The sequence below is a fragment of the Syngnathus scovelli genome, chromosome 22 (genome assembly GCF_024217435.2).
Source record: "Syngnathus scovelli strain Florida chromosome 22, RoL_Ssco_1.2, whole genome shotgun sequence".
NCBI lineage: Eukaryota > Metazoa > Chordata > Actinopteri > Syngnathiformes > Syngnathidae > Syngnathus > Syngnathus scovelli.
Window position 1 is genome coordinate 5675501 of NC_090868.1, and position 288358 is coordinate 5963858.

Genomic DNA, 288358 nt, shown 5'->3' on the forward strand with positions numbered 1-288358 from the left:
AAATCAATGAAAAAAAAAAAATGGATGTCGGAGGTGCCCTCGATTGTCCTGGCAGTGTCCTCAAAGGGGCCAAGCCGCAGCTCCCCCATCCCGAACTGGTCCCCGAGAATCCAGCCAGCCGCTATCAGCTTTTGAGCCACCTAACCCCCTCCCCAGCCGGGGAACTTTTCTCCAAATTGACTCGTTGATCGTGTTCAATGATGACAAGACTGCCTCCCACGTCGCTAATGAGTCCAACCCGAAGACAGCCAGCCCATGTCAGATTTTAAGAGGGGTCGACTTCAAGCGCACCGGGGGAGGATTGACATTTAAACGACGGCGTGAGAATCATGTCGTGTGCAGTAGGAAACACAGAGGGGAATATCATTAAGGGGCAGTGTATAGACTGTATATGCACGGATGAGGTCAGCCACAATATTTCAAGTAAGATCTCAGCAGTGGCCCTCTGGGTGCACTGGCTAAACGTTTAGCGCACTAGTCGATAGTAAAAATGTCAAAAAGTCTTATCTTTCAGTGGAAGATTCTTTTTTTGTTTCATTCCCACATATAGATTTTGACCCGTGGCTAGCACATATTTAGCTTCATAGCTAAGTGGCACCAGAGTGGGGAAAGCTCGGTTATTTATTTCCAATGCTACTACATTGTCCATCAAAAGGTTTCCAAGAAAATGTTTTTTTTTACGAGAATAATTGTTGACCCACAAAGTTTAAACAACTGTTAGAAATTTATGGGTAGCACCCAGTTGCCTCAGAGTACTATATGTAATAATCATGAGCTAGCATACAATTAGTTTAAAAAAAAAAAAAACGAGTTGGCTTGGCAACTCTAGCCTTTTTCTTTTCTTTACTAACGAATATTTTGTACGTCTAAAAGTGTTTTCCAAGCATTGTGATGAACTATTGTCACGTATTCTTTCCTGATTCCGAGCAACGGGAACGAGGCAAAGATTTATGACAGTTAACGACTCGTAGCTAACACCCTGTGTAGCTCAAAGATGATTAAAAAGGAAATTATAATTATAATGCTGTTCATTGGTAAAACATCCAGTCTAAAAGTTACAGTTTACAAGAATTGGTGTCACCGACAAAGATAAACGGCCGCTGTAGCCACAATGCTAGCACCCTGTTAGCGTCATAGTTAAAGGAAAGTAAATAGAATAGAATAGAATGCCCTTTATTGTCATTTTACAACTTAGTTGTACAACGAAATTTGGAAAACATGCAAAGCTAGCGTAGTTCTGTCCAACGTTAACACAAAACGATTGTGGTTCAAATGTTCTGTCTCCACATGTAGCCCCCGAAGGTTTCCTTTCGTAGTTTAAACAAACGGGCCTGTGGTCAGATTCTGTTACCGTTTAGGGAGACTGTTGCTAGCATTCATGCAAAGCTAAGGCGGCTCTCTGTCTATATTTAAATTACAGATGTTGTCTTTTCGTAAACGAGGGCAAATAAGTATATCCTGAATGTCTTCAACATATGTGCCCATTAATAACTTTGCTCAAACCTGCTGATTAGCATGGCCCTAAACGGCCTCGCGCCGTTGGGAATGTCTCTAAGTGCCAAGTCAAATACCCCCAACATGTGGAACATTCCCGTTCTGAAGTGGATTTGCCTGATTTCTCTCACAGGTGGGATTTGCTTAAAAGGCAGCGGAAATTTCAGGGCTTTTATTTATTTTTTCTCTTGGAAAATCTCCCACCTGAGAGTAGTCCTGGTCTCTACTGTTCTATATTAGACTCCATTTTCTAACATCACGCTTGTCTCAATTAGCCTCCATACCGTTTTCATAGCTGAAGATATTTTACGACTAAAAAGTTTCACATGCGAATGTTCCCTGTTGTGTCTTTTCCAGAAAGAGTGCTTGAACTTCATCCGCGTTCTCCAACCCTACAACCAGACCCACTTATTTGTCTGCGGCACTGGAGCCTTCCATCCTATCTGCTCTTACTTGGAAATGGGCAAGAAAGCCGAGGTAATGCATTAGAATTCAAAAGATATTGTACAGACAGCAAGTATGGTCGACAGCCACTTCCCGATATTTCATCAATCGAACCTCAGACTGCTAATGTGTCGTAATTCAGGATTTATCGACTCTTCCTTTTGACAGGACAACATCTTCCGGCTGGCCTCACATTTCGAGAACGGTCGCGGCAAAAGTCCTTACGACCCCAAGATGCTCTCGGCGTCGCTCCTGATCGGTGAGTCGGGTTTTCGGGCCGCGACGATCGCAAACAACTTCATTCCCTAATGACCGCTCGTTTCCCTCGCCAGACGGGCAGCTCTACTCTGGCACGTCGGCCGACTTCATGGGACGGGACTTTGCCATTTTCCGGACGCTGGGGGATCACCATCCTGTCAGGACTGAGCAGCACGACTCCAGGTGGCTCAATGGTAAGCAAACGGGAAACCAAAGCCGGCATCAGAAGGATTATTGAGCGCTATCTCTCAGCATCACATCGGATTCAAGTTTTCCTCGAGCCGCGCCAGCTTCCCCTCCCCCCTCCCATCTTTTTCGCTTTCCCACACTGCTAATCCACTCTCAGCTGTTTTCCTGTTGTGGAGTCAAATTCCACTTTTTCTTCTTCACTGCCTTCAACAATTATACACTCCAGAAGCCTCGGCAGCGCTGATGACATATTGTCCTGACATTAATCCCCCCCATCCATCTTTCACCTTATAATGGTGGGGATTACGAAACTAGGGGATATTCTTTTTGGCATTTATCATCGAGGGGTTCATGTGTCACAAGTGGGAAAGTATTTGCCTAACTACAGGTGCTGAAAATACGGATAATATAACAAAGATGCTCTGTCCAAATAATGTAAAACATTTTTTTTGTGTGTGTGTGTGTGCCTCCAGTTTGTAATGCCACGCAGTGAACTGCGCGACCTCCACTTGTAATTTATGAAAGTGTGGATTTAATGACACGTACTAGCTACAGGGGCTTGATTCATCGCAGAGGTCTCGCACCTGCCTCCAGCAGAGGCTTATAAATCCACGTCCCACTTGAGGCGTCTTTTTCACAGCCCTGAAAGACTTAACACGGCACCGTATTATTTTTTTTTTACGCCTCTCCGCTTACGAGTGGAAGTCTCTGGTCTTTGATTTCCTCCCACTCTTAAAATCGAAGGTACAGGGCTCAATCATAACCATGTGTCTTTGAGTGAATGTGGTTTGGATGTGCGGTTTAGCCGGAATTTGGCACGCCGGGTATCATGGGGGATCACTTTCAGAGGTGTAAAACTACGTCCCCTTGAACAAATGTGGCTTTGTTTAGACTCCTTTAATGGCAGCTTTGTTCACTTTTTCCACCTTTAGACCCAAAATTCGTCGGCATTCACTTGGTCCCGGAAAGCGACAACCCTGAGGACGACAAGATCTTTTTGTTCTTCAAAGAGAACGCCATGGATGGAGAACACACGGGTAAAGCCACTATCGCTCGAATAGGACAACTGTGTAAGGTAAGTTTTCCTCGTGGGTCCTTCCGAGACCAACAAGTTCATGTTTTTGAGGGAACATCTACCGAATCTTTGTCTGCAGAACGACATGGGAGGTCACCGCAGTCTGGTCAACAAGTGGACCACCTTCCTCAAGGCTCGACTTATGTGCTCCGTACCGGGCATCAACGGCATCGACACGCACTTTGATGAACTGCGTGAGTTTCTGCGACTTCCACGTGCTCCGAAAAGCTCTCAAGGATAACGTTTCCACCATGCGCCTTTTTTCAGAGGACGTTTTCCTGATGAGCTCCAAGGACCCTAAGAATCCGCTCATCTATGCCGTTTTTACCACATCCAGGTATGCGACCCAGATCTACTCTTCTACAACAAGCCTTTGGCAAAAATTAAAACTCCAGATGGCGCTTCTCCTCTCACAGACAGGAGATCACCTGAATCCGATTACAACCTAAAATACGAATACCCCATCTGGTCGTACTTATCGGATATAACTCTTATCGCATATAACTCATTTGCATATGTCGGAAACATCAGTCCAAACACCATCAATCACCGCTAATGATACAAAACGTCTCAGTGGAACCACGGCGGCAGCCACGGTGGATGGCTTTTATCAGTTTTCTAGCTTGTACTCAAACTGAGAGGTCAAGACACACACACACACACGCGCAGAAGCGCACATTAAATTCAATTAAGGGGCATCGGGGAGTACAAGAGATTTAATTGGTTTTCTAAGCGGCCGGTTTTCCCGAGATGAATAGAGCACAGCTTCTTTTAATATGGCTGCTTAATGGGGCGCCGCCATTGACAGATCTATGTTTGATTAAGTGTGCGTTCAGAATGGAATTGTGTGAGGTGGAATATCCGCACAAACAGATGTTCCTCTCGAGGAAAGGCGCCCGCCGCGTCCTTTGCGTTAATTGAATTTCTGTTGAATTACCACCTCGGAAGCGTTCGTCCATTCATCTTCCGCGCTTTGCCGACTCGGCGTGTGCTCGCCTAATTAGGAAACAAAAGAATGATGCTGGAAGGTTTGCGTTCCCGTCATTTGACATCAAATTTGATGGATGAACGCGACGCGATTGTGCTGCGTTCAACAGGAATAACCCACATTTGGAAATTTCAGATTCCAGCGAGCGATGCCTCTTGGATAACCTGAGACAGATCGTAAATTCGCATTGAGGGCTTCCACTTTCTTTTTTTTCTTTTTTTTTATAAGATTGATTGATCTCACGGGTTTCTGGAGCAAGTGGAAGCCACCGACGTGACTTCCAGGGATGCTCTGGAAAGCAAAGTTCCAGGCCAAAATTCCTGTTGGGGGGGGAAAAAAAAGAACCTGGAAGCAATCGAGAAATATTCCGATCCGTTGCTGCTGCCGCTTGCTGTGTCGTTTTGTCTCCTGTACTCATTTGTGGTTTTCTCCCTCCGCAGCAACATCTTCAAAGGCTCGGCGGTGTGCATGTACAACATGGCCGACATCCGGAGGGTGTTCCTGGGCCCCTACGCCCACAGGGACGGACCTACATACCAGTGGGTGCCCTTCCAAGGCAGGGTTCCCTACCCCCGACCTGGAACTGTGAGTGTCAGGTCCAACATTTTGTTCCTTTTTATAAAGACCAGAGTTTCCATGGGTCAAGTATTCAAAGTCATTAAATAGAAAATTAATGCATCAGTATAAAACTTAAAGTATACAAGAACACAATTTAGCAATAATTAATATGATGTAAATGAAAAAATGTGGAGACTGGGGACTAGTTGTAATTTCCAATGAACAAAATGGACAGGAATCCATGATTTACTTCATTTTTCAGTTTCATGTTCCAATTAATTTGCTCTTAATTTGAAAACAGAAACATACTGTTCTTGTTACAACATAAAACGCTAATGCCACCTAGTGGCAGAAAAATAACCTCAACACAATTTGGGCTCATTGTTTTACACTCTTAACACATTCTTTTTCCCCAATAAATAAATAAATAAATAAATTAAATAATATTTTTCCAAAATCTCTTGATACTCAACATCCTTCTGTCTGGCCCTCAGTGTCCAAGCAAAACTTTTGGCGGTTTCGACTCCACCAAAGACCTCCCTGACGACGTGATTACATTCGCCCGGGGCCACCCGGCCATGTACAACCCGGTGCACCCCATCGGCGGGCGCCCCATAATGGTGCGCACCGACGTAGACTACCAGTTCTCGCAGCTGGTGGTGGACCGCGTGGAAGCCGAGGACGGCCAGTACGACGTCATGTTCATCGGGACGGGTACAGCTAACCTCTTAGCTACTGTATGCGCACTCACAAAGCGGATGGGGATTTTTATATTTGAATTATTTTCTTGCAGATATGGGCACTGTGCTCAAGGTGGTTACCATCCCCAGGGAAAGTTGGCATGACCTGGAGGAGGTCGTGTTGGAGGAAATGACCGTCTTCAGGGTATGATTTGTAAATAATTGTTATTGTTATGAAGCTGGGTCAATTGAATGTCAATGTGTGTTGATTTATTTTAGGAGCCAACCACTATCACTGCAATGGAGCTGTCAACCAAGCAGGTAAATTACACAAAGTCAGATTGAAATGCTGTTTCCAGGTCGAAATCCTCCTGAATTTATCATGTTCACGTTTTTGATCTGGGCTTGTTTGACAGAATTGCCCCGAAAGAATCTGTTCATTGGCAGAGCTAGAGGGGGCACCATGGGGGCACTAGTCCCCCTTTATATATGGTTAGATTCCCAGATACCAGGCTAGATAATTGATTTTTGAGTATTTTCCAATTTTTCAGTGTTTTCTATAAAAAAAAAAGGGATTTTGTAGAAAAAAAAAGAAGAAACTTCCTCAGACTCATACACTAAATTGAACATTTTGATAGGAAGCAGCCAAACTTGAGTTTTTCTTGATATCTTAATATTGTTGATGGATGTAGCATATACTTGATGGGAAAAAAATACTTATATATAATATAAAAATACTTAGATTGTAATCTATAAATATTTGTTATCTCATGCACTATTTTGCCTCCTGCATCCCACAGCAACAGTTGTTTTTGGGCTCATCGCTGGGCGTGTCACAGATGTCCCTGCACCGCTGCGAGGTTTACGGCAAAGCCTGCGCCGAGTGCTGCCTGGCCCGAGACCCGTACTGCGCCTGGGACGGCACTGAGTGCTCCAGATACTTCCCCACCGCCAAGAGGTACCGGACCACCTCCGCACAACAGAAAAAAACAGAGTAGGGCCAGAACATCTCAGTCCTTGTAATTAGGTGTCGGGACATTGCGCAGGAGCATCCTGACATTCTTCTACGCTGCAAATATGAGAACCAGATGGGGCCGAGGCAGTTTTAGGGGTACCACCCCTGTAGCCCCCTCAAATGTAATGCTCGACATGGACCTTTTAGGCTCTGAAGTCCAGTAATGATCCCAGTGGGGCTATGCAGTCGTACCCGATTTCTGAGCAGTTTTCGCTTTATATCCCTCACCTTTGGCTCACCTCTTCTTTCATTTTTTTTTTTTTTTTTTTTTTTTTAACGAGAGGAACTGGAAAAGTGCGGTAAAATCTTGACGATGACATTTCTCGCTATCGTCGTTAAAAAAAGAATAAAGGAGGACTTTCATGGAAATGGCTCATCGAAGGCCACTGAAGGTTTACAGTGATTAAATTCAACCCCCATTTCACTAAAGTAGTTTAGCAGCAAAGGAGAAGGAAATATGTTCTCATTGAGCGCTTGAATTTGGAAACATTGCCCTCTAGAGGCTGAATGGTGGAAGTACAGGATTAAATTGTTCTGTCCTCACAGGCGAACAAGACGACAGGACATCAGGAATGGAGACCCACTTTCCCAATGCTCAGATCTTCAGCATCACGGTTTGTGGAAAATAAATAAAACGTTAGCTGTATGTCCCCTGTCTAACGTTGACACTTCTTCAGATGACGTCGACGGCCTGGGTGGCGGCGTAGGTGGCGTGGAGGACCGCGCTGTCTACGGCGTGGAGAACAGCAGCATGTTCCTGGAGTGCAGCCCCAAGTCTCAGCGAGCGCTCATCTACTGGCAGCTGCAGACGCCCGGTGGCGAACGCAAACATGAGGTGCGCTAATTAAAGGGTTTGAGTTCACCCAACTTTTTTAAAAAAAGTTTTTTACACTATATGTTATCTCATTGTCCCTGTGGCGTCTTGTTAGATCAAGATGGACGATCGGGTTCTTCGCACGGACCAGGGCCTGCTCATCCGCAGTCTGTCCCAGTCGGACACGGGCGTGTACCACTGCCAGGCGGTGGAGCACGGCTTCATCCAACCACTGCTGCGTCTTAGCCTGCAGGTCATCCCCGCCCACAGGCTGGGTGACATCCTCCCAGGGCTCCCCGGAGCCGGGGCGCCGCCCCCCGACAAGCAACGCGTGTGGTACCGTGATTTTCTGTCCCTACTGGATCACCCAGACCTCAACAGCGTGGAGGAGTTCTGCGATCGCGTTTGGAAGAAAGAGCGGAAGCCCAAGAAGGCGAAGGCGCCCAATGGCAACCCGCCGCTGCGGCCCAAAGCTTTGGCTCCCAACGCGCAAAAGCTGCAAGCCGCTCCCCCGCAGGGCAAAGTTTGGCTCCAGTCCGGGGCCGACAACCAGAAAAGTCAAGCCGGTTTGGGCATGTTGAGCGTCCAGGCGCCCAAGAACCAACCCAAGACGCAGAGCGGTCCGAAGGGGCAGGCGGCGGCCCGGGCGGGGACGCAGCACGCCGCCAAGTGGCGACGCATGCAGGACAACAAGAAGGGACGTAATAGGAGAACCCACGAGCTGCAAAGACCCCCAAGGAGCGTTTGAGGGAGAACGAGGTTAACACCAAAAAATAAGCACAAAGACGAGCACATACACACACATATGCACACACGCACGCATAAGCACACATTCTGTAGATTTTATCTTCATTTCAAGTTTCAGTGACCTCTACATACACATCACGACATGCACACGAGCTGTGAATATTAGCAGCGGGAAAGCTACATGTAAAAACGTGTGAGGACGTAGCCGGTCGCCATGGATACGGCCCGGCGGACACTTGCGCCTCCTTGTATGTACATAAGCTAGTCCACACTTAAACGCAGTTTAAGACGGGAAGACGGCGGACTATTTTGGAATGAAAAAGAAACAGCACATTCTCCGCAGGACTCGAGCATGTGATCCCCCCCCCCACCCAACACCGAATGGAACAAACTCTTGTTTGCTGACAAGAAGCAAAAAAAAAAAAAATCTTCCATGTCGCATCACATGCAGTGGGAAGCATCGTGCATGTTGTTGTCCATCCATGTGTTCGATAAGCTACTTATTTTACAGGCTTCTTTTTTTTTTTTTTTTACATCCTGAAACAATTTGTTTTTATATAAGCCACACAACATGACTGCGGCGGTCTCATTGTCCCCTCTGTGTAAGTTATTACATCCGAAACACACACTTGTTTAATGTACATATATATACGACAAGCTTCTCTCTGTGTGTATATACAGTACAGGAAACACCATGTGATCTTTATTTATTGCTCGTTTTGTGAAAGGGTTGCATTTATTTTTTTATATTATGCTGTTTTGGGGTGGGGCTTGTCAGTTTATTGGGGGCGGTTAAATAATACCTTTGGACCAACTGGATGGAATTAGTTTCATTTTCAGGATAGAAATACAGAATATATAGATATGTAAATATAAATAAAGCCTAGCGACGAAAAGCACAATTTAATTTTCTTTTCAGGACGAATTAGGTTTCTTACACATCCATACACATTGTTCAATTACATGTAAGATACTCCCCCTAAGAAAACCAGTTCTAGCTGTGAATCTCTGTAAGGAATAGCGCAGACAAATATCCAGTTAGCCCGAGGAGAAACATGTTATATTGCATGTGAATGCTGCCTACAGTTTTTTTTTTCCTGTCAAGTGTTTTGTGTAGGACTTCCCTTCAAATGCCAACAAGAGTAATGTTATTAACAACATAATGAGCTGCCCCCCCTCCCCCCCCCCCCCCCCCCCCCCCCTGAAAATCAAGGACGTTTCGTGTTTCCCTAATTCAGTTTTCAATTGGAACACTGAACGTGACTGCAGCTGCTGTAACACAATTCTTTATGGCATGCATTCGGTTGTCTAAATAAACATCTCTGTTACAAACGAAGTGTCTGTTTTTTCTCTAATACAATACATGAATGATGGATGGTAATTACCAGGTCAGTGTTTGTATTTAAACCGTGATTGGAATTCTCTCCTTAACACAAGAGTCCTATGCGATGTCGCCCTCTGGTGCCTACATGAGACAACTGCAGTACAGTGGCTGCAACTGTCCAAATCTTGCAACGTTGACGTCTCATTTACTGTCACTTGCATACGTGCGTTTCATTTACCTTTTAAATTGCCACTATAACTAGATAGATTCAAGATTCAAGAGTTTTTATTCGCCATGTTTGAGCGTGCCAAACAAAGAATTTGACTTGGGTAAATCACAGCCTCTGTTCAACATTTAGGTGACTAACAACACTCAGGACTTGTGAAAAATGGCAAATATTCTCAAACATCCCCTGATCTTAAACTCCCAAGAGGACAGGACAGGACAGGACGGACTAGCTAGATTAGAGAGAGAGAGAGAGAGAGAGAGAGAGAGAGAGAGAGAGAGAGAGAGAGAGAGAGAGAGAGAGAGAGAGAGAGAGAGAGAGAGAGAGAGAGAGAGAGAGAGAGAGAGAGAGAGAGAGAGAGAGAGAGAGAGAGAGAGAGAGAGAGAGAGAGAGAGAGAGAGAGAGAGAGAGAGAGAGAGAGAGAGAGAGAGAGAGAGATAGATAGATAGATAGATAGATAGATAGATAGATAGATAGATAGATAGATAGATAGATAGATAGATAGATAGATTAGATAGATAGATAATGTGTTATTTGTGTGTTGAGCGTCCCGCCGACCACTTGGTGGCAGATTTTCCAGCGCAGAAGAAGAAAATAGTCTAAACTATAGAATGTTTTTCACAATTTCCTCCAGACTCTAGAGGAAATTGTGAAAAACATTTCTTCTTTATTTAATTGTAATGTATTTGGATAGTTGGCTCGTGTATGTACATTATTTGATATCATTGTGATTGAGTGGTAGGAAATTTGGAGGTCAGTGCTGCATGAGCATGTGTGACGCGGCCAATTCAGTGGAAAACCAAGTGGTAAGATTTCTTTTGAAAACAAAAATAGCCACAGTTCCCTTGACATCACTTATATTAATGTTCGGTTTGTGCTAAAAGTATTCAAGTGGCGCAAACGGGCAAAGATTGGCACTTGTGAATAAACTGTTCCTGCTGCCATGGCAACCGCCCTTGAACAGCATGAGGTAGTTTTTTACTAAAGTAAACTGACTCCAAGTTCCAGGCATGATGAACTGGGTCTGTGACTCTTTTGGTCATTCAACATTACGTTTAGAAGTAGAAAAAACGATTCGTTATTTGATTTTGATTTTAAAATAGAAATAGCAAAATTGAACAGCTTGATTCTCTCATCTGTTGTCTGGGAAAAAGTAAGTAAAAGACTAATAACAGTTTGATTTTCAATTTTCATCCATGATTTTATTATTTTTATTTCTAAAACAAAAATAGAATATAGCACGAGACAAAAGACTCGTATTTGTTTTAGATTACCGGATATTATCACTGGCAGTACTTCTCATACTGACCAGGTGATGGCGGTCGTGTGTATGTAGACATACTTTTGTGTTTTGTAATGACCCATAAATTGTACAACTGCTAGCTCCACACGCGTAGAAAACTGTTGGTACACTTGTGTTAATGACGACAAAAAAAAACGTCATAAAATTCAAAATCTCTTACCTCCTAAGCATTTAGTCACATAACCGCAGAAACGACACTGTCGCCATCTCCTGGTCATGATGAGAAATGCTGCCAGTGATGACCTTCGGAATCCAAAACTAATTATACAAGCCTAAATAATTTGTGTCTCGTGCTGTGTTCTATAATTGTTCTAGAGTTAAGAAATAAAACTCAAACTATTATAAGTCTTTTAGTACTCTTTTCAAACAAGTGAGGAAAAACAAGGAGTATTTTATTTATTTTTTATTTTTTGTATTTTGTATTCCTATATCAAAACTAAATTCAACCGAGTCGTTTTTCAATTTTTAATAACTGCTTCTAAACGTAATATCTAATGACCAAAACTGACATCACAGGGAGTCTGATGCCTAGTGATGTGCCTCATTAGGAGCCCTGCAGGTGAGTGGCAGCTGCTGTCATAGCAACCAATGGGGGTTGGATGGAAGATGACATCTTAAACAGGTGCAAAGGCTTTCTTCAAGCACTACAGAGTCAATTGTTATTTTATAATTTTAATGCACAGTTAGTTCTTCGCGTCACAATGTACATCTTTGTGCCCTCGCAGGTTTGTGAGTCACTGGCGTCACGTCCCTCGCGGAATCCGCTAAGGAGCCCAAGATGCATGGCGATGACGCACTCCAAGTGGTGACAACAGGTAGGTGGCGTTAATAATTCATGAATTTTCAGAAGGGGAGGGGGAGGGAAAGACGGTGTGTCACTCACTCACTCTTTCATTCATTTCTTTTTTAGTGTGTCCTCGCTTTTGGATTAGCCAATCAAATGGCAGCTCATCCGACAACAGTGAGTCAGTGTGGAGGAGGAGATATTTACTGTAACTATATACTTTTTTTTTTCCCAAAAAGTATCACGACTGCATCAATACAAAAAAAATGTGATTCACTCAAAAGTTCCTGAGAAATTCACAATATTTTAATTGTAATGTCCCAGTAGCAATAGGTTATTAAAAGTGAAGACAATTTGAATTCACAAGCAAAAAATTACAAATATATAGTATACCGGTATGGTACAGCAAGTTGACAGTCGGTAAAGAAATGAATACAGTGAGTGTACAGGAAAACAGATCAGGCCTTAGACCATAAAAAAGGATTAGCAAAACCTCAGTACAACTTCCTGTTCACGTGCCGCTGTTGACTTTGCTGCTGTGTGGAGCTTCCTTCCTAACGTCACTTTATTTTTAGGGACGGAAAGTGGCGGGTGAAGCCGGGGGTGGAATTAGGCGCTAAGCGGGATGAGTGAGGCTCAGCGGGAATGCTGCAGTGATCGCGCGCACACTGTCCCGGCAGACGCCGCAAGGATATACGCCTGTTGTGAGTCCCAGGTATGTAACTTTGAAATTGCAACACTTTGATTTTATCATTTGAAAACATTTGGTTTGCAAAAGCTTATGTTTGAACTCTGCAGTTTTTTTCTTTGTCATATTTAGGCTATTCAAAACATTTGGTTTGCAAAAGCTTATGTTTGAACCCTGCAGTTTTTTTCATTGTCACATTTGAGCTATTCAAATTTAATGAACGGTGTGTACTGTTTGCTATCTGGTTACCAGAGTCATGTTGCATGGACTTACAAACACACACACAATACTGAGTTGTGAAATTTGTCTTAGCGGCTAGCTGTTAGCTTGATATGGTTGAATGTGTTTTTTTTTTTTTTTTTTGCCTAAGTACATTTGGAGAACAGTCGAATCGATCGTAGGACTCTACAGTAATTGTAATTTATAGAAACATACAGCCTTAGCCACTAGGGGCAGTACAATGTATATCTGGATATAAATAAAGACTACGGTCACAACTGAAAAAAAATGCAGTATTTTTTGCTTTTGGAAGAGGATAAAGAAAATATACATAGTCAGCCAGTGCGGCCTCTTCAGGGTTCCAAGGGTCTTGAGGGTGCTGTGTTGCTTCCATGCATAGAGGACACATGTGTCCTGCAGCGACACGCGCACACACACACGCACGCGCACGTGCACGCACACGCGCACGCACACGCACGCATGCAGCAAATTAGGTTTTTTTTCTGTGCCGTGTCGCAACACATCCACTTGACGCTTAGTCAAGCTGACGCGCTCTGTTGTGTTCGGCTGTAATCCTCTTTGCATGTAAAATACAATTGCAACACATTATTTTATTATTGCTATTACCGTGTGATGAAAGGAGTCTAATTTTCAATGGAGACCAGGAATTAATCACAATTGCACTGCACATAAATATATTTTTATCATCTCAACCGATGACACATTTAATTGCCAAAGAAACAAGCCAAGGCAGTGAATTATTATTCGTAATATGAGTCATCCTCCACAGCTACTGTTTATTATCTCTACTGTGGATATGCTCTCCTTATGGAAATCTTGCTTTATCACGCTTTACCTGCTCTTATTATATCATCTTTTTTTTTTTGCACACACATTATAGATTTTATATTTAAGTATTTTACCGTGCTGTCCAAAATGTGACAATAATGGACCTCAATCTAATGCATTAGTGCGGGTAATTCCCCTTTAACGACACATTTTGCTCCACTGAAGAATCCAGTTCACCTGTTAGAGACAGCGCATGCGCAGTCAGCACTGAGCGTCAAGTTATTTTTGTTTTCATGGGGAATACGGAAGCGTTCGCTATATTGCATTGTAAACGTGATCCAGTCGCCTTTTTCATGGACTATAGAATTCAAAATTAATTTAATATGTTTACTATTTATTTCTTTAATGTACAGGACGCAAACACGTTGTGAAATAGGCAAGAATGAGACTTCATTGAGATTTTATTTTGGAAAAATATCCGGATGTCATAATTGGAGGCGATGGAGGGAGTGAAACGGAAGACCCTCAGTCGCGGAGAGCTGGTGACTGGTGTGTAAAGCTGCAGAGATGCTCTACGCAGCAGGCACCAAACGTCAGTGGAACGGCAACTCTTGGTGGGAAAATAGCCATTAAACGGATACAACCCGTGTGAGATGCAACCAGGCCGTTTCCGCTGCGCATTTCGGAGCTAAAACCCGCGGCGCCAGTAAGGGGCTCGGGTCGCGGCGGCGCATCGATCCAGGACGGACTCGGGAGGGGTTGCATCATGGGGAACGAGGCGAGCCTGGAAGGAGGAGGCGAAGGCCCGCTGCAGGGGCTACCCGAGGGGCTGGCACCCGACGGGGCCGGGGGCTTCGTGCGAGTCCCTGGCGGGGATCCGGTGAACCTGGCGGAGCTGAGCGAGGAGCAGCGGAAGCAGCTCGCCGCGGTGATGTCAAGGGCGCAGGGCAAGCAGCCCGGGGGTGCCGCGGCCGCACGAAGGCAGGGCTTAGTATTACTCTTGCTACCAACCTTGCTTTTTCAAAATATGCATATATAAACAAAAATATCCACACTAACCGAGTAAAGTGTTGAGGCTGAGCAGGCGTGAGATCACGCCCATTTTTGTAATCCACCCAGACGTGATCTCATTATTAAAGCCAATTTTCATGGCTTATCAGCAATGCATAAAAACGCCTCTTTATCCTTTCTATGTGACGACACGCATTCAGTAGCCTGTGTGGAGCTGTGTGTCGATGCTGCATTTTTTTTTCCTACACGGATGCACGCGTAAATACTCGTACAGAGCCGTTGAAAAGGATACAATCCGGATTGTTTATGTCACATCAAGAGAGAAAGAGACACACCCCCAGTATTTGTGCCAAATTATCGAAATGCCTGTTGGGTAAAAAAGAAAAAACACAATCCAGTTTTGTTGGTTTTTTTTCCCTCTATTTGAACGACATGTCACGAATGACAACACAAAATGGTCGCTTGTATCCACGTTAATGTTGCCAATTAGACTGATCTGCTAATGAATTTGTCCAGATTGGATTTTAATGTCGTGTGGCTGAAGAGTGGGAGGGGCTTGGAGACTACAAATGACAACTAAATGCATTAAAATGCTTGATACCGATCTTTTAATCAACCCTAATTGAAATATGTTATGTTGGGTAGCAAACAAGGATGGTCGGGGTCCATCAATATTAATATGACTAAAAATAGAAGCACAGTGTGAATGTCACTTCCCACTCAGACTTCCCTCCTTTAATTTGAAGCATCCGTCTGGTTTTCCCTGTCCATGGTGCTGAAATGAGCAGCGCTGGATTGTGCCTTACTGTAACAGTCTGACAATACTACACGGCAATGTAGGCCGATATATTGCATAATGAATACCACAAACAATTTGCTCCTCGCAGCGCGTGGAAATTGGTTCCCTCTTGCCTCAGCTAACAAAGCCGCCTCTTCATCTCCGTGATGTACACTCTGTCATTCAGTCGTGTTCACTTACTCGTTAGCGCTAGCCCACGGCGACGACATGCTACATATCCATGTTGAAATGGCCACTATTGTAACGCGTATTATTATTACAACACCAGCGCTACGCTAAATGTGAACAATATCTCCGAACAATATCTTTTTTAAGAACAAACTTTTCTTTTTATTTCCCTAAGACCGTCGGAATCTGGTGTCCAGCAGCGATCCCAGCAACCGGGGACCGCCAGGGCCCCGGCAGGCCTCAGTAAGAGTCGCACGGTAGACGCCTTCAACCAGAGTCCCCCCAGCAGGCCTGCCACAGGTCGCAGTCCCTCATCACTCAATCTTTTTGAGTCCCGATTCCGGCAGGAGCCCAAAGACTCTGAAAGCAAGTCATCCGGCATGTTTGGCTCCAGCTTTCTCAGTGGGGCCAACCCCCTCAGTGCCATGTCATCCATGACCTCCTCAGTGTCCTCCTCTATATCCTCCATGGGCGACTCTGTCAACATGCCCAAGTTTGGGCTGTTTGGAGAGGAGGAGGAAGGAGCTGCGCCTGGGACCAATCAGGGAGGAAAGCCACCAGGCAAGGGCCCTCAACAAGGATCAGGTTCAAAGGGTTCACCACAAGGGGGGCCCCAAAGACAGAGTCAAGGTCCTTCTGGACAGGGGCCAAAACCTGCGCAAGGACAAGCAAGCCCAGAACCCAAATCAGCTCAGGGACCTCCTGGACAGGCTCCCAGACAAGGCCAGGGGCAGGCAGGACAAGGGCCTCCTGGACAGCAAGCACCTAGACCAGGTCAAGGACCACCAGGTCAGCAGGGACCCAAACAGGGGCAAGGACCACCAGGTCAACAGGGTCCCAGACAAGGTCAAGGACCACCAGGTCAGCAGGGTCCCAGACAAGGTCAAGGAACACCACCAGGTCAGCAGGGTCCCAGACAAGGTCAAGGACCACCAGGTCAGCAGGGTCCCAGACAAGGCCAAGGACCACCAGGTCAGCAGACACCCAAACAAGGTCAAAGACCACCTGGACAGCAGGGTCCCAGACAAGGTCAAGGTCCACCAGGCCAACAAGCACCTAGAGAGGGTCAAAGTGGTCCTCTGCAGCAAAAAGAATCTGGCAAGCCTGGACCCAAACAGCAAGGACCAACGCAGCCTGGGGCTGGTCCCGGAGATGCTGTCAAGAGTCAACAGGGTGCCGCAAAGCCCGCCGGGGGGCTTTGTCCACTGTGTAAGACTACCCAGTTGAATACTGGATCTAAGGACCCGCCAAATTACAGTCATTGTACGGAGTGTAAGAACCAGGTCTGCAGCCTTTGTGGATTCAGTCCCCCGGACTCAGCAGTAAGAGTTTTGTTTTAACACGGTATTAGGCATAAAGTATGTATCTTCTAACAAAAGCCTCTCTCTTATGCCACACAGGGTAAAGAATGGTTGTGTCTGAACTGCCAGATGGAACGAGCAATGGGAGGCATGGGTATGACAAAACCCAAACAAGGCTCGGCCCCACCCTCGCCACAGAAACAGGCTTCAGGAAAACCCGGCAAGCTGCTCATCAAGCAGCAAAGCACCACCGACCAAGGTTTGACGCCCCCAACCACGCCAAGGCAGAAATCTCCAGGTGCTAGCTCTCCAGGGCCGCTTTCTCCAGGCTCCTCATTGGGAGGCTCCCCCAAGATCGATCCCAAGACCGGACGCCCCATTCAACAGAAGGCCAGCCCCCAGCAGTCACCGGCTAAGGCCAAGCAGGAGTCTAGTTTCTTTGGTGGGTTGGGAGGCATCAGTTTTGGAGGCTTGACCGATACAGTCAAGCCGGCTGCTGCTTCCACACAAGCTGCTGAGTCTGTCACTGGAAAACTATTTGGCGGTTTTGGTGGATTGATGGACTCATCCAAGCCCCAAGCACAGGCAGCTCCAAAGCAGGAGGAGTCTGTCGCCGGGAAGCTGTTCGGAGGATTCGGTGGATTATCAGAAGCGGCGAAACCTCCCGCCACCGCTTCGCAGATGTTCAGCTTCGGCTCATCCCTCCTCAACTCGGCCACCAATCTCGTCACCGGTGAGGAAGAGAAACCAGACGATTCTCCACCGGGGTCACCGCCGGACTCTGAACCCGGTTCCGGCCCTGGTTCCCCGCCCGACTCTCCATTCTCTGCTCAGGGCTCCCCCCCTGATTCGGATTCTGCTCCTGACACCCCACCGGCCAAATCCAGAAAACCACCAAGGACCAAATCCGTTGCGCAAGAATCCAGCTTGGACTTAGCCTCCCAAACTAAGGAAAGCTGTCCTCTTTGCAAGGCGGAGCTGAATGTGGGGACATCAGAAGCGCCAAACTACAGTCTCTGCACTGACTGTAAGAAGAGTGTGTGCAATCTGTGCGGATTCAACCCCACTCCCCATTTAGGAGAGGTAAGAAACACTCACAAACACTAGTTAACACCACAGAGCGGAAAGTGAGGTCATAAGACAAACAAGCTTGTTTAAATGGTTATCTCGCCATCAATAAGCACTCAAAATGCTCAACACTCAACCCAGAGAGCAAATAATGCCTTCGTGTGCGGTTAAACACAACTATCGTAGAATCTTTATGCATTGAGCTGAGCGGATAGTGACACGGAAACCAAACGCCTTTGACCCGCTTCCCCTCGCGGTTCCACATTGTGTGTCGGCTCGCCAAGACCAGATGGAACACGATGGCGGCGCATCAGCATGTTGAAGGAACGCAGGCCAAAAAGGGTTTTCGCTTGAGTGCTTTTTGTGGCATCCAGTCCAAAAACATGCTGACGTTGGCTGTTTCATGCATAGCAATCCTTCTCGTCTGTATCGGGGTGTCCGTCAAGGGACGCATACTGATGAATGGAAGGATTCTGATATCCTTCACCTTTTGTTTATGAAACGTGTTGAAAGCAATCCAAGGCAGGACTGCATATCAAAGCATTCAAATCTTCAGGCCTGGATTGAAACCTTTTTTTGAAACCCAAAACTGATACCCAAATAACTTGAATCTTTGAATGTCTTGAAAGTAGTCATGATCGATACCAGCTTTTTTTCAGGCCTTCGATTCTGAATTAGTCACCGATACCAAGTACGGATACCACTAAACAATAACAGAAGACATATACATCCCAATATAGCAATTTTCATGTAATTAACAGTATTTTTCTATTCTTCTGATTTCAACTTCCTAATTGTAGTCACAGTAGTCACTGATACCAAGTACAGATACCACGAATACTTTACATAAAATATCCCCCCAAAAAACAATGACAGAGAATTCTAAAGACATACATATATATTTCAATATACCAATTTTCCTTAATATTGCATGTAATTAACAGTATTTTTGTATTCTTCTAATTTCTATTTCCTGATTGTAAAACGACCTTATCAAGAAATAATGCTGATATCGGCAACAGTTTACTGAATCACTAACCTAAGCTTGAAACCCGAATTCTGAACCCATTCCAAAAAAAGGTGACACTTGGTCCTTGTATGCGAAAAATCATCAAAATATTTGTCAACAATCCTGATGTCATGTAATTGCGTCGTCGTTATCTAGAGTGAGATTTAGTCAGTCTTATCTGTAATCTTCTGAGTATTCCCGAGAGCTTTAAGATGAACTGGAAATGACCTCCCTGGGAAATCAATTCCCTTCATTCACTCTATTATCTTTATCGAAACACAAAGCATCAAGGTGTCCACGTTTTCAGTCAGTGCTGTCGGAAGAAAGTTGAGTTTCCATCACGTTTAGCACGAGGCTTTAATTGCAAATGTAACGAGGAGACGAGCCATGCAATCAGTCACCCGAACATCAGTAATTGCGTCGAAGGAACGGGTGACGCCGTTACACTCCCATCTAGGCCGCCGCGTTCCTGCTCCAGATGAGTCACAAAGACGTGACGCCATACGTATATATCAAATAATGCTGCCTGAAACACGCTCGTCAATTTAACAGATGGGCGTTGGCTGGGAAACAATGAAAGGGGGTCCACGTGGGCGGAGAGAGGCTTAATCCGAGTTTCCTAAAAGGATTTAGAGGCCAACAGGAATCCTGTTATTTTTATTGAGACTTGATCCTCCGGTCAGGTGCTCATAATCCCTATCGATACTTGTGGAAGACCGGAAAAACAATCCGTCAATTTTTTTCGATTCAACCTTTTTTCACATTCAATCCAGCTGCAAGGTTGCCCTGCATCTGCCATGTCCCCCCCCCCCCCCCATCGTTTCTCCACACACTGCCTCACAGCGCTCCCCTCACATGCCCCGGAGGCCCACATGTATAAAAATAGTCAGCGGCCACAAAAGCGATTTCAGGTCAGTTCTCTTTTCAAAACACATGCACGTCCTCTAATGTCCCCCCCGAGATTATTCGCAAATGTATCTTTAAATGTATTTAGCAGATAGAACCTTTAGTGCTAGTGAGGCAGAAGGGCTGTGCTTTGTAAAATACACCAACATTTTTTGGCACCGGTCACGTTTCGTTAGCACAGCCTGTTGTGTTTACATCCTGACCGACGCCACTTGCTTGCCCCCCCCCCCACCCCCCACCCCTTCCCCTCCCTCAATGCACTTAGCCACGATGGCAGCGCTCCCAGAGTGGAAACAGTAAGTTTGTTGTGTGGTCGGATTGTCTGGCACATCATCCTACACGAGAAGAAAAAAACTGCATCAGTGAGGAAAAACTGTGCACAGAGATCGACTGAATTCTTTCCTACGATTCTTTTTGAGCTGTGATCAGTGACGACAGATAAGACGCTAACGTGGGGTGGAGGAGTATACACGATAAAGACGATGGGATGTCAGAAAGGATCTGGACGGCAGTGTGCACCATCTGACTCGTGACTCAAGAAGCTTGTGAGTCACGTCAACGGCACCTTTGGGCAGCGCAAGCTGCGACATCCGCTCAGGCGGAAATGGGAGAAAATATTTAAGAGGGCCACATCACACGAAGTCCAAAACCATTTTATCCTACTGATCAACCCTTATTAACAAATTATGGTAATAATATCGCCATCTCTTTAATGGCCTCCTTTACACAACATACACGTTGGACTTGCATCTATCAGCTCGGAATTACATTAGCTTTTTGTCACATCCATAAATTTACCACATTTATTAGTGTTAAGATCTTTTTTGGCCAATGTCGTTTTTTTTAAGACGCTCATTTTAGCTGAATTGAGTGGGAAGTGAGATACTGCAGTAAGGACACAATAAAGATTACATCGTGATGGTGTGAGAGAGTTGTTGATGACAATGTAAAATTTTATTTTCCCTCTTGGCCCGTATGGTTCTGAACCCAAAGGCCATCGATCTGCAGATAAAAATTGCATTGTAAAATCGAGCACGTAGAGACACCCAAATTTTTGCTCCCAAGCAGTATTTTAAATATTAAATATTTTTCACATCCTCCTTCATCCATCAGTCACACCCTTCCTGTCTCCATGCCAGCTTCGATCTAAATTTGGACAGGTAAAACCGACACCGGATCCTTCGTCTTGATTAAGCTGCATTGACCTTCACTGTACTTTGTTTTAGTTGAGATAGTCTGGCACTCGGAACGATTCAGTGCTGATCCGGACAGATAGAATGACTCGTCACGCTTCTTATCAAAGCTCCGCATGTGTCATTGCTGTCGTCACGAGCTCCCGTGGGTGCTGAGGTCAATACCCGGGCACGTGGAAAATGACTGTGTAGGTTTAAAGGAGGTTGATGGTTCTTTGAATCTTGAGTAGATTTTCATAGACTATCATCAAATGTCTGTCATTTTCATTTCAGACCGAATGGCTTTGCCTCAACTGCCAGACGAAACGAGCCAGTCAGCTGGACGACACGGTTTCCCCGAAGAAGCCAGCGCCTGCTCCTGCTCCCTCCTCCACCCCCACCCCTGCTGCTGTAGATAGTAAACCCATTGTCGTAGAATCAGCAGCAGCAGCAGACCAAATCCCATCCCACCCCGAAATCAAGGTAGCGGCCACACCTGCACCAACATCACACGATGCTGTTGGCACTTCTGACCAATCACAAACAAGCGAGCACATTCCTGAACCTGTTGTTCATTCTCAAAACATCTCTGAAAGTGCAGCTCCCATTGTAGTTGAAAGTCAAGCGCAGCAGCAAGAGAGCTCTGGCAAAATAGCACAAGAAATACCAGCAATTGAGCAGCTGCAGCAGGGTAGCTCAAATGATGCCAACACAGTGATGGGGTCAGATGAGCATCAAGCACATATTGTCAGTGAGGCAATTGAGGAAAAGGTAGTAGAAAACCTCCCTGTAGTTCGCTCAGGTTTTGATGAGGTGTCCGTTGAAGAAAAAAACAAAAATTGCACTGTTACTGAGAGTGTAGCCCCCTTGATAGAAAGTGAAATCCATTCACTACAGCCTGAACCTGCCTCAGTCACACAGGAAATTACTCAATTTAATTCAGGTGCAGAATCCCCAATGACCAAAGAAATAGGAAGTGAACATTCAACAGAGGTACCAAATCAGACAGTAGACAGCACAACTACTCCTAAAACTGAGGTTGAAGGTGTAATAACTGAACCAATAAAAGAGGCATGTATAGTCAAAGAGGATGCTTCTCATCCTTCTGTTGAAGTTGATGAAAATGTACCACCAATACCTGAAATTAAGGGCTCAGAACCTGAAATTAAGGGCCCAGAACCTGAAATACAGTCAGATGCATCAAAATGCATAGAACACCCTGTGACGTCAGTTACGAATCAATCCGACTCAACTCTTGAGCAGAAAACTCAGGCTGATTTGTTGGAACACAAACTTGTAGAAAAAGCACAAGAAACTACGGGTATAACAGAATCAAATCCTTTCCCATCAAATGACACATTGGTTAAAAAAGCATTGAGTTCAGATAAAACTGCTGATCAGGAAGTATCTGTTGAAGTTAGTGGCAAAAATTCAGCCGAGTTAGAAACACTAAAAAACACTCCTGAGGTGACGGGCGTCGAAAGGCAAAAGATTGAAAACAAAGAGATGGATGGTGAGATAAAGTGCGATGGTGTTAGCTTTGAAGAGGGAACATTTCTTGAAAATAGAGTTTCAGAGGTGAAAGCTGACACGATAAATCCTGTTGAAGAACAGGAAGAGCAGAAACCTCTTAGTGAGACAGAACAATCGTCTATTGAAACAAAAAACATTTGTGCAATTGATAAAAAGGAATTGGAAAGTGCAGAAAACAATCTCGGGGAGCGCCACGGTGAAGTAATTCTTAAACAGACCGACCCAGGAACAACTGATAAGCCACCTCCTGTTCACGAGAACCGTGTTCAAACAGCCTCATCCCCTGAGAAGTCAGAGACAAAAAAAGCTCTAGATGAATCTGAGATTGTAATGCCAAAAGAGGAGCAGCAGCCACCTATGAATATTTTGCCTAAAGAACAAGATTCAGACGAAATGGTGGTTGCAGATTCGGATGTACAAGATAAGGTCAAAACCAAAGAGCACGTTCAGAATCAGACACAAATAACCCCAGAGGATCTTGAGATCCCCGTAGACACAAAATCAAGCAGTGAGGAGCAGCAACTCGACAAATTCAACGTGGAAAAAGACTCCAACTGTGAAAAAGAGACAAACAAAAATAGGCTTGGCTCATTACCTGACACAGACAACATCCAGGAAACTACTTTCATATCAAATTCTGAAAATAGCAACCTGTCTAGAGTAGCAGCTTCAGTCCTCATAACCGAACCCCAAATCCCAAATGCTGTAGTTTGTGAGCAGACCACAGAAATGAATGACGACGATAGTTTGACGGAGAAAAGGGAGCCCCCACCTGACCTTCAGGGCGAGCAGTGTGGTGAAGAAAGAAAGCCTGAGGTGACCAATATTTAGCTTAGTCAATGGAAAGACTACAATAGTTGTTCTGTGTGGTAGTATTATTGTACACGGTACACGTCAAAGCTCTACTTTTCTAAACTCATTCCATTATCTTGATTACATCCAACAGGTGGAGAAGTTGGAGACCCTGAAAGAACTGAAACAACCTGAAAGTGCCACCAAGGTGGGGAGTCCTACCAGCCCCTCAGACCTGGCCAAGCTGGAAAGCACAGTCCTGCCCATTCTTGAAGCGCAAGTGAAGGGTGATGAAGAGAAACAAACGGACACACTAAAGACCAGACGTAAACTCGAGGTGCTTCCCCTCTCTCCCGACTCGCCCTGCTCGGAAGACGACAGAGATGTGAACAAAAGTAGCACAAAGAAAAAGCTACTGGTGCCGCTAGACGTCAGGATGGACTCACTGGATGATAGCAGTGAAAGTTTTAGCAAAGAGAGTCCCATGTCAGGGGATGATGAGGAATTCATCCGCAAACAGATCATAGAAATGAGCGAAAATGAGGACGCCTCACCATCCGATGAGGAGAATCTAATTCGGCAAAAGATCAGACAAGAAGAGAGGAAAAAAATGGAACAGAAGAAAATAGAGTCTGTAGAGAAGAGTGCATCAGGAAAAGCCAAGCGGTTATCCAAGAAAAACTCCATAAGTCCCACTGATGATGAAGAGCTTCAAATCTCTCTGGAGAAAGCTCAAGTCGTCAAAGTTGATCCACCAGAGCTCAAAGATGATTGTCAAAGAGGTACAGCCGTTCGCAAATTTCAAACCATGCAACTGAACACAACCAGCAGCCCCGTGTGTGTAACTCAAGTTGACATCGAGCCCGAGATGGAATGTCTGACTGATTCACCAGATGATCGTTCAAAAGGGGAGGGGTCATCCAGTCTACACGCATCCAGTTTTACACCAGGCACATCGCCAACGTCCTTGTCCTCACTGGATGAAGACAGCGACAGTAGTCCCAGCCACGTTCGTTCCAGTGAGAGCAAGCAGCACAGAAAAGCTAAACACAGACAACCTGGACAAATGCTGCCGACAATAGAAGACTCTTCAGAGGAGGAAGAGTTGCGGGAAGAGGAGGAGCTACTCAGGGAGCAGGAGAAGCAACGAGGAGCCGGTAAAAAGGCAAAGCGAGACAAAGAAGAGGTTCGAGGACAGCGGAGGCGCGACCGTTCAATGACGCCCCCAAGTAACCTTTCACCGATTGAAGATGCCTCACCCACAGAAGAACTTAGGCAAGAGGCAGAAATGGAAGAAATCAGACGATCATCCTGCTCTGATTTCTCCCCGAGTATCGATTCAGATCCTGAAGGGTTTGAAATCCACGCTGCGAAGATCGCAGCGGTTCAGAAAACATATCAACTTCCCGTATCGGTGGCCCTACATTCTCCAACAGAAGATAAAAACATTGACAAATCACAGCAAAAAACCCTCAGATCTGCTGATGAAGCATATGAGGAGATAATATTGAGGTCTAAATCTCCTACCGCTGAAAATGTTGAGTTTGATCCAGGAAAGGCGGCTCTTTATGGAAGTATGCTTATTGAAGATTACGCATCTGTTATGGATAATTCAACAGATGATCTTGGAGAGGCAGAAAAGATCAGCGTTCCTTGCCAGCCCAAGAAACTGAGATCTCCAGATGAAGTTTATGAAGACATGATCAAGAAAAGGAAAGAATTTATGAAACTCGAACAGGAATACCAAAACATACAACAAAAAACTGAAAGTACAAACCCAGAAATTGTGTTACAGCCCGCTGAGAATACCATTCCCAACGTCGCGACAGTAACTTTGGGAAAAGATGGAAAACCATTGTTAGATGCCGAAAGTGCATACCAGGAACTCATGAAAAAGGTCTTGAGTCCTGGAGCAAGTCCTACTCCGCAAGATCAAGAAACAGAGACCACTTCATCTCGAAGGGCTCTCTACCCAATCCCAGACCTACAAGTCACGCAGTGTTCCTCAGGAGAGTTGTCCTCCGACGAAGAAAGTATTAAAAAGGAGGAGGAGATGGTCAAATCAACATCAGCTGTGGAAACTACATCTCCGTCCTCCGCCTTAGACCAGAAACCACTCCCCCCAGTCACATCACCCCAGACTGACATTGTAGACCTATCAAGTGCAATTCCAATTACATCTGCTCCTGTAACTGCAAATTTTACTATCTTGCCTACTGTCCCCCAGTATGCACATGGTACCCCGAGCATCGTTTCAACTGCCCCACTAATCCCCCCGAAGCCAAGTGTCTTGCGCAGGGCTAATTCTCAGGAAAAAGCAGATACACCCCTTGAATCACCATTGCCTCCCCCGACCCCACAAAAACCGACAGTATTTCCCAGGAAACCTCCAGTTCCGCTCCCACCTCAGACTTCAACCGTGTCAGGCAGGCCGGAGACAGTGACCACGACTTCTAAACAATCAGTAACGCCAACATACAAACCTCATGTCCCGCCTCCCGTTCCGCCAAAGCCCTGCATTCCGGCAGGTATCGGCGAAAGCCACAGACATGGCGGCAAACCACCCATTGCACCGAAACCTTGCTCGCAGCCGTCTTCCCCTGCTCATTCCGCGCATCCGCCAAGACCTACTGTGCTTCCCACAGAGTCCAATGAAATTGCTTTGAACCTTAGCCCTTCTGAGAGCAAGATCTTTCAACCCTCGCCAAAGTCTCCTTCTTCTCCGAGATATGCAAGAAACCGAGATACGTACGTGGTTATCACGCTCCCGTCTCAGCCAAGCTCTCCGGTAGACAGTCTTTCAACTCAAGCTCCCTCTGACACTGGCCCAGCATCAACTACCCACCAAGCTAGTTATCACCAATCACAGGCTCAACCACATTCATATCAGCAGTCACCACCACCTCATACAACTAGGGTACCCCTGGCTTACACCCGAGTGACTGAATCCATCGAGAACCAAGAGATATGCGGACCGGAAAAACACGTTTCGACTTCGTGTCACATCATCGAGGCCGTGTCGGCCTCCGCTGACCCTCCCGTGGTCTTGCCGAATCTAATCTCTCAAGTGGTTACCACAGAGGTCCAAAGAACCACCGTCTCTGTTGTTCATGAACGGACGCCACCACCTGTGCCAGTTCCGAGGGCAACTGGTATCCCGGTATCATTGGAGAAACCAAAGACCCAATTACCTGTACAGAATGGACAGGCAGCCTTGCCTTGTGAGGTGGTGGATCTGAGGACTATGAAGCCCGAGGCAGCCTCACATATAAATGGAGTGGATCTGTCTGCCGGCCCAGAGTCCAGACAGTCTTTAACAGCTGATGTCAGTCGCCAAAGCAGTGCTGTACAGTCAGCTGTCGTAAACCTGAGTTCTGAATCCTCCACTTTCTCAATCATGACTGACAGCATCACCATAGTGACATGTTCTTCTACAATCCAGAGGTGTGACAGTTTAGAAACCTCTCAAACATCTTCAACCCCACTCCAGCTAACAAAAAATAAAGCATTTGAACCCGTCTCTCAAATTGTATACCGGTCAGTGGATTATCAGCCTCCCACTCACTCTGGCGAGATCCCCATAAATCTCACACTTGGCTCAGCTGGTGGTGGAACTTTCCAAACACCACCTGTAACCATGGCACCCATCACCATTGCTGGTTGCGTTGCTAACGGATTAACGACGAGTACAACGTCTGTGGCAGGAGCTGTTGACCTGAGCACGGCAAAAGCATTCAATACTCTGGTATCCATGGACGCCATTTCGACAGAGGTTCTCACAACTGTCATCACGGAGGATGATGGCAAACCAGTCGATCTGACTGCGGGGAAAAGAGCAGTGTGCTGTGATGTTGTCTACAAGCTCCCATTTGCAGGAAGCTGCACTTCACAGCAGCCCACAACTCCTCTGCCCGAAGACCGTTTTGGATATCGCGATGACCATTACCAATACGGCCGATCGTCATACGGCGCGAGGGGCTTCGGCGGAATCAAACCCTCAATGTCGGACACCAACCTGGCAGAAGCCGGCCTATTTTTTTACAAGAGTAAGAACAGCTATAATTTCACTGGCACCACAGACGGTGCCGTAGATCTTTCTTCCGCAAAGATTTCCGATGCAGGTCAGTGCAGTGACATTGCAGACCTGTCGCTTAAATGCCATTTTGAAATGCTACCTCTCATCCATGGCTAGCATGTTCGTTTTTTGGGGGGGGTTTTTGCATGGAAGTGATTTTTTTTTTCATTTTGTTGTGATTTTTATGTGCCTGCATGCTGTACGTCTTGTTTATACTTTGGATTTTTGTGTCCCTTTTTTTCCATCACTTTATAATTTGGGTAAGGAATGGCATTGATGCGCTTACATTTACTTTATCAACTGTATCATATGAGCTCAACTGATTTTTTTTTCTGAACAGGAGACGCAGTGGACTACTCCAAAAAAGGGGCACACGCAGGAACAATAATCCCCCCTTATTGCCAAGCAAGAGTCACAAGTGGTGTTGGTACTCTCTTTGGTACGAGTAGTGTGCTGAGGTCATCCAATGGCGTGGTTTATTCCTCCGTCGCTGCGCCAATTCCATCTACATATGCAATAACAACCCAACCCGGATCAATTTTTTGTACATCATACAACACGCAGTCAAGTATGCATACAAGTGACACCATGCCGTCATTGTCGGAAATCCAGAATTTGCCACTGACGCGATCCCACAGTTTCCTGTCTACAGTTTCGATTACGACAGCAGATGAGCAAGCTGACGTTCCTCTCAACCTGGAGATATCTAAGGAGGACGGGTCTGGTAATGCCGTCACCACAGCGACCACTTCTTCTCTTGACTACACGGATGAATCCCTTGAGGCAATAGCCGCATCCCTGGAGGCTCTTTCGTCACCTATGGTCCCAGGGGATGGCCAGTATCAGGCGGAGCGCGAAAGGCTCGAGATGGAAAAACTCAAACAGCAGCGTCTCGCCGAGGAGCTGGAATGGGAGCGTCAGGAGATTCAACGTTTTCGTGAGCAAGAGCAACTGCTGGTACAGAAGGAATTGGAAGAGCTACAGGTCATGAAGCAGCAAATTTTGACCCAGCAGGAAGAGGAAAGGCAAGCTCACCTCATGATGCAAAAGGAAACCTACGCTCAGCAACAACAGCAGCTTGAGCAAATTCAAAGACTCCAAGAGCAACTCCGAATGCAGCTGGAAGAGCAAAAGCTTCGTCAGATGTATCCAGGTGGTGAGGTCCTCGGGAATGGCATCCAAGAGGCCATCGTTTTGGGCCCCGATGGCACTGTGCTGTCACGAAAGATCACAGATAGTGGTTGCCAAACAGACGAAGAGGACGAGACTGTCAGTAAAGCTTACACAGCGGGGAGGAAAAAGAAAAGTGCCAAAAAGAGCGTCGACAGCTGCGTGCAAACAGATGATGAAGATCAAGACGAGTGGGAGGCGCAGAGAAGCCGGCAGAACCGACCACGTACTGCACGAGGCGACAGGGGAGGGCACGCCGACATGTCTCTACAAGCGCACACTGAGATTTCTATCCAAACGGATACAGACGGAAACATCAGGATGGACACGAGAATGGAACTGTCTGACTCGGAAAGAACCTCGCCAAAGAAACGACCCTCGCCTTTGGAGATGGGTTTGTCTCCGCACCTCAAAGCTGAATCCTCCACGCTTCAAACGTCCCCTAAATCTCCTAACGTGCTCTATTCTCCCTTGTCACCGTGTATTTCCCCAAGTAAATCACTCGAATTTGTATCTTATGATAAGTCACTGGGTGATAAAAGCCCTCAAAAGCTCAGGGGTAGCCCAGATCCCGGAAGTCCCCGAGGAACAAAATCCATGCAGAGATCAATGTCGGACCCCAAATCTATTAGTCCAAATGGAGAAGAAAGGGCAACATCTGGAACCCAGTATGGCGATACCGTGAGTACACTTTTTTTTTTTTTTTCCTAAAGCAATGCTAGTTAGCATTTAGCATTTCTGAAGAAATGCTAGTTAACATTGAGCATTTCTGATGTAATAAATGTTACAAGCCACAGCTGTCGCACCAAACGTCTTTTTTTTTTTACATTTGGTTTGAAAGTCAAATCTATGCTTGGGTACCGCATCGTTGACTATCTCATACATAAAGTGCATAAAGAATATGCTGAGCTTGCAGGAATATATTCAGTGAAATCTCCCATGTGAATTAATTACAGAGGAGAAACTTTGCAATTTTGAAGAATATATTTTTTGTGGGTTACTCCCTGGGAACAGATGCAAGGGTTTAATTAAACAATAAAAATATGATTTATGATATATGAAATATAACCAGGGAGTTGTAAGGCTGCATCTATTGAATATTTTAGTATTCTACTATTCTACTATATTTAGTATTCTACTGAAAAGTCTATAGAATAATCAAATTTATAGATGAAAAATATTTTTGCTTGATTTAAGAGCAATTATGAATTGCAATTTGTTTCTTTATTATACAAATTAACAGTTCCTATTTATTAAATTGACATTGTGCAAGGTACTTGATCCATTAATTTTTACCGTGTTTTAGGCATTGAGGATCTTTGTCTGAGAGCAAAGTCCGTTTTACAGTGATTACATGCCACGGTGGTCTCCATGTATTTTAATCTGGAATGCCCCCAAATTTCTGTTATCTTCCCACGCCATCAAACAAATATCTTCACCTCCAACATCTTGCATTTATGTGATGTAAAATCGTTGTGCCTGCTTTTTTGTTTTGCAGGGGAAGGGCTCTGGTGGAACACCTACTGGCACTCAAAAGAAGGTCAAGAGGACTCTGCCAAATCCCCCATCAGAAGAGGAGTCCTCCACCAGTGGCCAGACAGCCTATAGCACCGGTTCTGCTCGGCGGAGAATGTGCCGTAATTCAAACATGGCGCGTGCCAAAATCCTTCAAGACATAGATCGCGAGCTCGATTTGGTGGAACGGGAGTCATCCAAACTGCGCAAAAGGCAGGCGGAGCTTGACGAGGAGGAGAAGGAAATTGACGCCAAGCTGAGGTACTTGGAGATGGGGATTAATCGGAGGAAAGGCGCCCTTCTGAAAGAGCGGGAGAAGAGAGAACGAGCGTATTTGCAGGGAGTGGCTGAAGACAGAGATTATATGTCAGACAGTGAGGTTAGCAATATCCGAGAGACCAGAGGCGACCATGGTGACGGTGAGGACGAGGAAATCGAAAGCCACGGTCTGGAACGTCCTAGGACGGCTCCTCAGTCAGAATTGGATGACTTCGTCCCACCTCAAACCAAACATGAATATGGAAAATACTCGCAGTACCAGTACCCTCAAAGTCAATACCAGCAGTCCCTCTATCAGACCCCCCAGTCTTACCAGTCACATTCTTTGTACTCGTCTGTGCCCTCACTCACCAGCTCCCAACAGCAAAGTTACCAGCAGATGCTCCTGTTGCAGCAAAAAGCTGCCAGGCAAGCCGCTCTTCTCTCTGAACTAGATGCCACCAAGTATGATGTCATTAATCGCCAACCCGATCCCACATCGTCGCCCTACCTCGGCGTCAAATATGACAAATATGGCAACCACCTTGATCTCAGAGCTTTGGATGTGGGAAGTATAGCAGGTAGTCCCATGTCCGCCGTCGCCGATCCCTACTACTCGGATATCGATCACCACACACCTCGAAGTTACCTGCTCTTGGAAGATGCGGCCGAACTCGCTAAGAGCTCCTCTGGATTGTCGTCCTCTTACAGTCTTGCCGAAAGAGAGCTGGCCAAAGCCGAAAAGCTTCTCCAACGCAGCGCTGCTGATCTAGGATCAACTGACTATCTTGGATCCACCACCAGACTGCACACTTATGGTAAAACTCCGGATGAAGATCCAATGGAGGAACCTTACGAACTGAAGCTTTTGAAGCAGCAGCTCAAGCAGGAGTTCAGGAGAAGCACCGGTGGGACGGAAAGCTTAGACCCTCTGACAGGCCTCTCTCAGCACTACTATACCCCGAGCTCCAGCATCTCCAGTTATTCCCAAAGGCACTATCCAAAGACAGACAAGTACAGCATGAGTCGGCTGACTCTGGAGAAGCAGGCAGCAAAACAACTCCCAGCATCAGTGCTTTATCAAAAACACAAGACTCCATTACTTGAACCTAAAATCTCCTCCAAATATTCCTCAATTACAGAAAGCAGAGGTTTAGATGTGGACTATACGAGCTACCTGGGGTCTACAGGTGGATCCCCAAGATCCAGTCGACTCATGCAGGATGAGATTACCTTTGGTCTCCGTAAGAATATTGCAGAGCAGCAAAAATACTTGGGGTCCACCTTGGGGGCCAACTTGGCTGGTTCGCTAAACCTGGGCCAGAGTTTGGGATTGGACTCTGCTTACCCTAGTGGCAGTCGCTCAAGACCGTCATCCAGGCCTACATCTTGCTATGGTTTAGACCTGTCCATCAAAAGAGACCCTTCTAGCTCCTCGCTGAGACTCAAAGGGGACGGCGAAGCCTCTACAGACAGCTTCCAAACCCCCTCCGGTCGTACTAAACCCACCAGCCTCCCCATTGTGCAAAGCGGCCGTGGCAGAATCCCCATCGTGGCCCAGAACTCCGAGGAAGAAAGTCCGTTGAGCCCCGTCGGGGAGCCGATGGGCATGGCCCGCGCCTCGGCAGGACCTCTGCCACCCATCTCAGCCGACTCTCGGGACCAGTTTGGTTCCTGCCTTTCCTTGCAGGACTCGCAGCAGCAACACATCAGGGAGGAACCGAGCAGGGGTAGGACTTATGTCCTGATGGATGACCTTCAGGGTACCATGTCAGATAGCGAAGGTAAAAAACAGAACCATTGTTTTTCTGTTCCTGTCTATGATTTCCTCTCGCATGCCTTGGCTGCTACTATGTGGCGCTCTCGTGAAGATCTGCATGTATTCGTTGCTTCTTCTTTGTGGTGTCACACTTATCAAAATGTCGCACATCTTGTTCTCTGTCTTCGAAGGCATGTGGCCTTCTGCATGCCCGTGCTTCTGTCTGTGCTTCCGATATTATGTAATGTGTTGGCATAACTTTGTGTGACTGTGTGGGCGGTGTTCTCCACAAATAGGGATCTAACTAATGGACATTTTGTAGAGGTATACTCATTTTTTGTCTTTCTGATACTTTGAAATAAAATGTTGGACAGTGTAGGAATATTTTCATAGTCCCTCTGAGTTAATCCCGCAGCATTTCGTTACCCTTCAGTGAACTGGCAAGTGCCTCCTACATCTTAGAAATGGGTCACAATTGGTTTAATTTACATTCTTGGAGTTTGAATACAAAGCCGTTGATAGCATTTAGTAAACAGACTTTATAAAACAGTCCACCTAGCAGGTAACACTTTTGAGAGAAGAAAAAGTAGAAGCATTAGAGTTGTTAGATAAATGTGCTGGATTTTGTGTGCGTGTTTGAAATGCATGTCTCTTTGAAGCACTAATAAATATGAAACCTTAATTTCTGCATGTCTCATTGTCAATACTTGCATGCATATTTTTCTGCTTTGTGTACTTTTTGAAGTTTTATCAGCCTCTATAGTATTTTTAATTTTTTATTTTATTTGATCATTTTTATTTTTAGAATGTTTTAATTCAGGGGTGTCAAACTTTTTTTCGCGGGCCGCATTGTAGTCATAGCTTCTTTCGGAGGGCCATTACGACTGTTAACCCAAATAAATGTATGAGCACCTCATTTTATATACAGTAAGAGCTACAAAACAAACTGACAAATAACTCGTTTTCAAATCAGACAAGTAAACCCTGGTCAAATATTTAAAAAAAAAAAGATATTTAAAAGTGAAGACAATTTGCAATTCTCGTAATGACACGAATTTGATACACAATTTGTCTTCGCGGGCCACATAAAATGATATGGCGGGCCGTATCTGGCCTTGAGTTTGACACCTGTGTTTTAATTGGTGAAAATGCATTGGGGGAAATACTAAAACATGTATTTTTTTGTATGTCTTCTACATTAAGAATATTCTTTTGAAAGTCTGCTTAGCTCAAAGCAGACTATGTGTGTTAGCTTAAAAACACTAGCGCTCTCAGGTTTGAGTCTTCTTGACTTCATCATAAGGACGTTGATCGATTTGCTATGGATTCCGCCATTTTGCCGTGTAAACTCGTTTGCCTTGATTGCAGCCCTAAGTGATTCCCTGATGCCTTTGAACCGAGACCATTCAGCCAATGGTAGAGTATTAGTTCACGATATATAAGCATAACATTAACTAACCCACACGACAACTGCACAATCATTCACATATGATTAAATGTTGGGAAGATTTAAAATGTATTTCTTAGCACATGCATATATTTTTTTTTAAATGGAAAAAAAAAAATTAATGATACAAACCCAACATTTACAGTCATGGAGGTTTAAACAACACTATGCATTCTCCTAATTAACCATACTGTCGCTGTCAAACTTCATTCCTCTACTCCATTTTGTAAAAACAGAGAAAAAAAAAAAAACACCCTTCATCGCTTTTCACCCTTTTTAACATAAAACATGAATAATTCAACATGGAACCCGGCCTCTTGTATTGCCATTCACAAGCTGATGTTACCTTCCCATAAATAGCATGCATTTGTTTGAAGAAATCCTTACTGGTGTGATGTTCTTAGAGTACCTTTATTTTTTTGTCGCTGAAGCTTACCACCTAAGACGAGAGGAGACCGACTGGTTCGACAAACCCAGAGATGGACGGCCGGAAAATGGACATGACAAGAGACAGGTGACACTCCCTGAAAAATAAAATTAAAAAAGCCAGTTGTACCTTTGAATCTGTATAATGGATTTTATTTATGTGTGGGCCACAGGGTAAAGGTCCGTACTACCCCTTCCCTCACCTCAGGGTCAAGCTGAAGAGAGATCCGAAAGACCGCAGTGTGTCAGGTAAAATAGTTCGACTTAATAAAAGTCCACAAATTGCTTCACGTTCCAATTGCTTTTAATTTGAAAAGAAAACTGTAATGAACAACATGAAACATGAATGCCATCTAGTGGCAGAACAAAGCACCTCGCCAAATCTAATTAAGTTTTACACATTTTAACTGTACATCTTCTTTAAAATCACAATAAATTGATTTAAAATTACTATCAATTAACAAAAAGATTAAAAAAAATATTAGGTAAACATTCTTGTCCACTTAATTTAATTAGCAAGAATAGGAAAAACTAATTGGTGATTTTTAAACCATTTTCAATATGGCAAGGGTTGCTGGCTCTTAAAATTACAGTATATTAATTTCAAGTGCTACCCAAGGGCGCCGCGAGCTAAGTTAATATCTTGCCCCGTTTTGCTTTGCAGTCTGAATGATCCTCAAACCGGAACCAGGTTGGGATCAGTTTGACAAATGCACCACATGCCTTTTTTGGACTCCCATCTTTGAAACAAACTGGCAAGCATTTTCACCCGTCATTATCCTTTGTCAGTTCGCTTAAAACGTGAAGCAGACATTCAGTTTCTTGGCGTCGCTTTCCGTTTGGATCGCCTCCATGCCCGGCAGCCATTGCCGTTCTCCAAATGGCACAGGGCCGCACACTCAGCATTACGTAATTAACACATGGATCATTTGAGAGAGGTTTTGTGATATCTTTTGTGTTTGCCAGGGAACGGACTTGGTATCCGTGTTGTCGGAGGAAAAGAGGTGCCTGGTGGTAACGGAGAGATCGGCGCGTATGTTGCTAAAATTCTACCTGGTGGAGCCGCGGAACAAACGGGGAAGATCCTGGAAGGTGAGCACTTTGCATCCCAACATTCTCAGCCTAAATAATCCAGAGGTGGGGAAAATATGACCTCTGGGACAAATACTATCGAATCTTTAATCCGGCCTACTGAGCATTTACGTGAGGAAGACCCAAGTATAAGATGCTCAGTGATCGTCTTGCAAGATCTCACCCTTTGCTGTGACAGAAAAGTCACTTGACCAAAACATCCAAATTTTGTGTGTTTGATATGAATAAATCTATTTGTACTTACTGAAAACAAACATCTCATCTCATATTAATGAAATTAACTGAATTAAATGTTATTTAAAATTATTCATTTCCTCTTAAAATCAGTTCATTGAATTATTGTTAGAAAAAAAATAGTCAAATTAACAATTTTGTTTTTGTATTCTTTATCTCAATGTTTTGATGTATTGTAATTAATATAAAATATTAAACAGTTTTTCAATTAAATCATTTGATCAAATTATTGCTTTACTATTAATAGAGTAATTCATTCACTGCCATTGACAAGAATAGACGTCAAGCATCACTCTGTCCTGGGCTGGCAGTGAATGAGTTAATAATAGTAATAATTAAAAAAAAAAAAAACACTTAAATGAAAATGAAATCATTATTTCTACCGTAAAATAAAAAAAATAAAAACAATTGTTTTAACCCGATCAACAAACGATGCTTCCAACCTTTAATTTAGCCATTGGGAACCCAAGTTTGCGCACCCCTGCCCTTAACACACTTAATGACAATGTCAAGTCCTCCTCTAATTCACACCCAAAGGACACGAGAGCAACTCAGATTTTTTTTATTGCCTTCGAACATTTGGTTTCTCAGCACTTGGCATCACTTGTTGACTGGTTGGTCTTTCAATAGGTTGTAAACCTTAATGAAATCAAATTAACATCTTAATTCAAAAATTCAATTGAATGACTTAGTTGAACTTAAATTTTAGCAGCGTTTAAATGCTCTAACATAATTTGTATCACATAATCGAACACAGGAGTCAAACATAAATGTATTACAACATTCCAAACACCTTAAGGGTAAATAAAATGTTTCACCAACCATTGGCGTCTTTGTACTAAATCGTAGAGTGTATCCAAGTTTTCCCAAGTGCTTCTCTTTTTTTTTTTGTCCAGCTTCTCTCAATAGCTACTTTAAATGAGAATCCCTCCTGCTCCTCAGGTGCTCCCAATTAGTGCCAGAAGTGCAGTTGATTTGTTGCTGCTGATGCACTCTGGGAATTGTAGTTGTTCTCAGCATTTTGGAGGAAACCCATTTCCCTGCTTTAGCTCCACAGATAATAACTATAATACTAATCATTACAACTCCCTGACATCTGAATCTGAAAAGTTCAGACCCTTACACACTTGAGCTCTGCCTCCACTAGCAACGTGAGGTGCCAAATTGACAAAAAATGTATTTCCTGTGTGACAAGGTTGCTAATTTTTGTGCAATACGTGCAGTGAGACGTAAGCAGAGGACGTTGTTGATGAGCTGTTTCAGGCCGTGTAAGTCTTGACAGCCTGGCTTTGCCCGTGCTGTGATGTGTGAGCGACGGCAACAATAGTGTGAAGTGTCTTTGGACTTGGTTGTGTTTTCGTTGCTGTGGGTTTGGGTTGTGTTCAACGTCCTGCCGGATTGCTGCTAAAATTCAAATCTCACCATGATTGAAAAAATTTCAAATCAAAACAAAATGTGCTTGTGATTTGTCTGCCAAGAGGAGAAAAAATTCCCATTATAAAAATATGTTCTGTGCTCCCCCTCTAGTGTAAACATTGCATATGTGGAATATGAATTAAGCAGCAAAATCCATTTATCACAGGGGGCGGCCATTTTGTCACTTGCTGTCGACTGAAAATGACACCACAGTGTTTAAATAACCACCAGTCACTACTCACCTGTTTTTTTTTCTCTTCGCTTTGTTTGGTCATGTGACATTCGCAAGCTGAGTCACGATTGAGCAACTGTGACGTCATTTTCAGGCCACAACAAGTGGCAAAATGGCCGCCGCCTAAAATGGATAAAAACTAGTGGATTTTACCGCTTAATTGATATCCCATACACGCAATATTAACTAGAACGCCGTGTTTGGATTATTGGGGATGCACAGAATATATAAAGAAAATAGAAAAGAAAAGAAATATTGCAAAGAAAATATTTGAGTTGACCTTTCTTTTAAGACCAGTTTCTGCAGTGTGTTCTTCCCATAAAAATGAGTTGATATTATAAAATAATCCCCAAATCCCCCTAAATCGGTTCCTTTTACAACAGGAATGCAAGTCCTGGAATGGAACGGCACTCTGCTGATGGGAAAAACCTACGAAGAGGTGCAAGGGCTCGTCGGCCACTCATGCAGCGAGGCCGAATTGTGTGTCCGACTGTAAGCACAACCTCTGATATTAAATCGTTTTGTTGTCTTGCTTCTGTCACTGTTCTTAGCATTGGTCTTCTTTACATGTCAGAGATCTCAACATGTTGGCAGAATCCGAAGATTCCGAGCACTTGGATTTCCAGGAGCCAAGCAAAAGTAAGTCGTCGTTGGCCATGCGGTCAAAATTAGATATATGACTATTTGATTCTTCTAGGCGACAGGCCGCCCAGATCTCCAGGCGTGGACCCAAAACAGCTGGCGGCCGAGTTGCAGAAGGTGTCCCAGCAGCAGGCCCCGTCCTCCACCGCCTCCTCCACCAGCCTTACGGCGACCGCCTCGGCCACCTCCAGCCCCGCCCAGCCGGGCTCGCCGTCGGTCGGCAAGAAACGGCACGGTAGCAAGGCGAGTGCCTCGAGCCGGCGACGCTTTCTTTGTCTTTCTTTCTGCATATCTGAGCAGCTTTTCTTCCCTTCCAGGCCACAGATGGGAGCAAGACCCCGTCACACCCAATTACTGGGGACATACAGGTCAGTCACGTCTGGTTATTTGAAGGAAAACTCTCACAGGCCATCATTTCCATAAAAGAACAAACAAAAAACAAATACCTATCATGCTTCTTCTGTCCGCAGCTTCAAATCCACTACGACAAGCAGCTGGGCAACCTGATCGTGCACGTCCTGCAGGCGCGCAACCTAGCGCCACGTGACAACAACGGCTACTCGGACCCCTTTGTTAAGGTGTACCTCTTGCCGGGACGAGGGTGAGTCCAAATATCTTTTCAATCAGGCTTGTAGAATTAAGCAAATGCTCCTTTTGTATTTCGGCCATCAGACGAGGTGTTAAAAAAAATCAGTAACGCTGAAATACGAGCGCCATTTTCATTGTAATTGCACTGTTGTATTGGGTCTCATTGGTGCAGGTGTCCCTAATAAAATGGCCAGTGTGCCATGCCCCCACTTCCCTCTTGACACTGAAACTAGACCCCAACCCCCACACGTCACACAATCACTCCCTCTGACTATTGATTTTTTTTTTTGTATGTTCTCTATATTTAATGCATGCTGGACCCCCTCCCCCCTCTCAGTCAGGTCATGGTTGTCCAGAACGCCAGGTATGTGATTGACAATTCTATTTGTGTTTTCTTGGTTGTCAGTTTGGTGAAGGTAAAAAATTAATAAATAAATACAATGTGGTCCTGCTCATTCTGATCAAATATAGGTCACCCTTGTCCTAACCAAACTAACCCTCCACTCCAAAAAACAACAACAAAGTTTTCCACGCTAACGTGCTAACATTTTTTTTTAATGATCACATTGCTACCTTGAGCATTAGCTTTTAGCAACTGACCGGATCGGAAGGTGCCGTCTCGTTTCCAACCCTGCCATCGACGCACGCCACATTTGTGCAAGTTTCCTAATGATGTGCATCTCGTCCATTCTCACCCCTCGTCCGCCCCTAGTTTCACATGGGTTTTGTCGCACTATTGTTTTTTTAAATGTGTAAGTCATGAAACGGATGGTGTGTCCCTCCCCTTGCTATGCCCCGCCCACCAGTGCTGAAAACAAGAGGAGGTCTAAACACGCGGGCAAGAGCCTCAACCCTGAGTGGAACCAGACAGTCATCTATAAGAACATCCACCTGGAGCAGGTAGAAAATGTCTTCCCTAATGTTTGCTTCAAGAATTACTAGTCGTAACAAAACCACTTAAACAAACATTAAATATTGTCTATAGTCTCGTACATGCCCGTTTAGCAGAAAACAAGTCGGGCCTGAATTTGCTGTCCGCTCCAAATGACCTCAAGACTTCAAGGCTTTAAAAAGGATAAATTCTGCATTAATTGTGTCACCTAGTGGTTGCTTCAATGCATTACAACGCAATCTTTTTGATCCTACTGTAACTTGAGGAAGTTTCAGAATTTAGAACTGCTTAATTTTTGCTAGCCAGTTTTCTAATTCTTACTGTTTGCGTTCAGTTGCGGAAAAAGACGCTGGAGGTGAGCGTGTGGGATTACGACAAATGTTCCTCCAATGATTTCCTTGGAGAGGTAAGTAATTATCCCTCCAGTTGCTTCCTATTTTCCTTTTCAGTTTCATCACTTGAGTCTACAATGGATGTCCAGGTCCTCATCGACCTGTCCAACACGGGCCAGCTGGACAACGTCCCTCGGTGGCTCCCCCTGAAGGCGCAGACGGAGGGGGAGCACCACCGCCGCTCCCACCAGAGCCGACACGGCTCTTCCAAAACCACCTCGCAGCATTCGTCCCCTAAAACCGCTGGCTCCGCCCACGAGCAGGACTCCCCCAAATCATCGGTGATCAAGAGCCGAAGTCACGGCATCTTTCCCGATCCGGCTAAGGGTAGGAGAAACGCGTGTTCCCGCTCACTCACACCTCCTGCTTGATGTTTGCACTCCCATCATCGTAGCTTCAGCGTCATGCTTTTTTGCTTTCCCATGGTCTGTCTTCTTGGTTGCCATGGTCACTCAGCTCTAAGGCCTCGCTTTAGTTCCGCTTATACTTCAAAATTGTCTGGCAGCAGACAACCTGTTTTGGTAACCTCCTCGATGCAATCAATGAAAATCAATTTAAAATGGTCCACAACCCGTTTAGGCGACAGATAAGTTGGCCCTGTAATGTGTCTCTAATTTGTATTTTTTTCTTTTTAGTTTCTTTTAGGACGAAGCAATTAAGGTTTTTATGCTAAATTTAAATCCTTCAAAGTTGTTGCCTGTTTTGAAAATGACTTTTTTAAAACAAACGTTGAATCCTTCAAGGTTTCTGCCCCTTTAGGCAGCAAACAAATCGGAGCTCCTAAATCTAATCCATTTGGTTTGTTTACATAACATATTCATGGTAAAACAACTGTCTGTTAGTCCTTGGAATAATAAATACGGTTCGAAATAATCTCAGTTTCTACAAAACGGCCCTGGACCACAGCCCGTTTAGGCACCAAACAAGTCAGTCTAAATTCTGTCTTATTGGTCTCATACCATAGCCCGTTTAGGCAACTTTTTTTATTTTTGTTAATTTGGTGAATGTCATTGTTTTAGACACGCCGGTGCCCCCTCTCGAGAAATGTCACAGTAGCCCTGGCAGGTCGAAGCCGTCCCCGTCTGAGGGCCAGAACCAAAGCCCCAGCCGCGGACATGTGCCGCAACCTCGCCCGCGTTCCTCCAAAAACGCCGCATGGCAACAACGCCATCAGGATGGCGGTGCTGGGAGCGGCCAAGGCGTTGCCATAGCAACAACAACAACAATGGCTGACACAAGGCCGACGCAGCAGCAACAACCGCCACAACCGCCGCAACGCCTCCAGCCAAGTAAACCAAGGCGCAAATAAACGCCAGCGCAGCATGGCAGCCTCGCACTCATCAGGCTTTTTTATTTCAGTTTGACTCTTTCTTATCTTTCATTTTGTTTTTTAACCTCCCCTAAGTTCACTTCAGTTGTGATTTGGCACCTCACAGTTGTCACCTCCAGAAACGCGCCACTAGACGCCAGAACTTATAGAGACACCTTGACCAATTGTAGCGACATAAACCCCTTAAATGTTTTAATCATATATACGTATATATATATATATATATATATATATATATATATATATATATATATATATATATATATATATATATATATATATACACACACACACACACACACACACACACACACATATACGTATATATAGATTATATATTTGAACTTTAATGAGAACTTCAGAAGAATTCCCCTTTCTGGGTCTTGTTTTTTAACTAAAAACATATCTGCGGCTCCTCCTGAAGGCTGTGCATGTAGCCCCCTCCTTTCTTTTTTTTTAAATTCTTTTGAAAAAAACTCCGGGACCCACAATGCACCTCTGCAGCAGCCGCACACCCATGTGCATGTGATTGACAGACAAGCGGACTTGAAGAGAGCTCTCTCTCAAATCTCCATCTTCCTCCTCTTCCCATCTTCAACTTGGATCCTCGAACGTTGTATCCTCTGGTTGGACCACCCTTGCCCCCCCCAAACAACGCCCCCTCCCTCCCAAACAACCAAAATGACCACCCCCAGGCCTACCAGGCCACCAGAGACACAGCGTAGTCGGTGTGCTCACCATTCAGAGAGGCCAATCCGATTACCCGCCCGCCTTGCCGTCGCTGGCCGATGGGAGCAGAGCGGAAGGTCGTCACCTGACCCTCAGGAAAGCTGTGTCGGAGGAGAGGCCCTACGTTGCCCGAGGTGAGCTAAAAACAAAACAACCCTCCCTTCCCTGTGGTGTGAGAGGATGCTACTAACCCGCAGGGAAACCAAAGAGGACAGCGGGCTGAGATCCATGCAGCGAGACGCACACTTTTTTTCGTGAGTCAGTGTGCCGTCGCCATGGATACTGCTCAGCAAATTAGCAAAACAAATATAACCAAGACTAATGATGTCTTAATTGATCTCATGTGCATTACATAACACGTGTTGTCTGTCGTCCATGTTTCATTAGCGTGCTTTTCATTACCAGTTTGTCCGTCCAGTGTCGCTGTCCTCCCCTTGGAAGATATTTGGCTCACGATGTGACTGTGTCCCGTAGCTCGCGCCAGCTACAGGTCGGGCGATGCCCCCATGACGGCGGCCTCGCTGGACAGCGGCCTGAGCGGCAGCGCCTACAGCTTGCTGGACGAGGACGCGGAGATGAACGAGGTGGATAGCGCCATCTTCCAGGTGCCCCGATTGTGAGTCACATGCCTTCAACTCAAAAAAAGATTTGTTATTCATATTTATAGTAAAAACAATTTATTTTTTATTCATTGATGTTTCTCTGTTCAGTGGGAAAATTCCAAATGGCACTGATGGGATAAAATCCTCCATGGGAGATTCTGACAGTAAGATTCATTTCTGCTTGACTTGATTTATACATTATATAAATACTTTTTTTTTGTTTGTTTGTTTTGGTGCAGGTAAGTCACAGGTGATGGGTGAGATCAAGATTGCGCTGAAGAAAGAAGTGAGGACGGAGGGAGACCACCTGGTCCTGGAGATTCTGCAGTGTCGCAATATCACCTACAAGTTCAAGACTGCAGATCACCTGCCTGGTAAATTCTTTTGGGTGCATTTCTTTTGCGGCATTCCAGCAAAGTGGCAAGTCAGATTATTCACAAAATTTAATCCAAATGCCAGTAAAGTTAATTATTTTATAAAATATTGTATTTCACAATTTCTTTCATTAGTGGGCGTTTTAATCAATTATTTTCAATAAAGTAACCTTTATTGTTTATGTATTTATTTTTGTATTTATTAATATTACTATGATAATTATTATTACTGGAGACAATGCTGGTGCTTTTAACAATAAAATATTAAATAATATTCTAAATATTTATCATATTTTATTTAAGCCAATTAAAAACGTACATTTATTTATTTAATGTGCCTTAATTTCATGTAATTTTGCCATTTTTTAAAAAAAACCTGAAAATTCAAAATATTGACTGTGCTCCGGCCCGTGCAGACCTCTACGTGAAGCTGTATGTGGTGAACATCGCCACCCAGAAGCGTATCATCAAGAAGAAGACGCGCGTGTGCCGCCACGACCGCGAGCCCTCCTTCAACGAGACCTTTCGCTTCTGCATGAACCCGGCCGGGCACTCCCTGCAGGTAAACAGCGCCGTCTGCCATTTTAAAAACAAAAAGCTTTAACGAAGCCGCTTTCCTTCCCAGCTTTTCTTAGTATCCAACGGCGGCAAGTTCATGAAGAAGACGCTGATCGGCGAGGCCTACGTGTGGCTGGACAAAGTGGACCTGCGCAAGCGTGTGGTGAGCTGGCACAAACTGCTCGCCAGCAGCGCGCAGATCCACTCCTAGGTGGAACCCAAGGGGGGGAGCGGGGGTAAATACAGTTATTCCACTTACAGGAGCAGGAAGTGGACCACGCAAGCAAGCAGGTACAAAACACTCATCGTAATCCACACATGAAATACAGGGACACACATGTATAGTCGATGCTCACTCACTCCCTTTGAAAGCATTTGACTCAATGAGGACTCTGATTTATTTTTCTATTAGAAGGAAACGTAAAATTTTTATCGGTTCTTCATGTGCGCAAGAACGGGACGTCATATATCCAACACGCACTACCTAGCATTCTACTTCGGGGACCTTCTTTCACTTGAGCAAACAGACTTCTATCATTATTTATTTAAGAATATTGCTTTGTATGAAATTGGAGTAACTGGTGCCACATATATTGTTATTGTACACGAAATGTCCTAGCTGGCATGATGAAATATATGGAATACATTATATATATATATATATATATATATATATATATATATATATATATATATATATATATATATGTGTAATATATACATATATATATATATATATATATATGTAATATATGCATATATATATATGTAATATATACATATATATATATGTAATATGTGTATTTATAATATATATATATATATATATATATGTGTATATATATTGATTTTTATCACAGACAATCAAGTCTTGATTGATTGTAACGATTATGAAGTTCCCCCACAGACAATTTACAGTTGTGTGTCTGTGCACTTTTCCTCCTCGAATGTAAAAGCGACTTTACGTGGGGCAAAAACAGGTGAGATTTAATGGTTTGAGCCACTGCTAACATATTACGCATAGTGTTCTGGAAATGTTGTTCTTGTTTTTTTTTTGTAAGTAGGAAATTTGTTTTCTATGCAACCATGACAAGTAACCACGGCAACCACGTCTCCGTTGTCCTGAAAAGAAAGTTTAATATATGAAAGTGTGACACATTTTATTGTTGGTTTTATTTTTTATTTTTTATTCTTTTTTTATGTTATTTATTGCCATTTAATGTTATATCATCATTTTATAGTATAGGATAAGGGGTTCAGGTTATGGATGATAAATGAATTTGTATATATTTATTTTTAATATTATTGACATTTATTTATTTATTTATTTATTTATATTTATTATTTTTGGACATATTCGTCGCCATTTAATGGTATTATTTATATGTAGTGAAACTATTGATTTCCCAACTGTGAATGACTGAAATACCAAATTTCATCCTGACGTTTATTTCTTATTTACTGGCACGAAATTGTTACTTATTGCCCTTAGGACCATTTTTTTGTGTGCCATATCTAAATTTTTCAACAACAGTGGTCGAAAGGATGACAAAAAATTACATTTATTTCATAATTTATGTAAATTTTACATTAATTTCTAACCCGTGTGACGGTTCATGTTTACAATACATATTGGGTGTGCTTCTTCGATACGCATATTTGTAGTGCTTGTTTACAAAGTTAAGTTCCAAAGGCCTGAAACTCAGAGAATTTTTCCCGTTTACAGAGAAATCTGATAAAAAAAAAAACGCCTCCCTGCATTTTCTCGCTTAATTTCCAGCAATGACCAAAAAGAGACTTCTTGATTTTAAGGTCACCGAAAGTGTGCAATTATAATTCATTTCAATTCAATGCATGTCATTTGGTCTGTCTTTAGGAATATCAACACAAACACACACACACACCTTTAAGCGTGTAAATACGTCATCTTTTTTAAATACAGGCTTCGGGAGCAATAGGTCTTTTAATGGACAACAAAAAAAGAGGGGAAAAAAAGACCAGTGTGTGCAGTCACTTGATTTTCTCTCGGTCAGTACCGTACAGTGTGAGCGCACACACACACACAGACGCACGCACACACACTTGAACAGCTCGATTAGTCGCAGGAGAATCGTCATTGTGTTCACACTGGATGTTGCATGTTGATGGCTCATACTATTTTTGTGTCCAGATTATGATTATGAATACATTTAAAAAAAGAGAAAGTGACATGTAGAGAAGGATCTAGAACAAAATGTTATGGGTGAGGGTGGGGGCGAGGGTATTTATTGATAATATATGCTGACTGTACAAAGATGATCATCCAATTCTTTCCCCCCTCCACTTGTAAGTAAACAGAGAAAAAAAAATCTATCTATACTGTCATGGTTTTGTGATTGTATACAGGAGGTATTGATGAATTATGCAAATTGTGATGTAAAAAAAATGGCTGTCGCCCGCCCCATGTCTAAATATTAAATATGAGTACAAATGCGGGCTTGTTGCGTTGTTATTTTGGGGATGGGGTCATGCTGGGGGATGGTGTTAAGAACAATAGTGTTGAAGGGTTTTTGGTTCTACAGATGACTGTTGTTCTTCGGGTAAATTTGAGGTTTTAGGGTCTTTGTAGGATTTGGGTTTTAGGTTCTTGAGATAGTTTGAATAGGTGAAAGGAGTATGATTTTAAGTTTTTCAGAGGATTGCGGTAGTTTTTAATTAAGGCAGTTCCCTTAGAGTTTTTGCGCAGGGTTTTAGGTTCTCCAGATATTGAGGGATTAGGGTTGTAAATTCTTGTAAAGTTTAAGAGTACGGTTCAAGATAGAGGGATAGACTTTGTTAGAGGTTTTTCAGAGTCATAGGTACAGGATTAGAGGTTTTTCTGAGGAGATATAGGACTTGAAGATCTTCTGAGAACCACAGGCTGTGTGAAACCCTTTACAGAATTAGGGTAGTGTTTCAAGATGGGTTTTGGAGAGGATTTGGTTCGGGTGGTCCAGGTAGTTGGATTGGATTAGAAATTCTTATTAAAAACATTTTGAAGTTGAAGAGTAGAGTTACAGATTTATTCAAGAATGGAAAGTAGGTTATGTGCTCTACAGAGGATTAGACTTGTTTCATGGTTCTTATGAGTCATAGGGGTAGGATTTCATTTTTTTCTGAGGGCTAGAGGCATGTTTTAAAGATCTTCATAAAATTAGAGGTTGCGTTTTTAGTGGATTGTAGAATAGGTTTTCAAGTTGTCTAGAGGATTTGGGTAGGGTTTAAGATTCTCCAGATAGTCAGGGGTTAGGGCAGGGGAGTAGTTTAGAGGTAGTTTCTGATGGTCAGAAGTAGATTACAGAGTTTTTGAGTTTTTTTGGGAGGTAGGATAAGAAGATTATACAATTCACTTTACAAATTAGTGATTTAAGTTCTTCAGAGGCTTTGGGTAAGATTTGAGTTTTATCGGGGATTTACAGGTAAGGTTAGAGGTTCTTCCAAGGATTCAGGGTTAGAGATATTCCAGGTGGTTATAGGCAGTCTTTAGTGTTGGGATAAGATTTCTCTCCATTTCAAAGATTAGGTGAGTATTTCACAGCTGCTCTTTTAATTATACAGAGATGAAGTAACAGGATTTGACCAGAAGATGGTGCCAAGTGGTTTCCGGTTCAATGTGGAAACCCAACATAGGTTCACCATGGACTACTGATTGATCTGTGACCCATGAAAGCTCTTTCAAATAGAAGTAAGAAGAAGCAAACTAAAAAAGACAGAATAGAGACATTTAAATTGAGCTTTCCTTTCCAGGATTCTGGATCATCACCAGGAACTGCCCTCGTGGACCAAACAGTATCTCCAGAGCACACTTCTAGAGTTCCACCAGCAGAGGGTGAAAGTACTTCATTTGTATGTTCATTTCTTTGAGAGCTCGAAAAAATGCTTTATTTGTCAACCAACACCTGTTGGGCTTTGCCGCCATGAATCCAAGCCATCAATTGAAATTCCATCAAATGACCTTTACTTTGGGGACCGAACTCCAAAACATTAGCATATTCCAGTCTTTGAAGGTCATTTTTGAGATTGAGATCTGGAAATATAACAGTCAAGACTGGATCAAAGAACCTTTCTGTTCAGTCTTCTCTTTGATGTCTGCTACGTTGTCATTCATCCTAGCTTCTTTCTTTCTGATTGATTCTTCTGATCTGCACTTCTAAAGATGTTTGTTCTCCATTGCCTTCAAAGACGCTACTTGAAAACGTGACAGTGGCTTGAAGAACAGATAAACACGATGGAAACACTGAGGATTTTCTTTCGTGTTTAAGATCATAATGACAAGAATCAACCAGACATGTCTTTTTTTTTGGACATTGGATCCAAAATGGACGCCAACTGATGCTTATAGTTGTAATTTCCGCAAGCTAGCATTGAGGATGGCACTAAGCCTTCATGTCCAATCGCCTCCGATTCCGCCCGTGAGCCGGCTTCCTGTCACTGGATGCCGCCGGCCGACCCAAACTTTCTGCTCCTGACAACATGGCTCGGCCTCACCGTAATGCGATCAGTCAGCAGGCAGGACCAAGCGAGGGCCGAGTGAGGCCAACGCCGTCCTGAGACGAAACGTCATATCACACACACGAGCTCGCTATTGCTTACATGTCAACGAGGCGACAGACCAGAAGCTGAAATCTGGCTTTTTAAAATATTTGTTTTCAAGATGACCTCCAAAATGTCCGTGTCTGATAGCGATCAAGTCAACACTGAGAGTGTCACATGCGACGCGTCAAACCAGACAGAATCTGAACATAAAACGTGAGTGAATCAGATGCAGAAAAAGATTAAACGTTGACTGTTGTGGTTACTTTTTTCTAATTCAAATAAAGAAAATCACTTTTTACGTTGACAATATTTAAATCACAGTCCATTTGAAAGGAGACAATTTTTTTCAAAATATATATACAGTAATCCCTCGTTTATCATGGATAATTGGTTCCAAAAGCCACCCGCGATAAGTGAAATCCGCGAAGTACGGGCACCAACAAGAAGTACTGGGCAGGCTAACGAGTTAGCGGAAATATGCTAATTGGCGATCGTGCTAACACGCGAAAACGGACTTCTAAAGGAATGTAAACAAACATTTGGAGCAATACTACATTGTCCTAAAGGTTAGACATGTTTCCTCATTTAGAGAAGTTTTATTTTAACTTTTAAATGTGTTTTTAATTTGGGGGAAAAAAATCTGCGATGTAGTGAAGCCGCGATAAACGAAACGCGAAGTAGCAAGGGATCACTGTATATTTTTTCCAAACTTTAATCTTAGTTCTTTGTCACACGGTTTGAGCAGTAAAATTCAAACATTTTCTCGAGATTCTCGCTTGCAACCATGCCCCTAATTTGAATGCATGCATCCGTCTATTTCTACTAAGCTTGATGCAGAGAAATCACATTGAGGTTATTTTGGGCCAAGAATCCAATTTGATATGACAAGACATGACCCGGGATGCACTCTAAAAGCACTCGTTGACATTTTTCCACAGTGACTCCGAAAATGATCCCAAAATGCTGGATAGCCTTTGCTCACATTTAAAAACATCAAAAAGGTCAATTTTACTGGCACTAACCGCTGACCGCTGCCCTTATGTAACTAACTTTATTTTGACTTTCTTTTCTTGATAAGAACTCATATTTTTAACTCTTTAAATTCGAAGCATCAACGGTGGTGTGGATCGGCTGTGCGTAGAGATGGCGCATGCGCACAAGCGTTGCTATGACGACGAAAGATGGGCGATTCCCTCGACAGGTGGGTGGAGTCAAAGCTTGATTGAGTTTGCTGAACAGGTGAACACCCAGAAACAGAAAGTCGGAAAAACCCTAAGTAGTTAAGTTGTCTTAAAAGGTTTTACAACATATTACTTTTGTTTATGAGGATGTTATATACATACATTTAATTTTAAAGGGTTAAAATTATTTAAAAAGCTGTTTTGGTGTTTTCCTACTATACCATGGTATTTAGCTTAGCTTAGCTTTTTTTTTTTTTTTTTTAGCTTAGCTTTGTTTAGCTTCTGGAAATTTTACTTCCCGTCGCCTAAATATGACTGATTCTCAAAAGTCAAAGTTGATTCTACTTTTTTAGTTGAAATGTTTTTAATTTTGGGGCGTGTTGTAATGTTTAAAGTGACTATTAATGCAACATGTGTCCCCGCCCACAGTCCCGTATTTCTTACAGTGTAACACTAAAAAAAGAAAGGGGGGAATGCCCACGAGCATCAACTGTGGGAGTGGGGGGCGGGCTGTGTGGAGAGATTTGTCTCGCGTTTGTGTGAGCACACGTTTGACGGACGAGTGCAGCAAGGCAGGACACGCGACGACGTGGATTTGTGGCGCTGCTTTCATTTTTTAATTTCCCCTTCTTGTTTTTGTTTTGTTTTCAGCGTTCCCCGCGATGGATTACTGCCTGTGCGTACTTTTGCTACTCTCAAGCGTGTCCTGCGTGTCTACTGGTCAGTTCCCCAACGAGCACATGTGAGTACCAAAGTGAGATGTTGTTTTTTGTCTATAAATTTTCACCGGAAGGAGGCAATACATGTCATCGTGGTGGGAGGACACCCAACTTGTGAAATCAGATTTTTTTTTTTTTTGGGGGGGTATTTTCTGCACAGGGGTGATCATGCATGGCTATATTGATGTGTGACAACTTTGTCTACACGTAATATTCTGGTGATGTGTGTGTTAATTTGGACCCATAAACAATGTATTATTATTTTTTAAAAAACAAGTGTACCTCTGTGTTTTTCTGTTGGACACATAAATAAACTGACAGACAGAAAGGCACTGTGTCAGGGGCGTAGCCAGAATTTTTTTAATGGGGTGGCCAGGGTGAAAAAAAATCTGAGTGTTAGCATGCATACATGCACAGATGTATATGTCAGCATTCACCTGACCCCTCTCGTTGTTAATCAAACCATCCACAGACAAAGTGAAGTAAAATTAACACATATCCAGAACTTTTCACAACACACGCATAATACAAGCAGAATCAAGTCTCATTAAAAAGCAACATTTTGCTGAGCTTAAATAATGCCAGACCCTCATGCGCTGATTAGTTAGCTAACAGACAATCGGTGGATCACTTGTCATAGACTACGATTGATGGCCCGTTCGTTCGAATAAAATATAAAAAGGACAATGACTAAATCTTTTATTTCTTAATTCTAAATGTTGCTTTTTACTTTGTTCTGTTGGAATGTTACAAATGTATTGACCAAGATATGTAATATGTAATAATGTATGTGCACATTTTATTTAATGAAACCATGACTGTGGATGACAGATTCTTTAAGTGAGCATTCAAATCAATTGTAATTTTTATTCTTCAAATATAGTTATTATAATTTGTGTTAGAGGATATAGGGATCTAAGAATACTGCATCCTTGTGAAAAATAACAGGAAAGTCACAGGTGTCAAAATGTTAGATGAAGGGTGGCCAATGAGTACTCGAGAGTGGACATGACTCATGCCTAGCTACCAAATAGCTCCGCCACTGCTGTGTCTATGGCTGTGTATGAGTGTCAGTGCATCTTGAGTTTTGTGTATTTTGACCCACAAACCTAAATATGAGTGCGCAGGTGTGTTTTTTACCACAACACAAACAACTGGAAATTTGTGGACAAAACTATTGGGATACGACTCCACCCACAGCAAGTGGAATATAAACAAAATTCACTCACTTATTAAACTCATCTAAGTGTGTCTTGTTGCTGTGATTGATCATAGAACTGATAAAGCCAAATCAACAGGCTTAGAAAAAAAATATGTTCCGGATGATTCCAAGCCATCACCGCCCTTGTTCTTCTTCCTCATCCCGTCCCGCCCTTTTCCTCATCGCTAGTGGTGGTGAGCCACCGTGGCACTCAGCCTAATGGCCCGAGCACGATGATGTCAGACTTGCAGAGTATATTTCGCTAAGTGGATTGATCCGTGGCTCAGTCGTGCAAGGTGGGCACTCACCATGGTGAGCTTGTGTTATTAATATTATTATTTATAACTCGGATATTTACATTTTTTGGTAGCAGCTTGACAAAACGTGTAAGCCAGGTTCAAGAAAGTAATTGATAAAATGTTAATGGAAGTCTATTTGGATATAAAGAGTATTTTTGATGCAGCTCTTCTTTTGACTTTTATGAGATTGTGAGTTTTGTTGTGACCACTCTACTGTATATTTTTTTCATAATATGTCTGGAGTTGCACCAATGAATCAAACCATAATGAATAATTTGATTACAAAGAAACCCTGAAGCTAAATATCTGGCAACACGAGATAGCATATCTTTGATATAGCCTACCCTAATATCACTTAGTTGACCAAAATGATCAGAAAGCAAACACATAATAAGCACGTTTTGCCAGTTAAGGGCCAATCAACTCTTACAATTTCATTCACTGACACCCATGTCACTCACCAGACCAGGCCCTGCAAAGCCGTACACATTCAAAGTCACAGATTCTACAGTGGGGACCCTGAATGAACAAAAATAGTATTTGCTCATATTTTGTTCAATAATGCACAATACATTTTTATTAATTAATCGGGAGATTACTTTTTTTTATAGTACTCTTGTATGCGAAGTGGGTGTTCACACCTGTCACATCTCACGCACAAAAAGGCAACATCTCCTCTGTAGGATCTTGTTGACGCGTGTTGTGTTCGGCACAGTGCATCATCCCGGTTTCCTGTCCATCTTCTGTCATCCGTTTTCTTCTCTTGCCTGGGGGAAGATGTGTTAACTTCATCCACTCTGAAAAGTCCCAGTGCCACAGATCATTCACACAGTAGGCCGGGAAATGAGGACACATGACAGAAGACGAGACAGTCGCCTATCTCTGTGTCGTGCACACTGTCGTGTATTGATCGATGCTCCAAATCAGATCTCTCTGCCCTTTCTCCCACTCACCCCCCCCACTTTTGTCTTTTTTTTTTTAAGGCTAACTCGATTTCATGCTCAGCTAAAGAGCCCATGCCTCTCTGCTCGCTGTCTTGTCTTTGGCAATCTCCAATTTAATGTGAGGAGGCACTTTATATGAACACAACAACATTGCACAGGGGTGGAGTCGCACGATGAACACGGCGACACAAAGTCGACCATAAGATGATCCCAAGCAGTTACTCTATTGTTTTTTTTTTTCTGTGTGTCCATTACAAGCTTCATTCGACTTGTCGCAGGGAAAGAAATGCAACTGAAAGTCATTCATGGACTTTCTCACACCCCCACTTAAATCCCCTCTGCCCCCCGTCTCAACCTGGTGGGATTTATTTAGAAGAGACCCGGTCTTTGAGGAAGGGGGGCGTCAGCGAGATCCCGGCCTTGCAGGGGTGGCTGGATGTCGTATGCTGAAAAAGTTTCTCATGGCAGATTTTTATGGGAAGCAAGCCACGTGCGTACCTCACGTCCCCTCGCTGTGCGCTGGGAATTTTTCCACTGCTCCGTTACCAAGGCAACTTGGGGAATGGCTAACAGCTGTTTGGATGGCAGGAAGCACATCTGTATACCCGCATATAAGGCACCACGAGGTTTCTATTTACGACTATGTCGTCGTAGTACAGTGGGATGCTTTGATGTCATACAGTACATGATCCAGGAAGCTGCTCTGTTTGGTTTTGTCATGAAATTTACTATTAGAAAAAAAAAAGATTTAGTAACACTTAACACTGTCATTTCAATCTAAAAACATACAGTAAGTAAGTGATTGTGGTCATCCCATTTGAAAATAATAAAACATGTAACGTGCCTTACTGTTTGTTGAGTTCAGCTTTCGGTAATGAGCACCTATTTTTGCTATTGATAATTAAACCTTTAAATGCTGTTTTAGTAACATTTAAGATTTCTACAAAGTGATTGATCGTCACTCTTGAAATCAGTAACACACGTAGCTCACCTGACTTTTTTGCTAGTATCACTTTGGGCAATCATTACATATATTTACTTAAGTGCTACTACCTGTTTTTGTTTTCTCTAATTAAACAAAAACTAAGTCACATTTTAATTAATATTAGTTACTACTGTATATGCACTGTGATTAATTGCCACACTTCAAAACAAAATAGCTTATAGTTTTTCTTAACAGCTGCTTTCGAACATTACAGCAATACCCATTCTTTGCGAAAAAACATCCATCCATCCATTTTCTGAACCGCTTAGTCCCCACGGGGGTCGCGGGCGTGCTGGAGCCTATCCCAGCCGTCATCGGGCAGTAGGCGGGGGACACCCTGAATTGGTTGCCAGCCAATCGCAGGGCACACAGAGACAGACAACCAATCGCACTCACACTCACACCTAGGGACAATTTGGAGTCTTCAATCAGCCTACCAAGCATGTTTTTGGAATGTGGGAGGAAACCGGAGTGCCCGGAGAAAACCCACGCGGGCCCGGGGAGAACATGCAAACTCCACACAGTGAGGGCCGGAGGTGGAATCGAACCCGCACCCTCCTAACTGTGTAATTGCTACCCAGTGCGCCACCGAGCCGCCCTGCGAAAAAACAAAAAAAACAAAATGACATTGTCTTTCAAAATTTTACTTAAACAGCATGCCCACAGTTTGTCCCTGAAAATGTCTTCAGGAGTTTCATGTCGCTTCCCCATAAAAGATCCTTTGAGTAAATAAAGGCTATTATCACCTAATATCTGCTCAAGTGCATCCCATTAAGGCATCTCGTCAGGCACTCGAGGCGTTTAAGTGCTTAAAATTTCTCTGAGGTGCTCGTGGGGTGTGCAACAGAAAAGTGGCGCTCTTGACGGTGTGTGATGGCTTCGCCGAGAGTTTCCCATAATGGAGCGTTAGTAGCGCTTAATACCAGTGCTCGAACATCAGGGGACAAGTCCACACCACTGCACTAACGTGTAGGCATGGCGTAAATTGGACATTTTGACCAAAAGGGGGGTAGACTGGGTTGGTGGGTTCTATAATTATGCTCATGGGCAGGAATGGTGTGTTTTTGTATGTTGCAGAGCGAAGCCAAAAATGGCTGCAGGCCTGAAAAGATGATAACACAGAGGCACTTTTCACATTTGACAGAACTCATTCACTGCCAGCCCAGTTAAAATGGATCTTTGACGTTCATAGCCGTCAATGGCAGTGAGTTAAACACTTTGTATCCCAATCCAAAACAAGCAGGGTGCTTGCTATGGATACTAGCCTTTAGTCTGGCCTTTAAGGTTCACAACCGGGGACATTTTGTACGGCGTGTATTATCCTGAATCTATTGGGTTCGCGCTGACCCAGGTGACATAATGCCTTGATATTTGAAGGTAGGTTGGTCACTGTACCTTCTCCCCAGACAGCCGCCCACACACCCTTTTGTTCCTTAAATGATAGGAACCGTCTGGTTTTAGCTTAGGCTTGGCTCCTCCGCTTCGGCTGATTTGTCGGAAGAACATCATTTGTTTTCCATCTGGGAAGATAACAAGGCCGTGAGACGTTTACAAAGGCGGCAATTACGGTGTTATTGACCTTAATACAAAAGATAGATGTCGTTGCTTGTCCCATGGTGATACATGGCAGCTTTTTATGGTAACTTATTAGTTTTATCTTGCTAAAATTGGCTTTAATTATATGGACTCATTTTAAATGAAAAGGTCACATTGGTAGAAAACAAATACCGTGTTTTTGTCTCCCCCAAATTGGATGCCTTTTGGTCTGAGCTCTTTTTAGCAATTCCCTAAGTGACTGCTACTTTCATCCCCATCACTCTCCAACAACTGATGAAGCGTCTCAATTAGAACTATCATACGAGGATTTCAGGTTTCAGACCGTCCCCCACAGGACCTGCCGGGAACATAAAAATAGTTTACTGGCTCCATGACATCAAAAGCACTGGACTCTGAATATGAGATTGTTGGAGTAGAAATCCCTTGATAAGATATTGAGATGTTTTTTGTCAGCTTAGAAACAAGATGGCGCACAGTGATGTGGCATCTAGCTTTTGAAAGTACCGTGTTCATTCGTGGGGGGGCGAATGTTTACGAGTCGGGTAAATCGCTACCGACCCACTGTCCATAAACCGGGCTGCTGAGGTCGTGGTGGTGGAACCAGGTGAGTCCTGTATTCTGTGGGTGAACCTTGGAAAATGTTTCGATCAACTTTTATATGTTATGTATGTGGAAAAAATCCCTAAGCTCGAATACCCATACACTAATTAGCTACACCCACCTCATTACCTTAAAAGGGTTAGGGGTTAGTGTTAACGGTTTGGTGAAGGACATGTAACTTTCATACAGACGTAGCCGCTAGGTCCATTCTTTCCCACATTGTCACCGTCCCGATCTCGCCTAGGAAGAAATTCCACCGACGGGGGCAGGCGGAAAAAGAGCTGAGGAAATTCTTGTTAAAAGCCAAACGGTTTCCTTTTGTGCACTCTCGCAACAATCAGCGTCTACCGGGGAAGTCGCACATCCCGTTGTTGCACAAGCTAGCGGCGTTGATGGTTATTTAGGGAAGTGGCTAATTAGTCCACTCTGGATTGAGCCTGTTGAAATAAACAAGTGCTTTGAGATGTTACATTTAGTATTACAACACTCAACTTTTTATGTTTTTCCGAGTCCCAAAACTGTTCACTATTTATACCAAAACATGGGAATTTGACATCTGAACCCTGACATAATTCCACCGTGACGCTGTTCGGGAATTATGTGCTGACAGAACTGTCCATCCTATATCTGCCCTCAGCAGCAAGCAGCTGTCCACCCTGCAAGGCTAAAAATGGCCGGCTCGCGTTACACCGTATTTAAATAAGATACACGGTCAGTCAAAGACCCCTCCCCAACATAGCAGGTCAAAAGACTGGCACTCATTATGTGGGCGGGAGACGAGGTTAATTTTCATTATGGAGTCAGTCATGTATTTTTTATCAATTTTGTCAGTCAAAAGCGAAGAGAGATTTGTTGGCATATTTGCATGGTCTTTTGGATATAGGCAAAACATGTATATTAATAAATGTTTATGATTATGAATAATTCATTTTAACATTTCATAGGGTACATTCAATATGTTCTCATTGTGGATGCTAATGTTTAGCCAGCAGCTGTCATAGCAAATGGTAATATTTTAAGTTAGTAATTCTGATAGTAATGCTATTGGTATGCTGTTGAATGCTAATATTTTTAGCTAGCAATTCTAAAAAAAAGAGTGCTAATATTTTTAGCTAACAGGTCTTATGGTGATATATTATTTTGTGAGTAATTCTCAGAGTGAATCCTATAAAAATCTCCCATGTGAAAGTTTTAGCTAGCAGCGCATATATGCATTGCTAATATATTTATTGAGCCGTTCTAATAGTTAATTGTAATATTTGTAGCTAGCATTTCTCAAAATAATCACTACCATCTTTAGGTAGCAGTTCTCATAGTCAGCACTACAAGGTTTGCCAGGTGTGTCATCATAAATGTTTTTATTTCAAGCCAGCAGTTCTCATAGTGGACATTTTTAGATTTTTTTTTTCCAAACGCAACACCTTCTGATGCTTTTACCCTCTTATGCTTTTTGTGAAGGGTTAGGTCTGTGTGTCCTCTCATTTCTTTTGAGAAGAATACATTAGGCGGCCCCGGCATCCCGTCGCCCCTGGGGCGTGACAGTCACACTGCCATCTATGAATAGCTCTCGCCTTAATGCACGTGTAACCCATTCATTTGGCTAAACATTGTTATTTCACGCTACTCCTTCAATACATGCTAGCATACTGTACACTGTCATGCCGTGAGGACATACTCAACAAATGTCTTTCAATTCAGTGGACTGATGAACTAATTGAGTGTGCTTGATGTGTCCTCAGGATTAAAGAATGGGTGGATCAAATGCAAAAGGACTTGACCACGCTAACGGATAAGGCCAGCGGCATTCAGAGTCTCACTCAGGTGAGTCGCATCAATCAAAGTCAGGCAAAGAAAAAAGTGAATATCTATGTTAATCATCCTTCAGCTCTCTTTGAGTGACCTTCACTCATATGCATTCTACCACAACTCTATATATAGACGTTTCTCATTAGCGCTAATGCTGCACTTTACCTCATCTCATCCTTGTAGACTGTACTGATTGACGAGCTAATACTAATAATAGTGTACTCTTGCAATCACGTGTCACTTCCAAGAAAAATCATGTCAAACTTTCAATGGAATTGATTCTTTTTAATACTGCATTAAACTTGTTCAGCAAGTTGAAAAGGGGGCGGTTTGAATGTGAATTTAAATTTGGCCGAAAGATCAGGAAGTTCTTCCAAAAAATTGTTTGGAGGCTGCCCAAGTCCCTCGACGCATTCTGTAAAAAATGAAGAAATTGGATTAAAAGAAAAACTGTCATCTCAACCGAACTACTGTGACATAACCAACTTTTTGTGACAGCTATGATGAGTGCCAAACACAAAATATCAGCTTTTTTTTGGGTTCAATTTCATGTCCATTTGGTGGTACCATTTGGCAAATAGCCACAAAAACCACTCTGATGTCTGCATTACTTGAAATGGCATCAAACCCAACTAAAACTGGTCCTAGAAAAATACATAAAAGAGTCAATAGTTTCAGTCCGAGGTATAACATCGCAATTCTGCTGTGGAGGTGGTCTTTCATATTGTTCACCACCCAGAGGGAAGAACCGATCCATGCATTTGCCGTCGTGAACGTCGGACAATGAAAAGGCCTCCAGGCTGCAAAATAATTGGCTCGGTTTGTCATTTGTGCACTTTGCTTTCGCTTCTTTTACTCCAGCATATTCCACAGCGAGCTAAATATGTCTTTTTCAATCACTGCCGCCACCTTTTTTTGTTGGTCAGCAATGACTGAAATAAACTTCCAGTATCGTTGAACCCTCAAAAAGGGGATCTGTGTGTGTCTGTGTTAGTATAAGAAACCACTAAAACGAAATACCGCATTTATTCTAATCATCGCCCATATTCTAATAATCGCCCAGTGTGTGTTAGCGATGACATAAATAAAAAACCTACCTCTAATTATCGCCCATGCTGCTAAAAATTCCCCCCAAAACTTAAGTTTTCCTCCGCGACTGCATGCCGACGTCATTGCGCAAGTTTAAATATGACTGATTTGACAGCACGTCGAATGTCCCTTTTAAATTGTTTTTCTCCATAAACTATGATACAATTACACTGATCACTCCAATGCAATATCCTCACACAATTACGTTATTGAGGCGTGCGATCGAACAAGACGATCGCGATAAAATGACGTACGCAACATGTGAATTGCGACGGTAACGTGTCACATCGATGGCGCGTCAATTGTTAGAGGTAGATCAAAACAGCCACTGTTCTAGTGTTAAGAACACCAGTGAGATGCAGGTATTGCATACTACATAAAGAAAATGTACATATCGCCCATTTAAGTGCCCCTTGGCGATCGGACAAAAAGTGTTCTCTATTAATCGCCTTGGGCGATAATTAGAATAAATACGGTAACTCTGAAAAGTGAAACTAAAAATTTGCGTTTGTAAAACTAAAAATTCAAGATGCTAACTGTTGAGCAAAAAAAAAAAAAAAAAAAAAAAAAAAACCCTAACCTCTGCCATTGTTTTGTCACCAGATCTATGAAAAACATAAAACGCACTTCAGCGTGGAGACCAACCGCGTGGAGGAGCTCGTGTCCACGGCCGCCAGGAACATCGAGGGATTGCTGGAAAGCCGCTCCAAAGCCCTCGAGGTGAGAGGTATTGCCATCAAAATGTTGCTTGTTTTGGTGCTCGGTGAGATTTGACTCACGACCAAACACCAGAGGGATACCCAATTAAAGCACCCCTTACCCCGTTTCCATGGATACCTTCTCATCAATTACACCCGTCAATCCAGTCGAGCGTTTTGGCGACAATTACATTTTGATGAAGCAATAAAGCTTTAATTAGATGCTGGGTTTTTTTTTCAGTTTGTTTCAAATGTCCCCCAATGATTCCGTTTTTGTCACCCACCGTCATCTTAACCACTTCTCTGTCCTATCGCTAATTCCCTAGATTGGTATCGACCTTGTTCATTATGAATGTGCTCAAACACACCGACACCCTTTTAAGGCCATTTTGTTTCATCGCTTTGACCTTAATCCACTTGGACCCGCACACGAATATCCAGGCCACCTCTGACTCCTGCGACTGTTCTCATTTATTATTGACGAGTCACTCTTATCCAGATTGACGGCCCCCGCGGTTGACATCTCCTGATGGAATAGGTCTGTGTCTTTTTTTGTTTTGTTTTTTTTACCCCAAAAGAGGCAAGTGGTCATAGATCCCCAGATGTGTTTGTTAGTCATGTAATTGAGACTCTTTTATCATCTTACTTTTGTCTTTGAGGCAAGCTGAAGGTTATTCTCTACAAGTGACCACTTGAATTCCTGTTGCGTTCACCTTGAGCGAACCTCGTCCACCAGTTTCACATGGCTGCCGAGAGCGCCTACGCAAACCGGGACAGACAGACAAACAGCCTGAGAGGATGTCAGACAAAGACGGGGCTCTTTGAATAATCATCGGGGTTATTTTAAGGTCTGGGACTGCATTAGTGCTGGCACTCGATCCGAAAAAGCCTTTGGCCTCCCACCACAGGCCGGGCCACAGTCGGTGTCCTCTCTTGTTCTCGGTGTGGCTCGCCGTTGATGGAACGCCTCTTCATTTCCGACGTGCAGGTTGCCAGGCCAAGCGAATCCCTGCGTTTTTTTTTTTTAACCCACGGATGCAGCGGGTTACCATGACAACGCCCTCAGTCGCTAGGCAACCCCGCGTCATAAACACGCCGAATCCTCCCTCGGCGGTTAATCACCAGCGAAAAGTTGCCCGGTGAATCTTTGCAGTGTTCATTAGGGTGTCACTTGAGTAATGGCCCTTTCAGCTGTGCGTTGTGTAGTGGCGCGTAATTACAGCCAAGTCGCCGATCCCTGATGTGCGTGCGTTATTAGGCTGACACTCGCCGGCGTGCCGTGAGTCGTTAGCCATTAGAACGCCTACATCACAAGCGCCGTACACGTACACAAACACGACTAAACTACCGTGTCGCACAAGGAGAGCACGAGAGAGATGTGATTATCATGTTGCCAGTCACAACAACAGCAGATGCTTGGGGTTTGGTCTCCTGAGCCCCTCCCCCCCTCCCCTACCTGCGCATCGACAGGCAGGTGGCAGCTGTTTGGGGGGGGCGCTTTGAAGTACAGACGGGTGCAGGGGTTGTGTTTACTTGCAAGGCGCTACCTTTGGGAGAGGCAGAAAACAAGCGAGCACAACGGTAGTGTAGTAGCAGAGTCGGTTGGATTCCTGCCAGGCAGCAAAAAAAAAAAAAAAAATCACACAAAACAAAACACATCTCGAACAATTTAGAAAAACTATCGCAATATTGCAGTTGTGATTTAATATGTGATTATATTTTCAAGGTCCTTTTTCCGTGTATACTTTTTTTACAAACTAAAGCAATACATTAATATGTAGTACAATAAAGATGGTCAGATTTTATGACGCACAAAAGATCCATGCATTATTATGAAAGACAGTTTATCAACTTCAATTAGCATTATTGTCTTGACGTGCAGTTTGAGAATTTGCGATGACAATTTATATATAAAACAACTTTAATATACAAAAAATCTTTCCTCATTGAAATTAACGGTAAACGAATAGAGGTGTAACAATTAATTGATTAATCAACAACTAATTTATGATTAAAGTAACCGATAATTATTTTTGATAACCAATTAATCATTTAGATAATTTTTGTATTCGTATGTTATGGAGCAAAGCATGAACTCAATCATATTTTTTTTGCACAATCTATTTGAAATTATGTCCCACATTTGAATAAAAGAATGGAAAACATTTTTTTTTTTTTATCCTCTTCATCGATTATTTGATAAAATCAACTGATTAATCCATTTTTAATTTAGCAATTCCTCCCAGCCCACATTGGCCACCAGGGAGCAGCATAATACACAGTCATACAGACACAAGTGAAGAGTTTCACACTTAAATGGCCCAGTAAGCTACAGTAATATTATTTTTTATAAAGATTATTATTTTAGTATTCAGTAAGAAGGCATTTAGTAGTATTTTAGTAAGAACGTATAACTCAGTATTGCTATAGTATTGTATTATGTCAACATGTTTGTTAGCCCGGAGATTGCATTGTGTGTTAGCATCAAGCTAGCAGACATTCAAAGTGATGTGGTTATTTATTTTTTTTCAAATAATATTTTCGCAATTTTCAATGGAAGTAGAACCAACAGCCGATCCGAGTCGCTTCGTGGTTGTGTCGAGAAGTCACATCAGCGCATCTTGCCTGCTAATCAGCTATAGCTTGCGCATATGTTTGGTGTGGGAGTGTTTTCTAGTTGCAATGTCTCACTTGTCTCCTCGGAGAAGTACAATTTGGCATTTTTAGCACAAAGAGCCCAACGTAGCCAAGAGGCAAAGTTGTTTGCACTCGTGCCAGCGTCGACTTTGAGCGGGTGACCAATTTAGCCCAAACGTCACTTAAACGTGCCACCCATGTCGCCTCACTGCTAATGAATTATGCAACTTCCATTGAGGAGACTTTTTTTTTTCTGCTTACTTTATTATTATTCACTAGTCGAGTAATTTTACATGTAAGTGGAACACTGGCTTAATGAATGAGGGAAAGTAAAAAAAAAAAAAAAAAAAAAAACAATGCTCAAGGGTTTCGTGTTTGTGGTCTGTCGAGTCACAATGAGACGCTGTGATCGTCCTGGATGTCTGGTTAAATTCCACACGATGGCTGATTGCATAATTCATAATCTTCATTTCCACCCGTCTTGCAAAATGTATTCTTTTTAAATTCACTTCCGTTACAAATAGCCTTGAGTCTTGGGTAGCGTTCAACCCACCAGTTGGCTCGGGATTTGAGTGCATCCCGTGGGAAATTAATAGTACGCCGCCTTTGTGGACCGGGTACAGATTAAAAGATGGGCGCATTATAAACCTATTAACCAAGTCATTATGCCCGAATACGGGACCGAGTACAATGGGTGTACAGGGAGGAGGAGGAGGAGGGGGGGGGGGGGGGGAGGGGGGGGTTAATAATAGCATGTACTCATTGGCCACTACAAGAGCTCATCCAAATTATTACACTTATATGAATTTTTCTGTGTTTTAGAGGTTGGCATCAAGGGCGGAAGACTTACAAATGCGTCACGAATGGCAAGTCAACAGTGAGGTGAGTTATTGAAGTCATTGCCAATACATTGACAGCATATTGTGTTGTATTTTCATTTCAATATGCAATTGTCAAGCCTCTGGCCCTGTTACTGCCACTTTAAATGGTGACAAATCATATTTTGTCCCCCATTTTACCGTTGAGATTATTAGCATTAAAAAAACACTTTGCAAATGTAATGCATATTTTGTTCTAACCCTCATTTCCTCCTTGACTCCCTTTTTTCCGGCAGCCTGACAAAATCGTCTACTACAACGCCAAAGACGACGTGAGTACAACAGTGAAGTATTATGTGGCTTTATTGTGTATTTGGTGAACTTTTACTCGCATTCATGTGTCAAGAGCACACTCCACTTGCCCACCCCTCCTCCCCTCGTGGCCTCGGACGTCATCTGTCGCCTCCGATAAGCCGGGATCGGCATCTCATTCCCGTGCGCTGTCGCGGTGGGAAAGCAGCGCGCGCTCCCACAGTGCACTCCTGTCACTCTGTATTTGACTGACAGAACACACCCCTTCTACGCTCTCACATTTAGATTTCTCAGTATTGATCTGTAAGCCGCTTGTCATAAAGCAACAGTTGATGCTATAAATTATAATTATGTAATTTTAGCCGAAGCTTGAAGAAATTTGCTTCTGGAAATCACGCAATAACAATGGAAAGACAAAAATGACATTTCGTAGTGTTCATATACTCAGGAACTAATGTTAGAGGGGCAGACTCCATGGAGAAATTTGTAACTTTTAAAAACAATCAGCCTAAGACATGTTTTGACTAACCGGGACTACACCACACTTCCAATCATGACACCCGAAAAGGATTTAAACCTGTGCAGCGGCATTTTCCAACTTTTGCCGTGTCGTCCTTGGCATAGCTCAATCAGACGGAGAAGAAGAACCGCTACGTTCCCGAGGACTTCCACGTGGACACTGTCTTCCAGCGTCTGGTCTCGTACAACACCACCGCCGTCCACATCCCCACCGACATATACGAGGGCTGTAAGTGTCGACGTGTGATGTGTTGTTTTCAGTTTTCTTGTCATCCACTCTTAGGTCATGCGCTGTAATGCGCCTTTGCCCCTCCTAGCCTAGCATCACTGGAGGCACGCAGCTCAAAAGGGCCGTGTCATATCTACCCACCTCTGTTCATATCTATGGTCTCTGGATGTAGCTGAACTCAAATGCCTTTTTCAGTTCTGTTTTTAGCATTTAGCATCACTTGCCTCTTTCCTTTTTTTTGGTAAATAATTTCACTTGTTCCTTTTTGTGATAATTAGCATTTAGCGTAACTCGCCTGTTTACTTTTTACCAGATAGCATCTCTTTGTCATACTCGGCGAGGTTTGGGCGTAGTTGCGTTTTTTCCCCTTCACTTATTCCCTCTCAAGGGACAGGCAGCCATCTTGACACTGCTGAGGCGAGCTAGCGTTTCCATGGCATCAGTGTCACAAAGACGTCCGCTAACTGGATTTACGACGATTTAGTCTGGACCCGACTGGCGTCCTTGTCGCCTTTCTTTTTTTTTTTTTTTTATACAAATGTCGCCTCTGTCATCCTTTTTCCCCACATCTCCTCGGCTAATCATCTTCTCCAATCATGGCTATTAATAGAGGAGATGAATTTGACCCCCCTCGCGACTAATATTCCTTCTTATCCCACATTAGTCAGGCTTGATTGGATTCTATTTTCCCTCTTGATCCATTCCAGCGAGAGGGATCCATCTTGCCTCTCATGCCATGAATCACAGCGTGTGCATGTCACGATCCTCGCACGGCGCCCGTCCTCTGCCCTCTCCGCTCATTAGGCAGATCGGCGCGGACGCGCTGCGTGAAAGGAGAGCCTCGGCGGCCCCCGCGGCCACATATCTGATGCCCGTTTGCGCCGACACTGTGTGGCACCTGTCAGGCCGTGGCGGATGCGCGGCGGTGACGTGCTGCGATATCGCCACGCCGCCACCGTGTGTTCTCGAATCTCCTCGAGTCTCCTCGCTGCAGCCCGGCTTGCGGCGTGGAAATAGAGTCCCCTTTTCTACCGTGTCCCATTTCATTTGTGGCTGTGGCCAAAAATATCAGGACACCTTCTGGAGGGGACAGGTTGAGCAGCGTGTCCAAATACATTTGTCACATGTTTCTATTAATTTTTTTCAATCCATGCCTGGTTTCATTTATGACTGCATGTGGCGACAAACTCAAGCCTACCCAAATACTTTTGTCCAATTAAAAAAATTATTGTCACCTGATTTTTTACCACATTTCAATTAAAGGTGTGTCTCAATATTTCTGCTAGAGTTTTTTTTTTTTTTTTTTACTAACATAGCAGGATGAAATGGTCAGAGTGTGGAAAAGAAAATCGATTCCTAATACTTTTGTCCATTTTGTGTTGTCCATTTTGTCCTTGCAAAGACTTGGATGTTCTCCATGATGACCTAATCATCCAATGGACACGTTTTGGCCCGTAGCAAAGTCGTGTTTCTTCCGACTGGATTTAAGGTCATGTGACAGGCTTTTTAACACAGAGTTGGCGGCGACGTACAGTAGAGTGATCGTGGCGACTGGCAGCTGTTGTCAGCAAGCAGACGTGACAGTCGGCCACCTTTCGCCACTTCTCTCGCCGCCACTTAATTGGTGTCAGCGGCGCAGTGTGGGTGATGATAGACTGGCGTCCCCCTCTTGTTGACTTCAGTTGTAGTTTATCACTATGAAAATTTGAATTCATTTGATTCTGTGTTGATACTTTTGGACCATTAAGCAACAAAAATTTTAAAGTGAAATTCACCAACATTACTACTAGGTGGAATTTGTCGGTATATTGTAGTCATCTTGTTTGAGACTGAGCACATTTGTCCTGAGGGAGGCGTGTGAGAATCCAAATTGTGAGTATTTATCTCCCTTGGGATGCACACTGGGCTCGAAGGAGGGGCCTGGGGCGTCTTCATACCGTACAAAGCATGGAAATTCAAGTCGGCTGCAGGGCTTCACGATGGCAAGGAGGGAGGATTCCCCATGGAGAGAAGTAGGAGGCTTGGATGGAAAAAGATGATATTGTTGGGGCAATTTATAGCCCGCTGCTGCTGAACCAGACTAGGTGTCAACGATATAAATTCTTGCTTTCAAAATGAAATGGCCACAGTGAATGCTTGCTCACCACTTGTGACAAAACCATCTGTCAAGTTTATTTTAGGGGCTATTTTTACCATGTATCAACTTTATGTGTGTGAGTGGATTACAGCCAGCATCATTTTGAAAATTATTTTTTTGGTGCTATTGGTGTTAGTGTAGTTTGTGGAAGACACCCACCTTCATTCTCAAGCAGAGCCAAAAGATTTTAAGGTTGTTTTGTGTGTGTGTTTTACAGCCACCATCATTTTGAATGAACTCAACTGGACAGAGGCCTTGGAGGATGTCTTCCGGAGCAACAAAGAGGAAGACTCCACGCTCCTCTGGCAGGTGTTTGGTTCTGCCACCGGATTGGCTCGTTACTTCCCAGGTTCGTTACTTGACCATGGCAAAGTTGTCTACAAAAACGATATTGTGTGCATTGTGCGTCATCGTGTTAGTGACAAGCACACGCGTCCGTCTTGTGACTTTTGGCAACAATGACTCACATTCTGACAGTGTCAAAACCCGACACTTTTTTCCTTGCCGCTGCCTTTTATTTTTAAATTGTGGCCTCAAAAGATAAAGATGTCAGCTAACTAGCACGGCAGCACCTCAAGGGCCCGCTGGAAACTAAATGACTATTTGTTTCTGTCAAAACGCAGCTTCTCCCTGGATCGACTCAAGCAAATCGGCCAATAAAATCGACCTCTACGACGTACGCAGGCGGCCGTGGTGGGTGCAGATTTACACATGGCGTTACGCTGGATCCAAAACCTATGTGTCATTGTCGTGCCATCACCCGGCAGGTACATCCAGGGGGCGGCGTCGCCCAAGGACATGCTGATCCTGGTGGACGCGTGAGTGAAAAGCTTATGATTCAACACACAGTCAGCTGGAATAAGTGCGCTATGCCGAGACCCTTTGACCGTTGACCCCGCATCAACCTGCCGGCGAGCGCCGAGGACGACTCGGCCATTTACAGTCCACGCTTGAAAAAAAAAAGGCCCTCATGTAAAATGCCAGGTTATTTTTGTGCAACAGAGAGCATTGGGAGCAAAGACCTCTGCCAAGCCTGAAAGTCACAGAGTACCAAAACAAACAGTTTTTGCTGTATATAGCAAATGAAATGTAGTCTGATTGACATATTTGTTTTTAAAGGAGATAAAATTACCGTATTTTCCGGACTATAAGTCACTCCGGAGTATAAGTCGCACCAGCCATAAAATGCCCCAAAAAGTGAAAAAGCCATATATAAGTCGCTCCGGAGTATAAGTCGCATTTTGGGGGGCAATTTATAGGACAAAATCCCACACCAAAAACAGTCATGAAATAGCAACAACAGGCTAAACAATAGCAACAACAGGCTAAACGATAGGTATGCTAATGTGACAAATACAAACAAAGAGCTGAGAACGGGCCTGACGTAACATATAGAGTGATTAAGCACAACTATTACATGAATAACATGTTTATAAAACCATCGGTGTCACTCCAATTCATTAAATAGCAACAAAAGGCTAAACAATAGGTATGCTAACGTGACAAACACAAACAAAGAGCTGAGAACGGGCCAAATAATAATAAATAATAATAATAAATATAAGAGGAGCAAAAATAGAGCAAGTGTACATGCAGCAGACAGTGGACTTGGATATGGTGCTTTAAAGTGTTAATTGCTTTATTTGATGTTTTCTCTATTTTTTATGTTTTGAATATGTTCAAGATAAAGATATAAAAGCATGTGAAGTGATCAACTATACTAAAAATAACATGGGAAGTGGTCAACTATACTTGTAAGTAAGTGATGTCTTAATGATCAAGTAAAAATTTGTGAAAAAAAACATATATAAGTCGCTCCTGAGTATAAGTCGCCCCCCCACCCAAACTATGAAAAAAAGCGCGACTTATAGTCCGGAAATTACGGTAAGCAAAAAATATATTTGGTACATTTTTCATTTCTTTTCAAAAGTAATCCACTTTTTGTCTATATGTTGCTGAACTTAGCTCCTCACTCTGCCGACATAACATTACACATTAGTCTGTCACTCACTAAACATAAATGTTTCTTTTTTTTGCGTTTTAAAACATTACCAAAAATAGATTTAAAAATAGATTGAAACTTTTTTTCATCAATAGTATTTGCTTAATAATTTATGTATAATTTTTTAACATTATAACGCTATCTTTATCCATCTTTTCCATTCTCTGCATATTACCAGCTATATTTGCCTACACATAAATTACATTATAGGTTTTGATTGAGAACATTTAAAAAAGTAAGATTATTTTAAAAATATACATATGTATTTCTGCCTCTTACTCAGATTTTTATTACATATTTTTTCCATGCTTTTATTATCTTTGTACATTCTTTGTGAATCACCTAAAAATCTTCAAATTTCAATATCAAGACCACTAACGCAAACCATTTTAAATAAAAGCTCCATGCTAATCTGCGATAATACTACTAATACTACATATAAAATGCGCTGCCAACTTTCTGCAGGAGCGGCAGCGTGTCGGGCCTGACCCTCAAGCTGATCCGCACGTCCGTCAGCAAGATGCTGGAGACGCTGGCGGACGACGATTACGTCAACGTCGTCTATGTGAGTACTGCAACCTAGTGATTTTGGGTGCGTATGCCTTTAAAAGGCGTAGCCTAGTTTGGTGAGTGACGTGGGTGTCGGTGAATTAACGTAGCATTGCAAGCTGTGTCTTTCGGATTTTGAGTTTGAGTTTATTCACGCAATATCCAAGACGTACAACATGATACAACAAACAGTATTACACAGTCACCCCAAGCAAGCTATTTAAAGCTTTTAATAGGGGGCCTGGTTTCCCATAAGTATCAGATATTGGCCAGATATCCTTACAGTATGGACAAACATACAGAAATATAATAGACAATAACAATAAACACACAATAAGGTATAACACACAATAAACATATGACAAGTAATAGATAGTCTCAGTATTCTGGTTATACTGGATTTGATGTAAAGTACATTAGCAATTAATAAGTTAACAACAGGACACAGGTGTTCATGCGATTAATGATCAGCACATTAAACATACATTGATAGGATTTTGTAACTTTCGATCACAGTTTGGACCTTTATGTGCGTGTGTCGAGGCTACCTTATGTAATGGTGTCGAATTGGCCCAACATATGCTCGCGTGACACATTTAACAAATCGAAGACCCCGCCTCACGTGCTTCCAATGTAAGAAACGCACTAAGTCTGGCACAGATGCTTTTACTGACACCGGGAATATTCATCATTTAAAGTGATTCACTCACACTTCCTGTGATGCTGGAAATACGGCATATCCTTGGAGTGGGAATATGCGTGAAAATAGTTACAGTTACATTTATATCCATTTGCGCTTTAAAGGAGCCATTGATCACAATTTGCTTCACTCTTCCTTGATGGAGCCGTTCGTTTTTTTTTGTTTGTATATGCGTACGTGTGTGTGTGTGTGTGTGTGTGTGTGTGTGTGTGTGTGTGTGTGTGTGTGTGTGTGTGTGTGTGTGTGTGTGTGTGTGTGTGTGTGTGTGTGTGTGTGCGTGCGTGCGTGCGTGCGTGCGTGCGTGCGTGGGTGAGAGAGAGAGAGAGAGAGAGAGAGAGAGAGAGAGAGAGAGAGAGAGAGAAGAGAGAGAGAGAGAGAGAGAGAGAGAAGCCTTCAAATCAGCTAAGAGCTTTTCAAACTAATGCAATTAGTCAGCATCGCAATCATGATATTGATGCTTTTTTTTCTTTTTCAACCTACCGCAAGCCATCATAATTGCATGTGTGTGTGTGTGTGTGTGTGTGTGTGTGTGTGTGTGTGTGGCTGGGTGCGTGCAAGCGTGCGTGTGTGCGTGTGGAAGGTATGATGCCAATGTATTCACTCATTTAAAAGAAAGCAATAAATAAAATATTGTCTATTGAATTGTATTATTTTGACATGTTCCAAATTACACTTGAACGTAAAATCAAATAATGAGAATTCAAAATTTTATTAGTTTGCTGGCCACAATTTTTTTTAATTTAGTTTCTATTGTCAGAGGGATTACTATCATACTGACTTGTAATAGTTGAACTCACTGTTGAACTCACTGACCAAAATATTAAGAACACCTCTCAAGATGATGCAGTGAAGTTGCAACATAATTTCACCGCCATTCATAGCTCGTATCAAGGTTGTTGTGGAACTAACTGTTTGAGTGTTCCGTAATCAATATTTGTGTTATTTTGCCTTCCTCTTCTCCTCTCTATACTTCCTTCTGCTCATTTAGCCTCCTTCGGTCTGTAAACCTTCACCTCACCACCTTATTTTATGACAAACGCAGAGCCGATATGTCATAAATTTTATCTTTCTGGAGATATTTGATGTCATTGTGCATGATGGAGCCCTGCCACATATTTCCGCAACAAATATGTGCCGGTCCGTCTCCTCCGTGTCCCTTCGTCATCCCGCCTTCCTTCTCCTTGTCTCCCCCCCTCCTCTCAACCTCCAACGGCAGTTCAACGACAAGGCCAATTACGCCGCCTGCTTTGAGAACCTGGTGCAGGCCAACGTGCGCAACAAGCGCATCCTCAAGGACGCCGTGCAAAGCATCACCGCTAAGGGGACCACCAACTATAGGCGTGGCTTCGAGCTGGCCTTCAAGCAGCTCGCACAGGTGGGCATGCAAACGTCTCGTTGAAGATTCAAGATAAGCATGGCAAATTCCGAGCTGGTTGGACGAGGTGTAACGTGTATTTTCCAGGTAAAATGAGAGTTAACTGGGTAATCTGGATTCGATCTGGATTTAATTTGATGCTAGTTTTTTTACCTTCAGGACTGTTGTTTTTAATTTTTGTTCGTCTGTTTTATTTAATTTTCAAGTGATATATGTAGTAAAGTAAAATATTGTTTAATATAATTTTTGAGGTTTTCAATATTTTGTATTTCTTAAATTATTTAATTATATTTTTATAGGATACGTTTTCTGAAATTTAAAATGTGTAATTTATTTATCAATTTTATTTATTAATTTTTTTATTAATTTTACTGTACCTAATTTTAATTTGCACACTCTCTGTATTAATTTATATTTTTACCTTAGTGCATTAGTTTTGATTTTAATTTAACAAAAAATCAATACATTTAATTTCAATTTGTTTCATTCGATCTTTTTATGTAAGGTTTGATTTATATTTATTCCAATTGTTTTACTTATTTTTATTTTAATAAACTACATTTAAATTAGATTTTAAATTTATTCTTTTTGATTTAGTTATTTTTTTGTCATTTTATTTTTATTTAGTTTGTCTAATGCATATTTTATTTTTAGTTTTTTTTTAAGTTTGTTTATTGTATTGAGCATTAAAGTCACGTTAAGCAGTTAAAATAATCTTAAAAATGTAACTAAATACTTTTTTAACCACACATTTTTTCCCCATACTTTATTTTCCATTTTCCACCAAATTCTCCTGTTCTCATCCACTGAATAAGTTTTGACGTTGCTTAGGTGAGTGTCTGTTGCCCTCTTGTGGCTAAAACCTTTTCTTGCAGATGAATGTCTCCCGGGCCAACTGCAACAAGATCATCATGCTGTTCACTGACGGAGGCGAGGAGCGTGCCGAGGAGATTTTCAAGACGTACAACCCCAAACAAGCCGTGGGTGACCGCAAAAGTCCATTCTTCAAAAATGTTTTAAGCACCCAACATGACAATGTTTGCCCCTTCTGTCTCCACACAGGTGCGCATCTTCACATTCTCAGTGGGTCAACACAATTACGACAAAGGGCCCATTCAGTGGATGGCGTGCACTAACAAAGGTATCATGACACACCCTGTGCGAATTTTGACCAAAATTTGTCCTAATAGCGCTCATTTGTTCTCAGGTTACTACTATGAGATTCCATCCATTGGGGCCATCAGGTTAAACACTCAGGTAAAGAAAGACGTGATCTTGTAAATGTGGCCCTTATATGGCCACTAGGGTACAGTGCATGTCATATGAAAAAGTTGTTTATTTATTTACTTGTTTATTTTGCAGGAGTATCTAGATGTTTTGGGCAGGCCCATGGTCAAAGCAGACCGCAAGGCCAAGCAAGTCCAGTGGACCAACGTCTACCAGGATGCACTGGTAACACCTGCCGTCGTAAACATACGATAAGTACCGACTGAGAGAAGCATTTGTAATAATAAATCAAATTAATTGATATATAATAATAATACTTATTTTATTTAACATATATCTACATGTTAATTTTTTTAAAATTCAAATTATTTTAGGTTATTTTTTAATTTTATTTTTCAGTATTTTTATTTAATGATATTTTACATTTTATTTATTTTGTTGAATTGGATGGTACTTTATTCACTTGCTTATTTTTGTATCCCGTTTGCGCAACTTGCTACTAGTTTTTACCCCCCCCCTAAGCATTTATATTCCAAATCGGCCCTAAATGGATGGAATCGACCATAAATTAGTGGGTGCCGTGAAATGACAAAAGACAGATGTGGGAATTACACAGAGCAGGACCATTATGGGGAGAAAAACAAAATATCCATTTTTAAAAGTGCAAATATTTGCTGTTTGTTATCTGGCTCAACTTCCTCTCAACCCGCCGCCAATCGGACGCCTAACCTGATTGATGGATGAACTTTTTATTTCAACGCATTCAAAACATTTTTCACGCCCCTGCGAGCCATATTGCGCTGTTAAAGCGACAGCACCGATAAGAACGCGCCCAACCAAGATGGACGCCCCATCCCTTTGGACTGATAAGACGCTGACACAAAATGTCTCTGGGCTTCGTTACTGGGACAAGCAGCTCCTTTTTTCTTTTTTTTATGACTTAACACTCACCATGCTGAGAACCGCTTGGGTTTTTTGTGTATGCGTTGTGTAACTTGAACTTGTTCAACAGGAGCTGGGACTCGTCATCACTGGAACCCTACCCGTCTTCAACAAGACCAACACAGGATCCAAGGTAAGATGTTTTCTATTGGAGTGATGCTGAGAGACGAGCTTTCACGCTCCTGAAGTGTTTACTTCTATATCTTTTTAAAACACATTGTATGCAGGGAATTTAATTTTTGTTCTCTAAGTATGTGTCTATAAACCCTAGATGAGCATTCATCATATGTTGGATTGAATTGTTTTTCTCGTTTTACTATAGGTCGCAATTAGAAAATGTATTTTCAGAGAGCATTCACTCTACTGCTGTTAAGTCTTTTTTGAAGCAAGTGTTTTGTAAATTTAATAATTTAAATAATATATACATGCTGAGACACACATTTACACTTTATTATAAATATTATTTTACTGTATAAGAGGCGGCTCGGTGGCGCACTGGGTAGCACGTCCGCCTCACAGTTAGGAGGGTGCGGGTTCGATTCCACCTCCGGCCCTCCCTGTGTGGAGTTTGCATGTTCTCCCCGGGCCCGCGTGGGTTTTCTCCGGGCACTCCGGTTTCCTCCCACATTCCAAAAACATACTTGGTAGGCCGATTGAAGACTCCAAATTGTCCCTAGGTGTGAGTGTGAGTGCGATTGGTTGTCTGTCTCTGTGTGCCCTGCGATTGGCTGGCAACCAGTTCAGGGTGTCCCCCGCCTACTGCCCGATGACGGCTGGGATAGGCTCCAGCACGACCGCGACCCCCGTGGGGACTAAGCGGTTCAGAAAATGGATGGGATGGATTTTACTGTATAAATGCTAAGATATAACCATTACTGCTAATTGTACTTTAGGTCTCCATCAGAATAATTTCTGAAAACAGCAAAAGAAGCATTCTAACTTTTCTTATTGTACCGGTATATTAGGTTGTATGTATGTTTTTTGCAGATTCTGATTACAGTATATCGTGTTCCTGGGAAAAAAGAAAGTACAATTGCTAACCGACAAGTTTATATTCATGGATTCGTTTCACGTCTGACTTTAACAACGATCATGCTACTAATGCTAAGAGACAAAATGCATTTTTGGGGGCTGAATGAATTATAGTCTATAAAGGTGGAGCAATCACGATCGCCATATTTAGAACAAGAAAATGTTAAGACATGACTTAACTTTTATGCAATGGTGTGTTTCCAAAAAAGCAATTGTTGTAAAAATGCTGAAAATCAAGCTTTCAACATCCGCCAACAGTCTTGTAGTGGATGAGTGTCATTTTCATTACATCCAGTACACGCAATACTCAGACTCGGGGGAACGTTTTTAACTCGTCCTTGACGTTTCCTCACTTCTCCCCCGCGCGTTCTCCCGCTATCAAGGTCAGAAGCGCAGGACGGGGAGGGGGATCAAACCCGCGGCTTGGCCAGAGACAAATGACGGCGCGACTAAAGTGGGTCAAGATGAGTTTACGCGCTGGGTTGCTTTCCGCCGCCGCTTGGCTGCAAATACCTCGGCGCTGACTCATGGCGGCATGTTAGGCTTTTGGGAATGAAACTTTCCAGATTTCAGTTGCAGCTCATTTCCTCGAAAGGAGGACTCGGAGGAGCGTCGTAATTATCCCCATTGCATTGAGGGTCTTGACTTGTTTATTTTGTGTTTTGAATACATCAGAAATCTCAGAACCAGCTCATCTTGGGCGTCATGGCCATCGACGTTTCCTTGGAGGACATCAAGAGGCTCACGCCACGTTTTACTGTAAGGCGGTCAAAACATTAGGTACACCCTATGAAATGATAAAAGGCTGCTTTTAATCGACATTTATTTTGTAATTGCCCCATATTCAAATTTTTTCCCTGGTCAATGCAATAAAAGTATTACTTTAATACTATCATGTGGCATCTTGAATAAACTGAAAGTCAATTAAATGGCTTAATTTAGACTAAAAAAGCATCTTGCTGCTAATGAACTTTCTTGAAGTAAATTTAGAGCTTCATTTTGACAAAAATCGTGCTTTGTTGCCCTCTTGTGGTGACTTGATACCAAGCAAATATATTGACATCTTTAAGGAGCGTTTTTTAGACAAAAGCAGTACATTGCTGGCCTTTTGTAGCCTTTTGGTTGAACTGAGTTGATTAATTGATGACACATTGAAGTGAGTTGAGGAGTTTCATTTGGACAAAAGGAGTCCTTTGCCATCATCTTGCGGCGTCTGGGTACAAAGGAACTATGTTGAAGTGAATTGAGGAGATACATTTAGACAAAAATAGTGTTTCCCACCATCTTTTGTTGGTTTTATGTGGTTGTCTCCCACTATTGGAACTGGGGTGTCCCTAATAAAGTGTCATGTAACTCTTTCTCGAGCAGTTTGGACCAAACGGCTACTACTTTGCCATCGACCCCAATGGCTATGTGCTGCTCCATCCCAACCTTCAGCCACCGGTATGTCCTCTTCCGGCTGAAGTTTCTGGTTGATTTTGGACACAGGTTAGTATTAACTAATAACTCTAATTTTTGGACTTTTTTGAGCAGACGGCCGAGTTCCACGAGCCCGTGACGTTGGACTTTTTAGATGCTGAGCTGGAGAATGACATTAAAGTGGAGGTATCGAATTACATGATGCATCAGTCATTCTTAGAGGCTTTAAATGCACATTTCCCATATCATATCTACGTTTCTAGATCAGACAGAAAATGATTGATGGCCTCACTGGGACTTACCCCATATCTGCTCTGGTCAAATCACAAGATGAGGTAATTTTCTTTCTCATAAATTGCATGATGTCACGCTGTTCAACGTTTTAACTTGTGTTGCCTTCATAAGCGTTACATTGACGTGGGCCGGAGAACGTACACCTTTGCGCCGGTGAAGGATACAGACTACAGGTAACAACACAGCAGCACAAAAGTCAATTCTGTATTTAACTCATTCACTTCCATTGACGGCTATAGACGTCAAAACTCAATTTTAACTGGACTGGCAGTGAAAAAGTTAAATGACATATTTTTAATATGAGGTTTTGTCGTGTATGTCAGTCTGGCGTTGGTGCTGCCCGACTACAGCTCATATTACATCCGTGCCACCATCGGTGACACCATCACCCAAGCAAAATGTAAGTCTTCTATTTTCCACTCATTCACACACACTTCACGCCTGACGAGATCACACACGTAGCGGCGGCCGGCGCGTTAACGACGGAAAAAACGCTGATGTTACCGCTCGCCATGTAAGGCGGCGGAGTCGCTATGGTCGCTATCCATCACTTGCACACACACTGTATATGTGTCGCCTCGTGTTTGGCTGTTGGCAGCACACGCTAACTTGTGGTGAGGGTTCAAAGTTGCAGACAAGCGTGTCTCCTTTCATACCCGCAGTGAAAATGCTTGTGTACTGTTACACAAATGACAGTTTGCACTAAAACTGAACAATTCATCTTTTTTTAAACCTATAAAAACATTTATGTATAAACAATCTGATATTGGTTATTGTAATACAAATTAATTTATTGTTTGTGTACATGACCTTGAAAAAAAATGAAATTACAATTGTGAAGGGAAAATGTTTTATTCTTTTTAAAAATCATTCAACACCAGTTTGCATCTACTTAGCACACCAAGCAGCCAAAACAGAAGGGCTCGAGTGGTGTACGTCCACACCTTACGTTTTTATTATTCTGGAAAAGCTTTTTATCGCATTGGATTTTCCTAGAATTCCTGTCCGATTGTTACCAAAATCAACCGACAACAGGCTCTTAAGACGCACTCGACTTTGATAATCCTTCTCAATGCGGCAGCATTCCATCTCCTCCCCTTTCATCACCTATTTGACTCGGTCTAAATCTGCTTATTGGCACTTTCGGCGTCAGCACAGGAATGTATTGGAGAGAGAAAAGAGGGCGTTGTAAATTCTACAGCTTTTCAGTCCGTGCGCCACACCACTTTACTCGCTTCCCAACAAGTAGCAGTTTGGGCAGATAGTGAACCATACTTAAAAGGAAAAAAAAGCTCCGAACTGTTCATTTCCACATCCAGTTGACGTTAACTAACAAACTAAATAAAAGCATAATAGTAAGAGACACAAATACCATAATTAATTAATTCTTTATCCTCTGCGAAGAACAACTAATATTATTGAGGCTTAGGTAAGTTTTATTTATACTGCCCCCAGGTGGCTTAGTTGAGCATGAACGGGGTGCCACCATGTTCATTGAATGACAGCAGAAAATGTGGCTGTAAATTGTTAAATTACATTTTAATTATTTTATTACCGTATGTTTCTAAAATGTAAAATGTTAAAGTGCCATTTTTTGAAACAGTATTTCTATTCTATCTACTCGAGTTTGATTTTTGTACACGTTGGAATTGGAAAAGAACAAAGCATTCACTGGAATACTTTTGTGTTATACTAAAGTATTCCAGTGAATCCTTTGTTCTTTTCCAATTGGAAAAGAACAAAGCATTCACTGGAATACTTTAGTGTTATACTAAAGTATTCCAGTGAACGCATTGTTCTTTTCCAATTCCAGCGTGTACAAAATGGTCTCCTACTGTGCATCTGTTGCTTTCATCTGGATGTTATTTACTTGCTGGTTTTATTTTCACGCGTGTCTTCAATATTCTTATTCTTCTTGAATAAAATATTGTGTAACCCTGTTGTTATGCCTTTCCCACTCTCCTCTCCTCCCTCTTCCTGACCTGCTTATCATCTACTGACCCTGTGATGTGTTGGGATGCCTGCAGCATTTCTGGGCAAGTATTCTCCCTCTGACCTCCATCCAGTTTCTTTTTTTTTTTTTTTCTTCAATTCAACAACCTTTTCCGGTGATTAATAATGACAATGCGTAGCGAGGCCGGCGTCTGCTTGGCTTCGCTTGCGAGCGCTGCCCACACACACGTTGCGTGTCTTAAAACGCCCCCCCACCCCACCTGTTCCGCTGGCCTTCAGTTGTGGTTTTAGTGCTAGACGCAGCACTGGATAACCGGATGTTTGCGTTACTCAGAGGTGAATGCTTAAAGGAGAAACTCTTTCCTTCAATCACCTGTAATTACATTCATTGTCAGACAGAAATCCATTCAAATGTTCCCAAGTTTCATTGGGATAAGTTTATGTCCTTTAAGTTGAAAAACAAAGTGTCCAAAATATGACAAAAAATAAGTTGAAGTTGTTTCAGTGCCTAACTGAATTTGTAATTGCTACACCTGAGTCAAAATTGATGAATGTGAGTATTTCCTATTTCGATTCAAATACATACAGACCCCAAGTGAGGCAGTGAGCAGCAAGCCTCACCATAGATTGCGCAATGTAGTGAAGCAATGTGAGAACACCAAAAGGCCTTCCCAAAAATGATGCAACAAAGTGCCCAAAATGCAAAACAATGAAGATTTCAAGGACAATTTAGGGGTGTTGCCCAACCACAAATAGAATGAAAGCCATTCCCCAAAACTCTCTTGTTCTAATTTCGTATTGCTTTTAGTGACAGAATGCCTCAAAAGAAGTTTGAAAGGAAAGTAATTGGCCCTCGCCCACAACATGATTGAATTCATACCTCAATCAACATCCGCGGTTGGGTGTGAAGATTCCCGTCTTCAGACTAAATGTATTCAGTCGTCACTCGTCACCAATCCATCGTGGCGACGGATGACAGAGCGGGACGGCTAGGAAAGGACACATGGCTGCAATTACTCGTCCATGATCAGAGAGAGCAAAAGATTGGCCGCTGTCGCCATGAAAACTTGACGTGCGGTTATCGTAATGCTAATACACTCACTGCTTAAAAAACTTTTTACGCCTTTGCAATATTTCTATTCAGGACTATGTCTGTGAATAAAATATTGTGTGATCTTTGACCCCGATGTGGTTTCACCCAGTTCCCTTTTCTCTTCCCTCTCGGTTCTTCTCCTCCTCCTCTCCTTCCACTGCAGGAAAAGATGGCAAGTACAGTCTTTTCATTTATTTCTGACTTTTGTCAGGCCCAGTTTGAAGACATTCATTTAGTATGTGCTTTCATCACCGTGTGAATGTTGAAGAGCTTTGCCACATTTCAAAAAAGTTTGAAAGATTCACCCAACAATTCAATTAAGGCGCATCAGCTCTTGAGCATTCACACATCTCCAGAAATTACATCATTCATATTTGGAATGTTTTTGTATTTACATATTTCTGCTGAGTCTTCAAAAAGGACACGCTCGTTCCAAAATTCTGCCACCGTTGTAATATTTCCCTCCTTTCACCAGTTTCCGAGAGCTTGTTGGCGGACAAGTTTGACGAATACGGCTATACGTTCATCGCGCCAAGGTAAGATGGAGCGCGTTTCATTCTTTAATTGACATGACATTTATTTCTCCTCCGTCTTGGGTTTCCATCTCGTTAATGACCCTCGCCGCCGTTTCGCAGGGTTTACTGCAAGGACCTGAAGCCGCCCGACAACGACAACAGTAACACAGAGTTCCTCATGGAGTTCAACAACTACATCGACACCAAGACGCCAAACAATCCGATGTGTGAGTGTGGAGGCTTGACGGGCGCCATCAATAACCTCGTGTCCCGGGTGGCCAGAGAAAAATAAGCGTGAAATGTGCTGATTCTGCTGTGTTCCCACCACGGATTGTTGCAAATGTATACTGGAAAGGCAAAAGTATAGGGACACACTTAAACCATAATTGTGTTCTTTTGAGAGAAGTCCCATAGGACAAATTTCACTCCAATTATCCTACAGGACAATTTACTTCAATTATGCTGATTCCATATTGCAAATTTCACTTTCATAATAATGATACTTCAGTGTGTTACAACACTATATGATTAGAGCTGCCTGCAACTCACAATAATTTTGATAATTAAATAATTGGTTAATTACTTTGTCTATTAATCGGTGAAACGGATAAAAAAAAAATTATATCCCTTTTATTTAACAATAGGGCATTCTGTCAAATTAACAATGCAGAATGGAAATGATCATTCATTTAATGGATTAGTCCAAAACATATTGGAAACTAGGTAAAATGTTAATCATTGTTTTCCAAAGGAAGAGGAAATGTTTATTTTGAGTCAACACAAAAATTATTCTCCTGTCATGGAGAGCAACAAATCGGGAGTATATAAAGGGAGTATATAAAGGATTTGGACAATTTTCAATTAAAAAAAATATCTAAATGAATAATTGATTATCAAAAATAATGATTGGTTAATTTGATTATTTGATGATTTATTTAAATGAAAATGAAATTTACTGCACTTATGGTACCATGTATAGTAATTATGATACTACTTTGTATTTATTACAATACAATATGATTTCCTCCATTTACTATACAATAAAACTAAATTTAGCCAAATTAAGATTCACTTTAATGATGATACAATCTGATTAACTTCAATTACAAAGTTGATAAGTCCCAAACTTGTAATGTCGTTTCACTATAAAATAGGTCCAGGTGAGACATCTGGTTCAAGCATGTCGAGGACCCATCCCCTGAGCCTTCCTGCCCTCCCCCTTTATATTCCAGTGGTCTGGTTGTATGGTTGGCTGTGCATGACCAGTCAAAGCTTTTGTAAAGTGGAACCACCAACACCTCCCTCGTGTTGCCCGTCTGACGCTAACTCCATAAGTCTGACCATCACACGCCTGAGCGCACATGTGTGAAGCCCATCGGCTTAGATGTGACACGCACACACACGCTTCACCTATATGGCCGCCCGACATAGTCCAATTACTGTGTGTTTTGTGACAAAGAGCAGGACGCGCCAGGCCGAGAGCACGAGCCGGGGCCGTAAAATCCAAATCAGGGGCCAGCGGGACATCTGACCAACACATTAATGACCGCTCGCGTCCGCGTCGCCTTGTTTGTCGGTATTGTCGCAGTTCGGCCCTCCAAACACGCTGCCAATAAAACCTCTCACTCCATTAAGTGATTACTTTCACCGTTATTAGCTGCGAGTTTAATAGGAGGGTGGGGGGTGCGGCTTTGCCCGCTTAAGCCACCGCAGTGGCGAAGAAGTCAGAGTACATTAGGAATTCCTGGGCTGCCTTCAATAAAGGCCATGTAATGAAAACCACCGCGGGCGAAGGGGTGGCGCAGACCCTCGGAATAAAGTGTTAGAGCAGCTGTTCTCTGATGTGTGTGCTGCATTAGAAGGCTCGCATGAGGTGGCGGCCGTGCATCAGCAAGACTCCATGTTTATGGACTGGAGCGGAGGCTTCAAAGCGCCTTGGCAAACAACAACCCCAAAAAAAAAAAAAAAAAAAAAACAGCCTTTATCGCCTGTTATGTTTGTCATGTGGTCTCGTTGGAGGTCTCGCAAATAATTTGTTACGCCTGCAGCTTGGCGGGCTCCTCGCTCGCTCTTGTTTCACCTTCCTTTCCATTATTCCTCCACGGCTCCTTTATTTGTTGACGTTTAACAACCCAGAGCTTTTTATAGCGAGAAAATGTAAACCCTATCATCGTTTCTGGCTTGTGTAATCGATTAGGTCATCTGCTAATCAGAATTGCTTTCAGCAAAAGTCACTGTGTAAATATAAAAATGATTCCCAGCTTTTTTTCCCCCCTGTCCCTTCTCATATCACATATACTCACGTTAATTTTTCTTTCTGACTTTATTTTATTGCTTTTCCATCTTTTTTTTTTCCACACATCATATTTCATTCCATGTTGGCTATCTATACACGCCATGCATTTATTTAACACATTCCTGCAGATAGCTGTTACGTTCCAGGCCATTAGGTTCCCAAAACCAAAACTTACAACATTTCCCCCTACCGTCTCCACAAAGATGGACAATCAAATACATTACGTTTGACAAATTTTTGATCTGTCAGCAGACAGGCGCAAATGGCTCTGGCAGATGTGGCTGATGCTGTTTTTGCTCTTTAGGTAACGTGGAGCTGGTGAACCGATTGCTCCTGGACGCTGGCATCACTTCAGATCTCATCAAGATCTGGAAGGAGAATAAGTTGCAGTGAGTGTAGTAAAAAATATCATACATATCATTTCAGCTCTGCGGGATTTGCGTAACTTTGTGTTTTGTAGGCCTGGAGTCACTGCCAGATTTGTTGCCACCGATGGAGGGATTACCCGAGTCTACCCTAAAAGGTAAGAGACAGAAAGAAGATCACTCCACCATACTGCATAACATACGCCACTAGATGTAGGTGGTGGATAATGACATTTTCCACCATGTATCCATCAATTGTCCATCATCCCAGTCTTGGAATCATTGAATCCCCAGTACGCTGGCCCTTACATCGCTTATCTCCTGACTTTTCCGCGGTCAGATAGGATGTAGATCCCTGCTGTTCTCATCCATTTCCCACTTGCAATGCAGTTTTTGACCTTGACTTGTTTCTTCCAATGCGCATCCCCAAGGGCGACCCTTTGAATCCAAAACAAATCGAGAGGATCCGGTCTGCATAAATGCTTATTTTTGTCCTGTAATTGCATAAGCGATGGTGCTTAGTGAGAAGCAGAGTAGCTCTAAAACAGATCCCTGAGGTATGCCCAAAGAGAAAGTTGTCAAAAAATATATATTTGGGGACTTTAATAGAAACCTGATGAGCACACCAACTATACTTTAAATTATGACCAGTCTTTTCATAGCTCAATAAATCGCTTAATTGAGGTTTGATTTGTCGATTCAGCGCTGGCTTGAACTGGAGGGAGGAGGCAGAGACGTACGAGTCGAGCTTCTACAAACGAAGTTTGGACAATGACCTGTACATCTTTACGCCAACGCCATACCTCAAAGACAATAGTGAGTACACGCCAACTCCTTTTTTCACATGTGTTAAATATACCGCTAAGGTGTACCTAATGGATTGTCCTACGCATCTGTCTTGACCAATGTGGCTTTTTGTCCTCGTGGTAGTGAGCGACGACTCGGTCCTCGTGAGCAGAGCTCTTAACCTCAAGATCGACAACAAGCTCCTCAAGCCGGCGGGTAAGAACATGCTAAAAACCAAACAAAAATTGCAATCTGTCAAGCTTACGTGTCAACACACTCACACTTAAGATGCGTATTTTAAAGGCGACTTGTCACCCGCTGCTTGACGCAGACGCCCGTCACACACTTTGTCACCTTCCTGTGACACGCACACACAAACCACACATCAACCTGTCCGCTCTCTCTGTGATCCTCGGCCAAATTTTCTGTGTTCCCGCTCTCGTCGGTTCAGAGAGTAAAGTTGACGCCAAGGTCCGGCATGATGGAGGGTGTCTGGGTTTTTTGTTGTTTCTGATCCCCAGTGGTCGGCGTCAAGTTGGACGTCAGCGCCTGGATGGTGAGCTTCATCAACACCACGCTGAGGACCAACGTGAGTAACGTCTGCGCCACAAACAAGCAAAAATGTGAAGCTAAAGTCATTTTTTTTTTTTTTTCCATTACAGTGCACAGATGAGATATGCGGCTGCCAACGGAACGATATGGTGAGATTTTTTTTCAGGTGTTATTATTTTTATTGTCAATCCTCTTGGCTTCAAGTTTTGTTTTCAATTATCTCTGTGATTCCAGTATGTGGACTGCGTCATCCTGGACGACGGTGGCTTCCTGGTTATGTCCAATCGGGATGAATACGTCAATCAGGTCTGCTATTGCTCTTGCATATCGCAAACATTTATATATGTGTGTGTGTGTGCGTGTGTGTGCGTGTGTGCGCGCCTGTGTGTGTGTGTGTGTGTGTATGTGAAAACACAACCGTGTCAAAAATAACTTTGTTAGAACATTATAAACACTTAAAACAACATACCCATGTTAAAAAAGGGCCAAAATAAAGCAAGAAGGCCATTGAAATTCAAATGTTGATTTGAAACTCAAGATGCTTAAAAAACGATGCAGTTAAAATGAAGAAAATAAATGTAACATACTTTTTGAAGCACCATGTAAACATGAAAATTAATTCTCATTATAATAATCGGTAATATTCCATCTTGATCAGGGATTCACCGTGTAATAAGCACACGTGCTTCATGGACTCCCTCTCGTGGTTTGTGAAAGAATTACTGACCGAGTACAGCTCAGTTTTATTTAACTTTGAAGTTTAATACATTAACATTTAATCTTTTGGAACTGTTTATTCTTATGGATTTATTTAGGTACCTTTTTGTGCGATAGATTTTAATTTATCATTAAGTACTTTACTGCTGTATTTTGTCAAGATGGTCGTTCTTGAAGACACAATTTTATTTGTCTTCCGTATTTTGAACAAAAAAAACAACATAAATGTACATAAATATATATATAAATATATATATGAAATAATATATAAATGGACAGATGTAGTGGGACAGATTTCTTAGTTAAATGATTCCAAAACAGGCCTATGTAGCTACGTCTTGGCAAGACATTTATTCAATTTCTATTGCTGTGGGTCTTTGATGGATGAATACAAAGAGTGATACAAAGTCCACCTGCCCAAAGAAAGAAAAACCTGTAAATAAACAAAGCACTCCAGCGCAATTGACCCAATTTGTTGACATGCGAAAGCACACTCGGCGCCAATGGGCTTTTCTTAAACAGCTAAAAGGTGAGCCGGGACCCCTGCTGCGGTTTGCCTAAATGTTTTTTCATGTGCTAGCTAATCAGCGCTGGGCGTGCGCTGGATAAATCAGGCCTCCTCTGAAGTTTGGCAGCAGCACTAAAATTTGAGGCCTCGTTTATGCCCCTTCGTCGTATATCCAGCGGGGACGTCTAGTGTACTTTTCTCCGCCTCTTTATGCGTGACCCGCTCCCTTTTTTTTCACCCGGGTAGTCCTCGGGGAGTCTGCGGGCCAACAGGGCGCCGACTGTTCATTCATTGGACGCGTCGCACACGTGCAAGACTGACTTAGGAAAACACGTTTAGGGGTCTTGTTAACGGGATTACACCAAAGTCTATTGGGCATTTGCTTTTCAGGTGACACTATATAATCGAACATAATCGTTTTAGCCAATCAGAAGAAGTCACTTCTGGACAAGGGGGAGGCAAAATAATTCTGCAACATTGTGAAAATTTTCACGATAATTTTGTTTGCATAAAATTGCAAGTTTATTGGAAAACTCGTGCATTTTTTTTCTCAGAATATTCCTACTTTTTTCGTAACGTGTCATTATTAACTTTGCTCGTTTTAATTTTTTTTCCTCACGTATAACAAAATGTGCATGCCAAGACACCAGGTGGCACTCTAGCCCCTGACAAGTTGGTTTAGTCATTCAAAAGTCAGAAGAAAAACACTTCATGAAAAATAAAACTGGGGGATTTCTTTTGAGCAAATGTAAAATTGCAACTTGATTAGCATAAAATTACGTTTTCTTGTTTTTTTAAATATAAAAATGTTGTTTCTGTAATAATCTTATTCTCATTTCAAACAATATATTATTTTCGTACCAAATAATTTGTTTTTTTAAATTATCACTATTTTTTTCACATAATTTTTTACATTTGCAAAAACTTCCCACCCCTCAGATCGGTCGCTTTTTCGGAGTGATCGACCCAATCCTGATGGTCACCCTGGTCAACTCGTCGTTGTACACCTTGAAGAATTCCTATGACTACCAGTCGCTGTGCGATCCCGTCAAGGAGACCAAGGCGGCGGGCCTGCGATCTGTTTACGTGGTGAGTCACGAAATCCAGCGACCCATCCTCGTGTGTCTGTTAACACATTTTGATACATGCATCCTGACATGCTGCATAGTCATAGCAACAGATAAAGCAGACATACCTGCTTGCTCACACACACGAAAACACACACACAAGAAAACGCAGGGGAGCCATAAATCGTCATAACGCAGATGAGAAGGGAAGCAGAGGTCCAGCAAAAGCGTCGGAGTGGGAGTTGTCGTAACGCTAACAGGATTAGGTGGTCTCGCATGCTCGGCCGACACGCCAAGCGGCAAGCGCTGTTTTTCATCACCCTGCCATTTTTTTTGTTTTTTTGCTGAACTTGGGAACCCTCCCAAGTTCCCCCACCCCAGCACCCCCCCCCCCCCCCCCCCCGGTAATATGCCTCATGTTGAGGAAAACACAATTTGGGGAAGGTTGTGACATCACAGGAAATATCCTTGAATGTCATGGAAATGTGCCAAGGTCCTTAGCAAATGCTTTGATGACTTTTTTCTTTTCATGTTGCTCTGATATATTCTTGTCAAATTAGGATTCTTTTTCACATGAAAATAGAATTGCATTCTTTCATAACATGATTCTTTTCATAATATGATTAATGTAACATAAATGTTTCATAAAATTACACCTTGATTAAAACTAATGTTTATTTAATGTAACCACTTTAATGATAATATATTGAGCTGTTTTTCCACATTGACAACCTTTTTGTGTCAGATTACCTCACGCAAAAATGTAACATGTTTTTCTTTAAGATAAGAACTTTTAGAATGAAATGTTTTTTTACGTAAAAGGGTAACACATGAAAACTTTTTCTCAAATTGAAACTGATTTTAAATTATTACTTTTGTCCCGTATCATTTACCGTAATTTCCGGACTATAAGTCGCGCTTTTTTTCATAGTTTGGGTGGGGGGGCGACTTATACTCAGGAGCGACTTATATATGTTTTATTTCACAAATTTTTACTTGAGCATTAAGACATCACTTACTTACAAGTATAGTTGACCACTTCCCATGTTATTTTTAGTATAGTTGATCACTTCACATGCTTTTATATCTTTATCTTGAACATATTCAAAACATAAAAAATAGAGAAAACATCAAATAAAGCAATTAACACTTTAAGCACCATATCCAAGTCCACTGTCTGCTGTATGTACACTTGCTCTATTTTTGCTCCTCTTATATTTATTATTATTATTTATTATTATTTGGCCCGTTCTCAGCTCTTTGTTTGTGTTTGTCACGTTAGCATACCTATCGTTTAGCCTGTTGTTGCTATTTAATGAATTGGACTGACACCGATGGTTTTATAAACATGTTATTCATGTAATAGTTGTCCTTAATCACTCTATATGTTACGTTAGGCCCGTTCTCAGCTCTTTGTTTGTATTTGTCACGTTAGCATACCTATCGTTTAGCCTGTTGTTGCTATTGTTTAGCCTGTTGTTGCTCGTTCATGACTGTTTTTGGTGTGGGATTTTGTCGAATAAATTGCCCCCCAAAATGCGACTTATACTCCGGAGCGACTTATATGTTTTTTTCACTTTTTGGGGCATTTTATGGCTGGTGCGACTTATACTCCGGAGCGACTTATAGTCCGGAAAATACGGTAGATCTTTTTAATAGAAATTACAACTTTAGCGTAAAAGTATAAGTGGGGTTTTTTCCAAAACATGAAAGCTTTAAAGTTAAATTATTACTTTTTCCCCATATCATTTTGATCGTTTTAAGGTAAATTACAGTTTTAGTGTGAAAGTACTTTGATTTTTTTGTTATATGCCAGCTTTCCACGACCATTAATTGCAGTTAAAAACATGAAAGAACAAATAAGCCCACGCTTGTACTCTCCACTAGCTTTTGTAAGTAGTTTTTGTGTTGCCATATAAACTTCTTGTGTCACGTTGATATAAAAACTCGACACAAGTTCTTGTAAAAGTTTCACCTCCACTAAAAGACAAATAATTAGTTGGTCATTGCGGTAAGCTTTATAGTTGATTACCTTCCAAATTCCCGACACGGCCCACGATTGAGCAGCAGCGTTCACGTATAATCATCCGTGTGATCAAAGTCAACATGTTTACTCAGCGTGTGACTCAGCATGCGTATCTTGAATGCTACATGACCGATAGGCCACAACAAGGTCTTCGCATGCTAGCTATAATCCAAACAACATGGTCAACAGGCCTTTGATTCAAACCTCATGTTGTTGCTTTTTGTTATCTGTTAACTTGCACCGCTTTTGCTCTTCACAGCCTTCCATTGGTGATATTTTGAACGTAGGCTGGTGGGCCACTGCTGCAGCCTGGTGAGTCCTTTTATGTAGCCTGTGCCTTTATCTTGAAAAATATATGCTTGGGAAATACAATAATTAAAGGGCACATACATTTTTGAATCATAATAGAAAACATGCTGTGGCCTCAATTTCTTGATGGGGTTAACACTACACACCATTTTGTCTTCTTTCTGACGTTTGTATTACAAAATATTTTGCTATTGAAAACCTTTCAAATTCTAAAAAGATTATAATTGTAACATTATTCACAAAATCATAAATTTTGCTGGAATTTGATTTGAATTTTAAGATGGTTTGTCATTAGAATATATCTACATTTGAATTTTTCTCAGAAAATGTAAAATGACCAAATACATTTTGTTGTAAACTTTTTGCATACATTTTTTTTTTTTTGCAAAATGTTTTTCAGTAGTGCATAATTTCTGCTTGCTGGTTTTTTTTGTAATAAATTGAATAGATGAACTTTTTTGAAATAAGAATTTTTTAGTAAAATTAAAATATATTTTTACTTTATTTGCATAATTTCTAGTACTATTCCGACATTTTATCGTAGCATTCTGACTTTTTACGTAAAAATGTTTGTTGTACATATGCTTTGTTTAAAATCACCTTCTTTGATAAACAGCATGATTCTTTTGAACAGGCCTTTTTTCCAAACATTTTCATAAAATTCTAACTTTATTTTCTGCAAATGGCAACTTACAACTTCATCTTTTTTTTCTTGAAACTATAATTGTATCTGCTCACAGGTCAATCCTGCAACAGTTGCTGGTTAGCATCACATTCCCAAATTTCCTACATGCAGGTAAATCTCTTCCTCGTCCGCTTTAAATTCATGTCACACTTCTCTGAGGGTGCGAATCAAAACTAATACATGATCTAAAAAAATTGGGCCACAGCCGACATGGAGGAGGACATGTCTGACATCGTCCATAAAGAAGTGTGCATCACGGAGCAAACGCAGTACTACTTCGAGACGGACGACGTCGCCTTCCGAGGAACGGTCGACTGTGGCAACTGCTCCAGGTAAGAAAAATTGTATTTTAAGCAAAGTCCCCAACGACGCTGTGCTTGTTTAAAAAAAAATAAAAATCACATGCCATGAAGGTGAAGTCAACTTTGTGGACCACCGTCCTGGCACGTCGCCGCCCCCTGCCTGCCCCGTCGTCTCTTTTGCATGTGCGCACGCCATTTTAAAGCCCCCTCGTGCCGCCTAATGGAGTGCCTGCCCCACATGCGTTGCGGCGTTCCTGTGCATTAGCCGCACACGTTTCCGCTTAACGAGCGCCATAAAAAAAGCAGAGAAAATCATTTGTGCACCCCTGACATGAGTATTTATGGAGGGTTGCGTTTTTCTCCCTTTGGGATGGAAAGCCATAAAAAAAAAAAAATCTCTTCTCGTTACTGTATGTATGATTTGTTGCAAATTCCGATTTTTGTTCTATGAGTCATGAGATGTCACTTCCTGTCTTTTGGGTGGGGCCATAAGCTAAGAGTCGCAATCGCTTTAAGATGTCAAATGTCCCATCATCTTTTTTTATTTTTTTTTTATAAAAGTATATTTCGGTATCAAAAAAGTAAGTGTAACACCTTTCTGAAAGTATGTTTTTCATTTATTTTCTTGGAAAATGATTCTAAATATATTTGCATAAAATTACAAGTCAATCTACAAAAAATTAAATATACTTTTTTTTTCTGCATAATATGATGTTAGGATTTTTCTTGCTGATTTTTACAAGTACTGCAAAATACACATTTATTTGTACAAAATTTTAATTTGTGCTTTCAGACTGTATCATGCTGAGAAGCTTCCCAACACTAACCTGGTTTTCATCATTGCTGATGCCAAACTCACCTGCTCGTCCTGCGATACCAAACCGCTCATACAGGATGAACAGCAGTGTATCCTTCCGCCAACTTTTAGAAACTATCTAGTGGAACTACTGTTAATCCCAGACTTTGGTTGAAATTCCTGACAAGGCTCTTTTAGCTAACGGTCCTGATCCCTGCAAGGTGGCTCAGAAACCTCGCTACAGGAAAGGACCTGCGGTGTGCTTTGATAATAATGAACACGTAAGTCTTATCACAGCTCGGATGCTTGTTTCCAAACAAGTGGCTTGCCTTGTATGGTGTTTCATGCTTAAATTGCATCAGGAGCGCCTTCCAGCGTTGTTGTCCCATTCTTGTTTGTCAGCTAACATCAGAATCAGAATCAGCTTTATTAAGCGACTAACAACATTCAGGTGACTAAAAACATTCACTGTGATAGTGTTGACACAAAATAGTGTTTCATTTTACACTTTGGCATTTTTGACTATTTATAATGTTATATATTACTCACATGTAGCTCAACATAAACGCAAAGCATTGACCAATAATGTGGTTACTAGCTTGACTGTGAAAAAAAGTTTGGATCTTTTTTAAAATCTTTCAAACATTTTATTAATCAGAACTCTTTCATGTTTTACAATTTTGCGAACTAACATATGGTGTACATTCGTCCCCATAAATTAGCTACAATGGTTTCAATTTAGCATTTTATATTACATTAAAATTTTTTTTCAAAATGTTAATTCTTGCCAATCTTGTTAGCGCTGACATTTTAGTTTGTCACAGAAACGTTAGCATTTTACATATTTTTTTCTTTAATTAGCAGTTGGTCCCTAATGCCATTAGCGCGTTACTGAACCAAATTATTTCCTGAAATTTTCCGGTATTATACATATACATTACTAATACCTGGTTACTAGCTTGACTGTGAAAAAAACTTTGGATCTTTTTTAAAATCTTTCAAACATTTTGTTAATCAGAACTCTTTCTTGTTTTAGAATTTTGCGAACTAACATATGCTAGTTTGCTAAACTGGTGTACATTCGTCCCCATAAATTAGCTACAATGATTTCAATTTAGCATTTTAGATTACATTAGATTTTTTTTTTCAAAATGTTAATTGCCGATCTTGTTAGCGCTGACATTTCAGTTTGTCACAGAAGCGTTAGCATTTTACATTTTTTTTTCTTTAATTAGCAGTTGGTCCCTAATGCCATTAGCGCGTTACTGAACCAAATTATTTCCTGAAACTTTCCGGTATGATACATATACATTACTAATACCTCGAAAAAGTGTATTTTTTTTTTTTTGGGCTTGTATTTCGTGGCTGCTGCGTTGGACTTGCTCAGCAAAACATGGGATTGAATGTCATATTTTATTATTATTAACCTGCATTGCTTTCCACTAAATCTGGTTTTCTTCCGAGCGCTTTGCTGCATGATGTATTCTCTTGGTTTGCGCTCTGTGATTGGCCTGCCGCTTAGGACGAGGCCCTGTGTCGTCGTAGCGCTGGCTCCCCGTCGACGTCCTCGCTGCTCGTGTTACTGCCGCCACTGTTCGTGTGCTTTGCCGGGTCAGTCCGTCTTTTCTTGCTGTCATGTTCCACCTCAAATCGTATATCTTTTTTGGGCCTTTTCCACTATTTTTTGGTTTATGTCTCGTGTCGCTCCGCACCTGCCACCTACTTACTTGTTCTGCCGCCATCTGTTTTCAATTCTCCTGCCTTCCCCGCTGATGTTTTCCCCATCTTCTTGCCCAGCTTTGAACTACCAGCATGTTTCCTCGTGTATCGTAATCCTCCGATGCTTGCTCTGATACAGCACTTTGGAGTATTGGAACAACTCTCTTGTGTCTGGCATCTGACCAATAACAAAAATGTTGCATTTACCCGCAACACAATTGTGTTTTGATTTGAATTTAGGGTGAATGAGCGACGGACGAAGCTAAAAGTAACATTTGATTAAAAAAGAAATTAGTGTCATCAGAGATCTTGGCTGTAGTCCAGGCTTTGTTTTGGTGAGAGTTGACCTCCAAAGTCAGCTGACCGACCCAACGTCGCTAACCTGCGCTGACGTTGTCCCCCTTGTCGGAACTCCAGGAGGAGGACCCTGACTGTGGTGGTGCATCCAGCTTGAGTCCCTCGCTGTGGCTCACCTTTGCCCTTCAGTGGGCACTTCTCTGGGTTCTGAGTGGCTGCGGACATTACACCATCCTGTCATGACCTGTTTTTGCCCCACCACCATCTCTACCAGCATGCCTCTGGAATGACAAATAAGAAGAGCTTTCAAAATTTTTCAGCGAAAAACCCACCCGAAGAGGACTTTGATTGCTGGCGTCATTGTTTTTGTAAGTTGGGCTGCCTTATCGGACTTTGTTGAGGAGCTTGAGTTGTTTTTTTATCAACACTGCCAGAAGCTAGCAAACTGTTTGTTTTTAATCCAGTGGTCTGCTTGTTGGTTGAAGGCAAGAAAAACAGCGCCGCCACCAACTTTTGCCCTGCAGATAATCTTTTATGTCTGGATTCTTCCTCACACCTGCCAGTGTCTGCGGAACTTGTTTATTTTGTGCTCTTCGTCAAAACCGAATCCTAGTTCTCCTTACGTCTGGAATTCTTGGATCGAAAACCATGCCATGAGTGCGCGTCAACCAATCAGGACAAACCTGACTGAAAACTCTCTAGTGCCATGTACTTCTGAGACGACTATCTGCACTTTGTGTACAACTACTGAAGTCCACTTTGTCGTCTTTTCTTTGCTTACATCTCTGCAGCACTAACAACAAATCCAATACAAATGGAGCGTTTTATTATCGCAGTAGGTCTGGGCTCAAGATCAGATTTTGTAAAGTGTTAGTCTGCATTACACTGTGGTTTTATTGTCCAACGCACCGTGTAACTGATGATTTGAGAACTAAAGCTACAAAGTACATTTTGATGCTAACCCTTCCACTTTCATAGTTGATCGTTTTTATCGCTATTTTCGTCTGCTTCGGCGTAGAGAGACTCCTCCGTCACCATAGCAATTGTTGCACTTTATAATCCAACCATAACATCGTGCTCTTGGTGGAACTAACAACGTGGTTGTCATTTACTAACAGCGAGAGGGAAAAAAAAAACAAGTGCCATAATCGAATTCTCTCCTTTTCCGAATTTATGCAAGTTAATGTCAAGTATCGCGCGATGATCAGCTGTTACTGCCTTTGTTTTCCCTTGAGGAGGCAGCATCTGCAGTTTTTTGCATTACAATTCATATCCCAATTTTTAGCACACACTCCAACAGTGTGCTACCAAAAATGCAGAAAAAAAAACCATACAATTTTTAAAGTTAACGTGCTAAAATCCAATGCTGTCCCCTCGGGAATAATTAACGTTATATGAAGTGGTTCCGATTCCGTACAGGTCGCAAAAATCTTACGGGTTGGCGTGTGTTTCTGTTAGTGAGTGTGTTGTGTGTTAGCATCGGGTCCACCAAGTCCCGTTTATTTAAGACTGTCTACATGTACATGGGTATTTTAAAGTTTTTGTTTCACTGCTATAGTGGTGGTCCACTTTTTGTTGTACAGCTAACCCCCATCAACAATCAACAACAAAACAGTGCATGCGCAAAATTCTTTGAAGTCAATTTAAAGTGGCTGAAAACTGAAAACCAAATAAGAATTTTAAAATACTTTTAATCATGTGGACATAGTCTCCCTCTCCCTTGATCGTGCTTTAAAATGTTACACTTAAGTGGAACTTGTAAAAAAAAAAAAATTACAAAACCAAAGTTCTGATCAAAACGTGTGTTCATCCATGTTCAAATATTCAGAATAAAATTTTATGACAACAATTTGCTTCCTCCATGGCAGTTCTTCAACCCCCCGTCCCTCCCCTCCCAATGGATCACATGACCGCACTCTTGACAGGCAGTCAACGACAACACCATGTTGGATTTCACCCACAAACGTTTCCATAAATTATCGCCGGTGTCTCCTCTGGCTTGTCGATCAAGCCACGATGAATTCTAATCGTTAGTGACGTCCGCTTTGCACGCGACTGCAGCTGGCGCTCCCCCCAAAAATAAAAAAAAACAAAGTGTCACTTTACCCTTTTATGGCGCACGTTAAAAATGGAGCGACATTCTGAGAGTAGAAAAAAAATACAATCACCGGGGACAGTTTAAAAAGTAGCCAATTACGACGTCTTATAATGAAATAGTAGCCATTTTTGTCTTGGTAGCAGCTGCCAAATGACTGCTTGGAGACTAATCATTGTGAAATTACATCATATTATACAAAATAAAGTCCAAACACAGTATGGCGAAGGATTTTGTAGAAAATTTACATTCTTTTACAAGGTTTCCACAGGGCATTGAGTGAAAATGAAGATACAACTCTTGAAAATAGCTATTGCAAAATCGTTGATGTTATTTCTGGCTTGTTTGTAGGAAAGTACTTGGCTAAAGACTAAGTGCATCAGTTTAAATTGTAACTAATTAGTAATATTAAATTGTGGAATTTGGGGACCAGTTGTATTTTTTAAATGAACAAAATAGGCAGGATTCCACGAATTGCTTCATGTTCCAATTAATTTGCTCTTAATTTGAAAAGAAAGATGTATTGTTTCTGTCACCAATGTCCAACATGAAATGCTTTAAATGACAATATGATAGGATTCTTTTTTTGAAAGTTCATTTTTAAGTTTTGTTGGACCGTACCAAATTCAAAGTCATACATTGCCCACCCCTGCTTGCGCACAATCATAAAGACTGACAGATTTACTGGTCACACTTTTTCCTTCCTTCCACGCTTCTCTTGGACTTCTTTTCTGACTTTTCCTAAAGTGTTATTCCTCGTCTTCCGCGGATGAGTTGCGATGTCAACAGCACATGCTGGATTTCCTGCCCGGGGTGGGCTGAGGCTTGCGTCTCTGGATTTTGCGTCTGGCAATGAGACTCCTCGTTCGGTTTATGCCGAGAGGTCGCCAGTGTTGTGCTTGGGATTGTTATCCCAAGTCCGCCTCTGATGGATATCTGGCCCGGCGTCCCGCAGGGAACGTCCCCCTCAGTAAATATGAAAGGTTTATTATGTAAGTGATTGCATTTGCTGTGCTCTCATTATGAGCGCCATGTTTATTTTTGCATGCTGCGTAATCGTTCCATCAGATGAAAATTATGTCGTGCTCAAACCTTTTTACACGCACAGCAGAAAGGCCTGGACTAAATGAAAAATTGAATTGCTTGTATTAGGAGCTGCATTTGGAATCGAGATCTGGATAATTTTTGGATTGAGAAGGTGTAAACAGAATTTAGATTTTAATTGTCTTTTTACACTTGAGATTTGTTTGAAATTTGGCTTGTGTTTGGTATGAATCCAGGAAGAGTTGTTGTTCCCGGAATTTATGTAAAAATGGGATTACATTTTGTATGTAGCTTCATTTTAAACCAGGCTGGATGAATGGTTCACTTTTTAATCTCAATTTGGATCTTGCCTTTGGTGGAATGGAATTCATTGTCACCTTTGATAATGACAGACCCAACAAATTGACTAATGGTTATGATCAAGGTTCTGAATCTTGATCAATTGGATTAAATTTGGTGTGTTACTTAATAACAGCCAAAAAGAGAATTTGATTAACTTGATTTTGATCCGAATCAAGCATCTGGGTCCAAATCCATTTTTAGAAAATCCTAAACGGATTTGTATTGTGTTTATGTAGCTCATAACTTTTGTATGAACCTTGGAAGAAGGTATTTAATTCATCTTGATTTGTAATCTGGATTGAGATCATTTTGTAAAATAACCTTTGACAATTAGAATTAGATTTAGCATTGTTGTTTTAGTTTGACAGAGTGACAGTGATTTTTTTCTATCCCAGAATTCAGGTCATTTGTGGGGGGAAATGGTAATTGCTCCAAACGTTAAATTAAGTTGAACTCTCTCAGTGGGACCTAAAAACAAATTAACTACATTTTAACTGTGATCCAGATCCAAATTGATTGATATGGATCACTTTGTAATGGCTGAAATTGAGTACGTAGCCTTGGTATGACCGAAATGACGCATTTGATTATTTGTCTTGGCGCTATTGCTTCATTTTTTTTTTCAGGCAAAGAAAAAGACCTCCTTGCTATTGTTCCATATTGTCAAGTGGTGCGAGTGTATAATGAGCTTAGCGAGAACACCTCGCTGCAGGCATTTCTTTGGCTCGCCCTCAAAAGCCAATCACAAGTGGGGTAATAAATATCTCGTGATAGTCTCGCCTCCTGAGGGGGTTGTCCCCCTTTTTTTTTTTTTTTTTTTGTTACGCCAAGCTGAGATTGCTATGTTTAGAATATGTTTTATCGCTGCGACACGCTCACTCAAAAAGGTCTGCTGCCCGAGGCTCTGGGATGTCTTTGCGTGCTTATCTTTTTGTTTTGGTCTCGGGCTATCGCGTTACCACAAATGGGGGCGGGAGTGGGGCAAAAGTAAAAGTTTGGCATTCCAGGTAGCCCCAAGACTTTTTTTACTTTAGTACACGTTGATTCTAATCATTGCAAGGTTTTGCTGTTCTTTTCCACAAAAAAGATAAAACTTCGTGTGGAGTCACTGGTTATTAATGGGGGAAAAAACTTGGATCCGTGTAGAGAACAGCACCGTTATTTGATGTGGCTTTTGACTCACTAAAATCACCTGCTGTTTGCTAACACGTGGAATGCCTTTTGGGATCTTTGGGGGATTTGGTATTTATCATAGCCATGATCAAAGGCACAATTTGTACATCTCTGATTCCAAATTTAACACTCCAGGCCAATAGGGGCCACTATACTAGCAGCTAATGTCTTAGTCAGCTCCCCAATTTAGCTGTAAGGCAGCTAAAGCTTTCAGGATCCTGAAAAATAATTTAACTCAAAAACTGACATAAAATTATGTGTATAATTATTGGAGCCACACAACAAAAAATCCTCGGGGACCCATGACTTAAATTAATAGATAGTTTGAGATTTTGCATGATAGAAGGCCAATGCTAATTTGCATAACTTATTAGCCTCTGCTAACGAATGTCTGTTAGTAGTAGTAGTTGTTGTCGTATCATTATCTCTTTATATGAGCTAATGTCGATTCAAATCCAACTCTCTTTGAAAAGTGCTGAGATCATGCTTGTAGCTAACATTTTAGCTGAATGGTTGCAAAGAATGACCCCCCCTAAAATAGACCCAATATGAAGTGCCGCATTCAAGAGGATTTTGAATTATCACACTTTTGAAGTCAAAGGTCAAAGCGAATGTATAAGCAAAAAATAAAGCCGCTATAAGGTATTATTAGGGTATCATTAAGGTATCAGTCGAACAGCATAGCCAATGTTTCGCCTCTTGAGTCTCGTTAGCCTTAATCGTTTAACAAAAAAAAAAAATCCCGAACTTTTACCGTAAATGCTTATATAGTCTTTTGAAAGTGTTTCAAAGCTGCATGTGCGCTACAATAACAAAGTGGTTGACTCGCCTAAGCATCTCTTGACACGACACTTGCGTCTGGATGCACAGCTGCACCAAAGAAGTACAACTAACCATGTGCGATTTTCTTTTATGTCTTCAATGTCCCTAAATAGCAACACGAGAGATGAACTTGTAAAGTGACTCATTTAGAAGCCAATCATCTCACCAGCAGACCGGATCTGAGTGCTGATTCTGAACATAGTTGATGCACTTGCCAAGTCCCTTCGTGCAACATCCCGGGGCTGATTTTATTTTGCCCTGGCGCGCAAAACAAGAGCGTGAATCACCCAAAAGCTCGCCAGCCAGGCAGACAGTGGAGTCATTATTACTGTTTTCACTGGAATACATTTCACTAGCCGCTCAGGCGTAGGTGTGTTGTCGACGGCGAGGTCAAACGTTGGTCCGGTGCAATTGGCCTGCAGATGAAACCCGACTCTGTTGCGAGTCGCCGGCGCAAGCCAGCGTTTCAAAGCTGCAGGAAATCTATTAGCACCTGGCGGGACTCCCTCGCCCCCCCCCTTCCAATGTGGACGTTCACCTCCCCGTGCCCCACCCTTGTCCATAAAAGCTCGCAAGACTGCCGCACTCACGCTGTGACACTCAAGCCAGGAGATTCAAGCGTGTGTGTGGTGGTGTGTCCGTGCACACGTGGAGCTAGTTAGCGGTGAACATGCTGCCAGACAAGCAGCTGCTACGCTAATAGCGCCTGTTGAATGTACAGTAGGCCGTGGTTGAGCGCTGACTCCGGGTCAGATCAGGCTGGAGACCCGGCCAGTGCACCCGTGACTGTTTTTATCTCACACATGCCAGCAGAAATATGAACCAAAAAAAAAAAGAATAATCCATCTTTTTTTTATGAGCTGGCAAGCAGTGTGTTTGCTTAAGCGCTGGATTTCACATCAACAATCCTCAGGGCAACTTTTTTTTTTGCAGAACACTCTGCCAAACTTCTTTCAAAGTCCATTTGTCTTATTTTGTTCTCAGAGTATTCCCGACTTGTCGCTGCCTTGAGAAAAGTCCCCTGCACTTGATTGAGTCTGGCAAGCCATAGGGTCAGGGGCGGTTTACTCTGGCCCTCGTGTTGCCTGACATCTCTGGAATCATTGTGAGATAAAGTACGTGTTTGCTCATGTATCAGTTTTGTTCAGGAAGTGAACTTTGTCATCGGCTTTTGAAGCGAGTAAGGAAGAGTAAATCCTTGATCTGGCTTGTGTTTCCGGGGCTGTGTGTAGGATGGGTCAAGCTGCTTTCGCTCATATCATAGCCACCAGAGCTCCAGGTGAGTTTCTTTTCCCTTGTCGGAAAGAAAATGACCTTGCCCGAGGTGTTGGGCTGGAACCCGAGACGGTAGGCCCTTAGAAAAGCTATCAAAAAGCAGTATGGCCCTGGTATGGTCTTTGGTTCCCTTACCTAAGTTTGAAAATGGAACCACCAAAGCATAGCCAGCAAACTCAACAGACAAAAGTGACGGACTGACTATGAAGGTTTCGTACTCACCAGCCCCTGAATCTGAATCTCGCCCGGCCTGCCAGGTTATCTTAAAGAGTCCATCGGGACTTTCGTGGCCTGTTTTTTTTGTGTGTGTGTGTGCTTTCTTTCAATGCAGGTCATTTTGATTTTCATTTCATGTACGTCCAGACGTTGTGAAATATACAAAGCCGTCCCTCAACTCCAATCTCTGCTCCTCAAGTTGCTCGCAGGGCCGTAAAGTAGAAGCAGAACCTCGAAAAGGAGGTCTTGGCATCCACCGTAGAATTCTAGAGCTCCCCCCCCCCCCCCCTTCCCCCAGAGGCCAGTCCAGGCCGATGGCTTCTGAGACTTTGCTCGCTCTCGACCAACTTTGGCCAACATGTTGCATGCATCACTTCTTATTTTGTGCATTCCTGACGGCCGCATGGCTCAGCAGCGTTTTATCTCACCCCAACAAGCTTTATTGAAATCCCAGACCGAGGGCAGAGATCACCTGGCTCTCATACTCCACTCTTGTCCAAACATGGATTTACACTATCAGGAACTTCATGACTGACTTTGGATGAGCGATTAACGCCTCCCAGAGGACGCGCTATAACATATACAGTAAGGTTTGTTGCTTCAAGCTCAAGTGCGTTGCAGGATTTATGGGCGGTTCTCCAGAATGCATCCCGTTACAGGTGATCTGCTGTTCCACGTTGGATGAAACACTTCACTTGGATCTCCTGAAAAAAGAACCCGCACTCTGTCAAATATTATCATCTACGCACTACTACCAGACAAACCCAAATAAGTTACCAGGCTAAAACCTACAGGGAGTGCCGCGAACCTTCTACCTGTGGAAAAATGGGATTATTTAAGTCAGCTGTTTGGGCGGTCGCTGCTCACACTCTACCGTCTCACCAGCTCGCTCATGCGACCTAATTGGATTTATGTGCGGGAATGTTTTCCAAAGACGCACTTGTGAAATACGTCCACATCTGCTGGCCATTAGCGGTGGACATAACACACAACAGAGAGAGGAAAGCCCCCGACGCCTTGATTCATTGGAGTGCGCCTCGGCTTTTATTGCAGGCGGAAGAAAATGGCCTTAGGCCTTATCTCCCCATCCCCGTCGCGGTTGTCCTCCGGTCATTGGAGCCCGCACTTGATTTCTCTACCTGCTTCCTAATACGGAACATCGCAGCTTCCATTTTCCTTCCATGCAATTTCTTTTCCATCTGCCACCGCACCCCGATGTATTCACGTTCGCTGCCCCCCGTCTCGCTGCTCCGCTCAGACAGTCGTTTATCTACGTCAACAGGACTTCCATCTCCTCTAAGATGGCTCCCCAAGGCCCAGGATGTCCTCCCGTTTCATCCCTTCCGCGGGCACCGGGAGAAGCTAAGCAAAGGAGGTCTGACGCCTTGCTCCCCTGACTGCTCATCTGTCATCTGCAATGGGAAAGGCACTCTCCTAATTGGGGGGAAAAGCGTTGAGGGGCTGCGAGGCTGCAGGGGTGGACCTTGTTATTCTAGTGTTGGGCGGGTCAGAGGTGAAAAGCGGGAGATCACACCGGTGATTAGCCTCCTTCATGTGCGAGCGTGCGGGGCAACGGAGCGGGTGTGCCGGCCAGCTGGGGTGTAAAATAATTAGACGGGTAAAGTCCGGCTTCGGTGTCGTTAATGATGACACTGTGGGTCAAATGTGGGGACTCCCCAGCGAGGCAGTCTCTCTAGCATCTGAGGAAAACTGATCCCCTTTGAAGGATCGTTCAAAGGATGACACTTTGCAATTTTGTTTTGTCTCGTTAAGGCTTTTAATCATTGGTATGTTGGGAGGATGAGCGGAATGTCTATGTAGTGGTCTTGATCTGTCCTTCAAGGTACGGTCTTGATTCATGTACCGTAACTACTGGACTCGAAGATAATCATTCCCAGGATCAGGACTTGACAGGTTCTTCTGTGAAAATGTCAAGGCTAGCAAAGCAGAACCTTTGAGGGTACCAGCACATTGTCCAACAGTCCAGAATCTCTGAGGAATAATCAGCCACAAAACAAAAGGAGGATAAAGATCTTTGAAATTGTCGCTCAGGATGACGGCAAATTAGCACAAACTCATCTGGGGAGTTTGTTCGCGTTTGCGTCAAAACGGACTTGTTAACCTAGCGCTTAACCCTACCAAGTAGATTTAGAATGACTGACGTTTTGGAGACTTGGGGGGTCTCGAGTGGGACTACAATCGGTGGAAGCTAATACTCCCCTCGCTTTGGTATGTTTGGAAAGAATCACTCCTGCCTCCAGCACCTTCCCCCCCAATGAATGCATAATCAGGCATCAAGACTTAACGTATCTACCTGAAATGGTGGATGTTGGGGCTAGCTGCACTTCAAAGAGTTGGCAGGCGCACCAAAAAAGATGTTTTTGCGTGTCTGGATTTCTTCTTGAAGCTGATTGACAGGTGTGATGTGAGCATGCCTCTACACCTGCCGTTACTTTCCGACACACATGCCGACCAAAAGGCAGAAAAGCCCAAATGACCTGCACACGTCTTAATGAGCCCTTACCAGGGCGTCTGGCATTTGCCTCCAACCATTCCTCCACCACGCCGGTCTCTCTCTTGCTCTCTAGAGGGTCCTAAGACTGCCGGCCGTTAACGGCTCGAGTGTGGATTTCCTGTCAAGTTCGGGTGAGGGCCCAACAAAAGTCCCGTATGCTGGTACCTGAACTGGATCACTTCCAGCTGACCCTAACACTAAACATACGCTTTACTGGCCCACCAGAATATCCCCTTTAAGATGATGTGCCACCCTTTTATACCTATGATGTATTCAGATAGCTCTAAACCCGTTAGAAATCCCAAAACGTTCGTACTACGATGATTGATTGGAAGTGAAAGTTTGTTTTTGAGCATTTCCTGCTTATGTGCTTCGGTACCTGAAGGCGTTTTGCAACTGGCTGAGGATCTCGTTGTTTTGTGCCAAGTGATCTTTGGCACAGGCCGCCAAGAATCCCATCTGTTTTTCCGCGGCAGCCAAAGTGAGGCAACGGGGACGAACGCACGCGGGATCCTGCTCTTACAATTATCCCGTTTTTTTGGCGTCGGGTACTCGTCTGAAGAAGTTCGAGCGCTCATATTTCCTACCAACTTACAGCAAAGTATGTCAACAAGTGACACGTTGGGATTCATTTGTGTTTTATCTGGCTTGTAAATCAGCTGCAAGACAAACTACAAAGTACCTATAGTCATCCATCATATTTGCATGATTAGAATTGCAACATGTATTCAAAGTCTTTTTTTATTTTTTAAACTGAAATCCATCAAATGCTCTCATGCATGGCAGTTAAAAGCATGTTAGTCACCCTTCATCTGGAACGTAATGTTGAAATAGGTACATCGGAGGATAAAGAGACTACATGGCAACAAAATTTAGCAAAAAACAAAATCAATCTTTCCATGGCAACACGGGTGGGAAGATCTACCAAAAAAGATTTTACAAAATTTATACAAAATGTATTATGTCTATTTTATTGGATATAGTTGGTTTCAAGTCGTACATACAGTACAGCATACGTTTGACAAAATATGTTATCAGCAAACTAGATTTAAGTTAAAAATATTTATTTTCTATTTTTGCCCCCAATTAAACAAAAAAAACTGAAATAAGAAACACGAATATTTTTCGTGACATTTCTTAAACTGAAGTCTGGTTTTATTTTGAAAGCAAGCAACGGATGTGACTTCAGCCAGCATGCATGTCAATGCGCTTGACTCGCGCAACAGACAGGCGCCTCTGGTAGAAAAAGTCTGGTGAAGTGGGCGGGTTGAACCGAGGACGCTCGTGGACGCTACCAACGAGTCTTTGGGCGGACGTCGGCCACGCAGGACGTCACCTTGAAGCATCCCGAAGTGTGTGTCTCACTCCGCGCAACAAGCTGCACACGCACATCTCGCTCAAGTACACCATGAGGACGCACGCATGGATTTACCAGGCGCTGGTGTGCGCGCTGCTCAGCCTGCTGGATGCAGGTAAGATGATGCCGAACCATGGGCAACTTTATGCTCGCCTCCCCGCGTGTGTTTTCCCCCGCGTGTGTATCGATGTGATCTTTAAAAGTGTACTGAAAGTGTTAAATCAGCGTTTTTTCCAGCGGACTTTTGCGTTGACTGACGCACGAGTGCAGCATGACATTTGGTGACTTTAAAAGTGGGAGTTTGTTTTTGGAGCAATTAATGGAGTGTTTGGCACAAAGATTTAATATTTGCTCTACCTGCAGAGTAAAATCAAGAGGCATTCTTATTTCTTTTTATTTATCATTGCATGCCAGCATAATTTGCATTGCAGCACTAAAGTTTAGAATACATGAGGATGCTATCATTTCTTACATAAAAGCAGAAAATCGCTCCCTTAAATAAAATCACGATCCACTTGTCGACTGTCAAGTACATGCCAAAGCAACAGGTTGCGCTGTAATTTAACCGGGGTAATTTTTGCCAATCTTAAACCTGATGAAAGATATTTTGGTAAAAGGTGTAATCAGAACCAATGGGGATATAATTTTTAGTCTGTAGACTATATCAAATCTAAAATATTTTCTTCAAGAAAATGGACATCAATTATATAAAAAATATATTCTGTAAATCACTATGGCTGCTCTTCATATTTCAAGATTTAATGTTCTCTTGAATCCCACTGGAATGGAATCATAATTGACATCATTGATAACAGCTGTATCGGTCCCACCATTTATTGGCCCCAGCGCAGCCCACCCTCAACGATCCATGCGATTCGCTCACAGCAAAGTGCATTTTAGACCTTTGCCGAGTGTGAGGAAGAGCTTAAGTGAAATCTAATTGAGCGGGCCTGGCCAGACACGAGGACTGCAACAACACTGTGATGAGTGCCAGATGTGCTGCACTCGAGCCCAAACATTAATAGCACGTCAAAAGTAAAAAAAAAAAAAAAAAAATCTAAGCGTCTTTGCTACCAACGCTCGTGTCGCCTGTAAAGTGAAACGAGCGCACGTTGTAACCAAAGCCCAGTTTCTGTACAAGGTGGAGCCGCTCGGCAGGTGGAAATGAACGCGGGAGGATTTGGGCTTTTAAATTATGGCAGTGTCCTCCTTGTGAACCCCCTCATCTGCACACGTTGTCTTTACGCTGCTTCTCTTCATGCGGTTCTCGCTGAAAAATTGAGGCCTTCGGAATGAAGCGAGAGCGATGGCAATGTTTCAAGTTGCTTGTCACTTTTACGGCGTTTACTCGTGCCATGTCTCCTCGCAAGATTTTACGAGGGAATACATCATGCTAAGTACTATAATAGCTTCCAAATTGACTCCTTCTCACATTTTAACAAAGAATTTTGTTCCAGAAACGGTAAATTTGGTCGGAATTTAAAAGTGTTAGGGCCAAAAATCGGACTGTTTTCACAATGGTTTGCTTTGATTTTGAAATTGGAATGCATGCAAGATGTATTTCATTTTAATTATTTTAAAGTGTTTTGGTCGAATTTGACTATCATCCAACATTTGGAAAGCATTTTAGACTTTCGAGCGACAGCAAACTCTGCGAGGGAGTATAACAATTTAGAGTTAACAATTATACAATTTTGAATAAAAGTTCACCTTTGGCTAAAATAAAAATTGTAAGTTTGCTAATAGTTGCAAATAATCTGATAAAGTGGCCTTTTCGTATTAAGACGTCTATAGCCGTCAATGGCAGTGAATGAGTTGAATGTTTTTGAAAAATTACACAATTAAAACTTTGAAATGGTTGCAAGCTTCTTGGTTGTATTCTCATTAATACTGCTAAAAAGTAAAAAAAAAAAAAATATTTCACTTTTACAGGTTACTGTTAAACTTTTATTTTTGCGGGGTGTCAAAAAAAAAACCATCCCGATTTATGATCGTTTTAATGAAGTGAAGCAAAATTGTTGTGAAAAATGTTTGATTTTTGGGTGATACGTTTAGAAACGTGATTGCAGTCTTTCGCCCATCAGGTGACTGTCGAAAGAGCAGACAGTCTTTGCAACGCTATGAAAAGTCTGACAACCACCTGCTGGTCTGTGCCGAGTGCCCGCAGTCTCCCGTGGTGCGCAACAGTCGCTCGCAGGAACATTGCGCCCGCAAATGCAAGAAAGTCAAGAAGTGCAGGTAATAGTCCGGCACTTCTAGTCATGGTCCGTTTTTGTTTTCTTTTTAAAACAGGCGTTCATCTGCTAACATCTTCCTGTGTGCAGGGCCTTCAACTTCCACAAACACAACAGGAAATGCCACTTGCTCCTCTTCGACCGGTTCAGCCACGGGGCACAGAAGCAGGCCGGCGCCAACTTCACGCTGTATGAAAAGAAAGGTAAACAATTTGGCTCCTTCAACGTGACGTTAATTCACGATTCTTTGCGTTTTGGGGAACACACGAACACTTGTAGAAGAGCATGTTGGCACAACAAACGTGTTTGAAAAGGACACTCGGCAGTGACGCGTAAACAAGCCCGTAAAGTATCTTTGTTTACAGTCGTAGCGCCGTGCGGCCTGTGGAATCTAGCACTTGAGAATTTTGCGGAAACTCCCCCTTACCAGCAACCCTGGTGACATTTAATGAACCCTGAGAGTTGTTGTGGGCAGAACATAAAAAGATATGATTGACCAAATATGGTCAATGCCAAAATATGTTCGGGAAAATCGTCCAGATTATAAGAACAATGCAATATGAAGGGACTCTTAAGTGGTTTTTACTCCACTCTGCTCAGATTACATAAGGGAGTGTATCATGGGACCCAAGGACAACTACAGAGGGAGGAGGTCTTGGACCAAGTCGAACATAACGTGTCAAGCCTGGTCTGATAATAACATCAATGAACACACGTAAGTACTCTCTCCCTTTTATACCTTCAAAATGTCGGAAAGTCACGGCTAAATTTGTGCCTGCAGGCAAATACCAAAATCTTTTTAAAAGGTTTAGAGTTGGGGAGAAAAATCATTATTTGTTTACTGCTTTTTTTTAATGAAATTAATAAATAGGCTGTAATTCTCAATGCCACCACAAGGTAGAGCCGATCCGCACCTCATATATGCGAATTTTTTTTTTGCCAGTCAGGAGTTTTTCCATTTTTTTTTACAACTCCAAATGTAACGAACATTCGGAGTTGTAAAAAAATAATACACAGAGCTTGGGGTATTATTTATTATTATTAAAAAGGAACTAGTTACGATTTTTTATAAAATCGTTACTAGTTCCTTTTTTACAGTCAAAATTCTGACATTCATTATGCTCATCTTTGATTCTAGAGCGCTAGCAAGCTAATGTCAGCGGAAATTTTTTTTCCATACAAAATCAATCTACCGACATCATTGCAAGAGCGTTTTTGGCAGCCTCTTTCAATCTTCAAATCTCACAAACAAGGGCTAGCAGGCTAATGCTAACCGCATGGCCCATCAATCTGTGATCTTGGTTTACTGTTGCTTCTTCTTGCCATGTTAATTTGACCATGATGGCACTAAAATAATTCTTGAGCGCTCACTATGGGTTAAAAACCGGCTCCCTTTTTTCTCACCATTTATCGATGTACCAAACGTTTTATACAGACAATTTAACACTGTGGTTGTGTACTTTTTTTTTTTTGTATTACTGTTGTAATAGTTTAATAACTTGCTTTCATAAATGTTCTTTTTGTCTCTTCATTGTTTGCGTCAATGGGCTGAGGCGTCCTCAACAAAATTTCATTGTGCAATGGACAACTAGAAAGTCTTCTTGTTTTCCCTTCTGCCACGTGATATACGCTTAAGTTTATTTGCGTTAGAGATGGTTCAGTGCCAACTTCTCATTAGCAGTGTTCATTAATCCCGTGCCGCAGGGAGACAGTGTTTTGAAGTGTTGCTAAATAAAAATGGCATTAAACGACATTTGTTAGCTGAGCTCCCCAACCCGCAGATAGGTTCCCCTCAATGAAACGTAAATTCTTTCTTAGTCAGCGATCCCTCCAGATGGTAATCAGACACAGCGCCTGTGATTTTGACGGGATTTAGTGCCGCCGAGGGCGACCTAACCTTCCGCTGCGCCGCCGCGTCAAAGCTCCCGACATATTTTGTTCATGCTTGATCAGACACAACGGCAAACAGGGGTGATTTCCCGCAATGTTTCCAACCAGGAATGTCCTTTGGACCTTGGGAATTAAACCATGTTGTCTGAGGAAGTGCATGTTGACGCCCAGCGCTACATGGAGGGTGAAATATTTCTCTGCGCGTTCATAACGCTGGTCATATAACTCAGCAAATTCACATGGACGCCAGGTGGTCAGCACCCAAAAAATGACCCGTGTTGAACATTCGTAACTGTCCAAAATCTGCCGTTTTACAATAACAAATATTACTGAATTAAATTTGCATTTTAAATATGAACACAACAATGTTAGCCAAAATGTTACAGTTCTAAACCTTAATACTGGATGAATTTGTCAGAATTAGTTAGCAATGCTAAATGTATGTGCGAGCCTGGATTTCATCTTATCCAAAATTCCAAGTGGCATTTTTCACGTAAGCAGCCCGCTACAAGGTAAACACGCTAACATTTCAAAAATGTGTCATAGAAGCTACAAGTGAAAACCCATACATCGATCTTCTTCAGTGTCATTCTCAGCTGTCATTTTCAAAGTCACAACTTGTTTTACTACTCCAGAGGCCCGACTTTATGGAGTATACCGTACCTTAGGTCGTAAATATTACCCGTAGTGGCTTTTGCAGGCATGCGTCGCTTTGGTCGTGTCTTGCCAATGCGTTCAAAGAAAGTATGTGCGCATAGAAACATAGCGTATGTAGAATGTGAACCAACTCTGGCAGCCAGATAAATTGAAGGCGTAACTGGCTAACATCTGTTAGCGCAACATCATTACGGCTAACTCGCGCTTAATGCGGCAGCCTTTTATGGACTCCTCACCACATGCGACCCGTTTTGTGTGGGGTACCGTGTACTACCTTGTAATACAATTTATTATATACTGGAGTATGACATAAAAACATTGACATTATAAAGAGGTTTAACACAAAGCAGATGTTTTGGGTTCTGGTGCCGCGTCGCTAAACAGGGGTGAAATTTTAGTGGCGTTTTTTTTTGGTTGTTTTTTTTCCCCATCGCGTCTCTCCTTGTTCTGGGTTGAATGATGTCGTGCATTAGTGTCGGAGCTTTATGTAAGCCCCGGAGCATGAAAGGGGAGGGGGAGCAGGGTTAGAGTAAAGTCCCCCAGGAAAGGAGTCATCGCTGAGGGTAGAGTGTTCGGACAACCTGCTGACAGGCTGAAAAAATCCGTAGACCTTTGTTGGGTTTTTTTTTGTATTAGAAGTTCACGGTCAGTCCGGATCGTCAAGATATCCTGATTTCCACACCTTGTCCATGTAAAATGTTGTTTCCGCAAGCCCGTTTCTGGTTCCTGCTCTTTCACTGTGGCTTGACCACGCTCACTCGTCAGAAGGGGGATTACATTTGAGGCTGCATGCAAAAAGGTGCAATCCGGGTCACGTTGGCTGAGCTATCACTTGGCGGTATGTGCTGGCAGTTCCTGGTCCTGTTGAGCTCCGTCACACATCTAGACAAGGTGTATCCATGACTTATATTTGGCATTGTTAAAAGATTGAAGATATCCTATGAGAAGACAGAGTTCCGTAAACGTCAAGATCCCGGTTTGACACTTAAGCCTTGTTCTTTAACGGCTGCTCGACTACGCCTAGTTAACTGAAGTGGGGATTATTTTTAAGGGGCACACGCAAATGCGTGTCACAGTGGGTGATCAATCACATCACGTTCTACGCTGCTGGTTTGCTCCTGGTCCTGTCAGCCTCCTTCACACATGAGAGAGCAGCAGGTAGCGCTCATTAAGCAAGGGAGTATCAATGACCGATTTTGCATTCGATCGCAACAGTTTTTAATCTTTTAGCCACGGCCTTCATGCAAATGGGATTTGGATTTATTTTGCTAGGTAGCAAGAGCGGAACACCCTCATGTATACACTGACCCAGCGGCTTCCTGAAATTTATTTTAGAAGCTTACAGTTGTTGTGTCAACTTCCCTTTTGTAGGTTTTATCCCGATCGGTACCCAACGCAAGACTTGAGGGAGAACTTCTGCCGGAATCCCAACAACGACCCCGGTGGTCCGTGGTGCTATACCACCGATCCCAACGTACGGGCCGAGGAGTGTGGCGTGCCACAGTGTTCGGAGGGTAAGACGCACCAAATGAGAAGTGATACGGGCTTGTGTTTTAACCATAAATAAATGTGCGGTTCAATGATGTCCGCAGACGTGTGCATGACATGTAACGGTGAGGAATACCGGGGCAAAGTTGACCATACCGAGAGCGGCAAGGAGTGCCAACGATGGGACTCCACCAGACCCCATAAACACAAGTTCCAGCCCAAAAAGTCAGTCAACAAATAACAACAAAAAATAGTCACGGTTCGTTTTACAGTTTTTAACCTCTGCCATTCATCTCCTGGTCAGGTACAGGGACAAAGGCTTGACAGATAACTACTGTCGCAATCCGGACAATCGCCTCCGTCCGTGGTGCCACACCATGGATCCAAAGACTCCCTGGGAGTACTGCAACATCACCATGTGTGGTAAGGGCTCCACTCACTCCCGGATCCTCCTCCGCGCTTTGTCAACAATTCATCTTGGCCAGTTTCAAGTCTGCAAATAGTTGCTGTTAGCAAGGTATTAGGAGATCAGTGAGCACTAATGGCAATGGGGAGACGATGGTTTTGGGTCTTGTGGATTAATGGCGACAGAAGGTATTGCTTGTTCTTTGATGGTTTTGGCCGTTTAAGTGGATTTATGTTTGTTTTCCCAATTTGAATGTTGATACCTTTGCTTTGTTTTGTTGTGGTGGGTTAAGCACTCTTGTTTTATTAGACAACTGTTTAGAAGAGTCTTGCTAGCTCGATAGCATGGTCATGTTAAAAACTGTCTTTTCATGGATGTGTAGTACAGTAGAGTTCACATTTTAGTTTTATTAATAGCTACTTGGCTAATGGCTAGTCTAAATAATTGGCTTTTTAAAAAAAATTAACTTGTCAGGTAAGACAGCAAACCGAGCAAATCGAGCACATCAAGATTAAGTGCATTTCCATTTTTTTTTTTTTTATAAGACATTTTTATTTTGCCATTGTGCTTTAGACCGTGAAAATCTTTGCAATAACACCAGCAAAAGGTTTTTGGCATTAGAAATTTGTATCACATTGACCTTAAAATGAGCCCGTGGAGTCGTGGGAACATTCGCAACACAAAGATTCCTCGGAATTAGTTTCAGTGAAATATGCTCACAGACAAAAGGCAAGCATCCTTCTTTGTTTCTGTCCGTATGCATTGACTTTACAGTGCGTCTAATGATTTACAGGCAGGGTGGGGCGTTGTGGCCAGATGTGTGCATCCCTCAATGGCGGCCCTCGCACAGATAAAAACCACCGACCTGTGCTGCTGCCTGGCATGTGTTACATCAAGAATCCTTTTTTTTTTTTTTTTCTCCCCAAACACAACCTCGCCTCCTTCATCTTCTCTCGTCTCATTTGTCAAAGGCTAAAGAAACACAGACAGAAATCCAGGGGGAAGAATTCCACCTGAATATGTTTAGGATTGTTTCGTTGTTAGGATGCTTTCAAAGCAAAAGATTCCCACAATGGGAAGATTCAAAGTGTTGGATGTCATAAATTTAACATTTAGTATGTTTTCATAAAACAAAACACGAACATTTCCTGTGTGACATTTACTATTTAATATGAAAAACACACTTTTTGGCCTCGCTACCGTTTCTCTGTATAAGTATAAAAGTGTGTACTATGTATTTGTGTCGACGTCAATTATTTATGAAACAAAAGTCTTGGCAGTTGAGCATTTAAGGGACCTCCTTAAGGGTTAAATGTCTTCTTGTTATTGTGGATTCCCAAGTGAGAAAGATTGGCTCGCTACTGAAATGATAACAGTGGCCACACTGTGCTATAAACAAATGCGATACTAATGCTAGAAATTCCCCAAATATCATGAATATTTAATGTGAACCATATTTTGAGTAAGGTCTTGTTGTTGCGGATGTCCCGGTGTGGAAGAATGTGAGGCATCTGTCAGTGTTATGAATAAACAGAACAGTGATGGGGTGGGGGGGGGGGGGTTGCTACTGTTTTTGATCATCTGTCTCCATCTTAAACACGGCACATTCTTGTCAGGATTAATATCTTCCTTTTTCTTGTTTTCTTTTCTTTAAGAGTCCGACTCCAGGGAGGATCCGGATGTGAACATCACGACGTGGTGCGTCCGCGGAAAGGGTCGAGAGTACCGCGGCACCATGAACGTAACTCCTGAAGGGGTGACGTGTCAGCGCTGGGACTCGCAGTTTCCCCACCAGCACTTCTTTCTTCCAGATAACTTCAAATGCAAGTGAGTAATGCGCCCTCATCCCCCCCCCCTCCTCACCCCCAGGCCTGACATCTTGGATTCAGCTAAGCCTCTCTCTCTCAAGGGTCTTTTTATTCTGACTGTTGCCACGCCAAACATATAAAAGATGGTCTTTTTGTAAACTGTCATTATGTTTGCTTTTGTCTCTCTTAGGGACCTGCGTGACAATTTCTGTCGCAACCCAGACGGGTCAGAGTACCCATGGTGCTTCACTAGCGATCCCAATCAGCGCAGAGCCAACTGCACGCACATCCCCAGGTGTGACGCCCAGGCGGCCAAGAAAACTGGTAAATCACTCTCAGGCAAAGCGCTTACAACGTGTCAGCCACGTGCTGACATGTGCAAGGAATCTGGAAAAAAATTCACTTCTAAAAAAACTTGAAAATGTTTCCACGTTGTATCATAAATTGAAAGCAAAAAAAAATCTTGTGTATACATTAATACTTCGTTTAAATTCTTTATCGGCTGAAGCGAATATTTTAGAATGATTTGATTATCGCTAGCAGGCGGCTCGGTGGAACGTCCGCCTCGCAGTTACGAGGGTGCGGGTTCGATTCCACCTCCGGCCCTCCCTGTGTGGAGTTTGCATGTTCTCCCCGGGCCTGCGTGGTTTTTCTCCGGGCACTCCGGTTTCCTCCCACATCCCAAAGACATGCTTGATAGGCCGATTGAGCACTCCAAATTGTCCCTAGGTGTGAGTGCGAGTGCAAATGGTTGTTTGTCTCTGTGTGCCCTGCGATTGGCTGGCAACTGGTTCAGGGTGTCCCCCGCCTACTGCTCGTTGACGGCTGGGATAGGCTCCAGCACACCCGCAACCCCCGTGGGGACTAAGCGGTTCGGAAAATGGATGGATGGATGATTATCACTAGCTGATTTTTTTAGAGCTATAGTATATCTTATTCCACACTATTTTCCTCAGTTTGTGGCTTTTAATGAAATGGCTAACCGTTAGCTAGTTTGCTTGTTGATTGACAGCTCATTTATGAATCTGGTTATTAATATTACGTAGAATGTTTTTCTTAAATTTGTTCTGTAAAGGCTTTGTCTTTCCTTGACATTTTGTGGGATATTACCAGACGTTCTCATTAGCGGTTTTATGCTACAAATCCGCTAATATCGATACCTTGTGTTGGCGATCGTCGGACATGCTGTTGTGATAGTTTAGTTAGTTCCACACCACCGAATTCCATGTTTTTGCAAATTTCCCAGGATTCTTGAACGCAGCCTAAGAGTAGCCTTTTCCCAGAAGGCCTTAAGCAACACACTTTTGATAGCGCTGTCACTTCCCATGTTTGTCTGCTTTCTGTTGAAGCAGACCACACGTGCTCTGATCCCATTTCAAATGTTTTATTGCCTTTGAGAACCCTCGGCGGACTTTTAAAAATGAGCACAGCACGCCTCACGAATGAGCCCACACACTCGCGTTCGCTGATTGCAATTAGGCGTTGTAGGAGAAAGCCCGATTGCCGGCCCCCTGGGAAGGAAAATGTACTTGAAATAACAAAGTTTTCTTCTTCCGTAGAATGCTACGAGGACAACGGGGAGGCGTACCGGGGCACCTTAGCTGTCACACGCTCAGGGATTCCTTGCGCCAATTGGTCCCTTCACATCAACAGGTAAAAAAAGTGGCAGTTATTGATTCATTTTTTATTTATTTGTTTGTTTGTTTATGTATTTATTTATTTATTTATTTATTTATGCTCTCTGAATGCATGCTTTATAGAAGGTCATAATGATTTAACAGTTGAAGGAATGTTTAGAAAAATTTGAGATAATCAACCGACCGCATAGTCAATGCAGCTCTTAGCTTGTGAACCAAACTTTTATGGTACGAGTATTTGGCCAGCTAAGCTAACAAGGCTAGCCATGTGCCCGTTACATTTCTGCAAAGCTATTGCTTATTTCAGAGCCAACATAAGCGGCGAAACACTGGGAATGTTTCCTCGAGAGAGGGAGGAACATTCTTTGCTGCTAACTGATGAGTGTTTGTTGACAAGTGGACAAGTCCCCCCCTTTTTCTGTCCATGTGAAAATCCCTTTCATATGAATGGAGCTAAGCCTTGAAAACAAACAGCAAAAAAATAAATCTGAGGAAATTAGGGGTTCCTCAGGGGTCACTGCTAAGCCCAATTATTATTCCTGACGCTTCCAGGTTGGAATGGCTTAATTTAGAGGAATTTTAAAAGCCAAAACGGCACGGGAAGATGGACATGTTCCAGAGTAGACCCCTGACCCGCGGGAAGTGCTTGGCGCGGGGCTGCAGATCAAAGCCAATCAGCGCCCCTCGCCAGCCAGTCTAGCCCGGCTTGAGGTGAGGGGTCGTCCCGGGAAGGAAAAAAACACCACGGCTTGTTTAACATCCTCCTGGGAAGTGAAATTATCTTCACCTCTTGACAAATTGCCGTGCTTCCGTGAGCGTGTGTATGTGTGTGTCGGTCCCATCCAGTAATGGTTTTTCAGGAGACCCGCGTGAACAGGGTTCGCGCGCTCCTTGGATGGGAATTCCTCCAAGTGCGAACCGTGGAAGACGTGGCTCCTGGCGGTCTGAGAGCGCATACTTTCAAAGTCCCATGAGCGCTGTTGGCCAAACCCGCCATTTCCTTGTACGGGCGCGCCGCAGTCATTGAAATGCGACTTTTGTGCCACACGGTGGCCGCTCAACGTTCAGTGTGTGCGTGTGTGTTTTGTGATATCCACTGTTTGCCAAATAACAAACAGAACATGAGCATCTATATTTGTGTGTTTTACAGCGGGGATTCTCACTCTACACTATCCCATGTAGGGCTAGACAAGAACTACTGCCGAAATCCTGACCGGGACAAACATGGCCCGTGGTGCTACACTGACCCGAACACTCGCCTGGCTTGGGATTACTGCAAATTGAAACCCTGTGAGTGGACGGCACGTCCTTATTTGTGTTGACGTTAATTAGCCTTTAAAATGCAGACCCCTCAATCGTGCGGCAACACAGAACTACATATTTGGCGAGGTTGAAGGGAAAATTTGAGCCTGTTCCTTCAGCTGACTGCTACTGACGTGTTAGCTAGTCATCAAAATGCTAGCGTTATGCCGCTAATATGTTGCCTACTTTCTGTCCTTAGCCACCTAAGCTAGCTTGGTGCTAGTGCTCGCAACATGTTCTCTGGTGTCTATGATACATAGTGGTCTTACGCCTGCTGTCCTTTCTTTGTTGATGGTTGACTTGCTCTGCAATCTGAAGTGCCTTGGCGTCCATCTTGATTTGTTTTGCATTATTTCCTTGTCACTTTGACACGGCGCATGACCGTAACCTTCGCAGGCACGCTGCCGTATCTCTCATGTCAGCTTGGAAAGCTTGGCCGCCTTAGCAACCGTAACTAAGGGAAAGGTCAGTGATGTCATCGAGCTTGATTAGAACGGACGACGTGGGAACTCTTCGGCAAGGCCTCAAGGGACGGCTTTGCATTTTGCCCACAAATCCGCTTTTTTGGACCAGGTGCTAAGCGTTTGATCTGTGCTCGATCAGCACATTGGGTCCCAAAAAGCACACCAGGCCTCTGTTGCCGGGATTGTGTTTGGGAATGTTAGGAATGTGCGAAAAATAAAGAGCAAGCAGGTGTCGGGTCCATTTTGACACCTTTCGGCCACCTGGCTAATTATCGGAGAAAGCAGATACGTACGGGGAGCCGCCAGTGTAACAAGTAGCAGCTTGTGCTGCGAGGCTTCTTCTGGGAAACCGGAAGTTCTCGTTGTGTGCGCGATGTGTAAAGCTCTGCCAGCCTCCTGATGTTTACAGTCCGCTAGCCAAGTACACTGTACACCCAGCTCGCTGCCAAGAATGTGAACAATGTAGCGCGCAACACTGCTGCTTGTCAGTCCGACCGACAGAGAAACGCGTCTGAGTAGCAGATGTGCCAAATATCATCAATCATTGTAATTCATTGCTTGGATTTGGAATTAGTTCCACGATCACGCCTATTGGCAACAAAACTAAACAAGTCTGAAAGTAAATTTTCATATCAGTCGTGAACTTCTATCTAACAAGATTTTTGTTGAAGAAATCGAAGCAGTGACCTTCAGAGGACACAATTGAAACCAAAATTAAGAAAGGGACGGGAGTGCAACGCAGACCAACATTAAACAATAAAGCTTACTAGGTTCACAGTGAATTTTCATGTAAAAAAATTAATATATACGATAAATAAATATAAATATTAATAAATATTTACTATTTATAGTATAATAGATATAAATCATATGTATACTGTGAGTAATGAATACATGAATAAATAAAACAAATGAAATAGTTAATTTTTTGTGGTAGAAGATGCAATATTTTGCTTTAGAAAATGTATTTAATAAAAATTGCTTGGAAATCCATGCTCTCCTTCGTTTGGTTTGTTCAGGTGATTCAACAACAGCCACACCTCCAAATGGTGAGTAATTTGACCCGCTTTCCACCGGCTTGCTGCAGCCCTTGTCGTGATGTGCCCCTTTTATCTGGTGACATCCAGCGACGCAAACGCCCCCCGGTCCGGCACCGACTGTGCCCAAGATCTCGTGCTTCGTCCACATCACCACTCGCATCGTCGGGGGCCACCAAGTGCGAGGGGCGGATGGCAGCTGGGTTGTCAGCATCCAGAGAGAGTGAGAGGCTTTACTGTTGTTGTTTTCAACTTCCCCTGAAAGTTAAACAATCATATGTTGTTTCCTGCGGTTGTTCCAGAAAGATCCATATGTGTGGAGGTTCTTTGATCAGAGAAGATTGGGTGTTGACGGACCAGCAGTGCTTCACATCCTGGTACGAACTTTTGACAAATCCTGTTTACTAGGCTTTAATGGGGGCAAATGTCAACCAATTTTTAGTACAGGGTCGTTTTTGTAAACAATTGGTTATATATTTGTTCCCCATATTCAATATTAATATATATGAATTTTTTTTTATTTAAAGTCACGTATTTTGTTCACTTGTATTACATTATTTACACTTTTGATGCTTGATTTGCGACCTTTATTTTTGGGATTGATTTATTAATATAATGTAGTTTTTATCGACTTGATTGAATTAATTCATTTGATTATTTATTCCTTTATCAAATGTATAGTATAGTTAGCTGATTTAATGTGTTTATTGAATTCGTTCTTGAAAGTTATGCATTTTATTTGATTTCTTATTTCACTTAATTTATAATAGGTGATTTAATGTACAGTAGTTATTGAATTTATTAATTTATTTAATTAGTTTTATTGTTGTTTGACAGAAATAATTCACTGTTCTTTGTGTACTTTTATTTATAAATTTAATGTATAGTATTATTAATTGATACCATGTGCTTATCATATTAATTAATTGATGTAATTTATAAAACTGAGTTTTGTTTAAATTTTGATATAAAATGATATAATTATACAGAGTAGAATATTATTTTATTTTATTTTATTATTAATTTATTGAATATACTCCCTGTATTTATTAATTTATTTAATTGGTTTCTTTGACAAATTAATTTTGTTTATTAATCGATTGAATTACAGGTCATTGCTTTAATGTCATTAATTTTATTTGTTGTTTGCAATTAATTAATTTGTCTTTTTTATATAAATCCAGGGCTTGTGGTTTCTTTATAATGTGCTCTAAAAGATTTTTTTTTGCCAGCGTTCCCGACCTAAGGGAATACAGCGTACAGGTGGGACTACGACACCTGAACGAGTCGTCGCGTCACCCCAGACTTAAAATATCTCGCCTTATCTGCGGCCCGGAGGGATCCAACCTGGTCATGCTGAAACTGGCCAAGTGAGTTGCCAACATTCCTCCAAGTGAGCGCCCTTAGCTCCATTGTCAAGCCACGCGGCATGACTATCTATGATTGATGCGCGTTCTAGCCCTGCGCCCGTGTCGGAGGGAGCCGCCACCATTCATCTTCCCGTCAAAGAATGTCACATCGCCGAGGGCGCCAACTGCACCATGTATGGATGGGGCGAAACCAGAGGTAGTTTATTTTTGTTTTGCTTTCACTCGCATTCAAAAACTAAAGGTTTCCCACAATTGCCGTGCCACACAGATAAAGAACGGGAACGGGCGCTGAATGCCGTGACCATGCCGATGGTGGACGACGACAAGTGTTCGCGGATTAAGGGGGACGCTGGACAAAGAAGGATTTGTGCCGGAGGCAAGAGAGGAGAAGGCGTGTGCGAAGTAAGGGAGTTTCAACTTGCTTGTAGCTAGGCAGATTTCATGAAGCGCTCTAACAGAGTCACGCAAATATATTTTACATAATGCTCCAAAGCAGATGGGATTCTTAGAAGCATGAACGTGAACACATGCATTTCGCTGAAGTTAACAGCTCAACTCTACTATCTCATTTGCTGACACCCACATCACTCACCGGGCAAGGCCCCGCCTTAAAAGCCATACACCCAAAATCTGATTGACGTTACAGCAGAACAAGAGGATAGTGAACCGAAGTGGACAAAATAACATCTGTCTCTTGGTAGTCAAACTGATATTTTGATGATTAGTTTTTTTTCCTTTCTCCAGAAAGACAATGGCGGTCCACTGGTGTGCCACGAGCAGGAGCGCCGTGTAGTGGTGGGCGTGAGCATCCAGCGCACCAAGTGTGCATCATCACGGCCGGCACTCTTCGTCAACGTGGCGTTCTACTCACAGTGGATTTACAAAGTCTTTAAGCTTTACCCTGGCCCGGACACGAACTGACCGAGCAGGCCTGGAGAAAAAAAAAACTTTGCAAGGAGGAGTTATTTTTTTCAGGGAAAACAATCACTGACTACCAAATGGAATCTCCACTAAGCAAATGAAGATTGCGTGAAGCGAACCGTGACTTAGAATCGTCTCCTGGAATTTACTTGAATACCCGGACGGTGGTCCGTAAGGGACAAGAAGCTTCGGCGAGCGATTGGATGCTGCTGTCAAGCTCCGAGGTTCTCGTGCTAATGCTTGTAGCATGAGCGAGCGGTGGCCCTCGCCAAGGCAAACATGCCTCCGCTTTCTGGAGGGAACTGCCGTGGCCCCTGGTGGGCTGTGTGCGGTCACTCGGTTATTTTTCTCTTTCATGCAAAGTGAAGCCTTATGTACATAACGGGACGGATATTCGAACGCGAGTTTATGGGTCTCATAGATCCAACTTCCCTTCCCATCACTTCCTTTTGCCGCTAATGATGTTTGATATATTTAAAAAAGAGAAGAGGTAGCTTGACTATATTTATTGTCGACTGCGGTCCAAATGGTTTTGGAATTAATTAAGACCAGATGAGCACATACACACAAAAAGAGGCTGATGGTTTGCTGGCTAAATGAAGACGTTTTTGGCTGGAGACTTTGTTAAATGGTTATTCGGCATTTCTTTGGTTTAGGTTTGGACTATTTACTATGTACAACATCTGGATCGATTTTTCATGTGATGGAGCATTTGAAGGAATTGAGTTGAATATGTCATCTATGCAAATAGCAATTCAGAGCATTTAAAATATATGTGGTTTTTAAATGTAACAGCAACAATTAGGGCGCAACCGATTAATTGGCAGGCCGATTTGGTCGGCCGATTTTTCCTCTTTTAAAATCGCAAAAAACAACCAAAATTTTGCAATTTTTTTATTATACACATATTAACACATTCAAACATAAGAAAAATATAATGGCATTAGAATATTCACTGTCCCAGAAAAATTGGCAAAAATAATCAATTGATTATTCTCTCTGTAAAATTTAACAAATATTGAAAGAAAAAATTATGTAAATCAGTCAAAAACCCTGCCTGTAATTATTTTTACTGTTGTGTAAAAAAGGAAGGAAAAAGAGATTTTATTCATGATATATTTTTAATTAATCAATTGCTTAATTGAATCCCGAAAGTCAGAATCTGCATCGGTGTTAAAATATCCATATCGGTAAGCCCCTAATAACAGTTTCCTCAACTGACTGTGGCTCAATCCAAATAAGAAAGACATTTTTTTTAAGTGTTCTTTTTTTTTACTAACTCTTATTTAATTGCCCGACGTTGTACATAGCCCAGTGTAAAATTTTGTAAATATCACATATTTTTTAACATCACAGCAACTGGCTGAATTTATTTTTTATAAAAGCTGCTATTTTTGTGTTTTGATCCACTTTGTTATTCCCATTTTAATAAAAAAAAAAAAAAAAAAAAAGGAAACAAATTGTGCCATTGCAGTGCAACACAATCGCCTATTGCTCATATGATTTAATAAATGACAATAGCTGTACTAATCATATTTCTTCTGTCTTGTTAAAGGGAACTCCAAGATTCCTACAAGAAATATGAAAGTGGATTCCAGGTAATACTTTTTTTTTTTTCTTGGGATGACTATACGAACACTAAAAATGGTCACAGATAATTTCCTTGGCACAAGCATGTGGACATGTCATTTACTTCTGCTTATGATCCGTGACGTTATGATTGGCGGCTACCGTCTTTCTGGATGTTAAACGCGCCGTTGACGCGATCGTCCAGTCGTCCAATCGTGCTTTATTACCGTCACTTGTGTCAATAAATAGGAATTCTTTCAAAAAGTAGCGGATTATCTGTGACTTTTGAGAAATTAAGCCAAAAATGCAATAATAACTTTTTATTGAAATCATTGAGGCAGATTGGTGTGATCTGTGTTTCTCCTGTAGGTGGCGGTCCAGGTTAAGTCCAGGCCTTATCTTTTGCGCTGTGATGATAGTGGGTCAACATGGAAGAGCCTTTGGGATGCTGCTGATCAAGCTGCGGGACGGAGATGCACGTGGACCACCCAAAACCTGACGCCGATTTTTCCAACAAAGGTTAGTGGCATGGTGTGGACTGTTAGCAGCTTCATGCTAACACATGCTAATATAGCATCTATGTAGCAATACAATAATACTTTATGGCTGGTATTTCAAGTTTGTTTTAAATTTGCAGTTGGCATTATCCCTACTATCTTAAGTCACAATTTAGTGCTAAACTGAACTTTACAAACCTGAGTAACCACCGGGGAACATCTGACATGTGCTGTAGTACGAAGGTCCTGTGGTCATCTGCCAGCATAATAAGCAGCATGAATATTTCTACAGTGTGTGTAATGAACATTTGGGTCAGAAATAACACAAATTGGCTGAAAAACAGACCAGCTCAACAACACAGTTTGGTGGGTTATGCAGTTGACCTAATTTTGGGGATTCAAGAAATAACTTCCAAAATATGGTGAGTTGCTTTTTGACCCAATTTTGGTTATTTTGATCCAGCTATTTACCGATTAGTTAAAGCTACAGAGAAATTGGCTCCCATGCTATCACTGCACTCAAAACCGATGGGTTGAAAATTGGTCCGACCCATTACTTGGGTCAATTTGACCCAATTTTCTGGATTATTTTTTTAAAACAACTTTATTTTTTGTACAAAACAAACCAAAATTGGTTAAACTTGAGCCAAGTAGAGCGTCAAACTTTTTTTTTTCTTTTCAAAAAATGTTACATTACTAAGTTTAATTTATTGAATTGTATGACAAAACTGTCCAAAATGATGACCAGGTTCAGCCTGCCCAAATCCAATCTTCAACCCAATCTACTTGGTAGATTTTTTTTTTTTTAACCCAACCTTGGGTAAAAGTAACCCAAGCTGGTGGAAATCCACAGCTACCAAGTGAATGGTTAATGGTAACAAACCAGCATTTTTTTTTAGTGTGAGATATTACCTGTGAAGTTTGGATGCTTCCTTGCACTTTTGGATCTACAGCAGCTGGGAAGGACACAATACTTGAGTGCCCACAAGTTTCCATTGATATTCAACAAACTTACATTGTTGGACTTCCCTCCTCCACTTGGCCCGTCTGTTTGAGAACCACACCTTGGAATGGAGACATAGCAAGTTCATTTCGGAATTAGCGATTTACCTAGAACAGTTTCTTCTCCTACCTTGATAGTGTCCTCGGGAAGTCTGATCCGGGCTGAGAGTTTCTCTCTGGTGTACACGTCGGCGTACTGGCTATGAGAAAACTCTGCAGTACAAACACTTAAAATCGTGAAAAAATTCATTCGTTGTGACTCGAATTTTGTAATTTATTGCCACCTTCTTCCAAGACTTTGCTCTGCTCAGGAGTGAAGGTGGTCCGGATTCTCTGGTGGGCACCTTTGGGATTGGTCACCATGGCTTCTTCTCTGGTTGTGCCTGCCACCAAAATTAGGTGAACTTATGTGAAATGCGATCGATACTGATAAGATGGTGAAATTCCAAACTATTAGAACTTACTATGTTCAGCCCTACAGTGTGCATCGCTCCATGATACCTCCTCCAATGGGATCCTTCTTAAAATCCGATTTATGGACGACACCTTATGAAACGAAACATTAAAATGCGACTAAATGTCCTTTGAGAAGAAAATTAATAAAAATTCCAAGCTGTGACTTACGCTGGGAACCCTGGAGGCCTTGCAGCTTCTGGTGTCCAGCAAACTCTTCCTAATCTCCCAGGCAAAAATGGACGGATTGTACCGCTTGTGTCGGACGATAGTGGTGATGACGCTAGGTGTGAGGAGCCGCGGCCGACTTCCGCCTATCGTCTTGGGTTGGACGAGGCCGGTGAGACGGTATCGGCTCAGGATCTTACTCACGCAGCCTGTGGACACCTGAAAAAGACACCCGTGTTACATTTTCGGCAAAATTCGGGAAAATAAATAACAGTGGCGCCTTGAGATACAAGTGACCTAACATTTAAGTTTTGGCAATGCCTGAGGAATTGAAGCAAAATTATGGCGTTCTATTTCATAATGTCAATTCATAGATTTGGTAAACTTGTATGTTCACTGTGAAGTAACATGAACTGATAGTGGCCAGATGTGAAGTTCTCTGCTGCCACCTATTGGCACATAGTGTCCATTTTTTTGGTCACAAAATTCATAAAGGGTGTTCTCAATTCCAGGCACAACTGTTACTCGAAAAACTAAGAAAATACCTTAAATGAATTTGAATGACAAAACAAAAATGCTTTTTAAAACATGAAAACAAAGAACTGAAATTAACTAAAATTGCTACAAATATAGCTGTCAGTTGATATCATACATGAGTTTATGAGCTCATTTTAAATGTAGTTAATTTAGTATTACTTTAATTCATACAGAAGATAGAAGATTTGTTTAAGAATTGTAATTTACTTTCTTACACAATACTTAAAATAAATAATCTTGCACTTGGCCAAAAGCTAAAACTAATACAAAAAAAAACTTGCTGTAAAAAAGAAAAAAGAAAAAAAAAATAACTCAATTAAAAAGGCTCAAATAAAAGTAAAAAATAAACATAATGAAAAATCCCAAATTATTCTTGCCCTGCTCCAAATACCCTCAGGATCCTGGAGATCTGACTTGGTCGCACCCCCTCTGAGGCCAGCTCCACCATTTTCCGCCTCTTGGCGTCCGGGAGAGGTCTGCCGTTAAGGAACGTCCCACCTAATTGATTAACACTTCCACCTCCTGTTCTCCCCCCCCCCCAAAAAAAACACATACAACAATCAACTCCATAGTAAATCACCTTCTCAAAATGACCCAAAATATAGCTGACCTGGATTTGCCTGCTCCAAATGCGTCCCGCACATCCCGCTTGGAGGCGGAGGTGACTCGTGGTGCTCTAGCCGCCTCCTCATCTTATTTATAGCTCAGCGTGTGCGTGACGTGGGAGAACCTGAAATGTCAATATTGGCTGTTTCAATCTGGAGCCAGAGGCCTTTATATTAGATTACATGCTTTCTTCAAATAAGAACAAAAATGTCAACTTTTCATCTTGTTCCCAGTCTTGTCATGTCACTAAATAAGGAAGGGAGCACAAAAATTATTATTATTATTATTAATTCCTGTCGGTGCTTTTAAAAATAAATCCAAAATGCAAATATGCCATTACTAATGTCAATTTTCATCTTGTTCCCATGAGTTAAATAAGATTTCAACCACAAGGAAGCACAGAAATATGCTTCAGTTTATTTTGGACAACATGCAAATGCACAATTAAATGTATCAAAATTAACTTTTATTGAGCACTATGAGTTTTTATTCCCGGCAGTGCTTTTTATATAAGCAACATTTTTCCCTCTCTCAACTTGTTTTTAGGAACACAAAATAAGGATTACACAAGATTTTATGTTGATATTTTTTTTAGTCTCGTGCATTAAAAGTCCTCAACGGGTGCCCCATTGTGATTCATTGTATTAAAATTAACTTTTTATCTAATATGACAAGCACTTGTCCCCATTGACCTTTTTCTAAATAATGGCAGACATTATCTCAACATCTCAAAAGTAATCCAAATGGTGCCCATTGTGCAATTAATTGTAATCTGCTTTCATTCATGGTCAGTTCATATTCATTGGCACTTTTGAAAAAGCTTTATTTTGCTATGTTAGCTTTCAACCTGTTCCCTAGGTTTAATGCAACCATAAAATGAAAGTGAAATTAATTTTAAAAATGTTTACAAGACCTTAATTACAGGTATAACCAAAATACGCAAATAATGCCTTCATGTCTGTTGGAAAAATGACTTTCATCCCACATCTATGACACATGAAGATGGAGGAATTGAAATATTCCAAGATTTCAGCGTCATGAAATGTTAAACTTCTTTCATGGGTGGTTGGTCACATGACCCCCGCATCCTTTTCCCACGTGCTGCGTTCAAGTGTGCGGAGATGAAGAAGCAGCAGCAGGAGGGGAATTTCCATAAAGCAAACATTTGGAAATGTGCCCCAAGGACGAGTGCCATATGGTAAAGTGCTTTTGATCACTCGTAAATCCATCCCGGAGTGCCTTTATTACATTTTCCCTGCGAACGTCAACAAATCGGGACGGAGGAGGGCCAAACGCACGAGGGCACCTTGCTCGTGGGGGGCCCAAAATCACCCTCACAGATGTTCCTCACGCTGCCCGCAAGATAAAATGCGCTGTAAACGTCCCCAAGGGAAATATTTGACGAGCAAATATTAGTACATGCATGCGCGCCGCGGACCGTTCGGGGGGTAGAAAAAAAAATTACGCGTGGCGCGGTGGTGACGAGACTTTGGGGGGGGGCCTTGTTTGGTGACTAATTGATTATCATTAGTTGGGTCCACACAGATGGAGGTGCGTGGTGATTAAAAAAAAAGTAGAACCATATGGCGCAAATTATACATTAACCACCTATGAGTGGACTCACCGTCCGTGTGTGTGCGTGGAATGGATCCGAGCCCGTGTGGATCTCCTTGCCAACCAGCGCACCTCCAATCAGGTCGGCCATTTCTTTGATTACACGCTGTCATTGATTTATCAACTTTTATAGCGTGCCGCGTGCACACGCGAAATCCCACGCACGCGTTGCAGTTTGATTAGGAAAGCCGCGCCTCTCCTGTGCGTAAATTTCAAGTCGGATCGGATTGCTCGACTTTGAGGGGGCTCCACTGTTACCCTCCCAAAATGCAAGATGGTCGAACGACGCATCCCATGTGGTTGTTTGGGGTGTTTTACACATAAATTCATATCGATTGTGACACGGAAACGATGAGAAATTAGTCAAAATCACCCGCGTAAAAGGCGAGGAAAAGTAGGCCGATGCGCGCGCACCACGTCGGGAGAATTGTGCGTAAAAGGAGAGTCCGTTCCTTTTCTCCGCATCGTCTTTATAAAATAATAAACACACTTTTAATAGAAACACGATTTGAGTCATGTGTTTATTTCATAATAGTCTATTTGCGGATTTTATGGGACAAATAACGTCTTTCTCAGAATTGTCATGCTTGCTTTGTGAGTATTCTACTCCAAAGTGACCTATAACGTCAATTACCGTTTCAGTAAATGTTTAGAAATAATGACATTTAATGTGCTCATTCTCAATGTCATTCCCAGACTTTTCCCATTAATGTCGTAACCAAAGCAAACTGTGAAAACTGTCCAAATAAAGCAATTACCATATATTTTTACAGCTGTACGCAAAAGACACATTAATTTGAGATCCATATCAGAAGTCATAGTGCTCGTGTTCTTACCTGATCAATATTTGAATTATTATTGAGAGTTTTAGCTCTGGCTGTCTTTTATCTTGCATTTAACCCACCATCACATTTTATATATTTGTACAATGTTTTTATTTGATGGCACCAGTGATTTTGTATGAAAACGTAAAAACATATTACGCATAAAAATTATATATTATTTAGAGATGTCCCTTGAGTCTTGTATGTTCCCATGACAGATAACTTGACATTCCCATGATTAAAATCTGTTCAAAGACACCGAAGCAGCTTGTTATAAGTGCATTGGAGCTGTCTATGGTTCTGAAAGTTGCTTGTTTGTTTTGATGAGCCAAATTATAATGAGTTCAAATATTCAAACAAACGTTTTATTGTATTTGTGCTTTGCAGGGTTGTACAACTTTCTCTTCGGTTCTAATACAGCCAAAATATTAGAAACTGCTCTTGAGTTTACAGTGCAGTAGTACACCACTGCTAACCGTAAAAATAAACACATTAATTATATAAGGTGAGCATCTTTTTGATTATGATCTCGTACTGGGGGGGGCATGCTTTGTTCCTCACGGCCAGTATTTTTTTTTTATTCATATTGTGTTTCCTCTAATAAAGCAAACGTAACACAGTCTCTTTATCACACATTTTAGTATGTGTTAAAAAAAAAAGAATTATAATATCAAAACGTGTTTATGGTCATATTGAGTCGTGATGCTGTCTTCGGATTACTTGAGGGAAAGGGCTAAACTGAGAATTTGTTGCAATGCTGCTGTCTTGTGGCTAATTGGAGTAATTACAGCTGGTAGTGGGTTAATGGAATAAACACACCAATCAAAGCCTATTATGATATATTGGTCCAAAGGATGAGTGTCAAGTAGTTGACAGGTCATATTTTTAATGTCGCCTTTTTTTTTTTGTTACCCACAGATTTAACAAAAACTGAAATTGGAAGCATTTGTTTCTCTTCTAAATGCAATTCTAATGGTAATTTTTGAAGACTATATCGCAAATGTGTTGCCTTTAATTCATGTTATTTCTTTATTCAAATAAGCTTTACTGGGTATCGATTTGGAACTTGCTTGCTTAACATTTGATTAAAAACAGAGTGATAGAAGCGTCATTCAAAATGATTCACTGGTATTATCCATACAATTTAAAAATATATACTATTTCTAAAGTGGTTCAAAAAAGTTTTTGGTGAAGGATCTCCTAAAACCGTGTTTTATTTTGAATTTTCATTTTGGGATTGTCCATTAAGGGCTATTTATTTATGAATAAAACGTTTTATATTATTAATCCTTTTATACTATTGACTATTTGGCATATTCACACTCGATGATTTAATCTCAAACAGTTTTTTTGTATGTTGAAAAATGAAGTCGAACAATATATTAGGACTATTGGACAATCAACAAATTTCTTTTTTTTTTTAATGATGTTTTATTTGTGTGCATTTCGTAATATATTTCTGTCATACAAATGTATTTGCTTCATTATCACCCTATGGCTATGATGTATGATTTGAGTAAAATAAGTCAGCGTTGTTTTACAAGTGTAGTTAATAAGATTTACCAGTAGATGTCAGCAGCGATACATACGCTCCCTAATGTTAAAAAAAAAAAAAAAAAAAAACGGTTTCATGTATATGACGAAAAAGTTAGAAGTTGCAGTAAGACCATCTTATAAATATTACAAACTATATTTTTATACATACATCTTTACTAAACACGAACGAGACAAATCTGAGGCAGCTGTCAATCATGACCCCACATCCCTGACGCCACATTGGAAAATACAAATTATAACTGAATCAAAACAAATTGGTAGTCATACGCATTTAAAAGAACATAAAAAAACTATATTGTTTGTAAATGAAAATCAAGAGAAAACAATCGTTTCAAGCTGTGCTGACGTGTCTCACGTAGTGACCCAGAAGTGCTTCATTTGATTCGCTTGCGCGGCCACGAGCCTGCCCCGTTCACTCCCATTCATTCATGAACGGAAGTAGCCCGAGTAGCTAAAATGACGTATGTGCGTGTCACGGTCTTCTTCCGGTACTACGTGTGTGTTGACCAACGCTCAGCCTTTTCTCGCTTGGCTTTCCATAGAGCAGTCACTCCTCCAGTGTCCCAGGTTCCTTTTACCCGGTCTGCCCCTCTCTGTCTTACGGCCTCACGCAAACCTCTAAACCGCTGGACATGGCATCTGTTTCTGCTCCTGCTCAGACAGCTTCCGCTCCCTCTGCTGGGCTCCAGCGAGGGATAGTTAAGATGGTAAGAGCCCCCCTCATGTGTGGGCGCTAGTTAGCCAGCTAGCTTCTGCGACGTGATTTCCAGCAAATCACAGTTAGGATTTAGCTGCGACATCGGACAATGAATGTCTTACGAACGGAGTTGCTGTCAGTGTGTCATCTAAAGTGCGCTGGAGCTAGCAACTTATATTAGCCCGCAGCAAAATGTACTGCTGCCAAATGACGTTTGGAACATGCATGCATTGGTTTTTTTTCCCCAACTCGCGTACGTGCAACGTGGCGAGTGACATGAAAGTTCGGCTGCCGCTGTGTAGGATTTTCAACTTGGAAAGTGGACTAGTTGGGCGACAGATGTGAGCTTTCCCAGCTAACTAGCGGTTAGCTTGAGGGGGGGTTGCTGACGCTGTTCGAGTGTTGACTGGACGACTGGGACGTGAACTTTGAACTTCGGAGTTGTTCCAAGTTCGTTGCTGAAAAGAAACGCGTGTAACTTTTAAATCCTTTCCCGCTAGGATATTGCTTAAAGTGCTGCTTTTTTTAAGGGCTCGTATGTTCGGACCCCCCCCCCCCCCCGTTACCCCCGTCCACTGGACTGACACGTAGCTACTGTTTTCAAGCACATCATCATGCGCTCACTCACATACTGGTACATAGTTCCTGTTTTTTGCTGATTAAAAACTCAAATAAAAGTTACGCTACTTGAACATCAGAAGACTCAGGCTTACCGTTGGCAAAATATCTCTTCACATGTGTTCACATTTAAAGACAAGTGTTTTTATTTTGAAAGGTCACTAATCACAAGTCTAGCGCTCGATTGTGACTCAAGTAAAAGTCTGTTCTCCTGAATTTCAATTTTCAGTCCAAGCCCAGGATTAATTAGCATTTTGTTAAATGGTGTGATATTTTTTTTTTCTCCATGTAGTTATCGCTGCCCATCTTAGATCAACATCCCCCCACAGATAAGCTATTTGCACAGATCCACACAAATGCCAAGGTTGTCAAAAGCCAACATCTCCCTCGGGCCAGTTGTCGCCATAGCAACCGACAGACATTTGACAGCTCTGTATCCATTGTCTCTCGCTATTTTCATGGTTGTTAAGGTTTTGGTCATTTTTGTCCAGGTGCTGTCAGGGTGCGCCATCATTGTACGGGGTCAGCCTCGCGGCGGCCCACCTCCGGAGCGCCAGATCAATCTCAGCAACATCCGAGCGGGTGCCCTGGCTCGGCGAGCGGCCCAAAGCCAGCCTGACACCAAGGACACGCCCGATGAGGTGTGTTGCTTTTGTTTGTTTGACATGTGTCTCAAGATAGCACTTTTATTTTGGGCGTGGCGGTGTTTGTGGGAGGAAGTTGAACCGCATAATTGCGATCAATTGCGTCGGTTGACTTCAGAGTTGTTTTCACTTCAAAACTGTTGATCTAATTGCTACAGGGTCAAACAGCCACTCACCTTTGTGAAAACTTTCTTGCTCTGTTGTGACATTTTAACATTCTTTTAAAGGCATGTTAATCACTGTGTGGAAAAAAAGGATAATAAAGAAAATTCATTGTCTTATACAACTAAAGGAAAGTCAAACAACTTTCAAAACTTCTAACAATAAGCAATTATAAATGTGATGAACTATAGTTGGACAGATGTGTAATAAAACTAAAATAAAGAAGCATTACTTTAACAGAAATTCAAATTTAACAGATAATAAAACCAAACTATAAATGAAAAAAAATTATAAAACTAAAAAATGTCATTTATAAATTATACATAATCCATGTGTAAAAATCTAAATTGTTGACCAAAACTGTTATAAATGTTATACTAATAGAAGTAAACAATAAAAATGTAAATGTGTTTTTTGTCTCCTCGCCATATTGTGCCTAGCGAGCACTGCCAGAAATTCAAATCATGATATTAATTGAATCCCTTCACAGTAATGGTGAGCATAAAAGTGTACATGTAAAACTAGTCCCTAAGCAAAATTGAATTGATTAAAAAAAAAAAAAAAAAAAAAGACTTCGGTCTATGCTGACTCTGTGTTTCACATTGGGATTAGCGTCGCCATCTTCTTATTTCTCTTTTGTTGCTCGGTGCTGCAGCCGTGGGCCTTTCAAGCCAGAGAGTTCCTGCGCAAGAAGCTGATTGGCAAAGAGGTGTGCTTCACCGTGGAGATCAAGACTCCATTGGGCCGCGAGTATGGCATGGTTTACCTGGGAAAAGGTTGGTACGCTGACTGTGTTTCCACTGGTAAAATTGAAGTACTCAAATTAGTTTCCATATAAAGCACTATATTGAAGAAGAAAAAAAAAAAAAAGTAACAAGTTTTTGCAATTTCGATTAATTTCTATGGTCATATTTGATTTAATTTTTGAAGGCAAGGTCCCCGCTCTGGTAACAGGAGTCTTTTTCCTTGTGCAGACACAACGGGCGAGAACATTGCTGAGTCGCTGGTGAACGAGGGCCTCGCCACGGTGAGACGAGAAGGAATCAGAGGCAACAAGTAAGACGGTTTTCCTAATTTAAAACTGGCTTGAATCTTGTGAACATATTTGAAAAGAGAACCTCAAGGATCCGCGTTGCATAACCACGGGCGACACCGGCTTCTCTGGTTTGTAATTAGCGCGGTCCAGCCTTGCAGTAGCTCGCAGGCAATAGTCGTGTTTCAGGCAGTCGTGAAACAAACGCACCAAATGCTACTGTTGGGGAGAAAAAGTTGAGACTAAGGTAGTACTAGCAATGTCCAAATGATGGCAGGAGTATTCTTCCTGTCAAAACTGATTGCCTAAGTCACGTGACCTCTGACGAAGCACACCTAAATACTGACCAAGTTTCACACCAGTGGCTCCATTAGTAAGTTATCCAGTGTGACTTTGTCCACTGATGATTATGAGAGGATAATGAAGATTATGATGATTGCATTGCCCAATGGAGGCCAACATGTGTTCACAAGCTGACTGTCATCTTAGGAGGAAACAGCTACTGGTCGTTTTGACGCACCCGTGCATGTAAACGGTTCAATTTGGCCGAGGTGATTAGCAACATTTGGACTGGCAGTATGATGCGCAGGAGTTACAATAACGGCAGCCTTTTTCAGTGGTGTGGTTCTGTCGAAATGAGAGATGAGGTTGTAGGACCTAGGAAGTAGACATTGTATATTTAGTGTTTTCTTAGATATGTTTATTTTCTCAATGTTTCCATGTACTTTACGATATATTTTGGGGGATTTTGTACATTTTCTTTTTTGTTTGAATTCATACATTTGATTTTTAACTGCTTCTTGTTAATTTTTTCTTTTTAAATTATACCATATGAATTTTATTGTTTTATTTTATGTGTATATTTTTTATATTTTTATTTTATTATATATGTTATTTTATAAATATTTTATTATAAATCTTATTTTTCCATCATTAATTGTATGAAGATTATTGCATTCCATACATTGTAATTTTTGTTTTGTGTTCCTTTTCTAAATTTATATTTTTTATTTTGTCATTTGCCGTCCATCCATTCATCCATGTTTCCTGAACATCCTATATATATTTTTTTTATTTTAATTTTTAATTTTAATTTAGTTGTTTCAATTTTCCTAGAGCATCTTTTTTGTATTGTATGTTGCATAATTGTTTTGTTGTAATTCAGAATTGGAACTTTTTTCTTTCTTCTGTGACAAAGTAGTAATTAGCTGTTGCACTTGGCGCATAACGCCTTGCGAGTGTCCCACCTGACGTCACACCAATTGCACGTTTCTTCTTCCAGTCTGGACCAGGTGCGACTGTGTGATTTGGAGGATCAGGCCAAAGCATCCAGAAAGGGCATATGGACCGAAGGCGGCGGCGCGCACACCATCCGCGATCTCAAATACACCATCGAAAACCCCCGCAACTTTGTGGACTCCCTGCACCAGAAGCCCGTCAACGGTATGCAACCCCGTGTTTTTTTTTTTTTTTTTTTTCGGGTTGTGCGACTCGTATGTCACTACTCGTCATGTAACGGCGTGCCCCGCCAGATCAACCTTCAGAGGTTCAATGTGGCGCTCAGTGCCGTTAACAGCGCTCAGCTCATTTCACCGGCCTGTGAGTCGGCCAGCTAATGAGCAAGAAAAAGAGACTCTTCATTGCCCTTCGCTGCTGCAAAGATGGTGCTCCAAACGTTAAAGTGCCATTTAAGAGCAAATTGACTTTCACACAGGTGACTCTCATCCTGCTGGCTTTTTAATACATGCAAACATAAGACCTTGTTAAACAACATGAGATTTTTTTAAATTTATTCGTTTAATGACACGTTTTAGCAGTTAGCACGTGGCTTAATTGCAGTGCTGTTTTAGCAAGCAGATTTGTTTTTCTCATTAAAATATGCTAATTATTGAGCCTCACACAAGTGACTCATTGATCTTAAATTTTTAAAAATTCTCCCTTTAGTGCAATCATTGTTACCTAGCTTTCATTTTTCAAATTGTTTTTTACCTCTACTGTATAAACAAATGTATTGAGTGTCTGTCAGTAATTATTTTTGTTATGCAATAGTTAATATTTAATTTATTCCACAATTCAAATTTATTTTTAATTAAAAAATGTATTTTATGAATTGTTCCAAGATTATTCGTTTGCTATCTGAGGGAATCTGTTTACTACTATTAGGATCATGACTAAATTAAATCAAAGTAGTCATTTATTTATCAATATTTTAATTTTTTAATTTTTATTTTGAAATTAATAAAAATTAGTAATTTCTATAGATTTCTAAGCATTTTTAATATTTTTTAATCTAATATACACACAGGCCTAGACAACGTAGTATAATTTTTTTCATTCTGTCCAATTTAGATTTTATATGCAATTTATATTTGTTCATTGAATGCTGTCATGAGAAAACACAACATTATCTAAAGATACCTGTGCCTCTGTCCTCACTCCCGTCAGCCATCATCGAGCATGTGCGTGACGGCAGCGTCGTGCGTGCCCTGCTGCTGCCCGACTACTACCTGGTCACTGTCATGCTGTCTGGAGTCAAGGTAACACTTCACTGATCCAAACAAAAAATGCTCGTCTGAGGCTTGTTATGGGAAGAGGGGCAATGAAAGAGCACTTCTGTTGCTCGTTTGTCTCTCTTTGTTCTGCCGCCATGTCTTATCCGCTTGGCAACATTTCACCATCAATCTCATTTTTTGACTGAGCTGCAACCACTTGAGATAATCTTACTCATCTGCCACTTGAAGATTTTATACTTCATGCTGGCGGCTGAAATGCTCATTGTTTTTGCATCCTGTCAAGGTGACATCCAAGAAGTTTGCTGGAGCAAACGAGGCAAATGCACAAAGATTATTTCTTTATTTCTTTGCTTTTGCGTCTCGCAGTGTCCCACGTTCAAGCGAGAAGCGGACGGCACAGAGTCCCCGGAGTCCTTTGCCGCCGAGGCCAAGTTCTTCACTGAGTCGCGGCTGCTACAGCGCGACGTGCAGATCATCCTGGAAAGTTGCCCCAACCAGATCATCATTGGAACTATCTTACACCCGGTAAGAGAGGAGAACAGTTTGCACGCGACCTGGCAGCGATGCCGACAAATATCCATTAAATCACAGCAATTACTCCTCACCCTTCCCTCTAGAATGGCAACATCACCGAATTGCTGCTGAAGGAAGGCTTTGCCCGTTGCGTGGACTGGTCCATGGCCGTCTACACGCAGGGTGCCGAGAAACTCAGAGCTGCTGAACGGTACTAAAAACACATTCTTGAGATCTATTTTGGGAGTCCTGTTCATGAGCTAACAATCGGTCATCACTTCCACTGCAAAAATGACTGAGGGTCTCTTTATAGCCTTTTAATTTGATCATGTCGCCCGTCTTACACACTTCCTTTTTTTTTTGTGTGTGTGTCAAGATCTGCTAAAGAGCGCAAAGTGCGCATCTGGAAGGACTATGTGGCGCCCACAGCCAATTTAGACCAGAAGGACAGACAATTTGTGGCCAAGGTGAGGTATTAAGTATTTTGTCGCTGTCAACTGGAATCCATGCTTTTTAGGCAATCAAACGGAAAAAAAAAAAACCACAGTGATAAACCTCGCATTGAGTCGTCGTCAAAACCTATTCTTACCAAACTCCCAAACTCAAAGCTTTAAAATTAAGTGTGCGATGCAGTAAAAAATTACAAAAAATAAACGCATGAGCTGACTAGACAGTTTAATGCCGGAAATTAATCTGCACGCGAACTTCGCCTCTCGGCTTTTCCTTCTGCAACTCAGCAGTACAGCTATCGATTCTGAACAGAAGAGGTCCACAAAAATATCTTTTGCCTATTTTCACTCGTTTTGGTCGACAACATAGGCTTTCAATATTGGGGCGACAAAACGCCGAGAGGCTCGGCAAGAAAAGGAAGAGTCAGATCTGCGCTCAAGCTAGTTTTAAAACTTCCTATTGGTTAATCAGTTTTGAAATGAATAGACTCACTATTCGCATCTATTTGTAAAATAAATAAGTGCATGAAATTGTCCATAGTTTTATATTTTCTACTCGAAACGTCCTGTCCGTTTTTATAGATAAGTGTGAAAGCAATAATATTTATTGAAAATAAATAAACATAGAAACATCGTAAATCCAAACAAAATCCATGAAATGCAGTATTTTTCATAAAGAAATACAATTGAAATGTTAACTATAATTTTATGAAACAGTAATTTACAAGTTATTGTAATTTTCAGGGACTAACCTTTACAACACATAAAAAAAAACTAATTTCAAATGAAACTAAAAGAGGCATTTTTGAAAAATAAACAGTTAAAAATGAAGAAAAATTACTGTATAATGGAAAATCCTAAACAATTCGAGCCCTGCTGCCAATCCCTTTGCCCTGCGCTTGAACTGGAGACACGACAATGCTTTAACCTTAAAGTTGAATGAAGAACATTCCTCTCTCGTCCTAAAAGCCGACGTCGCAGCAGCGCTCTGTTTCAAACGCAAGACTTGATTACCTTTTAGAAGCGTCACCAAGGTAAAAGAAAAAAAGAAAAGCTGACCCCATTGCGTTCCCCCGACGCTTGTTTTCTCCTCTCACCATAAACAAACTGGACGGTCACCGGCCACCTTGAAAGGGTCTCCCGTCCAATTAGGCCCAAAAGCGCTGGCTCATCCTGCTAAAAGACAGCCACATATTAGCTTTGGAGGTTATTGGCCGGGGCCTTAGAGAGGGAGACGACGTCCTCAATGCAGAGGATATGCGCTCCTCCTTGTCAGCACTTATTAGCTTCAATGGAGTCAGATGGACAGTGCTGTCGCTGTAAGATAATATTGTACATTTCCACAACATCTCAGCCCTCATTACTGCCTTAATTTTTTTCACATGCAGTAGAAGAGTATAAAAATATTAAACACCCCCCCCTAATTTCCCTCCAGACTTTTTTTTTATACCATGCTGATTAAATTCACGGCTTGCCCGAGGCTTACATAAAAGCTGGCGATCAAGGGAGCTCGCTTAATGAATGCACACCAAAAGAGGTGGAATGAAACATTCATATTGTCTCTCAGATCTCCCGAAAAGACGGGCCGGGCATGTGCCGGGCAATATTTGGTGCAGGGGAAAGGAACAAGTCAAAGTTGTAGTCAGCGCAGCGTCGCTCGGAGAACACCAAAGTGCTCATCCGGAGCTCATCAATGAACAAAATTATTTTATCAAATAATTGTATTTTTTTCTTTTTCCCCCAACTGACTTATGAAAAAAGCACACTGCTCGCCAGATATGTGCCATCTGTCTCCGGTGTATGGCCGTCCAGCCATCCATCTGTCTCGTTCCTCTCTGCTTTTCACTTCCTATTACTTGACTGATGGTGAGATAGTGGCGGGCCATAGAAGGTCCAATCCCCACAAGTCAATCCTGCTGACGCTTCTTCATTTTTTTTTATTCGGGACTAGATGTAGGCCATGTCCCGAAAGTCCTACCCTTCCCACCCCCAGTAAAAAAAAAAAAAAAAAATCCAAGGTGATAGAGTGAAAATGATGTGGTGGAAAAGGCTTTTTACTCACCTTTCATGGCTGGGGAGAAGACGTGACACTTGATAATACATCCTGCCTTGTTTTCCTCCCCCGTAACATTTCTTAACTGTACTAATAGTATTTCAGCGAGTATAAAATGGAAGGATACAGTAAAACTGCTCACCCTTTGAAGACCTACAGATATTTAAGGGAGAGCAAGTGTAGATTTGTCATCTTTTATATATAAGAATAAAAAAAGTAATAACATAAGTAGCATGATTAATCTGTGGCAGCTCCTCTGATGTGTGCAACTCGGCCACTGGAGGGCAGTATAATATCGCAATGCAGACGGAAAAAAAAACGAGTAAGCGTATGACAACTATCCTATTGTGTCTTAGCATTAGGCAAGCGGACTGAAAGATTAGGATTAGTTTGACGGTAAACTTCACCTTGAAGTGACATTAAGCACGTTCAAGTATTTTATTTTTAAACATGCATTGGTTTTTAGTCATCTCAAACTGGAGCAGCTCCACCTGTCACGTCATTCCCATGATTTACTAGCTGCAATTTTCTCATATGCTGCAGGCTGGAAAACTCACACGGCCTGTTTATTTAGCGGCAGCATCATAAACTATTTTTTGTATATTTCTTTTCGGTGACGAGTCACCTCTCAGGGTAGTTTTGATGGAAACGCTGCCAGTAATGAGTAAGTCGCTATTCCTCTTGTCTCTTTTTTTTTTTCTTCCGCCACCCTGCGGGTTAAAAATACTATCTCACTATGCTGTGACAGATCTTAGCCACTGCAGATGACTTGCACAGTGGCGGGCAGGAGGTGGCAGTAGAGTGCCACCTCTTAAAGCCCCACCGACTGAGGCCATGAGTCACACCAAGTTACCCCCCACACCACACCCTCCAACGACCCACCATCTTTGTCATATCAGATGACACGGCGCCATCCTCCATCTTTGCTCCCGCTATTCGGGGCGTTGATTCGTCTTCCACTCCCCCCCCTCTAATTAGTCGCTAAATGCCTTATTTACGTGCGTGGGCCGCCCAGTGACCTTGTGTAGGCTCGCTGATAAGCATGTGATGTATTATCGGCCACTGGGCCCGTTTTAATTCCTGATCCCTGCTGGCTGTTGGGCGTGACTATGGGAATGAAAAATGAGGCTCCTGTTGAGCTTGTGCTATGTGTTTTTAATGTTTTTTTTATGTTTTCAGTCACAGATAGTGTTTTTTGTTGTTGTATTTTCTTCCCCTGTACCTGTATCAATATCACAATAAGGTGCCATCGAGATGTTGAGTTACATGGTGGACCTTGTCTCAGCAAGTTTACTGTTCAAATTTCCAAAATACTTTTAAATCAATTTATTTCATTATGTATGAGAGGGTGGACATTTTAAGCTAGACAGCATTCAACCACACGCATGATCTCAAATGGCCCTCAACGTTGAATTATTTTTGCAACGTTTTCATTATGACATTGATTCTCATAAAGATGCGAGAGGCGTTTTGTGGCGCTCGTATTGACGATTGATTGGCTTGTTTGTACTGTCCTCGTCACGAGATGAGTTCTACCTCCTCAGTGAGCTAAACCCAATCTGTCCAAGCATGGGGAGGCCTTTCCAACATATTTTTTTTCATGTAGAACTCACAATTTTTTTACACACCACTTCATTGGTATTCATGACTTTAAATGATGACTTTTCATCTCAGGAGATTTGCATAATTTTCCCCAGCAGACTTGTATGACTCAAGTTATTTGGTCGCCGGGCACACGAGTCGCCGTGCGACGAGTTATGCTAATGCTGTGCGCGAGTAGTAAGATAATGATATTTTGGACCAACGTAGCTGACCCGCCCGCTCGCAAAGTGTAACAATGGACCCAACTTGTATTTTAATTGAGTCAAGAGTTTGGGGAGGTTCTTTTTTTGTGCTAATTAGCCTTTGAAGCTAAGTCCAGAGTTTGGCTTGTTTCTTTTTGCTGTGCTATTTCTGTTGAGTGTCAAAATCTGCTGTCGCGTCTCTTACCCGCTTCCCAAACGCAAGAGTGTCGAGCCAGTGACTTATTTTAGTGGGCAACACAATCAGATCAGCAATCTGTGTCCTTAGCCAAACTTGCGGATATTTCCGTAAAATATGGCCGTCTGCTCGGGGTTGCGACAGCAGTGTAACGCTCTGCCGACCAATCTCTTGACAGCTTGTGTTTTAAATCCCTCGTCTTCTCCCCCGGATCACGCGGTGTCCTCGCTCCGTCCTTCAAACCTCACTGACAATGTCCCTCCTTTCCCTCCTAAATCACTCTGTATGTTTTATTTAACGCTCTTCCTCATTCGCAGGTGATGCAGGTTGTCAACGCCGACGCCATCATGGTCAAGTTGAACTCGGGAGAGTCTAAGACCATTCACCTGTCCAGCATTCGGCCCCCCAGGATCGAGGGCGAGGTACGTGGAAAACATACGAAATTGCATGCTAATGTTGGTTTTCTGTTGCCGACAGACTCTGTCATTGCTGGTTTTCCTTTGAACATTTTTGGCATACCATAGAAACGAAGGCGGTAAATATAACAGGAGGGTTAAAGGCTCTCGACAACCTTGTTGAAATGCCCGCGGGAACCCTTCGTGACCACCCGGTGGCACACCCTGAGGCGCCCCTGGCACACACCCAGCATTTGCAGCACTGCAGAGAGCAAGGCGAAGCTTAAGATTAAAACTATACGCATATTGCTTGGTTACCTCGCATGGCAACCTTCTTCGTCGTAACCAAGGTGCTCTGACGCAAAAAAAAACGGTGTCAATAAAAAGGCCAGCAAAAAAATATAATGAAGTGTCTCTTGCCAATAATAACAGTAGTGTGGGATTACTTATTTGTGGAGTTGCTGTCTGTAAATGAAAGCGCTTTCAGTGAGTCACTGCATTGCTTCTCATAAGACAAACAAGAATAAGACCTTTTTTTGTGGAGAATTATGTCATGCACTCCCTGCTTGAAGTCACCCTGAAAGCTCTCACAGAATTGTTCTCGTTTTTGGAGGTTCCACTATAGCGATGGCGCCTTTTCTTCTTTCTTATAGACAGTTCGGGAGCAAATATCTGAATTTGATTCCTCGAAGGCACTCACTTGTTGGTCACTCAATGGTTGGTGGCACTTTTCAAATAGACGCAGGGTGAGCTTTCTTAGCGAGGACCCCCGCCTGCCGTCACCATGGCAGCGGTGCAGTGACACGATGGCTCGGCAGCCACTCGGATGACGAGAGTTATCTGACAGCAATGAGCCTTTTACTGATATTTATTTGATGCATGTCGCATATGTATCGTTGAGTCCCTTTCAGATTGCCAATAGTAAAAACCTTCCAGGCGAGCCGAAAGCACAGTGTACTCGTAAAAGTCAACACATTTACAGCCCGTTAGCCTTGTTAGACGCTGCGCTGACGGACGTTCGCCAGCGGGTTGGAGGTGAGCGAGAGGTCGCGGCAGGTGCGTTTCTCGGCCGCACTGCCACTTGGTGCGTTTTGACACCGCGTTGTCCATCGACAGTGAGCTGGCACAGGCAGATGGCTGAAAACCTGAGACGTGCTGCTTAAGTCACAGCGAAGATATTTTCAGCCAAAAGAATTGAATGAGGCAGCAGTGTCTGTTTTGGCATATGTGGCTGTCGCTATCTTATATTTTTAGAGTCGATTAGTCTATTGATTATTCCAGCCATAATCAGATAGCTAATTAATCCACCATTTTTATTGATTAACGGAGGTCTGCTTCCCACCAAAACCTTTTTGGGGGGGTTAGGGTTAGGGTTCTGCACATTCTGCAAGCATATTCCTGTGTTTTATGTGTACTGTAGCAGGGTTAGCGAGGCCAAACGCTATGTTAGCCGTGCACTGATGGAGTGTGACAGCCCCTCCGACCTCGCCTTTTGCTTTCTTTTTAAGCCCCCGCGACCCCCACCCCCCCATTGCGATGATTACAGTAATTGTTATAAGACTAACATATGGCATGTTTCCTCTCACTATTAGCGCAACGGCACAGTCATTTCCAGCTGGAAGTTTTTCCCATTGCTCCCCTTCTTCCCACTTTTTTTTTTTTCCTCTTTTAATATTTTTTTGGGTTTCTTTCCTTGTAGCAGCTGAGTCAAAAAAAGAGTGAAGTGGGACATCGGTACCAAACAAGTGACTCATTGTTAGCTCTTGTCCACTCGCTTGCTTACTGTTTTTTTTGTACCTATGAGCTTTTAAAGTAAGGTTAAGGATGTACTGCATCACTGTAGAAAACTCACACTCTACTAGTCAGTCCAAACCGTCAAATTTCTCTAGACCGCCTCCAAGGCTTAAACAACGTACATAACAAGTCAAATTCTCCCTGAAAGAGCAAAATCAACATGCAGAATATTTGGTCTTTGGATAATAAAACATGAAGGTAATTCAGCAATTTAAGCAGCGTGTAGCTATTTTTGCCCTAAATGCACCCCACTCCTCCCCTTCCACACTTCTGCCCCGTCCCTCTTAATCCGAGCATCCTGCCACGACATGTGTGCGCCCACAGCGCACCCCCAGCATGCCGTGACATGTCTTGACCCCTTAATTTGGAACGAAGATGACACTGGATGGGGGGAGGGAGGGAGCGCTGCCCAAATCCTGAGTCACTGGTGCGCCATTATTTTTTTTATTTTTTTTTTGCTTTGTTTTGTCTCTTGCCACCGTCCATTAGCATTAGCTGACAACGCAATGCACGTAACTGGGCTCGAACTTCACTTGTTTTGAACTTCACCCTGCAATATTGTTTTTAAAGCATTTTGAAAATTAACCCCTGTGTGGATTTGAAATCTCGAAAGATTGCATAAATTTACGTTGATCTCAGGGTGGGATCAAATGATGATTTTCGGGAAGATTTCTATTTATTTGTGTAGTTTTGAGGCAAATTCTCCCCTTTCGTCATTCAATGCACTCAAATGGCTTGCTAAAAAAGAAAGTGAGAGCCCCAAACACGTGCGCATTCTCCTAGCAACGTCAATCTTCCCTGAGTCATGCCTCCGCCTTTGATGTTCGGAAAGCTTGCGCACATTGCCGCTGTAGCACCCAGCCAGCGTCATGCCTCAACCCCCCCCTCTTTCTTTCTCTACGGGAGTCAAAGACCATTCCTGAGCAGTGGCGCCTAATTTGGGGCGAAGGGAATTTACCCCAAATAGAACGAGAGCTTCCCCCGCAGGACAGCCAGCGCAAACTGCTGTTACTGGGTCACGCTTTGAGACACATGAGCCGAGACGCCGCCCCTGCCCCCTGCCGCTGCTCTCCCCTGCCGGCCTTCCCCGGGCGGCTTTAGCTCGGTTTACGGGTGATGCGCTCAGACTTAGTCTCGTCACGGTAATTTCACCACGCCACCGTTGTCACTTTTATCTCCCGTCTGGGCTCGTTGTCAAAGGTAGCAAAGATTTTGGGGGGTGTGTGTGCAAATATCTTAGGTGAAGCAGCATGTGGCTCATTGTCACAGCACCACTAATTTTAAACGTTGATTTCACAATTTAATCTCCATAGAGCACTTCATGTTAAATATTACAGTTTTGGAGTAACATATGTTGGACTGGACTAGCTTGATGTCATTCATTTGGAAACACCTCCTGACCTTGACATCACCATAATTATTATACTAATAATAAGCAGGCTACTTGAATAGCGACAGCTTCGTCCAACGCGTCTCTCGCTCACTCTCTTCATTTTCATGTCTTCTGTCACCGCCGCCTCCAACCCTCTCGCGCCGCTTGCCATTAACCTTCTAAAAGATGGAGAAGTGCTACCTTTTGTCACCCCCCCACCCCCAATCTCTGGCTCCCTGCGCCTAATTGGCTTAGAGTGCTGACATTTACAGCCCTCGGTGACACGACTGCCTTTCCGCCGCAAAACAGCTTATTAGTCCAGAAATGTTTTTTTTTTGGGGGGTTTTTTTCTGCGTCCCTCTATCCTTTTTACTTCCCTGTTGAAGTTAGCCGCTTGTTTGGTGTTCTCACTGTCCAGCCTATTCAGGATGCGCAGAATTATCTGGAAGGTTGCAATTAAATCTACTGCGCAAAAAAAAAGTGGATTTCTATTAACAAATAGAGAGATTGTTCTGAGCTACTATAGTGTAGTATTTCTCCTTTTATCAACCCACCGTGGGTGCAGTGGGTCAAATTGACCCTTTTTAAAGGAAGTCAATTAAAGAAATAATTTAAAAAATGATCCGCATTGAATCGCAAGCTCGAGAGATGATTGGGTTATTACTGGATTTACGGAAATGGTTCGTAATGAAGTTCATAAGATGCTTATTGGGATCCTTTCATTTCGGGCACTTTGAGTAAAATTTCACCAGGTCAAAGTGACCCAAGAATATTATTGCTGAAACACCGTTTACAGTGGAACCTCGAGTTACAAACAACTTTAAGAGCAATTCAACTAAGGAGCTGTAGTCCTCCTCTACTCTTGTTTGTTAATGAGGAATTAGTCGTAAAAGTGTCTTCACTTATTTCTATTTTGAATTTATGTTTTTTTTTTTTCACTCATTGAAAATAAAAGTAACGGAAAATTACCGGTAAGTATAACTTTGTTTTGGGACTGGAACAGATTAATTGCATTTCCATCCATTTCAATGGGAAGCATTACCTAAGATTTATGAACAGTTCAAGTTACTAATGGGTTCATGGAACAAATTCAGTTTCTAACTCTATAAAATCCCAGAAATAGAAATGTATTCTAATATTAAAACTTAGCAAAGTAAAAATTCTCAATATATAATTATTGTCACATTTGCAAATCTGGATCAGATGAGATTACACTTTAGCATGATGTGATTGCAAAGTTGAGTGTCAGTGTGTGATGTGTGGATTTTTATTAACATGTAATGAAAGCAAAGTAAAAATAAGAGCAAATTAAACCAGAACCAAAACGTGTCTACAAACATGAGGGAAATATAGCGGTGAATGTTTTCATCAGCAGATATGGATCAGATTAAACTGGTTTTGAACTAATATTTGAAATACCAAATTACAGTTGTCATGTGTAGCGCGTGTGTTTTCATTAAAGTGCAATAAATAAAAAGTAAGAAGTAAACATGCAAGTATTAAAAGAAAATTAACATCCCAAATGTGAAAAGGAAATTAGAAACAAATAAATCATTTTTGATTAAAACAAAAACAAAAACGCATTTCAATGGCGGTGCTCATAATTACGTTCTATTATAGACATTAAGGGAAATTATTCAAATCTTCACAATATTGTGCACATGGCTGTGTTCATTTGGATGCTGCCAGTTTCTCTTTGTGAGACTTAACAGCAGCAAAGTTCTTAGAAACAATCAAAAAAAAAAAAAAAATCAGGAAGTTGTCCACCAGGCGTTCATTGTGTCTTCCTTAGCTCCCGCCTTTATTCTCCAGCTGCGCCATTGTCATTTCTTTATTTCTTTTTCAATTCCCGCCTCTCCAAAAAAAAGCACCTGTCACCGAGCGCATGCCTTTGTCTTTTTTTTACGCAGCAACCCCGTCCTTCTTTTCAAAATGCAAATGGCTTCTATTTGCGGCGCTTGTGTCAGAGCGTGGGCGAGTGTTTTGTGGCAAGTTGTTATTGTGTAGCAGTAGCGAGAGTACGCGCAGTCGAGCTTATTATTCACCGTATTATTCCACGTATTCTCCTCATTCATGACCTTTTTTTTTTCCTCCCTTCCTCCTTCCATTCAGGAGAAGAACAAGGACAAAGACAAGCGATTCCGTCCGCTCTACGACATCCCCTACATGTTTGAAGCTCGCGAGTTCCTCAGGAAGAAACTCATCGGGAAAAAGGTGATTTTGTTAAAGCTCTCTTTGTCGCACACGTGGCCAATGAACAAACGCCATACGTGTAACATCCCAACTCAGCTGGCGCACATCTTTCGTGTTCCACAACTGTCTATTGTTGTCACTTCAGACTTTGTGTCCCACAAAATAATTTCAGTCAATCTGGGCTGTAAATGTTATTTTTAGAACAGGCTGCCAATTCAATTTTACTCCTGCACACCCCCCTGGTGGGAGTCTGCACCACAATATACTGACATTTTTTTTTTATTGGCTCTTCTTGTTGCCTTAGTGCCTTCCAAGAACAGCCCTATCCAAAAATTGTAAGCCACGCACCCCCTTTGACATCAAGGCACAGCAGGTGCACCCCCTCCGGTGTAACGCACGCCTTCGTTGTACCTTCAGACTTTGTGCTCCACAAATCAATATCGCCCATTTCAGTGAGTTTGGGCTGTAAATGTCATTTTTTATACCATACCAGGTTGCCATTGCACTTGTGCGCCCGCGCACCCCCTGGAGTTTTAGAATCTATGTCCTGGAAACCCCTTTTTAACTCTGCACTTAGTGATTTTCAAGCGCAGCCTTTGCCAAAAATTTTAAGATTTATATTCATCTCAAAAACCCGAGTGCAACATCTCCAGTCCATCACGATTTTGCAGTTGTTTTCAGCTAGCGTAGTCTGTAAATATTTATTCTTTTAAGACTTTTCATTCTGCGCACCACCTATAAGGCCTTTCACACCACAGTTAACAGAATCCCAGTCATAGATTAATGGCTCGCGTTATCATTTGTACCCATATCTGACTTCCTACAACAGGCTTTTCCAAACTATTTTCACACCTGACACAGCCGGCGGACCGCTTCGTTTTAATAGCATGCGATTATTTACTCTTTATCTCACCACCATGTTCTGCCAGTTTTATAATTGTACCAGTTCGCCATTACACTTGAAAATCACACGCACCCCCTTGAGGAAAGTACTCGTGCCCCAATTTGGCACTGTTCTTGTAACACATTAGCTCCAAACGGCGACTCAAAGTCCCCCCCCCCTTGCTGTAAATCTGAAAGTCTCAGCGACATGATTGTGTGAATGGTAAGTAATCGTAGCGCAGTGGAAGTCTCGGGTGCACCTTTTCAAACAAGGAGTGTTGATTTGCCCCACTCGTGTCTATTGATCTGCCGAGCCCGTAGACCTCAGGGGCGCTGCCGTCATTTACTCACCAGCACGCCGCTGCCGCTGAGCTAAAGAGCACTTGAGACTTGCGCTTACGCACCCACCGCTGTTTGACTAGAATTGCCACACCAACCACAAAGTGCCCCCCCGTTCACCTTTACGAAACTGCCACATTAGTTCACTTTGATCATTCATTTCCTCTCATCTATCGGATTTAATCATCCTTGTTAAAATGGAGATGCAAGATGGCTTTGAACAATGACTTTTTTTGGGTAACCATTGTGTCAGGGGAATAATGGATGCATGCGTGGGTCAGGATTAACTCATTTGCTTTTAAAGGTGGGAAAACAAAATACAAGATGGCACTACAATTTGCGGCGTCAACACTGACGTAAACAGCAGGCTTCGAAAGCTCCATCCACTTGTAAAAGGCCAAAGACGAGTTCTCTCCAAGTGTCTTTTGCTACTGATGTTTAATTAGAGAGCCCTTTTATTTCTGTACGCTGCTAAATCAATAGCTTGACGGTTCGCACAATCGTTATACAAATGCCAGTGTTTTAAAGAGGGAGTCAACCCCCAATTTTTTTGTAATATCTTCTGTGCAGCCCAACTAGTTTCATTCATCAAAAACACGGAATATGAATTCAACAGGCAAAATCCACCAGTTTTTATCTATCTCAAGGGGCGGCCATTTTGCCACTCATTGTCAACTAAAGATGACATCACACTTGCCAGGTCTCAGGTCGCAACCAATCACAGTTCACCAGTTTTCTGAAGCTGGTTCATGATTGGTTGTGACCTGAGACCAGCAATTGTGATGTCATTTTCAATTGACAGCAAGTGGCAAAATGACCGCCCCTGAAATGAATAAAAGCTTAACTCATATTTCCAAAGAAGGCAATTAGGACAGGAATGCTGTGTTTAGATCACACAACATATTAATGTAAAGAAAACAAAATGGGTGACTTCCTCTTTAAGGAAAAAGGCTTATTTTTATATATATCATATACAGTCAAACCTCGGTTTTCGAACGTCCCGGTTCTTGAACATATAGGAATTCGAACAAAAAATTTCTAGATGTTTTTGCTTCGGTTGTCGAACAAAGATTCGGAGGTCGAAACTCGCGAGATGAGCCGAGAGGACCCGAGAAAACCCGACCTCGCGATCCGGATGCCGACTGACTCTGTTCGTTGTTATTGTATTATCGTTACTTTGAGTATCCTAAAACACATAGAGGCTCTTAAAACAATGCGACAGTGAGCGCCCGGCGCGCTGCAGTTGCGCGATCGAACCAAATTATGCTCCCTGCGCACTGAGGTCCACTAAAATTTTGGAAAGTACATCAGGACTTATAAAATATTTTCTAAATTTCAGCGACGGCTCTGTCACTTTAATGCGACCAGAGCGGTGCAGTTGCGCGGTCGGCAGCGTGCTACGGTTGCGCGTTCGGCAGTGCGCTGCAGTTGCGCGATCGGACAAAAATGCGCAAATGAAAAAATGCTTAAAAAAGGCGTTTTTTTTTTTGTCTTGGAACGGATTTTTCTTTTCCATTAATGTAATGGGAAACATAGATTCGGAATTCGAACGATTCACTTCTCGAACCGCCTTATGGAACAGATTATGGTCGAAAACCGAGGTTTGACTATATATCATAACATCATCATCATCATCATCGGTTTAAAGTCCGTTTTCCAGGCGTCGCTGGGTTGGACTGGGTTCTTGATATGGCTTTCTTCCACCAGGAACGGTCCATGGCCATCTCGTGGTTGAGGCCGAGTGCCTTATATATATCATAACACCTGTCTTTATAACTTAGCATTTTGCTCAAAAACTACTTGCAAAAAAATGAGCAGCAAAAATGACACTTTTTATGTTTTTATTTTTAAAGTGCAAAAAAACCTGAATCTTTTTAAGGTGGCAGCCTCCTTGGTGGCCTTGGCAACCGGAAAAGAATTAGTATGGATTAAACCATCACTTGCCTGCTTTTGGGAGCGTGTTTATTTTCCAGCGTAACGACTTAACCCCCGGAGGCTTTCATGTTCATCTGCGCTACCTTGACCTACTTGGGAGTCGCGCCAGGCGGAGGTGGGTGCAAGAGCACACCGCTTTGCGTTTTGGGGAGTTTAGTCGACCCACTTGCTGTCACACTGTCTCTGAAGCGCTAAGCCTCACGGAGAACAGACGGAGAGCAGCTCTGTGTTGAATCTATTTTTATGGCCAAAGATAATTAGTTTTGACCTATTCTTGGACAATGAGAGTCACCTTCTGAGGCAAAAAAAATCTACAGTCGACACATCATGTCCAGTCGCAAGGTTGACTTGGCACATTTCCCCCGTTCGTCGTCGTATTACCCGTCTTAAGCTCAGAGTGCAGCGCTGAGAAAACAAGCTCTACTAAACCCTCCAGGACATTACTCAGCATTAAAGTATGGGTAGCAGCGCGCTAAAGCTCCAAGCCGCGGCAGCGCGCGGCTCGACTTCAGCAGAATAAAGCGCCGCCCGCTCGCTCGTCATTAAAGCTGCTATTCATCATCCCTGTAAGGAAACCGCCGTGATTTTCATCTCTTATCAGTAACGTGTCATTTGCATATTCAATTTTGCTTTCAGCAATGTGGGGCCCAGGTTTGATTTCTGAGGATGATTAGCCTATATTTTGTGTCGAAAAAAATCTTAGTAGAACCTCCAAAGTGGACGGCTTGTTTTTGAATTCATTATAAAAAATGAACTTAACCCTACTGGCGGTGTAATAAGTATCATCTTAATGTTGCTAATAACACTAAAATAACTACTCAACAAGTCTTGTCGTGTGTTAGTGGCTATATGACACCTTTTCTGGTTCCCTTTACTGTGAAGTGGCAGAAATTGACAAACTTTGTTCGGCCTAGTTTTGCTGTTTCCTGCGAGTTGTCGCATGGTTGCTAATCAAAAACGAGCGTTCCCATAAAAAATACGTGTCAAGCAGCCGGCGCCATACCAATAGTCTTTAAATAGCTCTTAAAAACCTTTACTGTATGAATAATAATAATAATAATAATAATAAAATAAACCTGTGGAGGAAAACAGACAAAACAGCCTAGAATAGTAAGAATAAAAATAATAGTACTGTGGTTGTGATGCCCTTAAAATATTTTTTTGTTGTTGCCCAAAGTTGATTGTGATGATGAATCATCAAGCGTGCAGCGAGTTGTCACATACTCTTATGTTACATTTTAGGTAAGATACAAGGTACTGTAATTTTCCTTCCCTGTCATTTGTTTCTCACGCGTGTGTGTACATATGATGTATCCATGTCCGATCCGAAACGGCTGTGTTTGCATGGTGGCATAATCCCAAAAAGATCCATTTGGCTAACTTTATAAGTAGTGCTTGTTGTGCATGCCTCGGTCTCAGCCGCCGCAACAACAGCAAAAAAAAAAAAAAAAAAAGAAAAAAGAAAGTCCAATGGAGATGTTGCATTAAGCCACTTATCAGGCTTGAGCACATTCGGATAATCCTGCGGGCTCCAAAGGGGCTTCTGTTCCGTGCAGCTGCTCGCGCGTTAGCAATGTTAGCGCTCCGTGTGAATATGGAAAAAGAATTGAAAGTATAACCATCGCCTTTCTCTCTTCACTGAGATTGCTCACATTCAATCAGAACATAAACACCAAATGTCACGTTAAATTCATACGTCCACTCCCTCTATTGATTTATTTTGCTTAATGACCTGATGAGAGGATAAGTGATGATAGGACGAGGATGTTATTTGTCTGGATGATAAATTGAATAATAGCTGCTAACTGTGGCTGATTAACTCGCCAACATAAGCGATTGTCTTGGCACACCTGTCTTCTCTACTTAGCACTTTTTAGCATCCAGTTTTTCACCCACTCCTTCGCACGTTTTTGTTATTAACGCTTCTAATTTGTTTGTGTTGAATGAGCATGAAAATTAGCCAGTCAATTTTTTAAAATGGCAGAAGTTGACATTTTGGGGGAAAAAACTTTACACAAGTCAATGTGCTTCACATAATTAAATATACAGCATGAAATGATTCAATAACAAAAGCGGACCCATCCATCCATCCATCTTCTTCCGCTTATCCGGGGTCGGGTCGCGGGGGCAACAGCTTCAGGAGGGACTCCCAGACTTCCCTCTCCCCAGCCACTTCATCCAGCTCATCCCGGGGGATCCCAAGGCGTTCCCAGGCCAGCTGAGAGACATAGTCTCTCCAGCGCGTCCTGGGTCGTCCCCGGGGTCTCCTACCGGTGGGACATGCCCGGAACACCTCCCCAGGGAGGCGTCCAGGAGGCATCCTGATAAGATGCCCGAGCCACCTCATCTGGCTCCTCTCAACGTGGAGGAGTAGCGACTCTACTCCGAGTCTCTCCCGGATGACCGAGCTTCTCACCCTATCTCTAAGGGAGAGCCCGGACATCCTGCGGAGAAAACTCATTTCGGCCGCTTGTATCCGAGATCTCGTTCTTTCGGTCACGACCCATAGCTCGTGACCATAGGTGAGGGTAGGAGCGTAAATCGACCGGTAAATTGAGAGCTTTGCCTTTTGGCTCAGCTCTCTCTTCACCACAACGGACCGGTACAGGGTCCGCATTACTGCCGACGCTGCACCGATCCGCCTGTCGATCTCACGCTCCATCCTCCCCTCACTCGTGAACAAGACTCCAAGATACTTGAACTCCTCCACTTGGGGCAGGATCTCATCCCCGATCCGGAGAGGGCATTCCACCCTTTTCCGATCGAGGACCATGGACTCGGATTTGGAGGTGCTGACCCTCATCCCGACCGCTTCACACTCGGCTGCGAACCGTTCCAGCGAGAGCTGGAGATCACGGCCTGAAGAAGCCAACAGCACCACGTCATCTGCAAAAAGCAGAGACGCGATGCTGAGGTCCCCAAACCGGACCCCCTCAACGCCTCGGCTGCGCCTAGAAATTCTGTCCATAAAAATTATGAACAGAATCGGTGACAAAGGGCAGCCTTGGCGGAGTCCAACCCTCACTGGGAACGAATCCGACTTACTGCCGGAAATGCGGACCAGACTCTGGCATCGGTGATACAGGGACCGAACCGCCCTTATCAGTTGGCTCGGCACCCCGTACTCCCGAAGCACCCTCCACAGAACCTCCCGAGGGACACGGTCGAACGCCTTCTCCAAGTCCACAAAACACATGTGGACTGGTTGGGCAAACTCCCATGCACCCTCGAGGATCCTGCCGAGGGTGTAGAGCTGGTCCACTGTTCCACGGCCAGGACGAAAGCCACACTGCTCCTCCTGAATCCGAGGTTCGACCTCCCGACGGACCCTCCTCTCCAGCACCCCTGAATAGACCTTACCAGGGAGGCTGAGGAGTGTGATTCCCCTGTAATTGGAACACACCCTCCGGTCCCCCTTCTTAAAGAGGGGAACCACCACCCCAGTCTGCCAATCCAGAGGCACTGTCCCCGATGTCCACGCAACGTTGTAGAGGCGTGTCAGCCATGACAGCCCCACAACATCCAGAGCCTTTAAGAACTCCGGGCGGATCTCATCCACCCCCGGGGCCTTGCCACCGAGGAGTTTTTTAACTACCTCAGTGACTTCGACCCCAGAGATTGGAGAATCCGCCTCAGAGTCTCTAGGCCCTGCTTCCTCAATGGAAGGCGTGTAGGTGGAATTGAGGAGGTCTTCGAAGTATTCTCCCCACCGACTCACGACGTCCCGAGTCGAGGTCAGCAGCACGCCATCCCCACTGTAAACAGTGTTGACGTTGCACTGCTTCCCCCTCCTGAGACGCCGGATGGTGGACCAGAATTTCCTCGAAGCCGTCCGAAAGTCATTCTCCATGGCCTCACCGAACTCCTCCCACGCCCGGGTTTTTGCCTCAGCAACCGCCGAAGCCGCGTTCCGCTTGGCCATCCGGTACCTGTCAGCTGCCTCCGGAGTCCCGCAGGCCAAAACGGCCCGATAGGACTCCTTCTTCAGCTTGACGGCATCCCTTACCGCCGGTGTCCACCAGCGGGTTCGGGGGTTGCCGCCACGACAGGCACCAACGACCTTACGGCCACAGCTCCGGTCGGCCGCCTCAACAATGGAGGCGCGGAACATGGTCCACTCAGACTCAATGTCCCCCGCCTCCCCCGGGACGTGGGAAAAGCTCTGCCGGAGGTGGGAGTTGAAGCTCTTCCTGACAGGAGATTCTGCCAGACGTTCCCAGCAGACCCTCACAGAGCGTTTGGGTCTGCCAGGTCGGACCGGCATCTTCCCCCACCATCGGAGCCAACCCACCACCAGGTGGTGATCAGTTGACAGCTCCGCCCCTCTCTTCACCCGAGTGTCCAAAACATGCGGCCGCAAATCCGATGACACGACTACAAAGTCGATCATCGAACTGCGGCCTAGGGTGTCCTGGTGCCAAGTGCACACATGGACACCCTTATGTTTGAACATGGTGTTCATTATTGAAAATCCGTGTCGAGCACAGAAGTCCAATAATAGAACACCGCTCGGGTTCAGATCAGGGGGGCCGTTCCTCCCAATCACGCCCTTCCAGGTCTCACTGTCATTGCCCACGTGAGCATTGAAGTCACCCAGTAGAACGATAGAGTCCCCAGAAGGAGCGCTCTCCAGCACTTCCTCCAGGGACCCCAAGAAGGGTGGGTACTCTGAGCTGCCGTTTGGTGCATAGACACAAACAACAGTCAGGACCCGTCCCCCCACCCGAAGGCGGAGGGAGGCTACCCTCTCGTTCACCGGGGTGAACCCCAATGTGCAGGCGCCCAGCCGGGGGGCAATAAGTATACCCACACCTGCTCGACGCCTCTCACCGTGGGCAACTCCAGAGTGGAAGAGAGTCCAGCCCCTCTCGAGAGGGCTTGTACCGGAACCCAAACTGTGTGTGGAGGCTAGTCCGACTATATCTAGTCGGAATCTTTCTGCCTCACACACCAGCTCGGGCTCCTTTCCAGCCAGAGAGGTGACATTCCATGTCCCAAGAGCCAGCTTCTGCAGCCGGGGATCAGACCGCCAAGGTCCCCGCCTTTGGCTGCCGCCCAGCTCACATTGCACCCGACCCCTTCGGCCCCTCCCACAGGTGGTGAGCCCATGGGAAGGGGGACCCACGTTTCCATTTCGGGCTATGCCCGGCCGGGCCCCATGGGCGAAGGCCCGGCCACCAGACGCTCGCCTTCGAGCCCCGCCTCCAGGCCTGGCTCCAGAGGGAGGCCCCGGTGATCCGCGTCCGGGCGAGGGAAAACTAAGTCCATTTATATCACTCATCATAAGGGGCTTGTGAGCCGTGCTTTGTCTGGCCCCTCACCTAGGACCCGTTTGCCATGGGTGACCCTACCAGGGGCATGAAGCCCCCGACAACATGGCTCCTAGGATCATAGGGGCACGCAAACCCCTCCACCACGATAAGGTGACGACTCGCGGACATCTGTTTTATAGTTTTCACATCCTGTTTAACGGACTACTCGCTTACCAATGTGCCATTGTTATCCCACCTTATATTTGGCTTTTAGTACGTATCACAACTTTTTATTCACCCCCCACCTCATTATACGCATCTCTCATTAGAGCGTTTCTTTTTTTTCACTTACACATGCCTGGCCACGCGCGGCCATTTAAATTCAAAGACAAGCACGGACGCAACATAGAAAGCTTTTGTCTTAATTGCCTCACATTATAATGAAACGCCATGAAAGCACGTATCGCGTTTGGGCTACGAGGCATCGGAGGACGTCTCGGGGGAGCGGGTGAGCGAGCGTAAATGAATCTATGACGTGAAAATAAGCCAGTCTTATTCTACAATGGTTGCCAATTGAAGTTTTTTTTTTTCCACACACATAAGCACAAAATTATCTTATTTAATAACCCAAGGGCTTGTCAGGATTTTATTGGTAAAAATGCACAAGCTACCCTCATGTTCGCCCACCCCTCTCCCTTTTTTTTTTTTTTTTTTACCTTGCACGCCATCAGCCAAGATCCAAAGTTAAGCATAATGAGTTCATTACTGCGGCATGAGCTGCCGTGCTCCACTGAAGAGCGATTTCATTAGACACCACAATTGAACTTATTACCAGAAAAAAAAAACAAGAACAAACCTTTTAAAAAATAATAATAATAGTCAATTAAAATGAACACTGGATGATCACTGCCCGACGCTCTCAAGTTGACGTCTTCATTACAATCCCACCGGGTCGGCGTAAAACTGTTTAAATGAGCTTCCTTTGATCGGTCTGATTGCACCTTGCGATTGGATTCTGCTCTCGAAACACACGGTACTTTTAAGCGGCGAACTTGTATCACGTAGTGAAAGCGCTCCGCGCGGCTCATGTAACAAAAGCGAATCTCTTGGGTGTTTGAATTGGTCTCTGGGGAGAACGCGGTGCCCGAGTCGTGTGGCTTCCCGACTTGTGCCTACACACACACTTTCAATCATCCTCTTGGGAGCTCTGCACTCATGCCTGACATGATATGATGCACACTGACTGGGGGTGACCTTGAGAACAACCCCCCCAAAAAAAAATGAAAAAATCACTTTAAATTGTGCTTCCTATGGGTACTTTTTAGTTGAATATTTCATACATTCATTTTTTTTTTTTAGGTCAACGTGACGGTGGACTACATCAGAGCAGCAACCGGCCCAGGCGAAAGCACCCCTGCCTTCTCAGAGCGCACCTGTGCCACAGTCACCATCGGTGGAATGTAAGTTTAAGTAACCCATGGGCAGCAGGATTCCCACCCAGCGTATGATGACACCATTTTGCGTGTGTAAAAATGGTCGTTACATTTGTTATGGGGTGGGATCTGCAAGAAAGCAAACTCAAACGGTGTTTGACTGTAATCACTGTGATTACAATAGCTAGCACATTTTGTTTAACCTTGAAATCCTTTCATTCTTGCCCCCTTTGTTTTAGTATTTTTTTTTAGACAGAACCTCATTTTCTTGAAGGCAAACCATCGGCACCTGTATTCCATTGAATAATCGTATAAATTTTCATTTTGCATTAACGTGTTACAAAACCACTTGCCTCCATTTTGTTTTGATTGTTATTTTTGTTTAGTGATTAAAAACGACTATCCATGTCACACATCGTTGGTTAATGTCGTACTCACCAAACTAGCAGATATCTTGTTTTGATTCAACACAAAAGATCATCTGTTTTCATGAATGAATACTATAAGTACTCAAAAATTATAGTTGAGAGGTTCACATTTGGACAATTCTAAGGTAAAACGATTCATATTAACAGTTTTCGATTAATCGATTAAATTTGATCAGCTCTACCTGGGCTATAATGCTAAAGAGATCACACAATTTTGGAGAAACACATATTTGGGCATTAAGTAGAATCTACCTCCAAATGTCTGGACACTTATGCCTCCTTGTTGCCCACAGTAACATCGCAGAAGCTCTGGTCAGCAAAGGCCTGGCCACGGTCATCAGGTACCGACAGGACGACGACCAGCGCTCCTCACACTACGACGAGCTCCTTGCCGCGGAGGCCCGGTGAGCAACCACCCTTAATTGTTTTTTACAAACAATCTCTGTGACCTTGACAATTGGGATGTTGAATGAAATTGACTTTAACCTTGGGGGTTATTCCCCCCCTCTCCGTCCCCCATCTAAAATGGCTTTCCAGTGTTTTATTTTAGTTGCACGTCACAACCGATCATTTTTTTGTTGTTTCCCCGGGAAGCGTTTGGTATATTTCGGAACACGCATACACACACTCGTGTGCCCGACTGCTGGCTCCCTTTATACAGCTGCTATGAATATAATTATATGGAGGTGCAGTGGGGAGATTTAGTGCAAGCTTTATTACTGTGCCATAGATTAAGATCTGGCTATAGGTAGAGCAGATGCAGCTTCCTTTTATAGTCCGCTCCCTCTCTCCCGCTCTCCCTCTCTCTGCCGTTGCTTCCTTCCTTCCTTTTCTCTCCTCGCGCCTTGCTTTTCTGTCCTTCTTTGGCCTTCCCTTTTCCAGCTCCTGCTCTCCCTTAATCTCTCCCTCCCCCGGCAGGGGTCTTATTAGAGCTGATGATAGGTTTTCTGTCTTTAGGCTTGCTTGTATTTTTAGTGCCTTCAAGGAACCTCCCTCCCTCTCTCCCTGCCGGCGATTAAACACATAGATATTATATAGCGCACAAGAGCAAAAGTGGCCAACGGCTACTGTTTCCTGCTCTTGAGGCGTTTGATAAAACAGTCACCATTATGTTGAAATTGAGACTGCAAAAAAAACAAAATAGCCCACTGAGAAAAAGCTGCAATCATAGATTAAAGACACCAAGCTGAGTGACTTCTTGAACTCACCATCCGCCTCCGGTTAGGGGTGGTAAAACCCATGACAAAAAAAAAAAAAAAAAAAAAGACTTAAAAATTGACATGTTGGCTTCATGTTTTTGGTTTGATTGCAGGGCCATCAAGAACGGGAAGGGGCTGCACAGCAAGAAGGAGGTTCCCATTCACAGAGTGGCAGATATCTCTGGGGTAGGTCTTTCTAAGCAACTTCGCATGGACCCCACCCCCAAATAAACCCTAAAGCATCGTCTGGTTATTAGGAAGTCAGGAAATCTCTTATTAACTCCCAGTGCGCAGTTGCAGCTGTTCACATTTGCCAGACCCGATGATAGGGTAGTGTTGGTGGAGGGCAAGCCAGAACACAGTGTGCAATGATGAGGACAATTAATGGGGAGTTGGGACTCCACTCGGTTATTTTGTTGCTCTTCCCGAATTTTTGTGCAAAATCACCAAAATGTCTCGCTGTACTCCTCTGGCATGGCAATTATACTTTGCGTTCATTTGACCTCTAATGCAGAAAGTAAATAATGCTTCCAACCCATCTTCCAATCAGAGCCTATGCCACAACCATGACAAAATCCCACCCAACCGACACAAACCTGAACCTTTTTACTCAGATTTACAGTTACTGGAGTGGCCAGTATGCCTCGACACGTGTCGCAGAGGCAAGCCTTATACATTTTAATGAACCACTTTAATAGTCCAAGCCACCAAAGACTCTAAATTGAACTTTGGGAACATTAGCGCCTCATTGTCTCTGTCACTTGAGCGCTCTTGTACATCGTACTCGTGGCCACTCGAGAGACATTTGGGCAAATTAATTAGGCTCTCGTCTTTTTTGCATAACTTCGGGTACTTTAGCTGTATTTTTGCCATATTTATTCAGTGCAAACTCGTAGTCCATTGCAAATGACATGGCAAGGGAACGCAATGCTGACGGCGTGAGAACAGTCCCGCCTCATCGGCGGCCAACACAACTTAAGCCGCCATGCTAAGTCAATGTGCCCTGAGTAATTGCGGCCGGTGGTGTATCCGCTGCTCAATAATTAATTAGCTTTAATAATGGAAGACCAAAGCAATATACAGTGGTACCTTCACATAAGAGTTTAATTCGTTAGGCAAGCTGGCAACACTATCAAATAATTTTATTTGTTTAACAAAGACAATATAGCATAATAAAAGGGAGTGTTATAAAATATATATATTTTTTCATATCAAATGCACCCACTGTGTGTACGATCTAGTATTTGTGTTGAATGTGTGTGTTTAATGGGTCTGGCTGAGTTGAGCATCTGGGCGTGAGTAGTGGCCTACAGCAGCTGCTTGTGAGTTTTCTTGTTTTGTGTGTTTTATAAATGATTCAAACTGCCGTGATTTTGGCTTGCTTTCATGTGAGGGCATTACTCTACCACACTACCTTAATTACCTTTGCCCCCTCATGCTTGAATTGTGGCTTGCAAAATTAAGCAGAAAAACAACCAATCATGCGCTCTTAGTTTGAAATATTCCCAAATTTGCTCACTCGTGAATCAAGGTTGCGGACATTTCATCTGGATGATACAATGTAGCCGTCATTAGCCACATAATAGCTAAGCGAGTGTAACGGGTAGCTCGAAAAAAGGACCAAAATAGCAATCAGTGCAAGTCCACTTTTTCCCCTTCTTTCCATCTCTCGAAGCCCCACACACACACACAGAATCACACACACTCCCTATACGTCAGTTTAGAGATTATATACATGGAGTGGGTGGCGTCCTCAAATAGAGCAGGCGTTCTTTGTGCACACCAAACGTGTGAGACTCAGCAGAGTGGATAAAGCACTTGACTCACCTCGTACCTCCTAAAGGTTGCGTAATGATCTCCCCTATCATGTGCCGAGCTAGGCTACGTCCCTTCCTACGCACCACGGTGATTGTGTCGGCGTGAACAAGAGAGCGCTTGCATCGCTCGGCTCCCACTCGAGCGGCTACTTTGGACTGCAGTGGGTGCAGTTCAGGCGGGGGACTCTTGTACCTCCTTAGCTACGCTCCCACCCAGCGTTGCGGGAACGCTACAGACTGACCTGGCTTGTTTTTCGGCGGAATAGCGCTGTAGCGCTAGCTGCAGTAGCTATAGCATGACATCATCGCATGGCAACTGCGCTTACCGTATTTGCCGGTGTACAGGTCGACTCGGTGTATAAGTCGACCCCCTAAAATTCGACGGAAATTTACGATTTTATGATATATCCTTTGTATAAGTCGAGCTCAATTGTTGCATTATATTAAACTTCAAAATTCAATATGCGAAATTTATTGACGAAATGTGTTCAAATTCCGGGAGGCCGTGCGCATGCGGCTGTTTATAAGCACCGCGGAGGAGATCGCGGCCGGCGAGCTCGCGCACGCCGCCCGGCACCAATGGGAGGCCGGAAATAGCTCCAAGCCGAGCGGATCGGCACTTTATAAGCACCGCGGAGGAGATCGCGGCCGGCGAGCTCGCGCACGCCGCCCGGCACCAACGGGAGGTCGGAAATAGCTCCAAGCCGAGCGGATCGGCACTTTATAAGCACCGCGCAGGAGATCGCGGCCGGCGAGCTCGCGCACGCCGCCCGGCACCAACGGGAAGTCGGAAATAGCTCCAAGCCGAGCGGATCGGCACTTTATAAGCACCGCGCAGGAGATCGCGGCCGGCGAGCTCGCGCACGCCGCCCGGCACCAACGGGAGGTCGGAAATAGCTCCAAGCCGAGCGGATCGGCACTTTATAAGCACCGCGCAGGAGATCGCGGCCGGCGAGCTCGCGCACGCCGCCCGGCACCAACGGGAGGTCGGAAATAGCTCCAAGCCGAGCGGATCGGCACTTTATAAGCACCGCGCAGGAGATCGCGGCCGGCGAGCTCGCGCACGCCGCCCGGCACCAACGGGAGGTCGGAAATAGCTCCAAGCCGAGCAGATCGGCACTTTATAAGCACCGCGCAGGAGATCGCGGCCGGCGAGCTCGCGCACGCCGCCCGGCACCAACGGGAGGTCGGAAATAGCTACAAGCCGAGCGGATCGGCATTTTATAAGCACCGCGCAGGAGATCGCGGCCGGCGAGCTCGCGCACGCCGCCCGGCACCAACGGGAGGTCGGAAATAGCTCCAAGCCGAGCGGATCGGCACTTTATAAGCACCGCGCAGGAGATCGCGGCGCCTCATTGGACTTCCAGGGGGCCGCGCACTCGCGCACGCCGCACGGTTCAAATTTTCTAAGTGCAACGCACAATGAGATGCATGAGAAACGGCCTTGGTTACCATCACATTTGAAGCGATGAATACGAAGTTAAATTTTATGACTCGGTGTATAAGTCGAGGTCGATTTTTTTCGGTCGATTTTGGATCGAAAAAGGTCGACCAATACACCGGCAAATACGGTATCTGCTTTTCATTTTCAGTTTTTCTCATTGATATCATATCCTGCAACTTTGCATTTGGTGTTCCCCAGGGATCCATTCCCGGCCCTCTCCTGTTTTAATTGACACATGCTCCCACTTAGTTCCATTATGCGACAGCATAACATATGTCATTCTTATACTGATGATGCAATTATGTCTGTTTCTGCTTGCCACTTAAACCCACTTGAGAATCTCATCCAGCGCATCAGCAACACTGAATGACGAGATTTAATGAGGACAAAAGAAGAATTTTGCAGCCACTCAAATATAAAACTGCTCAAATATTTTATGAGCTTCCTTATTAGAACGCCATCACCCTTACCTCTGAGAATTTGCTCCCATTCCTTTGGCTACTCTGCAGCATACACAAACACAGAAAAACAGTCTACCGGGCCGTGACTCACTGGTCTGTTGTGCCTACATGCTTATTGCCTGCAGTGGGCACATAATAAATAATTTTTTAGTGTTTATGATTCCTAGCCCCTCTCGCCTGCCCTGCATCACTTCCCCACTCTCCTCTCTCTCCGTGTAATTTTGGCCTGGGCATTGCAAAAAAAAAAGCCATGTGAGTCACTGTTGCAGACTGAGATAGAAGCAGGATTGGGAATTACTTTGGATTGCATGAGCTTGCAGACGTGTCACTGAGAAGTCGACTTCATTAGGCCTGACTAAGATTTAAAGATGTCTGGAGGAACAACAACAAAAAAAAGAGCCTGCACATCCCTCGTCGTTGCCAATGTCGTCTGTCTTGTCTATTTCGGTTGCTTTTGATAAAAAGTTTAAAAGTTCTCCTATTTACTACCACCAACACTCGACTGCTTTTCCTGTGCTTGTTTGTTGCTAGAATGACTTCAAATTTGATATTGGTTGTACCTTTAGCCAGCTGTATAAATCAGCGGAATTATTCTTCATCTCAAATCCCGGCCTTGCGTTCTTTCATCCGCCAGGAAACGCAGAAAGCCAAGCAGTTCCTGCCCTTCCTACAACGGGCCGGACGCTCGGAAGCGGTGGTCGAGTACGTCTTCAGCGGCTCTCGCCTGAAGCTGTACATGCCCAAAGAGACCTGCCTCATCACCTTCCTGCTCGCTGGTGCGTACACACAAACCGAGCGCCAATTTACGCATGCACGAGACTTTTCATTCACGTCCATGCGCCTCCGGCAGAGTGTTTGTTTTTATATTTTTGGGAGGGGGGGAGCGGTTCAGCCCCCAAAGCCGTTTCATTATAGCTACAAGAATTTTGATAGGCATGATTAGACCAGCAAGAGCCTCAACCACTAGACGAAACCCAGTCCTTTTGTCTGTGTGTTTGAAAATTGTCTCTCCCCAACTGAATTATTTGAACATTCAGCCTCTCCCCAACTGAATTATTGGAACAGTCAGCCCCTGAAACACTTTCCAGCATCGCTTATTTTGTGTTGGTAAGCATGTCTATCAACAATAGTAGAACCATCAGAGAATAAAAACCCACTGGAAAAAAAAAATCGTAGAAAGTTGGCAATTTCCAGCCCACTTGAGTCTTTTTGGCGGACTAGACCGGTAGATAAAGTGAAATTGGGCTCCAACAGGCAGTGGTGTTTGATTACTCTGAAAACAAAACGCTGTAAGAACCCGTCTCCATTCTCCGTAGTAGTCAAACGCTCCAAGTATGTATTTTGTGCTTGTTTACTAAGTGCGGCAGCTTAATAAGGCACCATGTGGCCAATGAAAATGTGTTGAAACTGTGATTACTTTGTATGCTTTTATTTTGGAAATTGGACTTCTGGCAGGGCGTTACATTGCTGTTGTCCTAATGAGAAAATACAAAATTTAGAAATTGGATTGATCAACACGTGTTGATTTGGGGAAATGAATGGAAATGAACTAAAAAAAAAAAAAAAACCCAGATGTACGAACGACCAAATTTAGAGAATTGAATATACTATCAAAACCCAGCTTTAGAAAAATGTGAACCCAAGGACACATTGAAAAGCACCGTCTTTTGACCTTTCTCGGCTACTGGTGCATACGACTGTGCCCGGTGAGTGCGTTGTAAGGAAAATAGTGTGAAGTCAAGGGAAGGCCGGCGAAAGGGTAAAATGCATACACTGTACGTTGGCACTTTACAATAAAGACCATACATTTCAGCACCCCCGCAATGATTTGCGCCCGTCTCCTTTCCGGCATTTACTAAGTACTTTTGCTTCCCATTGCAGATGATGATGCGTTAATGTTTTTCCAAGAAACTTTCCACTTGAAGAAATGGCGCATATTTCCGGACAAACATCGGCGGTTGGCCTAATTGCGCGCGACTGTGTCGTGTATGTATTAATTACTTTTGTCATTTGCTACTGATTGTCTTTGCGAGCTGCTGATAGTTTTTTAATTACATTTTGTGCGCCGCCTGCCGCAAGATGAAACGGCGGAGACCCTCGCCAATGCGAAATCTGCATGCGAGCATCATTTGACATCGTCTCCTAATAAGACTGTGCTAAGTATATTCACATACTTCGGATTTGATATCAAGGCAAAGGTTATTAGCAAAATGTTGAGAAGCCTGTTGAAGCATGAAAGTCGATTTGAAGAAATGAGACAACAAGCCTTGTCTTTAATATACACATTAGCGTAGATTAGCCCAGAGTGCTACAAATGAACTTCTTTCCTGCTCTGTTTATTTATAGCTTCCATTCCTATTAGTGGCTTGACACCTCTGTACGCCGCCATTAGTGCCCCATTCATTTGTTTTCAAGGCAAAATGTCAACTTGCAGCCCCCTCTTCATCATCACTTTGAGGTTTTTGTGTAATACAGATGCATTCACAGCAGGCTGCTGTCAAAACAGGTCTGCGTTAGTCATATTCTTTCATTAGTGTTCCTTTCATGCTGCATTCAGTCATGGCCAAACGTTTTTTTTTTTCCCCAATGTTCTATAACAATGCTGTGGGAGGCTGTCGAGGCAACACAGAGATCTATTGCTGATTAGCGTCGACTGGTCTTTGAAGCCGCTAACTTCTTTCTAGTCATTTAACACCCAAGACCCCACCCCCCTGCCCCACAGAGACACCTCAAAGCGTCCTATTGCCTAAAGCTGTTGTTTCAAGTCGGGGGAGGCTGGACTTGAAGGTAACTTCCAAGTCACCTTTGCTTGTTGTCTTGCCCGCTACTCCTTGAAAGGCTCCATAAAGTTCTGACAGGCCCTTGTGGGAGGCTATTCGCGCAGGAAGGGGCAATTCTGAGCCTGGATGAAAGGGGAAAAGGTGAAGTAAGAACCTGTGAAGCAGAGAGGACAGGCCGGCAGATAAAAGCAAAGCGTGCCACGGTAAAGAGAAGCACTACGGCCGTGCCGAAGTATCTCAGGTATGACGGCCCCCGGAAACTTTTACGTGGCGGTTATTCATCTATTTATTTATTTGTTTATTTTGAGACCGTGGCAGATGAAGGGCACTTTGAAAGGTATGTGGAGCTGCAATCTGTCAAAATGGATGAGGCACCCGTCAGTCGGAACGCCAGAGTTTGCTGTATCAGCGAGACGCCACCGCACAGCATGCCGCTTTGAGCAATTTGTCTTTTTTCCCTAATTCTTCTTTGTGCGCCGCATGCCAAACCAAACGTCTGCAATATGAAACGCTAGTTTGATCTCTGTGTGTTGAGACTAATTTGACTGCTTCATGGTGTTAATTGGGGTCAAAGGCGTCTCATAATTGTTCTGTCGTCACGAACCTTAAGTGGAATAATCGCCACTTTTCAGCCTGTTCACACTCGTCAAGGAAGAAGGTGCGGCAAAATGTCCATTTAGTTGAAGCAAAACATGTGGCAAAAACTGTTAATGGCTTTACAATCTCTTTGAATGACGTTACTCTAAATTATGGGTGGATGGGTGGATGGATGGACGGATGCGTGGATGCGTGGATTGGGTGGTTGGGTTGGGTTGGGTTGGGTTGGGTTGGGTTGGGTTGGGATGGATGGATGGATGGATGGATGGATGGATGGATGGATGGATGGATGGATGGATGGATGGATGGATGGATGGATGGATGGATGGATGGATGGATGGATGGATCAGTTGTGATAGAACCACACTGGTAAAGCCATATTGATAGTGTTATGGCCCTCATTTGCGAATGGAAGAAGGTATAAGAAAATGAAGTTTGGTTAAGAGAAAAAAAATTGTTTATTTTTTCTTTTGATTAAAAACTGAAAACGGGTCCCAGAAACCCGAACACCATACAAGGGTTAAGCAGCCACTCCAAACGTCCTCCCAGACCACATCTGATGATTGATGTGTCGCTTGGTGGATTGACATGTATGCTCGGGGGGAGGCGCTTGTGTGTGTATGTGTGTGTCTCTTGTCATCAGTGTAGGTCTTGTTTCTCTGGGGGTCACATAAGATGAATCAGCAGTTGTCTGAGCCAGATGTTTGGCTCGGTGACAGGTGGGAGTTATGTAATAATAAATGTCACCAAGGCAACCGGTGCTCTGTGGGGAGGAGCTTAGTATATTACTAGCGAGCTATTTAAGAAAAAAATGTTAATCGAAGTTAAACAATTTGTGTCACACCTACCTTCTATCTCTGGATCCCAAGTTGTGTTGGTGTGTGTCTTCTGTGTAAAATGCTTCGTGTTCTGTTATGCCATTAACAAAAATGCCGGCCAGTAAAGTTGGCGCACTCTATAAAGTCGCCACATCGCCGCCAGTCCCGTGCTTTTTTGGCCGCCTGCCCGCAGTCTTGTTAATGACATAACCGGTGGCGCATAGTCGGCCTGGCAGGCTTTCAGTTCACTTTAACAAAAAGCCTTTGAATTGGATGAATGGGCGGAAAGGTATATTGATCTGGACCTTCCGTGAAGTTGAAAATGCACGAGCCTAAAATTTCAGGTTGGAAAAGAATTTGGGAGAGAAGGCACAATTACAGATCAATGTAAATGGATGAATGCATTTTTGACATTGATCCAAACGAACACAACATAGCTCTGTCCTGTCCGACCGGCTAGGTCCTTCAATGTTTCTTGTAACCGTCTGCCATGTTTTCAAGTCTAACGTGGTGTGAGCGAAAAGTCACTTAAGTCGACAAGAACCGAGACCCGGGAACTGGGATCTCGCCACGGATCGCAGTACGTCGCAAAGTGCTTGCTCGATTCCCGATGAATAATTCAAGAACCACGAAACTGAGGCAGGCGATCTTGTTGTCAGGATTATTTCGGAGTTTGGAGTTGCACACTTTCTCTCGGCCGTATAAGTTGGAGTCCCTGAATCATTTTTTCAAACCATGTCACCTCGTTATTATCCTGACAGACCCCCCCCTTTCCAGAAAGTCTATTTCTAGCAAATAAAGCAGGATTTATATCTAGCGGCGGTTTTGTTGTATGTGTGTCCCAGGTATCGAGTGTCCACGCAGTTCCAGGAACACTCCAGGCGGCATGCAGGTAGCGGAGCCTTTCAGTGATGAGGCCATGCTGTTCACCAAAGAGCTGGTGATGCAAAGAGAGGTAAGAGCCACCACCCTGCTTTCTCCGTGTTGGTGCTAAAACCCGCCATTCTGTTTGAGAGTGCATTTTGGCGCAATGATGTGTGACCAATGTCTATTTTACTTTTATTACTGCGGAGAGGCCCCGCTTGGACTTAAAAAAAACAGCAAACCCCTTCTGCTCTTGTTTTGTTGTGCACGCCACCATGTCAAAAATCCAATTTAGCCGAGTGGCGTATTTCAAAAAACGAGCAAACGACCGAGGTTTAACTCACTTTATAATCACGGGCTTATCGATTTGAAAATAGAAAAACGAACCGCTCGCGCATAAAAAACACGAACAGCGGCAATAAAATATACGCGTGTTGCAAAAGAAGGCAAAAAAAAAAAAACAGTAAACGGAAACTGGGGTTATTTAAGCGATGCAAATGGAAAAATGGATAAACAAAGGAAGTGGGGCAGCGTCGACGAATCTTACAGGCGCTTAAAGCTTGACGTGTCCGACCTTCAATAAAATAGCAACGAACGGCAACCTTCTTCTCAACTGAAATTCCCTTCCAGTGTGTTCTCGGCTCACCTGGTTGCAGATCAGTGCGTTCAGGCTTAAGAAAACTCCATCCACTGTGCGCCCGTTCATTCACATGCTAATGGCTTTTTCATAGGAAGCGGCGAATGGACCAAAGCCACGATTGGGGAGCTAGCTATAATCCCGCCACCGCTTACTTGCTCAGGCCACACACACACACACACACACACAATCGCCCCCCTCACACTCTTCATCGCTATCTCGGCTTTTAAAGAGCCTTTTTGCGTCGGTGGCTGACACTCATGTCCTTTGGTGTTTAATTGTAATGGAAATGGTTTTGGTGGGGTGGGTTGGGGGGGGGCTAGGGGGTTGCACACAGTTTGATAAAGAAACCCTTGTTGCCTCGGCGGTTATGCAGACCTTGTCCGTTAGACGTGACAACAGGACGCATCGTTCCTGTTGGTAATGCTAACAGGCTAACTGATGCATATCTCCTGCTTCCTATTCAAAGAGTAACTCCAAGTGTAACGTTTTCCTGGTCACCTCAGGGAATGACTTTCTTCTGGTCAGGGTCCACTCTGGGGCCTGATCAGTGATAAAACAATTGGATCCCAGAATTTCTGTAGTTGAGCTTAAGTCAGAACTGAGTTTTCTAATGTCCAAGAGACCGTGTGCGCAATTTAAAACAACCTTATGAAAACGAAGGGCCCCTGACTCACTTCTGTCGCTTCCAGCCTCCCCATCCGAAGCCAAAGAAACTTTAGTCATCTTCTGATGGTTAAACAACCTTGCTCCAAGTTTGTTTTTTCTCAACTGACCAAAATAGAAGCCTCTGCCCACCGCTAACATCCCTGCCTTTAAAAGATCCTTGAAGGCGGAAAAGGAAGCACAGAGGTGAGAGGAAGTGCAGTAGGTGCCGCTAATGAGGGCAGAGTGAAGAAGTCCCTGCCGCTGCGTCAAATAAATATCTAATGCAGCACGCTGAGAAGAAACTGGTCCATGCCCTTGATCCATCCTTGCAGAGGTTCGATTGCCAGTTGCTGAATGTGACGTGCGTAAGGATTAATCTCTGAATGGCGCTTGATTGCGTGCGTTTTCTCATGAATGACATTTGGTGGCATTCATCAAAGCAACAGGCGTCATCAATGTCCGCTTGATGCCGTGTTGATTCAACGTTTCGAAATCTCTGCAATTTACCGATCCACTTATGTGGAGTTGGCTGAAGGTGTGATCCGCTTTGCCTCCATTTAAACTTGATAAACAGAAACGCTATCTGCCTCGTTGCGAGGTCTTTCTTGCCACAGATTTCGCTCACCGTTTTGATCTTCCGTAATCCCTCACCTTGTGACTTTTTTTGCCACTGTGTGTGTGTGTGTGTGTGTGTGTGTGTGTGTGTGTGTGTGTGTGTGTGTGTGTGCGTGTGCGTGTGCGTGTGCGTGTGCGTGTGCGTGTGTGGTGTTTTCCTGCAGTGGCGTGTCGGCACCATAGCAACATTGTAATAGCATCACTCCCCAGACATTCCCTTTGTTTTTTCTTCCATCTTCTGTTCAATTTCTCTCACCTGCACCCCCCTCCCCCTTCACAGACAAACCGAGCCTTTGTTGATTTTTGTTTTCCCTCAGTACTCCCCAGTTATGACTTCAAAACCTAACCTCTGAGGGGGATGTTGTTGTTTTGTTTGTTTTTTTTCTCCTCAAAAGTGTTTTCTCTAGGATGAGTCAGCTCCAGACGAAGCACAATCACTCATGTCCCGTTGCATTCGTAAAAAGTGGAAGCCGGTCTTAAAACGACTCCCAATGCACTGGTGCTGCATTTTTAATGAGTCGAGACCGAGGCGTTCGCGAGGTCGAAAATATTGGCACCTACCATGAGTTTCTGCCATTGTGGCATCATTATGTTATGTAACTATAGTCAGGCGATGGAATCAGGGAGATCTGAGTCTGGCTTTAGTTCTTTGGTCTCTTTTTGCCGATTGCAACAAATCCATCACATAGCAGTAGTCTTGACAGCCTTGTTACACACATAATCTGGATGATTTTATGCTTGAGTACTCCCTTCTTATCAAATCCGCAATGGTCTGATCATCTGTTGGCTCTTGAAGTTGTTGCGATTATCAGCTTGTCCCATCAGTCCACAGCAAATCACTTGTATGATTTGTTTGGCACAGTTTTTACACCGGATGCCCTTCGAGACACAAGCAACCCATTTTTTTTATTGTACCGACACAACATATGATCAGAAATTCAGTTTTGTGGGGTTCATATCAAAAACTAAAGGCGTTTGCGATAATTACATGGAACTAGGGCTGTCACTATATTTTTAGGATCGATTATTCTATCGAGTAATAATATGAGAGTTTATTTTATAATGAAGGTATATCACAAAACCGTTTCCCCCCCCCCCCCCCATTTACTGTTTATCGGATATTTATAGTGATAAAAACAATTAAATAACACTCAATATCACACAAAAGGGATTCATGTTGTACTGTTGGTGATGCCAAAAGGCATTTGGCATCCTTTTCAGTTACTAGTGCGTTTACAAATGTCACAAGAGTGTTGTCGGGAATGACTAAAGAATGACAGAAATGACTAAAAAAAAAAAAATCGATGCATAATTACCGTTGAAAGAGAAACATCAGATTATTTGATGTTTAGAAGGTAAAAATGGTTCTAAATTATTAATCAAATGATTTAGTTGTCGATTAAGTTGATAATGATTCCTTGTCGATTAATTGATTTTAGAACCACGACTGAGGAAGATAACAAAATCAAAGCTTCTGTACTGTTTCCATTTTCTGGTAGTCTGGATGTCTTGCGTACTAGGATGTGTGGAAATGTTTTTTAGTTAAATAATCATATATCAAGATACTGAAGGATGTGCACCCTTACCTCTGTTTTTGGTGAAGAAACGTCAGTACCGGGCATCAGATGTACTGGAAGCGGTGGCTGTAGTCTTCCAGCTTTGAAGAGCCGTTCATGACTTGATCGTAGCTTTCTTGAACTTCCCGTCCAATCAGCAGGATTTTCCGATCTTAATTGACCTCTTCAAGTGTATAATTATTTAGAGTCAATCGGTTCAACCATCATGCGGGCAGCGCAACGCCAATCAATTCACTTTCATATCATTCTCCTGAATCATTCAAGCATCTTTTGCTTCTCTTATTTTGCCTTTTTGCGCGACACGGGACAGCATCCATGCGCTCTCATCGATTCCCATTCCGATCCAGACTTATTTTGGCACGAGGCCGATTATGCGACTGCCGCAACTCGGCAGGTGTTGGTGGTGTCTCTTTCATCGTAACGACCTTTCCCGCAAGTACTTGTGTTTTTCACTCCTTTCCCACCACCCCCGTCGTATGCTACCCATCAGCATGCAAAATGTGCATCCGAGGAAGATGTTGAATAATGTATGCTGTGGTTTCCTGCCCAGTGAAACAAGACAGACGGGTGGTGGAAGGGTTGGGGGGGGGGTACAGCAAGCGGCCCCCCTGGGTCCTTTTTTCCACACCACACTCTGTAGTTAAACAAACCACCAGTGCAGACAGCCTCATATCATAGATTACTGCTGCTTTATGGCCACGGAGACGAGGCGCCTAGCGCATTCATAAACATGGATCAACAGCTTGACCAGTTTGGACAGTATGTAAAGCTCTCCGTGTAAAGGCCAGTTTTACTCTGTAAAACCTCTCTGCTAGATTAATTACAGGCTGTACGGTTAGTCTTTGTTGAATCATATTTGTGTTCCACGCAGTCGTGTTGTTGTTGCTTTATGAGCCATTCATCATTCCACCCGCTGTTGAATCCTGGTCATCCCCAACAAATGAAAAATGTTCCTCTGCCTGGAGATTTATCCCATGTATCCCGAGATAACGACCTTTTAAAAAACTGCAACCGAGGAAATATTAAAGCCATTTTATGAGCGTAAATAGCTTTTATGGCGAACAGGACTGACCATCTGATTCCTGCCGGAGATTGTCTTATCTTAGTTTTTGGTTTTGCAATAGTAGAGGGGGGTGAGGGGGTAGTGGTGGGGGGTACGGTGGACAGCGCTAACCCTTGAAAATGGTGAATTATAGCCCGGAGGTGCGAATAGGGCGACCCACATAACTGCATTCATGCCATTACGGCGGCGGAGAGATGGATGGGCCTGAATAGAGATGGCGAGATGAGAGCGAAGGGAGAAACCCGCTTACCGCTTTATTGCCCCGACTCGTTTACGAGGACGACCTTGCGCTTCAAGTGTGTGTTTGCGTTGGGGTGTGTGATGGAATGGCAACTTGGCCAGCCACTCTTGATAAGCATACACTTTGCAAACAGTTCAAAGACACGGTCACTTGCCGCCTGGGGACCAGCCGAATCCTCTCAGCACTCTTCCCTCCTACCTGAAGGGCATTGCGGTACGCTTTGCCGTCAATTAGGGCCACAGAATAATAATGCTTATGCTTCTCGTGCTGCACTTGATTCGCCAGGTCACCCGTAGCAGTCGACTCTCTTTTAACCCCGAGTTCTTTTGCTTTATTTGACTCCTCTGTCATTGTCGGTAAAAATGCACGTATTGAATTGGGCTCTGACAGTCCAGCGTGGTGTTTGATTGAACTCATTTGTATGAAGAGATGCTGTTCTGTGCTGAAGTATTATGGACAATTTAGAGCTAATTCACAACTAAAGATGGGTCAAGTGATTGATGACCCTGAATCAGTTGCCAGCCAATCGCAGGGCACACAGAGACAAACAACCATTTGCACTCGCACTCACACCCAGGGACAATTTGGAGTGCTCAATCGGCCTACCAAGCATGTTTTTGGGATGTGGGAGGAAATCGGAGTGCCCGGAGAAAACCCACGCAGGCCCGGGGAGAACATGCAAACTCCACACAGGGAGGGTCGGAGGTGGAATCGAACCCGCACCCTCCTAACTGTGAGGCGGACGTGCTACCCAGTACCCTACCGAGCCGCCCTAAATGAATATTTGATGCACCAAATTTATTGATTAAGCAGTATTCTACACTTATTAAATCTTTTTTTTAAAGAAATCGCGATCAGAATTAGAGACTTTTAAATTAATCAATTAATCGGCAACAAACCGATTATCAAATTAATTGCCTGGTAGTTTTCGAATTGAGTAATTGTTGAGACGTTTTGAAATGAAAGATTGTCCAAATCTTCCGATTTCAGGCTCTCAAGTAATAATTCTCGGATTTGATTTTTGTAAACATCTGCTTTTACATTGGAAATCAGTGACCATAAATCCTTCTATTGAGTACTAGCGCCGGTAGCTCAACTGTTGGTTAGTTGTAATGACCCCTCACTATTTACCTTTTTTCTTAATTTGGTTCTCCGTGGAAAAAAGTTTGGAAACTCAACTCAACACAATTAGATCTAGGCTGGCCTTAGCTATAGTTCATGCAATGCGACAATGGAAATGCAAAAAAAAAAAAACTGCTTAGTGACTATCTTGTGAAAACAGCTTGTTGGTTTCTCAATATTAAATGGCGGGCCTTTGTTATTTTTTTTTATTACTTATCAGCATCCGGCCCCTGTTAAACCGAGAAACCCCCCCACTGACCCTCCACCCCATTACGTCTTCCAATCCTAACCCTTTCTCTCACATGTTTTTCATACTTTGTATTATCTCTGTGCACTCGCCAGCTTGACAGATAAGAATAAATAAAAATGAAGTCTGTGACGAGCAAAGATTTTAAAGGCGTTAATCCTTGACCAGCTTAGCCCATCTCAGCATCTCCTTCCATTTCTTTACAAGACGTGGCGGCTATCTGCTCCGTCAGCTATGAGCGACTTCCCGTCCTCGGCCCGCAACCTCCCAAGCCCTTTTTCTCCCGTGTTTTTGCCAAAGGAGAGTCGGGTGTATAAAAGGAAGGACGAGTCTGGCGAAATCTTTTCGGGATATAAAAACACGTCAGGGGATTGGGCTGTGAGCTTTGAATTCAGATAATGATAATGGCAGCAGTGGGCGACTGACTGGAAAGATGCGCATGTGCTTTCTTTGAAAACACTCTCGGCTGGTTCCATAAAACGCTGGCAGGGGCGCTGTGGCTTCCTTGAAAAGCTTTTGGTCGCCGGCTCAAATCTCTTCAAAGCCAACGTTTTCTTCGCTTTTCTGCAAAGAGCCACATTTAATTGTTGTAATCGTCGTCGCTTTCATCAGTTGACACTTTGCGCACTCAATTTGGTTCCGATGTTCCGGCAAAATTTGAAACATCTGGCCGGGCTGTTTGATTCAACTCCAGCCAAGGTTTTTGCAAAGCTTATCATGCTTCTTCCAAGATGCCCGCTGGTTGTAAAGCTCCTAAAAACCTGACACACTTGCTTCCATGGTGAGCATAGGACCCCACCATCAATTTCCAAAAAAACTGATAATGTGAACAAAATGAATAGTTTTGTTATATTCCGATTTTCTCCGATATTCTGAGGCATACCAAGTTCAAACGAATGTAACCAAGCTAGGATTATGTTTTTAGCAACTGGAGAGCCACTGAATGACGTGATAAAAACTGGTTAGTGATATGTTTGATTAAGTTATGTTGCAGCAAGTTATTTTCATTTTGGTATCCCTACTGGCTTCCATACATTCGCCACCGTATTTGTCTCCGTCTGCCACCTCGTACCTCGGTTTTGTCACTTTTGGCGGAGAAGTGACACTCAAAGCGGGGCACAGCAAGTTATCTCCTGGAACAATGCTAATGGACGCATGTACCGCTGTGAGCAAACAGTTTGTGCCCGCGCTGCCAAACGAGTGGGAGGCCAAGCGCTTGCCAAGTCTACTCTCCATGCAAAACCGTTGATTCCGCTTTCCGTGTCGACGTCTTTATAAAATCATCTGCTCCGTGCCGGCTCGCCCCGACGGAGCGCTTGTCCCTTCAGGAAAATTGGCTCGTTCAAAGAATGTGTGCTTTTATACTTGGGGAAAAACGGGCCACGGCTCACTGCAGACACAACGTGGCCTCGGGGGCTGCTTTAAAGGGTCATTTCGGGACTCCATGTATTTTGTTTTTACCGAGTCATGCAATGTTCACTTGCAAAACTGTCTTTTACGAACTTAAAATATTAGCTGTATATATTGCCGGAAAGTAACCATGTCGGTTAGCCACTGCTTGCTTCACATCTGAGTTGCTTTGTGTTGACGGGTAATTAATTCATTAGGCAAGCGTTCCTTCAAATTTCAGGAGGTTCCTTTTTTTTAATTGAAATGCTTCACGTCACACCTCAAAAACTTAACAAATCATTTCCTGAAAGAAAGCCCAACCAATTTGCCCGGATCTTTCCGGATTACTTCCAGTCTTAAGAAATATAATTGATTCCCTCCCTCCCTTTGCTTTTAGTCTTTCCTCCCATATCGGATTTAAGACATCTAATAAGTCTTTGCCGTTTTTTTCCCCTCCCATCCCGTTGCTCCTTCATTGATGCAGAAGTTCCTCTGAGGTTTTCACTGATGAAACTTTTAGCGTCGTCCCTGTCTTAATCTGCTGAACGTCTGTTTCATTCCAAATACAGGAAACTATTGAATATCGAAGTAACTCACGGCATTACACACAAAATTTGTTACGTGATTGATATATTGAACATACGATGATGCATCATGATTGATGTTCGTATCCAGTGGTATCAATAATGTATCAAAGACAACACCCTCACTCAGATGCTACTTAATAGAAAATAACATTGATTTGACAACTCGCTCAACCTTGATGCCGTCCTTATTTACATAAGCCCACGATTGCAGCAGCGCTTGAATAATTTTCTGCCCCAACATGAAAATTTGTGAGTGATCCCCACAGCTTTCATCTTGACATTGCTTTCATCACGCGGCGGCGTGCTCAGCATAGTACGGCATAGGCACGGTCAACTTTTTTCAAGACTGACTGGCGCCTCGTGACAATTACAAGCTCTGCAAAGTGTCAATATTTCACATATTGGCTTCTTTTTTCCATGCCCTCCAGTTGCTTGGCCCTGCTCATATGGAAAATCATAAATAACGCGCAGCTTTAATTCTTTTTCAGTCCTCGTTTTTCCTGTATTAGGTCCCTGCTGCCTTTTTCTTCAACGTCTGCAGCAATGCAGGGAACCATTTTATCACCCCAATTCCACCCCTGCTCAATCCCCCAAATGTCTACAGCCAGACATTTATTCCTCGCTGAGAAAAGATGAAATCCCCCCCCCCCCCCCGTCTAAAACTCTCGCAGCTTACTTGACGGAAAACCAATCTCCTTATTTTCCTCCCCACAAACACATTCCATTGTTACTGACCAAAGGTAAATGCAGGTTTTTTTTCTTTTTAGTAGCACAAAAATGACTTCAATAATCTGAAGCCGTTTCAGGCCTGTATTCCTCGCCCAGTTATTATTTGTGCTGGGCAGTAAATTTAAAAATAAATGCCATCTAGTTTAAAGCCAATAACTTTGACCCCACTGGCTGGCGTGTTTGATCTTAATCAGCGATACCCTCTCACTTTTCACATATGCCCCATTTGTCGCTCTCTCCCTCTCGCCCCAGACGTGATTTACGATGCGAACTCAGTCTCGACCTGCCGGACGCCCTTGTAAAAAGCGAGGATTCCCCATGACCAAACGCCTCCCCTCCTGCCTCACCCCCCATTGTCTGTGTCTTCACTCATACAGATTCCCGTGACGACCAGATGAAAAAATATTGATAAAAAAAAATCTATTAATTGAATGAAAAAAAGTTGGATAAAATAAATCTATTAATTGACTGGAAGTACATAACATAAAGAATTAAACAGATTCTGCAACATGGTTAATTCATTTTCCCCCTCATTCGTCATTATAATACAGACATAAATGTAAGAAGGCCACAGCCCCTCAATAGTAGTAGTAGAAGATAAAGATATGTTTACAAATGTTACTACTGCTTATGTTCAAATATTTGTTGCTTAAACACAGACACCAATTTTGCCAGCTCACCTATGGCGTCGTTTGTCAGCACTAAGCTAGTTATCATTCCGAAGGCAAAGTTATGGGAATGATTTAAATACACGTGACCGTTAATATAGTCCATACATTTACATAATTTGTACATTTAGTTTGATAGTAAACAGCTTGAAACCTCTTCTTTGAAGAATTGTTCACTGCCAAGCTGCTGCTTGCTGTTAGATGGTCTTTGCTTCTCAAATTTTGGATTTGAAATGGATTGGCCAAAATACGGCTAGTTGATTTCACACTATTTTGTAAACACTAAAGTATGTTGGTATAGTTGTACAAAACGACACGATTGTATGAAGCAATATCTGTGGAATTATTATGAAAGTCTTGGTTTTTGACATGAGGACCAAAGCGGCTAGCCCTGACTCATGTTGACTCACTCGGCAACATGCTCGCAGGCCTGCTCAGAATAGCCTGCTGCACTAGCAGACTGGCCAGTCACAGTGTACGTGTGCGCTCGCTGAAACGTACTTTGGAGCCGCGTGCCGACTGTTGGACTAATTGTCAAGATGCTTGTTTTGGGCGGTTGCTGGCTTGAGTTACAGACGTTCTGAATTTGCATGGCAACTTGGAAGACAGCGTTTAAATATTTACCAATACCAACATTTAAAGTCTCATGAGTGGCACTGTTGATCTTTCTGACTTGCTTACGTCAATGTCATTGTTTCAACTTCGCCTTAATCAGACTTTTTAAACAACACAACACACGCTCTTCAGCAATTCCCATGCTACACCCTTTAAAAACATTTGTAACATATTAAATCCCATCGTGTTAAAAGTAGCCACAAAAAAAATTACCGTTGCACTTTTGTGGCACACCCCATGGTAGGTGCTCGGGTACCATTAAGGTTTTTTAAATTCCTGTTCGTTATTGGTGTGCAACCTGTAAAATGGAGTCGCCCACTCAAAGAAAGCGCACACATGCACATGTGTGCATTTTGCCAGTAATTGCGCCCCCCCCACGCCACATTTGTGCTGACCTCACACACCTCAAACTCTCATATACTCTCAGCCCCCCCCCCCCCCCCCCACGCCTCCCACTCCTGAACTAGTCCCAATGGTCATTTCCATATCAGCAGTTCATATTCATGTCCTGCACTGCCCCCCCCCCCCCCCCCCCCCCCCCCCCCAACCCTAACCCTAACCCCCACCCCTTTGCCGTCCTCCTCCCGTGGCGGCCACATGGCCCTGGCGTTCATATCCCCCGTTCCATCTGTAGCTGGCACTCTTGCATCACATTTGCGCAGCTCACTTCCCTTTCCCTGCGCCGCTGCTCACCCCTTTTTGCTGCACCTGTTTTTTTTTTTTGTTCTTTGTTTTGTTTTTTAATAAATCACCTTTTTGTTCTTTGAGCTTTTATCTTTATGTAACTTCATACATCCTCTATTTACTTCCTCTTTCATGACTGCTAAGAAACAGATCGGATGAGCAGGGGATGGGAAGATGGGTAGGGGGAGAAAAAAAAAAGAAACAGGAGGGAGAGATGGAGCGGAGCATTTCCCAAGGAGACGTGCCCTTCAGTAACGGCCGAGCCCATTGGCTGACGGATGACCCCGCGGCTGCGTTGACTGATGAGTATGACGAGGCCTTTTATAGCACACACACGAGAGAACATCACGCTCTCATGAGCCGGAATGCGCAATTTGCACATTGTCATGTATGGTAACATTACCAGTTTGAGACCAATACATGTCCATAAACTAATCAAATATTTTACTTGGGTATGTCAGCCTCGTGACGCATTTGATAATGTTGTTTTTGTGTTTTTCAAATCACCCCCCCCCCCTAGGGAAATGCTGACAGGATGAGAGAAATCTCATGGCGTTTGCAAAACGCACGCAAATATTTAAAACGCAGGCTGACTCATCAACACAAAGCCAGAAACGGCGAGCAAAGCCTTCGTCAATGTCACTGTAAGTGATTTTTGTTGGGTCGAGCGAGCGAGTGAGCGGATGCTGCACTGCGGTGGGCTTACCCCCCCTACCCCCCAATCTCTTTCTCCCCACAGTCCAATGACAATTATTAGTAGGAAGTGAAGCTCACATCTGACAAGGTACTAATTAAGCCGCAGCCCTTTGGTATTAAAGCAGACCCCCCTCGGAGTTATTATCACACGGTCCTCTGCTGACGCCACAAGCCTTCCTGCGCAGGAACATCCAGTTCCTTCCTGTTTTTTTTCCCTCCATTCTGACAAAAGACGAGAACACAAACTCCCGAGTTCAAGTGCCATTCCACACTAACACTCGCATCACTCTCCCTCTCTCGGGACATCATTAATCGCCCCTAAGATAACCACTAAACTCTTTTTCTCAGATTATAAAAAGACAGGCGAGACTGCAGGTACAACCCCCCCCCCCACACACACACACACACACACACATTTTTCCACCACTTGTCAGTCCAATTATCTAAACTTGCCCCCACCAGTCTTGTCGCATAGCCCTTTGGTTTTGATGCTTCTTCAATTTTGATTTCTCCTGATTTTCAACATTTGTTGACAACTAAGCCTTCAGATTTGTCACAAGGAGGAGTTTTGAAGTTCTCTGTGTACATAGAAACATTCATTGTACAAAAATAAAAGACTTTTGATGTTCTAAAAAATGAACCAGGATGCGCTCGGATATTAGATATCAAAGGAAAAAAAGTATTTGGACCTAAAACACTGGTTGTTAATCGTTGTTGCATTCCGTGTATTTTTTAAGTAGGCCTGTAGCCATTACCTTGCTGCTATTTTGCAAGCGATAAGACAAACTGCGCACTGCCCCATATGTTGCATGTTATTGCTCTTTGTCAGACGCTAATCTGCGTAGCCACATTATGATAAAGAGGGGCAATCGTGTCAGAAATGAAGAATGCCCAGTTAACGGTGAGACCTAACCGCCCCCCTACCACCACCATCATGCTGATTGATGAAGCCACAACAGCTGGCAGCGCAATGAAAAGTGAAATGACGATCTATATTTTCCGGCCGAGATGAGGTCTTCACTTTTCAGTCGCTATTTCACCCGAATTTATCACCTTTTTACTCTTTGACGTGTGATTACATCAGCTCGTAAATCTCACACCCCGGAAGAGGTTTGCTTCATCATCAGTGGTCGGGGTGAACAATGCGCTTATTGTTGCTATGATTGCCATTCGTTCACCTTTAATGATGTCAATGTAGGCTTCTATTGAACTGGCATGATCTAGCACTGTGGCTTCAAGCTGTAATGTCGAGCATAGTAAAAGGGAAGGGAAAAGCAGCATGTCGGAGATCTGAGTCATTCAGCACGCACGGGGGTAAAGGCAATAGCGCTGCATCTTGCTGCAGTATCTAACAGCAATTGGCTGATCTTTACAGTAACACCGACAGGAGAACAGGAAACTACAGCAAATTAGGTTGTGTGTTTCTTACAAAAAGTTTTTTTATTGCATGTATAACATTTGGCACGGTACAAATTCTTGGTGCTTTTACAAGATGAACCTGTAAAGATCAACGCTGACCTTTTTGTTTTTTTTAAGGTTTTTGTTAAAGAAAGGACTTTTTTCTGTATAAATATTTCCTCGTATCACTGCATTCTCTGTAGCACGGTGTAAAAATCACACAGAATGCCCAAACCCCCCTCCCTTTTTTTTTTTTAAACAACACTACCCTCATTTGTCAAAGTCAAGACAGTTTCTTAAACAACATTATTTTAAATAGAAGTTACAAGTTAGAAAATAGTTTCATTTTCTTTTTAATATATGTTTCTCTGTCACCAGCCCATGGTAGTTTCAACGTGTCCATATATATATATTTATTTATAAGCATGTACAACAAGAACTTGTCAGTCTTTCCGTCTGCTCTGTACAAAATAGACGTTTCTGTCCCTTTTTTTTTTCATTGTGCATTCTATTGCATGATTTAAGTGGGGTCAGGATAGGGGGTGTGGCTTTATGGGCAATAACTGGGGCATAAGGGTGGGATGTCTAAACCTTTTTTTCAAATCTGAGTCTCCTGTACTTTCTCCTTGGTGTGAGTTTTAATGACAAAGGGCTCAGCCATTGTCGTGATGGTGCTGGGCAAGGTTCGAGGCAAAGAATTCCCCACGTTGTTCTCTGTCCATTTGGCCCCGTGACCACTCGGTTTATAGGTGTTGTATTTTGGCTTCATGGTGCTGAAGTCCATTTTCTGAGGACTGTAGTCCACCCTATGTGGACTGTAATCCATTTTGGGTCTCTGAGCATGGGGACTGAACTCCGATTTAAAGGCGCTAAAGTCCGCTTTGTGCGGGCTGAAGTCGGTCTTGAAAGCATTGTAAGGGTCCTTGGTTTTGTAGTTGCTGTCAGGTTTACATTTCTGGACACTGTAGTCCATTTTGGGTTTTGGCTGAGTGCTGTAGCCAGGCTTATATGGACTGTAATCCGGTTTAGGTCTCGGATGAGTCCCAAAGTCGTGCTTGAACGGGCTACTATATTCAACCTTGTGTTTATGCTGAGTGTTGTAGTCTGACCTTAATGGGCTGTAATCGTGTTTGGATTTTGGTTGGGTACTGTAATCTCTCTTGAACGGGCTGAAGTCAGTCTTTTGCCTTGGATGAGTGCTGTAGTCTGATTTGAAGGGGCTGTAGTCTGACCTTGTCTTTGGGTGAGTCCCAAAGTCTGGTTTGAATGGACTGTTTTCAGCTTTGGATTTGTGAGTGTTGTAGTCCTGTCTGAACGGGCTGTAGTCAGGCTTTTGTCTGTGGAGGCTAAAATCTGGCGTAGATTTGCAAGTGCTATACTCTTGGACCGACTTGTGACCATGGAAATCCATGTTGGGCTTGTACGTTGTGTACTCTGCTTTTGGCTTGTGAAGGGTGAAATCAGGCTGAGGTATGTATTCGGCCTTGGGTTTGTGGTAGCTATAGTCCATCTTGTGACTGAGATAGTCCATCTTGTGTATGCTATTATGGTCTCTTATTTCGGGTAGAGTCAGCGCTGTCTCTTGAGCCGCAGAAGCTGGTGGCGGAAGGTCCTCCTCGTCGACCTGGATGATCTCCACGGTGCGAGCAGCCGCCACGGTGCTCCTCTGCTGGTGGCGCTTTCTCAGTTTGTAGAAGGCAATGAGCATCACGGCAGCCAATAGCGTTACTGCCACGAAGCAGCCGATTATGATCTTGGTGGTTTTCATGACCTCATCCAGACTGGGGCCGGACTTGCCAGGCTTGCCGGTGGCCCCTTTGAGTCCGGGCACTGCAGATGGCTTGGCTGCACCTGGTGGGCTGTCTGTGCTTTGCAGCAACACAGTTGGTGTGGAGATGAATACTGGCTGAAAGACGGAGGGTGAGGCAGTTGTGGTGGTCGTTCCAAGGCCCAGTCCTCCTCCCGCTACGCCAGCCACCGCAGTAGAAGCAGATGTCGTCGTCGTCTTCTTGGGTTTGGGCATCTCTGTGGTCGGCCCCAAGACCTCCACTGTCACAGTTGTGAAGTAGCTCAAGTTGGAGGTGTTGAGCTCGGCCGCACTCACGTTGAGGTAGGCCGACGCGTTGGACTTCCCAGCTGCATTGGATACCATGCAGGTGTATGTGCCAGTGTCAACAGCCAGGACATTTGAAAAATTTAAGGTGCCATCGGTGAGTACAGATATCCTCAGATGACTCGAGGCGTGAGTCAGTATAGTCCCGTTGGGTAGGAGCCAGCGTACTGAAGACATCTGGGCCGTGCGACAGCGAAGCTCAGCCACTCTCCCAGCCGAGATGTTAAAATCCCTTGGTGCGTCTGCAATGAACGGTGCCGAACACTGGGTTGCAGCCCCCTCTCCTTGCTCTACCTCCACAAGCTGCCGACCCCTCATGTTGGCAGGCAAATGGCATCGTCCACAGCAAGTAGAGTTTGTGGGGATGTATTCCCTCAACCAGCGTGCTAACCATACAGCATCACAGCCACAGTTCCAAGGATTATGGTGGAGATGGAGCTCCACCAAGTACCTGAGCGGGGAGAACAGATCATGGGGCACAGCGCTCAGGTTATTATGGGCCAGATTAAGCTCCACCAGTGACGGTAAGTCATCAAAGGCATTACGTTCTATCACTGTTATCTGTGAGTTCATCACCCATAGCTTTTTCAGTGAGTTCAGGCCTTTAAAGGAGCTCGGCTTTATCACGGGGAAGTGATTTTCAGAGATCTCCAGCTCCTCCAGGCCCTTAAGGGGACTCATGTTTGGCATCTCCCCCTTGATGTTGCACATGCCCAAGTTGAGGTACTTGAGATTTTGTAGGCCTTCGAAAGCTCCGTCTGAGATGTACTCCAGTTTCCGCAACTCGCCAAGGTCCAGTCGCATCAGGGAGGGCACCCGGTTAAAGGCGTAGGAAGGAATGCTCTCAATGGGGTTGTTCCTCAGCCACAGTTCCCTTAGTTTGGACAGGTACTCAAAGGCCCCACTGGGTACCACCGTCAGCCGGTTGTCAAACAGCTCTAGAGTGTTGAGGCTGGTAAGTCCATTGAACGCGCCCACCTCAATCTGCCGAATGGCATTCCGCCCAAGCTGGAGCACCTCAAGGTGGTGCAGGTGGCGAAATGAGTCAGCCTGCACCGCCTCGATGGCGTTTTCCATCAGATTGAGGTGTCGCGTGTTGGCTGGTATGCCCGGGGGCACGCGAGTGAGGCCCCGTCGGGTGCACACCACCTTTCCCTGCTGATTACTGCAAGAGCACTGTGGGGGACAGCCCTGGGGTCCTTGAGAGGCCGCCGCCCCTAAGGCCAGGGAGGTGCTGCTCCAGGCCCGTGCCATCAGGAACACTACACAGAGTAGGGCGGTTTTCCTGGCACGATGCGCAGCTACCCTCCCCAGGAGACTCATGATGTGGCACATTCATAATTCAGCATCATCTGGGGGGCTGGTGGTGGTGGTGTGTGTGGGGAGCGGAGGGTTTGGGCACAGAAAGATGAGATGGTTGACTTGACTTTAGTTTTTCCGAGACCAGAGTCAAAAGGCTTAAGGAGACTGAAGAAGGAAAGGGGGCATTTTGATATAATGACACTTTTTGACACTTATCTTGAGTTAACAATGTATTCTCATGATCTGTGCTCACGAGTGAGGGGAGTGGGTCGAGGGTGCTGGCTGAATTGCAACATAGATGAAAAGGACACGGTGGTCAATTAAGCAAGCAAAAGCCATATTACAAAGACACAAGTCGAGAAGGTAGGGTGTCGCAAATTGATGAAAAGAGGGGTTGAAACACTAGACACCTACCTCAAGTTAACAATACAGGTCCTTCAACTGAGACATATAGCTTCCCCCCACAAAGAGCTGTGGCACTCACTTGAGATGCACGTATTTCCCCAAGCAGCAATGTAAAGCCTTTTAACAACTGCCCTGCTAAACCAGGATGAGCCCTTTTGTAAATCCATACATCCAAGCCGAAAGATTCGAAGGCCCTTTATGATGAACGTTTGTCTCTCGAGCAACAACAACAGCAAAAAGAAGAAAAAAAATTGTACATAGGAATCCACTCAGGCTCCCAAAGAAGCAATGCTCCACTGCTGGCTTCTGGCAGTCAGCTCCTCTTGCCTCGCTTGTCCTTGGAATCCGACAGTTGATCCCCTCGATAGACACCTTATCATGGTTTCCATAGCACTGGTCGTGTTACACAATTGTCCAAAATAGTCAGATTAGGACCAAATAAAAAGGTTGAAAAAGAATTACACAGTCCCTGTTTCCAGTGTTCTTTTCTTTTTGTTTGCGGCGCTCCGGAGGTGAGATTGACAATCCGGGGGGTAAAAAAAAAAAAAAAGAAGCCCCCACCCTCCTCCTCCTCCTTTATATTCCTGTGCCCACTTGTCAGTGGTCAATCATTTGGTCGGTTGGTCAGTCTGACAGCTCTTCTATCTTTTCATCCTCAATGTGGCGTCGTGTCCACTTGGATTTTTTTCCTCCTCTCTTTTCCTGCGCACTCGGCAGGGGTTGCAAAGACTCGGTGCGGCTCCCGGCTTTTTCCCGCCGTCCTTATCCCCTCATTCCCTCTCGTCAAGTTGCCGCACACTGCGGCCGTGCGGCAAATTGCGGACGCACGCGCTTCATCCTTGCCAAGCGCACACAGCAGCAGCTGCAGCCTGCCTCCCGCGCACTTCCCAATAATCCGTCAATTTCTTCAGAGAAGGGAGGGGGGGAGCAGGATGGAGGGTAGAAGTAGGAGAGGAGGGGAGAGGAGTGGTGGTGGTGTTGATCGAGAGTGGGGGGGTGAGTTTAGAAGAAGGAGGGGTGGTGCGCAGTTTCTCCTTTCTCTGTTCTTTTATCCTTTTCCTTTCCAGTTCTCTCTTTTCTCTTGTTTTTTTTTCTTCTTCTGAAACCCCCGCTTCTCTTGTGGTGCCGATCAGCGCCTCCTTTCCGACGCTGCGTCCGCCCGGTGGAGAGAGCAGCAAGGCAGCCAAGGCAAGCGCAGGGTGCAAGCAGGGCTCACAGGCGTGACGTTAACAGTAGCGTCGATGTGGAAAGGATCCGTTGTAGCAGCTAAAGGGAGAGAGCGAGCGAGCTTGGATCTTGCGCTCTCTGTCTGTGCCTCTCTCTTCTCTCTCTCTCTCTCTACTCATTCACTCTCTCTCTCGTGCACTCTCACTTTCTCTCTCGCTCTTGTTCTCGCTCTCTCTGCAGTGTCCTGAGGTAGTTGGGTGAGCTCAAAGCACTCAGACCTTATTTAGAGATGCACCTCTTGAAAAACCAGTTTTCTCCTGTTGTCCCGCTGCACTCTTTATTTGAAATGCGCTCTCGTCGCCTGGCCTAAGGGTATTTAAAGAAGCAAAAATGACTAAAGAGATAAATAAAAAGAATGCTGTGTTGCCCTTCACATTTTGTTCTGTAGTGGGAAAACTAGCGGAACATGAATGGAGTGCTGACGCATTGTGCTACCGGAGATTGTTCCATATGCGTATAGCTACGATCACTCCCCTCTCCAAGACTCGTCACCCGAGGTCACCCTCGTCTTTCTTTGCTGTCAGGCTCACCTTTCAAGGTTCACTGTGTCACTCGTGATACTAGTAGCAAGGCATTTATTTCAATTTCCCATACCTCATCACGGAGGCCATATTTTTAGCTTGAGACCCTTTTTTGGACTCCCAGGGCCCACAAGGTTGAAACTTGCAGACCCAATTGCTAAGCTTCCAATCCGTCTCTGTTGCGCTTCCCGTTGACGTCATGTTTTTGTCACTACATGTCTGTGCACTTAGTCTCCAAAACCTATTCAAGCCTTCAAAATGTATGGCGCTTAAACGCCTGGACCGAAGCTAAACCTTGCAATCCCACAAAAGGTCATTTTCAAGAAGGCAATTGGCAGGAAATGGGACATGCTCTACCACTCCGCCCCCCTGTGTCAGTATAGCCTAAAACAAATGCACCCTACTGTCCCATCACCTCGATATCGCCGATGATTTGTACATGCCCCATGTCCATTAAACCGGGAAGCTTCGTGGGTAATTGATGGTCGCTAAAGCTTGCTGTGACAGCGCTACTGGATGTGTGTGTGTGTGTGAGCTAGCAGATAAGCGTGTGAAAGCGGGAGAAGGAAAAGAGAGGAAGAGCAAGCACGGCAGGCATAAAAGGTCATAGCGCCTGTAGCGCAGTGCACTATTCCCACCGGCGCAACGAGCACACACTTCAGCATTATACACCCACCGACTTTCTTCTTTACTTCACCGCAATTGAATACCAATGGGCTTCAATCGAGCACATTGCAGTCGCACGAGTATGCAGAAGGGATATTCCTGAGTTAAGGTGAAGCCTTCCTCTCTGAAATGGGATTCCCCTCGCAGGACTGCCCCGTGCGATGTTGTGTAACTGCATCTTCCTCATTGATTGCCTGATCTAAAATGGGACGTTAGGCTATTAAGTCGCAGATGTGTTTGGTTGTAGATGACAAGTTGCTTTGTCTGTGTCGTATTTCACATCTTGGTGACCGCAAATGAGTCAATCCAGTCCAAAGATTCAATGACCCGGAACATACCTCACAATGGCTTTTCGTCTTGTCTCCTGATATAATCCTCGCTCAGTGGCTACATGAAACCAGTTTATGGCCTGTCAAACTTTAATGTGGTCAACCTTTGGGGGTTAGAGTGCGAGAGTTTGACCCAGAGTGCGGGGGCTGGGCGGCGACCCACGGAAAATCACTTTTCCTGAGTGAACAACGTTCACCTGGAATACAGGCAGAATTTGAGCCAAGGCAAATTTACATGCCGTTAGATTTAGAGCGTCGATCCGCCGCTTTAGATTGTGCCAGTGTACAGTACACATGCACGGTGAACGGCAGCCAGGAAGCGAGGTCACACAGTCGGGCCCCATATGTTCACAGTAAAACACACACTTGGCGTTGACGAGACAAGTGTTGTCAGGCCATACCTCCAGGACCGACCGACTGGTGGTGACCTGATGAGCTGTCAGATATGTGGGACCTTCACACCATAATGCCAGCCTCCCGATGCCCTTTGCCTACCCAAAGGCTCTCTGGAGCCTCCCTAGAACCCGAGGGCACCGCATGTGGTTTGGGGGTATCGCGCGACCTACTTTGGCGTGGCTTTATCGGTCGCGGTCTTTGGACGGGAGTATACAAACCGTACCCAACACCCCCTGCGGCAAGTGCTGGCAAATCTGGGCTTCGGCCAGTCACATGTAGGTCAGCAGCCTGTGTCCGTTTGCATATGTGTGCGTGTCACTAGTTTCATTTGGATTAAAAGGCCTGCGGTGTGCCATAGCGCCAATGACAATCAGATTAGTGGAATGTATATCTGCATGTTAGGACGAATTGTAATGTCATTGCCTGAATCAAGGAGTCACCGCGCGAGTCCATAGGCGAGTCCTGCATGTGGCACACTTCTCTTAGAATATTTCATTTGCTTAACAGTTTTGGAACTTCTATACACTGCTTATGCACTTTGCACCAATCTTTCATGGTTTTCTTCCACCATATCCATTGTAATTCTCGTTTCGGCATCTATGCCGCAATTTTCACCGTAGCTCTTTTATATGGAAATTCAAGCGACCGTGTCGAGGTGTCATTCGTAAGTGGTGGTGAGCAAATAAACAGTATAATCACCCTGCCTTCAACTTGCTGCCTAAAAGAGTTTTTATTCAGCGGGGAAACGAGGCAAACTATTTTCGTCCACGTCTTGAGGACGATTATGAAATTTTTGCACCGACTCGAATGGCCTTTTAAGTGGCCTGTAATGTCCCTGTGCTTGATTACGCCGCCTGCACTGATGCAATATTATCTTAAGCCACTTTTTCCAAGCTGCTGCACTGAAACACACACGTGCAACTCAATGACGTTGACCTTCAGGCAAAAAAAAAAAAGATTATAGTCCATCCCGTTTTCATCTTCATTTCTAGGAATTAATACGCTAAGAGATTACAGACACACGCACACACACACACACACACCAGTCACAGTTTAAACAGCTTCCACGTTTGTGATATCATTTCATAAGCGCCACACAAGTTTAATCAAGCAGCAGCTTTTCTAGAGATTAATATTGGGCCATAAGTGCATATTAGCAATGTCCGTCTGGCCAGGTTTGTGTGAGACAAACCTTGAACTCCATTCCCTTTTTGTAATTGACTTTCACTCTTAAATTAACACATTCAGCATATTTGTAGTCTCTCAAACGAGGGCAACATGAGGTCTTGACAGTTGAAGGCAAAAGGATGAGTGTTTCCTTTGCATCTCATTCCGCATTATTCAATGTTTGAGCTTTAGCAAGCTGCCATTGTCTCCAGACTAATGGGCTTCATTATTTCGAGCTGTGTTCCTAGCGGCTGCCAGAGCCGGGATTAGCCGTAGCGCTGCGTTAGCTGGAAGCAGAAGAAAAGGCGCTGCTTCGTTAGCAGTCCTTAACCCTATCAAGGCGACACGAGTGCCCCGTTTTGAGCCGATACACACACACACACACCAAAACGTTGTCGTTCTCGTTCCTGTATTAGCCACATTAAAATTCATTGTACATCTTTGTACATGCGTTTATCACAATGTTGTGTTGCGAACTGACAGGTCCCAGAAAATCAATGTCTCTGTTGCCAGGCAATCCGCAGGTAAAACACAGCAAGTCACGGCAGCGGGAGGTTTAAATCATTTGGAGGTGCCAGATAAGCTGCCATCTTTGTAGGGATAGCCTGCTCCTTCTCTTTTTCTATGTCCCGACAGCGTTGTGACTTTTGATTTTAGGCAACAAAGGATACAAAAGATGTCATTCGCCTTGACGTCGTCATCTGGGCCGACTTAAACAGTTTGTAGCCTTGATAGATGAGTCCTGGCACTGTAAGTAGTCTTACAACGGAATATCTGCAGGTAATCAGATCAGCCGTTTAAAGCTCTTAAAAGCAAACCGCGATACCTTCAAGATATTCTTTATCAAATATCTCCAATAACGCCATTGTGGCACATTTGAATAGAAACCTTACTGTTATCCGTCTGACCTCCAAGCATCCTTTCAAAGCTTATCGAAAGTCACCGCCTTTGCGATGTTGTTGCGTCCAAACGACTAATCCCGAAATCTCGCTCGCGCTTCACGTCGCACTGGGATTAGTCTGACCGAGGCCTATACATCGACCTGGTGACTGAATTAAAGCTCTGTACTCAAAGGTGCTTGGTTGATGGGGTTAAGGTCAGGGCAGCTTCCCCCATCTGTTCCAACAAAATCGGAAGCATAGAATTATAAAAAAGACTATCACGTTTCCAGCTACACTTCAATTTTTGTTGTTGCGGTGAGATTTGTTCCTAATTGGCAATTTTACATTCTGCTTTCTCAATTGAAGTAAAGGTAAGGTACATGCTGGTCACCTTCATTTTAGCAGGGGACTTGTCATGTGTAAGAATTTGCTATTTACTATGTGTGCATAAAGTCGGCACACGTTGGCGTTTATTTCCTTCTCGCCGGCCAATGTTGTCGCTGAGTAATGGACTGCGCATCGGCCATTTTTATGCCTCTTCCAGGGACAACTGAGGTTGATTTTTTTTTTTTTTTTTCTCTCCCAACTTCATCTGCCTTTCCCCTTCTTGTGAAGGTGATATGTTGGGCTTTTTTTTTTCTTCTTCAAATTGACTCATCGGTAGACTGTTAAGTATGTGTCCGTTTTGACTCAAGGGTAGGAAACACCTAAATCATCGGAACCTACAAGGACAGAACATGCCTTAACTCTTAAATACCTTCATTAAAGTCAATGCTGTGGATGGATGCTGCCGTCAACTGGTTGGCGCAGGCCGACAACAAGAAACAGCAAATGAATTGTGGTGAGAATTCACAGCGTGCCTTTAAAAACCTTTACAAACCTTTAACTCAGAGGTCTCTTTGCTTGAGTGTGTTTTCTGTAGCAGTGCAATCAGGTGTATCCCCTCCGGAGGTAGGTTTGTGGCAGGGTTGCACGCTCGGTCCGGGTTATGGTGGGAAGAGGAAAAACGGGGGGAAAAAGCAGCAGGTAGCACTTTCTAAATTAAAGTCAATAATACGTGGCGCGTTCCATCAAAGGCGGCCCTCCCACGCCGTCGTTAAGGAGAGCGGCGGGGTCTAATGTCGATTGACTTCTCCCGAGTACTTGTGCACTGGACAACATGTTTGTGTGGGTGAATACACACGGATTGAGTGGAGGGGTGTTGGCTATTGCTGTACAAAAGTCATAACCAGGCTACAGTCCCCTGCCAATTTTTGGTTTAGCCGTGGCTTCAATGACACACTTATAATTTTCAAGGTGTTTTAATCATGCTCAATCGTGATTAATCGTGGTTGTGGCTGTTTTCCTGACTCTCCAAGATGGGGTCTCTAGCTCTCTTGACAAGTTTCTGAAAATTCAGTCCTTGAAGCAAGTTTCTCAACACATTCCTGCATGTATTTGGGAGATTTTGTTTTGGTCGGATGAAATTAAGCTTGAACTTCTCGGTCATAACAGCCCATGGACAAGGAAGGAATTATGAACAGTTCAAAATAGCAGTCAATGTGTGCAAAAAATATTCAGGCTTTTGCTCGGATGTCATGTCTGGACCATCTGAATGTTATTCAGGGTTAATCGGAGGTGTCCTGACTATCATACATTCGAATGTGTTTGGTGAATAATTTTAAACACAGCCCCAACCCATTTGGAGGGTGTGCACACTTTTGCCACTACTTCAGGTTGTTTTTTTGGGGGGGGTTTGTCAACTCAAGAAGAGAAACAACCACTGCTGCATTCTTGATTGTGTTCCTCACGAGCATAGTTTATGACGCAATCAAACCCTTCTTGACATGCAAACTGCCTATTTAACGAGCGTTTTTATGTTAATTAGACAAGTGCACATGTTAGTTTCCCGTGTTGGTTGCTGTCAAAATGTCTACTCGTACTGGCAATCGGGTTTGACAATAGCTTTTTGGTCAGTTGATGGCAGGGAAATGGCAGCGTTCACTCTATTTGAAATCTATTCAAATGCAATAACACATTAAAAGGAGCCATCAAGTGTAAAAGTGCCCAGCGCCTTACCTGGAGCTTTTTTTTCCCCCACTGATACCCACTTTTCTGCGAGTTAATGGACTCTTGCAAGACGGCTTGGAGCCACGGTATTTAGTGAGAACACTGCGGTTATTTGAGGTGGCCAACAATCCACTTGTCACGTCTCCTGGGTTAGTGCTTCCGCAAGTTTTAATATCCAAAAGGTAAACGGCTACAAATGATGTTTGTCGAGTTATATCCAAGTTGTTGCTACTTTTTTTTGGAAGACGCTGCAATTTTTGTGATTGTAAAGAAAAAAAAAAATATATATATATATATACCGTAATTTCCGGACTATAAGCCGCGACTTTTTTCCAAAATTTTGAACCCTGCGGCTTATAGTCAGGTGCGGCTTATATAAGATTTTTTTCGTGATTTTTGTGATGACTTGATCACTTTTATTCACTTGTAAAAAGGCTGTGGACCACTGTTGTGCAGTATCTTGAAGAAAAAAACAACAACAAAAATACTATTTTAAAACACTACTATGGCTGCTGCTTATTCTGGCTGTGTTGTTTGTGACTATTATGAGCTTTAGTAGGAATGCACGCTAGGTGACCTGCGTCAAAGGGCTCTAAACCCTTTCTCTTACTCTGCCATGTGACTCAGAGATTACACAAAGCAGTGGCGCTGTTTGGACCATCTGCATTGTATTGAAAGCCAATCAATCAGCATTTAAATTAAATTCTTCTGACATTTTGCTCACCAAAAACAAGTTGTAATGAATGTGAACTTTTAATGCATTTCATTCAGAAGGTTACTTTGAACCCTGAGGCTTAAATGGCGGCGCGGCGTATTTATGGATTTTTACGGCTTTCTGTGTACTGTCTTTCTTTGTAAAAAACTCATGTGCACGTGCGGCTTATAGTCCGGTGCGGCTTATGTAAGAAGAAAACAAAAATATCCCTGAATTTTAGCTGGTGCGGCTTATAGTCCGGTGCGGCTTATAGTCCAGAAATTACGGTATATATATATATATATATATATATATATATATATATATATATATATATATATATATATATATATATATATATATATATAAAATTTCTTTTGCCCACCACTCACGACATAGTGAAACCGTGCAGACGTGCCTTCTAATGTGTGTTTTAGCCTGCGGATGACTTGTCAGCCCGCAGGGATGCCATTTGTTTGTCCCGTATGTTGACAACAAAATAAATGCTACTCAGATAGTCACCTGAGTTTTGTTTGAAGGAAGTCACAGTTGAGCGTCTAGCAGAAAACGCCACAAGACAACAGCCCGTGGGCGAAGGCATCGACTTAAAAAAAAAAAAAAGGTGTCGCATCGGATATCGGCGCAGGAAGTGTGGCCGGCAAATTGTTGTAAGCTTGTACCTGCATAATCCGCTACTAGTGTTGTCTGCCTGTGGCTATAGTTGGGGTAATTGAATCTGCTGCCTGTTTTCAAGGGAGTTCTACCTATTGTTCCACACAATAGTCATATCTTAGCGGAGGATAGCGTTAAAAGTGCATCTGCCAAATGAATCAAGCGTAATCAGTGATACACTCGGATACAGATCATTTAATTACGGCTACCTCTTGAGTGCAGGTGCTCTGCAATCTTCAATGCTTTGTTTATCTCGCTATTATACTCCCGTATCTCTATCCTGTGCCCAGAATGACAAAAGAATACACCCCCTGCCTAAAAAAAAGCTTTTTAAAATCACAGCTACCCCCGTGGCGAAGCTCGAGGCCATTAAATTCATTCATATGTTGTTAAATGCGACAAATATCCACTGTCACGATCGTTACGAACAAGTTGTTCCGCCTTTTGGTTGCCCTTCTTTTGTCTTTTTGTCCTTTCGCCCTGTTCCAGCGTTAATCCTTCGTGTCCTCTCCAAGTTAGCACTGATTAGCGGCATCTGGATTATGGCGGGCATTTAGGGCGCCAAGATGAGGGCAAATGAGGACAAAAGCAAAACCCCTTCGAAAAGGCTCTTACCAAAAAAAAAAACTTGATCTTTTTACGATGGTTTGAAATTCCCAGACCACCTCAACCAAGTAACAGACCGCGAATAAAGCACTGATGTTAAAGCCTCTCTGACCGCGTCGACACGCCACTTTACAGCGCTCTATTTTGATGGGTGAAATTCATTGGAAACAATGAGAACGCACGCATGCATACTCATTTTCGGCCTGAGTCCAATTTAATTTGCGCTCTCGCATCTGATGCCACACAGATTCATAAAAAAGTCTTGGGGGCTGCCCGCGGTCGAGAGAAAAGGCAACTAGAGGTGAAATCGTATTTGCCACCCAATTGTAATTTGTTATCCGGCAACAGACTAACTCTGTTTACTCGGCGGCCGCTAAGTAGGAATGACACAATAACATCTGCCCCCGTCTGCAATCGGATCATTTTCGTCTTGCCCAGCCTGACCACCTGTTGTTGCTGAAGCAAGGTTCATTTGTTTCATGGCGTCACGGTTCATGTTGCACGTTCGCCCACTCACAGTTGTAACCGTATCAGGCTGTCAAAGTGCGGTTCATAAATGAGGGGAAATGAACTCGTTGAGAAAGGGCCCATTATTGGTTAATGGTTTTGGTCATCGTAAAAAGAGCTATTTTCGTTATCTGTTGGACTGTTTAGCGATGTTTGCAAAATATCGCAATACCGTGTGGTGTGACTCCGTGATTCCCACCCAAAGCTTAAAGCACGAAGACACTCGGATTTGTGTCTCTTCACTAGCTTGCCTTCTCAAGTTGAACTGCGCGGCCAGTGTGCATCTCACGCCGCTTTTGACAAGCTCACATAAATTGACCCAAAAAAAAAAAAAAAAGGCATGTTGAAAAATGCCTCTGTCTCTGCTCTGTTGCACGACCGTTCGCCTCATTCTCTCAATCTGTCAGCGCAGACAGTCTGGGAGAACAGAAATGGCTCTTTGAGTGACACGGGCTGGCGATGGCATTTGCCGCGTCAACTGGTGAAAGGGGATGAAGCAAAGAGGCGGAGACGAATGATTACGGCCTTGTCGCGACTGTCCCGCCCCCTCCCCCTTCTTTTGCCTCATTTTCTCTCCAATGTGGTCACCGGAGACTGAATAACCAGCAGATGTACAGACATTTTTCCAGACGGCTTGCTTGTAATCCCGTTGAGCGTGGTTTAATACACCCCACGTAGGATCGGGCTATCTCGGGCGCACTTTTGTCACGGCGGCAACGGAGGCATGAATATTTAAAATTCCATTATGAAATCTTAATTTGATTCGTGGAGCGGCGGCAAGTGGAGCGTGAGTGCGAAAACCGGAGCTCTTGTAGTTGATATGAATATGTACCGCCGCAAGTTTGACAAAGCGGGGAAAGGTAACATTGAATGTCAACTCTGGTGAATGTTTTGTCACCACATCTCAATCCTCTGAAAGCTTTTTTTTTTTTTTGTAAATATTATTTTTCCAGCATTAACAAATAAAAAATGTGTCCATGAGATTCACCTCATTTAATTTTGCATAATGGTTATTATGGCCCTTTCAAACTAATTCAACTTTTGGTGCAGGAATTATTTTGCGAAATAAAAGCAGATGTTTTGTTTTGATTAAACACAAAAGATTTGTTTTCATGAATGACTTCAAAAACAAATTACTGTTGAAAAGCTGCCATTAGAGGATTTGGACAGTCCTAAGGGAAAAAATATCTCTGAACAATAATTGGACTACTACTTGTCGATTAATCGATGAATTTTGACCGCTTGATTTTCAAGCCCTGATGATTCTCTGGAAAAATTCAAGACAAATACTAATAAAAGTCCTAAACTATGTTCATTTTCTTGCTTCAATCACAGTAGTTTCAAATCACCCACAGCCCAATTCCCATTTGTGCTTCCTCAACCTGAAACCAATTAAGAGGAATTATTCAATATTATTACATTACAAATGTAGCTCAATAATCATCGACCTACATACTATGTTGCCACCATTCTGAGGGGGGAAGGGCAAACGAGCGAGAGAAAAACTGAGCAGGAATTGTAGTTATTGCTGTTATTGATTTTAATAACCAGGCTCTCTAGGCCCTGAGCAGTCGCTTCAGTTCATTCATTTCATTTCATCTAACAAAGGATCCATAAAGTCATTTCCAAAAAGATTTAGCATGATTTAGTTTGCTGACAAAGGTTTCCCCCTTTTTTGAACCCTCCTGGAATTTTAAATTCCTACCGTAATGTTTGTTTACGTTTTAATGAACTGCCCCCTCAAAAAAACAAAACAAAAAAAAAAGTATGTATCGATCCGGCAGGTCAGAGATTGACTGACGCGGAATCTCGATATTGCCAAGAGGTATCCCATTAGTCTTTGTCACTGATCTCAGCGGCCGCCTCCTATGATGACTATTAGTCATTTTGCTTTGGCGAAGGCAGGAAGAAGGTGGGAAAATTAAGATCACACGGGTCATTTGGCATCACAAATACCCCTCGGCGCCTCCTTTGAAAGCTCTTGCCTATTTTATTTCCTGTGATGTTTGCTCTTTGGCAAGCCAGAATCATGGTAGCAGCTATGTGCTTTTCCCATTTTTGGCTGAGTTAGATAAACATCCCTTCTGCAAATTGTGAAGAATGAAAATCTCTCCGATTTTGAATGTCAAATTTATTTGTATCGGTGGAAATCCACCCGACTTATTTTGTCATGGCAACTTTTGCTGTCCTATGCGGTAACAACATAGTTGAACAGACCTCATTTTACCAGCAAAGATTTTTTTTTTTTAATTACAAGCTCCATTAGGATGGTCTTGACATTCATTCCCGGTCAATGCCATTAAGCGATCAATGGCGGTTTGTTTGATTCATTCATGTGTAGCTCACCGGTGATTTGTATTTGTAGACCTCTGATTGTGACGGTTAACCATTTCAGGTCTTGAAAAAAAAAAGAGGAAAGAATATACAAGCATCACAGTCAGTTTCACCTGATCAACACAAAATGTGGCGTTCGTTTATTTCATAAGATGAAAAAATCTCAAGGACGCACATTCGGAATTGTACAAGTCATCCATTTTGGTTTCAAACATCCATTTTGGCTCGCACTTGCTGTACTCTGGAGCCTTTTCGGCCCATGTTGGAAAATGTGGGAGGAGCACTCTGGTACCAATTGACTCCTACTTTGGAGCCAAAATCGGTCTTCCCTATCTGGAAAAAAAAATCCTGTTTGATTTCACAGTCATAGTCAGGCATTAATTGATTTCTACCCTCCCCCTTTCAGCAACCCCACCCCTGTTCATCCGTCGCCTCGGACAGTTTGATTTTGTTTGCGGTTGAGCTTTGATTAATTATCTCCTCGCAGCAAGCGACACCTTTACAAGATATTGATTTGGGTTGAAATCTGATCAAGGCTGCGATGGCGTGTGCTGCTGCAGGGCTAAAAATGTCTCATTTAACAGAAGCATCCGCTTGTATGTCTGTATACGCACACTGTTGGTTTGGTTTTGCAAGCTAAGTAGGAGATGCAGCGCAGTGGTTCCATGTAAAGAAATGATCAGCATCAGAATTTAATTGTTTAATTCCATTCATTGTGCTGTTCCTTCTGGCATGCATACTTTGGTCACTAGGGGCAGTAGAGAAAGTCATTCAACCGAAACCAAATTTGTTATCCGGGTTAGTCGTATCTCAAGCCCTAGCTGTACTTTTGTTTGTGGGTGAACAACACTAATTTCTGAAATGCAATCCCGCTGCATGCTTTCAATTTGTTTTAGTGCAACTTTTGGCTCTGACCAGGTGTCACCCACTGCAGTTTTTTTTAATTTATTCATTCACTTTTTTATTTTCATTCACTTCCAAAGAGTTAAGTGAATTAAATCAACCGCCGTTTTAAACAATAACCTTGGGGCTCCCGTTGAGCTCTGGTACGATATTGTGCACACACTTGCACCCTTCCAACTTTGTGTGTTTTCTCCTTTTTTGTCCCCCCTGTCGCCTCATTTCCATCCGCCGTGTCGAGACAATCCCGGCATTTATGAGATTACCGAAGCCCATTTAGGTTCCGACGGGAGCCATCTTGGCTCGACGGAGTGGGCCTCTACTGGGAGCCATCTGGGCTCCAGTCAAAGCAGTTTCTAGGCCGCCTCGCGACTTCCTCGCTGTTATATTTAGCTATTAAAAGGCAAGATGAATTAAGAAAGTACCCCTTTTTGGTAAAATGCGCTTTTGGCGCTTATGCTAGGCTACATGGCATAACATATGGCTACTAATCATTTTCTTTGTCCATTCCCCCTTCCATCTTTTAGCCTTTAGCCGGTAACCTTTTTTTGCCTTCGATCCCCCCCAATTCCCCCGTTTGACGTTTGACGGCGCTCTGTGGACGAGTTCATTCCTAATGGCCTAGTTATGTAACTGCCACTGCGCCCAGAGTGCTGAAGAATCTTCATAGTGGAGGGCGAGTCCAGAAATATTCATAGGTCGATAAGGTTTGAGTACGCTTTCAATTCTTTGATGTCTGTTGAGGTGATCAGAAAAGCCGAGCGATTCCCGAATGAAATTGCCACGCTGTCAAGTTTGATGCCTCAGATTATGCCTGCGTTAAATAAACACTTTTTTTCTGGGAGCGGCAAACGAGGCCGAGCAGTTTATAAACTTAATTCTTGGCAGATTTCCCCCGTGGCCACGGCATTAACCGGCGGCGCTCCTAATCGCTGGACTCGGCCTCCTATCTCGCCGACGCACCTGCCCTCTCGCTTTCTCGCTGACTGCAGAAAAAAAAAACAATCTTTTTGTTTGTGCTGTTTCCACCCATTCGCCCATCAGTGGTCGAAGGCAAATGAATAGATAATTGGTCTGAATAGGCACAAATTTTGTTATGAGTTGCAAGTGGCTAATTGCAGAGCAGTTACGTTGCAAAAAAAAAACGCATATGCCACAATAATTCCATGCTGCTCATGCTTTGACCCCTAAATATCAGCAGATGTTGCGAACAAAAGGTTCATTTTGGTGATGACAAAGCACAGCGGGAAAATCCATATTAGGGAATCAATGGCAAGCTCCAATGAGGAACACTGCCAACTCCTTCGCGATAGCATCTGCACTTGATTCCTTGTAATGACACCTCAAACCTAATCTGCGCTGTAGATCTCTTAACAATGTTTTCCTCCCTGTTGGGTTCCAGGTGGAGGTGGAAGTGGAGAACATGGACAAAGCGGGCAACTTCATCGGCTGGCTGCACATCGAAGGCGTCAACCTGTCGGTGGCGTTGGTAGAGAACGCCCTCTCCAAGGTCCACTTCACGGCCGAGCGAAGCAACTACTACAAAACGCTGGTGACGGCCGAGGAAGGGTGCCGGCAGAGGAAGGAGAAAGTGAGTGCCAATTTTAATTCACTGGTTTATTATTTTAGAAAATATTGGCATAAGAGTCATCAAAGCTTGTTTGTTGTGGCGTTGCACCTAAGACCAATAAGCAGGAATTAAGCTACAAGCTATGCTAATTGCTAAGCTAACCCTAAGATTGACCCAGCTAGCGTGTTTAGCACCCTCATTAGGTGCTTAGGTGATTGAGTACACTTTTCACAGATTTATAGCTGGAAGAGCATTAAATCATAGCTTAACTAACATTGTGTAAAGAATTGTATGCCAACTAATGATGAGAAAATCGACTCGCTAAGACGTAATGGAAACCGTAAAATAATTTCTGTACGCTACCTTCTCCGTAGGCCAGGAACAGCCTTTATAAATTTAAGAAATAAACACATTTGGCTGCACTAAAAAGACAAACAATTGATTTTTTTCATTGTTTAACAACACTCAGGGTTCAGGTCCCTGGGAGGGGGTGTCCCACAAAATTAGAATTAGTATTTTTGTTTTGCCTTGTGTCACTGGGATATTGTGGTTGTAACCTACATACATACTTCCTTGTTTTTCTATCCCTAAAATTGTATCACACTTTTTCAAAGCATCATGTTCGACGTAAGAATTGTCTTGCGTCTACGCTACCTTCACAAGTTACGTTACATCTACGTTAACGAGAACTTGGCTGCAGTCATATTGAGACCTCCAATGGTCTTTTAACTTTATATCGTGGATGTTTTTCTAAGCAATGGCGAGGTGCACCAGTTAACAAGCTTTTGAGCTTTTGCCCAGTCGTCTCCAAATGAAAAAAAAAACAATTCTGGCAGATACAGCCGCTGCCAGCTTTAATCTCACCGCCGCAGGAAGGCTGGTCGGCGACACCTCCGATGACAACACCCGACCGCCCTCCGCTCGCGCCGAGTTGAGCCGGCTTGACTTTGACCGCCAGCTTTGTGACTTGAGCTAACCTGAGAGCAGCGAGCCAGACAGACGGTGATCTTGTTTGATGTCGCACAGTCCGAGCCCTGCCCCGAGTTGTTTGTTTTGTGTGCACTGGTGGGTGTGTTGTGTTAATGCATAGTTTGCAACTTGCAGGCAGCTGAGATGGGAGTCTGTGTGCTCTAATTAACCCGTTGAGACCTCCTGGAGAAGAAAAAAAAAAGCTGAGATGTTTGCTTTTATTTCCTCGTTTGAAGTCACGGTTGGCCTTTGTCTTGGTGTAGCGGCTGGTGCGGCTTCCTGCCTCCTTTTCCCCTTATCGCCTCGGCTCTTTAGTTGCGTCCCTCCGGCTGTGGTAACATGCTGTGTCAGGCTACCCTCCGAGAAAACGAGGTTGTTGTAATGAAATGTCGAGGCGGATGCATTAATGAAAACTTTCCCGTTCAGCGGGGAGTTAGCACCACGCCAACAAGGAGAGGAGCGGACTGACTGCAGTTGCATCCGGAACCCAAAACTGCTTAGTTTGGTTGGAGTCAATGAGGTTTTACTACAATTAGACCAGTGGGACAAAGTGATTGTGCTCCAAATGAAGCCTTCCAAAGAGGACGGCTCAGCATATTTGTATTTCTCGGGTGTCAGCTGAAAATGTATTTTGGATACTTGTCACTACAAAAGCCCTGTACACAGTTGCTTCCTCAAGATTTAAGTTAAGCACCTCTGCCTTTGTTTATGGATAAGCGTGTTGCTTCAGGACTTAACAATAGAATAGAATTGACTTAGCCTTGGTAATGGCGAACTTATTTATGCAGTAAATATACAGTATCAGGATGCAAACAGGAACAGCAGCAAGATTCGGCCGAGTGAATTCTATGCAGCAAAACCCCCTGGAGCTTATCAATTATCAGCAAGTGGAGTTATAACGATACAAATGTGTACGGTACAATAGCTGAAACTCAGAATGTAAACAGCAGCGATAGTCGGTACAGTGGGTCATTATAAAAAAAACAAATCCAGAACTTCCAGTTATGAGGTAAAAAAGCAGTTTTACAGAAAAAAAATCAAGTGTCAAAGTTTATTAGATTTTCTGTGAAAGCTTTAAATTGGTTTATAATTTGACACAATAACACCATGTAGGGACAGACCAATATTGATTGGTGGGGAAAAAAATAAAGTTGAACCATATATGGATGGAGACAGGAAGTTTTCCCCATGTGAAGCAAAAATAGTTAGCATTGTATGTCGACAAAATAATACATTTTATTTATAAGGTGCCTTTCAAGGCACTCAATTTCGCCGTTCGAACATAAAATAGCATACACAATTAAAAGAAAAACAAAAATGTTAAAAAAAAAAATACCGGAATACACAGCGTATTGAAATTTGTAAGGAAGATTTTTGTTTACCATAAACAATTAAAAGAAATACAATAATCAATACACTGTACTGAAATTTGTAAGGAAGATTTTTTTTCTTCTCAGCGATACAATGTTGAGTTAGTTTAATGCCAAGTTTAACCTCTGCTCTCCCACGCAGTCAAGCTATTTGATACTGCTTTGTTTCGTCAATATTGTGGCTTGAAAGCAAAGCAATCTAATTAAAGCAAAGCGGCCAGAGGAAGGAAACGGGCTGGTAATTGGAGTGTCCTAATTATGAATAGGTGAATCAACAATAGGGGGGGGGGGCTCTAAATAATAACCTGAATGCGCTTTCTGTTGAGCAAGGGCTTTTTCTGCTGTAATTACCCAACCTTGAAGGAGATTAACACACTCCATTGGGCCAGCTTGGAAGAGAGGAGGAGGTAGAGAAGGAAGCAAAAGAGGATATGACAGCCCGCGTTGAAGACATTACATGTTACGGGACGCTCGTCTTTTCATTGCCACGTCTTCATACTCCTCGCCGAGTTCTTTTCGTCTATTCATTGTTCTCACATCTTTACGCTGGCTTTTTATTTCCGTTCCCCCACCGACTAATCATCTTTGAATCCATCCCCACTAACCGGATTAATGCTTGGTACCGTGGCCTTTGCGCCCCCTTTTGCTGTCGGGATCCCACAGGGGGGTCCTCGAGCAATACGGTCAGAGTGTATTTTCGTTCATCTTTTCAGGAATCATAAAGCTCGGATTCCGTCCGCCGCTGCCTTTCCCCATACTTGAGCCATCCATCACTACCCGCCGTCAAAGCGCCGGAAGCAGCCTTGTTTTGACATTGAATATGGCGACGCGTCCTTGGCAGTGCCTTTCAGCTTGCTTCTTTGGAGGCAATCCAGGGTGGCAATACCGACATGACAGATGTCATTAATGCTTTAAAATCATCACACTTTTGAAGCCAATTTGGTCGTGGAAGTCGAGGATTGTTTGGGAATGCTTGTTGGCTTTCCCCAAACGGTTGCCACAGAGTTGGAAGTATGAATTCACGTCTCAGTATATCGCGATATGTTTAAAAATATTAATGTTAAGTATATATAAATTTATAAATAAAAGAATTATAAAAAAAATTATAAATATAAAATATTTCGGAATTCCCTCAACAGAAATACATTTATAAATAAAAAATATATAAATATAAAATATTTCGGAATTCCCTCAGCAGAAATAAATTAATTCAAAAGTGTTTACATTTTTTAGGTAAATTTTACTAGGGATGTTTGATACCACTTTTTTTTTTCAGACTGATACCTGTAAGACTACTAAAATCTTGAGTAGTCGCCGATACTGATGCCAAGTGCCGATTAATTGCTCAGTTTAGCGACGCTCATCTGTCTGATAGCGGCTCATTTGGGAGAATTCTCTGTCCATGCTCAGCAGCTACGATACAAAGCTTGCGCGTACCACATTGTCATACTGTCAAAAACCATCGTGGCCATCACATCACGCACCTGGCTTAGCAGAAATCCAGATAATTGGGCCTTTCATTCGACCTAATGGGCTTTTGTTGTAACTTCAGCCACTCCGCACTACAGTATCGCTCGCTCAGGTGGCATCTGATTACCTCGGTGTTTTACCTGGACTCATTCGACAATCGTTTGCCTCATGTTTGTGGCACGCACGAGGTAAACCGTTCATGGAGGATCTCATACAAGTCGCCTTGTTTGGTTTCCACGGATGACAGTCTCTTATCTATTAATACAACGCTCGCTGCTGCTTTATGCCCCAGAGCCACAGAAATGCTTTCAGGGTTGCAATCTTTTCCTCCGTCCCACTCGACTCCTTTTTTTGTTATAGTGGAAGGAATAATAACGCTTGCATTCTCTGGTCAGTCACGCACAAATGAAGGGGATTTACGTCTGAGTTGCTTGAGTTGTGTTTGGCCTGCAGAGATTAGATTCTTAGTGCCGAGCATGCAGGAAAATTGTGGATGGAACCCCCCTTAAAAACTTGGCAACATCAAATTTGTCAGGAATGTCTATCATAAGGAAATCCACTAAAAAGTCTTACTCAGCTTTGCTAACATAAAGGAAGTTTGCCACTTGTTTATTTTTTCCTTACATTTTAATCAATACACGCACTTCAACTCAGCTATTTTTGCCAGTTTCATATTGATCGTCTCTATATTTTTATGGGCCCTACTAACGCAATATAGTTTAAAATTTCCCTTGTACTCGGAATAGTAACAAAGTCTCTCCGTGACCTCGCAAGATGGAGGTTGCAGGCTTTTTGCGGGGGCCGAGTGAAAGGACATCGGGATCGCAGCGAAGAGACGTCATTGCCCGCAGCAGGGTGGTCACAATGAACAAGGTGACCCGCGTTCGACCTCTCTGAGAAAAAAACAGCGAGGATCGTCAGTCTTTACATTTCCGTCTATTTGCTGTCCTGCAATGTCTTTTGCGTGTGTGCCATGTCTTGACGAAATGAACCACTGACCACACAAAAGCAAAACAAGCTGACAGAGGCGTTTTCATATGGATTACATAATCTGAATTCCAGAGTGCTCACACCATTCGAGCTGTCTCTTTCCTGCTTACTCAAAGCTACTCGGAGCATGTGCGGACGCTCTCTTGGGGGCCGCCACTCCCGTGTAGACGGCACGACGGACCCTCGACGCCTCGGGCGGTGACAGGAAGACAGAGAAGCAGATCAGCAGGACGCAGTGATGTGTGTACCCCAGCCTTTGCTTCTTCCCCACATATTTATCCTCTTTCTCCCCCCACGTCGGCTCGCCATCGCATGCTCACGTGGCAATCACCTGCCGAGCGCCGTCCAGGGTGATGTTCCTGTGATCAAGGGGCGACTACAACCCGCAGGGAGGCGCGCAGGATGAGGCAGCAGTGACGGACTGAATTATGCATGCGCACAAGTTGGAGAATTACACGCCGACTTGGACTGTGTCATCTGCGGAACTCACCCAGCCACAAGGAGAAGCATTCCCAGGAAGACACAGAAGGCTACTTGGAATCCTCATCATATTACCGTCTCCTTTTCATCTTATGCATCACCGCCGTGTCCTTGGCCTTTTGCGCCGACTCCTTGGCAGAGGTCCTCGGGGGCAGATTTGCGGGCGCCATTAGTGCGGAAATGCCTCGGGCCCTTATCGCCCCTTCTGCGCTAGGGATGTAGAAGAATGAGAGAGGTGAAAGAGCGCCACTGAACATGATGCTATATGACACACATCGCTGCATTATGGCCGATAAACGCACGCCGAGCCTCGCCACCTTCTCCGTCTGCAAAACACAAAAGTTGCCTCCTGGGTCTTAACCCAATTTCCTCCCATCTCTTTCGATAAAGGCGAGTGTGAAGGACATTCATCGATGGAAATCACGTTCGCTGATTATTTGTTTCTCTCGGGAGTGTGAAGCCAATAGAAATGAGGCAATAGAAGATGAGCAAATATGTATAATAAAGTCTAATTATAATATCAATGAGCGGCCTATAAATGCTTACTACTTGTCAGTGGTCCCAATCCAATATAATATTTTACTTTTTTTTTTGTTAGGGCATTACGTTTTATTGAGCCCTTTTATCTAGTGGGCCTTTTGTTGGTGGTGAATGACCAGGCGCTTGATTGGCGGACGACTCCACGTCCATTTTCGGATTTAATATGAGGATGTCGGAATATTGGCATTTCTGTATTCTTGCCATCGACCCGTCAAGGTTGCGGATGTCTTTCTTTAATCGCTCTTGTTTAATTCGGAGGTGTAAGCGAAAGATTCGAGCAGCCGGTTTGTTCTCCAGACAAGTTGGACATTTACACCGTCTTGGACATTTTTTAGTGTGCCTGCTAGCGGTTCTTTAACTCTTCTCCATGTGAGCAAAGTGGAGGATGGGTGGATTCTTTGCCTTTCTCATTCTAATAGAATGTTAAGCATTTGCTTCTGGAGGGCACCACTTTGAAAATGCTCTCAAGGCTTGTGATCATCCTCGAACCTCGGCCTATTTAGTGTGCTCATTGGTTGTGGACCTTGTTGGAATGCTAAGTGGCTCATCGTCCACTCTTCAGGTAGGTTCTTTGGGGCAGCAGAGGCATTCTAGCGCCTCATCAGTTGTCTTTATTACCCCCTCGTAGTCGATCGTCCCACTCTCCCACAATGCACCTCTTTTTTTTTTTCTTTCCTGCCTTCTCTTCTCTCACACAGTAATCGCTTTCCCCGTGACTCTACATCATCTTCCCTCCAGTCTGACTCCCAAATTTCCCGTTTCACACTCCATCCCTCCTATTTATCATTCACCTCCCATGCTCTCAAATGTGAAGTGAATGCAAAGTGCTTTGATTCATTAGGGCCTTCTTGAAATTGCTCAGTCTTGTCAACGTTTAGGGCTTTCTTTCTCTTGCTTGGAAATGACCGAGCTTGAACCCCAGAATTTGGCGTGGTGCCTCGTGGAGGTTTGTATCTTTGTCACCGTAGGCAGTTTGGCTTGGCGACATGAAATTTGGTAGGTTTGTCAATCTGAGTTAGAAACAAAGAATTAGAAACACGAGAAGTTTTAAGAAATCTTGAATGAAACAGCAGACTTTCTAGCAAAATAAGAACGTAATTCAACGAGCTAGTCTCTCTTGGCATTTAATTTTTGTTTTTTTGCATCTACTACAGTCATGTCCTCTTTGGTTTTGGGATGAGCCGTCGGAGTCACTAAAGTGAATTAAACCCTAATTGGAAGAAGTGCCCGCCCCACACTGTCCTATTACTGAGCCCATATCAAAAGACGTCCGCAGAGTATTAATCAGCTTGAAGTTTTTTTTCTTTTCATTCCCGCAACCGACCGCTTCGTTAACGCTTGTGGCCGTGAAACGAAAACCTCAAGGATCATCATGCGGTGACCTCGTTAGAACGCGAGCACGCCGCACGATGCAAACCCCCTTTAATAGAAAATGGATGGGTGCTTGTTTGAAGGCTTGTCAACTTTACAGAGCAATAAGGGCAAGATAAATCCGTGCAATTGATTAGAGGCCTGAAGGTCGTCCGTCAGACGTGTGAACGTCATCGTAGATCGTGACATAATTCCGAGAGAAGATTCATGTTAGACGGACATTTCTGTTCCCCCCTCTCCTCAAATGTCCTTTCATATTTAGGTCAGTCTACTTTCACTTTGTTCCGGCTACTGGGCTGGATGGAGTGCTAAAAAGCACCAAGTCGTCAGAAAGAGAGAACACTTTGCTGTGTGTGTGTTTTGGTGCATTTTACAGAGTCTCTCTTCTTGCCCTCACGCCTTGGGGAGCGACCGTTACATAAACCAACCCTCGTCTTGTCTACAATTCCAAAGTTTTGGTTTCCCTGGTTTGGGCGGTTTTGTCTTTAAAATGACTTGTCGTCATGAGCATTAATCAGATCAAACACTACATTAGTGTCTTGACCGTTGGCATAAAAAGCTCTTGTATTTAAAAAAAAAAAAAAAAAAGCCAGAACTGGCCAATTTGGGGCAATGGAGTCTTTGTTCTCCGTTTCAGTTGGCATCCGAGCTGTGTGACCCCCCAACTGCATTCTGGCTTTACAAAGATGTTAATTGGTTGGCGGAGTGGCTGCGCCAAAACTTTGCGATTCTCACACAGACACCATCACCCCAGATGGGGGAAGCAATTTCGGGTTCTGAACATCTGATGCGCTGTTATTTTCTACCAATTCCACCCCCAGCGTCCTGTCCCCATTCACTTTGGTTGCCGCCGCCAGATCGGCATTAACCTCTGGGCCTCTGTCCCGCATGCCTGCCGTCCCACTAATCCCACCCTCATCTTCTACCGCCCCTTGTTTTTGCCTCCCGTTTTTCCTCGGAAGGTGTGATCAGAAAGAAAAATGATCAGGAGTCGTCCTCGGGAAAAGAAAAGAAACGACCAAAGAGCAAGCGCGTGTGCATGCGAGCCAGATAACAGCACCCTGTAAAGGCAGTTGTCATGACAACACCACGGCAACCTGGGAGCAAGAGTGCCCTGTTAATTAAAAAGTTGATTTATGGCCCTTAAATTGCATACTTACACATAGTGGCTTTGAGGTAGTCCTCTTTTTTAATCACTTGAATCCGAGAGATCGCTCTCTCTTGGACGATGGATCCGCTTGTAATCCGTGGCTAATACTTAACCAGGTGGCCACGTTTGCTTTGGGACCGAATCGCATTCGGCTTGCCATCCGTTTGTTAAGGTAGACGTGGGTAGACAAAACCAGCTCAGTGGCCTAGTGGTAGAGTGTCCGCCCTGAGGCTGGAAGGTTGAGTGTTCAAACTCCGGCCAGGTCATACCAAAGACTATAAAAATGGGACCCATTGCCTCCCTGCTTGGCACTTAGCATTAAGGGTTGGAATTGGGGGGTTGGATCACCAAATGATTCCCGAGCGCAGCACCGCTGCTGCTCACTGCTCCCCTCTCCCCCAGGGGATGGATCAAAATCACATGGGGATGGGTTAAATGCAGAGGACAAATTTCACCACACCCAGATGTGTGTGACGATGATCATTGGGACTTTAACTTGACTTTAACTTTAACAAAGAGAAGTCATCTGGTGGCTCCACAGTCCAAACTGAGACTCAAGCTGAACAAATCGTAGTGGTTGTCAAGAACAAAAAAAACCAAATATCAAAGGAAGAAAATGAACTGCCGCATGCCATGCAAATAAAATAAAATAATCCTTAAATAAACTAAACTTGTTACATCAAAATTCACTTAATCGACAACAAACCAATTATCAATTTAATCACCTCATATTTTAATAATCGAGAATTCGTGCACGGGCCATTTTTGACTAAAGACTCTCCAAAGCTTCTGATGTCAGGCTCTCAAAAGTAATTCTCTGATTTCTCTTGTCCTCCATGAAAGCAGATGTGTTTATCTATTGTATTTAATTGAAAGATATTAGAAACATCTGCTTTTACGTTGCAAAACAACGACCGTCAATCTTTCTTGCGTCAATTGCTTTACTTTTTAGTTATTTCTTAATCACAAAATATTCCCAAATAAACAAAATAATTGGCTTATAAAGAGGAATCAGTTTTTTTTTAATATATGAATTGAATGGAATTGAATAGAAATAAAATTGTTTGGTTAATCGATGGAATAATCAATTTTAAAATTAGTCCATAGTGACAGCCCTCGCCATAAGCCTGAAACAATATCAAGCAACACTATTCAGTTTGTCTGAAATCTTAAGCCACATTCACATTCTATTAATAGCAGATGACAAATAACCAGCAGATATTTTTACAGTTTCTGTGGATCTCAGAAGTTTAGATTTTTTGAAAGAAGCCATAAAAAGGATCAAACAGGCTATCAATTTGTTTTTTTGGACAAATTTGACATATTTTGCCTGAAGGCGATTGTAGTGGGCAGGACCTCTTATTATATCTCTTGTGGATTTTTAAAGCTCTATGCTTTACATTCATTCAAGAAATTCTACGCAATCGAAATAATGAACTAGTGGATCACTTATGCCAAACGAACAACACATTTTGTTCTTTTGAGTTTGAATTAAGTTGAAGCTATTAAGAACAGATGGGCAAAAGTTATGTCGATGGATAAACTTTTTAATTGGTTTTCTGAAGTCAAGGCCTGAGTTATCTTTAAAAATGACACAATGTATTGTCAAAGGTCACAACCAACATAGTCCCAACTGAAACAAGGCGCCATATGCCCAAGCAACTCGGCTTCAGGGTTTGTCAACCTGGTTTTGCATACCAGTCGGTGTTGTTGTTGTTTGCGCGACGCCCTTGAGGACGTCGTCACAGGTGCTAAGTTTGCATGAGCCCCTCGCCCCAATTACATATGCAGCAACATGTTCTGTTTCCATGGCAACGCCATGCCCTCTTTCAGCGTACGCGAGAATTCCGGCAGCCAGGTGCCGCTAAGAATAGTCGCTCGCGCTCCCAAAAGCCCACCAACATGTCAAACTGGATCAATTTGTGTCAATTTGGAAAGTGTAGCTAGTTGCGATCGCCCCGGGTCGTCTAAGAACCTTCAATTTGTTGTGCGGATTCTCATATGCGAGAGGCGGTGTGGGGCTGTGCTCATATTAGCCGCGTAAGCTGGGCTTTGACGGCGAGAACATCTGCTGGCCGTGATATGACAGCGAGGGGAGCATCTTGTCTTTTGTACGACCACTTCTCTCCGGCTCCCTTACACCTTACGCCTGCCTCGCCATCCATCCGTCAACCCTGCGCGGCTTCAATGCATAATTTATCTGTTAAGTAACCGCAGCCGGGTGGTACTTACCCTACCAAGGCCTTCTTAAAAGTGAACATTTCTGCCAGCAGGGAGATTGGTGGGGCACGGGTGCCAAAGGGTTTGCCTCCTTTTGACACTCAGGCTATAAGATCAGGCTATATTACAAGTTCAAGCAAATCGTACAGCGCAATCAGTCTTCTGACTAGCACAAGCAGCTTCCTGATTCTGATCACAAACATACAATTGTGCAAAATAACCTTGAATAATGAGCCACATGCTGTTTCACTCGAGACATAATCAGACCACATCTTGTATAGCCCCTTCTGGTAAATTTCCTTTGCGTCTTATCTCCATTCTTATATTAAGTAGGCATTTGCCATTTCAGTTCCTTTAGGTCTCCGGTCTCGCACAATTTGCGTTAAAATTGCTTCTTTGCATTGTGCGTCACGCTAGCTCGTTCCACTTTTGCTCAATAGTCTGTATTGTAAAGTCATGTCATGGTAAACCAAGTGGCCCTGGAAAATCACAGTGTGCAATGTGTTCTAACAGCGTGGCATTCAAATTTTATTTGTTTTACAGCTCGTCAACTGGCACTATTCTAACGCAGCTGCGTTTTCCGTGTTCGGCCTTGCGTCACATCGGACCCCATTTTACACCATTAAAACTGATCGAATAAGAAGCTAGCTAACCCCAATTCTTGTAAATCACCCAATTTAGGAATGTACAAATAATTAAAAATCAAAGAGGTGATAAATGTACCTGATGAGTAAAAATGTCCATTTTGTGTCGCATTTTCTCCCCAGAGATAATTTCACTCGTGTACTACATACAGTCAGGTTATACTGACAATAAGTGTCTCCACCCTCTGCAAATTGTGAACCGAATCCAACAAAAAATGACCTTACACACAGGCGGCCTCCATTCTCTTTTTACAGCTCTGATATAAAATTCCCCGGTCGACTTGGTCCCTTGCGTTTGTGTCGTGTCATTTCTACAGAAAAGCAACTCGGCAGTGTGAAAGAACCTCTTCTTACTTTATACACCAATCAAATTCCTTTCATCTGCCTCCTTGCTGTATTTTATAGACCGCTCCCCCCAAAAAAGCGACGAGTGGACGAGGAAGAGACAGAAAGAAAAAGTGTCCTCCAGTGAATTAATGAACCATTCTTTCCACCGAGGATTCATTAGGGATATAATAGGGTCTAAATTGATTTACAAAGGGCACTCTTATGAATAACATGCTCATATTGATTTCAATTGTTCTCAAAGCGCGATCGGCTAATGAATTGACTATGGCGAGCGTGCTAGTTCCAACGCCGTCTGTATGATGTGGCGTTGTGCAGACCCCCTCGATTGCAAAATTGCCACCATCGACTGATTCAGAAGGACCATGTGATGTTCTTTTAGAGAGACGCGTTCTTTTTTTGAAGTGCGGGATTAATCATAACAATACAACATGTTCCATTTGGACGTTGAACTTGGAAGCTCCAGTTGGCCTTTCTGTGATTGTTTGTGCACTTAATTTGTATTCATTTATTATTTTTTTTTAATTTTGGATTCGTCTCAGCAGACCACAAACACACAGTCACACACACTGATTGAAGTGACACACACCTTATTATCAGCGTTCAAAGCGGCCTCCACCTTCCTCCGTCTGGCGCTGGCTCACCCATCTGCAACGGTGTTTTCGCTACACCTGTGCTCGCCTTTCAAGGCGTCCTTGCTCACCATCAAACGGCAAATTTGCACTTGGACCCCTTTTGTCGTTGATTTGCTTCTCTAGAGGGTTGCACCTCTTTAGTAACTTTGTGGCGCCTCCGAGACCGACGACAAAATTCTGAATCGTAAAAAGCTAAAAAGTACTGAACTTTAACTTCGATAAGCGAAATTCATGTTGGTTTGTTTACATTTGGTAGGTACTGCTTTTCTTATAGGGCTTCATAGAGAACTGTGGTTGTAATGGGAAATTCAGGTGTGCCTCAATGATAACTTGATAATAAATAAAACATGATAAATAGTGCGTCGCTTTCATGGCCTGTCTGAGCTTGATGTTACGATGACAAATCACATCATAGCTGCATCTCGATAATAAAAAGCCAACAAAAAAGCTGTGAGACCATACTTGTGACAAATTCTTAGTTTTAATGTTAATTTGAATATATTTCATAACATCGGCTTTCTTCATAGGGCATCAATCATCACTGCAGTTCAAATAAATTGAATGAAATTGAAAATAGAAACGTAAAATACATTACTTGAAATAAGATATTTTTTTCCCCCTAACCTTTTCTTTCGCAACAATGCAGTTCACGCTAACAAAGAACTTTAATTTTATTGTGCTGACATTTTATAACATTTGGCTGTACAAAACGTTTTTATTGGCCTTAATACTAACATGACGAACTAACTGAACTCAAAATTACTTCCTACTAACAATCGCTAAATGTTATTTACGGTGACTCTCCCACCCCTCATTGTAGCACTTAAAAATGAGTCATCACTTAAGAGGCCTTTCCCTAAGTTAGTGAGAAAAAGTGCTCGTTCACTTTAAAGGTTGTCATAATAACTTAACACGTTGCGCAAAAAAAAAATAGGTTCATCTGTTGGCTTTGATGGCATCCCTGCTGTTGAAAAGCGCTGAAGTCTGGCATCAAGAGGTGTGAGATTAGCGCGTCCTCGGCGGCAGAGATGATTAAACCCAAAAGAACGCCTGCTTTGCCATCAAAATGGCTGCGTCCAACGTCAAAACAAAAGTTGGGGTCATTCGGGAGTTTCCGAAGGGCGAGCGGAGCGGCTTCTGTTAGTAGCGCTTTTTGTGACTCTGGTTTTGTCCGTAGTCTCTGCGCGCTGGTGTCTCTCAGCCGTTGGCTGCTGGCTGGAGCATCTGGCTGCAGTTGCAGAGCAGCAGTCACATACCTGCATTCGAGTGGAACAAACTGGATGGTTGGCTGCTCACGGAAGGTCATCAGCCCTGGGCACTGTGTGTGTGTGTGTGTGTGTGTGTGTGTGTGTGTGTGTGTGTGTGCGTGTGCGTGTGCGTGCGTGTCTGTGTGTGTGTCTGTGTGTGTGCGTGTGCGCACACCACAGCGTTTCTCGTGATCCACTCCCAGGACAGTCCAAAGCATGTTTTCAATGTAACTTTAAAACACTTCATAATATAAAAACTGGACTTTTCTACTATTTTATCTTTTGATGTGAAACCCAAATAAGTCTTCGGTATGCAACAGAAAGTGACCATGCTGGTCCAATACTTTTGAAGGTGGCTTATTGTATGATATATAATTAAGACGTTGTATGTGGCATACTGTAGTTTAGATGTAAAAATGAATCGATCAATCGAAAACAAATTCATCAAATTAATCGCCTCACATTTTAATAATCAAGTAATCTTTTAGAGACTAAAAGATTGTCAAAATTTTCAGATTTCAAGCTGTCAAAAGTAATTCTCTGATTTCTCTTGTGCTTCATGAAAACAGATTGATTTATCTTTGTGTCTCACCAAGACATTTGCTAACATCTGCTTTTACTTTGGAAAACAATCCTTTTCGTTCTTCTTCTTTCGTCATATTGCTGAACTTTTTGTTGTTTTTTTTCAAATCGCTAAATAATACCAAATAAACAAAAATAATTGGTTAATAAACAGTAATTATTGTCAATGTTTTTAATACATCTTAATGCAAATACAATTGTATAAGATTATTTAATTAATTGATAGAATAATCGATTCTAAAAATATTTGATTGTGACAGCCCTTCTGTAGTTATAGTAACATTTTGAAGTATGGAATGTGTCGTGTCACATTTTTATGTGAAGTATGATTTTTTTTTTTTTTTTTTTTTTTGCATTCATGTCTGTTCGTCATCTATTATCGTCCTTTCGTGATCTTCCATTCATTAATTTGCCCGAACAACTTTCAGTAATATCCCACCCACCTGAGCAGCCCTCGTGATGGTCAGCAGGTTAATGAATGGTGACCCGGCCTAATCTTTGCCACTCATAGCTGACACTTCGGGAATTCATCCAAAGTTAGTCTATCACGGCTACCTGTCTTCTCGACCGCATCAAAGTCTTCATTGTTGATCCCTGAGTTTACAAGGCATGGCCACATTTTTCCTCGTCTTAATTAACCCCTTGCCCCCTGTTCCAGGGTTGCGACACCTCCACCGACGATGAGGAATGAATAATTGATTTTAATTGTTCGTCGTGGCCCCATCTCTCATTAGCTAGAAGGCTTTAAAAAAAATAAATGGAAAACTCCAAACTTTGCGCCGCAATAATCACGCCAAAGAAAGGTTGCGTCGTCTGCTCGAGGTGGCAGGGCAGCTCCTTGGCGGTGATTTCATTCTTGTTAAAAAAAAAAATCACCCGTCTGCTGTAATATTTTAAAAAGGAGAGAGAGCGAGAATACAGTTCCGAAAAATGATTAGCTCGCTTTCATCCTTTTTCCCCTTCACCTTTTGTATGTGTTCACATGCTTTACTGCTCTTAAAGATGAGTACACAACTGCTGCATTCTGCCTTAACAAGCACCCGCCACCCTGGTTTCTTTGTACAGTAAACACACACACATACACATCCGTTGGCATCTGTGCGGTTTGATACGTGGCCGCCGGCGAAGCACTTCTTCCTAATGAGCCTCCTGCCCTCCCGTTTCTCCCTGGGAAGCCAAAAGAGACGTAACCTCAATGCGGGAAGAATGGAACCTGCTTACACTCAGTCGTAACATAAACACACACACACACACTTCCATCAAAATAAGGCCACTCTTATTTTTCCACTAACGCAGAAACAAAGTGTTGTTGTTTATTTGTTTGTTATGCTGTGTGATTAACTGTCCACAATATTAGGTACTCCCTCGTGTATCCAAGACATCATTATGACATGTTTGATGATGACATTTTTTAATGATGTATATACTTAGACGTTTTTTTCATTGACAAAATGTTTGCCGCTATTTTTAGTGTACTGAGGCGTTTTTCCACATGAAGACATTTTAATGACTAGCAAGGAACCATTTTATGGCATTTTTTTATGCATATGTACTGTTTTTATGTCACAAAACATCAATTTTTGTATAATTCTGACTTATTGAAGGACATGCATAATACATCCATTTGGATATGACTTGATGTCTTGTAAGACATATTTATTAATATGATAAGCACTCCATTTTGACTCAACCAATCCCACACGACTGACAATTCCTAGGAATCAATGAAACGATTAATCAATTCATTACACCCACGTCTTCTCCGACATGATGGAGAATGTAATCTCCTTCATCTTTTCATGCCATTTTAATCTCTCTCATTCTTGCAACGCCGACACCGACTTGTGTGTGATGTGGAGTCTCGTGTGTTGTAGGTGTGGGCCAACTACGAGGAGAAGCCCAAGGAGGAAGTGGTGCACGTGTCCGAGGAGAAAGAGCGCGTTGCTAAATACAAGCCGGTCTACGTCACGGAAATCACCGACATGCTCCACTTGTACACCCAGGACGTAGAGACAGGTACGGGACAGGACGTTTATTTTTATTCGCCTTTAAACACCAGGCCAAGTTAAAGAACCCCAATTTCCCGCAGCCATAGACATGCCGCTTGTTGTTATCGCGATGCAATGACAGGAATCCATCACCCCGTCGCTTGTGACTGGAGAACTAACAGTCCTTGCTGCTCCCGCTTGGATGCACACCCACACCGGCTGATGTATGTTTTCACATGAATGAATGCACACGTAATACATCTCCTGGTGTGTTGTGCTCAGTACGACCCCCCCAACCCCCTCACATCCTCACCCAAAAAGCCTCTCCGTACCGCCCCTCCCCGGATAATTCTAGATTAGTAGCACCCACCACAAGTGACAACAAAACTCAGGCTGAGTATTATTTGCTCACGTTTACAAAGCCAATGGGTTGAGAGCGCAAACATGCGACTGATCATCTTTTCATCATCTTGCTGTAGGCTCCGACGAGGAGGTTGAAAGGCCCCCATTCGTGCCTGCGGCTAACACAGCTAGTCCGACCTTCCGCTCCCCCTCCAGGTGTAAACACGAGGATAAAAACCAGGGCCACGTGCAGTACCTGCTATTCCAATTGAAGTGAGCGGCTGACGCCTTCAGCGTCATTTGCCACGAGGCACATGGACTCGCTACGAATAGTAGTATCAAACGCATTAAAACATTTTCTATGATCAAGCAGCGCTTTGCTGAGTAGCTCCTGAGCACGCTTGAAATCTTTCTTCATATTATCAAGGCTGACTTGAAATTACAGAAATGTTGGAAATTATTCTAATGAAATTTGTCTATCAGTAGACCTACAAAAAAGTCCAGAAGCAGTGTTCAAAAAGGCCCAGGAAGTCTGCCATTTTGGTTTAAAGCAGCCATTTTAAGGCCTTCAAAGACTGATTTGTCCTAGAGATTTTGTCCGGGAGCGTAAACCCCATCGGGGAACTGGCCCTGCCTCCCCTCCCGCCGTCCTTCCTTCTCTCTCGGTCGCTTTCGTTTTCGCTGACGCTCGCTCAAAGCCACATTAAGTCATAGCAAGCCCTTGAAGAGCACATCAAAGTGTTGTTGTAGAATCACGGCAGCCGAGCACCGTACTGTATAAATTACGTTACGGAACGGTGACGTGGCACTCGGCAGAGACTTGTTTTCAGATTTTCCCGTTTTGGGGAGAGTCATCAAAATTTGCCACCAGGCTCTACCCACAAAAAATTCTAGTGACCCCTAAAATGGACACCTGAAACCAAAATGTGTCTTTTTTTGTGGGTCTACTCATTATAGACATGTCTACAAAATGTTATGTTACAAACTTAAAAAGGATTTAGGGGCTTGATTTAAAAATGCTACCAAGCTCCATCACTGTGTTGTGCAGGCTTGATAAAGGAAAACTGCAAAGGCCTCACAGCTGTTTTTGCACTTCAGCGGGCACGTGCAGACCCACCAAATAACCTCAGCACTTTCATCTTCCTAGCGATTGTCAAATGACTTGGAGAAAATTCCCATTTTATCCCCTCAGCGGGTCACGCCAACTCGGCTCTTGAACCCAACCCTCCCATTTTCCCATTTTAATTATTCCCCCTTTAATAACTCATAAGTGCAGCTTTCTTCATGCATGGCTATCTTTACACGCGCTCGATAAGTGATTAATTTCACGTTTGGAGCGTTTTTTTTTCTTCTTCTTCTTTGCCAAATCGCCAGCAAGCGTGAGGGATTGCGCTCCTTAATCCTCACTTCATTGGACGGCTCTTTATCTGTTAATGTACTCATTTATCTGGCATTGTCTCACTTTCCTCCCCACACACATTATCTCCCCTTCAAAGGGCTATCACACCATTCCAACCCCGCCCGAGTTTTTTTTTTTTTCCTTCTTCCCTCGGCGTTGGCCTTTCTCTCTGTAGGCTATATGTAATTACTGTCTGGAGTGGGGGACCCGCATAGATCTCTGCGACCTTGCGCACTCCAAAGACACGGGCCACTCCAAGCAAATGCGACCGGGAAATAGAAACCCCCACTTTTCCGCTGCCAACCTCATTAAAAAAACACAACAATAATGTGCTAAATATAGCCCATTAAGTATTTAGCGGCATGGTGTGTGTGCCTGCAATCTGAATATTGGATGCCACATCAGCTGTTTATCAAAGACACCAAGTCGTAGTCCTCGTAGTTGAGTGAATGTTGACTTAGAGAATAAGCGCGTTCTAATTAAACGAGCGAGCAGCCCGCTAAGAAGGATAAAGCTCAATCGTGACAATTTGCGCTGTAACAACAGCTTAGTAGCGATCACATGATCAATGTTTGATGGCCAATGTTGGCTCCAGGCAAATTAATCCAGCGGTGATTTTTAAAAAAAAATGCAACCATAAGACAGACAAATGCAAACATTTCAGTTTGTAACATCGAGAGAGAAAAATAATGTGATGTATGGAAGAAAATGATAGCTCGAGATCTAAGCGTAACATCCTTGCAGAGAGAGCGGGGCAGCCCACTTGGGACTCACGTGGCCTTTTTCCCGCACATCCCAAGGCTGCATGGGATTCTATTAAGCGCCATGTATGAAAATCATTAAAGCCAAAGCAGGTAAATAATCCCGATAAGACATAAGGCCAAAAGAGCAACAAGCTCGCCGCTTCCCCATTGATGAATGCCCGCCGCATGACGCCTGAGATATATTCCAAGTCAACAGTCGAGATTAAAAAAAGATGGGGAAAGGGGTTTCAGGCTTTGAGGAGCGACCTGCCTGGAAGAGGAAGGGCCGTTGGGGAAGGGGAGGGGGGGGGCTTCATTAGGTGAGGAACAGCTGCTCTGCGTAGAAGGCGGAAGTGTGAATAATGCGAGGTAAGAGGCAACCACGTCTGAGGGTTCTTTATGTCAGAAAACACGCATTCGACAGGATGGAGCCAGCCGAGAAAGCCTAATCAATCCATTTCAGGGTTGAAAGACCAAAAGATTTTTTATTTTAGTCGTTTTTTTTTTTTATATATTTCAACACCAACAAATCTCACTCACCGTTAGTCGAATTATCTGTGTTGTAATTAGCAGGAGTCCTTCACATTTTCCCAATCAAGGGTATCCATGTTTGGTTTGAAGGCGCTGAATATCTTGGAGACATTGACCGTGATGGATTTATGTTGGGAGCAGACGTGACAGGACTTGACTCGGGAAGTGGCCGGAGTGAATCTCCAGAAGCACGCAGGGGTCATAAATCGTCTCGTTAAAGGCGGCGAACCATGGCGACGCTTGTCAGCGGCCTTTGACTGCATCACTCCAAGCTGTAATAATCATGTTAGCGCTGGCGGCCAAGGCGCGTGCTATTTATGGCCCCGAGGTGGCGTTAGACGCTGTTAACTCACTCAGAAGTCAATGTAGAAAGTTGAGTCCGTGCCCCAACTTACGAGCTTGGTGAATTATTATTACAGTGATCCCTCGCTACTTCGCGTTTCGTTTATCGCGACTTCACTACATCGCAGATTTTTTTCCAAATTAAAAAACAAAATAAAACGTCTAAATTGAGGAAGCATGTGTCTAACCTTTAGGACAATGTAGTATTGCTCCAAATGCTTGTTGGTGACCGTACTTTGTGGATTTCACTTATCACGGGTAGTTTTTGGAATCAATTATCCGCGATAAACGAGGGATTACTGCATTATATTTTTGCTTTGTAGTTTTATCCCAAAACTGAGTTCTGCGTTGTCCATTTTGTTCTCCATCTGGACGTGCTTTGTCATTTACATAAATAGAACCAATAGCATTCTCTCAAGGTTCATGTATCCGTCTTTTTGGACACAAAGCGGAAATAGATACGTCAAAAAGATTGACGCCATTTTGTAAATCGTTGACGTAGCCGCACTCTCCAAAATGGCTCCCGATCCTTGCATAGCCCCGATTGAAGTTAATAAAATGATGCCGCCTGTCTTGACGAAGATAACCCTGCCGTAACTATTTACATACGCGGGGAGCTCAAGGTGTTAATGACGACACGCGGTCGCCGCAAATGACCCGAGCAAATGGGCTGGGTGCGTCTTCCAAAAACAAACATTGCGTTTGTGAAAGTAACCTCGGGGCAGATTGAAATGAGGGCGCATAGCATTAACCCGCCAGATTTAAGAAACGCAATGTGGGAGTAATTGCAAGACTGATTGCCATGCAACTTGCCATGTGTTTACATCTGCGACTCGGGCGCCTTTATCTAATATTATGTCTGTATTCTGACATTGAGGCTCTTTGGCTAACAAGCATCTTTGATTCATGCATCTGCAGACTCGACACACTTTCCAACCACCTGCAATCATTCAGTGCAAGCAGAATACAATACGGGGAATGTTCTTTTCCACCGAAAACTCTAGATTTTTTTTCTCTGATTCAGTATTCCTAGCAAATTGGTTCTGAGCTATTTTGGGACCTTGTCTCGGTAGGTTGCTGGACCTCTTGAAGTGCTTACCTTCCCGGTTTTCTTGAAATCCTGATAAATTACCCTATGATTGAACCGAAATAGCTTCACCCAACATCTCTCTCTTGTCAATCACTTTGTGCCCCACTAGGAAGCCAGCTGGAGAGTCTGATGGAGAGCATGCGAGCAGAGCTCGCCACCCAGCCCCCCGTAGAAGGAGCCTACGCTCCACGCCGGGGCGAATTCTGCATAGCCAAGTTCGCCGATGGTGAATGGTAGGTGTCGGAATCAAAGCAGGACTTCACTATGGACCGCTCCAATTAGCTCGCGCGTTTGTGGTTGCAATATAAAACCAGAGTTGTCTCCAAGTGGAAAACATGCAATTGCGAAGCGAAGAGAATAATGACAGAAACATTATCCCCTGCAGGTACAGAGCCCGAGTGGAGAAAGTAGAGTCGGCGGCAAAAGTGCACGTCTTCTACATCGACTACGGCAATGTAAGTGACGGAAAACAGTATTTCTTTAATTTTCAATTACATAGTTAGCACATTCGAAAAATGAGTTGGACAGCTTTGATTTGAGTTTTCCATAAACATGAAGTCGGGCAGAGCAGCAGTTGCTATGCTATGCTATGCTATGCTATGCTATGCTATGCTATGCTATGCTTAGCGCAATGTTGTATTGGAAAACTGAGATAATTCTAAAACCTCATTCCTGAATTATGGCTGGGTGCGACTCATTTCGCGAACCAGTGCACTTTTACGGCATCACCCAAGGTACTACTTCCTCGTGTGTTATCCAGTGTGCTCCGGGTCACTTCCCACAATGCATTGGGGCATCACCTTGCGTCCGTCCACTCCGACAAAGGGCTTTTGTGTCCTCCTTTTCCTTCAAAAGAGACACATTTACAACCACTGTGCGAGTCTCTAATACGACGTCAATAAATCTGAAGGCGCTTGATTGGTAGCAAACGTTGAAGGTGTTCTCCCTCTCGACTCTAGAGTGCACTTGATTGCGTTAGTCTAATATACGCGCCTCGTTAAAGGAGGGACGTGCTTTTTCGGACTGACTTTTTTGTCACACTGTGCTATCTTATCTTGTTCATGTCACCCATTTAAGAGAATTCAAGCATTTATTTATTTTAGGAGCTCGTTGATTGGTGAAATATTTGCTCGTATTGCTTTGAGCTGCAATATACGGGAATGCGTCCATAGGATTCTGTATCTGTATACAGGACTGTCTCAGAAAATTAGAATATTGTGATAAAGTTCTTTATTTTCTGAAATGCAATTAAAAAAACAAAAATGTCATACATTCTGGATTCATTACAAATCAACTGAAATATTGCAAACGTATTATTTTAATATTGCTGATTATGGCATACAGCTTAAGAAAACTCAAATATCCTATCTCAAAATATTAGAATATCATGAAAAAGTATACTAGTAGGGTATTCAACTAATCACTTGAATCATCTAATTAACTCCTGAGCCTTGAAAAACACTCAGCTTGGTTCAGTAAACTGGTGTTGGTCCACTGTTTTTCATCAAGTCCAGAGTAAATGCAGCTGTGTACCAAGAGATTTTAGAGCACTACATGTTTCCGTCTGCTGAAAAGCTCTATGGAGATGATGATTTCATTTCCCAGCATGATCTGGCACCTGCCGACAGTGCCAAAACCACCAGTAAATGGTGTACTAACCATGGCATTACTGTCCTTGATTAGCCTGCCAATTCCCCTGACCTGAACCCCATAGAGAATTTGTGGGGTATTGTGAAGAAGAAGCTGAAAGACACCAGACCCAACAATGCAAATGAGCTAAAGGCCGCTACTGAAGCATCCTGGGCATCCATAACACCTCAGCAATGCCACAGGCCGATTGCCTCCATGCCACGCCGCATTGATACAGTAATCCATGCAGAAGGCTTCCCAACCAAGTACTGAGTGCATTAATAGACATTTTCAAATGTTTGATTTTGTTTTGCTGTTATAAATCTTTTTTTTTACTTGATCTGAGGAAATATTCTAATATTTTGAGATCGGATTTTTGAGTTTTCTTAAACTGTAAGCCATAATCAGCAATATTAAAATAATAAAAGGCTTGCAATATTTCAGTTGATTTGTAATGAATACAGAATGTATGACTTTTTTTTTTAAATTGCATTTTAGAAAATAAAGAACTTTATCACAATATTCAAATTTTCTGAGACAGTCCTGTAGAAGACATCACTTAAAATTCAGCTTTCGTGGTGAACCAAATTCAAATTGCAAGTGACTAAAAAAAAACACAGAATGAGCTACTAATTGTCATCATTTGCAACATGCCATTTCCATTGTAGGGAGGGGGGGATCATACCCCCCCTCCCACACACACAGACGCAAAAAAGTTATTTTCACAGCTCTGCCTCATTTATTACTCAAATGTCTTTATTCAGAGGCATAATCACAGCAATCAGGGCTAATTGTCACGGCTGCCGTATTGTCTCAGCGTGCACTTGACTGGCGCGCGTCGGCTTTTTGACTCCGGGCTCTCCGGCAGCTGCCAAAGCCTCGTGTACCCCCAGCTGACACCCGGCCCCGAATTGGAAGCTTGACACAAATGACGATAATAAACACAATATGTGTCGTTGCCAGAGAGAAACCGTGTCGTCCACCCGCCTCGCCACCATCCCGCCCGCCTTCAGCACCAGAACGCTGCCGGCACAGGCTACAGAGTACGCCCTCGCCTACATCCAGGTGCCACAGGACGTAAGTAACAAAAATAGAACTTCTGTTTTGGGGCGGAACAGCATAACCAAATCCATTTGACATCGAGTGGGTACAAACACAATTTAACACGTTCAAATTTGTACAAGACACGCAAGGTTGAGGAGGATTATGTTTATGAATGTATGTTTTTGTTTATTTTAGTTGTCTTTTCAAACCACTTCTCATTTATTATACCTGTCAATACATGAACATCCTTCAGTATTGGTATCATTTTTATTTAACCTATCTTATTATTCTATATTATTTTTAATTTTCAAGTTCAATTTGTTATAATTATTTATCCATAAAAATATTGCTTTATTCATTTTGGATGTTTTATTTTTTTGCATTTTAATTTTTTAAATATTTTTCAGAATATAAATATAAAAATCAAAGTGTCCAGTTTTCTCTGGATTTTCAAATGAATTCACAATTGTAGTATCAATCACAATGTTGTCTTTAGATTCTGGGGGTCACATTCACATTTGAACCGATTGGGTTTTGATTCACAGTACCTGGGACTCAATATAAGTAATCAACGGCACCAATCTTCGGTGCTTTTGTTGTGGTAACAGAGGTTAATGTGTGTACTAATACTTTAACATTTATTTTTCAAATACAAACTTTGACAATAAACCAAACATCATTAATACAAAACCAATGATTCAAATAAAATTATTCAAGCAGATGCCCAAAAATTAACAAGTTCAACGATTGGAAAAATTTCCAAGCTGCTATCAGAGAGCCCCAATGTTAGAATCTAACTTAACCTGTTTAGATGTTTTTGATTTTAGAAAAAAAACTGATATCATAGAGAGGTTTGTTTAAAAACATTCTGATTATATTGTAACTTTTAATGACTTGATGAGGCCATTAGCATAGACTATAAAAATATGGGCAAAAAAAGTGTTTTGCATAATTATAAACACGGTGTATGTATCCAGAATGTGCTTGGTCACTTGGTGTCTTTGTGTGTGTTGAGTGTTGAAGCATGCTGTCACGTGGGATCTCCTGACGGCTGAAGTGGCCCATCTGTTGCAGCGCTCACAGGCGTCACCTATACTGCAAACACACACACACACACACACACACACACTTGCAAGCTGACAGTCGCTCTCGGCTGGCCAAGTCGCACCCACCTTATCTTCTTGTGCAACCCTCACCTCAGCAAAGGCGTACACTCAGGCGTCCATTTCCCGGGTGCGGAGAGTTCACGCCGCGCGGCAAATAAACATCACTCTCTCCAGCTATTGCTTTTGGACAGAAATAAAAGCAGTCACCTTTTGAAAAGTCAGCGACGCCGGACATTGTTGCCACGACAACGCTGAGTCTGTTGACCGGCTGTACTCAGCTCGGATAATTTATCAAAGCAGCTCGCTTATAAAGGGTGACGTACTACAAAATCAGTGATTATTATTTTCTTTAAATAAGACGGCCTTGTCAAAGCCGCACCGTTAAGTCGCACTGACTCCATAAATCAAACCAAATGAAAGTTCTACAACAAACACAAAATGTCAATTAATTAGCGATTAAAGTCAACGACATTCTGGCTTTTAAGAGGCTTTTTAACTCGAGCACTCTGAATGTTATGAAAACATTTGCACACTAGACCGGCTGAGACCATCAAGCATCAACAAGTGCTTTAATTGGGACTCTTTCGATTTGAACGAGTTAGAGACGTTCCATCGTTGACAGGAAAGAGAAATTTCCCCCTGAAATGGGAGTCAAAAAGTCATCCAGCATACCAGTCAGCCTCCAAAACAACTTTTAGAAAATTACTTGACATCCTTATCTGTGCTTTACTATTTTTAACTTCTACATACTGATGTAACCAAAGAAACACTTCGTTTCAGTTCATTTGAGTTCAAGTGATAAAGACACTTTTGTGTAACCACCATGACAACCGACGGAGGAAAAACAAACCGTTAAAAAGCTGAAAGAACTTTGCATAAACAAGCCTCTTAATACTTTGGTATTAGCCTCTACGCAAACATTCAAACGAACTTTTGGTAAACATTGGTTAAACACGTTGGTTGGTTTTGTTTGACTTTTGAGTACATTCTGAAACAGCACAAACTCAAATATCCTTAATAGGTCAACAGTTGATTAGAAAGTTGAATTTCTATCAGATCTAAAATGATTTTAAAAAATAAATCAAAACAAACTGAGGAAGCTGTAGCACGAGAACCAAATCAACAACAACAACAAAATTGTCACGCTGGACACTTGTTTAGGTACAACTCAATGTGTCCATTTTGATTGTTGATTGCTGTCATTTACACTGTCACACTTTTCAGAAGGACTCATTATCTTTTACCTAATCAAATATCTGAGTGCACATTCAGAAATGCCCCCCCCACACACACACACAAACACACACACATCCAAGAGCAGTTTGCTGGAAAGGGGTTGCCATGGAGACAAGACCAGGGCAGGAGGAGAGAGAGGAGATTGATGGGCTTAAAGTGGCGATGGGTCTGATATTTCTTTGTTTTCCAGTGTTTTTGATTTAGCTATCATTGGTTAGTTAGCATGAGGAGCCAAAAATATACATTAAAATGTGATAAAACAGAAATTAGCTCAAACTGCCCAACCTTTTTAAGATGCTTGGGAGAAGTTTCTATTTACTTTTGGAGATTGCTATTAAATTTAGCATCTGCTTGACAAAATGTCGTTTTTGTTTTAACTTCTGAGTCGTGTATAATATTGGTTGAACGCGGCATTATTTCTGAATTCGACTCGTCCGTTTTTTGTAGGAAGATGCCCGTGCTGACGTGGTGGACTGCGTGGTTCGCGACATCCACAACAGCCAGTGCCTGCTCAACGTGGAGTACTCTGGCGTCACCTGCCCTCACGTCACAATACAGTTTGGCGACACCAAGGACGATGTTGGCCTTGGCCTGGTCAAGGAGGGTCTGGTCATGGTAGATGCACGCAAAGAGAAGCACCTGCAAAAGATGGTCAGTGTCGCATGCTCGTGTTTTGACTTTGTGGATTATCTCTAGGCTGTATGGGTTTTTTCTTCGTACAATGTGGTAGTTAACTGCCAAAAGGAGAGTTTACAATAATTAATGAGTAGTGCCCAGCCGATTAATCGTCCGTCCGATTATATCAGCCAATCATGGCTCTTCAAATATCGCTCAAAATAATAGCCTAATGGCCGATGTTTGCGATTGTTTTTACCTTTATTTGCCATTTAGGCCCGCACACATTATTTATTCCACATAAATCAATACCATATGCAACCACCATTTGCAAATGGCCCCCTTGAGTTCTTAAGTGTTGCCGGTTCGATAACGAGCACATTTCCATCCACGCCATTATTATTTCACATCAGAAAGGACTTGCCGCAGACATTTTCTCACAGCGCCGCCATGTTGCCCATTGACTTTTCTGGTCGTTAAAATAATTTCCCCCATGGACCCACTCTGGTATATTAACATAAAGAAAAATTACATGTCTGCAATTACAGGCGGCGAATGCTCGCCAATATCAGTCACTCTGCCACTTAGTTAAAAATGTAAACGGGCGAGCTCACGGAGAAATATGTCCGCTGGCGTCTTAATTGCTCGTAAACGCTCAAACGTATACGGTTATGACTGATAGGTCTTTCTTTGGCGAATAATCGGCCCCACGTGTACTGAAGTGCCTCACTGAACCCTTTGCATCATTGATTCGAACTCTTGGCGCTAAAGAGGTGCCAGAGGATCACGATGTGGTCTGGAGGTAATGGACTTAATAGACAAAGGACGGAAAACTCGGTCTAATAAGCTGAGCCGTTTGCTTTGGTTGCATTTAATGCTTTCTCTTTAGTATTCCGCGTCGGTTTCTGCAGTCCTTCCGACGTTTCACCCACCCCCTTCCCCCTCAACCATATTCCAATCCGGAAAAAGCTTTAACAAGCTGCAGCGTTGCCGACGTACTTGCAAGTAAGCCGCCCTGCTCGTAATTCCGACCCGCTTCCCGGCTCCAAAGAAGATCCTGCTCATTTTGTACGGGCGCAAAAAAAGAAGATGATGCTACTTGAAAGCTTTAAAATGGAGTACGAGTCAATCCCACGGATGATGTACAACACCCGCTGGCCATCGCTGACTCCCACGAGAGGGAAAGTTAATAAAAACACACTGATAAGGTTTGTTTATTTCCTCTGCTCCCGGTACAACGGCAACAATCTGCTGTATTCTCACCGTTACAGTTGGTTAGAATTGGGGAGGAAGGAAAGTTTGTACATTGACTGCGGGTAACAAAACAAAATACTGTGTTTGATATGACAATACCGGTTAGTAAAAATTTGATCAAAAGACTACAAAATACTGAATAAATTGGACATATTAATGACAAATCTAATGTATTGTTAATTTAAGGAATTGAAAGAAGGCTGAAATCAGCATAGATACTGATACTTACCCATTCCTAATTAGCATAATAGCATAATTGCCCAAGACATGTATGAATGTTTTTGGAAAACAAGAAAGAAAAACACAACAAATACGGATAGGAACAGAGTCTGACCAGGAGTTGCACAAATCTGTGAAGATTTGTCACTCGTGTATAATCTGAAAAATTATTTGAAAAAATGTAAAAATGTACTGATCCAACTGAGCAGATCTCACCTAGCCAAAATAATAAAACGCTAAAAACCTTGCTTTTCATGCTATCCAAGCAAACTCCTCCCAAGCTCTCTTGAGACTCATCTCGGGTGACTTTTGTCATTTGTCTCTGGTCTTCGCTCATTACCCGAAGTACGACGACTTCGTAATGTGTCGTGCTAAACATTGCGTAACAGATGGGTGCCGCCGTTTAGCCTTCGCGCCCGAATGCCGCTCGCCAGTCGAGTCGCGGCCGCGCTCAAGGTTAACGCCGCTTGTCCGCCATATGGATAAGTACGTCAAATGCGATCTGGAAGCAAAGGATAAACAGTCCTTTTTCTGAAACGACCCGTGTCCACAAAAGCGTCATATTCCTGACCCAGAGGTGTGCGCCCCATAAAATGCGGGATTACCGTATAAATACGCCGCTGTCCTACAAAATCACAAATCAGCTCGTAGAGTCGCTAGCACTCATGTCCCATACATATGATTAGCGTTCACGGACTGTACAGCAGATGCAGGCCGTCCTAATGTAAAGATTAATCCTGCCCGCATCTGGCACGCAGCATGCGTCTTCGTTGCGCACCTGCCGCGTGACACTCGGAGCAGATGGACACTATTCCCTTTTTATGCCGCCGTAACACTGTTTGACGCAGCGCACATTACACCTGGCTAGCTCCTGCTTGTTTTGGTGCATCAGCAGCACAGTGCCCAACACGCTGTGTCTTGTAAAACCAGCTGCTTTATATGAGAGGCTACTACTCATTATCTGGGTTCATTACTGAGGCTCAGAGCCACTCCTCAAAACAAAAAGCAATCTTGCTGAGTGATGTCAAAGTGTGGATACAGTGTAGCAATCTATATTTGTTGGTGCGCATATTGGGGAATCCCTTCACATCAAATGGTCAGAAAGCAATACTTCATGTAGAACAAATGAAAATGGGCTCATTTGGTCAGCCGGGGACCTCTTCAGTTTCAAATGCACTCTTAAAAAATATGGATCTGGGTGAGCGGTGTCAATGGGCGGGAAAAATATAGCCATCTACATCTATTTAATGTTAGCCAACTTAGGGAATCTTGCTCAATTTACTTCATTTTGTGCTTCAGTTAATTAGGTTTTTTTTAAAGTTTTAAAAAGCGATTTTGCTATTGGTTGGCTCCATAATAAAAAATATATGTGATTATCTAGTAGATTTGGAGCTACGTTAAGCATATAATTGATCCGCTCACTCTCCTGTGGCAGCTGCTGTTTTTATTTATAAAATGCTATTTCGTTCCCGTAGATTAAATTCCAAGTGTTAGTGCGCATTGATTTTTCTCTGGGGTGTTAGAGCATCGACGGGGAAAAAAACTAGCGGTGACCCAAACTCGATAAGCCAAATGAGGAAAGAAACTTTTCTCCTTTTTGAATATGCAAAGTCAACTTGGCAACTGGAGTTGTTAAATCTGTCCCTTTTTTTTTTTTTTTTTAGTTTTTTTTTTTTTTTGCCCGACCTGAGACAGGCATAATGAATCCACTCACTCTGGCACAGTGAATGTACTGAGCTATCCTTAAATTGTCTTGGCACTGTCGACACTAGACGCTGCTAAAATAGAAAGATGCCTGTCGAGCCCTTTAGTCATAGTCATCAGCAATGTGTACGATTTTAACATAAGTCGTTAGAGAAGTTTACCACTGGAGAATAAAGCTAAAATAAATCTCAAATAAAGCGAAATTAGTGTCATAATGGACAATAAAAATGTGCCATTAGTGGGCAAACCCTTCCTGGTTGTTCCCCTGCTCATCGTAGCCGGCGCTATTTCCGCTAGCATCTGCTTGGTTAAATTTATTTGTGTATGCCGTTTTATATGTAATTACTTTTATTGCTAATATTGCACCGAGCAGCCACGCAATTTCTTTTAGATCCTCGTAAACGAAATAACAAATTCCATCTCTTGACTCCGCTGACCGCCGTTCGCGCAAGCAAAAGTTCATTAGTGCTACAAGCTAATGATTCTCTCCGTGCTAATTGTTAATCCGATACAAAGATGCAGCGGTCCTTCTCTCAGTTATCATCAATCATGTTGAACAAAGGGCCTTGCCGCATTGATCGAGATGTTTCCGGCGTGAACATATACAGATTGAGTATATTAATGTACAACTCATCCAAATGTGTGAATATGTCTATTAAGAAAGCTGATAGTCAGCATAGCATTAGCAAGTTAGCGCATTGGGAAATGTTACATATTCACACTTGGCTATTCGTGTGAATAGCTTTGAGGGGCCAGAAAGGGCGTCCCGCCCCGCCATTTGTCCGACTTGTATTTCTTCATCACCGAGTCCCCGGCGTATCAGGGAAGTCCCAACGCGGCATGATTGCACTCATGGCTTGTGGCAGGATGGAACAACAGAGTAGGGAGAGTGGTGGTGGGAAGTGTTAAACACACGTGTGGAATCCATACAGGAAATGAGAGGAAAAGGGGATGCGCGCATATGCTAGGATGCCTCCAGGGATGCCGCCTTCCATTAATCACAGTTGGAATGTGCTGCTTGTCACATGGGAATTTGGATCTTTTTATAAGGCAGGTTGGCTTTTCCCAAACGAATCTTAACTTAGTATTTAAAAAAAAAAAAGCTTATTCCTTTTGTCCATCCCTTTTTAGTTTCCAAGTCGTTCGGATTTTTGCGCAATATATTGGGCCTTTACCAGACATGGCGTTCTTCCAGCCTCTATTTGGCAAAATAGGCCTTAAGCTTTGAGCGCCACCTGTTGCTTCTGCATGCATTGACCCCAATGTCGGAATAACCTGGTAATAAAAGTTACATTCGGGGTTATGCGGATCACGATTGCTCCCAACCGACACCCACCCTCGCATGTCATCTATAAATGGCTTATAGCTGTTTCCGGAACACCAATTGACAGACTTTCAGGTCGCTGCCCTCACTGTTCAACCCCAGTGCCTGTCACAGCTCATCAAGACCACCCCCCTCGCCCCCCTCCATCCTGTCACCAAACACGCACACACAGACACTGAGTGTCATGGATGTCGGACAGCATGACCGCTTTCCACCAATGGCTCAATACCTAATTTACAAGCCAGAGTTAGAGATGCGGGGGGCCTTTTAATGGACATTTTCTGCTTGCCTGCTATTGACTGAACACACATACAGTCAGACTTTGTCCCCAAAGACCCTTCGGACATGTCCTCCCTGACCCTTTCCACTTTTCTCTCACACACACACACACACACACACACACACGGTTGAGGGGATGCACATCTGGAAGTCAAACGCATAGCAGGGATGTCCAAAGTTTATCCCCTGATGGGAACAAAAAAAAAATGTTGATGGCAAATTCCTCCAGTAAATTTTGCAGGTAAAATAACCTGAGTTGTCTTTACAAAAAGATCAGACAATTCATTATATTGAAGATGCGAGTTTATATAAGAAATAGTTATCAAATAGGAAGATATCTGAAAAAACTCAAAATCACTTTACTTCCTCAGGGTCACTGTTAGGAAACTTTATTTTTATGACCTTGCTGAAAAAAAAGAGAAAAAAACACAGCAGCATGTAAAATGTCTGCCTTCCATATTTGTGTGTTTTTATTTTCACAGTGCCCTTGAGGGGGGTGGGAGCCTAGTCTAGAATGTTCCCTCTCATTTGTCTCCCCCCCCCCCCACCCCACCCTTCTTCGTGTGAGCACATGCTGGTGGGCTTGTCATGGCGCATTCCCAGCACAGCGCCTGATCCCCCCCAACAGCCTCGCTGGGAGGAACACCAAGGCCCCGTCAGGGCACCTCAAATACTACAGTAAAAAGAAAAAAACCCACACACAAGTTGTTTGTGATGTAAAATGGCAGCCTGCCTCACCCGTCTATTAAAATGGAGGTTCTAACACATTGCTGTGGTCAGCTGATATCAAAGCATTTGCCCAAGGAGACTTCTCCTCTGCCCAAAATCCCCGCCGCAGGTCTTGCAGTATTAATGCGGCTGCCATGTTGAATGACAGAACCTCTCCCAGGGAGTGCCGGCAACACACCAACTCCAAACCAACTACAGGCATTGTCAGACGGACAACGATAAAAAAGCAACAAAAAAAGGAAAAGGAAAATAGCGGCGGCGGGGCTTGTTTTATTTGGTTGGTTGGAGATGGACTGCTCGAGTCTGGCAGCCAGAGCGTCTGATCATCATCGCTGTTAATGAGCAAGGCCCGACACGCGACGTTGTTCCCTTCACGGCTGAGTGGCTTCCCAGTGCCGTGACTTTGATTAGTCACTAACAAAATCTGCTTTCGCATAGTGTTTTTCTTTGCGATGTTTTTCAAGCGGGCCAGGTCGAATCCTACGCACCAGATCGCGCACAACCTGTCAAAAAGCCGCTGCCGATTTGTCACTCTTTAGAACGCCACCTGGATGTGGCGCAAGGCGGGCGGCCAGCTCGGCGAACAGCTAGCTTGGCAAGTTCGCCGAGCTCTCTCTCATAATTGCAGCGTCTGTCACTCGGCTTGCAGGATCGATTGCACCTCCGACGTTTGCAAAAGTATGCGGTTTGCCTTCCACTTGTCCAGACTTTTAGGAAATTTCTAAATTTCCCTTGAATTCCAACATTGTCCACACAATTCGTTTGTAGAAATGCTTTTACCAAGTGATTTGACCATTTCTGCAAAAATGCGAGACGTTATTGAGGACTCAACTTTGAACCGACGTTTCCATAATTCTCTCTTCGTTGTCAACTTAAAGTCTTCATTATTCCTTGTCAACCTTCGAATGAATTCTCTCTTTGTTGGCATTCTTTTGCACAATATTGTTGTTCCGTTCTGCCTCCTCGATTGAAGGCCCTTCAACCGAGTCACAAAGGAGCACTTGCATGAACTTTTCTGTTTACGTCATTTCCAGATTAGCCTTTCTTTAGTGCCTTTGTCAATTTTGCCTGCTTTAGAAACACGTTGAAAGGAGAAAAACGTCCACCGCGGGGTTCTCTGAGTTGTCTGTAACTGGAAAGGCCGTCCTTGACGTCGGTGGATAGAAGACGGTGGCGGGATCATCAGCGCTCATTGTGCTTGCTTCGCTCTTTTCTTTTACGACGACATCTGGCCCGATGACTACATCCCCCCGCCAACCTCCCCACAAATCTCTTTTAGTCTGATTTGACGGATGACTCGCACAGCCGCTGCAACACTCGAGTCCGAGAACAAGAGCACCAGATGTTAGCGCCGTGTCGAGTGTGCAGCGCCTATGCCAGCGCATCTGCTGCTATAATAAGACACACAACGCCTCCATTAAGCAGGAGCAGGAATTCTTTCATTGTGGGGGGTAGTTTGTCCAATCAGGTCTTCTCACTCGGGAAATATGTCCTCACAACAAACAAACAAAACCAAAACGTGCATAAATAGATAATGAAGACAGTAGTATGTCTATCAGGAGTAGCTCCACAAAAGAAAATCAAATGATACAGGAAGTCCATCTCAGTTTGAAGAGACCATTTCAGATGGTTTGGGACAATTTCCAAGACCAACTCCTCAAAGACTGCCACCGAAGTTAAACCTCATAGACTGATGCAAAATAGCCTTCAAGGTTTTTGTGGGTGCAACATGGCGTCAAACTTTGATAACCAGTAATAACTCGGCTAATTTGTGTTTTTTTTTAATATTCACAGCCCCTGAAGCCAGTTACACTTATGAACACAAAATTTGGTAGACATGAGTAGACTGACAAAAAAAACTCAATAACAGACATATGAGGTTGGCGTCCAATTCTATTTGAAGTGTGTATACGAGACAGATGGGTGGAGCTAAATTGCAAGCAATTTTAGTAACATGTAGAGCGCCACTGTTTTCACTGTTATCAGTACAACAAACCTTGTTCGTGTGGAGTGTTGTGTTCTTTACGACTCTTCCTCGTGACGAAGACCGCGTCTGCTCAAAGGCTAACTCGCTAACCCCCCCCCCCCCCCTTTATTTTTCCTCCCTATTACTCATGAGCGCTTCATTGAGCGAGGCTAAAAGGCTGCTCTAGCAGAAGCAGTCAATATGCTCCACACTGCTTCGTCTTCTTTATCTTTTTCTTTTATTCCCGCTTTCGCAAACAATTCCTTTCACACTAAACGGTTGCGGCAGCGGCGGCACAGGAACACCGTCCTCCCGCCGTGCACATAATTAGAAATATTCCAAGAGCCTTGTGTACAGGCAGGAGTTTAAAAAAAAAAAAAAAAATTAACATTTGTATTTTGTGGTGCTTCTTTGAAGGCACTTCAGTTAGCGTCGCTAACGGCAACCGGCTCCCATCGGTTGCAGGTGATGCGAGTATTTGATGAATATATTACATGAATAGATCATGAATAGATCACATGATACTTGATAGTATTATCAATCAAACATAACACCATTGGAATGTGTAAATATCACTATTGAATGTTTTGAAGCCTTATTTTCAATACTATCCATTTTGCCAATCCCAATTTCTTAACATATGATGCATTCCCTCTCTTCTGCCCGCAGGTAAAGGAATACCTGAACAGTCAAGAATCCGCCAAGAGTGCCAGGGTGAGTCTAGCCTGCTTGGAATCTACATTAGAACTGTTCCACAATTAATATACTAATGCTAATTACTGTTACACGCACAAGCGGTGTCTCCTGTCCTCCCCCAGGCTTAATTTTTCTTCACTATACAACACAGCCCCATATGGGTTGCAGTAGTTAGCGCCAGTCCATAGTGTGACAATGTGCATGGTGGAGATAGAAACTGGAACAAGCGTGACACAAGGTGACATACTGTTCCTCGGGGAGGAGAAAACACAATGTGGAATGCAATTATGGTGTTCGTTTGAATGTGTACCAAAAATTGGAAACTCATTTGCACGCACACACATACACACACACACAAACACACGCACACATAGTTATTTAACACAAACATACTGATTATAGCACCAAATATGACTCTAAAATTAGATCTTCAATTTTTAAATAATGGAGGATTTAAGAAAAAAAATTACTTTAGACAGATTATTAAAATAATTATTTGTAAAATATCTAATATATTTAAAATAATAAAAAATACAATTATGGTAGATTTTCATATTCTAAAACACAGGTCAAATGCGTTTGAAAAAAATAAAATCTGTAATGTTTTTTTTTTTATACATACTGTATTTATGGCTAAAATTTGAGGTCAAATTTGAGCCCAAACAAACCAAAACCTCATCCACCTCTGCAATTTATGTAATAAGGTAATAAAATAGTCTTAGTACATGTTTTACATATGTATAAAAAATATTAAACATATTTTTAAAAAATCATGAAACTATATATAATGATCAAATAACCAGGATCAATACTTATGCCATTTTTATTACACACTAAAAAAATCATTAATCATAAATATTTTATTATATAATGTCAGAGTAAAAACTATACAATAAATAATAGTTAAACTGCTCAGAACAGACTTTTTTATAACGTGTAGTGTACGTGGTCTTGGGTTCATTTCCAAAGTGAAGTCTCACTGCCGCCACCTCCTGGCGCAATCCCGATGACTGCCACTCGATGGAGGTGGGGGTGCCGCTGTTTTTGCTTACCGTAGCGGGAAGCGCTAGACAACGTTAAAAAAAAAAAAAATGCACGCTACAAATGGCTCATTGATTCCTCTTCTAATAACTGGTGCTAATTAGCACAGGCGCTAATTAGCTATGAATCATGGCAATAACAGCCAAGCAGACCAGAAAAAGAAACATCTGAAGAAAAAAAAGAAATGTCCTCGAATAGATGTTATAATTTGGTGTGTGTACTGGTCTATGAAATGGTCAAATGAAATGTGACTTTTGTTTTTTCACCAGCTCAACATTTGGCGCTATGGAGACTTCCGCGCCGACGACGCCGAAGAATTTGGCTACAGGCGCTAACGTCGATGCGACATAAGAATTTTCACAAAAACAAAAACGACAAAAATTGACCATCCAATCAACGCCATTCCAAAGACCAACTTGGACATATTGGGGGGAGCGGTGCAACGGTGTGTGTGGGGGGGGGACAACTGACTGGACAAATGAATTTAAAAAAAAAAATACGCTCAGTCTTATCTTTTTAAATTGTGAATATCATGGAGAGAAAAAAGCACGCTAGTGTCGTTTGCGCTCACTTCCCGCGCTATTTGATAATTCTGAGCCGTTTGAGCGACGGCCTCTCCTCCAATCACTGCTTTTCTTCAAGGACAAATGTTCAGTTTCTTTTTATTTGTGTTTTTTCTTGCGATAACAATTTTGCTCCCCCAATGAACCTTGATGTCAATGAATTTAGCGAGGAAATAAAAGGACAAAAAGGGCGTCTTTGTTTGTCTTGGAGTGTAAAACGTGTGATGCCGATTTTTTTTGTTGTCAAAACTAGTGACACCATGCAGCGGCTTTTCTCCCATCTTCTCTCTTCATTCTGTAGCGACATTGGCGGGCAAGCCATCTTTTCTGTCTCGCATTTGTCTCCTCACTTCTATGACAAAATTCAATAAAAACAACTAAATGACCCCTTTCCCCCTCTTTATTTTGGAATGTTTTTTTCCTTTTATTTATAAAAGGGATTGCGTGTAAATCTCGCAGCGTGGCAGCATAACCACTGAATTATCATTACAGGCCAAAACAATAAAAAATAAATAAAACACGTCCGCGCGGAGGCACTCATAAAGATTTAATACGAGCCCTCGTAGAAGTAAATGCGCCGTTTCGCCTGAAATGAACGCTAAGCGCAGTTGGCGTAAAGCGGCTCACTTAACGGCATAATTCATGAATGCCGCCATGACGGCGACGAGGCAGACGGACGGCCGCGCTCAATGCACCAATGGGGCTAGCTAGCCGATGCAGCTTTATGTGAAGCACTACATCAGCGAGCGGCTGCCTTGGCATGTTTACAACGCTTTGGCCTTAAAATAGCGCAAAAATAAAAGTGAGGTAGGCTCACCACAACACTTAGTTTATTTGGGGTTTTAATTTTGTCTCTAATTTACCGTAATTTCCGGACTATAAGCCGCGGCTTTTTTCCAAAATTTTGAACCCTGCGGCTTATAGTCAGGTGCGGCTTATATAAGATTTTTTTCGTGATTTTTGTGATGACTTGATCACTTTTATACACTCGTAAAAAGGCTGTGGACCACTGTTGTGCGGTATCTTGAAGAAAAAAACAACAAAAATACTATTTTAAAACACTACTATGGCTGCTGCTTATTCTGGCTGTGTTGTTTGTGACTATTATGAGCTTTAGTAGGAATGCACACTAGGTTACCTGCGTCAAAGGGCTCTAAACCCTTTCTCTTACTCTGCCATGTGACTCAGAGTGGCGCTGTTTGGACCATCTGCATTGTATTAAAACCCAATCAATCAGCATTTAAATTAAATTCTTCTGAAATTTTGCTCACTAAAAACAAGTTGTAATGAATGTGAACTTTTAATGCATTTCATTCAGAAGGTTACTTTGAACCCTGAGGCTTAAATGGCGGCGCGGCGTATTTATGGATTTTTACGGCTTTCTGTGTACTGTCTTTCTTTGTAAAAAACTCATGTGCACGTGCGGCTTATAGTCCGGTGCGGCTTATGTAAGAAAAAAACTAAAATATCCCTGAATTTTAGCTGGTGCGGCTTATAGTCCGGTGCGGCTTATAGTCCGGAAATTACGGTACTATTTTGCGTTATGAATATTACTGTAGTTTTGGCCCTAACTTTCTTTGCGTAATTTTATTTTTGCGCCTTCATTACATTTCTATGATCCTATCGCTCTATTTTTTTATTTCGGTCTTCATTTTGGTCTCTACTCTGATTAGTAAATTATTTTCAATTAATATTTTTTTTTCTTATTTAAAATCAATTCTTTTTTTAAGCGCCCCACCATACCATATTGTTCAGAATGACACTTTTTTTCATAATTTGACTTAATTTGTTTATTAAAACTTAATTAACTTTAATTTCATGTTGCATTGCGGCCATGCGTGACACACAAGTTATGACTATATTGTTGGTGCGTTTGAAAAAGAGCTTAATTTGTATTATGTTACTAATTTTTCAGCTTTGCATTCAAAGCCCCAAAATTGATTTTTAAATTACACACACAAAAAAGAACTTATTGCGATGGCGTCGTCACTGCTTTGTTTACCGTTCTACTACTGCTGCTGCCACTTATCAGCGAATGCAACATCGCATCACAGGTATGTCCAATAAAACAAGCTACATCTGATTAGCATGTTAGCATCCCTCCCTGATGCCATGCTCTTTCCTTTCCAGGTGCTCTCAAGAGACACCCAAATCAAATATGAGGTGAGAAACCTTGATGTAATGTTTTTAACAATAGCAGAAACATAAATCGGCAGCATAGCTTAGATTCCCATTCTTGATAACCTTTTATTTGCCCGGCTACTTGTTGCTTGGGAGTATTCACAGTCCTCAATCCCTGCCACATAAAAAAAAATAGAACATAACAGTGAATCAAATCATGTGGGTTTTTTTTTTAAGTTTTGCAATCGTCAAAAATACCAAACTAAGCGTAACTGTGAAAAAACGAATTTTCGCACTTTGTCCCACTCTGTGTGAAACACCCACTCCTTCAAAAGTCCCTTCATTAAATACACTTTTGCTATTTAACTTAAGGCAGCAGGAATTATTATTAATTATTATTTCACAAATTAACATGACGTCCAAATTAAATTGACTTCATGGTCAAGTGCAATAGGAAGACTGGATGGACCATAACCTCCCGGACACTGCCCACCCTCAATGCCGCCAATTAGTGCTGCAACACCTTTGTGCTTAGCAGTCACAACGCCGCACGCCCCATTTTCTGCCAGGTAGCATGACATTTCAACAGGCAATATAATTAGCCGTCATGTATAATTCTGTCTTGATGAGGCAAATGGCTCGGTAGCTGAAATTAGCATGTTAGCGTGTTTAATGCTAATAGATGGGTCTTTGTGTATAGTAACAGACGATGACCATCGTGAGGAATTTAGAAAGAAAACGATTGAAAAAAGTTATCAATCGGTGCCCTTTGCAATTGGACTATTTCTCAAGAATAAGCATTGCTCTCGACATTCCACAAATATGTTCGACGTGCCATGATGTAATAAAACTTTTTAACCAAGATCGATATATTTCATAATCATTTGTAATATTAAGAATATTTGTATTGTTTGTCAATGAGGGAGAATAAATATTAGTCATGTTGGCGCAAAAATGTTGTGGCTTACAATTTCTTACAAAGCATGCAAAACACATTATCAATGATTATTAAGCATCATTCTTTTTTTTTGTATTCCTTTAAACATAAAAAGCGGCAGTAATTGCTGCCACATCATCTCCAGCCACAGTTTTGAATCGTCAATCTCCATGGCGACAGGTGCACATTGGCATGCGCGACTGCCTCGCCCCTTTGCAACTTGTCTGTTTCCCTAGCAACCCACACAGCTATATTAAATGAATAATTACAAGTGTTTTGTTTTTTTAAATGTACTTCAGACACAAAAGGAATTATGAAACAGTAGCGACTGATTTTGATATTCCCGCCTTTTTCTGACATCACTGTGTTTCGTAGGCGTTAATGGGATAACAAGGCAAGTTGATGGGTTCGTTGTACACTTCAAACTCACGTTGAAGTCAAACAGCCAACATGTTCGCCTGAGGGTCCGGCTGATGCTTAACTTAATTTCGCGGTCAACCGCAGCAATGATGTGTATGTGGCGGGGGCGCTTTTAATATCTGGGGTCTTGTCGTGGCATTAAAAGTTGTCCCCTTGCCATTTGTCGCGCATGTATTAGCCTTTACATGATTGATTGAATTCTTGCTCTTTGTCATCCAAGGAAAAAGAGGGGGAAAAAGCCCAAGTGAGAGCGAATAGGGAATACCCGGTGGAGCGTAGCTAATTAACTAGCATTAGCATATGCAAATGAGGGCGGCTATCTTGTGTACAAAGCTGCGCTGGCAGTAAACAGGCTTAGCACTTTTAACCACTTTTAAGTGCCACTAATTGCGTTTCTTAACAGCTGGGCTGAAATTCGGTCGCCATGAACGAGCTTCCATCCATCCATCCATCTTCTTCCGCTTATCCGGGGTCGGGTCGCGGGGGCAGCAGCTTTAGGAGGGACTCCCAGACTTCCCTCTCCCCAGCCACTTCATCCAGCTCATCCCGGGGGATCCCAAGGCGTTCCCAGGCCAGCTGAGAGACATAGTCTCTCCAGCGCGTCCTGGGTCGTCTCCGGGGTCTCCTACCGGTGGGACATGCCCGGAACACCTCCCCAGGGAGGCGTCCAGGAGGCATCCTGATAAGATGCCCAAGCCACCTCATCTGGCTCCTCTCAACGTGGAGGAGTAGCGACTCTACTCCGAGTCTCTCCCGGATGACCGAGCTCCTCACCCTATCTCTAAGGGAGAGCCCGGACATCCTGCGGAGAAAACTCATTTCGGCCGCTTGTATCCGGGATCTCGTTCTTTCGGTCACGACCCATAGCTCGTGACCATAGGTGAGGGTAGGAGCGTAAATCGACCGGTAAATTGAGAGCTTTGCCTTTTGGCTCAGCTCTCTCTTCACCACAACGGACCGGTACAGGGTCCGCATTACTGCCGACGCTGCACCGATCCGCCTGTCGATCTCGCGCTCCATCCTCCCCTCACTCGTGAACAAGACTCCAAGATACTTGAACTCCTCCACTTGGGGCAGGATCTCATCCCTGATCCGGAGAGGGCATTCCACCCTTTTCCGATCGAGGACCATGGACTCGGATTTGGAGGTGCTGACCCTCATCCCGACCGCTTCACACTAGGCTGCGAACCGTTCCAGCGAGAGCTGGAGATCACGGCCTGAAGAAGCCAACAGCACCACGTCATCTGCAAAAAGCAGAGACGCGATGCTGAGGTCCCCAAACCGGACCCCCTCAACGCCTCGGCTGCACCTAGAAATTCTGTCCATAAAAATTATGAACAGAATCGGTGACAAAGGGCAGCCTTGGCGGAGTCTAACCCTCACTGGGAACGAATCCGACTTACTGCCGGAAATGCGGACCAGACTCTGGCATCGGTGATACAGGGACCGAACCGCCCTTATCAGTTGGCTCGGCACCCCGTACTCCCGAAGCACCCTCCACAGAACCTCCCGAGGGACACGGTCGAACGCCTTCTCCAAGTCCACAAAACACATGTGGACTGGTTGGGCGAACTCCCATGCACCCTCGAGGATCCTGCCGAGGGTGTAGAGCTGGTCCACTGTTCCACGGCCAGGACGAAAGCCACACTGTTCCTCCTGAATCCGAGGTTCGACCTCCCGACGGACCCTCCTCTCCAGCACCCCTGAATAGACCTTACCAGGGAGGCTGAGGAGTGTGATTCCCCTGTAATTGGAACACACCCTCCGGTCCCCCTTCTTAAAGAGGGGAACCACCACCCCAGTCTGCCAATCCAGAGGCACTGTCCCCGATGTCCACGCAACGTTGTAGAGGCGTGTCAGCCATTACAGCCCCACAACATCCAGAGCCTTTAAGAACTCCGGGCGGATCTCATCCACCCCCGGGGCCTTGCCACCGAGGAGTTTTTTAACTACCTCAGTGACTTCGACCCCAGAGATTGGAGAATCCGCCTCAGAGTCTCCAGGCCCTGCTTCCTCAATGGAAGGCGTGTAGGTGGAATTGAGGAGGTCTTCGAAGTATTCTCCCCACCGACTCACGACGTCCCGAGTCGAGGTCAGCAGCACGCCATCCCTACTGTAAACAGTGTTGACGTTGCACTGCTTCCCCCTCCTGAGACGCCGGATGGTGGACCAGAATTTCCTCAAAGCCGTCCGAAAGTCATTCTCCATGGCCTCACCAAACTCCTCCCACGCCCGGGTTTTTGCCTCAGCAACCGCCGAAGCCGCGTTCCGCTTGGCCATCCGGTACCTGTCAGCTGCCTCCGGAGTCCCGCAGGCCAAAACGGCCCGATAGGACTCCTTCTTCAGCTTGACGGCATCCCTTACCGCCGGTGTCCACCACGACAGGCACCAACGACCTTACGGCCACAGCTCCGGTCGGCCGCCTCAACAATGGAGGCGCGGAACATGGTCCATTCAGACTCAATGTCCCCCGCCTCCCCCGGGACGTGGGAAAAGCTCTGCCGGAGGTGGGAGTTGAAACTCTTCCTGACAGGAGATTCTGCCAGACGTTCCCAGCAGACCCTCACAGAGCGTTTGGGTCTGCCAGGTCGGACCGGCATCTTCCCCCACCATCGGAGCCAACCCACCACCAGGTGGTGATCAGTTGACAGCTCCGCCCCTCTCTTCACCCGAGTGTCCAAAACATGCGGCCGCAAATCCGATGACACGACTACAAAGTCGATCATCGAACTGCGGCCTAGGGTGTCCTGGTGCCAAGTGCACACATGGACACCCTTATGCTTGAACATGGTGTTCATTATTGAAAATCCATGTCGAGCACAGAAGTCCAACAATAGAACACCGCTCGGGTTCAGATCGGGGGGGCCGTTCCTCCCAATCACGCCCTTCCAGGTCTCACTGTCATTGCCCACGTGAGCATTGAAGTCACCCAGTAGAACGATGGAGTCCCCAGAAGGAGCGCTCTCCAGCACTTCCTCCAGGGACTCCAAGAAGGGTGGGTACTCTGAGCTGCCGTTTGGTGCATAGACACAAACAACAGTCAGGACCCGTCCCTCCACCCGAAGGCGGAGGGAGGCTACCCTCTCGTTCACCGGGGTGAACCCCAATGTGCAGGCGCCCAGCCGGGGGGCAATAAGTATACCCACACCTGCTCGACGCCTCTCACCGTGGGCAACTCCAGAGTGGAAGAGAGTCCAGCCCCTCTCGAGAGGGCTTGTACCGGAACCCAAACTGTGCGTGGAGGCTAGTCCGACTATATCTAGTCGGAATTTTTCTGCCTCGCACACCAGCTCGGGCTCCTTTCCAGCCAGAGAGGTGACATTCCATGTCCCAAGAGCCAGCTTCTGCAGCCGGGGATCAGACCGCCAAGGTCCCTGCCTTTGGCTGCCGCCCAGCACACATTGCACCCGACCCCTTCGGCCCCTCCCACAGGTGGTGAGCCCATGGGAAGTGAGCTTATCTTGCATAAATATATCAATTGTGTCAAACACTCCAAACCCGATAATTGGCTAGTTACAAGTTTGGTGGCTAGTTAGGAATGAGCCACTATCTCACGTCAGGTTTCCAAATTAGCATTTGTGGTTCAGTGATTTGGTTACCATGGTAACAATATATTACACGATTGAGGAATTTGTGTTTTAAAATCAATGGAGGCTGTAATCCAACAGTCCGACTTTCTTGCTACTGATCTAACGTACGCGAGCTCTTCCTTCTCCTAGAGATTTGTTTTCCCCTGCCGGCAGTAATTAATAAATATCGATTAGCAGCGATGTTGCTTGCTCATTAAAGCACAAAATCCTGCAAAGCCTTTAATGAGACACTGAGCCGTGGAGGCCAAGGGCAACACACAAACAAAATGATTGCAAAGACAATGTGAACTCTTGATTTACTAATTATGAATACAAATGATAGTGTGCTGATGTGAGCTACCCCGAGGAAAATTTACAACTGGGGTAAAATAATTATCCCTAGTTTCAAAATGGTGACTGGTAGACTGGTGACAACACAATACATCTTGACTTAAAGCATATATTAGCTGTGAATAATAATGACGCTAAAGCTACAATGCTAAAATGTATACACTATGAAGTTCATGGAGTTGCTCACGCCAGCGCAGTCTCCTCGGGCTGGAATGGGTGCCGTGTGTTCTCGCGCTGTCTGGCACAAAGAGTTCAGCTTCACGTTGCCGTGGTTACGCTGGAGATGTTAGATATGTTCCATGATTTATTTTTTCTTCTGTTCTGTTCTTATGGCGACCGTCTGAATGCAGCTAATTTGACGTCTCCGCCAACTGAAAATCAATAGAACAAAATCAAATGTTGCTGGTGCCTCGCAGCTAAAAGGATGCCGGGCACCTCGGTTACCGTGGAGATAGGTTATCTTGCCCTTTATCACACCACGTGATCCTCCAAGGACACGCCCGCCACTTTTTGCACACCATTCCCCCCGAGGGGCAAGTAGCCGTTTGACACGTCAAACAGGAAGATCAGTGAGTGCGTTTAAAGTTCAAGGTGTCGGCGACCGGTCCGGAAGAAAGCTCTTCGTCGGTCATTACTTCGTGAACACGAGCGAGTCGTGTTCTCATCTGCCTCCACTAATTAGCCGCCGGGCCCGCCAAAACCATCAGCCCGGCAAAGTGTTTCCGGCTAACAGAAGTTGCACCATCCATGGAGTGTTTATCCAGTAGGCCGGACTGCGCGTTTTCCTGTCTGACAATCTATTTGCAGCTAATTAGGAAGCTTCTTTTTTAATCAGGCGCTTGGGCAGACGCCTCTGTTCGACTGGATCCTTTGCTGCCAGACAATTGGTTGTATAGGATCAAAGGTAGCGTTGATTGCGAAACACAATGTCCATTGAAATGAAACAAAAATGTGGTAAATCAGTTTAATTTATTTACAAGTACTAGTACAATAGATTTATAGAGTGTTTTTCCCATTATAATTACATTATAAACAGTTTTTTTTCAATGCCAGAATGAATTAAAAGCACCTCCATTCATTTCAATGGGGAAAAATGATTTAAGAAGTGGTTTATGTTATCAGTGTAGTCACAGATTGAATTAAACTCATCTGAAGTCTTGACTGTACTTGGGGAAAAAAAATCGGTTGAGGATGGGTTATATTTTTTAGGCTTTTTATAACACTTGCTGTTGATGTTTTTATTTGGTTTGCTTTATGACCCCTGCTTCACTGCTTTGTGCTTACACATACAAAAAAAAAAAACACTGCAAAGACCGGGCTCTTTTTTCTTTTCAAGGAAAATAAATGCTTTATGCAAGAGAAATGTTATTCCACAAAAGCATCCTGGTATAAAATAAGACACTATGGCGACATATGGACACAAACAAGTGAATTTTGTCGTCATGATTGGATTTGAATTTTTTTCTAGCACACACACTTGACCGCCACGTGACCGGTTGCCATCAGCTAGCATGCGAATTTGGCCCACGGCTTGTGCACAGCATGCACAACTGTACGTGTCAGCATGTGTGTGTGTGTGTGTGTGTGTGTGTGTGTGTGTGTGTGTGTGTGTGTGTGTGTGTGTGTGTGTGTGTGTGTGTGTGTGTGAGAGACACTGAAGGTGGAAAGCGCCAGTCGCACGCACACGCACGCATGCAGGCATCCTCCAGGGCTGGATGAAGCAACAGCAGTCACAGGGGGTTCTTGTTTTAAGTTGAAGTCACGCAAGCTTCATTGATTTATTTTGTTTGTTTTTTTTTCCCTTCTCCATAGTGACAAAGATGATGACCCTGGTGAGTGTAACCCCCCTACTCCCCACTAAATCTGTTCCTCCACGCTGGCAGCAGATGTCTTAGCTGGAAGCGCCCGAAAGTGAGCACAGCGGCGCCATGGTGTACATTGAGCCTTGAATATTGTTTGCAAATCAAATGTGTTTTTGCCTCGGGGTGGTGGTGGTGGGTGGGGGTGCTTGCTCGGATGTGTTTGTTGTTGTCATGACAGTGGTCTGTATGCAACGGGGGACGAGAGGTGCTTGGCCAACAAACGGAAAAATAGAAACCCCTGTTCACAAAATGAATGGATAATATTTAATTTCATTCAAATGTTATGAGGAAACCACGTGAAGTTAATCGCAACATTTTTTGTTTCTTCCTCACAATTGCACTCAAATTCCCCACCCACAGTTAAAGATTTCTGATTAAAGTGAAAAACGGAGTCATGTCATTATCACGCTTGTTCTTTTTTTTTTTTTTTAATAACTTGTGATAATCGAGAAGAAGGATGCTAACAGACGTTAGCAATTAGCATGGAGCATGTATGATCGGAGAATAAATAGCATTAGAGCAGTGGTGGTTCAGTTGCTCCTTTTTTAGGTTAATGTTTTAATTCTTAACAATTCTAAAACAAATCAATTCAGCTCTTTCATTTTAATATTTCATCTTGACAATTTTTTTTTTTATCCATCTCATCAGGAGCAAGACTGTCCTGTCAAGGTATTGTTTCTTTTTTTTTTTTTTTTTTAAGATGATTCCATTTAATTTATCTGTGTTTTTCCGTCCCCACTCGTCAAGGTCCTCATCTTGTTCTTGTTGGATTTGACTAGACACTTCTGTGACATGAACGACCGCAGGGATAACATGTCCATAAAAAGGAAAAAAAAAAAAAAAAAAGTGTATGATGGGCTTTATGCTGCCATACGAGGCCTTGCCACACTTTCAGTGGGTTGACCTTTGGCAAGTGCGGCTGAGGGTTAGTGCAGGGAAATGGCGGCCACTTTCTGTTCTCTGTGTACGATATGGTATAGAACCCATATATGTTGGCCATTAGATACAAATTTAATTGTAAATGAAGGGTAATGGCTGACACTGCATAATTAATACCCACAGGCTAGAAATAAAGAAAAAAAAATTTGCTCAGCACTCTGATTACCATGACAACCAGCAATCACTGTACATATATGTCAGCCTCCACTCATCCTTTTTTAAATAAACATAGATGCAGTGATGCTGCTGCTAATGAGTTTGCAGAAATTCAAGAGGAATATACGTATGTCAATGGAAAATGATCTTAAAACGACAATAGCCCTGAATGGGATGAACGGTATATAGAATGGGTAAGAAAATGTATTGTTTTTACAAATGTAATGTATTTCTATATTTATATCTATATTTAAAACTACTTAAATTGAAATATATGATCAGCATTTTGATACGATTCCGCGTTATATAAAAAGTAGATAAAAAGAAACAAGCCCCAAATCATTTCTCACAATGTCTGGGAAAATAAATACGTAAGTGGCATTATAAACAAAACATGACACCTTTCCCCCTCCAAACCACGGGGGGGGGGGGGAGCATATTTTTCTGATTTGTGTAAAAGTCCAAAATAAACCAATTTCTATTTCTGAGTATAAATTGAATGACTAAAACAAAACATAATGTCTATGTGGTAATGTTAGCATATACAGTTCAAGCTTAAATTCATGTGAGAAAAGCGGAATGCCTCCAACTGGTAATTTAGTTAATTATCCTGTCGACATGGAGGATAAGAGCACGCAAATCCAATGATTGAATGAAGCAGTTTGTTTGAAAAAGCGGTTCAATTAGAGCACCGTTTGTTGACGACAAATAGCGAGCTCGTTAGCGCTCTTTGACTCGCTCACAAAGCCGCCAAAGCGTCACGGATGGCGGCCGCATTTAATTCGACAAATTAATGTGACGGCATGTATGGACTCACAGAGGCATGTGAGAATTATATCGTCACACAGTGCTCAGCGTGCCGTCCCTATCAGTGCGCTGTCGCGGAGACGAGAGCTAGTGCATTCATTCACTAAAGCTAAATCATTTGTAACAATTTTTTATTGGAAAACTGGGGTCAGTTTAATTGATGCTAGAAAATTGGTGCGATCAGTTTTTTCAACACAAAATAATTTCATTTTATTCATGCTTAAGATCATTTTTATTTATTTATATTTATTTATATTTTAATATTTTTAAAACATTTTTTATCGGTTACTTTTCAACATTTTTTTACAAAAACACATTAGATATTTTTTCCGTTTTTAAAATATATATATTAATTTGAATCCCTTCTAACATTGTTACTTAATTTCATTTTTGTTAAATTTGAAAATTAATATATATATTTTATTTGAATTTACGGCGATTGATTACAAATGCATTGGTATCTCCCTTACGTTTTTTTTCTTTTCGGACATTGTGTTTTTTCCCCAAAATACAAATGCATTACTTGTACGAATACATTTCTTTACTTCTTCATGCTTCCAGTTACCTAATAGACACCATTTCGTGCAATGGCGCCTCCTACAGCTTTGGCATGCACATGACATCCTGCGAGTGGATGCTTTTGTTTTCACAACTTTCTTTGTTGACATAATTTTATGCAACAGCTATGAAGTATGAAAAATCTGATTTTGGATTTGTGGTGCAGCAGGCGAACGTTGGTTGTGGCATACATATTAATAGTCGCTCATGAAAATGCTGTCCTACTTCCAAATCAATCAATGGCCCCCAGAAGGCCACCATACCATCAAAGCTCAACTTGCTGCGGCTAATCAATCGCTTTACCTGCAGATGGACAAAGCAACCATTGAGATGATGCTATTTGTTATTCCGACAAATCACATTTGCAAAATCCGGTCAGCGTATTCTGCCCGACGTAGCTGCTGCAGGTGCATCAATCTTTTTCCTCTTTCCGCATTTCTGTGTTGCAACACAATGTTTTTTTATGATAAGAATTACGTAACAAACAAAAAAAAAAACATCCCTCCATACGCCAGGCCAATATGTGTCCAGGGTCACCTTGGACGCATTAGGATTAAATATGATGCTTCTCAGCTCGGAGATTAAGCGCCATGTTGTCCATAAGCTGACAGAAAGTGAGAGGAGTCAATATACAAACAGAATAAAGATGCTGATACAAAAAAGTATGTGTCAAATATTTAAGCGTGGATGCATTACGTGTTCCAATTATGCAGGGTTCTTCTGTTCTCTTTTTTTAGGTGTACCAAATGAGGTGTGCAAAATGTTCAAAGTAATAGGTACACCCCAGTTCTTCCAACTTTCAACTCATTCTAATTTCACTTTAGATCTTGATGTGCTGAGAAGCTGAGCCATTGCATGTCTACAGTGGCACAATTAGGATGTGAATCAAAATGATCACAGTAGTGTAAATAGAGAAAAAAAAAAGTTTGGAATCGGATAGCTTCAGAAGGGAATTGGGCCTTGTAATTATGGAGGGAAAAATCTGATTTGTATTGGATGTCTGCCGGTGTGAGCGCAGCGTAAACGCACTGACACACTGGAGTTTGCACAGATAACACTAATAAACACATTTTAAAAGACATCCGCCGTTAATCTACACGAAAGCGTTGACAATTAAATATGGTGTAAATATGCTACATTAGAGGTGTTCATTATTTAATATGCCAAATAATGTGGAGTCATCAAAACCAATTGGGGGCGAAAGTAACATTTAATATTTGTATTTATTCCCTCTTTTACAAGCGTTTGAAATTCCTCTTGAGGGAATTATATGGAGGAAAATAAATATATGGTAAATTTATGAGTTGTTCACTACCCTATGTTGCTCTTTGCCAACTACTCACACCCCACCATTAACACGGACAAGGTATCCTTAGTGGGGATTTATTAAGAATTATTTTAAAATTTTAAGAGTCTTTATTTCCCATCAAAGGCATATTTACGACACATCAGCCTTCTAGAATGTAGTTTGCTATATCAGTATTGTTTTGAGAGAGTTAATGTCACATTTAGCCATGACTCAATGATGTCACCCATCCAAGTTAAGCAAAAGTGGCATTATGATTGGCCAATTTGACTTTCCCAAGAGGCCTGATTGTTTGACTCTGTTGGTGTGTCATTTCGTCAGTGTTCACATTCATGTTTGTATTCAGGAGCAGAGGCGTCCACAATGAAAGAGTGTTGTCTCCATTTCTATCTGAACGTCATCATGTGGAAAAGTGGCTCAAGTGGCCACATGTCGTGCACAGGTAAATTGCTCCACAATTCCACAATTGTGCTGCATACTCATCTAAAGGTAGATTTCGATTCGGTCGCTCACGTTTTATTGCTAAAATTGTGTCAAGATTCTCACTTAGCTGAGTTGGAAATGTTGTGTAACCACTTCTCTTTAGCCATGCCCACTTTTCCCCAATCTTCTGCTTAGCTAGCCAATTAGACGCGTACTAGCATTGGTGTGACCACGCCCACTTAACCCAATTCCCTCATTGTTGTGTGATCACGTCCACTTCTGAATAGACAGCCAACCACATATTGTAATTTGTTTTTAATTCTACTTCAGAGTACAAGTCATCTTACTAGTTTGATGACAATAACGTGCCACTTCTAGGTGAAGTCGTCTGCCATTGTGTGAAGAGTTTGGACCAGCGTGTAGACAAGTCAAACCCCTTATGCTGCACCACCATCTTGTTCTTCAGGCAACGCTGGATCAAGTCAAGTTGCATCTATGCTTCCCATGGAAAAAAAGCATGATATCAGGTAACTCCTCATCACCATCATGAACATACATGTATATGCACACATGGGCGAGTGTATGTACACGTCCGCGCGTGTGTACACCCTTGAAACTGCTGGGTTAAAAATTGTTTTGCAACAAAAAAAATTCGTGCCGAAGTTTGGGCAAACCGGTTACATCTACAAGTTTACATGCACATTCCTTGGTCAGTCTAATTTTTAACTCAAATTGGATTGTTTTGATCCAGTATTTGTAAGTATGTTTGTACATGCATGTACGTGAATTTTTGTGCTCGGAGGTACATCCTATGTCTTCGGTAATCAACCAACTTGCGCTGTCTTCGTGTGGGAAATACAAGCCGACCTTGGTGAGCCAAAGGCCTCAACCTGTCACGAGAATATCGCCGCTGCCTGCCCCGTGGGCTCATCAACTTTACACTTCGTTGGCACTTTTGTTCTTAAAATCGTTGTTCATTATTTTTCAATTAATTCCGACACATGCATCCAACTCAGCGTATGAATGATGATGCATACATTCTAGAAAGTTGAGCTGCCAGAGTCAAAATGCTAATGCTACGCTGCAATATGTCATTTGTCCTTGTGCCCGCCTGGCACGCAGCCCGACCGGGCCCAGCCCAACGGTGTCAGACCTGTCAGCTCGGCTCTCCTTCTCCAGAGTGGACCGTGACCCTGGCCATGATGACAGTGCCGCGCAAGAGATTATAGACCCTGATAGTGCGCCGCGCCAGTGTTATGCGCCCACTGCCCTTTTAACTAGAAAACACGGGCTGGCTTCCAGCTCTGTCCGCCCAGATCACATCTGCCCACTGGCCTGGCAAAGGAGCCAGCGCGAGAGTACGCTCCAATCGAAAAGTGCTTTACACTTCTGATAAACCTGTTTTTTAGTATCACGGTAAACATTGCACTATTCTTACTCGAGTCTCAACATGTCATATTACACATTTTGGCACACTGTACAGGGAGCCTATCAAGACACATCATAGTTTAATAGTTTTTTGTATTTATTACTCTGTAAACGCCTTTAAAGTAGCGAAACCGTAGCATGATTCAGCGAAAGCAATGTATATATTCATGGAAAAATAAATAAATATAGCACATAATCTCATCTGCAATCATCCAATTATAGCCGGCCCTGCTGTCATCTTACTTAATTGCTCAATTAAAATGGCTTTAATTGAATTTCCCACTTGACTTTGGGGACTCTTTAATGTCACCGGATGGAAAGAGGGAAAAAAAAAAAACAGGCCCCGGGATAATGAGACTGAAGTCAAGTCAACGGAGGCGCGCCTCCCTCTCCTCCTGACCCCTTCGCAGTCGACAAACTCACTCCAGCGCACTTTGGTAATTTCATGTTTGAGAGATTTTAACTGCATGACGACGAAATTTGACCACCGCCCCAAATGGAGACGCTCCAGTGGAGAAGACCAAGGCCAGATTGCAGAGCCAGTACAGGAAATTAGATACTTTTACACACTTTCTCGGGCTTACAAACATTATCAATCAAAGCTGGTGACGACCTTGTGTGTGTCCACAACTTGTACAGAACACAAAGACCATAAAATAATCGGCTTTGTGCAATAGGGTCCATTTATCCACAAGGCATGTGACTGAACGGAACTATTTTTGGTTTTCTCTTTGCGTCACGACACAAGTCCTTGTACAAGTGGAACGTGTCATGTTTTTGAGAAAGAGACAAATCCGATACATCACACAGCAGCAAGTGACGCATATGACTATTGGACTCATCTGTGGAACATTTATTAAAGCAGCAGTGACACATGCAAGTGGGCGAGGGAGTCAAGAATGTTAACCTACAGAATGTGAAGTGACTGTTCGAGTCATTGTGTCTTTCTAAGTCATGTCCTTCTACATCCATTTGAAGTCGTTTACTATTAAAATTTGTCTTACAAGATGTGATGTCATTAAAAAGGTCAACCTGTGGCAGAAGTAAAAAAAAAAAAAAAGCACAATAAAAAATAATGAAACTAAAAACTGCTTGATTTTCTTGGAGTCTGGCAATGATGTCCCTTTAAGATAAGCTATGGAACACAAAATCAGAATACCAAATCGCTACTTTTTGCACAAGCTTTGAACCCTGCGGTTCGGTGCGGCTTATCAACAGGTTTTTTTTTGGTGATTTTTATATTGTATGATTTGTGCATATTCTCTTATATGGAAATTAAACGTCGAGAGTACGGGGGCGCCGAGCCAACTGATAAGGGCGGTTCGGTCCCTGTATCACCGATGCCAGAGTTTGGTACGCATTTCCGGCAGTAAGTCGGATTCGTTCCCAGTGAGGGTTGGACTCCGCCAAGGCTGCCCTTTGTCACCGATTCTGTTCATAATTTTTATGGACAGAATTTCTAGGCTCAGCTGAGGCGTTGAGGGGGTCCGGTTTGGGGACCTCAGTATCGCGTCTCGGCTTTTTGCAGACGGCGTGGTGCTGTTGGCTTCTTCAGGCCGTGATCTCCAGCTCTCACTGGAGCGGTTCGCAGCCAGGTGTGAAGCGGTCGGGATGAGGGTCAGCACTTCCAAATCCGAGTCCATGGTCCCCGATCGGAAAAGGGTGGCATGCCCTCTCCGGATCGGGGGTGAGATCCTGCCCCAAGTGGAGGAGTTTAAGTATCTTGGGGTCTTGTTCACGAGTGAGGGGAGGATGGAGCGTGAGATCGACAGGCGGATCGGTGCAGCGTTGGCAGTAATGCAGACTCTGTACCGGTCCGTCATGGTAAAGAGAGAGCTGAGCCAAAAGGCAAAACTCTCAATTTACCAGTCAATTTACGCTCCTACCCTCACCTATGGTCACGAGCTATGGGTCGTGACCGAAAGAACGAGATCCCGGATACAAGTGGCCGAAATGAGTTTTCTCCGCAGGATGTCCGGGCTCTCCCTTAGAGATAGGGTGAGAAGCTCGGTCATCCGGGAGAGACTCGGAGTAGAGTCACTACTCCTCCACGTTGAGAGGAGGCAGATGAGGTGGCTCGGGCATCTCATCAGGATGCCTCCTGGACACCTCCCTGGGGAGGAGTTCTGGGCATGTCCCACCGGTAGGAGACCCCGGGGACGACCCAGGACACGCTGGAGAGACTATGTCTCTCAGCTGGCCTGGGAACGCCTTGAGATCCCTCGGAATGAGCTGGATGAAGTGGCTGGGGAGAGGGAAGTCTGGGAGTCCCTCCTGAAGCTGCTGCCCCCGCGACCCGACCCCGGATAAGCGGAAGAAGATGGATGGATGGATGGATGGATGGATGGATGGATGGATGGATGGATGGATGGATGGATGGATGGATGGATGGATGGATGGATGGATGGATGGATGGATGGAAATTAAACATTAAAATACCTGCGTCTTATAGTCCAGTGCGGCTTATATATGAACAAAACAGGATTTTCCTCAAATTTTAGCTGGTGCAGCTTATCTTAAAATGACGGTAATTACAACTGCAATCAGCGTAATAGTGTTGTATTTTCACTTGTTTGTGATTTCTGCCAAATCTGTCAGTCAATGTAGAACCAGTCAAAGAAATCAAAATCAACCTTACAATCCATCATGTCATAATTACAATTATATTTCTTTTCAAGCTAGGCCTAGTTTCTGATTATAGAGTATAATGTCTACTAACAGCAAACACGAGCTCCAAAAGTCTCACTCAGACCTTCATCTAGCGTCCAAGTAGCAGGCATTTTATCTAAATTGCCACGCTCGCTTGTCACCGGCAAGGCGTAATTTATCAATCACAGCTCACTCACACCTCTTAGACGTTCATAAAAAAAATAGTAATAACAAAATGTTGCAGCAAGACGAAGATGGAGCAGAGAAGCTACTTGACGACGGCACTTGAGAGGCCGTCAATTAACCGCAGCTAGTCAATAAGCAGCGGCGCGTGCTCCTCGACTCATGTAGAACATCAGCAGCAAGCTGATGAAAGCTGTCACGCGTCACTGGCGCTAACAACTGCAGGCTAATTGATACTTCTGTCCGGCTCACCTTGGCAAAGAAACACATTAACCAGGCATGAAGGCCGACCAACAAATGGCCTATTACAGCTCAGTTCCAAACTAGCTTGTGGGGTTGGACCACAGGAACGATTGTCTCAATTTAGGGCAATTTATTAGGACTTGATAGAAAAGGAGACTCAGTACTGGCTAAGATGGCGGGTGTAATGCGACAGAAACGACCGCAGAAATATCTTGCTCCGGTTCAAAAGGAGTACACGTTCTAAAATTTTGTAGAGTAGCTTGACTTGATCTCAAATAAATTGCACATAAGATAATACGTAAAATCACAATAGACAAGGACCAAATAAAACAATGACAACATTGTGAACAAAAAATTGATTAATCTTCCAAATCAAATGCGGTTCTGGTATTGTTGCTGAAGACGAACTACGATTGACTGGTAACTGAACAATAAAATAGCCTATGAAGTTCCTTCTTAGCATGGTGACTTGTTACAAATTGTTAATGGCCACCCTGGCAAGAAACCAAATAATGTGCCTTTTGTCTCAACAAAGTTTTGCTTAATGTTATGCTGTAGTGATGGTGAAATGAAGCTTCAAATTTACTTCATTAACCACTTGTTTTTTTAACTCTTCTAGCTTTGTTCAACATTGGGCTGAAAGTGACTTTCTATTTCTTCAACTACTTTTTAAACCAACAGAAAAATACACCAACTGGTTCATGAAGTAAATTTGAATCTTCATTTGCCTATCACTATTGCGCTCATGTGACAATTCCAGAAAGAGTGAAGAACCAGGGATCAATTGTCAGTGGTGAGAAATTCATGGATTTGGCTTTCATCTCTGCTAATCTGAAAAATGATCCAAAGTCTTGCTTTCAATATGGAAAAAGCCAACAGATAATTTACATGACTGACTAATCTAATGTTGATTGGCATAGTCAGAAAAAACTGTTTAGATGCGTTTGCTTTTGAACGTCAATTGAATTGGTTCAGAAGTATGTCGAAGCTCCAAACAGCAAGCGGTTCCAGGGATAAGTGCTAAGCGCGTCCTACAGCACGAGGCGGAACACGTGAAAAGATTAGCTCCTTAATAGTCGATCAAAGGCAGCATGCCGCCGCTCGTAAGCACTGCTGTGATCTAGCCAAGCAATCGATAAATCCGGAGTCGGAGGACACAGGGATAAGGGTGAGAAGTTAGAGAGGAAGGTAAAGCACTCCCCAAAGTTCTTCCGTAAAGGTAAAAGAATCGGAATGCCCTTTTCCCGAGACTTCTCCATCCGAAGATAAAGAAGCGTAATGTCACCGTGCGCCTTACATAAGGAATCAATGCGGGCCTATCTCTTGCGCCTGCCGCTATCCTGCTAACCAATGTTGACATTTGGCTCAAAGTCTATTGATTCTCCACGAGGACGGTGTAAAACAAAACTAGTCTTGAGGTTGAAACTTTCACTTAAGAAGCCGTACTTTCTCATCAGGCATGAAAAAGAGGATCAGGGCAGACAATCAATGGGACATTGTGGACTCGGCTGAATTGTACGGAAAAAAAAAAAGGAAACGACATAGCGGATAAATACTTTCAAGGACAAATTTGTCAAAGCACTTCTTCCCCGACTTCATAATTGAACCTCTGGGCTTGTTTGGAAAGTGGAAATATTTCATGGCCGGGAGATCACGTAATCCACACAAAAGCAAAACCAACTTCTTTTTCTGACGCGCTTTAGCTGCGGTGATGTTTTATTCACTCTTGACTCAGGTCGCGAGGTTTCATTTCAAGGCCTCAGTGATTTTTTTTGTAACGATATTCATGTTGTTGAAAGGACATTTCTTTTGTTTACCAACTCAACTAATAGTATTGACTCTGGCTCATTCTATCTTTTGTAACCTTCAGTGATGTCCTCCAATGCCTGCCTGGGCTACCTGTAAAGATTAAACTTATCACTTCCCAACAAGGAAGAGTTAAATTTGCAATAAAACAAACAGTGTGAGGCAGAGGAAGAGGAGGGGGAGGATGCAAATGAGGACATGAATACAGATCAGGTTGAATACATTCATCTCTCATTTCCATGCTGCTGATGAAGTGCTGCTTTTTCAGGCAGTCGTGGCGCTTTCATGGTCACCCAATTGAAAGACGACCTTAATGGAAAAAAAAAAAAAACGAAGATCAAAGTCAATCGTATTTCGTTTGTCCACTCCAGTACTGACTGCCCTCTGAACACACTAACTATCGTCCTGGGGCTCCTTGGATCAATTAATCAATTAGGTCTTGTTTACCGTTTCATTCTAGATTTCCTTCTGATGTTGGTGAATAGCAATATTGTAGCGACGACACTTTGTCCTTCAAAGACATAACTACTGCTGTCGAGCGATTAAAATATTTAATTGAGATTAATCTAAACTCATAGTTAATCACACATTTTATTTATTGTAAAAGATACCTTAATTTTTTTTTCTTGATCCATTATTTTAGCAAATTTTGATACCCTTACAGACACCACTAATAATAACTTGACAACGGCAAAACGCCAACTAACTTCTCACACTAAAACCGCAGACGTCGTATTTGCAAGCAGCCTATAATTCCACGTCCATTAAAACCTTTTTACACGTCAGCGGTACTCGGGATACTGATGACTGATAGTTTCTTGCGGGGTGATTAGCTGCGATAATGACTCGCATCCACACCTGACAAGCAGCAAAGACAACAAGCGTGTTGTACAGAAAGCCATTAGCATCCGTGTCGACATCTACTTCCTGAGTGGGGGATATAATTAGCTCTATGCTAACAACGTAGATTAAGACTAATAGAGTATATGGGGTACAGTATACTCAGCACGGGGCGAGATATGCTGCGCAAGGAAAAAAAATATAACAACAGTGATATAAAAGACCTCCTCCGCCCGGGAGCATCGCATAAAAGTCGGTAAATAATTCAGACGCTGTGCGCTTTAATAGTTGTATAATATATAAAAGAGCTGCCGTGCCTTTGGGGGATTTAGAACAGGGTGTCTGTCGCATGAGGAGGTTGAATGACTGTGGACTTGACAGCCGGCTGACAGATTCGGGTTGACTGACAGGAATAATGACTCAATTAGAATTTGGCGGTTGAGCTTCAACTAGTTGTAGGAACAAATGGATAACCAGTTCACATTTAGCCACCTCATACATCTTCGAGCATCTATGATTCTTCAGATTTTGGTCCAGACTTGATTCTGGGCCACTTCCAAAGGTCAAAGCATCTAACCTTTATATGGTCTCCGTATAACCTTTACGAAAAAACGTCATTAGGTTACGGTAAAATGAAAAGGTGCTTCATCGACTCCAATTTTTTTAAGTGACGTCAATCGCTCGTCTTGCTGAGAATGAAAGGACTTTTTTCTGAGTCGTGTAAACATTTTCAGTTGCCGATTGATTTGAATAGGCTGATTTAAAGTATTCCGGTTAACACAAGCACTATTGATTTTGAATGATGTTTCTAAAGAACCATTGCTTATCTCACTGAGCGGCAAACGTGAGTGTTTACGCGGGTAGTGCATCTAAGGTTTGCTCAAGGTCGTAACAATGTTTGTTACTTAAAACATGATTCTCAAACTGTTTAATTCTTTATATTGGATTTAATGACGTTACTACCACATGGTTTATAAAAAATTGTTTTTGGGTGGTGGGTTGGAACATATTAATGGCACTTCCATTCATTCCAATGGAGAATGAGGATTTGAGATCTGCGTGCTTGGTGTAAGGTCAGGGAATGAATTCAATTTGTATCTCAAGGCACTACCACATAATGTCATATACTGTAGCTCACAATTTATTGATTTCAAATACTGCCATTCCCGCCTGTCATGATTCCATATGCTCGTGTTAAGACATGGAGTCAAGCAGAGAGGAAAAAACTAGGGCGCATACTTGGCACGCAGTGTCAATTTATGAATAAATAAGGCAACATGCTGCTACACTAGCCTGCAGTTAAAACACACACACCAGCAGTTGCCCAACCAAACAATAAATGTTACATGCCAACGTCGCTAACAGATGGCTGCACACTCCTCCTATGAAGCCGTAATCTATCGACAGTACACTTCCTATGCGTTATCTCTTTCCACAAGACCTTTAGGATAAATATTCATGCGAACTGTCGCACGGAGCAGTGCTAGAAGATCCAGGTGAGGTGTCAAGGGCGGCGGCGGAGGTGGGGAAGGGGCGGGGCTGGTGATGCCATACATAATTGAACACCCGAACAATGGCCTGTTTTACCGCCCCACCCCCCGTCCGAGGGGGTAACTGGGAAGATTTGGCGTTTGAGTCTACTTGCGGTTTCTAATTCAGATTAGAGGATGTCATTGATCTTTGCGAATCATGGGCCTGTGAAGCCCTGTGAGACTCTTTTGTAGTTAACGGCTTTACAAATAAACTTGAGTACATCCTACAAATGAAATCCTCAGCAATTCTCGTTTAAGTGCTAATTAATGCGGCAAGGTGTCAACTCATATAATGCACTTCGGCTATGTGCTTGTCCCTCAGTGCATAATTTATTTGGTAACCTTGCGGGTGTGCACTTGCCCTTGTGTCGTCGGCAGCGAGCGGATGTTCGCAAAGGGCTGGAGCGGAGATGGGAACTGCATCGATTCGAAGGACCCCGAGAGGCCACTAATGGAGCTACGATGGCGTCTCGTCATCTTCGTGCACTCCTCTGTCACGTCACGCATCGTCAGCAGTTTGCGCTCAGCTGGAGCTGGCTGTCATTTCGGCGGGGGAGGCGTATCTTCAATTTGTTGACCTCGGCAAAACACCCAAAGGTTTCACAGGGCGATTATGAATTTACTTTACACAAAATGGGACGGCCACAAGAGGAAGCAACTCAAGCTGCCCAGATATTAACTATCTTGAAGCCCTATTTTGAAACCTTAACCATGAGATGGCACCCAAAATTAAAACCCTACCCCTGAAAGCCATGTTTGAAACCTTAACTTGAAAACCTCATCACGTCCTGAACCGCTTGGACTTCATTTCTCACAAAACATGATGTTCACGAGCTGCGTCAACTCGCACTCACTCAGGGGAAAAACCTTGCGCCGGGAGCGCGTCCAAATAAGGGCGTGACTCAGCGCCGCACCGAGTGCCCCGCCAGACACGCTCCAAATGTCAGAGCTCTTCCGAGAGCGAGTCAAGGCTGATATCATTTCAACCCAATTTTGCGCCTGTGCTTGTCTGCTGTTCCCCTTCCAGAAAAATCCGTCAGTGGAGAGGAGGGAGCAAATGGGCCGTGGAAAAAAGGCGGCTTCGAAAAATGCTCCAGTGATGAGCGACACTTGCGTAAATGTGCGCGGTGCGCGATCCGTGTCAGCCGTCACTTGTCCCCTGTGTCAGTCATGACACCGGTGTGTCGATTGAACGATTGGGCCGCCACGGCAACAGAAGTGACAGTGGCGGGTTAACGCGTCTCCATGACGACTTCATGACTGGAAAATTGTGAAAGGACCAAAGAAAGGTGATGAGAATGACGACCGCCACAGAGAAATCAAGAAAGCCAAACCAGGCTTTGAATCTCTAATCTAAAATCCAAAACTTTGCTCGAAAGTCTGAACCAGGTCTGAAACTTAACCTTAATTTGAAAACCAAACCTCAGAAACTATCATTTGAAACCTCAATCCTGACTCGAAAGGCAAATTTCAAACAAATATCCCTGGTTTGAAAAAACTACTTTCAAAGCCTTACCATACCGACAAGCAACTTTGCTGGGAGTAACTAACAATATAATGTTCTCACAATCTATTTTACTCTGCTGATAACAAGATTCAGCGAGATGTGATATTTGGTATGATGGAACACACGGCATATTTGGACTTTGAGGGAAAGCAGATTTTCACATATTTTAGTCTGCTCAGACGAAAGCCTTAGTCTTCCGGGAATTCCCATTAGCGTCGGTGGATGTGAACGTGACGCGACGCGCCTTAGGGAAATGATCGGCAGAGCTCCTCCAATATCTCCAAGGTTCTCTCCATCCATCTCATCTGTCATCCGCTTCGTCCCTGTTGGTTTTTATCTTTTTTCTATTTATTTATTTTCACGTACGTCCTGTTTCTCCTAACAACTCTCGCATCAAGTAGCTTCACCGATACTTTCGAAATTGACGTTACACAGCTGTCAACCAGATTCTTTTTTTTCCCCGCAGATGTTGGGCCCTCAGAGGACATGAGTGGTTTTTAATTTCAAACATCTGCGGGAACGCTGCTTACCTAACAAGTCAATTTGCACAGTGTTGCTGATTGGATGGTGAGCGTACGTAGTACGGGCGATGTGCCGTTCGCACGTCAGCCAGCACCTGTGCAGTTGAGAGCACACTTGGCACACACACTAAAAATGTCTGACGACGCATATGTACTGTGAGTAGATGGTGACGCTTGTTAATTATACATAAATGGGAATCATGTTTTATTGTCTGGCAACCTCAAAGCGCACTTAAAGCATACATATTTATTATATAAAATATATAAAATTTTTGCTTTTTTTGTCACACTAATTTTCTTTGATGGCACTTTGGAATACATATATCAAAAAATAATTTTTAATTTGTAAAATTATAATTATTATGATATAATTCCTGTATTTTAGTTGAATGAAATATTTTCGTTTCCTTTTCAACAATATTTTTTTGCAATATAAAATACTCGCAAGCTTACATTTATATTTTTACCTATTTCCTGTTTATTTTTCACCAAAAATAAAAGTTTATTTGCAATTTGTTAATTTATGGGTTTCCATTTTCTTTAAAACAGCTTTAAAATTGTGTTTTTTTTTAAATTAAAAATAAGATTTGATTTAGAGCTGTATAAAACAACAGCAAATAAATAAATCAACAAATTTTGAAGCTTTTTGTTGGACCAAAACCAAATATCAGCGGTAGGTGAGTATTTGATGTGGAAAACTGAATCAATTTCTATTAAATTTCAATTAAAACCTTTCTAATAACCCCAGCGGGAACTCTTATTTTCCCAAGCCTGTCGTCATCATTGCTCAAACAGGCATGTTGGAGTCCATCACTCAGCTGTTATTGTCACATGAGTAGACGGACGTAAAAACAGACAAATAAAAGCCACGAATCAGTCAATAACGTGAAACTGGGACAGATAGCAGCCATCTTGACGATTAATAAATTCCACTGCAGCGGTTGTCAAAAAAAAAAAATGGCTGCTGCCTGCCAGTGACCAAGATTGAATTTTGGGGGGGGAGGAGATGGAAAAGACAGGGAAAGGGGAGGCATGTAAGCACACTGCTTGGAGTGTGTGTGTGTGTGTGTATGTAGGGGGGGGCTTTATCTTTTAATACACACAATACACAATCTCTCTCTCCACGGGGAATTGAGGTGTCTAAAAGATGATGGAGAAACAATAAGGAGGCGTTCAATCTGACAACATAAAGCCTATTCAGCAAAATTCAACATGTACTCCATGGAAAATAATGGTCGCCCTCCCCCTCATCTTCCCAGCCTGGGGAATGCTACAATATTGCTGCGGCACAGTAAATATGGGACACATCACATCCACTATCGGATGTGCTTTATAAACACAATGCATGCTTCTTCTGCCATTTTGATGGCGAGAACACACTTGTTTTGGTTTCTCCTTTTTCTTCTTTCTGCTTGTTTTTTCAAAGTTTCTCCACTAGGTTAAAGATGTTGTTTTCGATTACTTTTTGGGCTCCTTTTCTTTTTTCATCAGATCTCCCAACTGATGTATTAGTTGTTTTCTATTGTTGATGTTTTTTTTGCGCTCTTCTTTTTCCCTTCATGTTGAGGTGGTGAACAGGTGTTGCTGCTTTTGTTGTTTGTCTGCAGGCTCCCCACTGACCAAGTTTCAACAGGTGCTTATGTATTCGGGTCAATATCACGATCAAATGCCTTTGCTGTGCTCCAGTGCTCAATTGGAATTACTGTCAGCTATAAAAGTAAACTTTGGGAAAACAAAAATTTGCACATACTATATAAAATAGGTACAATAATGTTTTGGTCATTTTATATATGTTAATATATTTTAAAATTGGATGTATGTGATTTTATGTCCCTCAAAAAATTCGCTGCCATCTACAGTGTGTGTAAAAAGTAAAAGTAAAAAGTGATCAAATAATACAAAAACATTTTTATATGGTTCTATTGGTCACAGAGAATAAAATATTTTAAAAAAATGTTTAATTAAATTTGAATTAAAATTTTTTAGAAAATTTAAAAGAAATTAGATATGAAACAAGTCATTTTAATCATGTGCATTCTACTCTAATAGAATAGTATAAAAATATATAAAACGATATAATCATACTGAGACTTTTGCTTGTGTCCATAAAATAGCTGTCCACCCTGTCATTACAGGGTGGGAGGCCGTTCAAGAAATATTCTGATGTTCTCAGTGACATTATTTTTTTTTTCTTTCATCAATGGCAGCTGAAACATTATTGATTGCAATATAAAATATTTGTAAACATAGTTTGGAATTTTCATCATATCACATTTGCACAGTTGCATGTTGCCAAACTAAACTGTTGATGTGAAATATCAATTGATATAAAAACTCTTCAGTAAATTGGCCCAAAAATATTTTAACCTGTACACCTAGCTACAAATGCTGACATTAGCCAAAAATGTCCACCCTGTCAGAACGCTCACGTCAACTTGAAGTTAAATGTATGGTGCCAATATCACACAGACAACACATTATCTGACAACTTCGCATCTATGACAATGAATATGCTCAATGTAAAATCTCAACTTTTTTGGGAGGGAGTGAGGAATTCTCAAAGGCACTTTATGGTGATTGACTCAGTCTTTTGTTGTTGCTTTTTGGCTCTCTTGTTTATACCCAAGTTCCACAAGCAGATCCCAAAAGATGGACTTTGTGTAGCTGTAAACGAGCGCGTAGCGTTGCTGCAATGTGCACCGCATCTCATCAATATTCACAATGAGTCTGTTTTTTCTAAGTTTTATTATTTTAATGTCTGTTTAACGATGTTACTTTTAAGTGTGTGCTCTTGAAACAATTCCACGGAGTCTTCGTCTCGTATTTTTAACGCAATTATAATTTAAGATTGTGTAACATGTGGCAAGTTTGTCAGTGGGAACTTTTTGAGAGGGATGCAAATGTGTTCTATGCATTTGGAGTTAAAGACTGTTGTCACTTATTTTGTATAATGACTGCATTGGGGAACGTTGGGATGGGAATTGTGTCTGTGGATCAACTTGAGTGAAATATTCATGACATTGTGCTACATATTATAACAGGACCAGAGAAGTAAGGGCAAGAAAAATGTTTCAGCTTTTATGAAGTTTCGGGAAAAAGGGGGCAATTATTTTGGAATTCTCAAGTGCTTTTGAAACTTTTAGGGATGTGTGGCTTTAATGTCACAGCAGGACCCCAATTGTTCTTAGCCACAAAGGACAATTCCAAACATTTCCTCTTTTTATTTTATTACAGTTTCTTGGTATTCTTTTGCGGGCCAAAACTACCCATGTTCTTGATTCTTTTAAAGATTATTTAAGGTAGCTGAAGTTGTACGGTATATTCGCTACTATTTTAACCTTAAGTGGCTATTCAGTATTTCAGTGCCCTATTAAGGCTTTTTATTCCCAAAATCCTGAGCTGTGATGCAAACTAAATAGTCCGTGTTAACAACTTCAGGCATGAGCGAAGCGCATCCCATAAACAGGTGACAGACACACACACGCACGCACGCACGCACGCACGCACGCACGCACGCACGCACGCACGCACGCACGCACGCACGCACGCACGCACGCACGCACGCACGCACACACACACACACACACACACACACACACACACACACACACACACACACACACACACACACAGCAGTGAATGGAATCACAGACCTGTGTAATTACAATCAATAATTCATTTTCCCCTTTTCTCCCGGCACTTCCATTCAAACAAGCCGCCGCCCCGGCATCGCCATCACGAGGGCCTTCCAAAGCTATTCAGCCGTGCCGTAATTGGACGGGGCTTGAGCTTTCCTCTTATTCCTCGGCGTCCTGCCAAAATCTCATCAGCTAAACGCAAAATGGAAGGGGGTGGGAGGGGGGACACTATCCTTGGGGTAATTGTCTTCTGATATTCTGGGAAGCGCTGGGGTTGTTGAGTGCCACACATTGTTGAGTATGCGATGCTATTTACGGCCTGCTTTCACGCGGCAGACGGGTCCCAAGTTATATCAGATATCGGCTTCACGGCCACTGAATACATAGGGGCTCATCTCAGTCTTTCAAAGCTGGACTGCCGGATCGACAATTCATCCATTCCAGAGGTTGAACATCAGAAATGCTGCGATAGGCAACAATTTATGCACCAGGCCGCAGGTATTGATCATCGTCGCGGAAGTCAGACTCGTCATCATCGTTTGGATTTGATTGATCCGAGTCAGTGCGACTCTCGCCGTCTCCGCTGTCGAGCCGGCGTCACTTTAAAGCCGTCGAGCGAATAGCGCCGAGTGTCAGAAGGAAGAGCGGTTGGGGACGCCGCGAGGATCACGGCTAGCTAAAACTTACGCAGCGCCGCCGCATTTCTATCCGAGGATGTCAACCGTGGAGATAATGACGCCGGTGAATGGGTTGCACTGTCACCCTGCCATTCCTGTCTCACCGGCTGGGATTTAATGTGACACTTATAGCAATTGCACGGCGAAGCCCCTCCGCCTGCGAGGAAGCACGCCTGGATGGAAATGAGATTGTCATGTGTCATCCACGCACATCAGACCTGCTGCAAGACTGACACAAGGGACGACGATAGGAAGAGAGGGAGCCCCAATCGAGTCTACACTTCAAAGCGTTGATGTTCTTATCCAGGAACCACACCGACAGCACGGTGCGCCATCCTAACATGAATCATGACTTCGCGGCACACTGCTCAGGACAGTTATGGCTTTCCATCTTAGGCATGCCGTTTAAAGAGGCAGCCGAAAGGGTTGTTGTCTTTAGTAAGCAGCATTGGTTAGGATACACCAAGCGCCATGGTATCTCTGGAACTCTCTCCCTCAGTCTGTCTGTGACTCACCCACACTCCCCATATTTAAGTCTCGTCTAAAAACTTACCTCTTCTCTCAAACCTATGACCTCCCCTACCCATAACTGGTTTCCTCTTCTTAATTTTATCCCATTGTCTCTTCCCCGTCCCCCTACCCCTCCCCTCCTGTTTGTCTTTGCCTTCTTCCCTGTAAGCGTCTTTGGGTTTTTGAAAAGCGCTATACAAATTTAATGAATTATTATTATTATTATTATTATTATTATTATTATTATTATTATTATCTGACCAAAAAGCAGAAAAACACCAAGTTAATGTTCAGATATTTTGGTAAAAAGATTTTACGGCATAGAAAAACTGTGGATTTTTTAATCATAGCTCTCAACTGCCATTCCAGGTTGATAATCGACCGATTATCAGGGTTGATATTTGGCATTTTGATGATTATTGGCATCTGCCTTTTTTATTCTTCCAATGGCTGGCAAGTGACCAGTTTAAAATTGGGATATTTTCCCTCGGATGCAGTTAACCTTTCAAGCAATTTTGCTGACCTAAAGAAGAGAGATACTGAACTTCGTTTTTTGAACTTCAAGCAAGGGTGCGTAAAAAAAAAAAAAAAAAAAGTTTAAATTATATTTACTTCATAAAACTTTAGGGAGCTAATTATTTGTTAAAAATGTCGTAGATATTTATCAGAGGTGCTGATGACCCTTGGAACTCACTGCAATTTTTGTTTTGGAACTTTTGTTTAAAAAAAAAAAACTGAAGTGAAGGAAATAACGTGTCCTTTTGGCATTTAAATTAATTTAAGTGTTGGGTTTGTATTTTTTAAAAAGATTGATGCCCAAATTTTCCTTTTTATTGCAAATGAATGTCAGCTTAGAATATCCATTATCAGCCTCCTTAACCACTAATAATTGGTTTCAGGATCGGTATCGGCCCTGGTAAAAAACAAAAAACAAAACACCTAAATCCTCATAGGAACTGCATCATTATGAACTGAAGTTTCTAAGATTTAACTTGAAACCTGTTGCCTGCACAGATATAGGAAAAAAGAAAATTGCGTCCATTTTAACGCCCGGACTGGTCAAAGATGATTGCTGACGCTGACCCTCTTGGCGGCTGATAACAGCAAGGAAATTAGCATGACAGTAAATCAAGTGTGGGAAAGACAGCAGTCAGTAAAAGCCGGGGCAAGGAAGGCCATGGATTTTCTGCCTTGGGAGGCGACTTGCTGTCAATCAGACGCCCAGAGAGAGCTACACGCACACAGCCAACACTGGCTAATAAACTTGCATGTAGCACAGACATGGGCGCACTTTCATCAAGGCGATCGATGAGCTCAAAAATAAGAAATCATCGAGTGTGGACAAGTGCGCTGACAGCACACTGATCCATATTGATGGCACACACATACAGTGTGTGTGGGTTGTGTATATAGTATGTATACGTGCTATGTAAATAAAGTTACCTTGCCTTGCCTTGCCCATTGGTAGTTTTAATTACAGTTTGACTTGCCTGACGCTGGGAGAAATCTGTTAGCCGCTAATTAGCTATTCTGACAGAACATCCCATTGCAAGAGAGGATAACTGCAGTGGAATTAGACTAGGAAAAGCAACTCCAGGGATGGCCGTTGTGTGGTAACAAGGCTTAATTAAGACACAGAGATAATTGGGAGTATTGGTCAGAGTATGAAAAGTACCGCCAACAATGGTGTCCCACAGGGTTTGGATTGTGGAGGGGAAAGCACAATGTATAGGAAGAGGAAGACACACTTAATGGGAAAGAAACTCACAATACGTTGATCATATGTTAACCATACAGGGATTATGTCTGACTTAATATAATACACTGCCACTTCTAAAACTGGGAAGTCATCCACAAAAACCATCCAATCTACTTGTGATATTGATGAAACTGGAAAAGGCGTTTGTTTCCATTGGTCATTTCCAAGTATTGACAAAAAGATTCAGTTGTACTTGTCATGCGGTGAGCAAACAGACAGCCACGGTAGCAATAATGTGATAACGACACAATAAACCACCATATATCACCATATCAATATTTTGCACTGAGAGCACAAATAGGATTCGAAGCAATTGTAGCAGTGTGTGTGTGTGTGTGTGTGTGTGTGTGTGTGTGTGGGGGGGGGGGGGTTGGGGATGTGTCACCTGATAAAAAATGAGGCCTTCTTGTGGACGGACTTCCGACACTGCTGAGCCTTGGGGGATAGTTTTGGGATAATGCGGCTTGATGCGTCGCAGCTCGCCGGCCTCCTGACTGGCTGCTCGGATCATGCCAGAAAACTCACAGTAAACGGGAAACGGTCGAGCGACTGAAAGATGGTTTCCTATAGAGTACTCAAATATACATGCTTCCCTGACTCCTTGTAGAAACGCTTCCATCATATGCATGGCGTGATATAAATTGAATGAAAGGGATGATTAATTGATAAGCAGCCGGATCCGGTTACTAAGACACATGGACGCATCGCTTCTGAGCCGCCGTGCAATGTATCGCGCATCGGCTAACGTATTCATCACCATAAAGATAATTAGATTTTTAGCCCGGCGCGTGCCTGAGCGGCCATTTCGCTTCCCAGGTGAAGTCATTCCTCTCAAATCCCCGTGACAGGGAACATGCGATAGGCATAGCGGCGGAGCTATCCCTCACCGCTAGCTAGTTCGGCGAACGGCGTTTTATGGATGAGGCGGCTAATGAAGGATCGGTCTTGTGTGATTAACATTTTCCCAAGCCTGGGAATCACATGTCGGCTCAATTATCACTCTGGAGCCCACCTATTGTTCATGTGCCTGCTAAGTGGAGATTCGCACCTTCCCCATTTTGCATTAGCGCGCATCAATTATGCAGGTAGTGGCAATTACGTATTTATGTATTCTGATAATTACATTTTTAATACAGCAGATGTCGGCTTCACTTAGTGAATTTAATGAAAATGAATGACAGACCACTTTGCCGTACCACGAATGAAGCGGTGCGCGGGCGAGTTCCTAACACCGCATCTCCGTTATTGATTAGTGGCACTTAAACCCACTTGTAATTTTATCACTGGCGTTCACGGCGGATTTGCATAATCATAACCCAAATGGTCTCTATACATTAAGTCCCAGTGTGTGCTTGTTTTTCTTTTATTAATGAGGTGAGAGTGGCAAATACTAGCCCTAGCTATAGCAGAGTTACTTCAAAATGCATCATTAGTCAGTCACCCCGATGCTGTTTGCATAAGTCGACTCGGAACAAACTCTAAATGTGGGAAGGGTGGCTCTCCATAATTTATGACACTCAAGTGACTGGCATGGTAGAACTTGGACCGATGGAAGTCACAGATACTACAGTGCAGACGATGAGAACAAGACAATTTTTTTAAAAATTGATATAATGAATAAATATGAAATATAGCTGTTAAAATTAATTGATTATGTGACAAATAATTGATTAAAACATTAATCGACAACTATTTTTAATAAAACTTTTTTTCATTGATATAATGAATAGATATGAAATAGAGCTGTTGAAATTAATTGATTAGGTGACAAATAATTGATTACAATATTAATCGTCAACTATTTTAATACTCGAGTATTTGTTTAAACATTTTTTTTTACTTAGAATGGTCAAAATCTTCTAATGTCAGCCTCTGCAATTATTCATAAATGTTTGTATTCATTCATGAATATTTTGTGTACTTTGTATATTTTATAAAACAAGACGTCTGCATTGACTACGGAAAACAATAATCGCACCAGTAGTTGAATCAATTTCAAAATGTTTGGTGAGTACGTTAATCGTTTGATTTTTATTTACTTAACCATCCATCCATCCATTTTCTGAACCGCTTAGTCCCCACGGGGATCGCGGGCATGCTGGAGCCTATCCCAGCCGTCATCGGGCAGTAGGCGGGGGACACCCTGAACCGGTTGCCAGCCAATCGCAGGGCACACAGAGACAGGCAACCATTCACACTCACACTCACACCTAGGGACAATTTGGAGTCTTCAATCGGCCTACCAAGCATGTTTTTGGAATGTGGGAGGAAACCGGAGCGCCCGGAGAAAACCCACGCGGGCCCGGGGAGAACATGCAAACTCCACACAGGGAGGGCCGGAGGTGGAATCGAACCCGCACCCTCCTAACTGTGAAGCGGACGTGCTACCCAGTGCGCCACCGAGCCGCCCTATTTACTTAACATTTTAGCCAATTATTTGATTAACTGATGGAATAATAGCTAGAATAATCTATACTGAAAACATTCAATAGTGACATTCCTAATTTAAAATATATTGTATTTGAATATATGGGTGCTAGTTCTATGGTAGGTGATTCTGGAAAATAAGCGCAGCAATAAATGAAGGGCTTCCGAAAGATGGCTTTTGCAGGAAGTAGCTCCAGAATATTTTTTTTTGCAATTAAAGTGCAATGTTGGCAAACTTCAAGAACCCACTGCTGTTGGAAGAGCAACTTTTCCTCAGTCAGGCCTATTAAAAATCGTTTTTGCTGACCCGCACATCCAGCATCACCCGCTGGCCTCTATGGACTCTCTCACTACACCTGACATCATCATCCGACTTCCTTCATTTGGCGCTCGAGCAGCCAAACATCATCAAGAATGCAGTTTAGCATCACAAGACGAGCATTTGAGGGCTTACAGGAAGGATTCGACTTGTGTTCAATCTAAATGCAGATTTCATGAAGCGGATCCCTGCACTAGCTGCCTCGCTGGGGAAAAATAGCCAGCGGGAAATAACCTCAACTCAATAAAAAAAAAAAAAAAAAGCCCTACAGTATATTTAGCTCCTTTGCAGGTGAGATGACCAGTCCGGTATTGATATATAGCACCGCTTCTGTGAGCACACATTTGGATTTAAAGTGACTGGAAATGATTGAGGTGCTAAATGAAACGAAAAATGCGAGAGGGGGCATGGCGACATTCACACATTGTTTTTCTTTTTTTTTCTTTCCACTCAAGCGCCAAAGGCATTCCTTCACTGAGCTGGGTGACCGCTGACAGTGTTTTAAATAGAGAGTGTGCCTGCATGCTAACGCTATGCAAATAAAGCTAAACGTCTTTGGAATTGAAACCAACACTCTGCCACGAGGGACTTGAAATTAATCACGAAATGTTTCCAATAGCAATAAAAGTCGGATAGCACGTTAAATTAATGAGGATGATCGAGAAGTGATTTGCTTGACGATAAGCATACACAATTAACGGGTATGAGTTGATCTGGTTGAGGAATATTTTTTCATTGATTTAATTGTTAATATATTTTTTATAAATACATTTAATTATTAATTAATTTTTTGGGTGTTCTATTAAAATGTTTCCAAATTGATGTGCGTGATTTAGTTTGGTTGGTCTTGATACAAGCATATCAAATCGATGGGTTTGATATAACGTGGTTGGGGAAGACTAGATTCCGATGTGTTTGACGACGACTTACCGATGGGTATGGATTTGATATACATACTTTTCGCAGTGCATAAAATTTTATATCCTACCCAATGATTTGATATGCACACAGTGCCAGACATGAAAATGTGATCTTGAACCCATCTTTGTACAGGTTTTCCCTAGAAACATCTTGCGAGGTCTTGTTCATCGACAAATGCTGACATCCAAATCATTACAGAATCAATACAGGCAAAAGGCAGCAGCAAGAATAAACTGAAATCAACGCTTGTCCATCAACAGTCCTGAATTCCAAAGCCAATACTTGTTTGTGACGTATGAATACTTGTTTTTTTGACCTCCCTTAGTCGAGTTGATTGAGAGAAAGACGTCCAAAATACCGCACACGGGTTTGACAAATGACAAGGCGATGTCACAACAATTCCGCCGTGCAATATTTGTGCAAAGCGGCTTTAATGGCTGTGGCAGAAACGCACATTCAATATTCATGAGATGCATCTCGGCCCGGCTCCTCATGTGCGAGTCGTTGATTGACTGTCTTATAATTGTCGTGGTCATCAATCCAGCAGTCCTGACAAGGACATAGAGGACGTTCGACAGAGAGAAAGAGCATGGTGAGCCTTCAAGGTCTCTGCCAGGAAAGCGTTGCGGAAATTAATACTCCGGGATGAAAGGTGCGTCGTAAATTAGGTAAACAAGCATCTCATCAAAAGTGAAAATAACTTTGAATCAGAAGATTAGACTAATCCCGCTCGACAAACACATCGAATCTTTTGCGGGTAACCTGTTGCTGTGGCGACCAAACATCTGTGGCCACAAGCAGATGGGTAAGCTCTCATATGCTCATCAAAACACTGCCAAAGTTTCTGACTTTTTGAAATTGTTTCTCAGGTTTTTGACAGGTTTTCTTAGCTTAACGCAGCCGACAGATGTCATCTCGGTCAGAATCCGACCGATGAGAGAAAGAGGAAGTCATTAACATGCCAGTGTGCTGATTGTAATTAAGTAAAGGAAATTGCGAGTGGTTATTATTTTCTAATTAAAGCACAGTCATTACTCACCTCCCACGCTACTCTTGCATCATCAGCGACTACCTTTCCCTGTAATCTACATTTTAAATGTTCCCCACATTGGTTCTACTCTTAGGCCACCTTTTAAATTGCTTCGAATTTGGTTTTCAGTTCTTGACCGTTGTGCGAAACGGCCTTTAGAATTTTGGCGCGCTCGGGGTGTCGCGCTGCTTCTGTTGCTGCTTTTCCACTGGGAACCAAACAAGCGAGAAATTGATGGATGAGTGGCTTCGCCATTTCCCAAATCACATCCTGAGGAGCTTAAGCGCAGGAGAGGGGATGAAAATAACAGGACCGGGCTCCTTCGCTGGTATCAATCTGCCCGCCCGCTTGTCCCTGACGGATGGCCTAGACCACTATCCATAATTACCAGCAGCACAGAAACCATGACAGGAAGTCCCTCCACTCCTGGACATCATCCATTCTCCTACCTGGTCAGCTTTCAGGATGATGAGTGGTATGCTTGTGTCTTGTTCAGGCCAAAAGTTTGGCCAACCTCGTTTGGGTCAACGTGTCAGCGGGCACCTCCAGATTGATACCTGGGGTCTGATTAATGCCGGAGCACAGCCGGCCAGGTTAATCGAAGCCCGACAGCTTTATTGATAAATCCACACCATTTCAGACCCTTGGCCAATCTGTGCGCTACTCTCGAAAGGTGGTTTGAAGTACTGCCAGTGTGGAAACAACAATTTGACGGCATCTGGAGGCTTTTAAAAATCGGATGTGATGGCGGCGTTGAAAACGACAGCGGACCAGACTGATTATAAATTCAGACTGATTCTTCTTTGATGTCTTGCGTTACTGGAATCAAAACCTAACACGGTTGATTTCCAGCAAATTGGTGCAATAATATATAATGAAAGTTGTGGTCGTGGAGAAAAATGATAATCGTTATTGTGGTCATAATTGAAATTACCACACAATCATTTATTTATTGGTACAAAACAATTAAATGGTTAAATGTAAAAATCGTGGAGAAAAATAATAGTTATTTTGGTCATAATCGCAATTTAAATTACCAAACGATAATTTATTTCTTGGTAGAAAACAATAAAATGTTTAAATGTAAAAATAGAAAGAAAAGTATTTTTTCAAATACTATAATTATATAAGATCTTTATGGAACAACAAAATGTATCACATTTGTTATTTCTAAAAAAAAAAATCTGTGAATTCAATTCAATTAATTCAAATACTGTTTGCTTGTATAACCAAACAGGAAATACATTTTTTTTTTTTTATTAAAAACTGAATGATTGTTTTTTACGATCATGCCAAGTTTGTAATCGTTGACTGGAATAATCGTCATTGTAATCGAATTCCGATTAATTCCACATTCTCAGTTCTGACTAAATAATAAAAACAAATGAAAATACAGCTCGGGTCTACCTCCATCAGAAGCAGCTATGTAGGCCACTGACAGCCTTTTAACATTCACCATCCTTATTTGCAGCGTGTTAACAAAGCTGATCAAATAACCCGCCAACACGATCGCGAGGGAAACAAATCTTGGACCGTCGGGGATCCAAACAGGACCGACGGAAGATTGTCAAAGGGAATTCAATCAAACGGAGCACCATCAAGACTCGGATAATATCTGCCCCGCCCCTCCCCCCAAGCACCTTCCACTACATCGCAGTATGTTTTTCTTCCCATCGTCTCTCAGACGGAAGAGTCCGGAACTTTTAATGAACAAGCCGAGTGTCTTTTTGGAATCACTTTGCTGGTCGATAAACACCTCCCGTGGCGTAAACAGCACCTCGGAGGGCTGAGGTCAGATAAACAGCCCGGTGTGAGGGTGAGAACAGACAAAACGAGACGACACCTGCGGTGAGATTAGCTTGTATATCTATTTGGAGCTGGCCAGGCCTGTTGGACTCTGATATAAAGAGTGACATCTGATCTTGGAATTTTTTTTTTTTTTTTTTTAAAATGTCGGCGGGCTGAGATCTTTATTTGCGTGCTGGGTTTCAAACTCAAGACCTTTGGTCTTTTGGGAGCTCTTTGCTGATCCGGAAGCAATATGAAGGCTGAATCAATGGTGCTGGATTAGCCTGATGAAGTGGCCATGGTTACAAATCGTCAATCCAAAACCCTCGGAAGACCGATGCAGATGATATGTGGCATCATTAGAGTCAGTAAGCATAGACTTTATTGACCCCGGCGGTATCAATGAGAGCCACCTGTTCAATTAATCGACATCTGGCGCCACAACTTTCAAAATACGATAATGGTGGAAGAAGAATCAGACATAGTTAGTCTTTCTTCTATAAGTGTCATGTCTCGTCCCCAGTTTTGCTATGTGTCTAGGTTGCCATGGTTTCTGTTCGCATCGCCCCTCACCTCAATCAATGTAACCTGCCTCGTGTTTCGTGTTTTGGATTTAAGTCTTGTCTGCCCCTCACTCCCCGTCGGGTCATTGTGTTGTTGTTGTCGTTATGTCTTTATGTCTCCATGTCCTGTTGTTTTCTTGTCTCCCGTTCCGTTCAGTCAGTCTAGTTATTGTTTTGTTAAGTCATGTCAGTTTGCCGAGTCTGTCTTTTGAGTTCCTCCAATAAACCCTGGTCCAAGCTGCATTTGGTCGCCTTGCTCCATTTTTCAGTCTTGACTGACCCGTGAAGGTGAGTGTTTTGACTCATTCACTACCATTGACGGGTATAGACGTCAAATGTAAATTTTAACTCTGCCGGCAGTTAATGAGCTCTCATCAGCAAGGGAGGTTTGCTGCATCTTAATTCAACTGAGCTCAGCAAATCAAGTGATTTGAAACGATATGCACTGATGACCTACCAAGAAAGATTTTTCTACCATGCGGTCAGGAAAAAATAATTGGGTAACACGGGTGTAAAGTAAAAGTGAACGGTACCAAGTCATACAAGGTTCCCATGTAGAATATACCATATTGGCCCGAATATAAGACGAGGTTTTTTGCATTGAAATAAGACTGAAAAAGTGGGGGTCGTCTTATATTCAGGGTCTAGACATTATATCCATTTTCACTTGTGCGCAGCGGTAAGTTAAAGGTTGCTGGTATCGACTGAGTATGTTGCTGTGATCGTGTCACATCGCGGTTTGCTTTGTGTGCGCGCCGTTTGATTGACAGATCCGGCGCGCTCATAATCGACTGAGTATGTTGCTGTGATCGTGTGCGTCTTTGACACAAAGTGAGTATATACATTTCATTGTTACTACTGTCCACTGTTGTGCCGTTTGTCCGATCGCGGTTTGCTGTTTGATTGACAGCTCCGGCGTGCTCCTTTGCCTCGCATCGTACGAGTGGCCGTTACGCAGTGGCACAGCGACTAACGGTCGCCAGCAAATGTATTTTGTTGTCTCGATCGATGACTTATGTTTGGTGTGTTGCCGAGTGTATTTCATTTATGGTTATTCATTATTATTTTTTGCCAATAATTCAGTAAAGCTATCAAACCTGAACCACGTCTTCCCTCCTGTGTTCTGACCAACACCCGGGGGCGAAAAGAGCATAACTATCCGAGCCAACCCCCTATACAGTCCTCATGCTCCCCAACAATAGCGGTAGCAGTTTGCATTATTTTATTGCTATGTTTTTCCTTATTCAAATTTGTTTCAAGACTACAGTTATAGTTACACTTCCCTTTAATGGTTAATGCAATTATTGAAATGTTGTTGTTTTATCACAGTAGATTGGTTTATTTACATTTCAAAAACCAGAAGCCATTCATTTACAAATGTGATTGCACTTTAGTTTACATGTTTAAACGTTCAGATATTAAGATGTGATAGAGAGTTTTCGAATGATTTGAATGAGGCAAAATAACATGTTTTTTCTCTCGAATATATTGTTATAATCATTTGTTTCAGATGTAATTATTTTCTGTATAAAAATTAAATTTGGTGTTCAAAAAGTCTTTTTTCAAACTTGAGTCTTGAAAAAGAGGGGGTCGTCTTATAATCGGGGCCGTCTCAGAACGTGATTTTTTTTGTTTACCGTGAAACCTTTACTGCCTCATTACAATGTGGGACGTCTTCACAGCCACATTTCAGTCAGCAGTAAACACACTGTCAACATGAGTTTGTCGCCGGAAGAAACAAACATCCACAAACAATTGGGTCCGATCAAAGCCAGCAAACTGACAACCGCGGATGGAAGAAAAAATAAAATCCCTTACTTAGCCCGGAGAATCGGCGAGTCGTGGCATTTGTAAGGAGCTATTCGTCATTATGATCCACGCAGATGCCACAAACAGATGAAATATAAACATAATATCATTTGCAGGAGCTTGTCATGCATGAAATATATATTTTTTTCCCAAGCATGAGCGTAATGAACAAAGAGTGAAATTCTCTGGTCCAGTGGAAGTCTTTTAAGTTTTTTTTTTCAAGAGCCATTTCTATAATGTATTGTCACAAAATGAGAAATACTGTAATCGGATCTGAAAGAGTTTGTGTTACACAAGGGATCAATCACATGAACGTGATGTCACTTGTTAATGGAACATTCTTCAGATGCAATAGATTGACTCAGCATGTTAACAGTTGCTCCACATGGCCACCGAACCTCTCCCGTGAAAGCGAGTGAAGACATCAGAGTCCTTCACTCTGCATTAGTGCTGCCTCCGCAGATTTTGTGGGTCAAGGGGAGTCGAGTACGGCGGATGGGATGGCATGAGCGCTGTGGGTACCAAGACAAGGTCAGACCAAGGGCAACGTTGGATGTAGATCTTTCCAGACTGTTGCCAGCTGCCGTTTCAGTGAGGTCAGCAAACCTGTTAAACTTACAGTCTGGGACATCGCTACATTGATTGCAACACAGTCTCTGGTATCAAAAGTGGTTAAAGGTTTCTGTGAAGAGCATGTTTTACATTGGTGGCAATTTTTTTTTTGACAAACTATGATTTTAGAACTCTATAGCTCTTCAAAAGAAGAAAATGTTCCTGGTGGTAAGAATGACGTGAACGTTCCATTGACCTCAAGAAACTCAAGAGTTTGGCCAACCACATTTATTGCAGTTTAATGGGTTCCTCCTTGGCCCAAAAACATGAAGTCACTGTAGATAGGAATATATTTTCTTGCTGGGGGTCAAACGGCAAAATGCAGAAACAACAAAATGGATTCTTCCATCTGGGACCACCAAGTTGCGTGGAAATCTGTTGTGTTGTTTAATCCTGCTAACTAACCAACCATGAAAACAGTCCTCACTTGGCAATGGTAAGAATCCAACCATTTGGCATTCTATATTTTCTATGGCTTATACTGGAGCAGATTCCCAAACAACTGTGGGCAAGAGGCCGTTCAGTCGCATGGGCACCATTTTGGATTTACTGTTAGCTTGCAGCAAATATTTTTGGAACAGTTGTTTTCTGTGCTACGCTAAGAGACGTTCAGTGTTGCCACAGTCACCTTGAAACATTAACTTAGTTAATTTACTGATAATAAAAAAATGATCTACAAGATCAGAGAGTTCCTTGAGGGTAAAACAACTGTAGTCTGACTACGTATGGGATTACGAATGATTTAAAATGGCCTCCAACACTGCAGATGATACCTAAGGAATTTCAGCACTGATGTCCAGTCAAGTCTTGACAAAGTAGGCTGATGGAGCAAGTGGGAATGCAGGGAACTACTCGGGCATGGCAGGCAGGGGAACAGGGTGAAGATGAGGGCTGGTCACGCTTAGCAAGACAGTAGAGCAAGCTAACAGGAGGAAGAGGACGTCAAAAGCAGGCTTCAAGTGTGTAAGACAAGACATGGTTGCATTCTCACAAGAGAAGGCCCAGAAACTGAGACATGGTTAAAAAAAATGTCAGGTGACCACCGATCCACATCCTCCTGCCTCTGCACAGCTCCCACTAGCGCCCTCCTGTTTGAGCGATCACTGTCAATTAAAGGCAAACACGTCCATGGAATGAATCCAAGCGCTGATAAATGAATTAATTAGTCACCAGAGGAATGCAAAAAAAAAAAAGCCACATCAATATCAGTTTTTCTGCCAATGAAGTTCGACATTTCAACGCCGCAGTCGTGTCCATTGTTTAAATTGAGTAAGTCGGACTCACATACTTGGCAGCTTAGAATATGTACAGTTGTCATTTGAGGAGAGAATAGAGCTCAATTTCTGAACAAGCAAACTTCAGAAACTGATAAGATTAAACCTGGTAAAACTGCCAGACAGAAATGTATTTTTCAGGCAAAAGGGACTTGTGAAAAGGCAGGACACTATCTGTCAATAAACAAAAAGTATTAAAGACGAGCGGCCAATGCTTTGTTTTTAACTTTGCTTTATCTTGCTATCATTAAATCAGTCCACTCCTGCAGCGTTGCGCTACCTTTTACCTCCAACCAGTAGACAAAACAAATACGATGCCAGTACTTGGGGCTTTTTCATGCATTTTTCAACAATGTGCCTGCGCAAACACCTCAGCCAGAAGCGCCAAGCTTTGAAGAGTTACATTACACAAATTGTAGGCACCCCATTGTTGGGACACCCCCCCTCCCGGGCATGGTGCTGGATCTCACAAGAGACGCCCGTGAAAGAAAAACTTCTCTGGACGGCTTCCATCTCCCCATTCCGAGTGGGGGAACAAAGCTAAATGTGGATTAACATAAGAGTGCATCTACAAAGCATGGAAGAAGAAGCGAAAGCGATGATGTGCACGAGGACTTGTAGCTGCGAGGTAGCGCTCTCCTGAGGAGCCGGGAAGCCGCAGCGGTGGGGCTGCAATTCCCAAATCCTGCCCGTTGAACAAGGAGCAAGGAATTGGTCATGCTGGGATAGATATAGATTAGATAGATACATAGATAGATTAGATATACAGTGGAGGCTCGATTTTCGCACGTCCCGGTTCTCGAACAAATTGGTATTCGAACAACAAATTCGAGATTTTTTCCTTCGGATGTCGGACGAAATTTCGGTTGTCGAACCTCGCAATATTAGCCGAGAGGACCCGCATGCCAACTGACTCCGTTCGTTATTACGCTCTCGTTACTCTAAGGATTGCATCAACTTTAATCATATCTGCAAAGGAAGCAAGTGAGAGCAGTAAAGCCATCCTAAAACGCCAAAGACGCTCTTAAAGCTATGTGACAGTGAGCGCTCAGCGCGCTGCGGCTGCGCGATCGGTCCAAATTAAGCTCCCTGCGCACTGAGGTCCACTTAAATTTTGGAAAGTACATCAGGACATTAAAAATATTTTCCAAATTTCAGCGACGGCTCTGTCACAATAATGCGAACAGCGCGGTGTAGTTACGCGGTTGGCGACGCGCTACGGTTGCTCGTTCGGCGGTGCGCTGCAGTTGCGCGATCGGACAAAATTAAACTCCCTGCGCACTGGGGTCCACTTAAATTTTGGAAAGTACATCAGGACTTTAAAAATATTTCCTAAATTTCAGCGACGGCTCTGTCACAATAATGCAACCAGCGCGGTGCAGTTACGCGTTCGGCGGTGCGCTGCAGTTGCGCTATCAGACAAAATTAAGCTCCCTGCGCACTGAGGTCCACTTAAATTTTGGAAACTACATCAGGACTTTAAAAATATTTTCTAAATTTCAGCGACGGCTCTGTCACAATAATGTGAACAGCGCGGTGTCGTTGCGCAGTCGGCGATGCGCTACGATTGCATGTTCGGCGGTGCGCTGCAGTTGCGCGATCGGACAAAAATGCGCAAATGAAAAAATGCTTAAAAAAGGCGTTTTTGTTTGGAACGGGTTAAATTATTTTCCATTATTTGTAACGGGAAAACATGATTCGGAATTCGAACGAGGGCGGCTCGGTGGAGCGCTGGGTAGCACGTCCGCCTCACAGTTAGGAGGGTGCGGGTTCGATTCCACCTCCGGCCCTCCCTGTGTGGAGTTTGCATGTTCTCCCCGGGCCCGCGTGGGTTTTCTCCGGGCACTCCGGTTTCCTCCCACATTCCAAAAACCTGCTTGGTAGGCCGATTGAAGACTCCAAATTGTCCCTAGATGTGAGTGTGAGTGTGGTTGGTTGTCTGTCTCTGTGTGCCCTGCGATTGGCTGGCAACCAGTTCAGGGTGTCCCCCGCCTACTGCCCGATGACGGCTGGGATAGGCTCCAGCACGCCCGCGACCCCCGTGGGGACTAAGTGGTTCAGAAAATGGATGGATGGATGGATGGAATTCGAACGATTCACTTCTCGAACAGCTTTCTAGAACGGATCGTGGTCGAAAACCGAGGCTCCACTGTACAATGGAGGCTCGGTTTTCGAACGTCCCGGTTCTCAAACAAATCGGTATTCGAACAAAAAATTCGAGATTTTTTTGCTTCGGATGTCGGACGAGATTCGGTTGTCGAACCTCGCGAGATTAGCCGAGAGGACCCGCATGCCAACTGACTCCGTTATTACGTTCTCGTTACTCTAAGGATTGCATCAACTCTAATCATATCTGCAAAGGAAGCAAGCGGGAGCAGTAAAGCCATCCTAAAAGGCCAAAGACGCTCCTAAAGCAATGCGACACTTAGCGCCCGGCGCGCTGCGGTTGTGCGTTCGGACCAAATTAAGCTCCCTGCGCACTGAGGTCCACTTGAATTTTAGAAAGTACATCCATCCATCCATTTTCTGAACCGCTTAGTCCCCACGGGGGTCGCGGGCGTGCTGGAGCCTATCCCAGCCGTCATCGGGCAGTAGGCGGGGGACACCCTGAACTGGTTGCCAGCCAATCGCAGGGCACACAGAGACAGACAACCAATCGCACTCACACTCACACCTAGGGACAATTTGGAGTGATCAATCGGCCTACCAAGCATGTTTTTGGAATGTGGGAGGAAACCGGAGTGCCCGGAGAAAACCCACGCGGGCCCGGGGAGAACATGCAAACTCCACACAGGGAGGGCCGGAGGTGGAATCGAACCCGCACCCTCCTAACTGTGAGGCGGACGTCCTACCCAGTGCGCCACCGAGCCGCCCATAGAAAGTACATTAGGACTTTAAAAATATTTTTTAAATTTTAGCGACCGCTCTGTCACAATAATGCGACCAGCGCGGTGCAGTTGCGCGGTCTGCGGCGCGCAACGGTTGCGCGTTCGGCAGTGCGCTGCAGTTGCGCGATCGGACAAAATTAAGCTCCCTGCGCACTGATGTCCACTTAAATTTTGGAAAGTACATCAGGACTTTATAAATATTTTCTAAATTTCAGCGACGGCTCTGTCACAATAATGCGACCAGCGCGATGCAGTTGCGCGGTCGGCGACGCGCTACGGTTGCGCGTTCGGCGGTACGCTGCAGTTGCGCGATTGGACAAAAATGCGCAAATGAAAAAATGCTTAAAAAAGGTATTTTACGGATTAATTTCTTTCTCATTATTTGTAATAGGAAAATATGATTTGGAATTCGAACGATTCCCTTTTCGAACAGCCTTCTGGAACGGAGTGTGTTCGAAAACCGAGGCTCCACTGTATTAGATTAGGATAGCTATATTAGATTAGATTAGGATAGATAGATAGATAGATAGATAGATAGATAGATAGATAGATAGATAGATAGATAGATAGATAGATAGATAGATAGATAGATAGATAGATAGATAGATAGATAGATAGATGTTAAGGATCGGACAGTACAGCCAAGTGCGTAACGACGGACTTTATTTGAAGGGGATGATGGGAACAGCTGGCGCTGGAGCGGCGATCGGGCTGGAGAGGACAACGATTCTGCGAGGGTTTCGAGTAGTCAAGTGAGTCAATTCTCTCCGGGAATGATGAGCGAAGCAGCATCAAGGGACAGACTGGCACTCGGGTCTGCGCTGGCGGCGCTGATATAGCGCTGTCCATGAACCCGTGGCAGGTGACGGTGATCCCACTGACAGGGGGGCGTGGTCCCGTCGCAGGTGGCACCAGCACGTGACAGAACCCCCCCCACAAGGGACGGCTCCCGACGTCCCCAGGAACCGAAAATAACAAAACAAAAAAAACTAAAAGGAAGGCACTACCCCGGGTGGCCAGGTGGAGGGGTCAGCACACCGCTGAAACGTCCGACACCTCGCCAGACGCAGGATCGACGGGCGCGGGGGCAGAAGACCCCGGTACCAGTGGGCAAGACCACCCTGGACCCTCACCCCTGGTCCCCCCCGTCCCTCCTCGGGCGCCCGGATGACAGCGATGGAACTCCGTGATGAGCGAACGGTCGAGTATCCAGCGGCTCGGAATCCAGGAGCGGTGCGCGTCGTCATAACCCTCCCAGTCCACGAGGTATTGTAGGCCCCGACCACGCCGCCGCGATCGGAGCAGGGAGCGGACAGCGTAAGCCGGGCCCCCATCGACGAGCTGGGGCGGCGGCGGCGGAACGGGCGCCGGCGCCAACGCGCTTTCATGGATGGGCCGCACACGGGACACGTGGAACGTGGGATGAACCTTCATGGAGTCTGGAAGGAGCAGACGGACTGCGGCCGGGCCAATCACCTTCTGGATAGGGAACGGTCCAACAAAGCGGGGCGCCAGTTTGCGGGATCCCGCTCGCAGCGGCAAATCCCGCGTCGAGAGCCACACACGCTGCCCCACTCTGTACTCCGGAGCCGGCGTCCGGTGCTTGTTCGCCTGGCGGGCGTAGCCTGAAACAGAGCGGAGAAGAGTGGCCCGGCCCCTCGCCCAGGCACGATGACAACGGCGGACACAAGCCTGGGCCGACGGGCACGCCGCACCACGCTCCTGGTGGGCGAACAAGGGTGGCTGGTACCCGAAGACGCAGTGGAAAGGCGAAAGTCCCGTGGCCGAGCTGGGAAGGGAATTGTGAGCGTACTCTACCCAGGGAAGCTGTTGTGCCCACCCGCGCTGGTCTCCGGCGGCCATGCATCGGAGAGACCTGCCCAGTTCCTGGTTCAGGCGCTCCGCTTGACCGTTGGACTGAGGGTGAAACCCCGAGGAGAGGCTGGCCGTGGCGCCGAGGAGTCGGCAGAACTCCGTCCAGAAGGTGGAAGCGAATTGAGGTCCTCGGTCTGACACGATGTCTCGTGGGAGACCGTGGTGACGAAACACCTCCTGCACCATGATGGACGCTGTCTGCTTTGCAGATGGGAGCCTAGGCAGAGGGATGAAATGCGTCATCTTGCTAAAACGGTCTACCACCGTGAGGACCACCGTGTTTCCCTCTGAGGGGGGGAGGCCCGTGACAAAGTCGATCGACAGGTGAGACCAGGGACGCTGGGGAACCGGCAAGGGTTGAAGCAGCCCGGCCAGAGGACGAGTAGGCGTCTTGTAGCGGTTACAGATTGAGCAGGCTCTGACGTAGTCGCTGGTGTCCACTTGCCAGGTGGGCCACCAGAAACGCTGTGCCACCACGTACCTCGTGCGTGCAGCGCCGGGATGACAGGCCAGGCGTGAGTCGTGCGCCCATTGCAGCACGGCCGATCGCAGGCCTTCAGGGACGAACAGGCGACCCTCCGGGCAGTTGCTGGGGCCGGGTTGATCGCGTGATGCGGCTTCCACTTGGCGTTCGATCTCCCATGTAAGAGCCGCCACCCGAACCGAGCTCGGGAGGATAGTGGGAGGCGGACCCTGTCCCTCCTCCCCACCAGGAAACAAACGCGACAGGGCGTCCGCCTTCGCGTTACGGGAACCCGGTCTGTAGGAAAGAGAGAACTCAAACCGGTCAAAGAACAGAGCCCACCGTGCCTGTCTCGCGTTCAGTCTCTTGGCCGATCTCAGATACTCCAAGTTGCGGTGGTCGGTCCAGACAATGAACGGAGTGGTGGCGCCCTCCAGCCAATGTCGCCACTCCTCCAAAGCCAACTTGACGGCGAGGAGCTCCCGATTACCGATGTCATAGTTCCGTTCTGAGGCTGACAAACGGCGAGAAAAGAAGGCGCACGGATGGAGACGATCGTCTTGGCGGCTGCGTTGAGACAACACCGCCCCGACACCCACGTTCGAGGCGTCCACTTCGACCACGAACTGTCTGTCGGGATCGGGAACTCTGAGGATGGGAGCGGATGTGAACCTCCTCTTAAGCTCCTGAAATGCTTGTTCTGCCCGTTCTGTCCATTTGTATGGAGAGGCGGGGCTGGTAAGGGCGGTGAGTGGCGCGGGCGCCGTGCTGTATCCACGGATAAAACGGCGATAAAAGTTCGCGAAACCTAAGAATTGTTGCAGCCGCTTGCGTGTCTCGGGAACAGGCCATGACGTGACCGCCTCCACCTTCCCAGGGTCCATTTCGATGGATCCCTCACGCACCACGTAGCCGAGGAATTTGACAGAGGAGGTGTGGAACTCGCACTTCTCTGCCTTCACGTAGAGCGAATTCTCTAGGAGGCGTCGCAGCACCGCCCGAACATGCTTGATGTGTTCAGGAAGCGAGCGGGAGAAGATGAGGATGTCGTCCAAATAAACGAACACAAATTTGTCCAGCATGTCTCGTAACACGTCGTTTATCAGTGACTGGAAAACTGCTGGGGCGTTGGTGAGCCCAAACGGAACCACCAAGTACTCGTAGTGTCCGCTCGGGGTGTTGAAAGCCGTCTTCCACTCGTCTCCCTCCCGGATGCGGATCAGGTGGTAGGCGTTGCGAAGATCCAGCTTGGTGAAGATGGTGGCACCCTGAAGGCTCTCAAAGGCGGAAGAAAGAAGAGGCAGAGGGTATCGGTTCTTTACGGTGATTGCGTTTATTCCCCGGTAGTCGATACACGGACGGAGCGTGCCCTCCTTCTTCTTCACGAAGAAAAACCCCGCTCCCGCAGGTGAAGAGGACGGCCGTATGATGCCGGCTGCCAGGGACTCCCGGATGTACTCCTCCATAGCCCGGCGCTCAGGAGCGGACAGGGAGTAGACGCGCCCCTTGGGAGGGAAGGTGCCGGGCAACAGGTCGATGGCGCAATCGTAGGACCGGTGTGGAGGAAGAGAAGCGGCCCTGGCTTTACTAAAAACCTCCTTGAGTTCGTGATAAACTGCTGGGACATTGGAGATGTCGGGACTGTACCTGGGCGGGGCTCTGCCGAGTGGGCTGGTGGCCGCCTTCAGGCACAATCGATGACAGCGTTCGCTCCACTGCCGTACAACCCCCACCTCCCAGTCCAGCACCGGGTTGTGCTGCCGCAACCAAGGGTGCCCCAGGATGAGCTGCTGTCCTGGGAGGGAAAGAAGAAAAAACTGGATGGTCTCGTGGTGATTGCCGGAGAGCAGTACCTTAACCGGTTCTGTCACGAACGCCACCTCGCCAATCAGGCGGCCATCAATGGCACGCGCGGGAATGGGCGGGCTCAGAGGGAGGAAGCCGACACCCCACCGACGCGCCAGGCTAATGTCCATGATGTTCCCCTCCGCGCCGGAATCCACCAAGGCTGCCACGTTCTGGTCGCCCCCCGCAAGCTGGACACGTGCCTGCAGCGTGAGCGTGCTGGGACTGGGAGAGCCGGTGCTGGTCGAGCTCACGCGGATCCCCCGACGCCGCGTGAGCTCCGGCCTTTTAGCGGGCACCCCGCCACCCGATGGCCCCCCTCCCCACAGTAAAAACACAAACCCAGCGAGAGGCGTCGACGGTGCTCCTCCGAGGAGACCCGAGCCCCTCCCAGATCCATGGGCTCGGCGGGTGGAGTGGTGGGCGGGTCCCCAGCAGACGGAGGAATGTGGCCACGCGGATTCCGCGGGGACCTCCTCTCCCGATCGCGCCGCCGCGTCCGGATCCGCCGGTCTACTCGGGCCGCCAAGTCCATCGCGCCCTTCAGGGTTCGCGGGCGATCGTACGACACCAGTTCGTCCTTCATATAATCCGCGAGGCCGTTTAGGAACGTGCTGACGAGCGCTGGCGCGTTCCATCCGCTGCTGCCGGCCAACGTCTGGAATTTAAGGGCGTACTCCGCGACCGATCGGCTACCCTGACGCAGCGTCGCCAGTTCCTCGGCGGCGTCTTCGGCGGCGGATCCCAGGTCGAACAGGAAGAGCAATTCCTCTGCGAAGGCGTCGAAGGAATCGCATGCCGGGGCCATCCGTTCATACTCTGCCAAACCCCATAGCCGCGCCTCGCCCGTGAGGTGGGTTAGAACGAAACCGACCTTGGCTGATTCTGACGCAAACGTGACGGGCTGGAGGCTGAACATTATGCGACAGTTGGTCACAAACGCCCTCACGTGCTTGGGATCGCCGTTGAACTTTTCAATGTTGCCGAGGCGGGGCTCCGGGACGTCCACGAGCCTCCTGGCCTCGGCAGACGGGCGGTGCGGGGGTGCCGTGACAGCCGGGGACGCAGCCACCGACAGTCTCTGGAGGGCTTGGGCCATCTCCTGCTGCTGCAGCTGTTGTTGCTGACCAACCTCGATCAGGTTCCGGATGTCGGCGGACAGGCTGCTGATGGCGGTCTCGGCTCGCTCCAGTCGGCCCAATGCCGTCTCGTCGTTCGCTGACTGCATCGTGTTGGCCAGTCTGTACTGTTAAGGATCGGACAGTACAGCCAAGTGCGTAACGACGGACTTTATTTGAAGGGGATGATGGGAACAGCTGGCGCTGGAGCGGCGATCGGGCTGGAGAGGACAACGATTCTGCGAGGGTTTCGAGTAGTCAAGTGAGTCAATTCTCTCCGGGAATGATGAGCGAAGCAGCATCAAGGGACAGACTGGCACTCGGGTCTGCGCTGGCGGCGCTGATATAGCGCTGTCCATGAACCCGTGGCAGGTGACGGTGATCCCACTGACAGGGGGGCGTGGTCCCGTTGCAGGTGGCACCAGCACGTGACATAGATAGATAGATAGATAGATAGATAGATAGATAGATAGATAGATAGATAGATAGATAGATAGATAGATAGATAGATAGATAGATAGATAGATAGATAGATAGATAGATAGATAGATAGATAGATAGATAGATAGATAGATAGATAGATAGATTATTCATTAATTCTCTAAATAAATAAATAAAGTAAATGTATTAATAGATAAATACAAATAATAAATAAATAAAATAATTATAATATAATTTAATTATAATTATTTATTCATTCACTAAATAAATGAATAAATAAAGAAATTAATGGTGTTTATTTAATAAATAAATATAAATAATAAATAAATATAATAAATGTATTTAGTCAATAAACAAATACAAATAATACATACATACATACATACATACATACATACATACATACATACATACATACATACATAAATAAGTACACTTCCAAGAATCTTGATTTGTCTTGAAATGTACTCAAAGGTTGGTGAGTGACACATATACTCGTAATTTTAAGATTTTTACTGCGGATAGAGCAGCGATGACATTTTGATTAAAGCACCCTGACAAACTTTATTTGCCTCTTCTATTTCCCACGGGACTTGAGCAGTGGCGCTCTGGCCCGACTTCAGTCGCCGGCTATCGATCCTCCGCGGACCTCCCGTCGGACGCCCGTCGCCGTGACAAGCGCTATAAATTATGGAGTGGGCCGACAGATGAAGAGCGTGTCTCCAGAGTGAATTGACGAGTCGCAGTGCACCTCATGCAAGAATCCACTGCAAAGTTTAAACAGACGTAAAAGGTCAAAAGGTATCCGAAGCGCACGGCCATGGAGTACTATTGATCTTGGGTAAATTCCAGCTTGGCCGTGTGGATATTTATTTAGAAAGTGATACTTTTGCTATGCTAATAACGTGCTATAAAAGAGCAAATACACAATACAGTATGTTTATTATGGTGGTTATCTTCACTATTTGTGATGCTAACCAAAATACAGGTGTACTAAGTGAAGTGTCTGCCTAGTCCGGCTCACATCAGCCTCAAATGGGCAATTATACCAACATCATCTTTACCGAATGACCTGTCGCCGCTCGGTCTCGCTCAATTCGCATTTCTCATTCTCCCGCACGACGGTGCGTCTTCCCAGGTGTCCAATTAGCTCCAACGATAGGAAGCAAGATGGAGCTGGGAAGCGAATAGACATAAAATGGTGTTTGGTGTATTCCTGTAGAAAGGTGAACTGCCCACGTAAACAGCCCTAAATCGTCATTTTGGACATAATTGAAACATCCTTTGACATTTGTGCTCTAATGGTCAATTTGACATTTTTCTTATCTATGGGATTTTACCAGGAGGAAACACACAAAGACCTGGAATTTGGATCTCCTACGGAAAACTATAACCACACCAATAACTGAATCAGTTTCAACATGTTTGTTGAGTACATTCATCCAACTTGTGTGTCTTAGTTATTTACGCATCATTTCGTTCTTTTCATCACGAAACGATACCAAATAGAGTCAAAGAGAGAAAAATTATTTTGTAATACGCTGTCATGCAAACTAAAATTGCGTCCAATTATTCGATTAATTGATAGAATAAATTGACAGAATGATCAATTAGAAAAATAGTTTATATTGACAGCCCTAGTCAAGAGTAGAAAAAGGTCGTGTTTAAAAAACAAAACAATGAAGATCGTCGAGATAAAGACTATGAGCATTGTGAGAAATAAATGCCAAAAAAAACGCACCGCAATGAGGACATTCTATCAACATGTGAACCACATCGAAGGCAAAGTGGCGTGACAGCAAGCGAAACAGACCAAGTGAGGGGAGATAGAGCGAGGACAATGGCACACATTTTCATTAGATTTGTTGTCCTCGGAGCTCATCTGTTGCCTTGGGAATCACAAGGTTGAGTGTGCTTCCTGGTATTGCTGTTCATAGAAACACATGAGAACAGCAACCGTGTCCAATGCTAGTCATATCGTCAATTAAATCAGCAGTGTCCAAACCACTGATCAAAAAACATTGAATCAAACAGACTGAAAGAAGTTTGATTTTACAGTTCAGGTCCATTTACCTATGAATGACAAACAACCTAATTTGGAGAGCAATGATGAGACAGAAGCAATCGAGCTTAGGACCAAGAAAATTGAAGAGAAACTAACGCAGAGCTTCCACTTATTACAAATACATTCAGCTTAATGGTAAGGCATATTTTGTAATCATTTACAACGTTCTCATTTGTTTCAAACGCTGTCCGTCAGGTTTGCTTACATGGCAAAAAAAGGATTGAGATCTATTAAGAAAATACAGAAGCCATAATTTAATATTTCGCGAGAGGTTTGACTTATACCAACAAGGAACATATTAAGTGCTACATGAATATTCTGCTAAGCGTGTATGATGACAGAAATTCTGGTTGCCAGAAAAGGGGAGGAGGGTACAAGACAGGGTTTTCCTTTGCTGAGCTACTGAGGTGAGATGTGCCCTTGGAACACTGACAAAATCAATACAGCCAAAGTAGAAATCAAACCCTGCCACTGTGTAACGCATACGCGCACACACACACGCACACACACACGCACTTCAGCCTCTCAGTCTCTAAAGACGAGTGACGGTAAAGCTTCCCTGTCATGTATCATACTGAGGGTGGATCCTAATATTTTGGTTGCCATGTGTAGCTACATGAGTGGGGAAGATTATCAGAAAAAAGATGGATTGTATGGAGGCCAACGAGTGTGTTGTCAAGAAACATGGCCGTTTCAGAGCGGCTAATAATACTGCTTTTAGAGCCAGATAATTGAGCTACAATCTTTACGTTTTGCAGCCTAAATAGAGGCAGCAAGTCAAGAATGAGCGCTATGGCGTGTGGTACAAACCAAAGCACGCACGCATCACAAATCACGCTAACGCTACACCGCTGCTATCATCCTTTATGCAAATGAGCCGCAACGCCATCTTATCCATATACATGTTTGTGGGTCGGCGAGGAAGTTGACGGCGGCCCGGCAGGGGCTACGCTAAATCTCAGCGTTAATGTTCAGCAAATGCACGCTGGGTGCAGCGATTATGCGCGGGAGCATGTTTTTCTTTTCCGGGAGAAAGATTTAGGTTAAATCTCATGCCATCTATACATAGAAATACTACTATACCTTCTATTAACATTGCGCAGATGAAGTGTGTGACTTGCACGTGTTTATATAACTATTGTTATCTGTATGCTACGATAACGAGCTACATTCCTAGGACAACCACACGAATGCCAAAATTGTACAAATCCTGTACAGCGAATTTAAAGATCTCTTTCAATTGCTGAAAACATGGCAAGGCTGAAGTACTGAAGCATCAAATTGCTTTTCATCTTTTCAGTTGTCCTGCTTTTTGGGGGCAAAGCTAAAACAGAACCCCATGTTGAAAAAGTTTACTAAACCCTCAGGTAAAGTTCAGCCTGAACACTGGTTAGTGCAACTACAGGCTACTAATTCATATTGATGACTGTATGACATGATAAAGAAAAAGCAAGGAGCTCCAAAAATGAGGACAGACAAAACAACAACAAAAATGCGCCATGTTTGGCCCAATTGGAGCCTCCAATCGGGTTAATGCTTCGGGATATCACAAACACACACACGCATGCATACAGTGACACGCTGACTGAGTCACCCCACAACAAAACAAAACAAATTGGACAAATTGTGGGCACGGACTAAAGAAGCCGAGACTCCCCGGAGTCTTGTTTTTCCTTTTTTTGCTGTCATTATGTATCTTTAGTGATGCTGTCCCTCTACTCTTTCCAGGATCTGATTAGGGTAATTAAAACGGGTGCCCACCAGAAAATGGACTGCGAGCAAAAGCAGCCTCAAAGACAGCGGCAATAAATCTCCCGGCCGGCTCCCTGTCTTCAGAGTGCCTCGCCGGAGTGTAATATCACCGAGCCTCTTGTTGGCGGAGGCCCGAGAGGAACATATGCTGACAGGAATAGGGGACGGCGAGGGTGGCCAAGGGGCGGCCATTTTGTAGGTGACCTACTTGCGTTTTAATGAATAGAGGCGCAGGAGGAGGGCTTGAGCATCGTGTGCCAAAGAAAGCGTTTGTCCTTGCGGTTGTGCCACAAATATTTTAGAGTCCTCGGCATCCCGGCGGGAGAGAGCCAATGCTTTTACATTACGCTGATTTATTAGATTCTTCATCACCACAGGGCAGAGCCGGTGTCCGTCATAAGCATGTCGTTTTAATTCCGGCCAGGTTTGCAAAGCCTAATCGTATTATGGTATTCCGATAAACATTTTCATCGCCTAACACCTCCTGAAGGCGCCGCCACCGGGCCGCAGCAGTCAGCCATTGATTGAACACTCAAGTGGAAAAAAAAACCAGCGTGGAATGGAGGGATCGGTGTGGTGCATATTGACAAATAAGAAGTGACGCCAGATGGAAACAGGTGAGGCATCGATAGGCACGTAAACGGAAGCGGTCAATAGCATGTTGTGAGTGGAAAAAAAGGCATGGTCAAAAAAAGCCACATCCAGGGATGTGTCAATCCACCGCAAAGAGACGAAAGACAGGTTTTGAGGTCACTTCTGATCCAATTGATTCATTATGGTAGCTATTTGATGCTAGTAACTGCAGGAGGCCTAGAGGAACTTCCTTCACCGTTGGTTAGACACAAGAGGCGGGAGAATTCAATGATGCACACGCTTCAATTTAGGAGGCATGAATAAACAATGGGCTCTTCATGCACTGAAGAAATTTCCCCTGGCGACGTTCCCAACACTAACAGATCTTTCTGATCTTTGCTCTTTCCATGGACACTACTATTTAGAGATAGCGCAGATGACAAATGTATATTGAACAATGGCAGTAAACCTCCGCCAAGGCTTAAAAATATCCCAGGGACATGTTATCCATTCCAGTCCACTAGGTGGCGATGATGCAGATTATAAACGTTAAAAATCCGTTGCTGGGTTATTGCCTCCATTAGGATCCAGTGTAGGCTGACTGAAAAATAAATGAGGAATTCATTTTAAAGTTCTATAGTCTGTGTGCTCACGGCTGAAAGATAGGCTCAGTTTTTTTTCTCCACCTGGTGAGGTAATAAGCAAACACAAGAGCTATTGCCCACTGCTAGATATATTTGAAGCACACTGTCCTTGAGGGAGTTGGAAACTGTTCCCACGGTAACAGTTTGGAACATCTTCATGAGCTCCCCTTGCAAGCGCATGCTTGCGCCCACCCTTTCTGCCATCGTCCCTTTAATTCTGTGCGCTAAGATAATGAGAATTTTATCTGCAGCCCCCTCGGAGGCGGTGACGGGCTCCTGATTGAATGGGAGCAGAATGTAACCGATGAGACGAGCGATAGCCACGGCGGCTACGTTATAGCATGTGGGTGCACTGCAGGAGGAGGTGCGCCATGTTTGCGCTGGTGCCGAGGAAACTAATGTAATGGGCTGGTAGCCCCACTACCCCTCCACTTCTGGGGTCCCCACGTTGACAATAATATTTCTCAAAATAGGACACGAATGCATCATTGCAGCTCGTAACCATGGTGATCCTTGTCGTGGTGAGATTTCTGAATCATGCATTTAAAAATAAGAGTGAATAGGGCCAGTTACTTTGGTATACCAAAACGGCAAATTTCTGATTGGGGTTGTTATGATTGGGGGCGGGGCTTATAAAGTGCTGGGGATGGTACTGGGTTCTTTGGAGTCATGGTCAAAACTTTGTGTAATATGGGAGCCGGAACAAATCCACAACCCTGTTGATGACCAGAAATATTGAAATGGGCGGAACTAGTGGTGCCTTAGTGGTATTAAAACTGACTCGAGGTTTGTTCCAAATGATGCCGACCCGTGTGATTACTCGCAGCCAATCACCGATGGTCAAATAGAAATTGCTGATCAAGGTCAAATTTTACAAGTTAATTACTTTAATTCTTTTGGCATTGCTTTTGCCTCAATGTCTGGCACTTCTCTCTTCCAATTTGCTGAATCACTATTAAAAGGGCTAAGTTTTAATTGAAAACCATCATATTTCATCTGTGACCCAGAAAAAGAAGAGCCGCCGCTAACAGTAAACACACCAAGCATCCAAATGCGGGCGGCTAAAAATAAGCATGCGCATTTCTTGCAGAGGATGTAAATGATGCCACGATGCCATTTAGGGCGCTTACCTCCTCAAGCTGAGATGACATTTAGTGCTTGACATGCAGGAAATGTACCGGTTGCTCCGCGGCTCCCATTTTGCGGGAAGCAAGACGTGTGTGTGTGGCGATTGTTGTCATCCCAATTGATGTGCTTAATAAGGTCATACCCATCCACTCTCCCCCTACCCCCCAAAATAATAATGAGTGCAAAAACTAAAGTTGCTGTTTGCTTCTTCTTTGTTCCCCCGTCCTCAAATCCATTGTTAACACAAATACAACTCAGATTCATTACCACCGGCATCGCCGCCGCCGCCTAGGAAAAGAATCCATGCTCATTACCGAGCTTCTCGACGGCACAAGATACTCGAGACGCAATTTGGAAATGATAAAAAGCACGCCGGCGAATGCTGACAAAGTAGGTGGGAAAACATTCCGCCGGAACAATGACCATATCCGAAGAATAAGAACAAGAACATACATTAGACTTAATATTATAAACAGCTTACTCTTAAAAAGCACTGCAAGATTTCATCTTCAGGTTAAGATATGACGATACACATATGTTCCGTCCTGGTGATGTGTTAAAGCAATTTCCGCTCATTAATTGTGTTACACAGCGACAATAGAGGCCTAAAATGTAGCGCATAATGAGCTGCACTAGAACAATAACATAATAAAAGACTCACATTGCGGTATTGTTTTGGCTCATCCAAAAGCCACGGCGATAATTAGCTGTAAAGCCAAAACTCACAAGTCATGACTGTATTTCAAAGGTTATTCCAATAACAAGGAAATTGCTAAATTGTGCTTAATTAATTTTGATGAGTAATCACTTGGAATGAAAATGTGTATCTTGGAACCAGCAATCCAAATAAAATGCTGTAGTACTCAAAAGAATGTTTGTGCTGAGCTTGAGGATTGGCTGCCTTGACATTGAACCTTCAAGTCAAAGTTCAAAGTATTGTTTATTTGTTGACTCGCCAGATATCTTTGGGAAAGTCGAACCACGCAGATGCTAAAGTTTGTGTTCCCTCCGAGTGGCAATCGCAGGTGTCGTGACTGAGCACCAATGACATCCATTTGTCATCCACCGGAATATGCTCACCACTCATGATCGGGTGCAAAAGGACAAATGAGGCAAGGGGACAAGAAAAATTCTCTGGTGTCGACAAGTCAAAAGACAATCCAAACACTCCAACCACTAACCCGGTTTCCCTTTCCCACCGATCACGGCTCTATCTCTACTGTGATTATCTGCCATCCTTTTCTATTTCCCTCTCACGTCTCAGCTGCAATCACGCCATTCTTCTGTTACAAGCGCCAACATCCAGAGTGTTCGGAGATGCACTCTTGACACAAGGAAAATGACACAAATTGGTTTGGATACACTTTAAGGGTAACGTACAAGAAAATATATACGTTAGCAGCCATGACCAGGAGCTAGTTCAACCCGTCGGAAGACATTTTGGAAATTAGTTGGACCAACCCCAGTGTGGTAAGCTTATTTGATTCCAGAGCAGGATTTCAAGTTTTGTCCCACATCTTTATCTCAGGAGGAAAGAGAACGACAGGCAATCATATGTCAGATGTAGTATTTCTACCATGTAACAAATTTGCCTCATTCAGAGAGTGAATTTCATACAGTGGAAGGAGAGTGACACGAAACAATAGGCCTCCCTCACTGCATGATAAGTCACTTCGATATTGAGGTAGAAGGTGTTTTCTTGGCTTTTTTCAGAGCTCAGTAGGGAATCAGATGATTTGTGTCAGGAGACACACAGTATTGTAGCTTAGCAACTGGCAAAATACTGTATATAAGAGAAACCAGAGCGGGAACAAGGGGAACGATTGAGCTTTAAAAAAATTTCACATAGCCTATCGCAATCTTACCAAGCTAGCAGGTGCATGTTGGCCTCATCACCTTTGAGCTGGCTGTCACGCAGTCCCACCTGGATGCCCATCACCTTAAGCGAGTCTGGTTGACGTGAGCCAGATTAGGAAACAAATGAATAAAGCTTCTTGACTCCAAGCGGCCGGCCACCTACCTATAAATCACCCGCTAACTCCCCACCGCTGCCCCCCCTCGTGTTTCTGAACCGACCACGGTCCCGTACCTTTCTTTTTTGATTGCCTCCTCCTCGTGCCCGGCTTTGTTCCTTACCGCTTTCTTCACGCTCGGCATCAATCTCCTCGTCTTATCTTTGCCTCCCTATACCCGCTATATATGTTTCTATCAGTCTCCCATTGTGTATGTCCTGCATCACTTTCAGCCAGTCTTTATCCACCAGTTATCTCCATCTCAACCTTTCTCCCGTTCTGCTTCTGGGTGGTAGAATGACTTTTACTTTACGTGAAAACCAGAGAATCTAGGATGGCAGCAGCGGGATCGGAATTTATGGCGACAACGGAAAACATTGTTTGCCATCCTCGATTGGCAAAAGCGTTAAACACGCTGCTCTTATGGTATTTATTCACGTTGCCTATTACAATTGGAAAACATTTGATGAGCCTGCAGGCGTTCAGGACTAAATACCTTGTTTCTAAACTGCGGTATTTG

At 43.5% G+C, this 288358-nt stretch overlaps 8 protein-coding genes and 4 long non-coding RNA genes across 17 annotated transcripts in view; 7 read left to right on the forward strand and 5 right to left on the reverse strand.

Annotated features, from left to right (window-relative positions):
- Positions 1 to 9594, forward strand: part of sema3aa (sema domain, immunoglobulin domain (Ig), short basic domain, secreted, (semaphorin) 3Aa) — a 24344-nt gene extending 14750 nt beyond the window's left edge. The window contains exons 4-17 of the mRNA XM_049760581.2: positions 1852 to 1971; positions 2107 to 2197; positions 2271 to 2390; positions 3318 to 3460; positions 3540 to 3654; positions 3728 to 3797; positions 4889 to 5033; positions 5501 to 5720; positions 5800 to 5891; positions 5966 to 6007; positions 6487 to 6644; positions 7248 to 7315; positions 7379 to 7536; positions 7631 to 9594. Of these exons, the coding sequence (XP_049616538.1) occupies positions 1852 to 1971; positions 2107 to 2197; positions 2271 to 2390; positions 3318 to 3460; positions 3540 to 3654; positions 3728 to 3797; positions 4889 to 5033; positions 5501 to 5720; positions 5800 to 5891; positions 5966 to 6007; positions 6487 to 6644; positions 7248 to 7315; positions 7379 to 7536; positions 7631 to 8263 (2175 nt within the window). The 3' untranslated portion in view covers positions 8264 to 9594. The remainder of the gene's footprint in view (positions 1 to 1851; positions 1972 to 2106; positions 2198 to 2270; positions 2391 to 3317; positions 3461 to 3539; positions 3655 to 3727; positions 3798 to 4888; positions 5034 to 5500; positions 5721 to 5799; positions 5892 to 5965; positions 6008 to 6486; positions 6645 to 7247; positions 7316 to 7378; positions 7537 to 7630) is intronic.
- A 4767-nt stretch (positions 9595 to 14361) lies between these two features.
- On the forward strand, positions 14362 to 33162 carry pcloa (piccolo presynaptic cytomatrix protein a). Its single transcript, XM_049760544.2, has 7 exons — positions 14362 to 14576; positions 15749 to 16895; positions 16974 to 17957; positions 21324 to 21512; positions 23509 to 27475; positions 27770 to 29280; positions 30098 to 33162. Exons 1-7 carry the CDS (start codon positions 14362 to 14364, stop codon positions 32387 to 32389), a joined length of 10305 nt encoding a protein of 3434 aa, XP_049616501.1. The 3' UTR covers positions 32390 to 33162.
- On the reverse strand, positions 14570 to 38013 carry LOC125992074 (uncharacterized). The gene is made up of 3 exons (XR_007489522.2): positions 36153 to 38013; positions 34015 to 34102; positions 14570 to 14972 (listed from the first exon to the last, which is right to left on the reverse strand). It is a non-coding gene; the product is annotated as an uncharacterized lncRNA (long non-coding RNA).
- A 214-nt stretch (positions 38014 to 38227) lies between these two features.
- On the forward strand, positions 38228 to 43757 carry LOC125992045 (protein piccolo-like). Its single transcript, XM_068649544.1, is given in 9 exon segments — positions 38228 to 38572; positions 39015 to 39108; positions 39435 to 39506; positions 39582 to 39819; positions 41518 to 41685; positions 42026 to 42167; positions 42262 to 42527; positions 42944 to 43089; positions 43153 to 43757. Coding segments are annotated over 9 exon segments (1323 nt in total). The 5' UTR covers positions 38228 to 38519; the 3' UTR covers positions 43297 to 43757.
- Positions 43758 to 48767: 5010 nt separating this feature from the next.
- On the forward strand, positions 48768 to 97493 carry cacna2d1a (calcium channel, voltage-dependent, alpha 2/delta subunit 1a). Of its 4 annotated transcripts, none has more exons than XM_049760572.1 (40): positions 48768 to 48840; positions 49472 to 49562; positions 56865 to 56946; positions 58624 to 58740; positions 62178 to 62237; positions 62470 to 62505; positions 63110 to 63233; positions 65588 to 65719; positions 65994 to 66063; positions 66138 to 66188; positions 67838 to 67937; positions 69838 to 69996; positions 70872 to 70976; positions 71059 to 71137; positions 71204 to 71253; positions 71359 to 71448; positions 72236 to 72298; positions 73873 to 73956; positions 74566 to 74640; positions 74731 to 74802; positions 74880 to 74951; positions 75022 to 75083; positions 75234 to 75310; positions 78432 to 78492; positions 78592 to 78698; positions 81072 to 81156; positions 81228 to 81290; positions 81836 to 81948; positions 82063 to 82134; positions 82440 to 82507; positions 82581 to 82619; positions 82705 to 82776; positions 84635 to 84784; positions 87048 to 87100; positions 87838 to 87893; positions 87988 to 88114; positions 88878 to 88990; positions 89079 to 89161; positions 90403 to 90491; positions 91017 to 92745. In XM_049760572.1, the coding sequence occupies exons 1-40, from the start codon at positions 48783 to 48785 to the stop codon at positions 91051 to 91053; spliced, it is 3297 nt and encodes a 1098-aa protein (XP_049616529.1). In that variant the 5' UTR covers positions 48768 to 48782; the 3' UTR covers positions 91054 to 92745. The 4 variants fall into 4 exon arrangements, with proteins under 4 accessions (XP_049616529.1, XP_049616532.1, XP_049616530.1 ...); XM_049760574.2 differs by lacking the exon at positions 48768 to 48840 and adding an exon at positions 49179 to 49392; XM_049760575.2 differs by lacking the exons at positions 90403 to 90491; positions 91017 to 92745 and adding an exon at positions 97357 to 97493.
- Positions 80776 to 87114, reverse strand: LOC125992070 (uncharacterized). Its single transcript, XR_011086203.1, has 3 exons — positions 86795 to 87114; positions 82005 to 82518; positions 80776 to 81283 (listed from the first exon to the last, which is right to left on the reverse strand). It is a non-coding gene; the product is annotated as an uncharacterized lncRNA (long non-coding RNA).
- Positions 97494 to 97638: 145 nt separating the features above from the next.
- LOC125992037 (hepatocyte growth factor) lies at positions 97639 to 121712 on the forward strand. The gene is made up of 19 exons (XM_049760596.2): positions 97639 to 101850; positions 103820 to 103973; positions 104060 to 104172; positions 104570 to 104684; positions 107888 to 108030; positions 108109 to 108229; positions 108309 to 108427; positions 110066 to 110237; positions 110409 to 110542; positions 111778 to 111871; positions 113006 to 113145; positions 114641 to 114670; positions 114749 to 114881; positions 114961 to 115035; positions 115891 to 116028; positions 116118 to 116224; positions 116297 to 116430; positions 116773 to 118547; positions 118888 to 121712. The coding sequence occupies exons 1-18, from the start codon at positions 101787 to 101789 to the stop codon at positions 116947 to 116949; spliced, it is 2163 nt and encodes a 720-aa protein (XP_049616553.1). The 5' UTR covers positions 97639 to 101786; the 3' UTR covers positions 116950 to 118547; positions 118888 to 121712.
- Positions 118212 to 121917, reverse strand: pax4 (paired box 4). Of its 2 annotated transcripts, none has more exons than XM_049760637.2 (10): positions 121786 to 121917; positions 121567 to 121697; positions 120642 to 120857; positions 120497 to 120563; positions 120302 to 120400; positions 120148 to 120230; positions 120031 to 120079; positions 119928 to 119971; positions 119214 to 119271; positions 118212 to 119013 (listed from the first exon to the last, which is right to left on the reverse strand). In XM_049760637.2, exons 1-10 carry the CDS (start codon positions 121865 to 121867, stop codon positions 118901 to 118903), a joined length of 942 nt encoding a protein of 313 aa, XP_049616594.1. In that variant the 5' UTR covers positions 121868 to 121917; the 3' UTR covers positions 118212 to 118900. The 2 variants fall into 2 exon arrangements, with proteins under 2 accessions (XP_049616594.1, XP_049616593.1); XM_049760636.2 differs by having other exon boundaries at positions 120482 to 120563.
- A 4338-nt stretch (positions 121918 to 126255) lies between these two features.
- On the forward strand, positions 126256 to 229935 carry snd1 (staphylococcal nuclease and tudor domain containing 1). Its single transcript, XM_049760579.2, has 24 exons — positions 126256 to 126483; positions 127583 to 127732; positions 128553 to 128673; positions 128872 to 128953; positions 130213 to 130373; positions 131376 to 131467; positions 131810 to 131968; positions 132061 to 132167; positions 132333 to 132423; positions 136756 to 136860; positions 142112 to 142213; positions 151960 to 152060; positions 152755 to 152865; positions 153774 to 153846; positions 158017 to 158158; positions 162423 to 162532; positions 193529 to 193717; positions 209584 to 209725; positions 214254 to 214377; positions 214530 to 214599; positions 216737 to 216850; positions 219607 to 219810; positions 227919 to 227963; positions 229256 to 229935. Exons 1-24 carry the CDS (start codon positions 126409 to 126411, stop codon positions 229319 to 229321), a joined length of 2736 nt encoding a protein of 911 aa, XP_049616536.1. The 5' UTR covers positions 126256 to 126408; the 3' UTR covers positions 229322 to 229935.
- Positions 175369 to 180581, reverse strand: lrrc4.1 (leucine rich repeat containing 4.1). The gene has a single exon (XM_049760577.2). It carries the CDS (start codon positions 178803 to 178805, stop codon positions 175956 to 175958), a length of 2850 nt encoding a protein of 949 aa, XP_049616534.1. The 5' UTR covers positions 178806 to 180581; the 3' UTR covers positions 175369 to 175955.
- A 10414-nt stretch (positions 229936 to 240349) lies between the features above and the next one.
- LOC125992075 (uncharacterized) lies at positions 240350 to 244701 on the forward strand. 2 transcript variants are annotated; one of them, XR_007489524.1, is made up of 4 exons: positions 240358 to 240496; positions 242922 to 243017; positions 243377 to 243525; positions 244121 to 244701. It is a non-coding gene; the product is annotated as an uncharacterized lncRNA (long non-coding RNA). The 2 variants fall into 2 exon arrangements; XR_007489523.2 differs by having other exon boundaries at positions 240350 to 243017.
- LOC125992080 (uncharacterized) lies at positions 243299 to 244269 on the reverse strand. The gene is made up of 2 exons (XR_007489529.1): positions 244152 to 244269; positions 243299 to 243491 (listed from the first exon to the last, which is right to left on the reverse strand). It is a non-coding gene; the product is annotated as an uncharacterized lncRNA (long non-coding RNA).
- Positions 244702 to 288358: the final 43657 nt, after the last annotated feature.

Bases quoted from the DNA above. Each gene is read 5' to 3' on its own strand.
- pcloa (XM_049760544.2), top strand. From the start codon at position 14,362: ATGGGGAACGAGGCGAGCCTGGAAGGAGGAGGCGAAGGCCCGCTGCAG. The intron at 21,513-23,508 runs GTAGCGGCCACA...TACATCCAACAG, and splicing joins CATCCCACCCCGAAATCAAG to GTGGAGAAGTTGGAGACCCT. The intron at 29,281-30,097 runs GTGAGTACACTT...TTTGTTTTGCAG, and splicing joins GAACCCAGTATGGCGATACC to GGGAAGGGCTCTGGTGGAAC.
- cacna2d1a (XM_049760572.1), top strand. From the start codon at position 48,783: ATGGCGCATGCGCACAAGCGTTGCTATGACGACGAAAGATGGGCGATT. The intron at 71,254-71,358 runs GTAAAGAAAGAC...TTTATTTTGCAG, and splicing joins CCATCAGGTTAAACACTCAG to GAGTATCTAGATGTTTTGGG. The intron at 87,101-87,837 runs GTGAGTCCTTTT...ATCTGCTCACAG, and splicing joins TGGGCCACTGCTGCAGCCTG to GTCAATCCTGCAACAGTTGC.
- LOC125992037 (XM_049760596.2), top strand. From the start codon at position 101,787: ATGAGGACGCACGCATGGATTTACCAGGCGCTGGTGTGCGCGCTGCTC. The intron at 104,685-107,887 runs GTAAGTACTCTC...TCCCTTTTGTAG, and splicing joins AATAACATCAATGAACACAC to GTTTTATCCCGATCGGTACC. The intron at 110,238-110,408 runs GTGAGTAATGCG...TGTCTCTCTTAG, and splicing joins CCAGATAACTTCAAATGCAA to GGACCTGCGTGACAATTTCT.
- pax4 (XM_049760636.2), bottom strand. From the start codon at position 121,867: ATGAGGAGGCGGCTAGAGCACCACGAGTCACCTCCGCCTCCAAGCGGG. The intron at 120,858-121,566 runs GTATTTGGAGCA...TGTCTTTTTCAG, and splicing joins AGATCTCCAGGATCCTGAGG to GTGTCCACAGGCTGCGTGAG. The intron at 120,080-120,147 runs GTAGGAGAAGAA...CTCCATTCCAAG, and splicing joins TTCCCGAGGACACTATCAAG to GTGTGGTTCTCAAACAGACG.
- snd1 (XM_049760579.2), top strand. From the start codon at position 126,409: ATGGCATCTGTTTCTGCTCCTGCTCAGACAGCTTCCGCTCCCTCTGCT. The intron at 127,733-128,552 runs GTGTGTTGCTTT...TCGGTGCTGCAG, and splicing joins CCAAGGACACGCCCGATGAG to CCGTGGGCCTTTCAAGCCAG. The intron at 132,168-132,332 runs GTACTAAAAACA...GTGTGTGTCAAG, and splicing joins AAACTCAGAGCTGCTGAACG to ATCTGCTAAAGAGCGCAAAG.
- lrrc4.1 (XM_049760577.2), bottom strand. From the start codon at position 178,805: ATGTGCCACATCATGAGTCTCCTGGGGAGGGTAGCTGCGCATCGTGCC.